The 241200-nt window shown below is 40.3% G+C and overlaps 11 protein-coding genes and 1 long non-coding RNA gene across 33 annotated transcripts; 6 read left to right on the top strand and 6 right to left on the bottom strand.

Moving 5' to 3' along the window:
• Positions 1-24301: 24301 nt before the first annotated feature.
• Positions 24302-57312, bottom strand: scml2 (Scm polycomb group protein like 2). 4 transcript variants are annotated; one of them, XM_030415341.1, is made up of 14 exons: positions 57186-57312; positions 51523-51610; positions 51177-51242; positions 49439-49509; positions 48933-49167; positions 47755-47843; positions 46845-47088; positions 32870-33186; positions 32467-32596; positions 32175-32381; positions 30697-30870; positions 29232-29450; positions 26970-27124; positions 24302-26778 (listed from the first exon to the last, which is right to left on the bottom strand). In XM_030415341.1, exons 2-14 carry the CDS (start codon positions 51542-51544, stop codon positions 26653-26655), a joined length of 2055 nt encoding a protein of 684 aa, XP_030271201.1. In that variant the 5' UTR covers positions 51545-51610; positions 57186-57312; the 3' UTR covers positions 24302-26652. The 4 variants fall into 4 exon arrangements, with proteins under 4 accessions (XP_030271201.1, XP_030271205.1, XP_030271203.1 ...); XM_030415345.1 differs by having other exon boundaries at positions 26970-27121; XM_030415343.1 differs by having other exon boundaries at positions 29232-29447.
• Positions 57313-61638: 4326 nt separating this feature from the next.
• cdkl5 (cyclin dependent kinase like 5) lies at positions 61639-110945 on the top strand. Of its 6 annotated transcripts, none has more exons than XM_030413899.1 (21): positions 61639-62066; positions 65433-65773; positions 70689-70723; positions 84445-84490; positions 84581-84717; positions 85114-85234; positions 87094-87153; positions 88084-88174; positions 90428-90530; positions 92518-92604; positions 93104-93184; positions 93314-93489; positions 94272-95101; positions 95350-95687; positions 97874-97975; positions 98292-98397; positions 99383-99518; positions 100744-100849; positions 103785-103946; positions 105381-105647; positions 106990-110945. In XM_030413899.1, exons 2-21 carry the CDS (start codon positions 65737-65739, stop codon positions 107395-107397), a joined length of 3429 nt encoding a protein of 1142 aa, XP_030269759.1. In that variant the 5' UTR covers positions 61639-62066; positions 65433-65736; the 3' UTR covers positions 107398-110945. The 6 variants fall into 6 exon arrangements, with proteins under 6 accessions (XP_030269759.1, XP_030269757.1, XP_030269760.1 ...); XM_030413897.1 differs by having other exon boundaries at positions 95347-95687; XM_030413900.1 differs by having other exon boundaries at positions 95347-95687; positions 103785-103907; positions 106990-107397.
• A 54-nt stretch (positions 110946-110999) lies between these two features.
• On the bottom strand, positions 111000-120103 carry rs1a (retinoschisin 1a). Its single transcript, XM_030413904.1, has 6 exons — positions 119725-120103; positions 119320-119345; positions 118893-119016; positions 115309-115450; positions 113134-113329; positions 111000-112480 (listed from the first exon to the last, which is right to left on the bottom strand). The coding sequence occupies exons 1-6, from the start codon at positions 119777-119779 to the stop codon at positions 112328-112330; spliced, it is 696 nt and encodes a 231-aa protein (XP_030269764.1). The 5' UTR covers positions 119780-120103; the 3' UTR covers positions 111000-112327.
• Positions 120104-124507: 4404 nt separating this feature from the next.
• Positions 124508-161353, top strand: ppef1 (protein phosphatase, EF-hand calcium binding domain 1). Of its 3 annotated transcripts, none has more exons than XM_030415050.1 (19): positions 124508-124785; positions 126379-126537; positions 128350-128382; positions 128691-128818; positions 129635-129695; positions 131252-131415; positions 131518-131632; positions 132070-132116; positions 132664-132830; positions 132935-132971; positions 133059-133208; positions 134365-134516; positions 134611-134851; positions 134936-135121; positions 135204-135346; positions 158132-158238; positions 158334-158497; positions 159378-159462; positions 159573-161353. In XM_030415050.1, the coding sequence occupies exons 2-19, from the start codon at positions 126483-126485 to the stop codon at positions 159797-159799; spliced, it is 2262 nt and encodes a 753-aa protein (XP_030270910.1). In that variant the 5' UTR covers positions 124508-124785; positions 126379-126482; the 3' UTR covers positions 159800-161353. The 3 variants fall into 3 exon arrangements, with proteins under 3 accessions (XP_030270910.1, XP_030270909.1, XP_030270911.1); XM_030415049.1 differs by having other exon boundaries at positions 128335-128382; XM_030415051.1 differs by lacking the exons at positions 124508-124785; positions 126379-126537; positions 128350-128382; positions 128691-128818 and adding an exon at positions 128829-129530 and having other exon boundaries at positions 129562-129695.
• Positions 136576-143873, bottom strand: LOC115580549 (uncharacterized). The gene is made up of 11 exons (XM_030415045.1): positions 143795-143873; positions 142697-142799; positions 141806-142271; positions 141559-141689; positions 141096-141324; positions 140226-140419; positions 140029-140130; positions 138022-139879; positions 137825-137896; positions 137651-137737; positions 136576-137528 (listed from the first exon to the last, which is right to left on the bottom strand). The coding sequence occupies exons 2-11, from the start codon at positions 142793-142795 to the stop codon at positions 137308-137310; spliced, it is 3459 nt and encodes a 1152-aa protein (XP_030270905.1). The 5' UTR covers positions 142796-142799; positions 143795-143873; the 3' UTR covers positions 136576-137307.
• On the top strand, positions 145346-146922 carry LOC115580552 (uncharacterized). Of its 2 annotated transcripts, none has more exons than XM_030415055.1 (3): positions 145346-145506; positions 145726-145799; positions 146144-146922. In XM_030415055.1, the coding sequence occupies exons 1-3, from the start codon at positions 145502-145504 to the stop codon at positions 146692-146694; spliced, it is 630 nt and encodes a 209-aa protein (XP_030270915.1). In that variant the 5' UTR covers positions 145346-145501; the 3' UTR covers positions 146695-146922. The 2 variants fall into 2 exon arrangements, with proteins under 2 accessions (XP_030270915.1, XP_030270914.1); XM_030415054.1 differs by having other exon boundaries at positions 146141-146922.
• LOC115580553 (uncharacterized) lies at positions 151509-154242 on the bottom strand. Its single transcript, XR_003983871.1, has 4 exons — positions 153882-154242; positions 153374-153785; positions 153187-153251; positions 151509-153033 (listed from the first exon to the last, which is right to left on the bottom strand). It is a non-coding gene; the product is annotated as an uncharacterized LOC115580553 (long non-coding RNA).
• A 103-nt stretch (positions 161354-161456) lies between the features above and the next one.
• On the top strand, positions 161457-170074 carry LOC115580550 (fibulin-2). 3 transcript variants are annotated; one of them, XM_030415047.1, is made up of 10 exons: positions 161457-162097; positions 162190-162363; positions 162610-162774; positions 163149-164333; positions 165797-165949; positions 166971-167093; positions 167200-167328; positions 168183-168395; positions 168579-168695; positions 168917-170074. In XM_030415047.1, exons 1-10 carry the CDS (start codon positions 162031-162033, stop codon positions 169069-169071), a joined length of 2481 nt encoding a protein of 826 aa, XP_030270907.1. In that variant the 5' UTR covers positions 161457-162030; the 3' UTR covers positions 169072-170074. The 3 variants fall into 3 exon arrangements, with proteins under 3 accessions (XP_030270907.1, XP_030270906.1, XP_030270908.1); XM_030415046.1 differs by having other exon boundaries at positions 167167-167328; XM_030415048.1 differs by lacking the exons at positions 166971-167093; positions 167200-167328.
• A 7176-nt stretch (positions 170075-177250) lies between these two features.
• LOC115580656 (lymphocyte-specific protein 1-like) lies at positions 177251-206109 on the top strand. The gene is made up of 14 exons (XM_030415228.1): positions 177251-177490; positions 185887-186027; positions 188391-188631; positions 189225-189361; positions 189549-189798; positions 191263-191391; positions 191811-191834; positions 192031-192072; positions 192712-192743; positions 194975-195059; positions 195366-195500; positions 195671-195769; positions 196312-196417; positions 205784-206109. The coding sequence occupies exons 1-14, from the start codon at positions 177432-177434 to the stop codon at positions 205807-205809; spliced, it is 1506 nt and encodes a 501-aa protein (XP_030271088.1). The 5' UTR covers positions 177251-177431; the 3' UTR covers positions 205810-206109.
• On the bottom strand, positions 197481-208185 carry LOC115580655 (mucin-12-like). Of its 2 annotated transcripts, XM_030415226.1 has the most exons (4): positions 208088-208185; positions 207691-207731; positions 203110-205366; positions 199747-200266 (listed from the first exon to the last, which is right to left on the bottom strand). In XM_030415226.1, exons 3-4 carry the CDS (start codon positions 205355-205357, stop codon positions 200091-200093), a joined length of 2424 nt encoding a protein of 807 aa, XP_030271086.1. In that variant the 5' UTR covers positions 205358-205366; positions 207691-207731; positions 208088-208185; the 3' UTR covers positions 199747-200090. The 2 variants fall into 2 exon arrangements, with proteins under 2 accessions (XP_030271085.1, XP_030271086.1); XM_030415225.1 differs by having other exon boundaries at positions 197481-205366.
• Positions 208186-215442: 7257 nt separating this feature from the next.
• On the top strand, positions 215443-233137 carry LOC115580720 (troponin T, fast skeletal muscle isoforms-like). 8 transcript variants are annotated; one of them, XM_030415333.1, is made up of 16 exons: positions 215443-215586; positions 219205-219244; positions 219375-219388; positions 219752-219760; positions 221628-221762; positions 226467-226484; positions 226750-226770; positions 227403-227421; positions 227517-227562; positions 229448-229564; positions 229691-229768; positions 230099-230212; positions 230354-230463; positions 230915-231005; positions 231343-231383; positions 232863-233137. In XM_030415333.1, exons 2-16 carry the CDS (start codon positions 219225-219227, stop codon positions 232897-232899), a joined length of 870 nt encoding a protein of 289 aa, XP_030271193.1. In that variant the 5' UTR covers positions 215443-215586; positions 219205-219224; the 3' UTR covers positions 232900-233137. The 8 variants fall into 8 exon arrangements, with proteins under 8 accessions (XP_030271193.1, XP_030271194.1, XP_030271195.1 ...); XM_030415334.1 differs by lacking the exon at positions 219752-219760; XM_030415335.1 differs by lacking the exon at positions 226750-226770.
• Positions 233138-235109: 1972 nt separating this feature from the next.
• LOC115579939 (myoblast determination protein 1 homolog) lies at positions 235110-237163 on the bottom strand. The gene is made up of 3 exons (XM_030413708.1): positions 236376-237163; positions 235731-235803; positions 235110-235400 (listed from the first exon to the last, which is right to left on the bottom strand). Exons 1-3 carry the CDS (start codon positions 236937-236939, stop codon positions 235192-235194), a joined length of 846 nt encoding a protein of 281 aa, XP_030269568.1. The 5' UTR covers positions 236940-237163; the 3' UTR covers positions 235110-235191.
• Between the last annotated feature and the right edge of the window lie 4037 nt (positions 237164-241200).

Raw genomic sequence — 241200 nt, 5'->3', positions numbered from 1 at the left:
AAGTGGTGGCCAGAGGGTGGGCAAGGCTTTATCAGGGGGTCCATATACCAGTACTTATTTATGGAGCCAGAACAGTCTCATAATGGATAAATGCACACAGAAAGGAATAAATGCACGAAAAAAAGGACTCACAAATGTATTCGGGGAGTTACATATATATATGACTCGATACACAAATGCATTTTCAGTGCACACCCAAATATGCTTCAATCCATATATAAGTAAAACAAAAATTCACATATAAAAATAAGATTTGTAAACATATTTGTGATGCGCACACAAATATTTCTTGTTTTAAATTTGTGCAATAAAAAGTCACAAATGTACAAATCGTCAGTTATTTGCAATTTTCATTAAATACATATTTGGAAGTTGTTACTCAGACTCAGACTCAGACAACTTTATTAATCCCACCAGGGGCAATTGGTTTGAGCAGCTTGCATAATGGCATAGTAAAAACAACACAGTACACACAATAATAAATAGGGAATAAGGTACAGTAAATGAATTAATAAAATAAAATAAAAATGCCAGGGAGTAAAATGTCATCAAGAATCAACAGTTGAATAAAGTGAATAAATAAGTAGATAAATAGATAGGTTACACATGTTGACCTATACGATGTACATGGTAAAGGAATAAGATAAAATCATTAGGAAGAATTTAAGAGACGAATAGCAGAGGGGATAAAAGATTTTAAAAAGCAGTTAGTCTTACCGACTGGTGAGACATAGCGACGACCTGAGGGCAACAGAGAGAATTCACTTGCAAGCACGTGACCAGGAGAAGACAAAATGTTGTTGTTTGTTACATTGATATATGAATTGTCAAACGCGCATTTGTCTCAGTGCTTTTAATTTGTAAACCTCCCTGCATTTGTGTGCGGATTTTTGAGACTCATCTAGCGCAAGTCCGATTCACAAATGCGTTTTTTCTACAAGGGGGTCGTCTGCAGCGAATCAGATGTCTCACTCCTTTACAGCCAATCACATGAGTGCCTCCCCAAGAGGGGTTTTTAACTGACGAGTTTACCCATGGTTCATAGTGGTATTCGGCTTTGCTCTTCCGCTTGAACTTGTTGAACTTGGTGTTTACGCTAGTGTAGCTGTCATGCTCGCTCTAAAAAACGGCTTTTAACACAAAGAAAGTGACAAAATGGACAAAAATCGGAGGTGGATACACAGTACAGATGTTTTAAAAAGTCGTGAGGACAGTGCCTCACCCGTCAGTTTTCACGGTGGGCAGATGACATGAAGCATTAGCCCGACGTTAGCTACATCGACATAGTTAATTATTTTATATTTTCTGAAGGTGTTGACGGCGGAGAATTACGCAGTTACAAAAGCACAGACGCATACAACTACCTGCACAGTAACAAAATAGGGAAAATACTGTTGAAGAAACACAGCAAGTTTATATTTCTGAAGGCAGCAGTAGAGCCCAGCCACAGCATCAATCAAGCTAAACATACAGCGTGGATAATGCTGAAGGAAAGTGGAGTCGTGGAGACAGGCGGCTGCTCGTGCATTGCCGGGTTAGGGAAGTCATGCAGTCATGCAGCCGCTATTACGTGGAAGATATTCATAAACCCAAATATTTATTTTAGTGTCAAAGCCAGTCTCTGTTCCTCCTTCCTCAGCATGGCATTTAGGGCGCAGGGCATGGACATGTTTGTCGAAGTTGTTAATGTTCTACACAAGACGTTTCTGAAATAACCTTTAATTTTTATGAATTGTTGTGGCAACCAACAACGGCACATGTTGTGCCTGAGCTCATTTTAAAAACAATTTAGCATTTATGACATAACACTAGTTGTTTAGGGCTAGCTTAGTGGCAGCAGTCCGTCATGCAGTTGCAAGGCACCTGGAAGCAGAAAACCGCCAGCGGAAGTAGTTATCTGTCATGGCAGCTCCCATAGGCTGGACTCTAGATCCATTGCGTGCTGTAATGACGTCAGTTAAAAACCCCTCATGGGGAGGCACTCATGTGATTGGCTGTAAAGGAGTGAGACATCTGATTGGCTGCAGACAACCCACTTGTAGAAAAAACGCATTTGTGAATTGGAGTTGCGCTAGATGAGTCTCAAAAATCCGAACACAAATGCAGGGAGGTTTACAAATTAAAAGCATTGAGACAAATGCGCGTTTGACAATTCATATATCAATGTAACAACTTCCAAATATGTATTTGATGAAAATTGCAAATAACTGACGATTTGTACATTTGTGACTTATGTGTTTACAAATCTTATTTTTTATATGTGATTCTTTTTTTTAGTTATATATGGATTGAAGCATATTTGTGTGTGCATTGAAAATGCATTTGTGTATCGAGTCATATATATATGTTACATGCCAACTGTCGCGTTATGTTATATATATATATATATAGATATATATATATATATATACACATATGTATATATATATATATATATATATATATATATATATATATATATATATATATATATATATATATATATATAACATAACGCGACAGTTGGCATGTAACAGGATCAAACACGCCACCCGGTCTCTAAAATCTCATGTTTGGTCTCCTCTGAAACTAGAGACTCTACCCTCTCCATTGATACCAAGCATAGCTTAGCCTGAGTTAACCAGCTAACGTTAGCCCCCAAACAAAAACACAACTAACAGCCACTGCATGCCTTGCTATGAGCTCCCTTTGTATACATCGACACCATGTTGACAATGTAAACAGAGACAGTACCCTGGGTAGCTCTGCTGCTATCTACTGGTGTGCTACTGCAGTCTTACAGCCTTCCCAAGATGACCTTTGGATGCTCATGGCCCATTATACTTGGCTTAGCACTCCATTTGAGGCCAAAATTATACAATTTAGTTGTTTTTATTGATTTTAAACTGTTCACAATGGTGGAATCTGATGATAAACATGCGTAATAAAATAATAATAATACAAATGAAATAAATAATCAGTAGCCAGATTCCGTTTCAAGAGGTAAAAACAATTCGGAACTGGGCCAAAAGAAGAATCTTCCTGGTAAACTAAATCCTTGTAGAATCAATGTACTTTTTTTTTATTAATTAAAATTAAAATTAATTCCCATTATACTTCGCTACAGTAAGAGTCAAGGAGTTGCTGAATTAATTCAATAGTATCAGCGCACGAAATCATTGCTATCGTGGTGTTATCCACTGTCTAATTTAATATACATTTTAGTCTGGGATAAAAATATAAATTCCCCCCTTTGTTTAGCACAGTTTACTCAGGCAAAGTGACATTGACAATGTTACTTACACTATGAATATATTCTCCGAAGTCTTACCTAGCCATAGAGACCAAGACCATGCATGTTGAACTTATAACTGTGGAGCTATTCTTTCTTTATTCATATCAACAGGCAAACAAAAACCTATAAAACCCTCTGGAGCCTAAGAGTGGGTCACCAAATGGAAATATTTTCAGCAAGTCAAGCTCTTGCATATGGGAGATTAGTCAGTGAAATACTATAGAGGGTTTATTTTACCCCCTCTCCCTCAGACTACAACATGCCATGTCTCTGCATACCCACCCAATATCTGTAACTCTGTAGTTCCCTAGGCTTCTCCTGTGGATACAGCTCTTTCTGAACAGCAAGCCACTTGATATGAACAGCAGAGCCAGATACAAATCTATAAAATGTTCTGTAGAGGTGCAAAACAGTCACTAGCTTCAGAGACTGACTTCACCACATCAACGAGAACAAAGTTCAAGCAGTGTGCATTATAGTGCACATAAAATGCAAATCTTGCATTGCTCTTAATGCGTGCGAAAGCACCAGAATGCTTCCCACTCATTACGGATGCACCATCAAAGCCCTGCCTTCCAAGATTATTTTTGTAGTCCAGACCATGCTTCTCTAGACACTTCACTATCATTTTAGTCAGACCCTCTGCATCCAGGCTTTCCGCTGACTGGAGGTACAGGAAGCTTTCATGGATGGCACTGCTGTAATAGTAACACACAACTAAGGATATCTGCCTTTAATTACATCAGCCAACACACTCAGCACTTTCAACCGACAGTTTGGTTGTTGGTATACTTGGCATTGTCACATGCATCTAGTCTTCTCTCAATAAAGGGGTCATGCTTTGCATTTTGATCCAAAATGGCCAGAAAATTGCCCTTTTAGTCCCAGTCATCAGATTCTAGAGGACCCCTCTGTGCAGAAGTTGTAGTTAATAGTAGCACCTAAATTTTTTTTTATGCAACTTTGATCTTCCTAAACTTTCTTTTTTCTACCTTCATTTAAGGCGTCCAATATTGATTTGTTACTCTCAGTGCCCCTTTTGTATTACCTCCAGGCACACTGACTTCTGACTTTTGAGGAAGATTAAACCCGGCATCTTTAAACAAGCCTTTTTTCCAGTTGGAAATCCCTGACTCGGATGTGAAGGTCAATTCCAGCGTACTAGTGAGGGAAAAATGTCTGCAGGCGAAACAGTAACAGGCATCTTGACTTAGAGAGTACTCCAGCCATGGATTGTCCCTATACTAAGAACTGTTGAATGCCCTCTTCCTTGTTCCATGTTGAGTTTATTTTTAGACATGGCTAAACAGGACCCTCTTCTCTGGATATTGAGATATCTAGAATACATATCAAGGACTTATGGACACACATCTCAAGGGATTAAATACTTCAATACTCCAATACAAGATTAAGTACTGTGGCTAACAGTGGCTAACTAGGTTTATGTGTAGACCATCTGCACAACAGTCATTTTGACATGAAAAGCATCTGTTCAATTTAAGTGAAGCTGAATCTGGACTATTGCCATTAGTAACACCTGTGTTTGCAATAATATATCATGTCAGAACAGCTGCTGTTAAAAAGGTTCAGAGATAGGTAAGTATGGGCCTACCACTTGGTCCTTTAGGTGCACAATATGTGGTGCTCAGTGTGGATGTTGGGGGTTCGTTGGGAAATCCATCTAGCAGCTCTGGCACACTGTCTCCCCCCTTGGAGGCAGACGTATGTGTGTCACTCTCAACAGTTGATGAAACTGCATTGTAATAAATACAGATACAGTCAAAATGAATAAAACAGCAATAAAATAACATCACACACAAAAACATCTATTGTTACAAGCTGAGTCAGCATTCAAAATTAGGCTATGTCCAAAATCACGTTTTGTTACAGCAGGAGGCTACTTTTCAATGTCTGAATTGGGAATCAATCCACTGTCTTTGTAAACTCTGACCTGGTTGTGGTAGATTGGGTCCTTGTGTTTGACCACGCTGACTGGTAGCTGCAAGTTCATGGTTGCCAGGGCTGCTGACATTGGGTCTGTCTGGGACTGATCTAGGCCTGATTTGTGCTTCTTTAAAAAAAAATTAAAAATCTCTCTTCCTCTTCATTGTTATCTGTCCCTATACAAAATAAGACAGCTTGGTTACACCTCAAGATTGTGTTGTAGCTTCGTTCAAAATCAACTACCAGCCTAGCTACTATTCACCTTATTCCTGACTTAACGGGTTTACTCATGGTACATAGCGGTAGTTGGTTTTGCTCTTCTGCTTGAACTATATGAACTCTGTATTTACGCTACGGTAGCTGCCATGCTCGCTCTAAAAGGCAGCTTTTAATATAAAGAAAGCGACAAAATGACATAAATCAGAGGTGGAAACATAGTGTGGATGTTTTAAAAAGTCGTGAGGACAGTTCTGTAATAGTGCCTCACCCGTCAGTTCTCACTGAGTGGGTAGATGACATAAAGCAATGGCCCAACGTTAGCTACATCGACATAGTTAATTATTTTGTATTTTCTGAAGGTGTTCATGGCGAAGAATTACGGAATTACAAAAGCACTGAAGCATACAACTACCTGCACAGTAACAAAATAGGGAAAGTACTGTTGAAAAAAACACAACAAGTTTATATTTCTGAAGGCAGCAGTAGAGCCCAGCCAAAGCATCAATCAAGCCAGACATACAGTGTGGATAATGCTGAAGGAAAGTGGAGTCTGGAGACAGGCGGCTGCTCGCGCATTGCTGGGTAAGTGAAGTCATGTCGTCTTGGAGCAGCTACTCTGTGGAAGGTATTCATAAACCCAAATATCTCTGTTCTGCTGTTTTAACATTGGAACAATTATATATATTTAAAGACATTAAGTAATTGTTCTTGTATTGCCGAAAAGTATATATGCTTATGTCTATGCTTTATAGTAATGTCAATAATAAGTGGAGAAATGAAGAAGATACTAATTGATGTCATTATTGCAGGTGCAGAATGCCGTGGTCAGTGGACAGGGCTTGCATGTACAGATGAACAGCACAGGTGGAATTCAGGGATATCAAAGAACCTTGAGCCTAAACGTCTGATTCAGATTAACTTCAGGCACCACAAGGCAGAACAGCAATACAACGTGAACTGTAGGCTAGTGACTGAATAACTGCCAAATGCACCACATCATCTGTCACACAAAGACTTCAGAGACGGTGTGGACAAAGCCCCCATTCAACCACTTTTTTGTCCTCAAGAACAGCTTACTATAAAAGTGTTATAATGCCTCACTATCAGCAAAACAACCTAGCAGGAGAACCAGTGCCATTGATGACAAGATTTTTCAGCCACACCAGACACACAGTGATGATCTCAGCTGTGACTCATGCAAGACATTCTACCAGACATACGTTGAAGTTGGTGATGCACAAGCAGCTCAATTAGAATTAGAGAGCAGAGTGCGTCTGATTTGTGGCACAATTGTAAGAAAATCAGACTAACTGCCAGCTCTGCAAAAAAGGTTCCCGTACATGCAGCAACAAAAAGTGACAAATTTCTATGTGAGCACATACACCCCTCCTTTCGTGGCAACTATATGACCAACTATTGTAAAGAAAATGAGGTTAGGGCCTGCCTTCAACTGAAAGAACAGGGCATGCAAATTACTCACAAGGGCACTGTTGTAAGTGTCCAAGAACCATGGCTCTCTGCCAGTCACGATGGGGTCATCAACTTGTGGGTGCTTCTTGAAATAAAATGTCCGGTGCCAACCCAGCTCTCTCTCACTGACCAGCTAACTCAGAAATGCAGTGATATCAAAGTAGGAGATGGAGAGCTGCAGCTGCAGAAAACTGGCAGCAGGTGATATTATACGCAAGTACAGCTTACAGTGTTTTGCATAGGTCTAAAGTCTGCTACACTTCAGATCTGGACACCCAGTGTGCAGGTTTCCTTTACAGTGCAGTATGACGAGGCATTTGTGAGGGGGCTAGTAAAACGCTTGAGAGGTTTTTACTTCTCACGTATGCTGCTCAGCTTGTAGATGAATATGCTGCAGGATGGTTTAAAGGGATAGAACCGCCGTATCCCTATGCATGATACGGAGGTTCTACGGTTGAGAAAATGTAGTGCCAAAAGAAAGGCCAGTCTGACGGCGATGTAAAGCGGTGTGAATTTTCTCTATACAATGTTAACTTGAACTGTTATGGATTATTTTAGGTGGGCCTTATTTTAGGTGGTTAAATTTAACTTTTTCTCTGGACCCCATTCACTGCAGTACAAAGCTGAGCGTCTTGGCTGGAGCAGCTCTCTACTTCTCCAAACTAAGGCTGCGCTGATCGGTGATTACGGTAGAGAACAGATTGACTATAGATATGTACTTTATATGACCCCACTTCAAAAAAGACCAACTATCCCTTTAAGCTAAATGAAAGATACACTGAGATAATAGGCAAGGATTAGTGCACATCTGCACATGTGGCATGAACATAAATGTGTAACATACATTAAGAAAATTAGAAAGCAAACAAAGGTAACGTAGTAACTGTAACTGTCTTTGGCAACACGTAAAAAAATACCACAGCTGTACCCGGAGAAGCGTCTGTCCTCCTGTATGTCCTACCGACTCCTTGTCACATTTCTGCTGGAAAAACAACTTTTACTCAAAGAGTGTTTATGATGAAGAAAAATCACTGCGACGGTCAGCCCTCCGGGCCGAGACTACTGTGAACTTTCACCCAGAAAACAGCCTTCGTCCTTGCGAGTGACAGAGTCAGACAGCGACCTGATGGCGATTATGTAATTATGTAATTTAGAGCAAGAAACTCAACTTTCCGTCACTTTCCAGGCTGTTTGGTGGGTCAGGATCTCAATCAAGACACATTATAACAACATCCATATGATTATAAACTATCCACGGGTTTAGATTGACAGGTGGACACACATCATCATCATGACGTGTACCGTCATGTCTCTTTAGGAGCCACAGCGCCGGCTTTCTGTGTGAATTACACAGAGGTTCATATTTACTCTAGTGGTGCTTCATGATGTGTGAACGACCAACGGCGGAGAATTGGCGAACCACCGCTGTGGTCTTAATGTGGTGTCTCTGTGTGAAAGGGGCTACTTATAGCTCATAGGGCTGGATCTGGACTGGAAGTTGTGTCGCGATTCTGCCTTCTCACACTCCGAGACAGGTTTGTGGATCGGAGCATTGCGATTTCAGTTTCGATACGTGTATTGTTACAGCCCTACTTAAAACCCATAACTCTCTAAATGTTCTGTATCCATCAATTTTTCAACCATTTTAGATTTTAATATCATAACTGTACTATTTCATTAGATGGTGCTGTATAATGTTCTTGATAGCCCTGTCAATATCTAATGTATCAGTCTACTCATGTTGATCACATGCTAACTTAGTTTGAATCATGAATGAGATCTGCCCTTAAATTGACAAGAGCAGCACATATTCTAAGAATCTTGTCTATTTTAGGAGCCATGGTAATTGGAACAACCAATGATAGTATTTAAATTTTCAAACGTCTGATTGCTCTTTCAACATGAATTCTTACATGTGCAATCCGTCTAGTGCATGTCACCTGTTACTCCGTTAGCTGTCCACGTTTTCTTGTAAAAGAAGGCATTACCAATTTAAGCTTTCTCTCAAACAGCAAATCATTTTTGGTAGAGCCTCTATCTGCCATGACCTCATCTCCAGGCATTAAGTAGTCCAATATTCCTGAGTCCATGGTAATGAACTTGTCACTGCATCGCCCATATGCTGCAGAAACAAATATGATTAGTCCACATGGGGCAACAGCTAAAAGGTATTTCACCGTGTTGTGTGAATAATAATGGCTGTATGATTCCCCTCTTGAATCAAGGTTTTAGGGCTTCAATTTTTGGGCTTTTGTAAAAGAACCTCACTGCAGTCTACAATAAATGTTGTATTAGAAAAGTTATTCTTAAACGCTGCAGGCATTTCATTCAATTACATTCTGTCTCAGACTATGTAGCATTCCCTTTTTACAATGACAGTATACAATATTATATGCAATATAACATAACAACAGATTTGCAATTTCATATATAATATTCAACTTGCTCGTAGGCTACTAATCAATACAACAATAACAAATGTAAAAACGATAATCAACAAATATGGGGCAAAATAACATGATATAAAATATTAATAATGTAGCCAAATAGCTAACGTTAATGCTAATCAGCACATATGCTACCAGCTGGAAAAACAGGAAAAAACTGCAATTACAGTTAAACCTAAGAGGTCCATCTTAAATGTCTTGGTTAAAGTGAAACTCTCACCAAAAAGCAACCGAGGCTTTATTTGTGATTGAATATGAGTCAGAATTTCGTATAAATGCATAATTACTACGAAAGAGGCACTTTTAAGATTTACCGTAGTTTCGTTTTGAAAAAAGAAGGTTTTTGAACTACTCACTGTTGGAGCTGGATCTCCGGCGCACCGCTGTCAAGGCAGACAAAAAGTGTCGATCCCCAAGTGCGACCTAACAATCAGGAGAGTAATGGTGGACCTCCTACCTGTTAAGTGATATTTTGTGTGCTGATTGCATGTTGGGCATGTATCACTGGCAGGGGACACAGCTGGTGGGGTGGAAGAGGTTGATGCAGCAGCTAGTGGAGTGGATGAGGTTGATGCAGCAGCTGGTGGAGTGGAGGAGGTTGACACAGCGGAGGACAGAATGGCCTCTGGAGCAGCGAAGGAGGGGGTGGGCATGTGCTTTACAATCTAGATACAGATTTCTCAGGTTAAAAACTAGTATTCTTCACACTAAGTAAGATTTAAGGTGCATAATAAAATTAATATGAATAATTATAGGAAATAAAGAAACTAATCTGTGTCATGTCCACTGCCTCTTTCGACAGAGGATGGATGTCTGCCTTTTGGAAGCCGGCCATGATGTTCTCCGTTGTGGCGGCCTTCTCATGGGTATGCTTCAGTACTGAGGAGAACTGCTTTTTGCCAATCACCATGTCTCCTCTCACTAGGCCCATGCGACTGGCCAGGGGTTGAACACACTGATGTCCAGCGGCTGGAGCATGGGAGTAGTGTGTGGGGGGAGCAGAACAATTTCAATTTCATTGGTTCTGCACATGTCTATGATATGGTAGCCACAGTGTGTTTCATGCAGGTCCTTAATTAGGACTGAGGCTGTCTTGGGGGGCGTGTTTAACAAAATGATCCAGCCACTTCCTGAACAGCTCAGTGGTCATATAGCCCTTCTCAAGGTATTCTTTGGTCCATCCAAGGAATAGGAAATGCTTAGAAGGCAGCGTGGATAGATGAGGAAAGGAGGGACATGTGCACCAGCTGCACTCACAGCCATGTGCACAATAATGTGCTCCCTGGTGGTGGTCTGTTGGCGGTAGACATGCCTTTTCCTCTTTGGGCCCATCACCTTCACCTGGACTTTGGCTTATCCCCAAAGCCAGTCTCATCCCCAAAGCCAGTCTCATCACAGTCCCGTGAGGTGTCTCCCTGGTGTACTGCTTTTTCTCTGACATTCTTACCTAACAGTTAAATCTGATTTGATATTTATGGATTTTGCCTTTTGACAGCAGCAGAGAGAGAGGCCAGGACGCATCAGAGTGGAGAGGGGCTGGACCTGAGAGCAACATGTTCGTGCTCACACCCGTCGCTATGGGCGGGCCATAGGGGGCCTGGCCCGCCCCCCAAAATGCTTGTGCCCCCCCACTTGAGGCACAGATCTCTTAAAAAAAAGATTAATTTAATTTTTATTTTATATTATCATAGTAGCTAATTTTGTGTTGAGAAATACTGATGTTGCTTCTTTATCATTGAAACATTAAAAAATAAAGAAACAATGGTGTGATTTTGTTTGATTGATGGGAATCTACACTGCAACAGCCTATCACGGCCTCACTGAAAAGACAGTTAGGCTACGTAAGTGACGCCTACGTCAATGTAGCCGCTCAACAGTTACCGCGCATTTCACTAACAAGACCACGCCAAGTTTAACGGTTGAGGGGGGGGGGGGGGTCGAGGGGGTTGGATGAGGAAGAGGGGTCGGGGGGTTGGATGAGGAAAAGGGGGTCGGGGTCAGTGGATGAAAAGGGGGGGGGGCTGCGGGTTGCCAAGCCATCATGTGACCGAGGGGGGGGGAGACGATCGAGACTCAGAGTGGGGGTACGTCTCGATGAGCGCGCGTCCTTACGGGCGTGGCTTCATCTTCCCCCAAAGGGTGCTACTGAGATGCTAGCATGGGCTTAACGAATGTCGCTGAGGTGGCTGTGGATGTAGTTGTTGTAAGCTTGGGAGGACCAATGACCAAGGATTTTGATGGTGTGTTCGGTGATTCCTTGTCTCGAGGCGGTGGTGGCGGCTCCTATGCGAAAAGAGTGGCCAGAGTAGAGTTCAGGGGAGATTCCTGTTTTGGCGAGTATCTGGCGGAGATGATGATGAAACCAGAAGCGCGTGGCGACTCTGCCATCTTCGGTGATGAAGAGTGGATCGTGCGGAGAAGAGTGGCGCGCTCGTCTCTGGTGTAGGTATGCCAGGATGGGTTCATAAGGGCTTAGGTAAGAGTTTAGTCGGAAGAGAAAGATGGGATGAGAGATGCCGAGCTGGTCGGTCTTGCTTCGTTTGAGGTTGAACCGGAGGGTGTCGTGGGAATGGAAGGAGATGTCGGAGAGGGTTGCGTGTCGAGAGGGGTCGTGGGTAGCAGTGGCGGAGGTGAATTCTGAGCATCTCAGGAAGCCCAAGAATGCCAGGAGGAACATGGACTCGAGGGTTGAGTCGATGAATGGCGATGAATATCCTGAGCGGAGGATGAGGATGCAACGGGCGAGGAGGTCTACGGTTAGGGGTCAGCGTTTAGGTGCGAGCTGGGGTTCTGCTTTGCGTAGGCCTTTGATCAGCATGGTGACCTGGGGATGAGAGAAATGGAGGGGGACGGCGCCCCGGAGAGCAGTTTGGCAAAGAGATTGATGTCGCTGAGGTATACGTGGATGGTGGATGTTCTGATTTTGAGAACCGTGTGGGCGTAGGTGATGAAGCTGGTTATCGTGACGAGGTCGAAGGAAGGAAAGGGAAGGTGGTGGAGGGCGTGGAATGACTTGAAGCGGCACCAACCGCTGTGATACGATGACAGATGGTTGCTGAAAATGGTGGGACTGGTGTCGGGTGGGGTACCGAGCCTGGCGCCAAGGACTTGAACTTCTGAAAAGAGAACCGGGATAAGGAATCAGCAATGCAGTTCAAATGGCCGGGGATTGTGAGCTGCGTGAATGATGAAGTGATGATGGGCCGAGATTAGGGTGAGGCGTCGGATGAATTGCATGATGTCTAGTGATTGTGAGCGACCTTTGTTGATGATGTCGACGGCTGTAAGGTTGTCTGAGTGGATGAGGATGACTTTTCTTGACCATTCATGCCCCCAAAGGAGTGCTGCGATTATGACCGGGTAGAGTTCGAAGAGGGCGGAGGAGGGGGAGAGTGAAGAGAGTTCTGGGGGCCAAGCGGAGGCGAACCATCTGCCACCGTAATAGCCTCCGAAGCCAACTGATGGTGCTGCGTCGGTGTAAAGCTGGATGTCTTCCGGTTGGGTGATGTGGTCGTCATAGAAGAATGAAATGCCGTTCCAGGATGAAAGAAAATCTCTCCACATCCTCAACTCCATTTTACATGGGTTATCCAGAGTGATGTGGTCGTGGAGGGCTGGAATGGCGGCGGACAGGGATAGCAGGTGGGAGATGAAGGAGCGGCCCTCGGGGATGATGCGGATGGCAAAATTGAGGTGTCCGAGCAGGGAAAGAAGCTGTCGCTTGGTGCAGCGGTGGGCGGGGAGAAAATTGGAAATTAACAAGGATGTGCGAAGCAGCTTGTCGGTTGGCAGGGAGGCTTGGAAGGTGATTGTGTCGAGTGTAATGCCAAGAAATTCCAGGGATGTGCTGGGTCCTGAGGTCTTCTCGGGGGGAAAGGGGGAAGGTTGACTTGAGGGTGGAGAGTCCCTGTGCTGGGGGGGAGGATGGCGGGGTGACTGTCAAGAAATCGTCCAGGAGGTGGACGATGTAAGGCAGGTGGTGGTTGTTGAGCAATATCCAGCAAAGGGCTTCGGAGAGTGAGTCGAAAATTTTGGGGCTGCTCCTGCATCCGAAGGTTAGGCGGACTGAAAAGTAAAACTGGCCTTTCCAGGACACGCCGAAGAATTTCCAGAAGAATTTCCAGAACTCTGGATGGATTGGCAGGACTTTGAAGGCGCTGGTTATGTCTGCCTTTGCCAGCCAGGCGCCTTGGCCGGCAAGACGGATGAGGTTTATGGCGTGGGTGATGGTGGTGTAATTCATGGAGAAATCTGGGCTGGGGATGAGGCTGTTGATGCTTGGGGTGCTGGTGCCGTTGGGTGAGGAGAGGTCGATGATTAGCCTCTTCTTGCCGGAATATTTTCTCGTGGCGATGTCGATGGGGCTGATGCGATAGATGGGGAAGGGGGGGCTGGAAAATGGTCCGATCATGAAGCCGTCCTTGAGCTCTTTCTGAAGAAGTGTGTCCACTGTGTCAGGTTCGGTGAGTGCGGATTGTAGGTTGTGGCAGGTGAATGGGGAGTCGGGGGTGGTGATGAATCCTGGATGAAAGCTGAAGGTGAAGCCGTGGATGAGGTAGTGGACGAAGGAGCGGTCGGGGTGGTGAGTCAATGCGGTTTTCAGGGCGGAGATGTTGATCGGTGTTTTTAGATGGTGGCCTAGTCAAGGTGCGTGTTTGGTGGGGTTGTGGGGGCAGGTTGATCTGGTGTGGGCGCCGCCGCAGAAGGAACAGGTGTGGAGGAACCGGCAGCTTGAGAGGTTGCAGCCTAAATCGTTAAAGTTATTGCAGACCATCCTGCCGCCCTGGAAGAGAACTGGCCTCCCTTTTTTGTCGACGCCACGCGGGTAGGAGCCATAGGTTGATGATGATGGGTTGGCAGGTGGTGTGAGAGCGGGCTTGGGGGTGATGAGAGGGGGCAGTGCGGTGTGTGGGGGTCGGCTTAGCAAGGGGGGGGGGGGGGCGTGTGCTCGGGGTGAGGGACGTGGGAGTGGGGCGGAAACGACGCATGCTGTGGCAGGGTGTGCAGGAGCCCCGCAGAGGTGGCAAGGAAGGGATGGGCTTGCAGCAAAAACTCTGCAATAGAGCTCGGAGTCCAGGGCTCCCCAGTATGCGCCTTGCTTGAACTGGTGGAGGTGGCCGGCGGCTTGGGAGGTGAAAAGGACATGGTAGGTGTAGAAACCGGTGCCGCCGAACCGCAGGGCCAGGTCCAGGATGGTGGATAGGTAGTCGTCCATCTCGGCCCTGCGGTCGGGGAAGGCTGAACAAAGTGTGTCACGGTAGAGGGAGAAGGCGAAAGCAAACTCGACTGGGGTGAGTTCGCGGGAACGTGGTGGGGGGGGGTAAAGGGATAGAAAAGGAGGATGTTCGGATGGGCCTGCGCCTCGACGAGCAGTCGCAGCGTTTGTAGTGGAGGCTGCTGGAGCGGGATTGGTGAAGTTGAAGGAAGAAGGAATAGAAGAAGAAGGGATGTTGGGATGAAGGGATGCTTGTGCAAGGGACAATTGTGCGAACTGAGGGTGCATGGAGGACAAGAAAGCGGAAAAGAGTTGGGTTAGTTGAGCTGTGGAGGGAACAGGTGCAGTGGGCGATACGACCTGGCCCTCTGCTGGGGCTGGATGAGGTGGCTGGTCTGTTGCGGCGGGCTGCGTGATGACGTCACGGGTGCGCCGCAAGTGAGCGACGGCGGGCTGGGTGGTGACGTCACGTGTGCGCCGTGAGTGTACGACGGCAGGAGCGGAAGTGGCGGTGGTCAGCAGCAGGAATAGCCGGGCTTTGTTGTCGGAGCGGTGGAATGGGATTCGTCTCTCCCTGAGGGCATGCTGGAGGCGGGCGACTGTCCAGTCGCTGATGGAAGTGGCGGAGTTGGTTGGTGGGGCCGGACACCTCGGGCTGGCGGCTCTGTGGCCGTGGGTCGATCGCCGTGAGGATGGACGGTCGGAGGTGCGCTGCCTGGGAGACCGGCTGTTACCTGGGCGGCGACGTGGGTGACTGCAGCCCCTGCGGTGGCGTGGTGGCATTAGCGGCTGGAATGGTGATGGGATCGAGCGTGGAGGTAGTTGGGTTGATTGGGCGCAGGTGATTAGATTGATGAGGCGCAGGTGGTTAGGTTGACGAGGTGGCTGGACCTGGGTGGCAGGTCAGCGAGTGGACTGGCGTGGTCCTGTTCCTGAACCTTAGTTATGATAACTCCATTTTTCAAAGTGAAGTTTGTTAAGTTTTCGGCGGCTTACTCTTTTATTTCTGGTTCATCATGAATATTCGTAAGTGGTTGAAAAGCCCACCAACAGCCTCCTCTGCCAAATCAGATAGGACACCTATGCCTCCTGATGTTGTCGTTGGAGAAGGAGACCCTGGACGACAGTCTGAGCCCGTTACTAGTAGCTCTGTGGAGCCTGACCCTGGGCCTGGCAGGACCTGCAGCGGCCACAGAGTGGAGACTAGCAGGTCAAGTGCAACGACGACTGGGGCAGTATTCGGGCCACAACTGCCCGATGGATCAGTGGGTGTGAGTGACCTCGGCACGGACAAACCCAAACAGGTTAGGTTGAAGAAATATCCAGTAAAAATGTTTGGTTAAAAAAAAACGATCATTTTCCTCTAGCTGGTATTTGAACAGGGACTGGGTTGAGTACTCGGTGGAAAAGGACGCCGCATTTTGTTATGCCTACAGGAAATTCAAATCTGTATCATCAGATGGGACCTTCTCTATTAAGGGATTTAATGATTATAAACATGCAATTGAATCAGACAAGGGCTTAAATAAGCATGCAACTTCAAAAGAACATTTAGCCTGTGAAGCAATGTGGAGAGATTCAGAAAAACGTAGAGAGACAGGGAAAGAGATTTCCACTCTCTTAAATTCAGAGCAACTGGCCCGCAACAGGTACTACATGTCAGCCGTAATTGATATGCTGGAATTTTTAGTGGTGAATCAATTGCCATTACGTGGAGATAATGCTGGTTTTGCCAGTGTGCTGGATGATAATAGCTCCATGGGGCTGTTTTTGTCTCTCTTCGAGTACACCATGCGCAAAAATCCAGAACTGACAAGGATTACAAAAACAACCCCACAGAATGCACGCTATACCAGTCCACAGATACAAAACAAGATTATCGAAATAATGAGCAAAATTGTGACAGAGGAGATAGTGAGACAAATCAGCGATAGCTGGTATTCAATTAAAGTGGATGGCCCACGGGATCCTTTAGGCCAAGAAAATATATCTGTAGTTGTGTGTTTTGTTGAAGAAAACTATGGTGTGTGTGAGCGCCTCTTGGTAATGGCCACATCTGAGAAAGGTGATGCAGAGGCTCTGACAGGTGTCATCATTGATGAGCTCACCAGCGCCGGACTCAGCACGGACAAAATCCTGAGTAGGGCTGCACAAAAAATCGTTAAAAAATCGCGATCTCGATTCACACATACACGTGATCTCATATCTACACACAGCGATTCTGAAGCATTTTATATCTCAAGCTGAATCACAAACAAATGCTCCTATTTTCCTCCCGGATTTTTTGAAGCGCCCCCAAATGCAGCACTGCCGCTGCCTCCGCCTTCAACCTGTGGTAAAGCGTCTTTACAACACGTGATTCAGTGGTGAACGCCCGCCTGCAGTTAAGTGTATGGAAGGAGTGAGTGAGAAGCCGTTTTTAGACGGGGCAGCAAGCCGCCAATCTGCCCGTCCTTTTGGCGGCTAGGTCCGCGGTTTTAGACAGAGGGCGGCAAATTGGGGGTCTGTTTTGGTCCGCCGATTTCCCGCCTCGGAGGGTACACTTATTTCCGCCTCGCCTGCTAGATGAGCAACTGGACAGCCGCTGATATCAGGAGATGCTAGCGTCTCCTGGATCTCTAGCTGTATGGTTGTGTTAGCTTGTTGTTGTAGCCACAATCTAGGAACGGTCGCTACTTTCAAATTAAAAGCCCCCCGCTAAGAACCCAGCTCTAAACTCCAATGGGGTGTAATGTAAAGCTCTTATTTTTAAGACAAATTTGTTGTCAACTGCTCACAGCCCAACGTCGGGCTTCACGTCACGTCACATGTTTACCTCTACCTCTGAGGCGGCATTTGGAAAAGGAAGAAAATTATGCCTCCGTTTTAGAAAGCCGATCACAGCAGCTATCACATATCACCTAGCTAAAGATACGGCCCCAATAAACACTGTACAACATGAGGTATAAAAGGATGCCCTCTCATCTTGGGAGACTAATTTATTTATTTATTTTTTTGTGTAAAAATAATTTCTCATCCAATGATAGAACTTGAAATGAACAAAAAAACATTGCTTTGGCAGAGGCATAGTAGTATCTGCCATACTATCATGTTTTTGTTTTGTTCAAGTTCATCAGTGCAATAAACATTTTGTGAAAAAAATCGTGCCAGAGAATCGTGATCTCAATTCTAAGCAAAAAAATCGTGATTCACATTTTTTCCAGAATCGTGCAGCCCTAATCCTGAGTCAGGTTTATGATGGCGCATCACTGTCTGGCAGGCATGGTAGTGTGCAGAAATTGAGAGACACGGACGGACGGACAGACGGTCATCAACTCCGTCAGCCGGGGGACGGACGGACGCTCATCACCGTCAGCCGGGAGCTCCTAGCTGTCAACCGGGGGACGGACGGATGGACGCTCGTCACCGTCACACGCAGAGTATAGCGGCCCTGACCTACCTAGCGGTATAGCAGCGCAGCACCGCTGTTCCACCGTCTGGGGGAAAACCTGCTTCGGCGGGAGGCAAAACTGCTTGGGCGCCGCGCCTAAGCCGTATAATGGCAGGGAAAACCCTGGAAGAGTTTTCATGACATATCCACATAATTGACCGAGGTGGAAAACACACAAGGCCTTGGAGCGGAGGTGCGCGTCGAGGCTACAGGGCTGCTATGTGCCATTAAGCAGCGCAGTTTTCTTTTCATTGCGCACCTTGTTTTGAAACTGTATATCAGGGGTTAATGGACACCCTGCAGCCAATCAGAATCGAGTATTCCCCCAGACCATGGTATAAAAAGTGATATATGGACACCTACTAAGTAGTTCCAGTCAAATTGACTGTTCACCGCTGTAAATCAATGCGCTAGCTGGCTTATCAAATCTGAATATTTTATTTCCAGCACTGAGTGCAGTCCGTCAGTCCTTCAGTGTCTTATCCTCTGAACACGACAGGGTGGCGACTGTAACACACAAGCTGCAGAAAGTTCACTTCCCCTTTAAATTTACAAATAATCTCACATACCGTTCGCTGTTCAGCTCTCTGCTTCAGGCTGCGGCCACAGTAACGTTACACACGGCCGGTCATTTGTTCGTGAAACTGGTTAGCTAGCTAATCATGTTAGCTAGCATACTGTCAAATTATATTTACTGTTTGTCAACCGTATGCAATGTTATTGATTTTGTATCTTGCTAGCATAGCGTTAGCTTTCTGGCTCATCGCTGAGCGGACTAGAATATCTCCCGTTGCCAAGTCGTATCTATGGTCCGTCCTATTTACTGGAGGAGTGAACAACATTTCCGTTGCATAAGAATCTTACGGGAGAGTAATGATTGTTCCAGGTATTAGTCAAACCCTTAGGCGTTACCAGGGAAACTAAGTTATGGCTTGTGAAAAACTTTATATTTTGATTGTAAAACGCATGAAAATGTAAATTAATGGTCCGAATTTCTTTTCTTTGGCAAGTGACCATGGTATAAGCGGGATAATGCCCTTCGAGGTGTTCATTAACAGAAATGAATCGGACGACGCGGAGGCGTGAACCGTCCGACGCGAAGTGGAGGATGGTTGCTTCCGCGAAGGGCATTATCCCTTACATCACCTGCACTGTGCCGTCTCAGGGTGACAGCCGGGTATGAAACGTGAGTCTGTGGGAGGTGGGGCTTCTCCCCTTTTGATTGCTGATGATAATGTTCCAACAGAATTTTTGTGTGTGTGTTTATGATATATTATTGTGAATATTAGTGTGAAAAAAAACATACAGGTAACGGGTGGTTTTAATGAAATCTGAAATGAAAATTCAAATTTTAATACATCAAATTTTTTGAACATACATAGTGGCCTTTGTATTGTACTTGTGATGCCATGTTGCCATGTTTCATTTGAAATTGGAATATTTTAACATGTTATTTTCAATATGATGAAGACTTCCTGTAGTATTTGACAGAAAACTCATTTTTGAAGACTTTGACAAAATGGTAAGTATCCATGTCAACATTTAAGACTGTCTCATTTTTATTTTGTTTGACTTTTTTTTGCTTTCTCCCACAACCTCACTTTGAAATAATGCTAAACCACTAGTTACTTGAAATGAAAAGGTGCACAAGTCTTGCTCTACAACACCTGATGTCACCGTTTTAGGTGTAAAAGGTTCAGAGGGGCGAATATCTTTTTTGGGAAATTTTTTTGGGTTGGAGGTTGCCGGTTCGCTTCAGGACAGGGACAAGGCAGTTTCTTCAAACTGTAGAAGGACTCCGCTGCAGGGGTGTTTTGAATGAATTACAAAAAAGCTCAAGTTTAAACAAAGATCAGACTGCTGAGGAGACTTAGGTGGTCCTTTAGAGTGCATGGGGCACTCATAGGACTTAGTTTGTCTCCGGCCATCTGGTATATATAATCTTTTTTGTAGTTATTTTTTACTACTGTATTTAACTGATGCTCTCTATTTATTTATTTTTGATTGACATGCATCCCTAATAAGGTACAGTCAGAGCATCAGCAGTGTCTTTTTGATGCTGCCACCAGGGGGCACCAAAATCTAACAAGTGTAAATGTGCAGGCCTTTACTCACTGCCTTCAGTTTGTTCGTATATGTGTACATAAAACAGACAGATGCCTCATGCTCAGGCTTGAATGATTGTGCTTTAGACTTTAGCCTGCTTCACTAATCAGAGCATGACTGACAAATAATTGTATCAATATAAAAAAATCTAAAAGATCACAATTATATTTGTGATAAAATGCTATAAATAAGATCCACAACTGCAACCAAATACAAGTAGGATTTTAAAAACTGCATATTTTATGGATACCTCTGGTGACTTGTCCCTGAAAGTCTCTGACTTGAGACTTGCTTTTACAAGACTAGAGACTTGACTTGCAAAGGACTTAAAGAAAGTTATCTGAAAATCAAATGTCTTACCTCGCGATCCAATAGTAGCTTTTCCCAGGACTTTTCTTTAGCCACTCAAGATTCCATCTTTGATGCAAAAACCTTTGTGCAAATGCAGTTGAAAGCTACAGAGAAAGCTATAAATAAAATACACCTGGAGTTAAGATTATTGTTTAAGTTTTTTTTTTTGGTCAAATTTCAGAAACCAAGGCCAACAATGATTTGAAAAGAGCTCTGCTTGCTTCTAAGTCAAATTGTACTGAGTAGTTGTTCTCCATTACTGTCATTACTGTCAGCCATTACAGTGGCAACCATTAGTGACAGAAGCTGTCTCCTACAGCGCCACGAGTGGTGTGTTCCAAGTGCAAGTAGGAAGTGAAAATTTTCTGTGTTCCAATCTTTAAGCGTTTCCAGTGCATTTGCTTGAAAAAACATGGATGCCCACTGCTAACAGGTGTTTGAATGGCAACTGTGCACACTTCACAAGCAACAACAGCAGCTGATTTAACAGTTAAGGGCTCTTAAAAAATGACAGGATCAGTAGGCTCCTAACACATATTCTTAAAGACTTCTATTGAGCACAGATCAACTGAATGCAAGTGAAAATGACAACTACAACTTGTATTTAGTACATGTTTCACAAACAAGCGCTATATGTAAAAAATGATGAGGAGGTAAGAATAAAAAGCTGATGTTGTCGTATGTTGGCGAACTAGGCCTACACCGATCTTGCCCCAGTTTTTGACTTGGATGGCTGTTCTGTATCTGAGGTTGTCTAAGTAGCCTACAATGGAATGCACCATAACGTCCTTGAGCATGAAGTCAGCAGCAAAAAGAAGTCCTTAATGGTTAACTAGGTGTCTAATTAGCTTAATGAGCAGTGTTCCTGTGTAATGTGTAGCGTGTACTGGAGTGTGTGAGACTTAATTTCACTGTGGTAGGAATCTGACAGTTGAATACGACGTAAGACGTTAGCTTCTCGAGTTAGCTAGCTGAACCTGCAGGTGTCTCTTCAAATGGTAAATCTACTAAAGGGAGGTGTTTCTGTTCCTGTTTTATCAGGGAATGACATCAAACGTATACAATACCAGTAAGGGGAAAGTAACTGACTACATTTACTCAACTACTTTTCAGAGGTGAATCTTCTACTTTTTACTCAACTCCAATCATGTGATACCTAGTTATTAGGCAGAAATTCTAAAGTTAAGAAGAAGTTAGACTTTATAAAGTAGGAATTAAAACTTAACCCCTGAAACTGTTTTGTCTCTAGGGTAGCTAGATGTCCCCATTTTTGGGGATCTGCCCCCCTCTATAACTGTCCCTTGAAATGTCCCCTTTTTAACTGTGCATCAAAAACATTTACTTACATTTACTAAATTGATTAACTTAAGTACTCATTAGAGGTACTTCTGCTTTGCTTGAGCATTTTCATTGTATAATATTGTACAATATGGTACGTTTTACTACAAGACAATTATCTGACAGGTTTAGCTACTTTTTTAAATTTTTCATATCCTCCCTGTCAAGTGAAAACCAGATATGTTGATGTTGAATGTTGATATAATTAAAGATGAAATATTCCCTTTCTTAAGCTAAAACTGTTTATAAACCCTCTTTGATTACCTGGAAAATGCATCGTCACAAATCTGAGAACGGGCTGTTTTTCTGACACCATGAAAAGTTGACTTATTAAAATAATCCTGGATCTCACAGGAGAGCCGCACGGTATGATGATCTTCTATAATATGATGAAGTGCTGTAGATTGAACTGCCGAACAGTATATAAAGTACTGTAGTTAAAATTAGTTCAGCTTTAAACATCTACAGTTGCTACACAATTTTATCTGTCAGCCTGCACCAAATTTATTACAATAAAACAGGTACACATGAAAAATTAATAACGGTCGATATTTTAAAGATATATTGACCATAAAACTGGAAATGTCCCCGGTTTTCATCTCAGAAATGGAGTCACCTTCCTCTGACAATAAAAGAAGTGAGTTTTGCAACGTAGGTGAACTGACAGATTTATTGAATATGCCAGATCATCCTCACATGGTCAACCTTGAAACTTAAGAATTGGAATGTTAACTGATGGACAGTCAAAGCTGGCTGGCTTGCTATGCATTTTCTTATTTTCATCTAATCTTCATTGTTTATTTACTGTAAATGAACCATGCCAAATGTTCAAAATGAGACAGAAACACGTGTAAGCCCTACTTGTTATGAATGGAAAGTGTCTAATCATAAAACTTTTGATTACCCTAGTTTTATGATGCTAAAACCCACCATCTGTGACTGACATTGAAAAGAAGTCTAGAAAAGACGTCAAAAAAACCTTTAATTCTGGCAAATATGGTGAATTGACTACTTTTGGATTTGTTTTTGCTCAGTGGGAGTCAATTCATATATTTACCTGACTGGCAGCATCAGTAGCAATTACTGTAGTGGCATATTTAGTGTTAGTGTCGGTAGAATTTGTGAACATTTTTAAATCTGTGTGATTCAATCTTTTATTGTCCCTGATTGCACAAACCCTTCCAACTGGAGCATACTGCTGATCGGCGCCACAAGCAAGATGCAAAAGGTTAGAAATACACAAGGTACAAGGCCAATACAAAAAGAGCCACTTCAGGATAAGGCTGATTTGATGTGTGTTTTATGGAGGCATTTTTGCTATACCCAATTAACAGTTTGAGTGTTTTGGTTCACTGTCATTGCTAAACTAGCACAATCTTCGGCCAAAGCTCAGAGACAAAGGGCTTAAAATACTAGATACCTGCTCAGCATCAAACAGCAGATAGACAAAGCTTAGCCTCTATACCATACATAGATCCCAGTTTAGATAATTAGCCTGTTCATGATGAGTGCTGCTGGTGAGCTATTTGAACTGGCTGATCTCTTGAACAATGATGCCTATTGGACTGTCACTTTCCTTAAATAAGACATTCATGATCCCTTGACCCCCAACCCCCATACCCTCTAGATATACACACACACACACTCACACACACACACACACACACAATGTTTTTCACTGTTAGACTCAATTCAGCTGGGTAGCCCAGTGGTTCACAATCTTGAGGCCGCGACCCTTACCAGGGTCACAAAAAAAAACAACTGTAGGCTAATGAGATGATTAACAAGATGGGAAGCTGGAAAATGTTTTTATGCTGCACAAATTTCTATTATTTATTCAGACTTTCTTTCTGAAATTATTTTTTTTTCTCATGAGTTACTGGACCAGTTTCCCGGCAGGTCCCTAAATATAAAACAAGAATTAAAACCTCTTTATTTGAATTGGTCATAACTCACAAATATACAACTGATGAAGATAGATTACAAGTTGCTCTGTTAAAGGGTTAAAAAGGTTCAGAACCACTGGACGAGGCTATTTAAAAAGAAAAAAAAAAATCAGTCCCTGTCACCAGTCATTTATAACATACTGACATTTCTACAACATGCGTCATAAGTATATAAAATGTTATCATAATTGAGTATGATTGTAGCCAGTACATATATCAGTACACTTTATGTTAATCTTAATCTAATGTAATATAATAATGTAATGTGTTAATCAGTTTGCTCTTTTGGAATAACTAATTTTGTACTAAGTATATTTTAGTTGTAATTAAATTGTACAAAAGCACAATTGTATTTAATGATTTCATATGTACTAAAGTGGAACAACCTCAAGTATACTTACTTATACTTATATTAATATGTATGTACTAATATACATGCTTGATTAGTTACTTAAAGTCTACCTTATTTGTGTTTGAAGTACATTAAAAATGTATTGTGAGTGTCTGGCAAAAATACAAACAATATACCATTGATACATTCTTACTGTAGTAATAGCATGCTCAGTTATACTTCTGGTTTATTACTAAAAAAGGACACTTTGCACTTAATTATCAATAAACTTTGTTATTACTTGCTGTACTACTTTGTACATTACATTCAGATTATGTGTACTATATTAGCTTACTTTCATGGATGGAGGGGATGGCGGGGCAGTAGCATTGTTGTAAATGTGAAACTACTTTTAAATGAGACATCGGGACATGTTCAGGGGCAACAAAACCAAATGAAAATATGATCTTGTCCTAACACTAACCAAGTGATTGTGTGCCTTAACTGAACCAGTGCATAAGCACAAATTGTACCATAAAGCTTCACTGTATCTGTGGTTCGCTGAAACGTACATTGCAGACATTTATCTGGCAATTGGGTGAACCATGATGCTAGTGTCTACCACGGTGGCCTCGTGCCGGGGTCTCAAACACTTAGATGATGTAAACAAATGTTTAATTGTGTGAATGCATATCAAACATATTTAACAAACGTCTTTTGTTGAACATACAATAAAAAGTCATATATATACACATGAAATGCTGCAGAGCGATAGATGACAAGGCATAATAAAAATATACATAGTTGGTTATTGTGCAGTCCCTCTATGTTGTAGTAATGAACACAAAATGCTTATGAAGTAAAACATCTTCTAAGAAACAACCCCCTACTAAAACCTGAGGTTCACATTAAAGCAAGACGGATTCAAGTATCAACTTGTAACCACTACAGGAGAGCAACAGTGTGAAATGCAGCTACAACACATATGATTTGGTTTGCAAATGGTTCTGAAATGTTCAGAAAATTAGTATTTCTTCCACCGAAGGCAGATAAATACTTTGAGACATATGAATAATTACTCAGACACAACATTGTCCTGTAGGTAGTTATTTGATGGTGCACAAAAAACTATTCAGGCAGAAAAAAAATTTTGATTACACTAATGCTTGATACAGGTTGACACACTTTGTTATAGTACAAAATGATATCAAAAAAACAACCTTTTGGCTTGTCTTTATACAAAACAGTTTCTCCAGCATGTTCCCTCTCAGGAGCACTTCATCGTTCTGTACAGCACTCAGACCAGACAGTTCATGGCTTTGTCTTTACTTTCATGTCAACACTTACAGTATTCCAGTCAACTATATCTGTATGTCTTGTTTGATAATGTGACTGTATAAGGATATTACAATCATGTAGCTACGTCAGAGCTCAAACTGATACTGCTCAGCTTGAATGTCTTCCAGCACATGAAACAGGCAAAAAGAGAAATAACTGCAGTAACTGATTCTCGACATCTACAGCCTCACTTTAAAGGTTTTCTTCAAAATCTAAATATCCACCTTGTAAATAAAAGCGACGCCCACTCTGCCTTAGTTAATTTATCATCTTTGTCAAAAAATACTTCAGTGTTTGAGGACAGGAATCACTTATGCAATGACTGACTTCAGGGAGCAAGACGACGTTAACACTTCACATAATTGGGGCACTCCTGATCTTTAGCACCTGCTACTTATAATGCTCATGACTTCATACATTCACTGGCTTGCATAAACTAAATTTGACGGCCTGTAACAGACGCGATCATCCAGAAACCTTATTGCATTGTTAGAAATGATGCAGCGAGACGTTCACTGCCAGTACCTGCACTAACTCTCCCAAACTTGAGTGCAGAGCGTCCATCCTGAAATTCTGATAAGGGAAAAAAAAAACTTCAACAGCAACAGATGCCCAATAAGATAAAGCTGCAGATCCTACAGCGTATGTCTCAGTAGGTGTGTGTCTACAAGTATAAATGTAGAGGTAAAATAAAAATGTGTTAAATTATGGCCTCCAGTTGCAAATCAAAAGGCAAAAAAACACCAACATGAACAAAAATCATGCCTCTGCTCAGATATCTGATACCAATTGCACAAATGATGAATTCATGTAATGTGTATCTATTGTCATGCGGAAGTAAACTATGGTCTGTAAATGAAAAAAATTATGTGCTCAGATCTCGCCAACATCAAGGATTTTAGAAACGCCAACTAGAGTAGTTTCATACTCTCAGCATGGCCGTCTAAATGCAGTTTCGAAACCTTCTCTGCACTGCCTGAAATAAAAATCTATTGATTATGTTATTTATAGGCCAAAAAGTAGTCAAATCTGATCAGCTGCATTTAAAAATACTGGAATCAGCTCATCAGCTCGTAAACTCCCTGCATGTTGCTAAATCACAAAAAAAACTTGACTTGACCTCAGCGGCCTTAATGGTAGCTACAACCCTGGTTCAGGTGGATTTACACTGCGATACGTCCCTGTAGAATAATCCTTGTTTGTTTGTTTGGTTGCCAGTGAGAGAAGAGAGTGCCGTCGTCCTCTATTGTTTGGTCTGTTTCAGCTTCTCGATGTGATGACAGAGTTTGAGTGCCGGGCCCAGCTTCAGTCCCATGTACTTCATAATGATATCACTGCGCAGCAGCATCAGAGCTTTGCCATCGATCTCCTGAAGACAGAGGAGCATGCTGTCAGCAGATGGGCATGTTACAAACACTTGAAATGGACACTTAAAGGTAAGTGAGAGTTTATCCAATTGAATGAATGTTGCAGCTGAATGAGTGAAAACCAGCGTTGTCTTTTAGTCTGTTGACCTTTAAATAGGACAAAGAGGACGGTTCGTGTAAATGAAGTACTCACATGTTTCCTGAAGAGTTCGACATGTGGGCCGAGGGTTTGGGGATCGGCTTCTTGGACAAACCGTATGACATCATCGACTGACCAGGATGAGGCGTCGTTCACTGAACCCTCCTTGTCCTGTTTCATATGGTCTGGGCCTGTTGTTGAGCTAGCTGCTGTAAAGTGTGAAAGTGCAGGAAAACCAAATCCACCATCATCAGATACTGTACCATCTGCTCATGGTTTTATTTACCAGTATTCAGTGTTGCGCACGTTACTTTTAAAAAGTAATTAGTTATAGTTACTAGTTACTTCTCCCAAAAAGTAACTGAGTTAGTAACGGAATTACTCCACTATAAAAGTAATTCGTTACCAGGAAAAGTAACTATTGCTTTTTTTTCTTCCCCCTTTTGAGCTCGGCAGTCATTTTAGCGTACTCGGCATCTACATAATGTATTTATAAAATGTCTTTCTGCATGGCGGACCGGCACCTGCTCTCCCCGATATTTTACCAGTGAGTGCTCTGAAGGAGTCAGAGTCACCTGTTGATAACGGGAGCAAGTTCTCAACAACATACCTGCCTATCATTGCATTCAGTTCAGTCTGTGTCGCAAGTTTTTGTGAAGCTGTTAGCGGAACTCACGTTAGCCACATCTGGCCTGCTACCATCATCAACAGCATCAGCAACGGAGTTTTTGGCCAGTGTTAGTTTTGTAGAAGCATGTGCCACTGAGAGATGCTTCATTAGCTCAGAGTTGCTTACAACGGACGTGGACAAAGGAGATTAAAGTAGTGTCTGTACTTCCACTTTGAAAACGTTAACTTTCCCTCCGGACTCGCCATTGCTGCAGTTCACCTCTGCTAGTTTGTGTGTGTGAGGCTGCTCTCACTCAACGTTAGAGAGCCAATCATCATCACTTATGCGGTTGTCTCGCCCCTCCCTCCTCCCTCACCGGAGGAAAAAAAAACAGCTCTGCAGCTCCGGTGGCTGAGAGCCGAGTCGGATGACAGCAGCTTCAATGATCAGCTTCAGTTTGTAATGCGCCACATTTAATAGTTGGTAACGGTAACAGCGTTGTAACGATGGAAACAGTAATTAGTTAGATTACCCGTTACTGAAAAAAAGTAACGCCGTTTATTCTAACGCCGTTATTCCCAACACTACCAGTATTATTGTAACATGTTTAAATTCAACAAAAATTTTTAATTCCGTCGTAACTTACTCACCCTCACACCAGAAACTTCTGGAGCCTTACAGCAAAGCTGCATTATCCTAAACAACTGACTAAGTTTAAAACATAAAAACTATTGTAAAACAACATTAAATGGCCCCATACAGCTTGTCCAGTGTAATTCAAGTCTCTGGAAGCTCCAAGATCTCAAACTGAATCGAAAGGACGTTATATACATGTTTTGGATTACGTCAAACGAGCTGTATGGAGCCATTTTCTTCAGTTGTTTTTTCAACATAAAAAAAAAGAGTCCCCATCTACTTCAGGATGCTGCGACGCTGTTTTTCTGTAACTTCACTCGATTTTGCTTTGGCATTATGCTGAGTAGACATTAACCCCATTTAAATTTTTGAGTGAACCTATTCTTTAACAAGGTGTTGGGTCAAAAAATTAAAAATTGAAATGTTATACAACTTCTGCAAAAATACATATAAATGGGGGTTAAGTAGGAAAAGCTAATTGGCCACCAGCACAGCCCCTCCCCCAAACAGGAATTGTCCAATCCTGTGAAGCTATGAGCAGTCATAATTTGCTAGAAAGCCACAGCAGACAGCACAATCCGAATGACTTACTGAACTGAAGACAGTCTGACTGAGCAGAGCTAAACTTTGGCTTGCTGATGTATAAATCAGGGGTGCATTTGAAAAGTGATGCGACCACATAGCTTCGGTAAAAACTGAACAAACGATATCTTCAGTGACAAGAATTAGTAGGTGGTTTGAATCAGCAAAGTGAATAATGATTTCCACCTCCAGCTATCGCTGTAAACTCTGTATGTGCTGTGTGATAACTGAAATCTGGCAAAGCAGCAGTAAACTACAGGAGGCCAGGCTTTGCCATCAGTCAGTGGACGGGTGATGAACTGTTTGTTGGAAAAATCACCATCCTCCTCTTGAACATCGAGAGTTTAAAAAAGAGGAACAAAGTGGGACATCATTCAAAATGCTAAAAGTATAAAATTGTATAGTTGAATACAATTTGCCCATACAGGAGCTGTCCCTCATAATAAGTCATTTTTGCCCTGTTACCATGTCTGTGTAATTAACCTTACCCTCCACTCGTCTGTGTGCAGCCATTGGGCCGAGCTCAGTCGGATTGGAGCTGACACGTCTCAGGGGTGGTGGTGTGTGTGTCTGTCCTGGGTAATATGTCCGTTCCTTCTTTGCTGCTCTGTAGTCCGATGCATTGTGAAGGGTGCGGGTTCCCGAAGCGGGTTCCTTCGTGGAATCGTCTTTGGAAAGACCGTTCTCAGTGTGAGACAGTGGTTCTGCTTCAAGAGAAAGGTAAGGGTGTGAAAGGTACCGCTATGAGCACAAATTGAAAACGTGCAAACGTGCAGTTATGATGTGACGGAATGATGAGGGAAGACTGAGGAGGAGATTTACTCAGAAGGATATGTCTGAGTTCATGAATGATGGAGGTTGAAACAGGATTCTGTTGTTTCTGTGGAGATTACTTTGCAAAGAATTGTTACACAATTTTATAAACATTTTGGGTCATGTGCACTACACGTGTACATAATATGACTCAAGAACGAAAGAGGAAGTCTGCTGTCAGTTGAACAAGTGAACAATGATGAGTAAGTGTTTTATACAAATATATGTATATATATATAAATAAAAGTAAGAGTAAAAGCAAATACATTGTGTTAAAATTTTACTTTGGTAAACCTGAAAGTCACCTACATGAATAGTACTCAATGGTAATTCTCTGGCAATAAAGGTACCTGTTAATGTACAAGTAAAAGTACATTGTTTATGTCTACATGCATCATACACGTAATAATGCACCAATAAGTTGACTCATATAGAGAGACGCAGTCACACCCCTCTTGGTGACCACCATGGGCCCTTATTTTAGAAAGAATATGTATGACAGTGAATAGAGAGAGACAAAAATAGTTTGAACCCAACTCAATAAAGTTTTGAATGAAAGTTTGTCATAAATCTAATAAAATATATGACTGTGAAAATATGACAGACTACAGACCCAACAGCAAAATGAACCTTTTAAATTGACAAAACATCAGATGTGTAAGTGATTGCACAGCTCAAACAGGATCAATAAATTTTTTCTTTTCAAAATAAGGCTCCACAGAGGATACTGGAAGGGTCGACTTATCGTTATCATTTTTGTGATTATCTGAATCTGATTTTTTTTTTTCCATTTGCTTGTCGATTAAATAAATACATTCAATAACATGCTATCTCGGCTCTGATGCAGCATGCTGTCTACAAAGTCACTGGTTGCTGAAGTTGTCAAATAAATGTAGGGGAGTAGAAAAAGACGATTGAGAGAATGAGAAAAGGGAAATACCCAAGTACAGATACAGTACAGATACCGGTACAGGTGCCTAAGTAAAGAACTTGAGTAAATATATATAATTAAATTCCATCACTGATAAAAAGTGATTTGTTGAAGGGTCATTTTATGTGTTAAATAATGTTACTGCTAATGGTGTGCACCCACAGCTAACCTAGTCAGCCTGTTAAATACTCCATCCACACTCTGCCCACCTGACTTGGTCCTGTTGTAGAAGCGTGTGTTGTTGTTGAAGGGGCTGAACGGCTGCGAGCTGAACAGACTGTCACTCTCCAGATGTTGGCACATGTTCTCCAGGAACCGCAGCACAGAAGACGTACTGGAGGCGGAGGGCAGCTTCACGTAGCGGATACCATGTTCTGACCGCACTGGTGGGAAAAACACAAACAGCCATGAGTCTGTGTGCATTAAGTACACACATACACACACACACACACACACATGCACAAACACACACACACACACACACGCAAACACCCACACACACAAACACACCCAAACTGTATGCATCACAGCTAAAGAAAAGCAGCAGATGGTTCAGGGTTAGAACCCTCCCTTTATATGAACAAACCCGCATTTTTCTCCCCATCGCACACTGCACCTCACCCTCCCACCCACCCAAGCCAAGCCCCCACAAAGCCGCAAATTAACACCCCCCCACTCCCTGCCTAGCCTCACCCATAGCCTTCCCAACCCAGCCCCCCAAGGGAGACCCAATCCCAGCATCCCAAACCAGGTTAGACGCACATGTCATTTCTGATTACCGACACAGTGCTCTCATCAGCTGCTGCCACGGGCACTGTCTTTTATTCTCTCACACACTCACACACACACACCATCCATGGCCCATGAGTGTATGCTTAAACCAATTCACCTGGCTGATTTCCTCTCCAGGCTTTACGGCACTTGGACTACATTAAGGAGTTTACCCAGCACTGCTTTTCAAGAAGTGACTTTTAAAGGAATAGTTCAACATTTTGGGAAATGACTTATTCTAGTTCAAAGAGAAGAGTGACTGTCATGTCAGTTGGTTAGCTTGGCTTAGTGTAAAGACTGCAGGGTTCCTACACATTTTTCAAGCATTTTAAAGTGTTTCAAGTACCTCACAGTTGTTGTAAATTCCATATTAAGATAAAGGACATATATACTCTGAATGATTATTTCTCTTCACTACATTAAATCAGATGTTATCATGAGATATACCACCCAATTTATGTTTCATGATGGCATTCCAAGAAGGGTGAGAAATGTATGGACATTTCACTCTGGCTTAGGCGATATATGGCAGAATAAAACACTTGATAATAAAACAAGAGATTTGTTCCTGCACTTTATCCAAAATCAAAACACTTTTCAAAACTTGAAAACACCACATTAGAGGGTTTTAAAAGATTTCCAGCACCAGTAAGAACCCCAAGATTAAAAACAGGGAAGCTTGGCTCAGTCCAAAGGTAATAAAATCCGCCCAAATGTTGAGGGACAAATAATTTGTCAACAGTTTTTAAGCAACACTTGCTGATTCCAGCTACTGAAAAATTAGGATGTACTTCCCTTATCTGTTTTGTTTTGGTTTAATATTAACTATAAGCAGATTTTGCACGGTCAGTCAGACAAAAGAAGCAATTTTAAGGCATCAACTTGAGGAATATACTGTGGTGTGCATAGCCTTTACCTCTGATGACCTCTCCTCCTGTGTGGGACTGGCTCTGTAGGAAGGACAGCAGCACAGAGGGCTGGTATGTACAGTCCACGCAGGCCTGAACCGCCTGCTGAAGCACTGCGTTTACTGGTGCGGGACCAAAGTGGTCCGGGAGCTGCTGCACCAGTTTTCGGTCAAGATGCGGGCCATAGTCCCCGTGCTTGTTCACATAGACGCACACTGGAATGACATAAAGAACCGATTAAAGACCACGAAAACCAACTGTACACAATCAGGCGTCAGTCGTAGCTGTTATCCAGTTTACCTGTGCAAACAACATTCGAGCCGTTGCTATGGTTGTTGTCTGCTGAGACGTGGCTCGAGCTCAGTCGGGCCTCTGGAGGCGGAGCTGTAACCGATGTCGCTCCGAGGGACTGCACCACCCGAGGCTTCTTCTAGAGTAAAAAACAAACAAACTGTCTCTTATTAACTGTCTGTAACTTACAAAAGGATGCTAGTTATGATTTGTTAAAAGCCTGCTTTAACTCTTTCACTGCTACACATGAAGTGCTCCGCAGCACATACAGCAGCTTTCAAAACCAAGCCTGTTCTCCCTCCCCACCTCTGACCCTGCTCCTCTTTATCAAAATCATTTCTGCCATAACACCTAAAACAGAAAGAGGCAGTGGACCGCCGCATGACAGATTGCAACTCTTGTGACATCTCACCTTGTTCTTAGGCTTGGGCCCTCTCTTCTTGTGTGGTCTGGGGGCCAGTTGAGCCTCAGAGACAGTTCTGGCAGGGCTCTGTGACGCTCCATTTACCGCCGCTGCTGCCGCAGCTTCGGCCGCTGCCTTCAATAAGGCGATCGTCTGGGATTTGGGACGTCGACCTCGGACGCCCTTGCGCACGGGGAGGGGTGGCAAGGGGTTGGGCAGTCGGTATGAGGTCTGCATGGAGGAGGAGGAGTTGGAAGAGGAGCGACGTGTGGTGAGGGAGGCTGAAGTGGAAGAAACAGGAGCAAGGAGGGCACCGGGAAGGGTAACTGCAAAAAATTTGATAAGGGAAAGAGAAAAAATATATTGTTATTCCTCTTGTAATCCATGTTGTACAATAATACAACATTCATTCAGACATTAGAAGTAGGTTGCTTTAAGGTAAATAATTGTAAACCCGCAAGCAGGCATACATATTAAGGGTCATAATTAGATTGGCCCTCTGTCCACACAGGTCTCAAACAAAGACATGTGCAGAGAGATGAGGCAGGGTTTCAAACACACAGTTGTCTGAAAAATGAAGAGTAAATCTGGCGAGGCAGACAAAAAACGGAGGAAAGTGAATAACTGTGTGGTCCTTCAGAGGAGGTTTGTTTTGATTTTCCAGAGTCTCCTGAGAGTGGCAGGTCCTTTGTATTAAGCCCCTCCCTGACCTGAAATCAGAGTCAAAAGTCACGATCCCCCAGAGACATGCCTGCTAGACGATCCCTCAAACCTTCTGCTTCCAGCAATACGACTACATTTTGATTATGGTGATAGGATTTAGAGTCTTTTCCACATTCAGAAGTAGATATTGGATTCTAGAGGCTGATGTCAATAGGGAGTCTACAAAAATCTAATAAATATATACCAGCTAGGTTGTTTTTTTTTTTGTTTTTTTTTTACAAAAAACACATCAGTTTTCTCAGACTGTCCAGTTCTGTAAAAGCAAAGGAAAAAAAACCCAAAAAGTCTCTTTTGTCTTTTGTGTCTTTTAAACGGATGCTATGGTTGACAAAATCCATTTAAGGGATCTTTATGTTGATTTCCAAGGAAAGGAAAGGAAAGGAAAGGAAAGGAAAAGGAAAGGAAAGGAAAATAAAGGAAAGGAAAGGAAAGTCAGCAAGTTAATTAGAGCTTTAAGACAAAGTAATATTCACTACTTTTTAAATGGAGGCTGTAGCACCCCCTAAACCAGATATTTTAAAAACCATTAGTTAATAACAAAAAGTTTGAACTGTGTTCAATTAGCCGTCAGTGTCTGCAGAAACAGTCACAAAATGCAACTAAATGATCGCAGTTTAGAGCCCTGATCTGAGTGAAACGACGGATAATCTTTAGATATTACCAACCTGGTTGATATCAGTCAGACTCTATACAGTACAACCCTGTTAAATCCAGGTGGTTTAGGGGTTTTAGGAGCATGATCGTGTAATCTTACTGGTTCAGATTCAATGCCACCGCTCCTCTCTCCTTATTGCCCAGCACTGTCCCCATTTCAAATAAAAGAAATGCTACCCCCTGAAAAAACATCTTGCCCCTGCATGAAGGCACTCTATGGATCACAGATGCCCTCCAACTAAAAGCATTTGCTCGGGAAAGAATCATTATTCCGAAATGCTACTCAGCTTAGGTGTTAAAATTGTCGATTGTCATTATCACTCAATTTTTAAGCGACAATGAAATTAAGAAAAATGCAATAATGATTGTTTAAACAGTGGCACCATCACCCCTTCCTGTCTTGAATAGCTGCGAGCGTGACTCTGTGATATGATCACACAATCATCATGGTGGGTGTGTGGAAGACAGAGAGCAAAAAGCAGAGGGAAAGACAGATAACCATCTCCTATTTCAATACAAACGCACTGCCTGGTGAGAGCGGGGGCCTCAGAGTGCATGTGGAAGCTCTCAAGAGGCCGGGGCGTTCATTAGAGCCTCCTTGACTGCAGCGATATGGAAAGACTATCGAAGGTTTACAGTTTTCTCTGAGGGGCCAGCAGGGGCACCCTGAAAACTGCTTAATTGGGAAATGAGTGAAAGTGGGCGTAGAATAGAGTCGTGTCTTGTTTCAGAGGGCGAGGGCTCTCTCGCTCACCAGGAGTGGTCACACAAAGCGTGCTCTCAGAGGAGCAGCGATACCAACCTGCCTGCACAGTGGCACACTCATTCACTCTGAGCTCTGAGCCATAAGCCCTACAAAGGCAGATCAAAATTTGTTTGCAGGGTACCAATCAGTATCAGCGGGTTTTAATTCACCGTAGGAAATGTGAGTTGGGGCGCCTTCTCTGATCCTTCCCCGAAAATCTAATCCATTCACTTTATGTGACAGCCACCGAAGCAACACACACCGTTTCCACACTGGTGATTAATGTCACATTCTACCGTATATTAGTTTATCATCACATTTATTTTGAAAGAAAAAAAAAGAGACTAATCACCTCCGCATTTTAACTACAACTTCCAAAGAAAATCTGCTTATAAATGCATTTCATTCCACATCGTCTGACAGGATCATACATATTCTGCATCAGCTCTCGTTGAAATATTCAAACCCAAGAATGCATGCTTTTAATATGGCTGCACTATTCCATTAAATGGATTTATTTGATAATGCCTTAGAATCATTACTACACTTCACTATTTCAACAAAATATAGCATGCCACATTTGGTATCAATGGAAACTTCTTCACTTCAAAATTAAAGTCCCGTCAGTTGGAACAATGTCAGAAACTCACCCTAACCCTCCTTTTTAAGAAGGTGAAAAGTAGTATAGTCGGACATTTTACATTTAAGCTGGCCAAATGTATAATTTCAGTGATGTTATTAATACATGCCTATTATTTTGTCAGTCATTTGTTCGGCCAATAAAACGTGGAAATTATGTTTATTTTTTTCGAGCTACGATAAAAAAAAAAAAAAAAAAACTGTTCAATTAAAAATATAGAAAACAATGAAAAACATGTTCACATTAAGGAAGCTGGGACAAGCAAACGTCTGATATTTTTGCGAGAAAAAAAAGACGTAAACAATTTCATTAACTCTAAATGTTGTCCATTCATTTCCTGCAAGCAGTTATTTATCAAAGTTAGTGTTAAAAATGCTCTACATTGCAACAATAGAGTGCTTGGTCAGTAACCCATGTCTCTCCTCCTTCTGCTCATGCAGGAAAAGAAAGGGGACATTTTCTGGTATCCCTGCCCACTTTATTCAACCAGGACAACTCTATAAGACACACAGAGACCAGGATCCATCCTGTTCTGGTACCTAAACCGGCAATGGCAGAACAGTGAAAGCTAGTAATTCCAGAGCTCCTGGCGAAATGTCTAGTATTTTTGCTCAAAATGAGACGTAAACAATCACTTGAGGTAACAAATGTAGTTTCTGATTTATCCATAAAGCATCTATATCATCAGCTCTACTGTACATGCTATAGAGTTTTAGATTTTTGCAGCCGATGATTTCTCTCTGTAATGTACAAAAATCAATAGTAATCAATGGCTGCCTAGGATGAAAGGATGCATTAAAATGTCTAAAGCAGTATGGTTTGCATAATGGTTAGATACAAAAAAATTTGATGTATTGGCTAAAACATGCTAAAACCATTTAGGTAAGTGAGTGTATAATATTGTTCTGTAACTCTAGATCTAAATAATTTTTATCAACAAAAATTCAGAACCAAAATTGACCCCTCAGAAGCAACATTGTTTTTTAAATGTGAGCAAAGCATTTCTGACTTGCAAAGCGGAGGCATATGTTCCTGATCATGACTATATAATTCCAACTCGACTCGCTGACCTGTGTGAGCCACAGCCCGAGGAAACGTGTGCGTGTGCGAGTGTACGTGCACGCATGTGAACGGGGTTGCTGAGAAGTGTGTCTGCTGTCTAGGGGGGTGGGGGGAGGGGCTCCACAGACTTGCCTCTCATCTAATTACACACACACACACACTAACCCACACACACATCCAGAGCACCCTCACAGCAAAAACAGTCCATTCACTCACACACACATGGGCTGTTCTTTGGAGCGAATCCGAAGAAGGAAGCTGGCGAATTGCAGATTCAGGTGTGTGTGCAGATAGCAGCAAGGGGAAGTAACTTTAATAGCCCTGCGGCACAAACACAACAAGTCTTCTGCAATATCACTATTGTTCTACTGTGACTTGTGTGGATGTTCGCCCAATAACAAAGACGGGTGCGTAACATCAGTTGACTGAAAATATCTGATACCCACTAATCCTTTCCCGAGCCCCCTGCAAACTAATTCCTGATGCTCTACACACACACACACACACACACAAAAAAAAAATACACATGATCAAAAACACATGGAGCTCCAAACTTAATTGCAGCCAGCAATACTGTTAAATCTGCAAGCTTTAAGGCTTTCTGACTACAGCAACGGCCTCTACTCTCAATTTACACTGAATTTGAATCAGTGCAGGTCTTTTCAAAAGTGTTAAAGTTAAACAAAGAAAAGAGTGTGAAACGGCAGCTTTAATCATTTACACCCGAGTGGGAGGCTGTGCTGACTTTCATGTGAGCGGCAGATTCAGCCTTCGCTTCCCTTTTTTTACTAAAAACAATAAATGAAGGCAACATGAGCTTTTTAGTGAACAATCTTAGCAGGGACATATAATCAAGTCTAAACAAACAATAACTTCCCAGACATTGACAACTACTTCCTGGTTCATTGACTGAAATAACTTGAATGTGTGCAGTTTTCATTGATCTGGATTTCTTACGTTTTACGGAAGTTTCAGTGGAAAAGTATCTTTCCTATTATAAAAAAAGACACATGCATACTTTCACATAAATGGAACATGCCGTTGTGCCTGCTGTTCACTTACATGTATTGCATCTGCTAGGTAATATATAATCATAAAACTTTACCCAAAGCACAATCTTCTGACAAATAAATACTGGCAACACGAGCTGAGAAGTTTTCTCTTTCTTTTTTTTGGAAAAAAAGAACAAAAAGCAACGAGACTTGATCAACACGCCAAACTCACCAGGAAATCCCCACCGAAGGAAAAAAGCAGAACCTCACTTTTACGGTTGTGGCTTTTGTAGTAGTAGCAGTCTTGGTAATCGCAGTGGTGGAGATAGTAGTAGTACTGATGTCGGTCACCCGGTACAGTCCCTTCCTGGTTCTCTCTCTGAAACTCTTTAATTTGTTTACTTCTCTGTCTATTGTTTTCCTCTTCCTGACTTCCTTTAAAATCCTCTCCTCATCTTTTCTTTCTGTTTTCTGTCCCTCTATCAGCTGCTTCCTTGGTTGTCTCTGTGTGTCTCTCACGTCTCTTTTCTCCCCGGCTGTAGTCCACAACAAAGCCCACGCTGCTGCTGCTGCTGCTGCTGGTTAAAGCTGTAAAGCTTCCCTCCCAATGAATGAGCAGGGGGAGGAAAGGGGGGTTTGGTGGGCAGAGGAGGAGGAGGAGGAGAAGGAGGAGGAGGGTGTTTAGATTTGCATAGGGACAGGGGAGGGGTAGAGTGAGGGAAGGCAGAGTGGGTGGGAGGGGAGAGTTGAGCCCTTTATTCATGTTATCTGTAGGCCATATCGACAGTCTACATCAGTCACCTGCTTCTCAGCGTGCCTCTGGGGGAGGGGGAGCTGACGGGGAGAGGGGTTAACGTCGGGGCTCCAAGAGTGGATGGGGGATGGGGAGATGGGGCTAAAAGGTTAAACTGGATCAGAAGAGTCCTGATTGAAACGGGCGACAAGGGGCGAACTCCTGGAGTTGGTGCACACATAAGCAAGTTTTCCTTCGACACACACTCACGCACAAAGGCTCTCAAAGCTCAGAAGGAGGCGTCCCCCCCCCCCCCCCCCACCACCAGTGTAACCCTAGACTATTCAGACATTCCCTGGTGAAAGATGGCCAGGTCCAGCATCAGGAAACAGTCACACAGTCGGATATCACCCCAGCTCCGGAACAATGCGGTGCAGAGAAGTCAGAGGAAGCCAGCACGGGAAAAGTCCCCCTTCAGCTGGAGACATCTTAATCTGCCGAAGGACAAACTGGAGCACCGATGTGGCAGAATCAAGACAGAATTAACTGTTCGAATGGTTGAGATATGGCTTACAGCAGGCCTATCGGCGGCCTGTGGGACACGTCTGGGCCAGAAGCAACCTCCAAGAGGCTCAGCAAACATAAATCTGATATGTGACAAAATATTTAAGCAAAACATAGTGAATATGTAACTTATATGTCTCACACACATACGCTTATAGATGTGAAGTACATAAAAGTCATCATATACTAACAACAACCAGGCCTGGGGAGTAACGGAATACATGTTACATAATTAGGACACAAGAAAAAAAAGGTAACTGTATTCCATTTGAGTCGCAGACAAAGAGATGTAATTAGATTACAGGTACATTCAGTAAAAAACGGGATTACTAACAGGATTACAATTTTAACCTTTACCGTTATTAAGAGTTAATAAAGGTCATCTTATTGATATATTTCTTTTCTCTCATATTTATGTGCATATGTTTGCTGTCAAGGTATTGGAAAGTAATCAGGTAAAATTACTTTAATATTGCGATACTTATCATGTTACTGAGTAAATTAATTAATTAATTAATTAAAAACAGGTAATTAGTAATTGTCTAACAACTGTCTGTGTGTTGTTCAATTTTTCTCTGTAAAATCATGTTGAATCATCCTCTATTCCTCCGATCTGTAGCAATTATTAACTCTATGCTGTTAACTACTGTCAACTATTATATTCTGTAAAATCAGCCAATATCATCTACACTGTGGTTACAGTGTGCTACCTGGCGCATATTTTACATCTCTATTTCTAGTAGCAACTCTATTTATAATATAATACTTATCATGTTGTCACATCGTTTAATGCAAACATTTTTTTTAACTGTTATTTAACACATTTACTTTTACTTTTATTTCTTTTTTTCTTCTCTGTTCATTTTTTATTCAAATGTCTCTATGGCATGATATTTTTACTCTAAAAGGAGCTACTGTAACGTATTTCCCCTCAGGGATCAGTCAAGTATGATTCTGATTGCTATTTTTTACACCATTCATTTGCATCTGTTTATGCTGAAATACAAAAAATCTGGCCCAGTTAAATTTATAATTGAACAGCCCTGGCTTATAGATACACGTATAATTACTTGAAACTAGTCTTGCATTTATAATGTATCTTCAGGTCTATTCTTGTCAGGGCGCCCACTGGGAAGTTGATTTATTTAGTTTATGGGCGCCTACTCACAATGATGGTTGATGATTTCAAAATAAAATGCAGTGATAAATGTATACCGCTGATTTTTTTTTTTCTTTTAAAGAAAGCAAACATTAAGTTATTTTTAGTATTATTACATACTAATATCTTTGTAAAACTGAGTCAAAATGCATGGCAGCTTCATTGCGTATTTAGAAAAGTAGAAATTAAATAATAGGCCTACAGAACACAAGATAACAAAAAGTAATGTTATTTTGGCATTTATAGCAATAAAAACGCCTTCGTATCTGCAAAAGTACAGACATGTTTTCTTCATGCATTATTCAGAAAGCACTTCTCTGCACTCTGACCCAATTCAATACCAAACAGCAAAGACAAAAGACTTATCACAAAAGATGAAAAAAAAAATTAAAAATTGCACAATGATGAAAGCTTGTTTTGTAAAAGAGGAAAACAATTAGACACCGAATCTTGGCGTCCTCTGTAGCTTTTTACAAAAAAAAAGTGTTGCAGGGTCACAACAGGACAACTTTGATGAAAGCTAATTAGAAATTGCAAATGTAGTTTAATAATTACAGAGTCTCTCACTCCTAATCTCACATGTACGGCTAATTATCAGCTCATTAACACCTCAACCAAGCCCTTCTTATTCACTTACCCACATACAAACATTTGCTGTCTGGTGATTTGCATTATCCTTATTGTTTCTGGCCTGGGTCTTACTAATAGTCAGGCTTCACATATAGATTCATCTGTCAAATAAAGCTTTTTGGTTCTGGACTACTGTAAGTGGAACTAATGACATGAGACTAGTCTAGGAGCAAAGATGGGCCTCCACCACCAGTGATGGAGGAAGTGGTTCAAGTACCAAACTTTAAAAATACCCTCCTGCCTTGTCCTACATTAAAAAAGGGTAACTTAAGTAAAGTAATGTTAATGTAATGAAAGAACAATGCATGACGGTTATAGCCAATATTGCGCTATATGTTTACTTCCATTGTCATTTTCAGCCGTAATTGTAACATACACGCTGGTCCGACCTTAGTAGTTTGGGGTAAACTCAAGCTCCCAGTTTCTTAAGTTTGTGGCACAACCGTCTCCAACCTATCTCTAAAGTCCCGTTATTAATGAGACACTAAAACATCAAACGTTAATTTTAGATTAATGAGATTCATACACTTTAAAAAACATCATGAAAAAAGACAATGAACTGTATGCTTATGCGGGATGCAGGGGCTTTCGACACGAAGGTTATTGTTGGCAAACACTGCGATTGTTAATCTATTAAAAAATACATTTAAAGTGTTGAAATAATTAAAAGGGAAATGCAGCAGATCTTCACATATGTGAAGCTTGAGCCATGAAATGTTGTAGCATGTATTTAATTAAAGTGATTAGTGGACTGATTGTTTCAGCTGAACTTGTTGGGTAATTTGACTTTAAACAAAAGATTTTATTTGAGAAGGCTTTCATATGCTTTGTCTGTAAAAATAAATAAATAAATAAAAACATCTTAATTTGTACCTACCTAAAAGTACCTACCGACAGGTTTTAGAAGAAGTGGTGTCACGATATTGCGGTATCTTAATATCTCAAGAGAAATTGTTCTCATTGTGTGTTTTCTTTGTTTGCTTGCTTTGAGGGTCTTTTTGTCAAAAAAGACCCAAAAAACAAAGTTCACATAGTTAAAGATTTGATTGCTTGCACCACAAATGATGATGCCATGATAAAGGCGTAGTGCAAAGTCTGATACCGTGACAGCAACAGAGTCTGAAGCAGGTATTACCGCCTCTCTACTGTATACACACATAAGCACTGGGTGGAGGCTGCAGACCGGACTGCCTCACTGCCTGAGGATGGGGAACATGCTCCAACATTCATGTAAGTGCTGTCATCCATCAATGAAGTGGAGGGAACCCAAAATAATGCGCGCACGCACACACACATACACACATATATATATATACACACACACACACACACACACCCATTAATCAAGGAGGTTGTAGGTCTGGGTTATTCAAAGCCACATGTTTCCTGACCGGTGGGTACCAACAACAGGGTGAAGGGAGGAAATGATGATGATTGATATCTATTACACCTGCTGAAACCCCAACTTCAGAATCAACAGACTCTCTGCAGAAACATTTGTCAAAGGGATTTTGATGGATGACAAATGTCTAAATATAGAAACTAAAACAGCTAAACCCTAAACATAAAGCTCTGCCGTAAGTGCAAATCACATCCTGTAACTGCTCAGCGTAATTACACTATAATTACATCCTGATTGATAATTAATAGTTCGATAACGCCTTCTCACTTTAATAAAATAAACCAGAGCTCTGATTTACAGGGATACATATGTGGGAATTTTTGTTCAAGTGAGGTTCAGGAGTCCAGCATGGGAAAATAGGGAGTGTGTAAAAACACACAGGAGGAAGTGGTGTAATGTTTGTGTTATCTGCAGAGGCCACGGACAGATTTACACTATTAACACATTTTTAAAAGGTTAGAAAAGAACTGAGAAATATCTTTAAATGAGTCATCTCACAAGGATTTAATCAGCGTCTTTCTGACAGAAAAAAGCAATAGAAACTCCTGCATCATATTTATAAATGGAAAAATAAAAACAAATACATTGGACACGAACTGAAATGCTGCATGGAAACAGGTACACTGAACAGTAATGTCCTTTATGACATGAGTTTATGAGTGTTTTTAAACTGAGGTTCTGCTGGATATTTCACTTTGAATTCTCTAAACAATCTTGTTTTGTCAACCCTGTAAAAGAAGTTTCCAACGTCAATGCAGCTTAAAGATCAGTGAAATAAATATAATATTCATGTTTCCAAATTTGGTCAAGAAAGGAAATACTTACAAATGATTACATGTGATAGTTACATTGTTTTATGTTGTTGCTGTTTTTATTTGGAATGTTTCTCAGACATAGGGGTGTCACGATACAGGAATAAGGAAGATGATCATGATATTTAAAAAATAAAATATTAATATTGTGTTAATAATAAATCACTCCTGAAATCATTTACATTTCTATCCATATTTCTCATAGTCTAACTGTTCTTTTTGTATGCTGTAGTTGTGGTCACAGACTCTATCTCCATCTAGCTACACATTCATATTTTGAGTCTCACTCATTTGCAGAAATAGAGACACAAAAGATGAATTTGACTGATAGCATTATTCTTCTTTTTCTTCTTCTTCTTCTTCTTCTTCTTAATATTATTGGTATCATTATTATTGTTATTTTTGTTGTTATTATTATCATTATTATTATGTACACATATTAGTGTGATAAAATCGTTACTGTGAATTGTTTAGGCCATGAGAATCATGTTGCCAGCCCTACTTTGAAAAAGTAGAGTATGAATGTGATACACAGGCTCCTCTATAAAGACAATAATGAATAGTGTGTGGTATGGTATGGTAGTGTAAATAAATATATATCTGATCTATTTTGATTTCAGCATGTCAAATTGGTCATCTTAATATAAAAAACAAATAAATAAAGCAAGCATCACAGATGGTTAATTTGTCTGAACGACTTAAATCTGCTTTTGAATTATTCTCAAATTCATGTCAAATTGTTTAAGGACACAGCAGGTTTAAAATAGTTTCAGTTGTAATAAAAATTAAGTCTATTAATCAGATCAAATCAGTTTCATTTATATGGCCTAAAATCACAATCACATTGCCTCACTGGGCTTTACAGTCTGTTCAGTGAACGATCCTCTGTCCTTTTTTTAACAGGGGAAAAAAAAGATGGAAGAAATGAATTAGACGCCATTATTTTTACTTATTTAGGCGTTTCTTGATAAATAACAACATTCGCTACAAATCTTAAAGTTAACGGAACTGAAAATGCTGTAATGAAAGGTTAAGCCTATTATATTCATTTTGGCACTTTTGGTGACACTTTTCCTCTGTGTGTCCTTATCCAGATGGACTGCTTTCCTATCCACATTAAACTACGCTTATTTTCCTCCGAATAAACAATTAAATCCAAATTTTACTCGAGCAGATCGAATCTTTCATATTTAACTTCTTTACAAAAAAACTTCTTTTGGATGCGAAACAGGACAAATCCAGGATATACCAGAAAAGACTGAGACAGTTTAAAGCAGGGGTTATGTGCAAACACAACAGAGGAGAATAACCTCAAACTTCATATTTCTGAGCATACGTGACTGTAAATCTGTATCTCTTCGGAAAACCAGTGATTGTTCTTGCTTCAGCTGTGAAGCTGCTTTGTCACCTCTTTAAAAAAGACACAATGGAGCCAAAAACAGCCAAACAATCACACATTAAAAAAACTGCCTGTGGTCATGTAAAATTGTGGATTAATATATGAGAAAAAAAATCAGAAACTGGAATCTATTCAAGCTGAATCTTCAGGGAACACTGCAGAGTCAATGAGGAGGTCAGTGCTACAGGTCACAACCCACCAACAAAGAAGTGAACTAAACACAGAGCGAAGGGTAAAACCACGAACAGAGGAGCCATGGACCGAGCTGCTTCCTCCAAATCACTTCTAGTTTTAAGAAACTTGTGTGAAAACCAGCAATGAATAAAGTCTAAGGTAAAGACTATACCTCTGCATCTTCTGCAATGTCTCTGTTGCACTCTGTTGCATGTTTGCACTCAGTGAAACAATCACAACATAATTATGCCACAAAGTGGCAGACTACTGTGTTCAAGAATGTTTTCTTATTATTAGAATAATGGAACCAACACCTCACTGGCCAACTCACACCACACATTAACACATTATGCCACAATACTACATAATTACCTTAACAACTACTTCATAATTAATAAGCAATTACTTTACCCAATAGGTGCCCCGAACAGTTATTTGCAACACTCTATAATAACCATCATTAAGAAATGGTAAAACAAACAAACAGTGAAATAAAAGTACATGTTATAATACTTTATACTTCTACTTCACTACAAGTTAGAGGGGAAAATAGTTTTAGTCTACTGCATTTATTAAAAAGCTACAGTTTTTCATTTTTATTTATACAAACTAATAATGACTTTATTAGTTAATACCAAAATAAGGTCAATCATTTTGTTCATAAACTCTGATGTATTCTTCTAGATCCAGCAATATATAAATTGTTTAAAATTAGTTGCTAATTAGCTGTTGTGCTAACCTGGGTACATTAACATTAATGTTGATGTTGATTGTGAGCAAACAACATATGTGATATGTACTTCTTACAGGGGCCATAATGAGTAATTCTACATTTGGTATTTGTGTGCCAGAACTTGTGTTTTTTTACTTCAGTGAAATTTTGAATGCAGAACTTTTACTAATCTTATTTCAGTATTGTTACACTCTTGTTCTAATATCTTATGTAAATAGTTATTTCACTTGAACAATAAAAGGCTTTATCCACCATTTGTTAAGCAATCGTTAATGGTAAAGCTGCAACGGATGCATCTGACCTTTACAATAGCAAAATAAATGGTTTATCAATGGTTTATTTACTTAATTTGTTGTTAACAGTAAAATAACTACTTTTACTTCATTACTTCTTCCACCACTGCTCACAGCCGCAGATCAGCGCCATGGTAGCAACGAAGCAAATTCCTATCAACTGTCTGAGACACATTGTGATCTCAGAGGGATCTAGACAGATTGAAGAAGCTCTGAACAACAAGGCCTCTCTGTGCTGATCATGGCTCCGGGCTACGGTTGGCAGACATATGACACCCAGCAGCCTATCAGGGATGATAATGTGCAGAGCAGTTAAGGTTTTCATCTGCTTTTTATAAATTGTTTCGCTTTTAGGACAACTTTACAACTGTGCCGAGATGTTTGTGACAGTTGCCACAACTCAGTTGGCAGCCTGCAACAATGAAGCAGATGCATCACAATATGCGCCCTGCTGCTCTCTAGTGGTGAGTGTTGGATATTGCAATTCAAAGATCTGAGATGCAACACCTGTCCACTATTAAATTAAAACAATATCTATGAGATGAACATCACGGGAATCTTCCAACTGTTAAAGTTATCAGTGGGATCAAACAACCTGAATCCTATATGAACCTCTGTCTCCACCAATGGGCACTTGAGCAATAATGTCCCTTTCTACTCATCATGATATTAAAGCCAGGATACAAAGTTGGCAGTTTACATTTCTGTAAACCACTGGTAATATGTACCATATTGACTTTTCTTCAAAACCTGTCTTCACATCACATTCATGTTACATGTTTAAGCCAGCGACAGCTGTTTGAGACTTTTAACATTTATGTGTGATTGTACTGGATATTTTTAAGGAGATGTCAGGACATTTTCTAACAGTGTTTTTTAGCAAAAGAAAACAGATTTCCTTTGACAGGCACCTCGTTTGTGCCAAAAGAAAAACGATATTTCTGACAGGAAGCTGGATCATCTGCAGTCTGCAGTCTTGGTGGCAACAAAAAACAGTAATCTAAGAAAACATCATAATTTCCTAACCCTAACCAATAATTCCTGTTCCTAAACTTAACCAGAGTATACGCACAGCATGGACAACAATAAAAATGCAACATAATCATTTCTAATGTTTCTACATATATCAATGGTTTGGAGAAATGTGCATTGCCACCATTAAGACAAGAAAACCTATAAACATGGATTAAAAGTTTACAACAACTTGAATTTACAGTGCCCAGATCACTCCGCTGGAAGAAATAATATAGTAATCGAAGCATCACTTACAGAAGTTTCCTGGTGGCTGTAAGCTGTGTTTTGTCAGGGCGCACCAGCCGACAGGGAAGATGTCTCTGGAGTCGAAGGGGCACCAGTAGTCAAAGGCGCCTCGCCAGCCGTCAAACATGACGAAAATCTCCTGACCTCTGACCTCTCCTACTGTGGCAGGGCAAATCAGGTAGGGGTTCTTTCTGTCCACCGCCTCCAGCTTCATACCAGGTTGGAAGTAGTTTTTAACAGGGCTGGCAGGTTCCTAAACACACACACACACACACACACAAACACAAACAAGCAAATTAATGTTGTACATTCACATGATCAATTTTTAAGTCAACAAATAGCTTTTTCGCCAACTTTTTTCTGTAATAAATACTGTAAAACTTGCATGCTGCTGTGTCTATCCAGTGTATACGAAAAATTAGTGGCTCCCCCTTGTGTTTCTGATGATTATTGCACAGATGACTGCAGTGAATAACAATTCTTTCAAATGAAGGTTTATATAGGCAACAAATCTGAGTTGATTTCAATGTTTGTTCATGTCTTATTCATTTAAAGAAAAGAAAGTTTCCTTAACACTGACTGTGAAAGGATTTGGACACCTTGTTTTCATGGCTTTAACCACAAACTGAGTCTCCATTATTGTTTCACTTTTTGGATGAAACCAGAGAAAAGTGATCACTGCAGCTTGGGAACAAACACATTTTAGCCACCTAAAAGAAGGCCTACATAAATTTAAAAAAAATTTGTTAATGTGCACGCTATATTATGAAAATTCCTGATACTTTACAGTGCCCACAGAACGGCCCAAACTATTACTTTATTTTTTGTGACATCACATCAGTAAGCTCAGTTAATAATCTTAAAGTGTCATCAGATAACAACTGGCCTCCAGTAGGCTTCTTCCAGTTTTCAGCACTACCTTTTTGAAAGCAGCAGCAGGAGCCATCTCTGCCCCACTCAGCGTCCGCAGGAGGAACATGGGCCATGATGACGCATTCATCCTGAAACCTGAATGCAAGATTAGAGTCAATTCAAGTTCAAGTCAGTTAAATTTATATAGCTAAAGATCACAAATCACATGGCCTCAGGTGGTTTTACAATCTGTCCTTTGACCCTCGATTTGAGTGAGGAAACCCCCCCAAAAAATCCTTTTAGCAGAGGAAAAATGAAAGTAACTTCAGAGGAGCCACAGGAGGGATCCCTCTCACAGGACGGACAGACATGCGAAAGATCGCATGTACAGAACAGACAAACAGATCACAGAGTATACAGATGATATATTATGTATAAATGATATGATACATAAATCATGCAGATGATATAAGCCCACTGTGGACAGTGTTGCAAATCAATGGCCAGGACTACGTCATGTCAGTATTGGATTTATACATGATTTTCAAGTAAATACTTTGATTTGTTTGGCATTTGTAGGATTCTAGTATTCTTCTCACAGAGCTGAATAGTCAACCTTGTCTCCAAACTGGGGAAAGAAGCCATCAATGTCCACAACACCAGACCTGTTGCAATAGTTGATGAAATTGCAAAGTTTTTAAGATTCAAATATTTTCAATTAAAGGTCCAGTGTGTAGGATTGTGGCATCTATCTGTGAGGCTGCCATAAACGAAATACCCTTTGTTCTATCCTCCTGGTTCAGTGTTTGGTTTGTTCATTCCGGGCTTCTGTAGAAACATGGCGGACCCACTGTCTCTGTAGAAATAAAAAGGCTCATTCTAAGGTAACGAAAACAATCTTCTCCTTTCAGATGATTATACACTAATGAAAACATAATTCTGAATATCATATTCCATTTCTGACCCGTGATTCCTACACAATAGTCCTTTAAGTGTATAGACTCTGCAGTAGAGTGTATTCTGTAGTACTGATTAGAATCAGGGTTTATAATTTGTAGAGTCCTTTAGTTTCATTTCCAAATGTTTAGTGTTAATGCATTTTTATGGGAGAAAATGTGTTTTATGTTGTGCAAGAAGGTTCCTGAGAATGCTTTGTCTTACACCTGTCTTTTCCATGAATTTAAACACTTCACAAACACACTGAAGTGGTGTTAAACTGGATAGCAACAGCTTAAAGACACTCACCCAGCGGCGGCTGCAGCATGTCGCCGGTCCTCTCACACGTTCCTATTGGCTGGATCTCTAACGAGTCGACCAGTCTCCAGAAGTCGTTGGTGTTGTCACTACCGTCCAGACGCAGGCGGAGACGAGTTCCCATCATGCCCATCACCGTCGCGATGCACACAGAGTTAGAGTTGCGAGGGTCCCGAGCCTCCAGTTTCATACCTGCTTTGAAGTCATTGGAGGGGGGCACTCTGGACTGCAGGGGGACACACAGACACCTTCAGTCACCGTCGTGTATTATAAAGACACTTGTGATTGGATGACCAAATTGTACTCCAGGGTAGAGTAAAAAGAAGTGTCACCAGACTGACACTTTATACAAGACGTCTAACTATGAAACACTTCAGAAAGACCATGCTTATCTTCGGCCACGGCAAACTGTATTCAACAACATTAGAAATACAAGGACACGATAAAAGGGAAATGAATAATATGTGACCTTAAAATGCATCATAAAGAACACCTACTTGTTTAAAGCAATTAGGCGACGCTGCAATGGAGGACGTTTCTCTCAGATAGTCTTCCCAACTGAACGGTTCTGGCGAAAAAAACAGAAACAAACTATTAGTTAATGAAACACTGTTCGTTGGGAGTTTGAGAGAAAAGAACTAAAATATACCACAATAAACTGACTCAAGAAAAACAGGGGCTGAGTTCATGAAACATAAAAGGAGGAGTAAACCTTCTGAAGAGCTATTCTTTGTCTTAAATCTTTAACAACTAAAAATTTGGGGCATCCACCGAATAACCATGTTTAAAATCACAATTCATTCGATAGCTGATGCCAAAACCGATGTTTGTTGTTGATGTATATTTTTTATTTTTTTCAGGGCTGGATATCACTAAGATTACATCACACATACGTGTGGTGAACACCGTCTCTGGGCGTGACCCGGTGTTTTTCCTGCATTAAACAGCCAATCACCAGCACTATCATATCTATACAAGGCAAACACGCTGCATGCTTAGTGGCTCACTGACACTGAGATTAACTCCCTGGTGATTCAAATGTAGTATCAAATGAGAAAAATTACTTGATACATTCAATTTTATGAAATTCCTGGTACTCAATAGTATCGAGGCAATTCAGTTCAATACCCAGTCCTATAATTATCCATAATTATTTTGTTTGTTGATACCTATTACCCCTTTTGTGCCGGAAAACAAAGAAATCTTCATTAAAGAAAAGATTAATTCAACTGTTATAAAGTCATTCAGCCACTCATTACACCGCCGTTGAAGGACTACAGATTAGATCATAAATATTCATCAAAAGACTTCTGGAAGTCTTTTTCCAGCAGCCTTTTTAGCCCGCTGTACAACTAAGACTCTTTCAGTGCTCACAAAACCTTACCAAGTGATGGCAAGAACGTCAAGAACAGGGATGGGACGGTAAAAGATATCATTACAGACCGCTATAGACACTCAGTATAAATTGATCGTGGGAAATATATCGGGATAATCCTTGATATCCTCATATGAATTACTGGAAAATTGTATAGTAGCAGAAGAATTCCAGCCTGCTAACGTACAGTCCTAGAAGATTTCTAGATTTTCACAATATTGCCAAAAATAAAAAAATATTTAGATGTGTGGAAATGTATTCAACACGTGATTTAAGTATGTTTTGGTGCCATTTGGAGTTTCAAGCATAGTTTGATGATTATCAAGAATTGCAGTTTGTGGCCTCCTGGCAAACATAGGTCCAGTATTCTCAGTTTTCTCTCTTTTGGCTCTGTTTTTGGAGCCTACAAAACTCATGTGGTCAGTCTCTGGCACTGTTACCAAAATCTCTGCATTTCATTACAGATAGACATAATTAAATAAATGATACATTAGTAAATTTGCACACATTAATAAATTGCTTGCGTGCACAGTGGCTTACAATGGATCCCACAGTTGCTCAGTCTGCCAAGTTTAGGAGGTTCAGAAACAAGACACTAATAAATGTTCACAAGAGAAGAGGGTAATATTATTTGCTAAGACTTTCCAACGAGACAGTTTAACATGTAAACGTATGAGTGCTTTCCTTAGCAAGCCCAACATTTTCAGAAATAAAGACGGAATAGGTTACAGATCAGCATTAATGTCACAGACGACTGATGACTGAAACGAAAAAGCTATTAACTCAAAATGTTTTAGGTTAGATCGTTAATGAAAGGATCAACAATGAAGAGGAACAAGGCCGAGATCAGAGTTTCCAACCGTTAGATTTGTCGAGGGCAGAGCCTGCTGTGATGCTGCTTCGTCTCTCCTTCTCCTCCTTTTGATCTGAAATCAGAAGATGATTGAACTGCTCATCAGGATTTGGGAGCGACTGATACACAGAGAATAATTATAATTACTGTGCAAATGAAGGCAAAAAAATGAACCTGCGACAGCAACAAGGGAAAAATGAACAAACCTCAAGGTAGCAAACACCAAAAAAAATAATAATTACGTGGCAGAAAACATCAGGGAGCATTTTGATCTTTGTGATCAAAATTGAGACGTTTGAGAATCAGTCTAAGAGCAACAGGGCGAGCAGACGAAGGGTCACATGAAGGCCTACCTCTGTGTGGTGTTCGGCCCATGATGAGCAGAGTTCAACGTGCCGCTGCAGAGAGGTGAAGTCGGACAGGCTTTGACCTACACAGACACTGGAGAGGAGACAGACACAGTCAGAAACATTCATCCAGAATACACCAACCCAATGTAAAACTACGCACTGCACTGGCTCCATTAAAATTAAGACATGTTAAACCTACATGCAAAATGAATTCCACTTTTGTCCATTTTGACCAAGAAAGTGGACCACATCACTCATTGCCAATCACTGAACTGGCTTCCTGTGTGTCAGAGATTGATTTTTAAAACACTGCTGTGGGTCAGTGCTGAATGGTTCATCACAAGCATGCTTACTGTCCCCAGAGTCAAGAGAAGCAGCATTCAGTTCTGATGCACCACATATCTGGAACAAAGTCACAGTAAACTTGAGGTATGATCATTTTTCTAAAGTCAAGCTTCCTCTGTTTTCCACTACATGCTATTCAAGTGCATTTGGGATTATTTATTCTTATGCTGCGCTGCCCTGTAGCTACTCGCCCTCAGGCTGATCGAAAGTCAGATGGCGTCTCTAATTCCAAAAAACATTTCTGGAGCTTGACAGCGAAACAGAGTTTCAGCATTTTCCTAAACAACTGAAGTAGATGTTGACTCCTTTTAAAACATAAAATAAAAACATTTGAAAAAAAACCAAACAATATAATATAAATGATGGCTCAATATAGCTCGTCTGGCATAATCAAAGTCTTCAGAAGCCCAGAGATCCCACATTGTTCTGAAAAAAGACAACATTTACATAACGGCTCATGCACTCGCCCTACTGCTTTTAGCTTAGCAGCTTCCAGAGAAAATGTTGGCTCAAAAAAGGGTGAAAATAACGTCTTTTCAAATCAATTTTGGATCACTTGACCTCCAGAGACTTGGATTGCGCCGGACGAGGTGTATGGAGCCATTTTGGTTTTGTTTTTAGTTGTTTTTTTTACTTATTAAAACACGTCCCCATCTACTTCACTTGTTTAGGAGAACCCTACGATGCTGTTTTATTGTGAAGCTCCAGAAATGTTTTGTGGACTTTCTACCAGCATGAGGTGAGTAGTTAAAGACTTATTTCATTTTAGGTGAATGCGTCCTTTAATGCTGTTGACATCTCAAGTCAAACCCTTTGAATTGCCTTGTTGTTGAAAGGCGCTTTATATAACAAACCTGCCTTGCCTCTTTTGTAAAGTTCAATAGGGTTTATTTTTGTTTTGTGATATTTTTCTTGGTGTCAACAAAGCCAATGAAAAAACTAAAGCCGAAAATGAATTGAATGAACTCGTAACTCACAGAGTACAAGTGCCGAGCCACAGCCAATAACAGTGAGCAACACTGTTTAAATGAGTGACATGTTCGTTACAATGAATACACACAGTGTAGTTTATTTTGAGTCAATCGCACATGGAACCATCTGTCTGCAGTAAATATTCACTAGAGCATCAAATCAATGTGTATTAATATTAACATATTAATGCGTACTCATCCACGGCGGAACATAGTCCCCAACAAATGCACTATTTACTCCAAAACATAAAACAAAATGAATTACTTTTAAATTTAAATTTCTTGTAGAAAGAAATGAGTTTCGGGCACGAATGCTGTAAGAAGAAAGGAAGGTGTGAGAGCACTGGGAGCCCGTCAAACATTAGTTTTCAGTAAGAACAACACAATAATCTCAAAATTCACTTTAAGATTCTGTTTTAGTGTAACTTGCTTCAGGTTATATTCTGTTGCTGTCTGTAGTTTCTCTTTGCATCACCATAATCCTGCCACACCAAATCTGTTACTCACAATTTTATGCTTTACTGAAACTCTGCACATTAAAAAATCCAGCCATCATTAAAGATGCATAATATTCCAGTTAAAACACAAAATCTTGTTAATTTTGCATTATACACCACCAACACATGAACATGTCGCTCCTGCGGATTTATATAAACAAGTGCCCAACAAATGATGTGTTGTTATTTAACTCAAACCTTTTATCTATAAAGGTTTGAGTTAGCAGCTTAAAAAATGTACTTCTGAGACACCTGGAAAACGAATAATCAAAAAAAAAAAAAATTACCACTCAATTTATGCTGAATACATCTAGGTTCACAGAAGCCCTAAGCACAGCCACTCTCCCTGTGAAGTCTGCACATGGTGATCAAAACGAAGCAGAAAATAATCCAAGGCAGCCGAGCATCAAAAAAGTGATACATTCGAAATCAAATCCAGGAATTCAAAAGCTTTAAATTTCAAAAATAGCCGGATAGTGTCTCCTTTCCTTGTGTTCGAGCATCTGCAATGTATTGTGGCGGTCCCTCCCTCTGAAGACCCCTCTATCTCTGCAGCGAATCCCATTGAGTCAGAAGGAGCCATAAAGATTCCAAGCTGCCATAAAAAGCCATTAAGACGTGTGGATGTGGGACGTCTGCTAGCCGACTTGAAAAGGATTCCAGCTCCAGACTTGGTTCAGTGTTTGTGCTGGTCTGTCTGCCTCGCTCAAGAGGGTCAGACAAAAAAAACGCCCCGCAGACCAGGAAGCACTTAATTTTTTACAACCCTCCATTTCCACTAAGGCAGCCACTTATCTGGGATTAGTGTAATGTTCTGCAACCTGAACAGTGAGAAGATCTGAAAAATGACCCGAGACCTCATTTCAAGGGAGGTTGTAAGTTTTCTCTGACGGGAGGAGCTGTCACAGTGTTAGTGATAGCAATTTTTTTCTCATGTGAAAACTTAATACTTTACTCAAGGCAGGAAAACTTTAAAAAAGTAAATTTTAAAAAATCTTATATATTTAGCCTGCATTGTGAAGCAATTTACACTTTTGTATTTGATGCTCACACAAATATTGTAAATTCATTGTGTTACTTTACAGTTCAGTTCACGTGTAGGCTAGTTTTGTGTTCTCGTTGATCATAAAACTACACAAGTGCTGTGTAAAGCACAAAATAACGTTCTTCCCATCTGTCTTCAGCGGATAAGGACAACATTTTAAAAAACAAGTTTACTATATCATGTACTAAATCATGTTTATATTTATATACATCTATTCTATTTACCTTTTTAAGTATATTGTCTATTTTTGCTATTGGTTTTGTCCTTTGTAATATTTTGTCGTTTGGCTGCTGGGACAAACAAATTTCCCCCATTTGCGGGACATTAAAGAATTTCTGATTCTGATTCTGAAATGATAAGGTGGGTAAGCAAATATAAAACTGCCTACACCTTTTCAGTCAGTATATTTTTTGTTGCTGTTGATGTTTGTTATTTGTTTCTACATGTGTACATGATGGAAAATTGTCAATTATGACTGAAATAAACTGAACTGAAAGTTGTATCCTACTTCAGGTTATGCGACACACAAAATGTCGCAGTAGGAACATTTCTGTGAATAATAAAATTATCTTCCACAACAAACAGCAGATTACTTGTGCAGTTAATTAACTAATTCATTCTTACAAAAAGGGAATTTCTTAGAGAAATACAAGATCAAGGTGGCTTCAAACTGCTTCTCAAAATCTTTACATTTACAGTGAAAGAAAATTGAGTAAAGCAGCAAATTCAGATGTTGGAACCACTTGGAACCAGTAATGTAGCATTTTTGCCCCATTAATGACGTAAATAATACCAGATCGTTGTTGATTAATAATCCATAAATCAACTAATTGTTTCAGCACTGAAAACGTTTGGCATCTTTAAAACATAAAAAGTGAAAAAAAAAACATTTTCATTTGTAATAAAATCAAGTTGTTGTTTTTTTGGCAGAAAAAAAGTAAATCCTCAGAAGTCATCATTTTGACCTAAATTTACAGTTAAGGAATCAAAACAATTATTAAAATATCAACACAACAGAAACTTTATTTTGTGTGGATATCTCCAAATTGCCCTTTTTGTCCGAAACCTAAAGATATTCAGTTAAAAATCACTTTAGACAACGACAAGCAGCAAATCAACCGATCATCCCATCAGTCGATCAACTGAAAATATACTGACACCTGTTTTGATCTATCGATCAGTAGATTCTTTATAGATTTAATATCAACATATGTTGTACTCTCTCCAGTGTGAGGATTTGTTATAGGACTTTAAAGCGGCATAATGTAGTTTTGGAGAAGAAATTCAAACTCAGACCATTATTATTTACAATATTAATGAGGTAACAATACAAACTCAGAAATATTTATTTTTTTCCATAACTGAATAAACAAGCTGTTCTTAGAGGAAAATAAATAAGGTCCCCAGAACACTCTTTGAAGCTAGAGAGGTGGCAGGGTCCGCCACATTTAAACAAAGTAAAACATGATGAAACTGTGTTGTCATTTAAGGTCAGTTGGTTGATTCAGTTTATCCAATCCTGAAAACAGAGACAGATTGTTTATTCTGTTTGTTTAGGCATAACATAAAAAAAATAATAAAAAATCAGTTTGTGAAGATCTTTCCCAAAAACTACATAATGAACCTTTAGACTTGGCATCTTAAGTTTATTTTAACTGTTCTGCATTTGTCACCCTTGGCTCTGGGATTTTGTAAAGACATATAAAGACAGAATAGTCAATAACTGGGAAGACTGTTAGTTGCAGCCCATGAGTCACTGATTGCATTTAAAACAGAGGAAAGCAGCACAAGGTTGGCATTTTTGCTTGACAAACGACTTGAAGGTTGATTAAAAGTGGCGGTGGATGACAGTTCCAGCTCCATGTGATGCTGCCTCACATCTGCATCTGACAACGTGTGCTTATTTTCCCTTAAGCACAACCTTCTGCAGGACTGGAGGGGAAATAAACCTTCTTTCTTTTCTTTTTCTTTTTCTTTTTTTTTTGTTTTTTTTTTTAGATCAAGCTACACATCTACACCGAGAAGCCGTGCCCTGGTGTTTTTTTAGTGAGAGGCAGGACAGTTTGGGAGGCAGGAGATGGAGAGGATCGCATTACTGCTGAGAGGCTGCAGGGCGTCACCTCCACGATCATCTCACACCTAGCAAACTTTGATCACAGAGCGCCTGTCGCCTAAAGTGTGTTGGGTTTTTTTTTCTTAACACCCACACTGAGGTTGCTCATCACACCTCTCTGGGTTCAAGCTGCATGTGTGGTTGATGTAAAAAATAAAAAAGAAGAAGAAGAAGAAGAAGAAGAAGATCATTTCTGTCTCTCATTTGCATGATTTATGTTCGGAGGGGGGCGAAAGGCTGAATCAGCAGAATATGTCATTTAATTTGAAGAAAAAGTCTGTGACGCATTTTCATTTGGTTTTTGGTCACATTTTGTGGGCGGGACGGGGCTAAAGAATAACACCGCTGCTAACGGCGCGTTCCAGCGGCGGCGGCGGCGGCAGGGTGTGATACTATGAAGACAAGCTGGCGGGATCGAACGAATAAATCCTCCGCGGGTATCCAGCAAACAGAAAGCAAAGGGGAAATCTGAAGAGTTCAATGTCGCTGCTGCTGCTGTACGGTCCGCACCGAGCTGCACACACACACACACACGCACACACCGCCAACACGCTCCGCCGTCTAACCACCCTGCGGGGACGGACGGACGAGAGGGGAGCTGAGCGCCTTCTCATCCGTCCACCAACACCCCCCATCCATCAAAAGAACACACGAGAGACAAACCCGAGTAATAATGAGACATGAGCCGTACCCACCGTCTGAGCAGGGTATTTTGATGGGAGATTCCTCACTTTCTATCAGATGCAAGCCGCCATATTCGCTGCAGCACCGCGCATGTCCACCACGCAGTGCTCTAATTCATATTTTTTTCCACTGGAGGTTAAAAAAAAAAAAAAAAAAAGAAAAGAAAGAAAGACAGAAAGGAGGGGGAAAAAGCCCACAGAGACAGACAAGAGGAGAGGAAATGATTAATTAGTCCGTTGATTCGGATGGATGTTGGCTAGTGTCGGGGTTTGGTAATAAAGTGCACGTCGCGTGGGAACGAAAATCGAAAAGTGTGTTTCCTGTTTGTGGTGACGGAGGAGATCGAGGGATGAGATGGAGGAGCAGGAAGGTCAGACCGATGGGAGGGAGACACAGCGAGGACAACACACGTTGTCTGTTGTTACTGTAGATGTGATAACAGGCCACAGAGAAGCAGACAAACTGAGGAGGACCACATGAGGACATTATTACTGTACTGATTTATTATTAATGATGGAGGAAGACTGCTTTTAAAAATACTAATGCTCAAAAGTCCAATTGTTAGGCCTACTTGAATACCAAGTGTTACTAAGTCACATAGTAGTTGAGTAAAAGTCTTAAAATATCTGATATTAAATGCACAAGTATCAAAAGTAATTGTCTGGCAAAATGTTTTACTTAAGTATCAAAAGTATAAGTAAATTATAAATGTATTTATATGTATATATACTGTAGATTTTGGAACGATTAATTATGAGCCTGAACGATTATCGAATTCAATATTACACATTTTTCTGATAATTCTCTTCTTTCTAAAAATCTGTTTGCCGATTGATTTGTGTAATCAATTATATAAACTGTATACTGTGAGTTGATTGATTACTGGCCTTGACGAGTATCAAGTAATACACAAGTAATACACTTAAGTTTACTTAAGTAAAAAGAACTTTAACATCAGATTTTAAAAAAAAAATCATCTATGCTAACTCTATAGTTCATTTTCACCTTCAGTTTTTTCTCGAGCACTGTCTAAAACCAATAAAATAACAATAATAAATCTAATTTCACTGGAGTGAAGTTGAGCTTCTTTTATGTTAAACTGTTGTGTTTGTAGCATCATCTGTAAACAAAAGAATAAAAAATGCAATATTTACCTTTGAGCTGTGGAGAGAAAGTAGCATAGAAGGAATACTCAAGGAAAGTACAAGTACCTCAATGTTGTCTCAGTTACAGAGTAAATGCATATATATATATATATATATATATATATATATATATATATATATATATACACACACATATATATATACTGTATATACTGTAGCTATGTCCTCAGATGAAGGACCTCAGTGTTTTCCAGCAGTGAGACTGTCACTGACAAAATGTGAAATCATTGCTTTCAAGTCTAGATCTCCAAATACTCAACCCTTTTCTCTCAAATAGCAAATGTGGCATCAAATGTAGGTGAGAAACTTTTTCTTTGGCGAAGAGTCAGACCAAATGTTCCACATTTTATGAGTGTGACTCTGCACCGAGTTAAATATAAAATGTCACCTCATATCTGATGATAATATTCAACGGTAAGAATGAGTCACGCTGGTCACACACGGTCCCAGCATATAGGCCTCGTGTGAAAACCAAGAATAGAGGTACAAATCTATGCACTTGTAAACTTGCGCTTTTACACTTTTCCTCCACTGCCTTCCAGACAACACTGTTATCTGACGGCCCCTCACTGACGGCCTAAAAGATTTGAAAACACAATAAATGACCATCCTCTGAGTTATGCACCGTTCACACTCAATCCATTCAACAGAACATGAAGTGCTTATTTAAGATCAATATCAGACAGCTGCAGCGTTAAAAGCATCAGTAATACAATCCAGAATATATTTAATGATATTATGAAAAGGGACATTCTGTGAATTACTCAAGTGTGGTTTGGATAGAGGACCTTGAGCCTGCTTACACAGATCAGGATTAGAGGTCGACCAGTATGACTTTTTCAGGGCTGATACTGATTATTAGAAATGAAGGCGACTGAAAACCGATATTTGAAACCGATATTCATTTGCAGTAATAATAAATCCTTTTCTGTCGAAATTTCAAACAACCACTGATGAAATCAACTTACAGTAAAAAAGTACAGTTCACTCAAGTAATGTTGTTACATGCAGTTTTGAGGTACTTTACTTGAGTATTTCCATTTTCTGCTATTTTATACTTCCTGTCCACTACATTCATTTAATTCATTTAGTTACTAGTTACTTCGCAGACACAGATTATTCAGTGTTTGTAGGCTGTTATCTGTGGCGTGTTAGATTGTGTGAGAGAATGTTGCATCAGAGCCAAGACAGCACATTTTGAAATTAATTTCTTTTATCAGCAATCTGACAAAAAAAACACAAATAATCAGAAAATGCTGAATATTGGCCCCGATAATAACCCAGGGCCAATAATCTGTCTTCCCCTGGAATCGAGTTGAGTGACTGTTCTGATGACTTGCAACTTGACTTGACAGAAAATAAATGACTTGAGGAAAGTCGAGTCAAATAACTTGTCTCATGTTCATTTTTTTAAAAATTTATTTTGTGTAAAGCTGTCAGTATTTCACTGTTTAAAAGTAGAAGGTCATATTTTTCTGATTGAGAAGAAATGATAAGTTAAGTTAAATTTTACATTTTAAATCTCTATATAGTGTGACGGGTCATTCTATGGAAACGTCAATGTTTCTGTCCCTAGCCTTAAGAGAAAAATGACACATGAAAAACACCTCAGACAACCAACAGGCTAATAGAACAATAACTGCCTTTTGAGCCATCAATATTTGTTCTTTAATCAGTTATTTAACACTCAGAGTGAGAGTACCCAGAGTCAAGGAGGAACATGCTTCATTTTGAGTTCAAAACCACGCTTTTCTTCCATTTAACATGCAATTATCTATACATAACTTCCAATATACGATAGAAATGACATGAAAATGAGATGACATTCATAAAAAAAATGTAATTTCAAATAAATATGATAAAATACTGAAAGTAATCGTCCCAAGGAGTTGTGTCACTGGTGTTACAAATAAAATCACTCTGATGACATCACTGTACCTCCTTTGACCTATGCTCCTGAAGGTCTGTGACTAACTCCACTGTCTCGTTTCAATGTTCTCATTCATCTCAAGCGTTCTTAGGAAGCTTGTAGATGACGTCATTTACATTTAGGGCATTTAGCAGATGCTCTTTGTCCAAAGCGACATACAATGATTCATACAGACGTTCATACACTGCTGGCGGTGGCTGCCATGCAAGCTGCTGACCAGCACATCAGGAGCAGCTTTGGAGTTCAGTATCTTGCCCAAGGACACTTTGATGTGCAGACCAGGTGAATTGAACCAGCAACCTTCTAATAACAAGATGCTGGCTCTGCCCCTGAGCCACAGCCAACCCCTAAGTGGTGTGACCTACTTTATAAGTAGCAAACTGTACAAAAGTAGGATACAAATGGATTAAATTACATGATTTAGTCAGTTTTACATGATTGACAACATGTGGTTTGATGCCCCGTAGCAGCTATTTTGTAAAATGCGTTTTTCATTTGTCACCTTTGCCGGTGTTATGTTCCTTATGGGTAACACCAGTTTTAACTTAAAAGTAATCAAGCTTCCATTTATGTGTACTCACAGAGTAAATGGAAATGGAAACAGAGTAAAAGTAAATGGAATAATGTGGTTATACATTTAAATGTTAGAAAAGGAAGTCAATGTTCACATTTAGCCTTTCCAGAAGTAGACGTTTCTGTAGAATGACCCTGATATTTCTATTCTAAAAGGAGCAACTGTAACGTTCCAGTTTCCCCTTCGAGGGTCAGTCGAGTATTTCTCATTCTGATCTATAATTCTATAACAAATTCAATCCTTCGGTGCACTTTTTGAACAGATCAGATAAATAATATCACTATTCGACAGCAGCTTTTCTTTTCTCCTTATAAAGCTCGAAGACTTAAGGTAAGACTGCTGTCTCCAGGGAGGAAAAGGTGACTCCACTTGGGACTTAACTTGCAGAAAATGACTTTGTGCTTGCTTGAGACTTGGACCAAATTGAATCTGCTTATACTTGTAAAAGAGTTGACTCCGTGGTAGGGGAAGTTTGACAGGGAAACAAAGCCAAAGATTTTTATCTTCTGAGTACAGCATGTAAAAACGAATCATTATGACAGTTGTTACAAATGTGCAAAAAAGTTGCTTCAGTGATGACAGTGAGCTCTGAGGATAGTGTGAGTGGAGGGCACACACACAAACACACGCACACACACACACAAACACAACACGTGGCCTGTGGAAGAAGGTGGTGACTTGCAAACAGCCTGTAGTTGCAGCGTTTAATGTACAAAATATTGGATAACACCTGCTCATTACGCAACAGACAGAGTGTGTGTGAATCCAGGGAATTCACACCGATTTCGCCAATTAACGCAGTCATGAAGGGGAGGTGTAGGTGGGAGAGAGTGGAGACGAGCTGCATGGTTTTTAATCACTGCCAACACACGGACTGACCAAAGAGGGAAGCATCATCACACACTGTGTGAAACCTGTGGCTGATTAACATCAGCCATAATAAAGATTGGACACATTATGAGCTGGATCGCATTTCCATCCCAAAGTTGTATCTCATCGCAGCTCGGTCTGGATGTGAAAACCACTGCTGGAACGCGCAGACGTCTGTGTTTCTATTGGCTGTGCGCAGCGTCGCTCAGAGAGGAATGACGATTTTGCTGCTATAACCAGCTGATGCTGAAGCTATGAACACGGAGCCTCTGAAGAGCTGTTGACGGTACATGGATACCCCGTCCTCGGCGCTATGCCTGCGGATTCGGTCTCGTCTCCATCCAGAGATTGAGTGAGTAGGATATTTGATCGTGTCACGACGCACAGGCCCGGGCTTCCCCCCCTCCTGTCGCTCCACATGATGTGTCTTCGTCTTCCCACATCATCATTTTCACGGGCATGATGCTGTGTGCTTCACTGACTGAGCTTCTCTCACCTCACGCAGGCGAAACATAACATCTGCAGGTAAAAGAGGCTAGTCGGGTTTTTTGTTTGTTTGTTTTTTTTACAGACGGACGGGCTGCGCTGGCTCATTTCTCTTTATCTTTCATGTGCTTTGCGTGCGTGAAATCGTGTCTAATGAAGTTGTTATGGGCGCACGCTATTTGTCGATGTTGTTGTGCAACACTGTCGTGAACACTGGTCTGTGAACGACGTTATAATGTATGCACGGGTTACTGTGTAGGCTGAAAAACGCGTGGACAGCGATGGAATGGTGGTGCGCTCCGCAACGCAGCGAGGAGAGAGACGCAGTTTCGATGCAGAGAGCAGCATTACTATCCTCTCTCTCTCTCTCTCTCTCTCTCTCACACACACACACACACACACACACACACACACACTATCTATCTCGTACACGCGGATGCACGGACCTGCCTTTTAAATTCACTCTCGCAAACTCACTCATCCCCGTGGTTGTCTTTGCTTGAGAAGACGCCAACAGGCGCTTGGTTCAGGATGAATGTCTCCGTCCGCTCTGTCAGTATTTTCTGGACTTTCACGGTGATGTTGCCACCGTATTGCCTATTACCAGCTGTCTGCCTGATGACTGCAAGGACAAGGAGCAGCTTAATAAACCGACCCTGTGTGCTGTACCCGTTTTCTTTAAGGAACGTTTTGGTTTTTTTTCCTAGAGTACATGCGATAACGTATCCTCGGTAGCTCCAGCTGCAGGCTTTCGAGGTAGATTTCTCTATTCAGACCGGATGCATTATGGATCTAAGCACTCCCCACTATATCCTTGAATGACTAGCCATGGATGGCCTCAACATCCACCTCATCACATCCCCTGGAAAGACTTAGCTGTGTGGAGCATACACTGCATAGGAAAACGCCCACACGGGCACATGAGCCAAATCAACATTAAAGTGTTTTTTGCACTGCTGAATAAATCAAGTGTTATACAAATGAAGTTGGACTGATACTGTGAGAAGCTTTGATGGTTCCAGTCCAACAGCGTTCGCATTACAAAAGAGGCATTTAATAACCATGGTCAGTTTTTGGATGTGTGACAGAAGGAGATGTGAGCTTTTGAATATAATTGTTCTCTGTGTTCTTGGCCTTTCTCTCTTCCTCGAACAAAATGATTTATCTTTTGGTGTGTCTACATTTAGGACACGGGCTCTTTGAAAGCAATGTGAGGGCTTAATATTAGCACACAGTTTAAGTTATAAGAATATTAAATCATGACCCATTTCAACATGTTCAGTTCAACATCTTGAATGTGGCAGTACAATAGAGCTGTAGGTAATTATACATCGGGTACAGCACAAAGTGCAGCTGAGGCTGATCAAAATGTCCTCATGGTTTTGCAGGTATTTGCTCAAAAATAAGTGTTGGAAATAGCTGTGATGTGATGATGGTGCTAGATAAACCAAAGTAAATCCAATTCATCCTGAGGATGCTAAGATTCGCTTAGCTTCAGGGATCATTTATTTGTCATTCTGTAACACTGGTTTGTCTGAGGAAAGAAGGCGCTCTGTAGTCTGGTGGTACAGCAGCGGATACTAAGGTATCTTTTCCCAGATGGCAACAGGGCGAAGGAAGGATGCTACATTACTATCTCGACACAGCGTTGTAGGCAGAGCCACATTCATTCCTATGAAAGCTGCTGAGTGGTGCATGAAGCCAAGATGGCTTCCTGTCTATAAAATTACCCTTATCTCCGGCCTTCTGGGCGGACTAGCGACTAGCGACTAACTCCCGGTATAGCGCCCAACTAACTTGAATAGAGCTAAAATGAGTTAATCTTGCAGCTCTTGTAGACTTTGGACCAAATGGCTTAATTTATGCCAGTGAAACAAGTCATTTTATGGGGCTCGTGATGCTCAAAACATAACTTTCCACTGTTCTACAGCCGCTTCTTTCAGAATGTAAGCATATGGAAAAAAGTTTTTTGGCCCAAATGCATCACTTGACGTTATAATTACACTGTTTGGCCACTACAACAGTTGGTTTCAAAGCATGGAGCTCACCACAGTGTTGGACACAACTTCAACTTGATGATGGTACTAGGTTGAAAATCAGGGGATTTCCATAGATAATCCAATTTATCCTGAGGATGTTTATGCTAGCTAATTAACAAGTATGCCTGAGGCTAATGAAATTGTCCACAGTTTTGCAGGTATTTGGTCATAAACTGAAACATTAATTCCTCATGAGGGAAACATAAATGTTTGTACTAAAAGTCACATCAATCCATCTAGTAATTGTTGAGATATTTCAATGAAAACCCCCAAGTCAACCTGCCGATGGTGTAAGAGAGCATAGCCAAATCAGTAGAATACATCATCTAAGACAAAGATTGTGTAAACCCATCTACTAGATGTTGAGACAATTTAGTGATTAAGTGAATATTTTGACTGACTGGTAACACAAAAGCTATAGTCACACAATACATCCAATAGTTGTTGGGACATTTAGCTAAATCCATGAAAGGCAACCTGATGATCCTGTAAGAGGATGACCAAATCAGTAGGATGCATTTTCTAAAAACCATGAATGTTTATACCAAAAACTGTGCCAAACCATTTAGTAGACTGGAGATACTTCAGTGGATAAGTGTAAGGTCCTTAGGATTCATCCTTTTGAAATCATCCATATCTGTGCACATTTCATACAATCCATCAAATAGTGGTTGAGACATTTAACTGAAAAACAAAAATGATTTTGGTGCCACAGAAGGAGGATTCATCCTCTGGGGGGTAATCAGCGTCTGTACAAATTTTTATAACAGTGCATCCAATTGTTCAGATATTTCAGTCTGGTCCAAAGCGGTGGACTCACTGATAGCTGGGGAACTACAAGTTTAGACTTGCATAAAGCAGACAGGGCTTAAAGTGCTGCCAGCCATTACACAGTCCCAGAAGACTCAAGAGTCAACCTTGCAGCATCCTCGAGACCGAATGCGTCGCTGTTGGGAATAGATGGGACAGGAAGAGTGTGTGGAAGTCATGCTTAAGTCATTCATGATTTAAATATGTCCTGAAGGAAATGCCTTCCTGTTCAATGTGTATGTCCTAGTTAGCTGCCATCTGTGCCAGGAATACCACCAGCATGCTACTGCCTGTGCAAGGAATGATGGGAAGTTGGACCTTGGAATGACCTTTCAGCAGCACGAATAACACCTTGCTTCTCTGTCTTGTCTCTGCTCCTCCAGGTACGACCGTGTGGGGGTTTGGATAGAAGCACTCGACGGTAAACCTCAAGACATGGAATAAAGGGAATTCGGAGACAACTGAAACCACTTTGAGTCAGATCCATAAATAAAAGATACTGACATTTAAAAAAAAAAGGAGCTGAAGTAGAAGAGGAGTGAAGATGGGGTGTGGTTCGACGCTCGCCACCTTTCGTCTGGACTCTACAGTTCACCCCGTCAACCGCCGGTCGAAGCAGGAGTCCCCTCGCTAAAACCAGAGCAGCTCATTTCACCTGCTGGAGGAGCCCCCGCCCTCGGTGATGTGATGAATAAGTTTGAAGTACTTGGCATTGTGGGAGAAGGTGGGTGAAGTTACACAGCAGATTTTATTGCATTTTTGTGAGGATTGCACGTATGTGTTGTACACTTGCGACTGTGCTCCTGGTGATCAGGGACACCGAGGTCACATCCTTGGGATTGTTTTATCAACCTAAGGTGTATTTTGCATCATACAGTTGAAACCTACATATCAGTGTTGTAGAATCTTGTATCTCCAATATGTCCCCTTTAGAGGAGCTTAGCATTTTTGACACAGTGAGGAGGGTTGTTAACTGGCTTTAAGAGCCCGAGAGGTTGTAGAAGTTCCTGATAAAGTAGCACATAATCCTGTCCTCAGTCTGTGCTCACAAAGAAAACAACAGCATTAGTCATTTTTTTTTTTACCATGCATTCTCAAGTAGTTTCCAGGGCCTCTGTTTACCTCAACTGCAGAGAGAACCAAGCCTTCACGTGAGAGGACAGGTCTTTAGTCGCCAGTTGTATATCTGATCAGATTTTTCGTAAGAATTGTCCCTGTTTCATGATCTGCTCCAGTTTTAATATGCTGTTGATGCCACCTCAAGACATCCTCTGTGTTCACCTGTTTGTCTTGATAGTGTAAGTTGCCACCACACTATTTTTATCACGTCGAACTCACGACTCTGCTGCTGCGAGTCTCTCTTCTCGAACGGATACACTTTTCTTATTCCCTTATTATTTCCAGTTGCTTCCCATTTTTCAGATTTTTTTAAGCATTGTTAAGTCACCATCAATGAAATGCAACACTTCCTGGGTTGATGTGGCACATATTAAGTGCTCCAGCAGCACGATTCGTCCTGTTAGGGGTAGGCTTTAAACCAGCAGCCAACAGTATGAGATTTTCATAGTACAGTAACCACCTCAGAAATATCACAGTTTCACAGCATCACAGTAGGCTCAATGGTATTACATTATTATTATTATTATTATTATTATTATTATTATTATTATTATTATTATTATTGTTATTGTTATTGTTATTATTATTATTATCAGTTACAATGACCCTTAAAAGAAAGGACTTCATTCCTATTTCACAAAATATGTCCTCACAGAAATGAAACTTGATATAAATCATATGTTTTTTAATAACACTAACCCCGGATTCCACCCCGACAAGACCAAGCTAAACTATGCCCGTGGCTCCACCAGCTGCGTCCCAGAAGTGGCTCACTGTTATTATCATAATCTGAGCAGGGGCATGCTGAGTGACACCCTTTCACAGGAAGTCTGTCAATGAATGGAACGTGGGATCCTCATACTTATCTGCATCTTAAAACAATACAATACAACACAAGGATACAATTTAAGTGTCACTTTCAGCGCTTCAAAGGAAAAACTTGGGCACCCCTGGTTAAGAGCATCTGGTCAATTTTCGAAATGAAACACCCCGTACAGACTCGGGATCTACACAGCACCCCGAGGTTGGAAATGTTAACAATAAACACACTAAAAACAGTCAAAACAACAAAATGATTTAAGTACGTAGCCTAAGCTACCTACCGATGACAGAAGCACAAAAACCAACAACTTATGTTAGCATCTCACTGCTTTCTAACTAACATCGCTGTTTGATTGTGTTACATGATAACAGGAAAGGTGTAAATGATTTGTAAAATATCACCGTTGCTGATCTTGGACACTTGGTTCATTTAATGGATGTAGGATAATCAAGCGGTAATTTAGTTGAATCTCAACGTCAGCTAATGGGTTATCAAATTTTTTCTAGCTTGAAATATAACTTGATGTCTGTCCAGATGTTCACCATCTATCGCCTTGGTGGAATTATGAAATTATGACAGTTTGTCAGATTCATTATATTCATACAACTAGCAACCTGGAAGACAGCATCATAACATAATCCCAGCATCTGAGCTTCCCATCTAGAGTGCGACGTCAGAGGAAAATGACTGCTATGTGAATATGGCCTATTGATTGTTTGGAGATTTCAGATCAGAAAATATGAAAATAAACATTTTATATATATGTATATATATATATATATATATATATATATATATATATATGTATATATATATTTTTATCAAGTCAATACCAATATCTTTTTAAACTCTATTAGACTACTCTCAAGTGAAGGAAAAGTTGAAAATCTAAAGGCATGAAATTTGTCCTGAACTCACAGTGAAACTTTTAGCCTTCCTTTCTTGAGAATATCTAAAATACTAAGCCACGATTGTGTGTGGGGGGTTGTGCGCTTCTATGTGAGCTCCTGTGTGTGTGTTTTGCTGGAACACAAAAACACTGGTCAACTCTTGCTCCAGTGACTGCATTGATGGGTGGTTAGAACATGAAGTAAACGAGGATAACATTTTAAGTCTAGCTGCAAATGACTCGCAAGTATTAAACACACACAGGTCGTCCCCACTTAAAGCATGCAGAAAGAAGTTTCTTTCAGTCAGCCGTGTCGTTTGAAGCTGAATCCGGCGAGTTGCACTGACATGCATCCCTGGCTTCACTCTAATTTGATCAGACAGAGTAACCAAGTGTTTATTGTACTGTTGATAATTCTCACTGACTGCGATCTACATCAGTGGTTGTCAGCATACATCAATCAAAAAGTTAGATACACAAGTTTAAAGCCACAGCAATAACATTTGTCTTGATTTTTTGCTTGTCCTAGAGCTACTATGTGTTGAATTTGTTTGTGCTCATATCATTTTTCAAATAATTCTGACAGCTAACATTAAAGACAGTGATTCTTCACCAAATCAAATTTTAATGATATTGTTAGTCTCCATGGTAATTCAACCACGTTTTAAATGTATGCCATTGCTGTTTGTTATAATTACATATCTATATAAATATTGTTCCTATAAATCGTGCATTTTCTGCTTCAAATATCTAAAGTAGCTCCGTACCTGGGAGCCTCGGCTGCCAAAGAACAAGAGGCCAGAAAATCATGAATCAGAGCGGTAGCTAATTCAGAACACTGATGCTGTAATTAATTAGGAAGAGAATACTGCATCAGCAGAATTGTTTCAAATTTGACCCAGAATCGAAATAGTGGCCTCATCTAAACCACTGACTGAATTTCCAGTTTCTACAATGTGTAACCTGTAGCTTCAGCTCACAGTTAGCTGTACACAAGAGAATGTTAAAATCTTGATCAGCTCTTTTTTCTTTTAACTCCTTGGGAGCTGCTACTCTCCTCAATTTTTATACACACTTCTTGCAACTCCAAGTCATTATCAGAGAAATATATTTTCTAATGCAGTTGCTCATCTTTTTACCAATCCAACCAAGAGATATCCATTCGAGCCTTGAGATTGCTCCAGCCACCATTCACCCGAAATTTACGGAGAAAATGCTGTAAAACTTCTGGAATTCTTGAGCATGTTTCACCAACATGCAACCTGCAATTTGCAACATTTCTTCTCACATTTTTTTCACCTGTGTCCATTCTGTTTGTTGGTTTTCAGCAGGATTATGTACTATTTGATCTGTATGCAAGTTGCGCTAATTAATGGCCACTATAGTGACAATGTTAGCTAACGTTGGCCACAGTGAGCTTTATTGGCCGGGGCTGTCGTGTTTTCAAATAACAAGTTTGAATGAAAGAGTGTGAACAGGCATTTCTTTTGAATTTAAAAGCAGCAGTGCGTCTTTTCTGCTACCTATACTGCTTCACCTTAGTGCCAAGGTAACGTTACTGTAAGGCAACTGTAATTTACAAAATCAGAGATCTTTCCTTTGATGGCATCAGACCCAAATGGGTCCCACACATGTCTCCTTAGATGGTTTGGCATCATGAATATTTGTTAAAACAGAGCCTGCTACTTTTTCAGTTGTCCATTAGCAAAGAGATCAATTAGGGTTGCAAATTATAATATAGAAATATGTTGGAAGTTTTGCAATTAGAAAACGGTTGGTAGGCTATAATAGGAATTAAACAAACAGATAAATTAAACACCAAGCTACAGAAACAAAATAACACAAAATTATGACTTAATTTTTATAGCGGTGCTCCCGTCTGTCGCTGTTCAACAAAAACAAAAAAATGAGGCTGCTAAGTGGCTACAATGCATTTATGATTAATCATTAAAATCCCTAAAGAGCAATATGAGCCTACTGGGCAATAGGGCGTGCAGGTCAGATTGACAGTCCATAACTGGGGAGGCACAGCTGGTTGCACTTTTTCTCCTTTCATATTATTCTCATTTTTATCTTCACTTAGGAGGGTATCTTTTCACCTCTGCCAGTTTGTTTGCTGGTTGGTTGTTAGTTTGTGAGCAGGATTACACAAAAACTACTCAACGTGCAACACATGGAAGAGCATGTGAGCTAGCTCCACAGAAGAACTCACAGATGTATCCGCAATTTGCAAGTGAAATCACGTGTGAAGTCATACTGCAACCATTTGTGATCTGCATGTAATCAGAACACGCAAATTGCCTTTTCGCGACACCTTATTTCCGTTCATGTCCGTAGATTAAAGGGTATCTTAATGAGATCATGAAGACCATGTTAATTTTATGAACATAAATCAATGATGGCTTCTGAAGCAGTTTGAAAAGATATGGAAAGTAATTAACCATTGCGAGCCTGACCAACCTGCTTCAATAAATGTTTTTCAGCAATGGACGAGGTGTCTGAAATATGGATGATCAACAGAGAACATGATGTGCTTAACAAAGACAGGTGTGTGTGTGTGTGTGTGTGTGGGGTGATTGTTGTCAAAGGTAAAGGAATACATGTGTGGTGAGTGTGTGGGAGGGTACGTATGCCTCCGCCTCACCTATTAACTGTTTTTTCTCTTGTGGTTCTCACCCACTGCTCTCGTTTTATGTGAACATGTTTGTTCAAGGTTTTAGAGGCCAAAATGTAATTAAGACGTTGAAACTTCAGCACAGACTACATTTTATTGATCTTTTGTGTCTTTCTCTCTGTTTCTCTGTCCAGGAGCATATGGAGTGGTGCTGAAGTGCAGGCATAAGGTAAGTCAGCATTTTTCGTTTGAATGAAATCGGTGTCCGTTTCATCTGTAATTTATACTTCAAACTTAACATAATTCACATTTCACAGTTCGCTTTGTGTATATTGTCCACAGTTAATCGTTTGTCTCTGTGTATGCTGTTCTTAACAACTTCTGCAGTCGCATTAAGCCATTTGTTCATTTTTGAGACACGTAAGCGCTTTATAATTAAATTGTGGGACATTTAATGATGTATTTTATGTTGTAGAACAAATTGTGTAAATATCTTAAGCCTGTGCTAACAACAAGCTTTACTTCAGGTTACAGACCACAGATTACACCACTCTATTGCTGGATCAGGGATTTAAATGACATGTCCAGCTCTATCTTAGAATTACAAAGACTTTTCTTGATTTTAGCTGCCACCTAGGCGAGCTGACAGGCTAACACGTGTGTTAAAAACACCTACATGAAGCACGAAACAACATCAAAAATGGTAAAAGCACTCTATGCAAAAAAAAAGTTAAACTATTACTATTAACAATACAAAGCAAACCGTGAATAGTGAAGGATTTTAAAGTTGCATATGAAAAGTTAAGATAGCTGAGATAACTATAGACAAGGACTTTCAGCTCGTAAAGCAGATATACATCAGACTACTGTGCAAGTGACTCGAGCTGAGACTGATTATGATTGATTAAACAATTAGCAATTAAAAGAAAATCGACTCATCCAGAAATACCCAGAATTTTCAAGTTCAAGCCTTTTATACATGAGAATTGTATGTCTCTATTTGGTTTAGACTGTATCTCGCCAATCAACAAACAGCCAATCACTAAGATAAATGACAGAATAATCAATCATTTAATTCAGTTGCATAATACCCTGATGTCACTTGTTGCGCGCACCCTCACAAACTGGAGTCACGTGTTCCTGACCTACTCTTTCACATGGTTTATTGATGTCACATTGTGTGTGTGAATCTGAATATCCTCTGAAAAAGACTGGTGTATAAGGTGGGGCTCTTCACAAACTAAATTTATGCCATTAATGTGCTTGGTATGCATGAAAGCTAGGCCTGCTGGTGTGACTCATCCAGCAGTGCCATCCATACGTGACTGCATGGCTCCCAGCTCATGTATTGCTCTGGCGTCTTCCTATACTTGCAATTTCTCTGCAGTATGAAGATCAAAGCAACATGTGGTGTTCTGATCCTAAATTGCTCAGTGATTTTCTGAAAGAAGCTAAAAAAGAGACCAAATATCTTTACTGTACCATTTCACTTGTTTATTGGTTTCACTTTCATTTAGAATGGAAAAACAGTCAGCTAGAATATGCAACTTGTGAGATTGAATGGTCCCTCTGAAGTGATAATGTCAGCTAACTTTAGCCACAAAAAATGTCCCACTGACCATATCAAACTAGTTTTTGTGAAAGCAAACAAACATGTTGTTCTTTCAAATTTAAAACCCGGCCATTTAGTCTGTTTTCTGATACCTGTACTGCTTCACTTGAGTGGAAAGCTAGCATTGCTGTAAAGTAACTGTATGTTAAGAAGTCACCAGTCTGGATTACCTTTATCAGTGATCTTTCCATCGCTGGTATCAAATCCAAAAGGCTGTCACGCGTTTCTTCAGAGTATTTGTTAAAACACAGCTCTTGACTTTTCTCAGTTTTCCATCAGCGAAGAGAACAATAGTAGCTTATCTGCATGCAGGTGAGATTGACAGTCCATCAACTGGAGAATAAGGCACGTCAAGCATTATACTGATATATCAATCCATACTAACTCTGAATATTTGAAACAGTCTTAAAGCCTACAGTCTGCAGAATTTACCCAGCGGGACCAGAGAGTCTCTTCTTAAAAGAATGTGATATCTAAAGTCGTAATTCATTGTCATGTCATAGCCTTGATATATTATTCTGAGACATATACTACATATATTTTATAGATATTGTATCAAATGTTCCCTCTGGTGGCATAAATGGTATTGAATATCAAAAGTTTGTGTGGTTTTAAGTGATTATAGATTAAATATTAGATGATTCCTTATGTTAGAGGGATAGTCTGAATTTCCAATTTTATTGGTAATGAATTTAACCAGGCTATCTCAGTTTTGGGGGCACTGGTATAAGTGTCTTTTAAAAATGAGTCATTAGATTATTATGGTTTTTTTTTTGTTTGTTTTTTTAATTTATTTTTTTTATATTATTATTTTATTGTGTGATTCGTAATCCTTTTGTACTGTGTGTCTTGCTTTTACTTTTTGCATGGACCCTGAGTCTGAAATAAAGCTATCTATCTATCTATCTATCCTTATTATTTCTTCCTTTAAAAGTTACATAGTCTTAATGAGGTTACTTTTGTCTAATGAATTATTGTAATTAATTATTTAATTGTAAATATTGTAATATTACACTCAGACTTATAGATGTGCTCTGAAAAAGTAACTGAATTACTAATTACTGACTACTTATATATCAATTTTAAAATGCAGAAGAATGCTGCTTCTTTATATTGGTATGTAATTATAGGCCTATAAGAAATGAATGAATTTAAATAAGAGATTGATTGATGATTGTTTTGGAGCCTTTTTTTTAGGAAAATGTCTGATTAATTTTATCTAGAACTTTTTCTAATCCGGCCCCAAGTTTTACCAACAACTATGCAAAGTTTTCTCAGATGCACAAACTCTGCATTACTGGCAGCAGTTGACCGAACCACATCGCAAAATAAGACCTGGAACTAAGTAGAGCAGCTTTGTGAATACAATGAAATTGACTCACAAAGTAATTTTCCAGACTTGCTTTTGACATAATGTTCGGCATGCATGTTTTAGAGAGCAGGAAAAATATCATTTTTTAGCTACAACATTCATATATAAGGGATTACTCTCAGAACGAGTTTGGAGGATAAAAACATCTTTAAATCGATCAACGCTGTTATGAATGAAACACCAAACTCATCAGACAGGAATGAGGTTAATGGCAGATTACTGAAACTATTATTAGCTCCTTTATCCAACGCCCTAATAATGCAGTGATGACTAAGAGTTTAATCGGAACAAAAGGTGATCCATTAGCAATCACTTTTCCTTTTTATAATCTATTGAATGACTGACACATTTTACTTGTGAAATTAATTTTTCCAAAGTTTTTTTGATAAAATTCAGTGAGTAATTGGAACAGATTTTTAAAGGTGAAACATAATCAGTTTAGGAACTGTCTGTACTGTCATCTATAATACAACCCATGTCTATCACTTGATTAATTTAACTACCAATGATGGTAAGCACACTGCCAAAAACAACATGGTAATGGAGCACCACAGATATATCAGTTGGAGTGATAAATCAAAAAAGGGTCCAGAAATCAGGGGTCTTCTTGCTCAAACTCCCAAATAAGTACACTTTTGAAATAATCACAGCATGATGCATAACTGGAAATAGAAATTCACAAACCATGCCAGAAATATACCATTTCAAGACAGTACGTTGCGGCTCTGTCTGAATCCAAGACAGACAGTGAAGAGCGGAGACTTTTTTCAACAGTGTGTATTAAAGCAGAGATGGAAATCACAATTAAAGATAATTTTAGGTATCCTTTACTGGGAGGGAGCTGTAGATGCAGGAGTCACACAAGCTGCAAAAATAGCCACTTCCACTTTTAGAGCTGCTGAAAATATAATAATATGCCAAGCAGTGTAATCTTATATCAGACATCACTTCATTAAGCCTGTGGCACTGTTTTCTTACATCAGATAGGGCTGGGCAATATATATGATAGATATCGTTATCGTGTTATGAGACTATATAACGTCTGAGATTTTGGATACCATTCTAGCAGGATATGACGTGAAGTGTTGTCTTTTCCTGGTTTTAAGGTTTGCAATACAGTAAAGTGGTGTCATTTTCTGAACTCACCGGACTCTTCTACTTGTTCTAGTAATTTATTTTACCCACTTAGCCATTATAGCCACATTGCTGATGATTATTTATCATGGAACTCATTGTGCTGATGTTCTGTGAAAGTACCAATAATCATCCCTGCAATATTGTCACAATATAAATATCGAGGAGGTATTAGGTGAAAAATTGCATGTTTTGACGCTTAATAGTAGCATTTGTGAATTGCTTTTCAATCAAATACAAATTGTGTCAATCAAACCGATGCTAAGTAAATAATGTTGCATTGAATATGAATTGTTAAAGCATCCCATTTTTAAAGTAATGGGGCAAAAATCCCCTGTATAGTATTATAACGCTACTTCAAACAATATTTTGCTCCCTGTTGTATTTACGTCTTAACTGCAAATAGAAGTATCTTGTTTGATTCTAGCCTCTTCTTTGAACAATATTAACTTAATATTAAAAACTACAGATCTCATTGTGATGGGGTCACATGTACTGTCCAAGCATGCAAAACATCAAACAAACAGAATGTAATAATTTGCTCATGCTTTTTGACATATACTCCATGGAAAAAGTACAAAATATAAATATATCATATATTGTTTTCCCTCCTCAACTTCATTGTTTTTTGTAAATATGCACTTATGCTGAATGTGATGCCAGCAACATGTTTTTTTTTATGTTTCATGTTTCGAGTTGTGACAGGGGAAACAAAAGATTGGGAAAGTTGTGGAATGATAATAAACACCTGTTTGGAACAATTCACAGGGAAACAGGTTAAATGGTAACAGCTGACGGTGTCATGACTGGATATAAGAGGGGGCATCCTGGAAAGGCTCACAAGCATAGATGGAGTGATGTTCACCACTTTGTGAAAGACGTATTTGTATAAAGGTTATGGGCTCTGACACTAATGCAAATTATTTTCTTGGTGACATTTTACTCAGCATCCCGAAAGCTTTTGGCATCAGGGTTGTAAAAAGTTACGTCTTTTTAGTCTGATTTCATATAATTCATTCTGTCAGTACGTTAATGAACATAATAAGTTTGTTAAGAACACCTCTACGACTGTGGGAGGAGTGACCGTCGTAGCAGAGACAACAAGAGAGGAGAGACTATGAGATGGAAAGACGTTTTTTACATGTTTAGAGCTGCCTCCACCTTAAAGTGTTCCTCAGAGGAGATTTATATTAAGAAGATAAACATCTTAACATTTTGTGATCATTGTTTCCTACACTAAATATTTTGTGCAATTGTATCAAGGCTGTTACTACCTATATTGTATGGCAGATGAGTTGGATAACTGCACTGAGATTAAACCAGGTTGATTCATTATGGAGTGCTGTGAGTGCTTGCTGTGTGCCATGTGGTCCCTTTTCTATATGTGCCGCTTGTGCATTTTTCTTTCTTTCAATGCCCTACATTTATCCATTGACCAAGAAGTTCTCTCAGCGCTAGGCTTCATGAAAATTTTACATGAGCCATGAATTATATACAGTACATTGAGTGAAATTCTAAATACACACACGCTTGCGTTCTGCAGCCATGAACAAAATGACATGGAAAGCAGAAAATGAAGATCGGAGAGGAAGTGACGGCCAGTGAAAAGTAACATCATCATCTTATTTATCATAATTTACTGCAAAATGAATATTATCTAATGTCAAATATCAGATAGAAGCATAATATGAACATACAACTCATGAGGGGAGTGGGGTTACTTGTGATGGGGGGGGCAGCAATTGTATCAGGGTGGCCATGGCCCCCTGCCACTGCACCCAGAGCAAATAACTGTCAGGTGACGCGTAACGTGTCCTCTGGCAGATTAAGAGCTGTTCTATTAACTACAAATTGTACGTCGTAACCAGTGGCATGCGCAGACTTTTTGAAGGGCAGGGGCGAAAAGAAGGGCACTTTAGCACGCGTTTTGGCTCCCAAGAGTACGCTTTAGTGCGCGTTTTGGCTCCCAAGAGGGCACTTTAGCGCGTGTTTTGGCTCCCAAGAGGGCAGTTTATCATGTTTTAACCAGCCAAGGGGGCAGTTTAGTGTGTTTTGCCAACCAAGAGGGCACTTTGGCATGCTTTTTTGGCTCTCAGGAGTTTTGGCTCTCAGGAGGGAACTTTAGCGCACGTTTTGGCTCTCAGCAGGGCACTTTAGCGCGCGTTTTTCAACAATTGGGCCACGAGGGGGGGGGGGGGCAACGGCCCTGCCCCCCCCTTGTGCACAACACTGGTCATAACTCACAGCACGTCATCAACCATCAGTTGGAGTGCATTCTGGATTGGATGTAGGTTTTCAAAAGGGAATGCTATAGTCCTAATATAATTGTTTCTACTGCATAGACAGCCCAGTTTTAACGCAAGGGCTGTCTTTCCAGTGATGAAATATTTTGTATATTCAGTAAGTATTTTGTCATGGTTTTGGGATTTAGTTTAGTTGTTTCCTGTTTGATTATTTTGTTGATTTTATTCTCACGTGTCACGTCTTACTTCCCACTTCCTTTCTGTTGTTTTCCCGCCCTTTTCCCTGCTCACCTGTGATTTGTTAGCTAATCAAGCCCTGTGCATTTGAGTCTGTGTTTTCCTGTTATTCTTTGTTGCTTCGTCTGCATTTGTGTGTCTGTTTCCTGGTTCTGGGGTGTTGTCTGTGTTCCTGTTTGTGCTCCCAGTGGCTTTCTGGTTTGTTCTCAGTTTTTCCGTATTACAGTACTTAGTTTAGTTTTTGTTGGAGTCGCCTGACTTTTTCTTGCCAGCCGTTTTGTCGCCTGCCTTTCATTTTGGACTTGGTTTTTTGGACATCGACTATGTTATCACAGCTTGCCTTTTGTTTTTTAACCTACCTGCGTCAGTGTTTTTCGTTCGGGCCCTTTTTTGATCCAACATAACAATTGTTTGTGCTCCAAAGAAGGACTTTGTCAGTTAATGTTAAATGCTGCACTTGACAGAAATGCTTCCGTACCATCACTAGTTTATATGTAACAAAAATACTGCATATACATATCAAATACTGAGCTTCCTGATTGTTATGTATATGCATTAGCCAACAAAGAGAGCAACTAGACCAAAGAGACGGAAGCCTGAAGTTACGGATTATGACTTTGAAAGCAGCACGAGATGTGTCATCTTGTGAAAAATGAAAGCAAAGAAATTGAAAGAAAAGTTTTTCACTTTTAAAACATGACAGACTGCTCTTTAAATATACTGTGGCTAAAGCACAATAAGGCAGTGATTAAATTAGATTACATGATAGTAATTCAATCAGCACTGTTTCTTTAAGTTGATGAATTTGTCTTAATCTCCTTTTGATTTAACTAGACCAGGAATTTCACTGAACCACCCTTCAAATTTAGATACCAGAAATGAAATTGTCTCGCATGCTAAACCAAGTATCCAACTTAGTCACTAAGAAGTATGATGTGACGAGTTTTATAACCTTTACACTGTATACGTAGGGGATTCATGTTCACATGTAGAGCCAGAGACTCAGACCATGACAATAAAAAGCTTTCCTGCAAGAGAGCAGTTATTTTTACTTTTCTCAGCTGGAAACGGGTCAAAAGAGAAAAGGGTGGCAGAGGGAGCGAGAGAGAGAAGCAACGTGAGAGTGTGTGTGTGTGTGTGTGTGTGTGTGTGTGTGTGTGTGTGTGCGTGCGTGCGTGCGTGCGTGCGTGCGTGCGTGCGTGCGTGCGTGCGTGCATGTGCGTATGTGTGTGTGATGGAAAGGAGGACTTGCAGAGGGAGGTATTGAATATGGAGACTATGCTTGTGGTAAATGGGTCACCCTGTTAGGAGTCTACAGCAGACCTGATTTGAAAGAATTACAGACACTGTGAGCACCGGGGCTAAAGCCCAACCAGGTGACTCTGAAGAGACTCTAACTGCAGTACGGAGACAAGAAATGCATTTTTAAATGTATGCTCCTGTATAAATTATTTATTCTTTACAGTACAGTATGTGTTCGATGGAACATTTAATTAGCCGAGTGAATGTGTGCTTTTGTTTGTGCAATGTTCTGCCACTTTATGGAAGTGTTGTATTAGCGTATGTGGGTGTGTGCATGGAGGCTTATGTGTTATCTTGAATTTGTGACAACAGCACAACCTACACACTAGCCAGTGTTTCCTGGTGCCTATACAGTGTTCTCTATGCCGTACTGATGAAGGGATACGTTAATAATTAGTAGTTGACTAACAAGGAATGTATCGGTGACTCTGTGATCTATTAATTGATTAATTGACCGAACAATTTATCAAGTTAAAAACCCTAAATATCTGCTGCTAACGAAGTCTCACGTGTGGCTTTGCTTGATTTTCTTTGTTTAACATCTACGTAAGTGGAGTACTTGATGAGGCATAACCTTGGGCTGCTTAATTTATTTTATTTTTTATTATGTACTTACTGGATGATTGTCAAAATCTGTTCTTAGTTCAGTCGTAATTAATAGTTGCTTTTGACTTGAATGAGGTTTTGTCCAGGCTGGTCACCAGGATAAAATGTGGCAGGTAATGTTGTTGCAAAGCAGAGATACTGTGCGTTCAAATTCGTATGTATCAAATCACCATATTGACATTTCTACAACAGAGGAAAAAACATGTCATATCATGTTCACATTAGTTCATGACCTGATTTTCATATCGGAAGGTGACGAGGACGGTGCTGGAGTTACAGACAAGAAGGCTGTCAAGCCAGTGACCACAGTCAAAGACTGTGTTTCATCATATGTAAATCTCACACCACTGGGTATTTTCAAGGAGCGCTTGCTTGGGACAATTTCCAGCTGTGTTTGTGGCAATAAAAGAGGCATTAGAGATTAGAGGCACAGTAGATACGCATACAGAGTGAGCCTTCTGTCTGTACTCCTCGTTCATTACGTCCGTATTTCTGCACGTTTTCATAGAGATTGCAAATACGGACCTATGAATCAGTACCTCAGTTGTGGGGGGCAGTGTAGACAAAAGTTCAAATGGACACAATCACATTATATGTCTCAAGTTGGTGAGAGGTTTGAAGCATCTGTTGGATGTTACTTAGCCTGGGCACTGAGACAAACAGTAACTACAGAACAGCTGGGGAGGAGATTGGATGGGAATTAGATGTGAGTTGGACGATGGCGAAGGAAAAGTGGAGGTCCAAGCGAAACTGATTTGACTCTGAGCGCCGCCATCTAGTAGTTGTACTGTTTAACATCCATGCTAACATGAAGGACACATGGAAGTATTTTGGCAGTAACAGTTGTATTGTTTGAAAAGGAAGAGTCTATTTAAGTACGTAACAGGAGCATAAATGACCCTTTAGCTAACACGCAATCTTTTCCTGACCCTAAGTGGTTTGCACTAAACCTAACCAGATGATAAGTGCAACATTGTCACAAGATAAATTAAAAAAATGTGACCTAAACATTTTTTATCCCTCACAGATATGGTTTATCTGTGAGGGAGAAGAACTGTCTCAGCAGCATTATCAAAGTCTGTTCCAAGATCATTGGAATTCAGCTAACAGACTTAAGCTCGATCTGGAAAAAACAAGTTATCCAGAAAGCCAGAAAGGTCATTAGTCATCCTGACCACATCCTCGGTCAGGAATTCTGTTTGATGCCCTCAGGGCGGCGTTACCTTGCCCCCCGAGGAAGACAAACAGATTTGCAAATTCATTTATTCCTTCAGCCATCAGGCTTTTAAATGCTGCTGACAGCTAATGAACACAGGCCAGGCATTGTATACCTGAGAGCCTTAATGTGTATATTTATTCATTATTTATTTCCTATTGTTACATGCTGCTAGCTCCCATTGCCTCTGCCAACCTGCAGTACTGACAGAGTGGATGCTGTATGTGTCTTTGTTTTTGTTGTTGTTTCTTGTTTCTATGTGACTGAGGCTGCAAACTGAATTGCCCTGTGGGGATAAATAAAGTTGTTTGAATTGAATTGAATAAAGAAACTTTAAGTTGCAACATAGGGAAATTTAAAGATTAATTTTCCATCACATTATTTAAAGGAATATTGTAGAGAAGTAAGAGGACCTGGAGTTACAATTGTTTTGCCAAATTGAGAGACTGATAACGGATAAAATAGCCAGATGAAAATGTGTGTTTTTCTAATCCATATATCATCATCAAAAAATCAAGAGACTTCGATGCATGGATGCAATAACATCATCAAATCCAGTTAGTACATACAGATAGTGATGCCAATATTGTGATTTCTTTGTGTTTTCTTGACTCAAAAGTTACTTTGTGTAGGTTGGGCTCCTGACTTGATAGCTGCCAAGGTTTGTACTGGGTAGGCTGTTCAAGTGAAACCTCATGCACTGCACTGTCTGCAACAGAAAGTGCAAAATGTTTCATGTTTGTACTTTAAGTTGAGTCCTTGTTGTGTAAGAGGAACCATGGGTAAAGAAGGCAGGAATACTACATGCAGTCTCACATAAAAAACATTGTGTGGAAGAAAAATGGAGAAAAGGGAGTTGGTCCTATTGGCTCTATCTAATCGGATCACTTAATTAATTAGTCTCACTTTTCCCATTTAGCATAATACCGATATCCTCTGTTTAACAGACCTGTGTTGATATTAAAAGATAAGTTGATGACTAAACATCACTATGTCACAGTACATTTATTATGCCATGCTATGCTAAAATATTCACAGCTGATGTTCCTGTGAGAAAGAGAATGAAACGCTTGAGCTTGTGCGACAATTGATGTGACAATCAGGGGCTTCTTGGGTCATCAGCAAAAAAATTAGTAAGCCTGTGTCTATTTTTAGGTGTGCTGACTTAACAGTGGCTCCAAAGGTAAATGAGTGGAGGTCACACACACCACACATGAGCAGAGGCATCATCAGCACATTGCGACGTACTGCCACAGAGCTTGAAATGTCGCATATGCTGGATGTGTGTTTTAATTTGCCTCACAAACACTAAATCTTGCAGTTTGTGACTGTGGAAGCTGTGGCTTTACTCTCAGGATTAAGTGTTGTTAGAGCTGAAAATCCATCATGTTCAATTCCATTTGTCACTGAAGTGAAAATCTCCAACCAGACAGCTCTGTACTTATAAAGCATGTTCACTCAAACAATTGGCTTGTTGGAGCACAAGCACTGACGTGATGTGCAGCTCCTCACTGTGTGGCCCCCTTCTCCACACTGAGGCTGACTCTGTTGTCTGACCCACCCTAAACAAAGGACAATAGAGGAACATGAGAGTATAGAGGACAGAAGGAGACTGGCCTGTATGTTGTCATTCCCTCTAGACTGCTCTCTTTAACCAGCACAGTCTCGGGGTCCAACACTGAGCTTGAATAAAAGGGTTTCCAATATAATCAAGGCATGCAATGTCATGAGAGCCGCTCGGTGGAGAATCTAACTTTGTCTTTTCGAAGTATATTTGTAAATTATGTAATTACACAGAAAGTGTGGTATCAGAAATTGAGAAGGGAGGAGAGTATGTCAAAGTAAAACAGGAAATGATGAATGAATGATTTAATTAATAAATGAAAGAATGAAAAATACGACAGAGGCAGCAGGGTGGGATGTTACAACAAGTTATCAAAGCAGTTATTAAAAGCACAGAGGCTCCACTCAGCATTAGAAGCACGAACGTAGCAACACATGCCAAACACAAGCTCATGATGTTACACGCCTGCAAACCTCCATAAATATTATATACTGTATGTGACTTTATGTTTCTCTTAAAAAATCATAATAACATTATGCGTTTGCCATCCAGAGCTCCCAGTGTCCCTCCACATACACTGTTTATTCCAAACAACCAGGTAAATAAGGGATAATCAAATCAGATCAGTTTTGTCTATATAGCCCCAAATCACAACCACATTGCCTCAGTGGGCTTTACAGTCTGGGCTGTGAATGACATCCTCTGTCCTTAGACTATTATTACGACTGAGGAAAAACCTTTTAACGGGAAAAACCTCAAGAATAGCCACAGAGGAGGGATCCCTCTCCCAAGACGGAGTTGCAATACTGTCGATGTCGCAGATACAGAAAAGAACAACACAATTACAGTTTACACATTTTATTGATAGAATATCTGAAAAATTATATAAAATATATAAGTGTGGACACAGAAGGACGACTCAGCAGGCCAAAGCCTCAACCAAGTGGTGTCCATGTCACACTGCCTCCACTCCACCGTGGTGACCTGGAAGAGGACAGGCCACTGATTAGCAAACAAAACTCATCAGAATGTAAAAGGATTAAAATTTTAACAGAAGTACAGAAATAAGGGGATAGTCAAACAGAAGAGGGCAATGATCCATGGAGGCCCAAAGGGATGATGATGATCATGATCCGTTGTTCACTGCGACACTAACTAGAATGGACGTTGGAAAGGCCCACAAATTAGCAACTTAGCAACTTAGCTTATTGAATCCTTCGGCTCAGCTGTTAGCCAGAGAGCTAACGTTACGCTAGCAAGAATCAAGGTAAAAACATTGTGTATGGACGACAGTAAATATCCTTTCACAGCATTTTAAACAACAAAGAAATCTAGCAAACCAGCCACGTCACTGTACCCAAATCAGTAACGATGTTCACGAACAAATGACTGGCCGGCTGCAGCCTTTTTTGAATCAAACAGGGTTTTAATCACCTTTCTATGAGTTATCTATTACTTATTATGGACAGTTTAGCCAGCAGAAACTTAAGATATGTTGTTTTGTTTTAGTAGAGAGCCCCCAGGCAGCAGATGTTACATATTGTAGATTTTTTTTCTAAGGTTCATTGGATGGTGTGATGTTATTAGTTGAAATTGATTGGTTCAAGGTAATGTAAGCACACAGGACATTTTGTCTTACAGGAGAAAAACATGACTGGAGGTTGATATAGAAACCCAACTGCTTTTTTGTCTTTTTTTCTTGAAAATGTTAAATGGGTGACACAATGTAAGCATGGATGTCATCTAAAATGGTCAAAAAGACATTTTCATCTCAGCTCGACTTTATCGGCGTTTTCTCTTTTTATCAACCTATTATTATTCCTTTATTTGATAAGATTATGATTCCATCTGCATTTTTGTTGTCCTCGTGGTTGGCTTTTACCGATCAGTTGAGCTTACAGCATGGTTAAGAAGTTATGAGTGGTTTAGAGTAATACTGGCTACCGAGTTTGATATTGGATTTGGCTCGATTGAATTAAAGAGGACTGTTGGGCCTTACTTGGCCTTGTGCCATTCTCATTATCTGATTGTAATCACTCTATTTGCCCAATTTCCTGATTTCATGAGAGATGTAGCTAGGAGAGATAAATCCAGCAAAACCTAATTAAGAGTATATGAGGACATGTGTAATTGTCAGGACATGAGTGTCCTTTTCATCACATCATATCGACTAGTGTCGAAGGCACAAGTTTCTCATGATTTCAGGGAATGATCAAAAACTAAATCTTCACTATTATCTTATTTTAGTAGAACTGTACAATATGTATTTGTAATCTAACCTGTAGCATTCTATCTGCAACCGAACCAGCGTGTTAAATTCAGCACCGTCAATGAAACAACCGGAAAGGAGCCGAAGGAGAGCTAATATGCATATTAACTACACCAAGGATTTGTCTGTGTGTGTGTGCCCTGTGGTGCAATAATTGAAATGAGAGCACCAGCGTGGCTCTTTTGTTGGCAATGGCAGCAACATGGGTACACTTTTTGTTCAGGTTAAGAGTGGGCAAGAAATGAATTTAGATGTCCTCACCCTTTTCATGATTTCTCCTCTTCAACTTTTGTTCTGCAAATACTTCCGATCTGAATGTTCCGCCTATCTTCGAAAGTCACTGTTCACTTGTTCTCTTTGGTCTCATCACAATGCGCCCTCTCATTTCTTCACAGGACACCAATGAGCTGGTGGCCATCAAGAAGTTCAAAGACAGTGAAGGTGAGTGAGGAAGAGAGCAAAAAGGAGAGAAGGGAGGAGGAAGAGCCGGACAGCTGTAATGTTTCTGTCTTATTTATTTTCGTTTCGCAGAAAATGAGGAGGTCAAGGAGACGACGCTTCGGGAGCTGAAGATGCTCCGGACACTGAAGCAGGACAACATCGTCGAGCTGAAGGAGGCTTTTCGCAGGAGGGGGAAACTCTACCTTGTCTTTGAATATGTGGAGAGGGTCAGCGTGAACACAACATTATTATTAATTCCACCGAATTCTAACATTACAGATCTCTCTTCTGCTCTATCTGGACTCAGTTTCAGCACGTTGAGACTACTCAGTTAGACATGAAAAAGCATCACCATGGCAACATATGAACTATGCTGTTGGTGAATAATGGTATTCCCCACTGTGTTGCCAGGGTATCCAGCCAAGTGTTTATTTCATGATAGGTTTTATTTTCATACTGTATTCTCGTCATCTGAGCATGGCGTCCCCTCTCGCTCCCCAGTCAAGGTCTAAAATTATTAAACAGGACCCCCTGTAAGAATGATCTTTGAAGTACTTTAGAAAATGTTTTTACATTTACATTTACAGCTCTGTCTCAAGACAAATGTGTTGTGTGCCTCGCAGAACATGCTGGAGCTCCTGGAGGAACTGCCCAACGGTGCGCCGCCTGATAAAGTCCGCAGCTACATCTACCAGCTCATCAAGGCTATCAACTGGTGTCACAAGAATGAGATCGTACACAGAGGTGAGGAGTCTATGTTTACCCCTCTGCTGAAGTAAGACAAGGGAAACAAAAATCAACTTTGTGACACTTATGATGATGAATGATCTTCCTTATTTCAGATGTTGCTACTTGAAGTTGAATTTAATGTAAATGCAGGTATGTGACCCACACAGGCTCTGCAACTTTTTTGAGCCACCTGCAAGGAGTCACATTTAAAACTCTCAATATTTGAATTTAGGCTGGTTCCAGATCACTTGGGCTGGTGTTGTTTTTATCTCCAGTGTACCTGTTTAAAGGAATAGTTCATCCAAAAATGAAAATTCAGTCTTTGTCCATCTTCCGTGCCGATAGAAAGCCAGGTGAATTCTTGTGGTCCACATAACATTTCTGGGGCTTCACAGCAAAACAGTGTTCCAGCACTCTCCTAAACAACTGAAGAGGTGGGGACAACTACTAATACATCTACATCTTAAGCATGTACCCCTCCTTTGAAGTAGGTGCAAAAGCTTGACTATGGGTCGTGGATGTAATGAAATATTTTCACATTAATTTTGGATCTTACGGAGACTTGGATTGCTGTATGAAGGGTTTTGGTTTGTTTTGTTTTTTGTTTACGTTTCAAATCAAGTCCCCATTTACTTGCTCAGGAGAATGCTGCATTCATAATGATCTTTTGCTTTGAAGCTCCAGAAATGTTTTATGAACTATAAAACTTCATCTGACTTACCACTGGCATGGGGGTGAGTAGATAATGACTGAATTTTGAATTTTTTTGGTGAACTGTTCCTTTAAATAAAAAAAAAAGTGACCAATCAGGGCCTAACAGGCAGGGTTGGCTATCATGACATCATCGTCCTTTACAGCTAGGATCTGTTACAGCTGCTGACATTCACATAGTCCTTTGATCAGAATGTTAACAGCTTCAATCAGCCTGTTTAATGTTGCCTCAGTATTTGCGTTCTTTACTGATTTCTAAAATTATCAGCAGCTGCAGCCTTCAGTCACGTGGACAAATTATGTTTGTGCTTTTGAAGTTTCTCCAGCCCAATTTTTCTGCAGGGATACCTGAAACTTGATTATGTATTAAACATGGAAGATTATAAAATTAGGATTTAAGAACAATTTGAGCACTGAATGCACCTGTTCTGTTTCTGAGCACTGTTTTTGCTAGTTTTATGTCTGTTGCATGTTCCTTTTATGCAAAATGTTATGTTGTTTGTGAAAATGTTTTACTTCTCACTATATGAGATTCTTTATGCAGTTTACTTGACCAGGACTCCCTTGTAAAAGAGATTTTGACTCTCAATGGGAATATCCCAGGTAAAATAAAGATTAGATAAATAAAATCATGAAATAAAATAAAAAATGAAGGTGGCGGGAAGGACATACCATTCTGGACCGCCCTAAGAATCAGCTAACGACAGGTTGGTCATTTTGATCATTTGGATAATTTAGAGGTTGATTACAATATTTGTTGACATAAAATAGAATTAAATTTTGCTACCTGTAAGCCAACAAAATGTAAGCATTTCATATTTTCCTTCAACAACATTATTTTGGACAGTTTGGCTTTGAAACATCATTTATTTCATGTAGGAAAATAACATTCAAGAGAATGAATAATAAAATGTGGAAAGTCAAATACATTTACATTAAAAAACCTGTTATTATTTTGGTATTGTTGTATTTAATCGTTTCTCTTAGTGCACCCATACAACAAATCTTGGAGCCTTTCAGCACTTTTAACAACCAATACCACTGATCTGCTCCAGTATCTCACTGTCATTGTGTTTTTCAGAGAAGAGATAAGATATTTTAAGCAACAACAATGCGACTAAATCATGTTGTCATCAGGCCTTTTGCCTTTGTCCCTCTTCCAGATATCAAGCCGGAGAACCTCCTCATCAGCTCTGAGGATGTCCTCAAACTCTGTGACTTTGGTGAGTCTTTGGTCTTCCCCATTCTGTTCTTTACAGGAGCCATAATGTCACGAAAGATTTACATGTGCGGAGCAGTAAATCCCGTACAGTATCTGTGCATTTAATCTGTCAAATAAAGGCAACAGCTTGTAAAAGCAAGGTATTTGTTAAACAGACTGAATCAGCTTTCACTGGTGATTTATCAGACATTCTGCTGTAGATGTAGACTTGCTGTACTGTAATTCTGTCACAGTATCTACGATTTTTGCAGTTATAACTGTGATTCCATTTTGGGAAGTTCGGTTTGTTGGACTCAGTTCACTGTGAAAAATCCCACCATTAATTTGTCACCTTGTAAATCGTGCATCAGATGGATCAATTCTGCCACCGAGAAGCAGCCAACAAGCACTATAAAATGTCCTCTGGTGGTTTTAATCACAATGAATCTGCCAAAGGCATATTTCAAGGTCAGGTTAATGTTACCTTTAAATACTTATCATGACACGGCACAGTTTGGTTATTTTACAGTTTCCCAGGTGTGTATTTTACATTTGAATGAGTCTTTGCAAAAATCACACGGTCAATTAGCTTTGCATAATTGGCTAATGCAACCCTACTGAGTCAGCTGGGGTGAGATTTGTTTGTTATTCACTGTTGGAGCTGGCATGCTGTTTATTGTGATGTTTCATGCTTAAAATCGGCTCTCTGTACACCAGTTATCTGAAGCATGGTCTCGGGCTGCCTGCAGTGACACAACTAATTAGAGTCTGGTGACATGAGATGATGACCATGTTGCCACTGTAGCTGTCCAAAGTGATTTGAGGGTTGGATGCAATATAGTCTTACTAGCAATCTATTTATAGCTTCATGTGAAGTATCTGTATATCTTCATGCCTAAAATACAGCATCGGGCTTGTGTGCTTTACTCATCTCCACGTCACTCTCGCTCAGGTTTTGCTCGTAACCTGTCTGAAGGAACAGATGCCAACTACACCGAGTATGTGGCTACAAGGTGGTACCGCTCGCCCGAGCTGCTGCTGGGGTGAGTCTGTCTGCATGTGATCTGTGTGTGTGTGTGTGTGTGTGTGTGTGTGTGTGTGTATGTATAGCAGACTGTGAGAAACAAGGAGTGAGAGAAAGAGAGAGAGAGACTTCATTCTATTTGCTGCTGCAAATAATTCTTACTGTTTATACATCCTGAGTTAATAACCACAGACTGTTTTTTAACGATCAGTGTTTCTTTGAGTGACAAGGTTGAGACAGCGTTTTTAGTTCGAATCAAGGAACCTAAAAATGAAAGAGGGGTCATTACGTCACCGAATCTAGGTGCCTGTCTGTTGTGCCAGCTTTTATTGAACGCATGGAGAAAGCACACTTAAAGGGATAGTTCAGCTCTTTGATGAGGTGCTTATCCCTAGTCAGTGTATTGTCTTTTTGAAACAGTTTGATTGTCGTTTGAGGACAGTTATGAATTTGTAAATGCCAGCTACAGTATTTTCGAATGAATTAAGATCGGATAAAAACAGGCAGTGGCTCAGTTTGTCCGGGACCTTATCAATAATTTGGTTGTCACCAATCAGAGCGCTAGATCGGTTGCATTTTTGTCCGTTGCCAGTACCCTTGTTATTGTTAAATTCAAAATCAGTCAAACACACTCTTGAGATGGCCATGACTCAGTGAAAGTGAGAGATTTTTAATGATCCATGTACCAGTCATCACAAGACCAAAGTTTACATGGATCCAAAATGTGTCTACAGTTTCTGGAAACTGTGTCTAAACTCATGCAGCAGACAGGTTGAACATTTCTGTCTTATTGAACAATTGTTTGTTCAAATCTGAAGACTAGTTTCCTCTACATAGCATCCCTGTGAATAATTGCTTAGGTTAATTATATTTTAGGTGTGAAAGTGGTGTTAATATATATTGTTGGAAACAAGAGGTAGGAGTAAATATTGGAAATAGAATTGAGCCAAAGAGTACTACTCAATCACAGGCAGAGTAGGATTAGTCTTATGGTCCATAACCATGAGTGAAAGTGATCGGCTGGCCAAATGGAAAAGAGTCCTGGCCGATACCTGATCCGTTTCATTACGGTACTAATACTGAACCAGCACAGCGGATTAGCGCACCAATAGTATGAGATTGTGACAGTTGTTTGACACACTGAAATAGGCCACAGATATCTGGTGGTTTCCAGGTCCATGAGGGAATTACAGGAAGTCCCCAGAGAAATGAGCAGCAGTGGTTCCTCCAACAAGAAAATGACTACTCTGCTCTTGGTTGTCATTCCTAATACATCGCATTACTGTCAGCACAGCTCTACAGTTATGTCCACTCATCCAACATATTGTCATTGTCACTGCATTTTTAAGATAATCCCAGTGGATTTTTGCCTCTGTTCAATTGGTCTGAGAGGTAGGGAACGTCCCTAAACAGTCACCAAACAATGTTCAACTCAACTCAAACCAAATCATTTAAGGTCTCCCTCATTTGCGATGAAGTTGAAATGCAGAATGATGCATTAATACATTTCAACATAGCAATACTCGAGAAAACAATTGCACACTGAGGTGAGGGGAAGGTGTGGTAAATGTCACTCATCTGGTAGGCCTTATTACCTCCATTATTTTCATTGTATTTATTAAGAGTTTAATTATCTTTGCTTCAAACCATTTTGTGTCATTTCCATGTCTCTATCCTCATTGTTTTAATCTAGCTCATTGTATTTTCCCCCAAAACAGCCGATGATTCACCTGCTGCCACATGATGACATGAACCATCATGTGCAGAACGTATGCTCTGATCGAATCTCTGTTTCGCAGTTGTTTTTTCTCGCTGAGGTTGTTTTTGATGCCTTCGCTGCATTGAATGTCCATTCGAGCTCGGAGACAGCTGAACGTCATCTAGCCTCGCTGCTGTAGCCTGATTTAGTAAATGCCCTGGAACATTTATTGAGACAGTGTTTGAATGCCGCCCACTCAAATACTCTCTCCCTCCAACACCACCGCTCCTCTGCATCTCTGCTGCCAGATCTCTCGCCATTTCTCACCAGACTCCTCAGCGCCGTGTCTTCAGAAATGACCATCTTCTTTATGAGCACCTCCATCAGAAACAAAGCATCCATTGCTTTCCTTTGCTGCATTCTAATAACCACTTCTGATAACCTAACCCCCGGCGACGTCACCCTCACAATCATATCCCCGTCATTTTCAACCCTGTCATTATCATTCCCATTTTTCCAGTTGGGTAGTCACAAGCTATTCTCCACATAAATTATATTTTGTCTCTCTCTCAGGGCTCCCTACGGAAAGGCAGTGGACATGTGGTCAGTGGGGTGTATCCTCGGGGAGCTGAGTGACGGACAGCCCTTGTTTCCAGGAGAAAGTGAGATAGATCAGGTTTGTGAGCCCCAAGTATGATGTAATATGTTTGACACAAAATTACGAAAACACAATGTGTTGTAATAGTACAGTAATTGTATTTGTCATCTGTAGTTGTGAGGATTTGAAGCTTTTGTCTATCTCATGTCTTTATAACGTCAAAAGGTTCCTCTGTAACTGAAGAAAAGAACCTGAGAAAAATTGACATTTTAACAGTTTTGTGTGTCAGTGTGAGACGAAAATCAGAGTTTTTTTGGATTTGACACCTGGACAGGACAGATGTGGTTGTCTTTTGTTTAGGTCGGAAAAAAATAAGCATAGTGTGGTGGGATTTTGGCGATTGACATTTTAACTAATTAGATCTAGTCAAATGAATTTATGTATTGCCCAGAACACAAATCATTTCAGGCCTAGCCCCCATGCCACCATAAGAGAGACTTTGTGGATTTTCATCCCAAGAACTGTGAATTGTAAAATAAACAGAGTAGGTCAATGCATTGGGACATCTGAACTTGTGGTTTTGGTCATCATGGCCACGCTGCCTCGTAAACAATGTAATGTATCCTTACAATAATGCAAATAATATAGCATAGAGTAGATGGGGCAGCACACATCTATTAATATTACTCTCATGTGATGTCAGCCGATGCCAAAAGATTTTTTCATTTTCATCTGGCAGGTTGACGTCATCCATTAAGAGCGACAAAGAAGACATACAAAAATCATATAAAGAAACTTAAAACACACCAGTGGCAGGGCAGGAAATACATCCATTTTTTTTTAGATATACTCAACAATATATTTATATTTCTGCTCATAATGATGAGACTCAGCTTGCCCTAAGCTCTCCTGAGTGTTTTTGCATTTTTCAGTCATTGATTGATTATTTAACTCTACTATTTACCTTCACTTTCACCTGCAGTTGTTTCCAGCAACAAAAAAACTCTTAAAAGTGAGAGTATGCCACCAGAACAGACAAGATAGTTAGGGACTAGCTCATGAACATAGTTGAGCATTTAGCAATTGGTGAAGAGGAAAACAGAGCATTTCTTGTATGGTCAAAATTTTAGTTTAAAATGTAAATAGACATGAACCAACATTATCAGTAGTTAGCATGCTAACCAGCTAACCGGGCATATCCTATCCACTTTGTCGCATAACAAAATGACAGCCCCAATAGTTTCAGCTAGAGGGTGTTTGCTACGTTCACTACGTGCAAGCTCTCTTAGATTATACACTAAATGGGCAACATAAAATAACAAAATGTCAACAAAGTAAATACTCTTACACCTACTTTCCTCACCAAACTCGAAAATTACAACCCAGCACCTTCTGAATTCAAGTTTCTCAAGCTTAACTGCCTCGTTAACTTGTCGTAAAACACATTACATGAAAAAAAAACCCTCTGGGTCTGCTGAAATATATCCACAATCCACTGAGCAAGTTGTAAAAATAAAACGCTGTTTTCACCCGCTGCTGATGCCTGAGCTGCTCATCCTGTCTTATTCAGTGGAAACACAAAAATACTCCTAAAACATGCTAATGTAGATCAGTATCTGTTCAGTGTTTTATTGACAGCCTGTTGTGCTGCCACCTAGTGGACATATTAAAATCAATCAATGCAGGTTCAAAAGTCTTTCAGTCAATACTGAAATAGGTCAGAGGAGAATGTACCCTCATGAACGTGTTGACCTCAACCTCAAGGTCTCTTCCGTGGCTCTTTGATTATGTCACAGGATCTCAGTAGAAGAGTTTGCCCTGTTGTCATGGAAATGTAGTGCCTCAGTTGAGCACTTTAAGGACTTCCTGTCAGCATTGGCTTGAACGTTGCGACTGAAAATGAATTGTTGTTCTCGTAAAACAGCAGCTGACAAAACAACCTCATTATTTGAAACCCTTTTTAAAAATGCTCATCATGCATGTGTTCATTCGGCAAAAGTATTGTCGGTGAACGAATGCATGTGGAGAATTTCCGCTATTAACTATGATGCTGCTTCATTTTCAGCTCTTCACCATTCAGAAGGTTTTGGGGCCGCTTCCTGCAGAACAGATGAAACTCTTCTACAACAACCCTCGCTTTCATGGGATCAGGGTAGGAAACGTTCGCCTTGTATCCTCTCTACAGTATCTAATGCTCTTCTTCTGTCTCCTCCTCCTCCTCCACTTTTACCTCCTTTCCTTCTGTCTCCAGCTCCGTCTCTCTCTCTCTCTCTCTCTCTCTCTCTCTCTCTCTCTCGCGCTCTCTCGTGGCATCGTTCCCAGCACCATGACTGAGTGGATTGCTATGACTCATGAGATAGGTGGTTGGTGTTCAGTTTAGCAACAAGAGAAAATGTCCCAGAAGGCCGAACAAGACTTTGTGTGTTTGTGTGCATGTGTGTGTCTGTTTGTGTGTTTTTGGTAGTTTGTTTAGTGTGATCCAGTGATTGATTATTGTATGATTTGAACAGAGAGCTGCTGCTTCTTCTTTTTTACTGTCTACTGTATCTTGGAAACAGCAATAGTAATTATTGCCAGCCCAAAAATTTCTGTTTGATTGCAAATTTGATCCATTGTGTGTGTGTGTGTGTGTGTGTGTGTGTGCGTGCCAGTTTCCCTCTGTTACTCATCCTCAGACTTTGGAGAGAAGGTACCAAGGCATCTTGACTGGTTTGATGTTGGATCTGATGAAGGTAAAATGTCATGAAATACTCAAAACATTGCCATAAACATGATGTGTTATCTGTCAAAGATGTAGTATCTGCAACATTTTAGATGCAAGCCCCTTAAATATGTCACCTCCCTGTGATTTCTTCCTTTAGAACCTGTTGCTGCTGAACCCAACCGAGCGTTACCTGACGGAGCAGAGTCTGAACCATCCGGCCTTCCAGCCTCTGAGGCAGGCGGAGAGGGAGCGCCCTCCTCCTGCATCTCCCAACCCGCCGCGCTCGTCCAAGAGGAAAACGCACCATCACGGAGAGAACACAGTTCCCACAAGGTGAAACTGCACTTCTTTATTTTTACTTTGGGACTGTTATTGGTTTTTACCTTACTCGGAGACCAACCTCAGTGTCACGGTACAGGAATGTCTTTACTGCTAGGCAAATCTTTATCGGCCGTCCTAATTCCAACGTGGCAGCCAGAGAGTGAATGCTAATGTTGTAGCTCTTGAAGGAAAGGAGGTGAAGTGAGTGAAAAAATGTGTCCTCCAGGGCTTGTTGAAAACAGACTTTGCATACAATTATTATATGGTGTACACCATCCATGTGTGCAGGGAACATCTTTCTTTCACACACTGTAGAATGCTCCCTTTTAAACGAGACATTTATCTTATTCGATTAAGAAATACGTTTCAAGGTTAAATTGGCTCTTCTTCAGGTACAGCGGCATCATTATCATTATCACTTAATGCCCCTGATCTTGTGAAACAGAACATTTTTTTGGACATGGAGGAGGGGTACGTGGTTTGCCTCGTGATCTGTATTGTATTGACACAGATGAATAAGATACAGAACGATGTGAGTTTTATGGCAGTATGTGATTTAATAAAGCAGTTCCCATTTTTTCCCTAAATGAATTTATTTTACATTTATTTATGTAATTTTTTTTTTTTTTATGAATAAATTGAAGAGATCATTGCTTCTTTTGTAAGTATTGTATCACTGGGACAACATTCACAATAACAGAGAGAGTCTCCATTAAGAATGAAGTGGACTGTGAAGCTTAATATAATTGATCAGCTCAAATGATAAACAATCCCCTATCCATCTGCCCCTCCAGGAGTCACACTAAGAGCACGAGCCGTCGCTCCAACAGCAAAGAATGTTCCAGCCTCCCTCGACATGGCGACCTCCACCACCTCAGCAACAAGAGTTTCCTCAATGGAAACAAACCACCCCCATCCAGTTTGAGTCCTACGCTCCATCCCAAGGGCCAGTACATGTCCCAGACCCTTAATCGTTCTGCCTCATCCAACAAAGACCTGGCTAACAACAACTTGCCCCACCTCCTCAGTCCCAAAGAAGTTAAAGGCAAGACAGAGTTTGACTTCAGCTTGGGACCCTCCCCAAAGCTGTCAGATCCAGGACACGGGGCGAAGTATGGCCACAGCAAACCCAGCTCCTCCCGCTCTCAGCAGCAGCAACAGCAGGCTGGCCGCCACACCTTCCTGGAAGGCAAGACCAACACACTGCAGTCTGGAGGAGAGAAACAACACGGCCGACACGCCCACAGCATGGCCGACTCTGCCCATGGATCCATGTCATCCTCTTCTAAGAGTTCAGCCTCTTATCTCAGCCTGTCCAAGAGCCACAGTGCGCTGAGTGATGCCAAATCTGTAGGGAACCTCAGCGACGGTCGACTCCACCCAGACGACCCAAACTCCAACACGACAGCGGGGGTGGGACCCAGTGCCCGCTTCTTCCCCGCCAGTTGTTTAGACCTCAATGCCCCTTCAGGTCCTCCGGGGCCGCCTGGCAGCCCTTCTACTCGACATAGCGATCGATCCGGGCACAGCCCTGCCTCTCGTAGCAGCGGCAACGTCCGCATGGAGAGCAGCACTCTGGACTCATCATCCAGACACAAATCCAGACATAAATCTATGGCACCTGGTAGGTTGAAGAGTTGGATTTGTATTCATGAGTCAACTTCATTTTCCACTGAATTAAGAATGGAGCACTGAACTTGGCTTCAGGCTTCAACCAGATTTTTTAAAAGTATTTATATCCAGTCCATGAAACACTAGATCTCTGCAACCTCCCTCGTCCAGCAAAACAAACTAAATTATTAACATGTCAATAGTGAAATAATCAATAATAAAAATAACCTTCACATGAAGTTCTTTTCTTTTGTCCAGAAGAGGCTGGTGCTCCGGAGCTCTTAGACCCCGGAGGAACAGGGATGCCCTCCACTCACACTCTGCCTTCTCCACATGAGTCTTATCACTACGGCCTGGGCTACACCTCCCCCTTCTCCTCTCAGCAGCGGCCTCAACGCCACTCCATGTACGTGAGGAGGGAGCGTCATCGACCACACGGGGTCGAGGGTGGGATGGCGGGCTTGCCTGCGCCGGGGCAGGCCATACCGACACGTGCCAGCAGCCTGCAGCTCCTCTCCCCCCAACTGCAGCACCGGACCACCCTCACTGGACACTCAGTGAGCTCCTCGAGAGAGGACTGCACTGATGACATGACGAGGGTTAGTGGCGGACAGTCTTGTGAGTGTGGGGATTTAAAGGAAAGATTCACCCCAAAATACTGACACTTGTGCTGATAAAAGGTCCCTTAACCAAATAATAATACTATTCCCTGGTGTAAAATGAAGAGGATATACTGTATGTTGAGCTGAACATTGATGCTCTTAAAATAACACATTGCACACACACCTGGAGGATCCTTTTCCTCTTTGCTGTGTGAGTATTAAATGAGTTAGATCGTTGACTAAAATGCAAAGCAGCTCATCCTCTGAAGCACAGGAGGTCTGACTCTGAAAACTCTGAAGTCTTTAGGAATCGTTTCTTTTTTAAGAATGATGGTATGTTTTCGACTAAGTATCTTTAAAAAAGAAATAACTGTCTGAGGCAGAATGTAAATAGAATATAATATAAATAGAATATAAATAATAGAATATAAATACATTGAAATAAAATGAAATGGATGGGAGTTCTCCACCAGAACAACATATCTGTCACTGTTGAGAGAGTTTCAAACAACATAAAGACCTAAATATGGGAGATTAAATGTACAGAAAATTATTGAATGGACACTTAGATGAACATATAAAATATTATTAATACACTGAATGCAAGTAAAGAAATAGTGGTAACAACTCAGATGGCAGAAAAGGCACATTCACCACTTCTTTTGCTGGTGGGACTCTGGACTCATGGCCTCAGTGTTTCTAAAATTGTGGCTACGGCCCTGATATGACAAAGAAATGACGATGGAGCTGACTGCTAGTGGAGGAATACCATGTTAGTTCTTTCCTTTCTGGAAGCTGCCCCCGTAGGAGTTGTTACCGTCCCCATGGCAACAGCAACATCTGTCGTAGGTTGATTTTTCAGTATCTCTAACTGTAGCTTTACAGAGAATTTGGTTTTAACAGACAGTGTCTTCAAAACACACGTAGTTGGTTTTCAACCTCTTTGTTAATGCTAAGTTTACCTAAAAAGTGTTTTACAAGTTCTCACTAAGTTTCTAACTCTCGAAGTTCTATTAGAGAGTAACTACTACTTTAAAATAATATATCATCTCAAGAGGGGAAATTGGTCATAGTTGCCTATGCACATGATAAAGAAAACACAGAAACAAATGTTAAACTCAAAACAGATGACATATGAAACAGAAACTACAATATTCACACAAACACATAATCTACCATATATATTCCTGGAGCCAGCAGAGCAACAACATTAAACATTGAGACAGTATTAAAGGAGACATATCATGCTAATTTACAGGTTCATCATTTAATTTTGGGTTTCTACTAGAATAAGTTTACATGCTTTAATGCTCCAAAAACACACCAGTTTTATCCAGTGTTGTAGCTCTGTATTCCCCCTCTGTCTGTCTCTTTAGCTCCTGTCTCTTTAAGGCCCTCCCCCTCCTGAACACACAGTCTGCTCTGATTGGTCAACTCACACATGCCTGAGCAAGCACCGCTAACACCAACAGAACAGCTGTGTTAAAATAATACTTATGTGCCAAACTAGACGCTCAGCATCAATGTCACAGTGTGATTTCACAGAGTCATGGACTTGAAGACGGGACTACTGACGAGGCGTTTCAGGAGCAGTGTTTTCTGCTGGAGAGAGGAGCCTCAGTTGGTGCACACTTAGATCTATTAAACTTTCAAGACCTTTTACATGAACTAGGAACATATATAATGTACTGAACGAGAAAGGAAACAATGGAAAAAGCATAATAGGTCTCCTTTGATGCACATAATTAGTTAATAACAGGTAAAAGATCAAAAAACCTCAACTTTAACTTGTGAGTTGAATTAAGTTCTCCACCTCCAATCAAAACTCACATCTAAATGTCACGAGTTAATTCTGTTTTTTTGACAATGAAAGTGAATCAGAGAAATGTTGAAAATGACTGAAACAGGAAATGATGAGGCCGGTTGATCACAAAAAACAGGTTCACACACACATACCTAATTTCTTGACTTGCATTTAAGGCCACACACACACATTAACAATATTACACTGTAGGCATGTCTATGGGTGAAACTTTCCTTTTGAAACATGTATTGAAAATGTATTTTCAATACACGTTTGACGCGTGTGTGCAGGGACTGTCACTGTCTCACATTATCATTGCCTCTGCTTCATGCCGCTTCTCCAGTCTGCTTTGACCTGCGCCTGTCCGTCTTCTCAACAGAGTGAGCCTTCCCCTAAAGACATGAGCCACCCTTGTGCCCCCATCAAAGACTCTACGAGGGACAACACAGCTGCTTTTCATACACAGCGCTCTAAAAACGAGGTCCGACCCCCTGACTCCTCCCTACCTGAACACGGCCAGTAGCCCTTCTGACCGCTAGTTTCCATAGCTTTTTCTGTTTCTACTCAGGTCAACAGCTTCACTGCACGTTGTCGCTGGTATAAATGTAGCTTCACTGAAATGCTTTAAGATTGTCCCAGATGTCACGTGATGTGAGCCAGCAGCCTTAGCTAATGATAAGCAATGACGTGAGATCAAATGGAGATGATCGATGACAAAGCTGAAGATACTGAGATCTCTGTGTGGTCCTGTGTCCATGTGCGTACCTGTTTGTCTGCATGATGTGTGTGTATTTAAGGTGGGTATGTATCATGACCCTCATGGCGAGGACGGAGGTTCCTCCAAGGAGAACCGGATGATCTTCACTGAGTCCATGCCTCGGAGAGTAGGCAGCTTCTACCGAGGTAAAGAACAGGACAGAGTGTGTGTTGTGTCAGGAAGGTTAACCCTTTAAAGGATAAGTTGGCCCCAGAAATGAAAATTTAGTCAGTATCTACTTGCCCTCATGCTGATGGAAAGATGGAATTTTTTGTAATCTACAAAACATTTCTGGAGCGTCACAGTAAAACAGTGTCAGCATTCCTCTAAACAACTGAAGTTCAGTTCAGTTCAGTTCAGTAGATCGGGACCTGTTTTAAAATGTAATAGAACAACCTAAAAAACATAAAATGGTGCAATACAACTGGAAAAATTGACTGGAAAAGACTATTTACACCCTATTTTTAGCATAAATCTTCACTTTAGCCGCTTAGCTAAAACTGTCTTGACTCTAACATGAGTTGTTGGTGGAGGGTTAGGGTAAGCACATTGTTTTTCTCTAAATTCATGCATTAAAAGAAAAAAATTTAAGGCCTCACTTTACTGAGGAAAGTAACACATTTTAACCATTCGGTGCTTTAAACACCAGGGGGAAAGTATAGACAAACAAAAAAACAAAAAATAAAATACAACCCAAAAAGGACCCAAAAGAGAGATTTAAAAGAAAAACCCACATGCAGTATGTGAAGACATTACCAGAGAGCTGCTCTGGATAAATTAGTTTGACACAAAAAACTTGGGGGTTTATGACAGATAAATAGTAAATGTCAGGTCTTAGAATCAAGGAACAAAGGTTTCTATCTACATTTGTCATTTTGTAGTGTGTTCAACAATTATACAGGGAGAAATCCATAATGAAAAAGGCAAAGTGGAATTAAATAGACAAGGCAGACATGGTGGATTTTGGGTAATGTGAGCGCAACATAAAATAATAAAAAAAAACTCCCAGAATACATTAAATGTCACAGATTAATAATATCTGAGGCAGATTGCCCTGTTAAAATTAACCAACAAATGCTGCTCAGTAAAATCTACAGATGCACAATTTCTCTTCTCTTTGTTTGTCTTCAGTCCCCTCTCCTAGACCAGATAACTCCTCCTCTTTCCACGATGGTGTCGGGCAGGGTCGAGGGCCAGTCGTCCCTGTTGTACCCGTGGATCCTGTCGCCATGGCCAACCACTCCAAACGCCAGACGGCTTTTGACTGGTGAGAAACTGTTCATCATGAATTTTTTTAACTGGAATTTTTCCTCGATTGTTATGGCAGGCAGTGCTACAATGGATGCACATTCAAGGTTGTGTCAAGGCAACTTGCTTGATATAAGCTGAAGTGAGCACATTTAAAGTTAACAGGTCTTCTCAGCGCAAATGCATCTCTACACTTCAGCTGAGCTTCTACATGATGCGGTTAAGAGAAGATATTGAATGATGAGGAATAGTTTAAACTTCAGCTGTTTATTTCTTCATGCCCTCATCAGCTGTGACTGAAAGCATTATGTTTTAGGGTCGTCCATCCGTTCAAACATGGGTTAGTTTGACCGTCCTATTCATGTGAAAGCGATATCTTAGGAATGCATTGATGGAATTTCTGCACAAATCACGCCACAAGTGGAGATTGTGACCCTTGTTGTCATTGTTGTTGATACTCAATCGGTGGTGACACCAACCTTGGGTGCCCACCTTGAAACTGTGGTGACTATAGAGATCTTCTTTGCTGCTGGTTTGAAAATGCGTGGAGCATCTTCGTTCCAGCTTTTTCACGTTCTATCAGAATCACCCTGTTTTTGCAGAGCAAGTAAAAAGATATGAGGAATTTGACTGTTTTCTTTTTCCTCCAATTAACTTACAAAACAATAGACAGTGTTGTAAAAGGTGCTCAAAAGTCATTGCTGAGTAAGAGTAAAGATATCATGTTAAAATGTCACTCTGGTAAACATGAAAGTCACCCAGACAAATAATACTTGAGTAAAAGTCCAAAAGTATCTGATATTAAATGTACTTGAGTATCTCGAAATGACAAGAGTAATATGCATGTATTTACATTTATGTACTGTGATTAATGTATACTATGCGTAGACCTATAATCATAAACAACTTCCAGTAATTTCTTTTTTAAAAATGTTTTTGCTTTTGCTGTAGATATTTTTATGGTTACACAAATAAACACAAAACAACAAATGAAGCAGAAGAAAAAATTGTAGATAGTTATTTTCCTTATTATTATTATTCTAATTATCTTTACTATTTAGTTATTTGTTTAAAGCCTTTTTATTTTCCTTTACCTATCTTTTCATACTGTAAATATGTTATAGTCATCACTTAATCTTCTGCGGCTGCATTTGAAACTCACCTGAGAAGAGGTAACAGTTTAATCTTGAGCTTGTAGTTACGCACACAAGTCATATGAACAATGACCCAAATTTGCCTCATAGGAGCGCCGCAGAAGCAATGGTCATGAATCCTCCCGAGCCGACCAAAGAGAAGGAAAAACAAGGCTTCTTCAGAGCCATTAAGAAGAAAAAGAAGAAGACACAAATAGTAAGATCATTTAATCTGTCACTTGTTATTTCATCCAGAACACCTGCACATATTCCCTTTGGTATGATGATGTTTCCCTTGTCTATTTGAGTATGTAGTTAGGTGGATTTGAAAAATAATTTCTGTAGCATCAATATCTTTTGTCATCCATGTTTAAAATGTTCTAAACTGCGTCAAAATGACATAAACTTACTGTGTGAATGAACACTGATGACAACTAAGAGTGTTAATAGCACATTGTAATACAAATTTATTGCAATGTGGGTCTTATTTCATTAATCTCGCCATCATTCATAACTATAATAGTGACACTGGACTCACCGAGCTAACTCCTAAAATCAGGGAAACATGGCGACTTCACGACAATGGGGAATGACGAGACAAGAAGCACGAGCAGTGAGACGATCAGATAGATTGTAAAAAAGAAAAGGCCCTGCTTACTCAAACATAAAGGCTTTCTAGAAGGCAGTGACTATTGTTGTGAGACCCTCTGCATTCTTTATATGTTGAGTTCCAGATGCTCCCATCAGGGCGATGTTTAGTCTCCTAAGGGCAGCACGAGCAGACACAGATTGCCTTTAATTCCATCGGCTGTTAACTTTTCAAACAAACTATAACCTCCATGAGCTGTGCTGATAGTGTAAGTGATGTGGATCTTGCCTTGTGCATGTGGTTGATGTATTATGCATTTGTTATTGTTTTTTCACTATGTCTGTAAGGCAGATTGCCCCGCGGGGACATTAAAGCTTCACTCTACTCTATACCTGGAAGAGACAACAAATGGGAACATTAAAATGATCCTCTCAGCTGTTTGTTGTAAACAGTTTATAGACAAGCTTCTAACTCAGCATAAAACTATTGTTAAGGTCAAGTTTTTATCTAAATGTAACTCAAACTTCAACCAAATTTTTTTTAAAAAGTTGAAAAAAAAGTGAATGAATACACACTTTCAGCCACTACTGTTATATGACCTGATTAAAGGTCCCAAATTTGTAGAAAGTAAGATTTCATGTCTAGGTGCTATATAAGTGTGAAAGTATCAATACACTCAACAGAAAACAGAAACAGAAATATGCACAGCCTGCATTAAGAAACTGTGCCTTTTAAACAAGCTGTCAGCACTTCTGTCTACAATTATGCAGTCAGCGCCCTTAGCCACGCACCAAGCACTGCAAAAACACTGGTTGGACTGATGCAGAAAGATAATGAGTGTGAGAGCTAACCAATCAGAGCAGGTCCTTAAAAAGACAGAAGCGCAGGAAATGGAGCATTTAGACAGAGGATAATTAGAGGTTATTACTGTGAAAACTAATGTGTTTTATGAACATTAGAGCACACATACTTTAGACACCCAAAGTACAATTTTAACCTGAAAATTAGCATAATAGAAGTGTAGGAGAGATGTTTCTGTAGGTTAGCATCTCCTTGTTTCCTTCAATTTAAAGTTTATGGGATAGCTCTGTGACAAACACAAGGTTACGATATTTACATGTATTGTTCATCAAGATAATCTTAACAGATGAACACCTTTTATGGTTTTTGAAGCATAAATAAAACAGCCAGAAGTTAAAAGCTAACATTAGGCTACAAACTAACAGCAGGTCACCACCACTGAGTGTCTTACAGTGTAGACACATGACTGTTCGATGATTAATCCTGTAAAGGCGAGTGAGTAAATAGTCCATGGGTGGTGTGATGTGTAATGTCCCTGCCAACTTCCCTAGTTTCATTCTGCCACTTGTTAGCATCCACCGTTTTTAAGACATGCAAATGCCTTGAAATTCAATTGTGGGTAAATTACTGACGTATTTTATGCCATAAAATCAAACATGAAAATATCTGAAGCTTGTGGTAACCACAGACCTTATTTCAGCCATTTAACGGAAAATGTAAATTTTAAAAAACCTGTAGACTCATTACTGCAACACTCTACATGTGTCACCTTTAAACAAAGGAGACCCAAATGCAGAGACGCAAGCAGGCAGGCAGGCAGGCAGGCAACTTAACAAAAGGTTAGCTCTATTAACATAAAGCTGAAGTCCAAATTTGTGGCAACAAAAGGCAGAAAACAAAAAAGGAGAAAATCAAGAAAACAAAAGCAATCAAAGTACAAACCAAAAACAGCAAAGTACAAACCAGAGACAATCCTGGGAATAAGGAACCAAAAGCTCGAAGGACATGACAGCAAGCTGGAACATGGAGACGGAGGAACACAAGGGCAGAACAGAACAGGAACAAGAGACGCATGGCGAACAGATGGACAGACTGATTAATAATGAGGGGAAGACAAGGACTTACTTTAGATACACAAGGGTTGATCAACAGATAGAACACAGCTGAGGAGTGAAAAGGGTGGGAAAACAGACAAAGGGAGGAAATTAAAACCAAAATGTGGCACATGAGGACAGATCTTCAAAATAAGACAGGAAAAACCTAATCCACAAACTCAAACCATGACAATATTGGACCTTTAGAATAATTCCACTTAAACATTGAGATTGAAATATGTTATATGGAATGTTTTCATCCATTAATTCGAAGAAGGTTAAAGTTTCCTCATTGGTCCAAACATTTTGCTATCCGAAAAAGTTTTACATCTAACCAGTCGATACACCCTCTTTACCATTTAGATTTTTTGCCTTGTTGGCCTTCATCGTTTTGAGGTTGCCATGTCAATTACAGCTAGAATTATAATGCACAATTTGTAGTACACAGAATTATCCTTTGGTGCTGCTCTGAAGTCTACACCCACTCTGTTTTCTTCTCTTTCTACCTTAACAATCAAATGTTCATGCTGTTATTGATTTTTCTCTCTGTACTTGTTGTCCAGTGGTATTGTTTTTAGATGATCATGCATCAGGTGCTGCTGTACTCTTTCTCTTTGCTGTCAGAGATTTGTGTTGAGAGTTGTGGCTGTGCATCTTCTGCTCCACAGACAGACATGGAGGACGGGAGAAACCCCAGCATCAGGAAAAGCCTTTTTCCCCTCTTTAGCTCTAAGAATAGCTTAAAGCACAACTCAGCAGTCAAAGTCCTACCTGTAGTCGCCTCGCCCATGGTACAACACCAGCCTCCCGCGCCCTACCCTGCCTCACCAGTAATCTAACCTCAACACTACAACTGCATGCTGACTGACACGGCACTAACCACAATGAGCTGGTTTGAAATCCTCTCAAGCGCCTGGCGACTGATTGACTGAGAAATAATCAGAATTGAAAGGATTTCAAATGCGTTTTGAATCTAATGCTGCACGGTGTTTGTGCATTGGTTTTGTCTCGCCATCCAGTATGTCAAATGCGGTCACCTTGCATTTACATTGCATCGTTAAACATTGATTTCATGCTGCAGTGTGTGCTGTATGTGAGGCCGACACTTCTGCACGCCGAGACTCATTCTCTTCAAACAGAACGCCATGTTGTCATACGAGGGTCATCAACTCATTTATAGGCACCTGAACCCACATATTCATCCAGACTCATACCTTTTTACAGTGCTGTGTACACTACATTTGAAGCACAGCCGATTCAAGAGAGCGGGTCGTCCTCAGGCTTCAGCAGAGCTTGGTGACGAGCTGATCATTTGAATCAGGTGTGTTGGAGCAGGGCAAAATGCCACCAGGACCAGAATTGAAATTAAAAAATCGATGATTGATTAATTGCTTTAGTCAGTTATGAAGATGAGTGTTCGCCCCTTTTGGCCTTTCAAAGAGAACATGTGATGTTCTTTGTTTTATAACAGTTTAAATTTGATCTCTTTGTCTTCAGACTGTTGACAAGACAAGAAAGGAAGACATAAACATCGGTAAAATCGCAACAGGCATTTTTTACTTGTCCTGATGGTCCAGAGCAGCCATCCCCAAACTCAAGGATGACGTGGCCCAAATCGGAAATTAGAAAAAAATCTTCTAGGGCTCTGGCAATCTTTTAATCACAACTCTGATTACATCATTGTTGCGATATAGGATAAGTGGCGATGCAATGCTAACCCCTGACCTTGACCTACACCACTGGGTGCAATTAAAGTTCGGCAGGAAAAATCGACTTCAACACAACACCAGATGATAAAAAAAACAGGTCACATGAAGGAAAAGTAACAGATAATTTAACTCCTGTTTTTACCAGTTCTGATTACTTTTCAAATGTACATATTTAATCATGAATATTTTATTGTAATTTCAGACTTAACCACAGAATTGAATATCAGAAACTTGTCTTTCTTGTAAATTACCTTCAGCAGCCCATCTGCAGTACCTTCAGGGCCCACCAGGGGACCACAGCCCACACTGTGGGAATTGCTGGTTTAGAGACGATTAATCGATTGATTAAAAATAAATCTGATTGACGGTCAAGTAATGGTTTGTTGTAGACCGGCTGTGAAAATAAAACTCCGCATTTTTTTCTGTGTAAATTCATCACCATTACCGTCTCCTTGTCTTTTGTCTGCCAGAGGTGCATGAAGAACCTCACCAGGAGCTTTAACATGCGACAGATATTTTGGGGTAATTAATAACAGCGCCTCTGTATTTTGTCAGGTTCCTGGTAACGGACAAGAGCACTTGTCCCTGCAGAGGAGCTCCAAGTCGTCCTCTCACCACGGCAGCCGGCGGAAAAACCGCGAGCGTTCCCGAGACAGAGACCGGGAGCGGGAACAGAGCCGGGACCGAGACCGCGACAGAGAGCGAGAGAGAGAGAGGGAGAGAGAAAGAGAGAGGGAAAGGGAGAGAGAGAGGGAAAGAGGGAGGGAGAGAGAGAGAGTGAACGACTGGCCACCAGACAAACCAGTGGACTCCCACTCTCAGGTACCAACATGCTGAAGACTTGGTTTGTTTTTGGTTGAAGATCATGGCCCAGAGCACTGTCTGTCAAAATACAATGTTTCTTTCTAACCGTGACACCCCCTCAGTGTCAGTCATAAGTGCGCAAATCATTTGAAAGTCATGTTTATTCACTCGCATAATAGCCATTTGTAGGTGAATTCATCCAAAGCACTTTAACACTCTGATTCCGCACGTATAATGTCCTTTGAAAACATGAAAGACTGTGAACAAAAATGTTGGGGGATGTCAAATATATTTCTTGCAAAGTGGTGGTTTAAACATATTACATGGTAACAGATTTTTTTATACCCTGCGCAAATGGATAAGGCTGTCCTGCATCATCTATAGAATATGATATATAATAATATCAGCGACACCAAAGAAAGAAAATAGACCGATAGATTATAGTCTCAATTATAAATCTTGATTATTTTATATTTGAATAATTTTCTATTATAGTCCACCAATAAGAACAAGGTCATAATTTTTAATCTGCAGTTACACAATTTCAACTAATCACTAAACCCATTCCCAGAACTGACACGGGATTTACAAAAAAAAAAACAGGAGGGCTTTTGTTCATAAATGGAAACAAGTATTTAATATGTTTTTGAATACACAATATCTTGAAATTTTAAGGTGCAGAATCCAATAAAAACTTCTCACAGAAACACAGATTCAATAGAGTTAAATGAAATAGAGTAAAATAAATAATAAAGAAGCGGCTCCTTGAGTTTTAAAGAGAGAATATTAGAAACAGTCTCAGAAGTCTAACAAACCGTTCATACAATCTTACGTCGGTCTTATGTTGTATGTCTATTTAACTTCAGTTCTGTTCTGGAAGTGTTTTCAAATTTGCATATATTTAATAAGATAAGATAAGAATATGCTTTATTTGTACTGGGTACATCTCATGGTGGTTATGGTCACAATGGTCTAAAAAATGTCTGGCATGGTTTGGTCATATATCATCCATGCCCCCCCAAAAACATTTTTTTTTATGATGAATGGCATGAATCACCTTTGAATCTACAATATGTCAACAAAATGAAACAAAAATTCAAACCTGGCTTTAGTCAAATTTCAAAATTCTGTTCTTGAAATGTATGCAAATTTGTGCATATTTAAACAGATTTTTTTACAATATCTTTTAGTTAGTGTTTTAACTGTATTTACCTGCAGTGTCGCAGCTTATGTGGGAACACAGACAGTGTAGGAAAGCCAGAGTTTTCAGAGACGAACTAATGAACAGTTGTATTTGATATTCTGCTGGCAAGTCTTACCTTTTGATATTATTCATCAGTATTTTTTTCTCTCTGAACAGAGTCAACCACTCAAATCACTCCGCAGGCTCCTTCACCTCTCCCCCTCTTCCTCAAATCAAGGACAGCCTCCTCCTCCTCCTGCTCAAGACCTGCGCTTCCAACCCCCCCTTCCCAACCCACCTCAGCCCTCCTCTAAAGCGGGCTACTCCGAGGGTCGAGGACATGGCGAGAGCAGGGGCCACTCCGGGGTGAGCAGCTCCGCCCAGGCTAAGAGCCGCAAGCCCAGCTATCCCCTCCCTGGACAGATCGAGTCCAGCTGGCACGTTTCTGCTTTACAGCGGGCCGAGGGCGCTCAGTTCACCCCCGAACAGCTGGGCATCAAGCCGGGGCAGAATGGACCCACCTTTACAAGAGCGTCCCGCACCAGGATGCCAAACCTCAACGACCTGAAGGAGACTGCGTTGTAACCCCACCCCGAACCACACCACCTCCAACACGTCTCCACCCTGGAAGCATCTGCCAGACATCATGGTACTGTCGTGAAAGTTTACATGAAAGCCTATCTCACTGGATCAAGTCCTCTTCAGAAACACAGTTTCATTTGATGCTCATGTCTCTGAAATCTGCAAAGACTAGACATCGACAGGCCAAACACAAACAGAAGTAACTGTGTTGTTTGGGGATTCAAAGACAGGAAAGAGTCCGCTCCCACTCGGGATGCCAGTACTGTATCAGTTGTATGTTATTCTCTCTCTACTTAACAAGGTTAGAACATCAGAATAAGCTGATCTTTCCTGACACAGAGACACTGCCCATGTGGCCTCTTTGCTGCCATCTTCTGCTCACAGGACTCTACAGCAACACATCAGACAGCCGCCATCACAGCGGCGGCCAATAAACTCAAATGTTTTTCAAGCTCTGATATTTGATAAGAACAAAAAAAAGAAGAAGAAGATTTATATCAACATTATTTATTAAATATTTATTTGTTTTAAATTCAAGGATATAAGCTATAAATGACACAGTATGTAGGCTATATGGGAATATTATAAGGTAATATAGAATTAAATGTGTAATTGCAAGAGCTTTAGTTTCGACACAAAGAAATGCATAGATATTTATGTGTTGATAATACAATATGTCACAAAGAATATTTAATAATGGTGAATGTCCTTTTTTTGTTCAATTTGATATGTTATTAACAGATTTTCACTTTATATCATGTTATTTTTACCCTTTTTTCTGTTTGTTTCATCCGACTGTAAAGAAATATTGCTTACTTTGTACCTAAAGTGGGGAGAAAAAACAACATCTATATCACATCTAGTACAAATCTGCCCTTCACCCTCATGACATTAGTTTTGAAGTTTTTTGACAAAGTCGGGCTATTTGTCAACAGGGTTTGGTAGCAGAAGAGCCAGAGTGAGACTGTTACATACAGTTTGTCAGTTCACCTTATGTCCCACTCTCATGAAACGTGAAGCCTCATTTTCAGTCTCTCAGTTCATTTATCAGCAACAAACAGCTTTCCAGCTCCATGCTGCCATGTTGGTTTTGTCCACAGCCTTAACAGCAAGTATCGGGCATCGAGACGCCAGTGCCCTTATGTAGAGAAAAGTTAACCTCTTGAAATGAGGTTCAGTTGACTCAAATACAACGTCTAAGTGTTGAAGATCTGCAAAAAAAAAAAAAAGGCATACCTCACCTACAACCTTTAAGATCTTAAAGGCTAAATCTGGTGGTATTTTATATGTTTGTCAATGTCAGCGAATCTCGTGATGAGACCAAAACCAGCAATGAATTGAATATACTAACAAGTGGTATCTGTGTATCTAAAACCTGATGTAGCTTAGAGCTCTGTGCTGTAATTGTTGTCCAAGAACTATTAGAAACACATTTGTGAGCCGTGCTGTGAAACTAGGTGACATGTACGTAATTTCTCATGTACGCACACCATCCTGCAGCTGTAAATACTCACCGGAGAGCCAAATACCTGTATGTATTAATCCTCGGCTCAAAATAGTCCTCAACAAATATATTATCTAGTTCTGTTTGAGTAGCTACACTGCCCAGTTGTTTTAAGACATGATTTTAAAAAATATATATATAAAACTAAACTGACTAAAATAAATCTTTATATTTTTGACCAATTTTTAAGGATTTACATTTAAGGGTTAGGTATGTATTGAGGGATGGATAAATGCTGCGTTCAGTCTGAGTGAACCCTGCATGAAAGCAACATTATGTATGGTACAGTGTCTCTTTCATCTTGTTTCAGCACTATGTAACTTCAGTGAGAGGGTCGGATCACGGCGTCGCATACGTCTTTACATCAAGAGACACATTTTCAACACAAAACATTGTTATGAGGTGTAGTTTTGTTTATAGACAGCACCTACATTACGTCTGACAAATGGTTACAGACCTGCGATTTGTATTAATGACAATAGTGTCGTACTGAGAAACTTTGCACAATTCTACATAATGTTGCTTTAAATGAGGCCTGTCGTGCTATGTAAACCCATTATTGTTGTAACATCACTCAAATACACACTAGCGCACAGTAGTGGTAGATTACTTTTTGCCTGTGATTTGAAGACTGTTACTCCTGTTTGTCTCACACTTGGCATGACAATAGATATTCCAGTGTGTTGTAAATTTAGTCTAAGAGTAAAATAGTCAAGGAGTATTATACGTGTTTTAGCATCTAATAAACCTTTAAACGCATTAGTGTCCTACTCCATCCACGAAGCAGGGCTGTTTATGTGTCCGCTCACCCATTGTTGGTTTTGGTCTTGTTCATGGGATTTGTTTACAGTCCTAAGATATAAAGATAATAACGCCAGACTTATCCTTTAACCAGTGTGTTTACATTTTTCTGTGTGCATTTTAAAAGCTTGTGTTCTCAACTTTTTGTAAATGCCTTTTGTAAAAAGTCTGAATTTGGTTGTCCTAATTTTTTCGCATTACGTTTACTTTTAATATCAACAACAGTCATGATCAGGGATGATTTTACCTAACTAGGTTAGTCATAAAAGCATTTACTTGTTGTCTACTGACCTGTGGATGATAAAAGAAACAGTGTTGTATAGAACAATACACTATTTGTGGCCTAGGGGAAATATACAGATACTTTTCCTTCCAGATTTCCTTCAATCTGTTGTTCCCTCCTCTTCTGTGGTTTCAAAGCTTGAAGTGAAAAAGAGAGGCTTATAAATCACAGAAGGAGGGAAGGAAGGAAAGCAGGTTGGATGCATTTGTGCAAATGTCAAGCCATCTGTGGACTCGGGAGAGGGTTTAGTTTTGGAGGATTTCTTGTTTTGTTTCTCGTCTGTGGAAAGGATGAAATCACACATGCAGGAAAGGAAGAAAACACAATTTAACCAACTGACTACATGGCTGATTGAAAGCAATAACTTTCAGAGAGAGACTCCGACTGATGCAGATTGCATCGGCTAAATAAGTGGCTAGGTGAATTGGAGCCGGATATAGCACAGAGGGGGATTTCCAGTTGGAGACTGTGATTAAAGCAACTGTCCACATATAATATCAAGACATCGCTCTGCAATACATTTTTTATATTTTGGATTTGTCCTCGAATATGACCCAGGACGGATAAAAACTGCCCCATGTTGTGTATGGTGGAAAATCCTGATTGCTAGTGATTGTAAACGACTGCTAACGTGGGTTTGTCCGTATCATTAATGGGAAAGAGTGATGACAACGCTTGCCTTGCCAGTGACCCGAAGCCTTATATTAGCTTACTGACTCAACACTTCAGATGGAAATGGAGGCTTCAACCCCCCAAGTAAGTCACATTCACTGAAAACTGAGACGAGACGGAGAATTTTTTGTTCACAGATATGAATGTGTTTCCTAAAACATCGGTTCTTTTTTTCATTCAGCTGTTTCCCACTTCTTACAGGGTGTAAATAGAAATAATAGAGTGTATCTATACTGACCATTCTACTTTAAAAATGATAGGGTCTCATAATAAAAGCCAACTGTACATTTTTGAACGGCTCATGTGTTTGTTTTGTAGCAGAGGCGGACACAACACGAGAACAGATTCATTCACAGATTCATTTAATCAAGGAAATAGTTTAAAGGTACAATAAAGAGCACAAAGTCAGAGCAATCAGACCTCTGCATTGTGCTCCCAAAGCACCATGGGAAATTGAGCTGAATTGTTACAAAAGAAAAGTTCACCACAACACAAAACCACATCTGAATATAAGTGAATTTGCCACCACTCCATCTTTGTAGTGCACTGAGGAGTGATACTTTAAAAAAAAAAAGTGGCTGAGATAAAGGTTGTGAAACATGAGAGTGGAAAAGGAATCACACACGTATTTAAAGACAAAGTCTGGCATTATTCTTAATTTGTCTTACAGTCAAAACATGTCCTTTTTCCCCAATTCTTTCTGGCTTGGTGCTTAAAAATGAACAGTAAGGGAGGGTCACAATAGCATAGTTTCATATTATTTTTTGAAAAATGCCAAATCATGTCCTAAAACAGCTGGGCACTCAAACAGGAGTAAACAGGGTATTTGTATGGGATTATTTCCAGTTGTGGATGAACACACATTTAATACAGATTCAGCCACACAACAGTGTAAATTTTATGAACTAAACATAAACTACAGTGCCCATGGTCATGCTAATGAACTAACATGTCTCCAAGTGCAACAGTCGGGCTCACTGATGTCTTAACAGCTTTTGTTGATATTAAAAAGACATTAGAAATATAGAAAATAAGATCTATCATTCTTTTGCCAAACAACAATACCTGTTGGTACGATCAATTCACTGATGGATTCAGTCTTTTCATGGGATTTGTCGACAGTAAGACATAAAATTTAGAATAACACCAGCTTTATCCTCTGAGGAAGGGGAGGAGAGACAGAGTGCTGCAGAACTGTACATTTCCTGTTTACCATTAAATATCAGGAGAAGAAAACATAAATTGATAGACCTGTCACAGAGGGATGAGAGCTCGTCTCAGACCGGTGAATACAGCCTCCATAGCAACGCTGCATCTCTCTCTCAGTGCCTAATTATTGCTTTGAATTTATGCCATTTCGTTGCAAATGGAACAATCTATTGTGAACTCAGCAAATTAAAGCCCCCAGTGTGAGACTGGTTTAACAACAATGAAGAGCGGAGTTAATGAAAGCTCATCAAGCATATCAAACAAATATTCTAATGAAATAACATAACTCAAACTGTTTGTTTGTATTTTAAAAAGGTCACAATTACAATAATTTTGTCTCAGGTTGTCGTTTTTTTTGGGGGGGGCCAAATCTGTGGATATAATAAGAGACAGACTTTGACGATAGGGGTTTAGGCATAGATGAAGTTCTGGGACAAGGCCTCAGGGAAGGCGGCGGGAGAGGTTCAGATGCATTTGCTCATGCAGCGTAGCAGCTCCAGACGCAAAGCGATGCGTGTGTGCCATCCGAGCGGGAGGATGCGGATGTAACGCGCCACAATGGGCGGCCGCAGGAGGTTCTGCACAGACGAGGAGCGGTCAGAGTTCCCATAGAACACCTGAGGAGAAAGGAGAGGGATTAGTTCAGACTGTGTGTACTGCTTTCTACATCCAAGCTACTGCTGTTTCCACTAATTATAATAATAATAATAATAATAATAATGATAAACTATTATTATAGGGCTGCACCAAACAATTATTTTTCATTTTTCAAATACTCAATGAGCTCTTTAGTCTACAAAAGCAGAAAACAAAAGAAAAAAAAGGTTACATTTGCAGCTCCAGTTTTTTTTTCTTTTGCAGAATAACCAAAAATGGATGTAATTTATGAAGGTATTAAGTAAATAAAAGCAGTTTATTTCCACTTTTGGGAAGCTGGATAAAATGATACAAACAATTACATGATGAAGGACCATTGTTGGCGACTTATTTTTTATAAATCAACTATTTAATTAATGGAGCATCGTAGGTGAAACATCCAAAATAAAACTCACATACTCAATAAGTAAAGACAGTAACAGATCACATTTCATGAAATTTGATTAGTAATCATATCACCATCAGGTCGAACAGTGTAATTTTTTAAATGGCATAACTGTTTGTCAAGATGTCCTTTTGTTAATATCAAAATGAGATGGGATGCTACCTCTAGCTTCACGTTTTGTTTGGGGCACATGTATTCTACTTTCATTCCTGACTGGGTTGGACTCACCCTGTTGTTTCCAGTCTGGTCTTTGTAATAGATCCAGTTGAGTTTTTCGTCTGAGCGGTACTGAACGCTGTACTTGGTGATCCACTCGTCGGCATCACAGCGGCCCTGAGTCAGGATCCCTGACACCACCATCACTTCCGTCAGGTCGATCTGCAGCCACTGACTGTTGTCCTGGAACTTAGACAGCCAGGCACACCTGGAGGAGAGACACAAACATGGGACATACTGCAGCTTTACAACATGTATGCTCATGTGGACAGTGGTTGAGTGTTTTCTTAGAGAAGATATCAGAGGTTTATGGATTAAAGGAGATAAGAAACAGGTTGACATTTTGAGTGGTTAGCTGTCCCAGTAAGTCATGAAGGTATGACAGTACTAGACTCCAAGCAATGAAATGTAGTTCAGTCATCATAGTTTAATTGTTTACACCTGTGTTTTTGTAACTTTTGATCTCTAGTTTTGATAATCATATAAAAAAAACTGATCAGAATGAATAACTGAACTAGATTAGGAATCTAAGGGCGCCGTGTTACAGGTACCATATTGTGCTCATTTTCAGGTTCATAATTTTTTTTGGTTGTCTGATAGAGAAAAAGGTTTATATGCTCTGATGTTGAAAAAAAAAATATTTTTCTCACACCGTCAATGCAGCACCTCTATTCACCCTTTGTCTGAATGCTCCGTTTTAGTTTCTGTCTCTTTAAGGCCAGTCTGTTCTAATTGGTCAGCTCACACAGGCCTGAGCAGGCACCGCCCACCATGTCTCCACATCAGTTCACATCAAAACTACTGCTGTTTTTTCAACCATGGCATTGCTGGGGGCATGGCAGAGAGTGGTGTCTGTAAGTTGTGACATCATAACCTTATAGATCTGCTAAACAAGGGCTTTTCACAGTATTTACAGTACGTAACACCTGGACTTGCTTTATTATAAAAAAAGACTTTCTTTCTAAAATATGAGACTTTTAAGGCCTACAACACATAACTGTAACGTCCACAGAGCAGCCTGCTGATCTTTGTTTCATATCACTGTTATATCAATTTGTGATATTTGAGAGTCTTTTATTCTGGAGGACACATTTTATTCCGTACTCAAAAAGTGTGTTTTTAGTATGTCGACCATTTTGCTTTTTTTTGCGGTGTTTCTTTCTCACCTAGCTCTCTACATGAGGGTTGATGTTGTTTTATCAATTATTTCTTATATTCTGTTTTACATCTATGTTTTGTGGGGCTTTATTGTTACTTTTACTACTCTCTTCTTATATCTCCTGTTACCTCCACCAAGGCAGTTGTGGTTTCACCCATGTTGGTTGGTTGTTTGTCAGCAGGATTACACAAAAAGTACTTGACAGATGTCCATGAAACTTGGATATAGGAAGGGTCTTGGGCCAGAATGGACCACATTAACTTTTGGTGCGGATCCAAATAGAAATCCAGATCTTTTGGATTTAAGTGTTTTTTGTTTTATGGTGGATTAAGCCTGAGTGAGTTAAAGGGGACTTTTGTGCCTTGGCGGAGATATGCACTCTGTGTACATTCTAGTATGTCTTCTTCTTTTTTTTACAGAAATATACAGGGTTTAAGGTTCTCTTTATGCATTGAACGTTTTAATACTATTGCACCTGTAACCACACCAAACAGTGACTTGATGGGTAGCAGGAAGCTGCCTACTGGAGGTTTGCTAACACAATATTTTCAGGGGGTGTGAAGTGACCACATATTATATAGGATAAAGGTTAAGTTCCCAGACTGATGCATATCAAAAGTCCACTGTATCAGTTGTTTGTGTGGTTTATGTGAGAATCAGAGTCAGATGTTCCATTTAGCATGTTTCCTTGCATTGCCTGTCTTATGTATATTTTAGTGTTTTAAAGCAAGAACATATTGCATGTCAACCTCTCTAAATGCACCTTACATAATGAGAGCTGAGTTACGTTTTCTCAGAGTGCGCTTTTTTCTAAAATTGTTCCTCACAGATGGCAGCAGCCCAGCCATTTGTTTATTAGGGTCTTTTTCACTGAGACAGAACAGTCAACCACGCTTGGCAGAAGCCACATTTTGCGAGTTAAATTAAGACAAATCTCAGGATTTATTGCAAGAGCTCGGGAAAAAAAAACAAGCAGCAAATGTTTTTTTTACTGGAAATAATACGTTGACATGTTGGTCTGTACCTACCCGAAGCCCTGACTGTTGAGCCGGGCCCTGCTTGGGAGCCATGAGGAGAACCAGCCGGTGTACTGTTCCTGGTTGGAGCAGGTGATCTGGTCTGGATTCACTGATCCGGCCTCGAATCCCAGAGGCTTGTGGTAAGGACACTCTGCAAGAGGATAAGAGACAAAGTTATTAGGTTTATCTGATATCACCATGTTGGTGTGTCCAAAAGCATCATAATTAAAGTTGCTTTCTCATGTTTTTTTATTCAAATACATGTCAAAAAGCTCTGTATTCCAACATCAATCACTGTTATGGAGTGTTTTTTTTCCTGGATTCTTTCCGAAGTCTCTAAGATATGACAATACCAAAACGTAGATTCTTAAATTGAATCTCTTTTTTTGTTTGTCTCTGAGAATCTCTCACACATGATATTTTGAATTTGAGGTGCCATGAATAACTGGTATTGACAATATCCATGATATTTAAAAAATGTAATATTTACATTTTGTTCAAAATAGACATGTGACAATAAATCGTTTCTGTGTCTCTCTGTTCACGCTTCGTTAAAGTGGGTGGCGGAAATGCACCTTAACGCTGGTTGCCAACCATCACACAATGGAAAAATAAGCAGCAGTAAACTGTTAGCTAGCTAGTGTGTTTGGCATGGATCTGCTGTGTGTCTGCTACTTATTGATTAACAACTGTTGTGCAAAATCATGTGGAAAACAAAAGACATTTATGGTGACATAGACCCTCTCTCCACCTCTTTAAACTTGTATGACAAATTCCAATTCATTTGACAAAAAAAAAACAGACAAAACACACTCAAAAAACAAAATCTTTCTTTTCAAAATTTCAATATATAATATTGTTATCATGAATTATTTTGGCCAGGATAAACGTCCAGGAAAAATCTGATGAAGTACAGATAGTATTTCTCAGAAAATGTGTTACTGAAAAAGCACACTATCCAGCTAAAAAACTTTTTAGGAAGTGAAGAGAAGAGAAATCTTTCAAGAAAAGGGCTTTGTAGTCTTAAATTTGTGTTTGACAGTTTGATCTGTGAATATTTTCTCTAGTGCAATATGTAGCGGCTGTGTTTGTAATAAATTCAACCTTTTAATAGCATTTAATTTTCAGTTGAAAGACTGGCTGCGTGGATTTCGCACTGAAATGTGACCAGCAAGTGATCATCACTAATCCTTCCTTGCCTTAGGTGCTTAAATTTTAATCTCTTCATCCTCACACCCTCCTGCTCATGAAGCCCCCCGCAGTCAGCAGGCCCAGTGTGACCTGTATCCCATCCTAAAAGCCTACAGTTTAATTCTCCACAGTGAGAGATCAGCGATGTCCATTAGGGCGGCAGGAAGACAGATGGTCATGTTCTACTCTCCACAGCTTTAGCTCCGTGTTGCTCCCGTGTTTGGATCAATCTGCCCTCTCACTTTACACTGGAATCGCACGAGAGAAAGCCCTTTGTTGACGTTGAGTACGCATTATGAAAACATGAATGGCAGGGCTGCACTTGAGTGAGTTTGTCTCCCTAAAGTTTCACGGGGAAAAAATAAAATAAAATCCGCTGTTGAAACCTGCTGCGCTTTTGTTTACTACTGGCTTAAGCCTATCTGGCACAGGGTCACATCCTGTCTAATCCCAGTATTACAACGCATACAGCAGCAGCAGCAGTAGCGCCTGTGTGAGTCAGGAGATAAGTGTTTGCATAACAACACCGTGAGCGATGCTGGAGTCCTCCTTAATGTATTTCACGACTAAAATAAAACATATTCAGGACGACTTAATGGGGAGAAAACCAAGAGGTGAGACACGAGGAACTGGAAGTTTGCCCCACTCGTCATTTATCATCACAAGGTCCATGTCAGGGTAATTACTGGTTTCTGTGATTGTGCGATTGGCACAGTCTATTAAGAGCCCTGACATCTGAGTGTCATGTTCTGCGATAATGATGATCTGCTGAACTTCTTTCTCCCCTCTGTCACCCGTTGCCATGTGATTTGTGGCTCAGTTGACATGTATTGAATGAGCGAGGGAAACCCTTTCACTGTACATCAGCTCTGCCTTCGTCGTCTCTTCAAGCACGACACGATTCAAGTCTGATCTTTATATCCGAGCCCGGCGAGGCTTTTTGTTTGTGTTTGAGCTCTAAAAACAGATTTCACTGCACACACACAGAGATTTGGTGGAAAGTTAAACCCTGGGCCAAGTCCTTAACGTGATGATGAGATGTGATGAGATGAGATTTCCATCTGCTGATGAATCTGATGTGATATGAGCTGCTAATGGATGTCATGGTGGGATTATATGGTCAACTGCTGTTTTTACGGTTTAAAAATGAACCTTTATTTTCAAACACGTGAACACTTATGGTTAACGCTGTAAGACAGAGCACCTTGAAACAAAAAATCTGCCACATATATCCATATTATTGTCCATGTATCTGTCTATATTATGTGGTGTTTTAATGCAGATTAAGATCCAGATGCAGACCACATTTTATCATTGAATGAAGGTAAATTTAAAGGATGCACATTTCTGTTTCTTATCAAGGCTCCATCTGCATCATCTTCTCTGAGGATGTCCAGTGGAGCATGTCCACCCTGTGGTGTCAAATCTGGAGGCTAATGCATTCATGCATGTACATGTGCAGTATATATAGAGATTCTCCATCGTTATCACACACACGCAGTTTATCTCGTCATGCATGTGCTTTGTCGATATTAAAAGATCTGTTTGGCAATCCACAGGAATTCACCCAGCAACTAGTTTAATAGTCATTACATTATTTCTCATAAATAATTTTTTGACAAAATTCTCCCAAATTTCGTGGTTTCAGCATCTCAAATGTGAAGATTTGTAGCTTTACTTTGTCTCATGTTAAAGTAAATTTATTTTTCAGGGGGCATACCATTAACAAAAGTCTAACCAGTGACAAGGACCGAAAATTCACAGATTCATGCACCAGAAGAAAACTTCTGATAAGATATAACAATGCCTACACGTGTCATCTCTGTCAAATAAACTGATGGATAAAAGATTCACATGTTGAAAATTATGATTCCACTAAGAAGAAATTCTGCAGATTCATTCCCAATGAGAAAAAAATAACCTTTAGCTGCAGACCTACTGCATTCCTTATTCTCTCTGTCAGCGCCATCATCTGAATCCAATATTACCATTTCTTTAATAATCATGATATTAGGAATGAATCAATATATAAACTAATCATAAAAAAGCCAGTTAATTAGTAGGTCAAAAAAAGAGAGACTGCAAATTACCTGCGGCTACAAGCCCTACATACGATGCACCGGTTGCATTTAAGATCTGACGATGACTAAATGTCTCTCCTAGGCTCATCATTCATCACCGCTTTCAAAATGTACGTTACTTTAAAAATACTATTACTAGTTTGGTGAATTCATTTCATCATCTCATCAACAAACACATAAGTGGGTCAGAGAGTGGCCTTATTAGAGATAAAATCAGAAATCTGTGCAAATAGTGTGACAAAAAATATGTTTGAGATTCAGGTGCGCTGTCACATATCTTTAAGAAAGAGAGAAAACTGTATTTGATGGTTGTTAAGGTACCTGGCATGCAGTCCACTCCACGCACCATTGAGCCAGTCCCAATGGTGGAAAACTCAGTCGGGGCTTCTCCTCCTTCACAGTCACATTTACAAGACCTGCTGGTCCACGCCTCCGACACTCCCGCCTCATTGAAACACACACAAACAACGTTAATGGAGTAAATCTAAAGCAGCATCATGTAAGTGTCATTATTCTAAAACACAGCTGGTTTGCAGAAGAAAAAAAAATGTTAAGAAGCTTCTTAAGTCAACAGCAGATTTCTTCAATGGAAATTATTTGACATTGACCAATGTCAGGAGAACTAACTCAGATGTTTTAATGTTCATGTTTCAATGTCAAATGTCTGTACGCCAACACTGCTGATTTGAACGTTCTAAGAGTTCTATCGTCTCTGAAATCTTTAACTGTTGCTGAGGTTTCTTCGTACCTCTTGAGCCTGAATGCTGATAAACACTGCTCAGGCAGATGGACACAAGGACAAAACAAACGCCAGCCAGCCGAGGAAGCACAGAGGAGGAGGAAAAAACAAACTGTTAGGACACAGTAGACACTGATTGTAGCAAACAAAATCTGTGCATCAGTCTGTCATTTTCAACATATTAAGAAAAGGTAAATAGCCACAACACAGACACAGAGAATCAAGTGTGAGCTCACCATAGGGAAAGGATTACTGAGGAAATCTGCTGTATTTGTCAGTTCTCAGTTAGGAATCAGTTTGTTCTCTGAGTTTCAGAGATTTATCCAGTTTGAGTTAGGCCTTTAAATATTTACAATCCTAAATCACTCAGATTTTGAGCTCACAACAACCAGAGTGTCAGGGCTGAAATCTCACCGTTAGTTCCCAGAAGAAGCAGGGCCACCAGGAAACGCTGCACATTGAGAGCCATCTTCCAACCCGCTTCAAACCAGACGAGACCGACTGTGGACTGAACAACCAAGCCAGCAGTGGTAGAGAGGCTGGATTACAATAATCCACAGGACGCTAATGGCCTTACCTAATGCCGTCCTTATCTGACAAAGCCCCTCCTACAGCTGTTCACGCACCACCATCAACGACCCCCAGCACCACTGCTCATTCTGGAAATCACAGGGGTCAAGTCCAAAATCCTGCAGGAAAAAAAACACAAAAGCTTTGGTTTTGTCGGTTATGTGACAGATTTGGGTTGTGTGTGCAACCATCCAAGTGTGAATGTGTGCGCAAGAGAGTGAGCGGGAAGGAGCTGGAGGGTGGTGATGGCCTCCGCTGGGCCTCGTGATCCAGATAATTGACCAGAAGGTCTAGTTTTGGGTGAATTTATAGCTCTCCTTGTGTATTTGGTGCATTTAACATTTGTATCAACATGTTGCGTATAATGTACCAAGACAGAAAGAAAGAAAATCCAATAAGGGAAAATAAAAAGAAGACAGCCAAACACCTCAGGATTGTAGCCAACCTTTCCTTTCCACAGGGTTCCCACAGATACAGCAATTTTACCACAGTGTGACAACAGGCGGGAAAAACACAAGTGGAAATAATAATGATTAAAAAAAGTAAAGGAGATAAAAAGACAGTTATCAGTTTTTCACAGACACCCAGGGGTACAGTATATGTTAAATTCAGGTGATTCGAATCAAATGTTTGTTTCTGTTAAAAAAAAGAATATCAGTTGATATTGTTAGATCTTTTTATATAACTTCAATATTAATATTAATATGTATTCTATTTAAAGACATGTAAAGATTCAACATATCCTCGATTTGCACAAAACATATACAGCTGTCATTTATTCTGGCAGTTAGGCTTCTCTAAATATATAAACCCTTTTCACAGCAGACATTTTATTTGTCAAAACAGGAAAAGCACAGGTGTGATTTCTGACATCTGTGACGGCTTCACTCCACTTAGTTAAACTTGTTTCAGGGCTTTGCTATCACGAACGCTGACTGACTGACCTGGCTTCCCGGGAAACTTAATGAAGACTTCGTTCCACCGCTGCTTTTTCCTGCTTTGACAAGCTGAAATGTTTGACGTCACTACGGTCTATTGTAAAATGAGAGAAAAAACTCTAAGTGAAGTTTTTCACTTATAGTAACTACATTTCCTGCCAAGACGCGATCATGATCAGATTTCTATTATCTCAAGAATCAGATCAGGCAAAAGTGACAAATAAAATCCTCCTTTAATCTTTAATCTCACAGTGAAAACAGGAACAGATGGCAAAAATCTACTTGCCAAAAAAGGGATAACAATTAACCTTTGATATATCTAAAGAGTTAAAAAACAGATAAATAAATAATATCTCAATAATATTTCTTTTTTTCAGTCATGTAGGAGGAGACGAAAGTCTTGTATAAACATAAAGGAATTTCTGTACATTTACAGGTGTTTTGTGTTTATTAATTTAACTTGTTTCATGAGTTCTGAAATATTGTAGATTATGTAAAATGTTGATTAAATTGTGTTCCATCACCCGTCGTGTTCCTGTGCACATTTGACTTTTCTCTGCGCTGTAAGATACTCAGGCTGAAGACGTCTGAACTCACACTGACGGTCTCAAAGCCTTGTGGGTGAAAGTAATTAGGCCTAATTAAAGCAAAGATGTTTTCAATTTGTGTTCATCAAAACATCCCTTTCACTCCTCACACACTCTTCTCCACCCAGCTCTGACTCCTGCTCTCCTTCTGAAGAGGCTGCTGTGAATCTGATCAGTCATATCATTTGATTTTGTCAGTTGATTTCTTTCAGTCACTGTGTGTTTTTGACTCGACTGATCCGGCGGAAATGAAGGCTCCTGTCAGAGCAGCACGCAGGATTCCTTCACAAACAAAAAGGAGGATCCGAGCTCACTCCACTCTCATCTACAGAGCTCACAAAGAGGCAAGAAAGACAGCAAAATGACTTCTGTAGATGAGTGGTGTTTAAAACGTGACCAAATATTGTTGATTTTCATCACTGGTCACAATGCTTTGGATCAATGCCTCTGATCCTAAAGAGCTACTTTTCATCTCTCCAGCAGGTCGGTCCGGCCGGGATGAGGAGTCCAGACTTTCTGAACAGTCAGCTCAGTTTCCCCAGACCAGTGCTGCTCAGACTGGTGAGCTCAGAGGCTTCTCGGCTGTCGAGGACCAACAGACTAAAAGCTATCACTGTGCAGGAGATTAATGCCGCTGTCACACTTGTACGAAAGCGCATACGTACCAGAGCTGCTGCATGAGGATCTGAGTCTGAGCTCTGCAAGAATGTCATTTTTATTAACTTTTTATTAACTTTTATTATTAAAGAGTCTGTATACATTTGTTATATTGCGTTTCACATGATGATGCAAAGTCATTTAACACAATAGATGTAAGGGCAGGTTTTGTCAAGTTCTTCACGGGAACTCCTGATGTGGTACATACTCGAGTCATTTTGCTTTGTCTGGTTGTGTATACCAGATAAAATGCTACACACACCTTGTCGTATTGCTGTGTGTTGGTGGTTGCACCTATTAGCACAGGAAGTTTGGATCAGGATGGGAAGGGGCTAGCTAGTTAGCATGCAAACCTCAGTAGATATCCCTGCAACACAATGGCCATAATGTAAAAACTGCCTCCATTTCTTTACATTCTGCTGGGTAAGGGTCTGTTTTTTTAATGTGTTTTTTTTCTACATTCTGAAGTAAATCCCCCATCTACTTCAGCATAAGAGAATGCTGCAATGCTGTTTTGCTGCAGAAATGTTTTGAGGACTTCACCCAACTTTTCATTAGCTTGAGGCTGAATAGTTAATGACAGTTTTTTTTTTTTCTATCATTGGGTGAACTTGTGCTTTAGTGTGCTTTGCCAACACATGGATGTTGACTCTGGGTGTGGGTGTGTATCTGTGTATTAAACAGGCTTGTAAAGTTTTGAAAAACTGTAGAAGCTGTTCAAAGTCTAACCCTTCACTCACCAGAAAACTAATTTTAGATTGAACACTGACCTGCTACTTTTTAAGTGACGCCCCTTCCAATCATTTCAGAGACACTTTGTATGGTGGCGAATGGAGAGAGGGACGTTCTTTTGATCCGCTTTTAATTGTGTCACACATGCAATGTTTGTCAATCTCAAAGATGATTTTATTAAGTCAAAAGTCTGAAACTAATTACATTTACATAATGAAAACATAAAGATTAGACAGCCAATAGTCGCCTTAGTGAAGTTGTCTCAGTGAACGGTCAACTAAACCTGTATCTTAACCATTGTAGCGCTGGTCTGGTATATTAGCTTGCTCGTGAAATACCTCTCACAAAACTGTAGTTGTCAATATGGCCAGTTTTATCGTGATTTTCACCTTTTGATAGTACTTCATCTTTGCCTGGGTTTTTTTGCCCTCGGCTCAGCTTTGATCCAAATGAATAAAACATCCAGTGGTGGCGCATAAAATAAAGATGGAATAAGGGATGTTGTCTATTCAAGGATGTTTTATCATTGGACACGGTGTAGGAGGCGGAGCCCCGTTCATTCCCATGAAAGCTGCTCAGTGGTGTTTTGAAGCCAAAAAGTTCGGCTTCCTGGCTATGAAGATACCTGGATTGCTGACCGAGTCGGATAACTTTCAGTTTAGCGTTTGACTAACTTGAATGAGGATAAAATGATTTATTGTTGTGGCCCTTCCAGACTTTCCAAATGCTGTTGGACCATATGGCTCAATGCATGATAGTGAAATGAGTCATTCTGTGGGGGCACAGTTGCCAAGTCCGCTTATTATAAGCGACTTTGGGCTTGTTTTTCTGTAAAGTCACTTATAAATATTGGTAGCCGCGGGCTGCGGGTTTTTGGGCTTGTTGTTAAAGTGTTCCTCTTCCTATTGTATCTCATGTCATATTGTTTTGAAGTCCTGGAACTAAAACAAAAAAGGATCATAACATATAAAAACAATAATAAATACAATGATACAATGCAATACATTTCTGGATTCGCGGTGATATTTATGTGTGTGTGCAAAGTGTAATAATCTTTTTCTTTTTTTTTCTTTTTTCTTTTTTTTAACCACCAACGGAGAAGTCTCTTGTTTTGGGCTTATTTTCATAGGCCCGCTTGCTTGTTTCTCTCGCGATATCTGGCAACACTATGCGGGATGTGACATTCAAAATAATTTATCCCTGTTATAGTCACTTTTTTACCAATAGGTGTTTTGCTGTTTTCTGTTACAACTGTTTCAGGCGCATTCATGACATAAAACGTGACGTCAGTGACGTACAACGTGACGCTTCAGATGAAAAGAAGTGGGAATGAGGTCGATAGGCGATTTTAAGCGGGTTGTACGAGTTAAACAATTTCGGTGGAGAAGCGGTACTTCTGACTTTAATTGCGCCAAACTGTGACGTATTTGACTTGAAAAAATATCATGGCACAACTCAAGCGGGATCAAAATGTATTTATCTCTCTCGTTCACTACAATGTTCCTCTGAAATAAGGTCCCGTGAGGGAAACCGGACTGGACGTGACGACTGTTACAATCCACAGGAACTTTAATATTGTCGTCAAAAACTAAAGTATAATGATCCAACTCGTCCCTGGGAAGCTCAGCTGCAGAGTGAACAGAGTGGTGGGGGCAGTAACCTGTTGAACACCTCAGAGGTGTCTTTAGGTGGAGCAGCGGGTCCGCCCCGCTGTGTACGGTGGTTTCTGTGGTTTCCTCCACCTGTAGTCTCCGCCTCCTTCCTGAGCCCTCGGCTTCTCCAGCAGCAGCAGCAGCAGCAGCTCCTGCACCGTCCACAGCTCCTCTGCTGCCGTTACTTTACCTGTTATACTTTAACCTCTTCATAACAGTCATTTAGAGGACACGCAGCAGGAAGTTTATCTTGGTGTGTGTTTGTGTGTGTGCGCGCATCACATGGATTGCGTGTCCCATTCATGATTTCCGGTGGATCGTGCGGACAACAAGCAGCAGGTAGGAACCATAAAAAACAAACAAACAAAAAAACCCCACTGTGCTGATGTTCTAGCACCGAATGCGTCAGATGATGTTTCCTGAGTGTGATTCTGTGGGTCAGTTGAGCAAAATGATGCGTAATGATTAGTAATCAATCAATAATTAGTATTTTTCCTACAGTTTGATTTTTTTTTCTCTGATGTGTTCAAAGCATGGTGCTGTTTAAGAGTGTTGAAGCAGCAGCCATTTGAAAGCTTCATTTGATTCCTCCTGCTCCGTTGTTATGGTGTGTGTGTGTGTGTGTGTGTGTGTGTGTGTGTGTGTTCCAACTGAATACCCATTTTTTAATGCACATTTGTTGGAATAAAGAAGAAGGGAAATCTTTCACCGAAGTAGTAAAGTATGGGATTCATAATGTAACTCAAAGGAGCTGTGTGTAGCATTGAAAACGACATTCAGTCTTAATATTAGTGACTCAGAAATATTCATTTTTTTCCAGTAACTTAATAAACAAGGAGAGAAGAGGGGAATAGGTCCACAGAACACTGTTCGAAGCTAGACAGGCGGCAGAGTCCGCCAAATATAAACAAAGTAAAACGGTATGAAATTGTGTTGTCCTTTTATGGTCAGTTTGTGTATTTAGTTTGTCTAGGCACAAAAATCAAACAATGAGGATTTTCACGTCTGATTAAAATGTCTTCCACCAAAACTACATAGTGCACCTTTAAGTAAAATTATTGGTATCAAAATGTAATATTTCAAAATCTTGAATTTAAAAATGACAGAATAATGTATGTTATAAAATTAGACTATAATTACAACTGTTGAGGTCACTCTGTGCATCACTTTAATGATTTGAGGTCGGACAGTTTTCTGGCTGATATCTGTCTGTCACATATATGTTGATATCAGCATGTTTGCCGATATGAAACCTTTTTTCTTTACAGAACATAATACAGAAAAAGATGCTTGGGGTAAATGGATTACATTTTCAATACAGTTTATTTATTCAGTGCACTGATGTCATTTTGGACAATAAGGTTTATTGCTGACCTGTATTCAACCTCCCTCATGGAATTTTGTCACAATTGTTCCGCATCTGAGGGATCTTCAAAAAGTGTGTCTTTCTGTGTATTTGAGAATATCGGTATCAGCATTCACCCCAAAAATCCAATACATCAGGCTCGGACTTTATGTACTGTTGGGTATCTAGTGAAATTACCCCCAGGAATCAATAACAAATCTTATCTCAAACCTTAATTATTATAATGTATTTGTTGATTGTATTAAGCATTTTTAATCACAGTCCAAAAAGTAACACAAGTTATGAAATAAGTGTTGTGGAGCAACAATACAAGATTTGAGCTGTAGTGGAGTAGAAGCAGAAAATGAAAGTACTCAAATTACAAATGACAAATTGTACTCGAAGTGTACTTACTCAAGTCTACTGGATTAAACCAAGGTCACTGCAAAATGGACTGATCCTTCCCAAATCAGAAATAAATGAATACATGATACAAAGGTACAAAAGTTAATTTAAAGGTAAATAAATGCTGCTGCTGTGACGAGTGTTTCTACTCTGACATCTAACAAACCAACCTTACTTCTCAGGTCTCGTCACAGCTGTCACATGCCACCAGCCAGATGTGACCCACTGCTGCAAAGCGTGGGTAAAGACTGACTGATATGACCTCGGGACCCCCTCGTTGGTCATAATGGGATGTGGCACCTCCGTTGCTACGGAAACACAAGGGAAAATAGTAGACACAGGTAAATATACTTTTCCTTCAACAAAGAAAACAAGAGTCACATATTGTCCTGTCAACAGGAAAATGTGGTTGACATGTAGACGTGTTGCCCCCGAGGAAAGGCGTGAAGAAACACCCTGGCATCAAATTAGAGCAGACAGGATGGCACACTTGGTCTGTGGATAGACGAGCACAAACAGGTCATACATGTTGCACACTAATGATGAGCAAGCTAACTAAAAACTTACAGTAAATTAGGCTTTTATTATGAATAATATAAGCAAACATATTTTCATGTCCATACACAGTTTTTTTTTCAAAGATTTCTCAAATCACAGTTAAAGCCCTCAGTATACCGTACACCTTGACAGCATAGACCCTTAAACATCTATTGCTCTCTGCTTAGTCCAGGTGCCTCTTTTATAAGATATGTTCTTTTGATATATATAGATTGATATTTAAACATTGATGGTGTTTTTCAGTTGAACATTAAAAGCATTTTTATACGAATCACATTTGTAACTTTACACACCTGTGATCTATAAATCTCAAATCAACTGAAATTGATGGTGTCTGCCAGCACAAACGAAGGTTTAGTCAGAAATAACCATGGACCAAAAGAGCAATTCAAACTTTTTGGAAGATGAGATCACAGCGATCGTAGAAGAGACTGAAACCAGACAACACGTATTATTCAGGGGACTAAATAGCAGGTTGACGAGTGTGGTTGCTGCTGCACATTGTTTAAGTCAAGTCTAGACTTTGTTTTGAGATGAGATCATTTCCAGGTTAAAGTAAAGTTGTTGTTTTTAAAAATAACTGCTTATGTGTGGTTTTCCACTTTTATTCATAGATAGTATTTATTGTTTAAAGGGTAACTCCACCAGTTTTCCACTTTATAGTATGTTTACAGGTCTGAAGGAGTATTACTGCATATGTGGGGAAAAAAAAAAGTTAAAAGTATTTTGTGGCTTCAGAGAAGGCTGGATATAATCTGATAAATTACCTCCATTGGTGTCACTCAGTGGCTATGTTGCATTGTGGATAATGAAGGCGCCTGGTTTTGAAAAGGAAAAAGAACGGGTAGAATAAAAAAGGTAATATCCCTGGTTCTGCTGTATTGATTTTTATCAGTATATGTAGTGTGTAGTGTAGACTAGTGGACTGCTTTTCAAAACCTGGTTCCTACATTACCCACAGTGCAATTTAGTGAGTGACATCACTAGAGGCAAATTTTCAGATTAGGTGCAGCTTGCTCTGGTGCCTCAAAAGGCTTTATACTACCTTCTTCACATATGCAGTAGTATTCTCCAAGACCTTTTAACACACTTTAAGGTGTAAATTGGTGGATCTTCCCTTTAAGTACTTGTTTTGCTCAGTTTTAATCGTTCTCCTCTGTGAAGCATTTGGTAACATTATTTGGGGAGTGCTCCCTAAATTGTTAATTTTCCCAGTAGTCGAGACAGAAGTATTTTACTCATCTCACTGTCACACTGTGTTGTATGAATCTGATGGTAATTCATTTTTGCAGTTGTAACTCTTCCCCTGACTTGTTGCACACACACACCCCAGATGTTTGACAGACGGTGCTTTGCTCTTCTTCAACGTCTGTCTTCTCTCCTCTCTTTAATGAGTGCCGTTTCTCCTGAAAGCTCTCTTAATTTGCTTAGCTTTTCCAGTCCCACTGTCACTCATGACCTCCCCTGTGTCTTGTTATCTCTCTCCCTATATGTTTGTGCATGTGTGTGGGTGCTTGTGTGTGTGTGTGTTGCCTCGCACATGTTTTCATTAATTACCAGCTTCTAATGCTGAATTGTAGATTTTCTTCTCACAGATGACACAGTGAAGACTTCCAACCCGGCTCTGAGTAAGAATCCTCTCATCTTTATAGATCAATCTGTCACATGTTACGTGTGCATGCATCCGTGTGTGTGTGTGTGTGTGTATCTGTGTGTATCTGTGCACGTTATTCATATTCACCTCTTGCTTTTCACATTGCTTATCATCAACAGATGCACTGGATCAGTGTCAGTTCTTGATCTAGAAACACAGTAAAGAAATATTTCTGTCCAGAGCTGAAGTGTCTCCCATGTTAATTCATGAACTGTATGTACGGTATGTGACTCCACGTATTTAAACATGTCCTCCATCTAAATAGCTGGTGTTTTGTCGTAGCTTTAAAGTCAGCCGTTTTGATTCAGCGATGGTACCGGCGCTACATGGCCCGCCTGGAGATGAGGCGCAGGTACACCTGGAACATCTTTCAGTCGATCGAATATGCCGGCGAACAGGACCAGCTACAGGTGACTCTCAGCACAGGCATTTCCATCTCAATAAAAAGCCAGAATAACGTGTTGCCAGGTAAATGTAACCATGACCTTGGCCTCACATTTCATGTATATGAGCTGACTCTTATGTCAGCAGTGGAGGGGATGATGATAATGTTACAATGGTGGGACGGTTGCCAAGCCAGAGACCACTGAAGAAGAATGGATATTTTTCAACCGTGTTTGTGCAACAAACCCAGATATTTTTGACACGATGCCGGGACATTCTATAGACATGTCTGTGGCGACAAAAGCGGGTGATTTAATCAAAAAACGTAGACTACGTTTAGTAACACACATTGTCACAACACTAAACAAAACTTAAAGGCTCTCTGTGTGACAGTTTGTTGAATGTGTTTTTCATTTTTCCGTTGGCCACAGCGGAGCGGATTGTGACTTGATGAGAAAAATGAGACCTTCCCTGTCTCTCTCTCTCTCGGTTGCCTCTGGTCTGTTGTCCGGTACAAGCCTGTGGACGATTTATTTAAATAGTTTAATGCTGCTGGACTCTAGATGTTTGTTAATGTCTGAGTGCCTCTCTCCAATTTGCTAACAAATAGCAGCAGTGGCTAACGAATGTTTAGGAATGGTTAAGTTAACCAGAACCCCTTTTAAAGACATTTTCAATTGTAGCATAAAGAAGATTTCATTTGTAACGTGTGTGTGGTTTGCAGTAACGTATCTTGCCAACATTTGTTCTGGTGACTGGGTTGATAAAAACTGAAGTAGATGGGTGTGCTAATTTTCAAAAGCCGTATCAAGCTTGAACATATTTTGTCTTTATTTCTTCAGCTCTCGAGTTTCTTCAGTTTTATGCTCGACAACTTCACTCAGCTGAATGGAAGTGGGCCAGGTAAGGAGCGTAAAACAGGCCATCTAAATAATGTATTGAATAGATAGATCTGATTTCATCGTGCTATTTTGAAAATGTTCATTTATAATTTTAACAGTGCTGCCATATGGATGTGATGTAACACATTTAAGTGAATTCAGCGACTACAGATGTTTTCTACATTGTTATTTTGTGTGTGTGAAGCTTTCACCTTCTATTCATATATTTCATTCAGCTTTAGATGTAATTTTTTGGTTTGTTTATGCTGGTATGCTATTGTGTGATTCTTGATAGTCAAAAAAAAAAAAAAAAATAGTAAACTGAGAGCTGAAATTGTATTAATACATTATTTCAACAAGTTTATTAGTCAGTGTTAAGTGGTTGTTGTTTTGAACGTGTTCTAACACAAAAGGATTATATATAGATGCATTTTTCACCTCCATTAGATTCACACCGGTTTTGTTCGTCATGTCTCTGTATTTTGGTCTGGATTAGAAAACCCATTGCGTACACCCTGTTGCTTAGCAACTCCCGTGAATGTGGAGGCCAATGTGTCGGTGTGTTGCACCGACACAGCTGTGGCTTAAGTATGTTCTGACCCACTCATCCAGCAGAAAAAAGCATAATGCTCCACTGACAAGCTCATCCTTAGGTCAGCCCTTGTTGGTGAACATCCACTGTCCTCCTCGCAGGTTTTACATTGACTCAACATAAGTCACCAGAAGAGGCCAGACTCTGTTGTGTGTGTTTATTCCGCACAGCATCTGTGTTTGTAAGCGCATGGCAGAGAAGAGGACACGTGATGGTTACTACAGGGGAAATAGAACAGAGGAATACGCCTGTAGCTGAATGTCTGTTCATGCCTTGTTTGTTGGCATAAATTAGAGGCCGTCATTTTTTTCATTAGCATATCGGAGTGGTCTTTTAATACAACAGTGAGGCTGCACAGAGCTGGATGTGGCGCTGTGTCAAGCTGTTCATTAAAAAGGATCTACAAATTAAAATCTGTTTATAGAACATGCTTTAGTTCATTATATATATATATATATATATATATATATATATATATATATATATATATATATATATATATATATATATATATATATATATATATATATATATATATATATATATATATATATATATATATATATATATATATATATATATGGGTTGATCAGGCTTGAGTTGTCATATGTGTACATGTGTAGTTTTTTCTTACATTGGGTGTTAAATTGCTCTACATTCTAACAATACTCACTGTTATATAGTGTTTGGTCAGTCGCTGTGTCTCTCCTCCCTCTGCTCTTGAGTAAAAGAGAAAATACATTTTCTGGTATTCCTATAAAAGAGATAATAATAGCCCTAACAGCAGTATTTGATTACCTGAATACTTTCATTTGCAAGGCTACACTAGTATAGCACAATATAAGACAGATTACACCTACTTCATAAATATTGCCTATTATTAACAGTTCAGTGTTTTACAGTGGTTTTATGTTTCATGAAAAGATGCTGTACACCAGCAGGATTAGATTGTTTGTATGTATGTATGTTCACTCGGGGTTTTCCAGACTTGATCTCCCAGCTGCTGGACCCAGTGGTCGACCCCTGGTTAGACAGAGAGACCTGCTACAACTTGATCCAGATTCCTGAGTCGTACGCCGGCCCCCGACTATCGTTTCCTCTCTCTGTGTCCGATACGAATGCTCTCCTCAATGCGTTCAAGGAACAGCAGGTACAGTATCTGGGTCTTTTCTTTCTTACTTACTCTTTTGATTGTCTGGTTTAGCACATCTTCTGGGTGCTTTTAGGGACTTTTTTCTTTTCTTCAATGCAGACTCTGCATGCCAGATACGTTCTACAGCTGCTGTACGAGACCAAAAAGCTCCTCAAACAGATGCCCAATGTCATCCACTTGTCGACATCCTACGCCAAAGAGATCACTATATGTGGTGGGTGACCGAGACCTCAGTTCGTTCATTCAACAATTTGCTGCCTTGCTGCTGCTGCTGCTTCATTTCACAGCACAGTCAAAAAAAAAAAAAAAAGACCTGCTTACCGGATAAATGATCGCTGATGTTTGTAAATGTGTTTTTAAATACAGTCGTCTGTACCTTAATGGCAGCGTTCCAAGAAAGGAGGTCTTGTTTATTTGCACACTGATTAGGCACTTGACTCCTCATACCCGACTGCCTCCTCCTGCAGAGTCGCATCTCATTAAACTCGAGAATACTTGTGACTCAAACAAAAAACACACACTGTTTGTTTGGTGGTTGAGGTGGAGCGATTAGCTGTCATGTTTTAATGCCATTTAGGAATATTAGACATCCAGTTGAGCCAGAAATATTATTCCAATTTCTCCTTCGCTGTGTTTTTACTTTTGATACAGGTGATCTGCACGGCCGACTTGATGACTTACTTCTCATTTTTTATAAGGTAAAGCTACGTATTTTTCTATAGAAAGCAATGTTCTATCAGATAAGATATATTTTATTGATCCCCTGTAGGGCAAATCCAATTTGAGCCAGCAATACAAGGGGGAAAAGTAGCAGCGCAAGGATACGAATATATAAAGTTAAAGAAAAGGCCAAATTCTCTTCGTTTTTTTTTTTTGTTTGTTTTTTGCAGTGCATTTATATTTCAGTATAACCAGCAAAAATCCATGTTGATGCATAGGCCGCATGCATTCATTCATACATGCGTACAGTTTACACTTCACATCTTCTTAAAAGGGAATATTTTCTGGTGTCCTCCTCTAAGACAGTAAACTGAATGTCTTCTGGTTTTGGACGAATCAAGACGTTGGCAAACGCCACCTTGCGCTTTTGGAAACACAAATTGTCATTATCCACCATTTTCTGAAGTTTTGTTGACCAAACAACAACTCAATCAGTCAGCCACATCAAACATGCCTGAAACATGCACTCAACGCTAATCTGACGTCGGATTTCAGTGTTTTTACGTCTTTTATGTCGCCCTTCAGAATGGCCTTCCCTCTGCGGAGACGTCATATGTGTTTAACGGGGACTTTGTGGACCGTGGGAAAAAGTCGATTGAAGTGGTCGTGCTCCTGTTCGCCTACCTTCTACTTTACCCCGACTACATGCACCTGAACCGAGGGAACCATGAAGACCACATAATGAACCTCAGGTGGGTGAGAGAAGAGAAGTGACAGAAATATTAAATCATCATGCAAACATGAGCGTGTTGAAACTACAGCATCCCATCGTGATGTCTTTATGTTGCTGTTTCAGATACGGGTTCACAAAAGAAGTCATGCAGAAGTACAAGGTACAGGCACATGTCTTTATTCTGCTTTTCTTATGTTCAGAAGCTCAGAGTGACCTGTTATCACTGTGGGACTGTGGTTGTTTGCAGACTCATGGCCGTGAGATCCTCCAGCTGTTTCAGGACGTTTTCAGCCTCCTGCCCGTGGCGACGGTCATTGACGGAAAGATCCTGATCGTTCACGGAGGGATTTCAGACCAGACAGACCTGGACTTCCTCAGCACCATAGAGAGGCACAAGGTCAGTGGAAACAGGCAGCCAACCTTAGCTTCTAGTTGGAGCGCAGGTGTAGGATGAAGTTTGGCTGCTTGTCTAGATTCTAGACCCTATTGACTGCAATTATCAAATACGGCCACTAGAGGTCAGAAAAACTATTTTATAAATGGTGACAAATTCAAAAGCCACCTTGCATCTTGTTTCCCGCTGTTCAGTTGTGGTCTCCACAAACTTTTGACCTAAATATTGTGCCTGTAAGCTTCTTACAAGCTAGACTTTCTTCAGCAGTCCGTTAGTAACTTTGCTAGTCTGCTGCAAGACTTGATTACCAACAGGATAAGTGGACTGCAGGTGTACGAGCCTTAATGTGTGTTAAGTTGTTTGTGCTAAATTGAATATTAAATATAGAATAAAAAATAAAAAATTGAATTAATATATGCACCATAAAAGCATGATATGAACTAAAGTCACTTGGTGGGGCCAGCTTTGTGTCAAGAAGTTTCAAGACGTCAGGAAGACGTACATACCTAAATTTACTCGTTAAAGGGCCACTATGTAGTTTTGGGGAAGACACTTAAACCCAGAATTTTAAGATTTACAATATTAATAAGGTAATAATACAAACCTCAGAAAGATTTATCTTTTCTTTAACTTACTAAACAAATAGGGTCGCCAGTGCACAGTTTGAAGCTAAATAGGTGTCAGGGGTCCGCCAAATCTAAACGAAGTAAAATAGTATGATCTTTCTCTTCTGATTAAATGTCTTCTTTTAAAACCTGTACACAATGCACAGAGACTGGGAGGAACACAAGGTTAACAGATGCCCAGTTGCTCATTTTTATTGTTTGCAGGTTATTTTTTTTATTCTATTATTTTTTCTATTCTTTCTGGTCTGGTAACAGAAATGATCTTTCATGAATACAACACATTCAAAAAAGTAATATCTTCATCTTCAGCAGTCTCATTGATTTATAGCTGAATGCACAGGTTCACATACAATTGGCAAAATGTAATTCAGGAAAATTACAGTCATTTGTAAAGTTGAGTCAAGAGGTGTTACCATCCGTACAACATAATGTGATTATCCCCTATCTTTAAACACTCAACATACCGTTCTTCAGTTTGAACCTCAATTTGGTAAACTAATTCCTTTGCACACATTTCATCTCTGCTCTTCCAGGTGAAATCTGCCCTGAGGTTTCCCAGACACAGTTTGGAGCAGCTTGACATCAGTCAGTCCTGCAGACGGATGAAAAGACTGAGATCGACCGACAGCTCTCGTCCCAGCAGCAGTCACAGTTACAGCAAGGGCCAAAGGACCCCGAACCAGAGGTCTGACGACAGCCCCACGATGATGCGTGGTTGTAATGAGGGTCAGTGTAAAAGGTCTGTGTGCATTAAACCCTCTCCCCATTTTCTTCTGTAGAAAAAGGCGATGCAGGCCCAGCCGCCAAGACAGCGCTGCATCCACCTCTTCTTCCTCGTCCTCATCGTCCTCTTCCTCTTCGCTCTGCTCTCCTCGAACTCCATCCTGCCTCACGCCTCGCCAGTGCCCGGCATCTCCTAGCATGCCTTACGCCATCAACGTCCTCCAAGTGCCTTTCCTGGACTCCGCGTCCTCCGTTCCCCTTCCTGAACCTCAGCAAAATGAATGCGAGTGGAAACAGGTTGGAGGAGAAATGAATATTGTTGAGCTGTGCTCTATATTGTGGCGTGATCAGCACTTAAATCCCCTCTCCTCTCTCCTGCAGATTGTGGATATATTGTGGAGTGACCCTAAAACCCAAGAAGGCTGCAGTCCCAACACATTCAGAGGAGGAGGCTGCTACTTCGGCCCCGATGTCACCCAGAGACTGCTGCTCCAACACGGCCTCCAGCTGCTCATCAGATCCCATGAGTGCAAACAGGAGGGATACGAGCTCTGTCACGGCGGACAGGTACGCTGGATGCAGTAAATTAGACTGTCCAAAAGTCTGAAAATGTCTGGAGGGGATGAATGTGTGCGTGTTGTTTCCGTAGGTGATCACCATTTTCTCAGCGTCAAACTATTATGAGGAGGGAAGCAACCGTGGAGCGTACATCAAAGTGGGCAGAGAACTGGTGCCCCGCTTCTACCAGTACCAAGTCAGCCGCACGACACGCAAACTCACCCTGACACAGAGGTACAGCTGGTGTCCGGTGTCTGGTGTGTGTGTGTGTGTGTGTGTGTGTGTGTGTGTGCACTTGTGTAACTCTATAACAGGGGACCTCAGGATCGTAACACACACACGAACAGGGGACTTGTCGGCTAACAGGGGACATTTTTCAGGTCCCCTCTTGCACATGCCTTCAATCATGCTAGAATCATGCCTAAAGCCTGCTGGTAAATTTTTTTCATATTTACCAAGAGGGGACCTGGAGTCGTGTGAGTGTTTAAATCCATACTTAACACTCTCCTGGCAGACTGGAGCAGGAATTGTAAGGATTAACTCACACACGTCGTATTTAGCACTCATGCATATGAATGGCCTGCATCGTCAGCGGGTCGTTCAGACTGCAGAGGGGACTGGAGAAACCAGTCTCTTATAAGATACAACAAAATAGAGTAAGCAACTACACTGCATTAAAATTAAAAGGTACCCACAGAGCAGAACAATAATATTGATTTTTTAACAATAAAAAAAAAAAGGAAGAAACTGGAAAACCAGAATAAAATCACAAAAAATAAATTAGCAGTAAGATCATTTTGTTTTCTTTTTTGGTACAAGAAAATAGTAACTTCAACAACAATTATGAGAAGTTTTTTTCATAAAGCTAAATAGGTTTGTTAGTAAGCTTATTATCAAAAAAGATTGAGGTTCAGCTTTCGTGGATGTCTTAAGTTTTAAGCAAAAAACTACTGAAATAAATAGCCACCAAAAAGGCAGGAGAGTATTAAGTAATTTAGAGGAAAAATAATTGGGATCAATTTAAAATGATTAATTTGAATACTTGAATACGAAATACTGTCACATTAAGTTATATATTTTTGTTTGGCAAATGTAGAATGTATATTTGAGGGTGGCCAAGCCGAGCAGTATCATAATGGGATTGATAAATGTGAATGCACATAACAATACTACATCAGGGTTCTCACTGATACTGTCTAATAGGTCTTTATATGTTGCTTTTTGTCAGAAAAGCTGTAAAAGAGTTAAGTTTGTCCACTGTGTAGAGTTGCATTAGTCCCTTTCTCTGCCTGTACATAATGGCACAAGTCCCCTGTTGGATGGTATTGAATGACACTTATCCTGTGGCTGTCTGTTTTTCTGTATATTTCTACAGTGTTTTCAGTGCCCAACAATGTTCATATTATACAATGTTCAGATAATTCTAACTACAGATAACAAAAAACACAGAGACAATACAGAGCTGTGTTAAGCCAAAGTTTATTTAAAGTGCTTTTAAATCCACACACACTCCTAAACTGAGAGTTTCTCTCTTGCTTTTGCTGTACTCCTAACGATGGAAATGGCTTTCCACACAATAAACTACAGAGACAGATTATCATGTGGAAAATCTCATAAACTCACTATAAGAGCTCCCCCCGCGGTAGTACAGTCTTTCCACCCTCAGTGATGAGTTCTTTTTGGTGTGGAGCAAAGTTCAAGTATATCAATGTTTATATAAACAACTGGAGTTAATAAATAAGTCTAGATATAATAAAAAAACAATCGTTTCAATGTTATGACAGAGTGCTATTTAAATGACTACAGATGTTATTGCTATTAAATGTTATGATGCACTGATGCTCTGTTCACATGACAAAACAATATTTTGATCCTCACACTGATGCCACATTCACTAGAAAAACAATGTTTTGACCCTCACACTGACGCTCCGTTTACATGAAAAACCAATGTTATGACCCTTACACTGATGCTCCGTTCAAGTGAAAAAACAATGTTATGACCCTTACACTGATGCTCCGTAATGCGAGCTCCCAGTATTCAGGCACATAAAACTGATTATTCGGAATGCGAGCTCCCAGTATTCAAGCACATAACACTGATAATCCAGAATGCGAGCTCCCAGTATTCAGGCACATAACACTGATAATCTAGTATGCAAGCTCTCAAGATACTGGTGCTCAGTGTTAATGATCTTAATACTGTTGGTTCAACTTTCGCTTGATAGCTGTTATTTTGTTGTGCACAAAGTATTTCACTGCCTTCCAGTCTCTCCCGTTATCCCTTAGAGTCTGGTGTTCTTTTAGGAATCGCTGACATTCCTCTTTTCCTGGGGTCTTCATTTCCATCAGGTAGCCTTTGAAGTAGCGTTCAATAAGTTTTCTTTCCATCGTTGACCAATGCCTTCTGGATTTCCCTGAAAATAAATGAAGAAATAATGTGAATAAATGGATGAATGAAAATGCCACCATCAATTATCATCAACGAAAGTCATCATGTTTCATAAAGATAATCTTTCAAACCAATGGAATAACGTACCGCTTTGACTTGTTGGTGATTTCTCAACTTCCCCTGATGACCTTCTAGAGGTAGCAGCCTCTTCAGAGCCTCCATGCGCCGAGTTTCCTGAAACCATGAATAATTGAAAGTCACGCTGCGTTTAGTAAACACATTTTTCTTTACCTGGGTACTACATGTTGTGCATAACCTTACCTTTTTGACTTGAGGTTGCTGTCTGCTCAGGCAGGACATCTTCTGCATCCGTGTCGCTGTCCTCCTCTTCAGCTGCAACAAAATATTTAAAGCTTATATTACACAGTACAAGTTGTTTGTTTTTTTTCTAAGTATACTGTCTTTGATTTCTTTAACAAAACAATAAAAAACAGATGTTCTTAATATCCTTTACTTACAGCTGATGTTTGGAATGATGTCTTCCAGGGACTTTCCTTTAAATTCTCCCAGTCCACTTTGTAGAGCAAGAAGAAGTTTGCTCACTTTAGCTGTTTGCAGTGTTTCTTCAGGGAGTCTGTAAAAACTCTTATGGACCTCGATATCGTGTCCCATGAAACCTGCAAGCTGTTCCTGTTGGTCAAGTGGAAGATTAAGGATCTGTGAAACTGTGGCAATATGCTTCCTTAATTTCGTTGAGGATAGGTTTTCTGGATGCCCGGCCCCACATTCTTTTGCATATCGCCTCAGTGTGTCAGTTCCACGAATGTTTTCACAAGATCCATAATTTAGGCGGGCAAAAATGTAGGGATTGCTTGGGGAAATCCCAACTGCTTCCCTGTTTTTTATCAGGAGGTCAACTGACATTTTAATATTGTTTGGGAAGAGCACAGGTACCTTGCGGCCCCTCTTCCCTCGTATTTCTACCCTGGTGAGTATCTTGCATAAGGATCTTTCTACCTTTGACAGGCTGGCCAGAACTTCATCTTGCATACTCCCTTTGTTTCTCTGCATGTATGTTTTGACCTCCATCCTCGAAACTTCTCCTGCACGACGACGATTAAACAGAATCAGCTGTGTCAGTGTGACCTGAGCTAGCTCACCCCATGCAGTTTTTGTTTGATGGTGAATCAGATCGTTTTTGTGGAGCTCTTCTTGCTTGTTCAGGTGAGCTTGGAGCATCGTAATGTCTTTTGCCTGAGGCAGTGTTTGGGGTTGGTTCCATTTTTTCTGCTCCAGGGTTTTCATTGCACTGAATGACACATGTGTCGACCATTCCATCGTAATCAGTTTTTGGAATTCCTCTGCTCTTGTCTTTAAGTCATTATCCTGTTGACGCAGAGCCTGTCCTTGTAAAATCGATGTCACAGTCACAAGGGAATATCGCAATTTAAGTGCAGTTGAAGGAACTGAAAACCGGCGTGTTGAGTCATCAAACCCAGTCATTTTCTTCACAGCCTCAAGCACTGTGTTAAACTTTACTGGGCTGATCAAGTCCTTCAAAAAGACAATGTCTTCATCAATCTGTCTTGCTGCCACAAGAAGTCTTGCAAGTTCCCTCATCTTGTTTCTGATGTCTGACCATTGTCTCACATTTTCTCCATTTTTGGCGAACATTCTCTCTCCTAGTGAAAGAATCAGAGTGTCAGATTTCACCACTTGGGTTACTGTGTCGTATGCCATCTGCTCAAGGACTTTTTTAAATCCACTGGAAACTGAAGCATCCATGGGCAACATCAGGGAACAGGATGTCTGGAGTCGTCTATTCACTGGACCATCCTCTTTTACTTGTAGTTTGCACCGCTTTAGGTGTCTCCAGAGGTCTGTTTTGAGGTACATAGCAAAGCAAAACTTGCAAGGCAGGTAGTCTGTTGCTGTTGATTTACAGGTTGCTTGCCTTTTAGGTACAATTTGTCCTTTCCCAGATTCCATGACTGAATAGTTGTGGTTGTAGTTTCCAAGGTTCCTCATTTTGCTCAAAAGAAGATTGCGCATGGCTGAACCTTGCCTGTGTGCAAGTGCCTTTGCCACTTCAGGTTTATCCGGATGCTTCTGTTTTAGATGTCTTGTAATTTTTGCATATGGCCGCTGACAGTACAGGCAGACATTTTTCTTGTCATAGATCCGCTGATGTCGACTGTTTGACGAAGTTTTCACATGGATACTATTTTGTTGAAGGTCATGGGTATTTTGATCCATCGGCGTTGGGGTTTTTGAAGGTGGTCCTCGAATTACTTCCTTTTCTGCTGTTTCCTCTTCAGCTTGTTGTTTATCGTCATCTGACATTTCTGGGGAAAGGGGAACTTGTTGCTCCGTGTCCTAAAGTAAAGAAACATGAGTTACTTTTTCATTTGCATATAATACAAAATATAATATTATATGAAATTCATAACAGCACTTTGTTTCTGCATACAATTATCTTATACATTTTACCCATTTGTGTTTATGTAATTAAAAGCCCTTATTACCATTTCACACACAAGTAATTCATCTGTTGGGGTGGAAGAAGTGTCTGCTTCTGCTTGTCGTTCCTGCTCTTTATTCATCATTTCCAACCGTTGCTCTGTGATCTGAAATGAAAGAAATTCATAGCCACACATCATTTTCATACATTTATTATATCTAATTTTTAGGAATTTGTTTCACAATTCTCTTCCTTCCTTACTATTTCACGCACAGATAATTCCTCTTCAGTGTCAGAAGACTTTTCTGCTTCTGCTTGTTGTTCCTGTTCCTCTTCATCTGACATTTCCAGGGACAGGGTAAACTTCTCAGTGGTCATGTATGTACTCACTTCATTTATATTCACGCTGCCGGTGTTGGTTGTGGTTCCCCTGTAACCGGACTGTTGTGTGAAACCTGTAAATACATTAAAATAGGGTTCATTGTTTCCAGTGGAGTGTTCTAAGGATATCGTTTTTCTTATAAACAGAATCATACACACACGGGTCATGCCATACCAGCTCACCTTGGCCATCCCAGTTCATGTCATGAAAGTTCTTGAAAAACATATGTAAAAATGTATCTTAAATTCAGTGGACCTCTTTAAATACTATAGCTGCAATCCAAATACTTTTTAAGTAATGATTTTTTTAGGTTTGGCCCACGCATTTTTGTGATTGTTGTATGTGTATTCTATATATATTTATTTATATTTATTACATAGTTTGAATACAAACTGGAGAACAACAATACCAGGGACATGTGGAGTGGGATGAGAGAGATAAATGGCTTCCAGAGGAGAGGAGGAGGAGCACCTCCCCCAGCCCCCCTGCTGCTACTCTGAGCGACACCTCCAGGACAAAACCCACACAGCTCCCACAGTCCCACACCAACCCCCGCAGTAGACACCATATCCCTCGTCACTAACCCTCAACCCTCTGCTGGCAGCCACCACAAAACCGGTCACACCCCCCACCCCTTCATGACATGAACAAGGAGGGGTTCGGAATTCTCAGTGAGCTGGCATGGAATGAACCTCAAATAAAGAATATAGAATATTTAAGGTGAAGAGAGTGTTAGTCTTGGCACTCACATGTGAAAACCTGAAGGCATTCCGCAATGGTTGGACGTTTTTCAAATGAGCGATTCAGCATTCTGTTAATAATATCCTTCAGGCTCATCCATTTTTTTTCAAAATGAAGAGTGAAGTTGCCTGTTTTGACATTTTGAGCCAGCCCAAGTGGATCACTGGAGTAGGGTCTTCTGGTTTGATAGGGATGTTGCCCATCAGTCAGGATGTAATGCACCAAGCACCCTGCTACCTAAAATGTAATGGGAGAAATTGAAATAATGTCAACTAGGAGTCACCAAAATCGCTCTTCACATTAAACTACTTGCATTTACCTAGTCAAACTGTAGAGAATGAGAATGACTTAGCAGGACAACTTGAAATGGTATATTTATATTATTACATTTGAGAAATCCAATCTTAGTGGTCATGGATCAAAATAGCATCATTAATTACATTTAAATGAACATTTTCAAGCTCAACTCACTTGGATATCTGATTCCTTCTTGTATGTGTATTGTGGGCCTCCAACATCCTCGTAACTGGACCAAGTGGCCTGTGCAAGATCATTTATTCTGCTTGCTCCACAGTCTGTGAGATACAGTTTGTTGTTGACGTCTGTGGAAGAGCAAAAATACTCCTTATTCATATGCCCATTAAAGGTCATCTACAAAATCACAACCAAACATGACCAAAATGCATAATACAGGTTAATTTCATCTATAAACTTTTACCAAACAAAATATTTTCAGGCTTCAGGTGTCTGTGCAAAATCCCGTTGGAGTGGAGTTCCTCAAGCCCCAACAATAACTCCTGGCAGATTTCTTGTCTTCGCTTCTTGGTAAGGTTTTGTCTCTCGGGAAGATTCTTCTTTTCAATCAGTTCACCTAGGTTGTATTCACAGAGAGGGGAGACAAAATAGGCAAAGTAAGCATCTTCCAACACAGAAATGGGTTGCAACAGATGTTCCACTTGTAAATTTTTTGAACACAGAAAATGAGCCATCTCCAGTTCTTTTTTGGACATGTGTTTGGGAACTCGTTTCACTGCCACAGGGCGGTTGTGCAGGAGTCCTGGGAATATTTCTGCAGCATTGCGTCCATTTGCAATCTTCATTTTGGTGTTGAAAACGACATCATCAATTTTCATCACGTCAGACATTGAGTGAAGATTTTCCAATGAAGTCCTCCATCGAGATTCCTTGAAAATAGAGAAAACCCAATAAGATTATGGCATTATGAGGGTGAAACAATACACAATATATCTAGAAAAATGACTAAAGAGTATCTTCAGTGAATATAGTTGAAGTATTGAAGAAGAAGAGATTGGTTACTGTGAGGTCTATAATCCATTTTCTTTCTTTGTTATTGCTCACGTCAGGGACAGTCAATTAAGATACCTTACAATTTTTCTCACACTTAATGAATATTTTATACTGCACAATGTAATTGGCAAGCCGAAGTTTCGGGTTTTCGAAAATGAGCCTAACAAGAATTTAAACCAGTTTCTAATCAAATCATATCCACAATATTGCTATGGATGAGAGTCCTTACAACTTAGTGAAATGACGAAATTGTGTGTGTCAAAGAAGCAAAATGTGTAAATAGAAATAGATATATACATACATGCCACGGACAGTTAGGGTCTCCATAGTCATAGTCATCTTTGCCAGCAGCAATGAAGTGCAAGGCTTCCTTTTCAGGTTGGACCCTTCTGGATGTCATTTTTCTGTGGAGTAATTAAGATGATATTATACATGATGCATTGTCTTCACCAATAACAAGTATATTTAAATTGGCTGCTTTATGTAATTTGATGACAAGCATGAAAGCCATAGTGACTTCATGAAAGCAGTAGTAGCTTTGCTATTGCCAAAATTATAATGTTCAGTGGAGTTGAAGTCAGGCAACAATTGACAATGACAATCAGGACTTCATTGGTCTTTAAGTACTTTAAGTACACTTACTATGGCTAGAATAAAGGTTTATAATAGGGCAGTACATCCAACTCTAAAACACTTGACAGAAACTAAATCAGTTTCCAAAACACAGCCAGGCACAGCTAAAGGGACCTCACCATCAGAAGATCAATATACCAATCAGTGGGACCTTGCAAAACCATAAAGCTGTGATGCTTGTTAATTTAAATGAATGTTACCATTCAGCAACAGCTATTGAAATGAAAACATGTGGCCAAGTTTCCACAGGGTGTCTTGATCAGGACAAATTTCGATCCAATCCAGGAAAGGGGGAGGAGCGGCTGAGGCAAATGAACATTAAGCAAACAAGTTCAACCAGTTTTTCACCAGGTTTGATTCCAGCTCCCCCACCCCCAGTAGCCCCCCTACTACTCACTGAGGCAACCAATCCAGGAACCCACAAGGATTTCATCATATAAACAAAGAATCACTAAATGCGTAATTTTGGTCTGGGGCCTAAACAATTCATTATTCAAAAAAGCATTTTGAGACAGCTCTAGGATTTTGCAAGGTCTCATGAATTCTACATATGTTTCAACATGATTATTTTCATGAAAATCCATGAAATGAAGTCATAATGAAATTTATACAATTACATTTAACAGAAATGCTAAAATGGAGGTATTTTGACTAGTGGAGAAAAAAAAACCTTTGACTCTACTGCATCTACTCTAAAGCATATTGATAGTAACAGACTCAACAGATTCATCCATTCAAGGGGTATATGTAAAAATGTTGAACTTACCTATCACTTTAGCGGTGAAGCTGGTAGAAGGCAAAAATAGAAGAATGTTCGAAGAGAAAGAAGAATTTCTCAAAGTCTGTAGTCGTCGTCCAAAAATACCACAGTGTTAAACACTGACAAAAAGTACCAAAGGCTGGAAAACTTTCTGTGAAAAAAAGCCCAGAATATATACAGAATCCTGAGCAGATATCTGGACAGGGATTGGTTCCCTTGGTTAGGGGATGTAAATGACTCTGACCGGACATCTGGACAGGGATTGGTTCCCTTGGTTAGGACTACGATGCAAATATTCACCTTTGTTATCGAATCAAGGTCTTGTAGTTCAAGTGGACCCCAAGCATCTTTTGTCCAACTCTCAACTTGAAGTCACATGTCACTCTCTTAGATTAAGTGAATTGCCTTACAGTGTATCTCCTACTATGAGAGGGAAAAAACATATTAAATAACACATGATTATGAAGTAGATTGTGAGGTAATTCCCTGTTTTTGTTCAGAAAAGGGCGCATGTTTTAATGGCTGACAGTTAATACATTGGGAGGGATCACTGAACCTTTTGAGGATCTTCCATTGTCTACAAGTAGAAATACTGGCAAGGAATGTCAAATCAAGATTAATAAGATTATCAGAGAACAGGGGATAATTTAGCTCATGTAACCAGTGGAATTCTGGAGTGAGAGAGCAGCTGAAGCAAGAAGAAAAGATGATGACTCCCCAGGACAGAGGCCCACTGCAGCGGCCCAGGTCGAAGTCAGACCTCTGGCCCTTTGTTGCATGACATTTAGTGCCCAGTCTCACTTCTTCCAAGCAAAGAGGGGATTTGAATCAATCTGTACCATCCAACTGGGGATCATCTTCTCTGTTTTAAGGCAGGAACACACTGGCCCCAACGTGGGATGTTTGGGGAGACCAAGACAAGTTGTTGAACAAATCTGTTCAGTGTGTTCAGCTGTGTTAGAAGCTAGGAATGGCCGTCTGGTCCATTTTTTTAGAAAAGCAGTCCTTCCCACTGTCTTCCTGTACAGGTGATTATTTGTACTCTACACCTGTCTGCCGTTGATATGGACCTGCAGTCTCTTTGTCTCATATAAAGGGCCATATAGCTCTCATTTGGCATCTGAATGAAGGCCGAGTGGTGTTGTCTGTGGAATGTGCTACATTTACATTTCTATGAGGTGAACACTTAAAGGTCTAGGAAGAGATGCTTCTCTTCTCCACTTGAACTTACATGACCTTGTTTTGATAACAAAGGTGACCATATTAATGTCCTCATTCTGTATTGTATGTATGCACTGTATTTATTTTATTTTATTTATTGTGTTGCTGTTTTTATGTTAACTGCACATCTGTGAACACGTCAAAGACAAATTTCCACTGCTTTTAGCAGGGGACAATAAAGTTTTTCTGATTCTGACTCTGATTCTGATCCCTGTCCAGATGTCCGGTCAGAATAATTTGCATGACTGTGTCAGCACACATTAACATCCCCTAACCAAGGGAACCAATCCCTGTCCAGATGTCCGGTCAGAATAATTTGCATGACTGTGTCAGCACACATTAACATCCCCTAACCTAAGGAACCAATCACTGACCAGGTATCTGCTCTGGATTCTCTTAATAGTCTGTGTTCTTCACAGTAGTTGTGGTATTTGGTGCCAACTGGAAGTGTTTCACATCGCAGTTTTTGAGACAGCAAAACTTTCCAACAAGATGAGGTAAGTTACATATGACCAATGCTTTTTCTCTTCATAAGAAATATTTATGTTTAGTATATCCATACTAATTAAATGTCCAAAGTTACACTTTCTAATGTATACAATTCAAAATATCTGTTGTCTTAAATATCATGAACTCTTGGTCTCCAGTTATTCTTCAAGTGCTGCTATTATAGTTTTTCCCTTGCTAACATGCTACCCACTCTCTGTTTCTTTCAGAAAAGTCAAGTCAGTAGTTCGCTTTGTTCATCCAAAACAACAAGAAGTCCGTAAATTCCCACTCCAAGAGAAAGGTATGTAAACACACATTATTTTTTTTTGAGTATGTCTTGTTGTGGAATGCCAGAATCCCGAGAGAGGTTTTTAAGTTTTAGTTAAGGTTGTAGCTAGTGTACTATAGAACAAACAAATGGTTACTGTGGTAATTTGAAAACATTATTTGCTGTAAATTACTATCCAGTATAAAGTAGTGTAATTAAGTGTAATGAACTTGGGCTTTGAACAAATAACTTATGTCATTATAATAGATGATCATGTTAAGAGAGAAGGAGCAATAGAGAACAGATGTTTTCAGTAAAAAAAAAATAGCAATATCTGATTTTCTTATTAATGTGGTACTTTTCTCTTCTATCAGCAGGATGCAGAGTATGGATTGTGGGTGACAGTTATGTCCGACGTGGGGAACAGCGAGCACGGGAGAGCATGGGGACCAATCTTGGTGTGTCTGCCCATGTCCAGTGGTTTGGCAAGGGAGGCATGTGTTGGCATGACCTCCTTCCCTTCTTCCACCAGTGCCTTAAAAGAAGAACTGCACCAGATGTGCTGGTGATTCACTGTGGGGGCAATGACCTTGGACGTGTCAAAAGTGTGCTGCTTCTCGATGCAATGAAGGCTAACCTGCATGACCTCCACAAACATTTTCCCAAGATGAAGATTATTCTGTCTTCCATCAACCAGAGGCGCCACTGGCGGTATGCCCCCCCAGGGAAAATGGAAAAGGCAAGGAAGTTTGTGAACAGCGTGATGGCTACCTTTATGCTGTGTGTTAATGGGAGTATAGTTCATCACCCAAACATACTGTTTGACAAGCTTGGGCTATATTTACGTGACAATGTTCATTTGTCCCCGAAGGGAAATGATCTATTCTTAAGTGACATTGTGAAGGTCCTTCAAGACCACGTCCTGTAAAGTTGATGCTGGATTAAGGGCTTTGACCACAATTTTAGATGCCAAATAAAAGGAAACACTGTTGTGTCCTATGCCTAGCTGACATTGTGGCATTGTGCTTCACGTTACATTTTTCCAAGTGTATTTTACAATGAACAAATGTAATTGGGGAAAGAGGATTGGCATTGATGATGATGTCTTGTCAACTTTGGATATTTTGAAAAATAAAATGTGTTTTCCTTTATAAGAGCTCATGCAGTTTTTATTGTTACATTCAACACAACCTGCAATCAAAAAAACACCAAGACTGGTGATATCTGGCCTATGTCTAATAATTCAGCATCACAAGACTGGAACATAGACTTTGTATAAAGTGGAAGGCACACTTCAAATGTTGGATTAATAATCAATGATTAAGTTAAAGCAAAAGAAAAACCTTTTTAAAGGTCCTTACAACTTTAAAGGCCCCATATTATGGTCATTTCTGCATCTTGACATGGTTCCTTGATGTCTAAATGGAATGTTAGTAACATGCTTTGGTCGAAAAAAGCTGAAGGCTTGAGCACAGCAGAGTTCTTGAAACACCAGTTTCACAGCACTGCTCCAGTTGGCCGGTTTCAGTGCCTTTCCCTTTAAATGCTAATGCGCTACTGCATGCGCCGCCCACGGTGCTGCCCACCTCTTCCAGCCCGCGGAAGAAGCTTTTAGTCAAATATATACTATTGGCAAATGTTCTCTACAAGTAATCACAGTTTAATTAACCTGCACAGCATTCCCAGATATGGATAGGATAACACATGACAGCACTGTTACAGTATAGTTCAAGCACTAAAAGCTGCAACGCGTTACGCTACTCTAATCTTTTTTTAAATTAATATTTCCAAATCAGTAATCATATTAAAGTTATTTATTCAAGTCACTACAATTATTTTTGTCATTTTCCTTAGTAAAAATATGTATTTCTGCTTTCTTCTTGCGTCTTGGGGAGTGATGTCACGTACGTTTCAAGTCACGTTTTAACCATGAGGATAACTCAAGGGGCGTTCAGACCGAACGCGATAGACGCGAATGGAGCGGCAACTCTACATTGAAAATCAATGCACGATGACATGCGATTCCGGCGTCTGGAGCGTCTGGCGCGGCGCGAATGAAGCGTCTGGAGCGACGCGAATAAAGTTGAAAATATCCAACTTTTAAGGCGGCATCGCGCTGCAACATCCAATCAGCGACGAGTTCAAGCCGACGACGTCACTTCACGTACGCGACCCGAGCTAACAGGTCCTCGAACTGGGCTCCAGTCAGCCTGAGGTACCGCTGGAACCGGTCGTCATCCAGACGGAGCTCCTGGGGGAGACAGTGAAATTCCCCCAGCTCCGTACATCTCCGGAGGACTTCATGAATCCAGACACGACGGCGGGTGGTTTTCCGGCGTTTCTGGGACTTGTACAGCAGGTACAGTGCAGCAACGGTGGTGATATCAGTCATGATAGATGTGGAAAGAGAGCGGGTTGAGAAATATCGGTTAAAAAATGAGCAGGCAAGCGCGAATGACGTGAATTAAGTGAATAGTCCAAAATGATCAAGCGGCGTGAATGAAGCGAATAGTCCAAAATGATCAAGCAGCGTGAATGAAGCGTCTGAAGCGATTGTATTCGCGTCTGTTGCGTTCGGTCTGAACGCCCCATCACGTGTACACCACGCAGCAACACAAAAATGGAGGGGGGAGAGAGATGCGTGTTTTCTAGCTGGAAATATAGTCATTATTTGAGTTATTCAAAACAAAAAGCACATATGCTTGATGAAGGGCCCGGTCCGCATTTAGTGTATAGTCTAGAGCACGTAAACACAAGTAGCATTTTATTAAGAGGTCCCCACTTGTACTGGTAGGACTGACAGAAACATCACTAATACACAGTGATAGATGAATAAAAACAAGATCTATCAATGCTCCTGTTTTTAAGATAGTAATATTGATGCTTTAGGAGTGAGGCAGGTCAGTTCTTGAGAGAAAAAAGAGAAAGTCAACCCTATTGGGAACAGAACTACGTAATCTACGCAAACTTAAATACGTAATACGATACGTAAATGTAGCCTTTTAACTGCCAAACAATGTAGGTGTGACATTCAGACAGACCGTTTTTTTTGGCTTTTCAGTGTTTTTGGTGACTTGTGCGTGTGTGTGTTTGTATTTGTGAGCATGGGTGAAAAAGAGACTGTGCCATTGTTTGTTTTCTCTGACGCTCCATTGTGTCTTATTCCTCCATGTCGTCTCCAGTTTAGATCATTTGCGCAACCAGGCTCAACTAAACAAAACTATATAGTTTACTGGTTGTCTGACAGGATGGAGAGAGAATGCACTTTCCTTCACCTTCGGGAGAGGCGTAACCCAACGTAATCTAAAAGGAGTTTGCAGGAAAGGCATGCTGCTGCAAAAGGTATCAGCGCAGCAGCAGCAGCTGCCCGATGAGTCCACCGGCAGCAGCAGCTACAGATCATGGAACATAACGAAACACATCACAAGCACAGTTAGAGACACAGAATTGAAAAAAGAAAAGTTTAATGATAAAGAAGAGCTACAAATCAGCGAAAGAGTAACATGTCAGCAACTCTTTGGACGTCAGTGTTATATGTCCCACTGCTCTGAGTGGACAACAAGCCAAGAGTAATCCTCGCCCCTCCATCACCACTTCAGTGTTACACGACGGAGATCAGAAGATGGTTGAACAGCAGGATAGTCGACACTAAATGTTACAGTTTATTTTGTAGAATGCACTGCGTCTCCAGAACTACAGCTTGTTGCATCAGGCCACCCCAGCAACCTCTGCAACCTCAGGTGTCAGCCAGACCCCCCCACCAGGGCCATGCCCCCTACCCAAAGCCCAAGGAGGAAGAGGCAGAGGCAGAGAAATTTTTGCCTCTCTATGATTACGATAAGTGTTTTTGTTGTTGTGTGTACTGCATATTGTGTACTCGCGTAACGCGTTACTCTAATCTGACCACTTTTTTCAGTAACAAGTAATCTATATTATTAGACGTGTTTATATTTCCAAACCAGTAATCATATTAAAGTTACGTATTCAAATCACTAAGCGTTACTATTATTTTTGTCATTGTCCTTGGTATTTTTGCTTTCTTCTTGCATCTCGGGGAGTGATGTCACGTACGCGACAAGCAGTGTTGGGGAGTAACGAATTACATCTAACGACGTTACGTAATTTAATTACAAAATGTACGTAATTGTAATCCGTTACATTACTGGGAGAAAATATGTAATTAAATTACAGTTGCTTTTGGAAATTTCAATGATTACAACTTAAGTTACATTTGAAAAATCGCCGCAAAAGCTCCGATTTATCAAATAGTTTTTCGCCCCCTGGATTCATGTTTGTTTTTAGTTTTTTTCATATCAACATCCTCCTTCCAAAACTGACGCTTGTGATTGGCTCTCTCTGGTCATGTGCCATTCGACTCAACCTACAAACCGTACGGCGGCAGTCAGACTCAGCAGCAACAGTGTCGGCGGCGTACAAGATGTTCCTGGGCTGGAAATACAAAAAACACTTCATACAGACAGAAGCCAGGCTTCCCTGTATTACAAAGGTGGCTCTCTTTTGACCCGGCTAGATCACCATGGTAACTTATGCTTAGCTCATAACCTGGTCCCGACCAGGTTCTGTTCAGAGTTTAATCATAAAATCGGCTATAAAAGCGCCGCTGTTTCACTATTTAACTCATTTACAGCTGGCGTGACCTTTACTTTGAAAGTCCAGTGGAGCTGGATCAGAACAGAGCATTTGTACGGAGGGAGAGATCGCGCTGATCCGCTGCTGTTTACTTTCTCTCTGAGCGTCTCCGCCTACAGATGTTCAGCTGAGGGGATACGCTGCTCAGCTGTTGATCTGACTCGCGTCAGGAGGTCATTTATTAGGCTATAGCCTATTTACTTTTATATACAGTCAGTCACCACTGAAAGAAGTTGTGCACTCGCAGCAAGACAGATAATTTAACTTAATGTGGCCATGAATAAATTAATTGTTTCGCCTGTTATGTGTTGCCAAAACGCAAATCTTGAGTAGGTCTACTCTGTTTTCTCACATTTAAAAAGGTCTTTGTACAGAGACAACATGAGATTTGCTTGTAGCTACAGCACCTAAAAAACCCACTGTAATCTATTTTCATACGCACACCAGCCTCGCTTTCAATAAAACACACACTGGCATTTTATAATTGCGATCAGTGAAATATATGAAAATAATATTTAACACAGTTTAAAACAACAGTTGTTGTTGCTCTAAAGCTTCATATTTAAAAGCAGCTCAATGTAGAGCTGTCAGAAATTAAAATCAGCCTCCTCTTGTCATATTTGCAGCAACACTGTTGCTACAGGCTTTTTTGTATCGCTCATACTCTCTCCATTAAAACAACCTGCTCCTCTTGGCTGAAATCAGCCCGTTGTCGCTCCATTTAGTGAGGAAGTGAGCCTCCATCGCAGTACAGGCCTAAGATCAGACTCATAATATATGGTTAAACCTTTGAACTGAAAGGTTTATCACACTATAGGTCTTAAAATGTGAAAATGGTTAGCAGTTGAGAGATTTCATTCAAAATTAAGAAAAGTAATCAAAATGTAATCAAATGTAATTAGTTACATTACTTTGAGAAAGTAATTGAAATAGTTACACTACTGTTACATTTTCAACAGGGTAACTTGTAATTGTAACCAACTACATTTCCAAAGTAATCTTCCCAACACTGGCGACAAGTCACATTTTCAGCATGAGGACAACTCACGTGTCATACCACGCAGCGACACAAACACAAACAACAAAGGAGGGAGGAGATAGATGCACGTTTTCTAGCTGGAGGTACAGTCATTACTTTGAGCTTGTGACAGCTAAAGATACGAATATGAAGGTTTGTTGTAAACTCTGTGCTGGCGACAAATTACTATCAAGCTTCAGCAACACTGACCGTGACAACAGGAAAATGACTGTCATAGGGCCGTTTTTTTGTACTCATGGTGTAGACACTTTATTATAAAACAAACTTATTTACAGTTTTTCAGTAGTGAGCTTGTGTGGAGGGAGGCTGAATCTTCATTTTCACCCTCCTCTTCATCCATGTCTTGTACTCTTCCAGGATGCACTTCACCTTGAATGAAAAAAAGTGACAGGCTTCACCTTAAATGAAAATAAAATATACAGAGATTAGGAATCTGCACAGATTCGTTTGACATTTCCTTTCCGGAAAACTGACAAGGAGTACAGGGAGAACAAAGACTAAATACAGAGAAGAACTGAAGAAGAGACTAACAGCGCAACAGCGAAACACAAGACATAGGTACAAATATGAGGCTGTGAGGCTGAACAACCATGTCCGTCTTGCCTGCAGCTGCTGCCTCCTCTGATTTTGAAATGATAGATTAATCAATTAATCAACAACCAGCTCTGATGAAGTGGGTTTCAGGAAAAGGGAGAGAGAATCTCTGCAGTGTCATGGCTCACCTTAAGTGCTTTAGAAAAAAAAGTCAGAACAGATGAATTCATTAATTGACACTTCAGAGGAAAACCAAAACCATATGCTGACTTGGCTTAACTAGCTTGCTAGCTGGCTAGATAGCAGGAACACATTTCAGCTTGACTGTGGCTTGACTTGTATAAAAACTACAAAACATTACTTACTCTCAGGAATCCTGTAGTTTTCAGAAATTTAAGAAATAAGCTCCTTCCGCCGTCGTACTCAGCCGTAATATCTCAATAGGGTTGGTAGGTCCGTCGGCATTTCCCTCCGTAACGTACCGACGTCTACTCGCCATCCAAACTTCCCATTTCTGTGCGTGTTTTCCATGTTTCCAGCTGTTTATCAATCCTTAGCTTTGCCTCTGTTTTTCTGCCTTCTCCAACGGGTTCTTTCCCCTTGCTAAGGTTACAATTTTAATAATAAATAATTCAGCTGCTGCAGATGTACATGTAAGAGACGGCTGACATTCCAGTCACTCTGCTGTTGTGTTATGACTGAGCTGTCATCTGAGTGCTGCGCAGCTTGGGTTTGGGTTAGGGTAGGGGACTCTGTACCCTCTCCTGAAGCTTTTTTTTCCTCTTGACTGTAGGAAAGTACGAGGTTTATTGGAAGGGAAAACATGAGGAATATGACACACTTTTAAACAAAGGGGAACTCATCTATTTAAAAAGAAAACTTAAAACCACATACTTCACAATTAACATCCTGGTCTTTGACAAATGTTCAGATTGTTCTGTAAATGCTCCTGAAGGACCAAAATGGTGACATGTAGCCAACAGCTGCGCGTATTCCACAATCTACAATAGCTCAATGCCTCTTATGTTCCACATGGCAACCATCCTGCAGAGAGACAAGACTGTAAGTGAGAAAACTTCCCTTCCAACAGCAAACAAGCCAGTCTCATGTGATTTTATGAAGCATGTATGAAACTGGCACCTGCTTCCCTCATATACATTCTACTATACACTACCCTCCATTTCCGGCTGGACTCACCTGACATGTCCCCTGGTTCAAACACATCTCCATTGGCACGAGACATCTTAGACCTTGTGTTCGTGCTATCAATGACAACAATAACGTTGGTTTCACAAAGAAAATATGCATTCCTTCTGTTTAAAAATGGTTGTACAAATCCATGGGTTAGGGGGAGGCGACTGAGCCTTCCCCATCCCAACCTTACCAGCCGAGGTGTGAAATCCCTGGCACTTCTGAATCTTTTTTCTCCTCTTCCTCATCTTCCATCTCCTCTACTGTCCCACTATCCACTGTCATATCTTCCATCCATCGTCACCTCCACAGAGGTGGTTCTCTTAGTGCCAGCCAATGGCCAACAGGCGACTGCCAAGTCCTAGGCCTATATATGCATGTTGTGTTTCCACAAAAGCACTAGCTTCACCTCAAGCTGACTCCCACCTTTTGTTAGGCTGGTTTCTCTGATGGTGTAGCCCTCTCTTAGTCGCACAGACAACACACTTCATTACTGTCATCTCCTCCTGCCCTCCTTTGTCCTCCTCTGTGTGTCTCTTCTATCTGAAGCTCATCTGCCACATCAAGCTCTTCTGGCATGTATATGACCTCTCCACTCTCCCTCCCTGAATATAATAACAAAGCAATCACATTTTAACTCATCTTATTTATTCTTACTCTTAAACTCTTAGGCATTCCATTTAGATCATACATATACTGACAGAATTCCACTGGATGCGCTTGCGTAGCGGAACGACTGTTCTGCGTGTCCGTTCCGTGCTCCGCCTTCCATCAACACCCACTGGTTGCGTTTGCGGTGTGCAGTGGTGCAGCTCTGCTGGACAGAGGGAATGGCGAGGACCCAGGAGATCTTTCGAATTCACGCATAATCGCGCAATATAACAGGAGGTCTATAAAGACAACCACAAAACTATTTCCATCCAGAGGAGTAGTAGGAAATAAAAAGGATGCGACAGGTCACACGGTGTGATTTTTTGTTCATGATGTCAGCGGGGTGAAATGATGTCTGAAAACCTCTGACCTGTTGACTTCAGGCCTGCCTCTACCCATTATGATGTTTTCAAGGTGTAATGCAGGGAAATATGATCCTCCATAAACACATATTTTGAAAATAAAGCTCTGCGTATCTGCTGTAGAGGCTCGAAGAGCTGCAGCTGTGACAGGGCCAGAACGCAGCGCAGCCGCAGCTGGTGGAAACACACACAGTGACTAGAATTATAAAATAAAATAAATATTTAAAGTGTTATAATCATGAGAAAATAAACTGTGACTCCATACTTTACCTATGAAAAGCTTACAGGTATTTTGTTTATTTATATACTGACACTAAACATGTGAGTGTTAGCTAAACCTGCCCAACTCCTGATGTCCATTGTAATGGACGTCAGACTTTGAAAAAGTCCTATAAATTAATGATGATGTTTAAAATAACTTCAAATATTATCACTTGTAACAGTTAAAATTACACTGACAGCAATTTTTTTGGCCAGCATGAACCAAAATGTATATTTTGGATTGAAAATGGGCACTTACTCTTCCCTCTCTGCAGTTGTTTCGCCATGCTTGTCTTGTCTGATGTCTGTCACTCTCTCTGAGCATGCTCAATGCCATGACATGATTGTGATTGGATAATCTGAATCCTATCAGTACGAGCATTGCTGACATCATTCAATTACAGAGTATTTATTGGTTTAAAGACAGAAATATGTCATGACCATTCCAATGGACACAGGGTCCAAAGGAGTTAATTCCCCAAGTGTTTGTCTCCTTCCACTATTGTGTTGTTGTAGTTACTGTCTTGAAAAAAAAATCACCACGACAGTCAGCCCTCCTGACGAGACTACAGTGAACTTTCCCCAGAAAACAGCCTCCCTCACCGCAAGTGAAAGAGTCAGACAGCGTCCTGTTTTCTGATGCTGATTATGTAATTATGTAATTATGTAATTTAGAGCGAATAACATAACTTTGTCACTTTCCAGGATGTTTGGTGGGTCAACATCTTAATCACTACACATTATAGCTGCATCGATATGATTAAAACAGTCAGAGGGTACATTAACAGGAGGACACTGGGGGAAAAAACACACATAGATCTCAATGTCATGATCTGTATCATCATGCCTCTTTTGGATCTGCAGCGCTGGCTTTCTGTGTGAATTACACACTGGTTCTTCTTTACACTGGAGCTGCTTGGTTCTGTGTGAACAAACAATGGCAGAGATTCGGCAAACCGCCACTGCGGTGATAATGCAGCGACTCTGTGTGAAAAAGCCTAGTGCTTGAACATGAAAACAACAATCTCACTACTGATCATCTTTATTTTAACTTCATCTAGGTTGTTCCTTTTTTAAATTCTTAAATTAACATTGGTTTTTTTTCGCCTTCCCTGTACTCCTTCACTTTCATAGAGACTGAAGCTTTAACCTGGGAAATCTGCTAAAGTTGAGCTTAATGTATTGTTATAAAAGAAAACAATATTTGAAGACACAATTCAGTTGAGTTTGAGACACTCCATGTTGGAGTGTGAGTGTCGCTCCATGCTATCCAAGAGGGAACTTTTGCTGTAATACACTAGCTAACAGGGGACTCCTGGGGATGTTTCAGTAGCCCCATCCTCACGGCCCTTTGAGTGCAGGAATCCTGCACCAATTCTCTGCATCCTACAATGTGTGAAAGTCTCAGATGCGGTGAGGGGTGAAATTCTGCTGCGCTCTTTTGGATTCAAATGTGAAAAAGGCTTGTGCTTAAGCATGAAAACAATGATCTCACTGCTGGTGATCTTCATTTTAGCTTAATCCAGGTTGTTCCTTTTTTAAAATTTTAAATTAACATTGTTTTTTTTTTTTTCGCCTTCCCTGTACTCCTTCACTTTCATAGAGACTGAAGCTTTAACCTGGGAAATCTACTAAAGTTGAGCTTAATGTATTGTTATAAAAGAAAACAATATTTGAAGACACAATTCAGTTGAGTTTGAGACACTCCATGTTGGAGTGTGAGTGTCGCTCCATGCTATCCAAGAGGGAACTTTTGCTGTAATACACTAGCTAACAGGGGACTCCTGGGGATGTTTCAGTAGCCCCATCCTCACGGCCCTTTGAGTGCAGGAATCCTGCACCAATTCTCTGCATCCTACAATGTGTGAAAGTCTCAGATGCGGTGAGGGGTGAAATTCTGCTGCGCTCTTTTGGATTCAAATGTGAAAAAGGCTTGTGCTTAAGCATGAAAACAATGATCTCACTGCTGGTGATCTTCATTTTAGCTTAATCCAGGTTGTTCCTTTTTTAAAATTTTAAATTAACATTGGTTTTTTTTTTTTCGCCTTCCCTGTACTCCTTCACTTTCATAGAGACTGAAGCTTTAACCTGGGAAATCTACTAAAGTTGAGCTTAATGTATTGTTATAAAAGAAAACAATATTTGAAGACACAATTCAGTTGAGTTTGAGACACTCCATGTTGGAGTGTGAGTGTCGCTCCATGCTATCCAAGAGGGAACTTTTGCTGTAATACACTAGCTAACAGGGGACTCCTGGGGATGTTTATAATAGATCCATTGTTAGCAATGAATTAAAAATGAAAGGAAACTATATTCCTTTTCCTCTTGACTTTATCCTGATTGTTTTTATCCTTTATTGGAAGTACTTGTTACTTCCTTTAATTCTGCTTGGCTCCTCAATTTAATACAGAGAAGATCTGGTAAATGGCTAAGCCATCCACTAGAACTAAACCTTAATATTTTGATATTAACACAGAATGACAAATCAGGTTTAAAGAATATAAATGGTATTATTTAGTAGATGAATATGCATTCCCCTTAAAATTAATGTCCTGGTGTAATTGATCTCTAAAATGTAACTAAGTATTTGTGCATGCAGCCAAATCACTTCTGATTTACAGGTAAAACGTATTTTCCATTTTCCATAGAAATGTTTATATATTGATGACATCAAAGTTAATTAACAACTTCAGAAAGAAACAATGAAAATCTCTTTCGTAAACAAACTATCATTAGGTGAAAGAATGGGTGCAGACAGCTCCAATGCAGGATATGGAAGTCCCCTCTTTGATAGGTAGACATCGCTGAAGGATCCAAGTCCCCTCTTGGTTTTTTCTTTAAAAAAATTAAAAGAACACATTTGAAGTACTATTATGGTAAAAGACCTTAAAAGAAGCTATACTATTATATTTTTGTTTCTTCAAAATGACCAGAAACAGGAGTCCCCTCTTAGATATTGGAGTCCGACGAGTGCCCTGTTGCCCCTGTTCACGTGTATGTGTGTGTGTGTGTGTGTGTGTGTGTGTGTGTGTGTGTGTGTGCAAAATGTGGCAGATTAGCCACAGTTGGCGGTAGAAGTACTTAAAGGATTCAATACAATTTTGACATTTAATCAACAATTCAGGTTATTTATCAACCACCAGAATCTCCCATCTGAGGATGTTCTGCATTATCTTGGTCTTAAAGCAATAACATGTATCATTTCTGCATTAAAATGTCAAAAAATGACAAACAACAAAGTCCAAACACAGAGAAATACAAACATTTTTCAAGGTAATAGCGCGTCTCACTTGAATTTGGTTGAATGCTGCCATGGCTTTTGGGAGAGAGTCAGATAGGAATAAAGGAAGTCGAGTTACATAAATGCAATAAATCTTTACAACATGACAAGGTGGTTGTTTCTTGTGAAGACAGCAGCTCACATGATACAACAGACTACGTCTCCCAGGCAGTAGTAGTAGTCCAAACAAGCTATTCTATTTGAAGATGCCACTGGCTCTGTACAAATCTAAAATGCATCATCACTATTTTATGAAAAGTTATAAACTAAAAGATTAATGGATTACTCTGATAAATAATTGACAGATTAATCAATAATGGAACTAGATGTTTGTAAGTTATGTACAAAATCTTGATCTCAGTTACTGACCCGTGTTTGCATGTGTGTGTGTCTGCAGAGTACGAGCTGCTGAAGGCTCGGCTCTCAGGGCCCTGAAGGAGAAGCTGTTCACTCATCGCTCTGAGCTGATGTCGGGCTTCGAGCAGTACGACCACAACAACACCGGTGGGCTCTTCTCCCTCCGTTTAACTCACTGATACACATGTATTCACCCAGGTTCACGTGTAGTTGTTATATTTAAGCATTCCTTTTTTTTTCAGGTAGTGTGTCAGTCAGTGAATGGGCTCTGGTGTTGGAGACCGTACTGAGGCTGGACCTGCCCTGGAGGACACTGCGTCCACACTTAGCCCGTCTGGCACCAGATGGCAGTGTGGAGTATCACTCCTGCTTCGAGGATATGGTCCCAGGAAATCCTCTGACTCAGGTCAGAGAAAAAACCAAGTACATTTACTCAAGTACTGTCATTTAAAGGACTGTTTGAGATACTTGTATTTTACCTTAGCTTACCTTTTTTACACTTCAAAGGGGCATGCTGTACCTGCTACTCCACAACATTTATTTGATGCCTGTAGAATCTTTTTTTTTTTCAGGAACTTAATGACAGTGTATTTGTATAAGGTGTAGTTTTTAAGAGAAAGACAGTTGATTTTTGAGCCTCTCCCAAGGTTGTCAGATTTTGTCACAGGTCTGAAGCCCACCCAAAGAGGCTGCGGTTTTTTGAAAGGGAAAAGGATTGGATGATTTCCTCAAGCGTGTTATCATGCACACAGAATTAATCTTTCCAAAGGGGAGACTTTCGGAGACAGCAACACACTGAGGCTTTTCTGTAGTAGTAACAATTTTTTTTTTATTATTATATGGGAAAGGCTTCCTGAACAGATCAGTAATGACATGAGGAAGAAATATGCAGGAAATTGTAACATGAGGAAATATGTGCATAGATAAAGGCACTTAGTGGAACTTAATTCACTCTGCCAAGCTTGAAACATGTAAACGACACAGAGTTGCTGCCAGCTTTTTTGTGTTCTTCATGCCCTAATGTGTCTTTATTTGTTCACATGCTGCACGGACCATATTCAATTCTGCTGACTTAGTGATATCCCGACTCTTTACAGCACTGAGATGCTTCATCAGTGACATCTCACATCTTTTACTTCAGATTTTTATTTCTGCTGATATTTTTACTTAAACTAGAATTTTCCCTAGTCTTGATTGTAGTATTTATTCTAGACCTGCTGCTATTAAACACAGTTAGTGGATTGTTTTGGAATGTACTGTTATTTTCTGTCTTTTCCTCCTTTCAGGTCACTCCAAACTTGGCTGAAACTCTGTTCAGATACAGGACAGACATCGAGATAATATTCAACATTATAGACAAAGACCATTCAGGTAAAAAAAATAAATAAATAAATTACTCGATCTCTTTTAAGGAGTTGTGTCTATAATTCAGAATATTTTTCTGATAGTTCAGTGATGTAGGTGTTTGCTGTATGTGTCAGGTCTGATCTCCATCGAAGAGTTTCGTCACACCTGGCGTCTCTTCAGCGCCCACCTGGGGGTTGACATCGACGACAGAGCCATCGATGACCTCGCCCGGAGCATCGACTTCAACAAGGATGGTAGTATAGACTTCACCGAGTTCTTAGAGGCCTTCAGAGTGGTCCACAAGCTGGACAGCAAGGATCAGCACCTAAACGGAAAGACGGATAGAGAGAAGTATTCGTGAAGGGAAGAACCTGGATGCTAAGTTGGTGATCAGCAGAGAAACTGATGTCTAGATTCTAGATTAGAGAAACTAATCTACTTTTACACATGTAAACACACGTACACACACAAATAGCAGTGATTCAATGATGTACCAAACAATTATTGGTAAAAAAATATATTTGTTGATTATTTTTAGCAAAACTAGCAGCCAGGCAGCAACCGCTTTGGTAAAACATCTCATAAACTCAGACTTTGTACAGATTTTCTCCTTCCCTCGAGGATCGATCGATTTGGTGATTGCTTGACCTTTCATAGAACCACCAACATAACAAAGTTTTCGGCACAGTGAAATATATCCATGTCAACTACATACACTGACATACCTTTGGGTACCAACTTTAATTGTTCCTTGACGTTGAATCCTTGTGACTTTGGTCATCTTCCAGAGTTTTCATTTAGTGCAATCACAGGCTGACATTTATGAGCATTTAGGTGTGGAATGGCACAACTTAGTTGGATGGATTGCCATAAAGTAGTATCCAGAGGGATTATTTTCAATGGGAAATGGCTGCATTTAAACAACGCTCACAGTCACACATCAGTGGCAGCAAACAATCATGCAAGGAGCTGACCTGACAATTGGGAGCAATTTGGTTCTACGGTGTTTGGCCCAAGGACACTTTTGCATGTTGACAGGAGGAACTGCCAACCCTTTGATTTCTGGACAATCCACTTCATTTTCTGAGCCACTGCCACCCCATGTTGGCGGCAATATGGAAGTTCTTGGCATAAAGCTGCAGAGAAAAGTTAACCATGAACTTGCAGGACCCTTGACCAAGTCAAAAAGAAACTGCTAGAAGAAGTCTGAAACAGGTTCCGAGCTACGTATTTTAGGTGCAGTTTGATTTAGTACAGATGTCACCCTCTGATGGCACGCCTGTGAGAAACATAGTGTACAGCAGTTACAGCAGGAGTTCCAGTGTGACGCAGCGCTGTCCAGATTGATCGCTAAGGCTTAAATCAGACCAAATCAGGTATTGTGGTGATTTCGTCAGAGTTGTGCGCTGGTTTGGGAGTAACAACAGATTCCAGAGAAGCTTTCTCTGCAACAATAATGCAGAATACTTCTCTCATGCTGATGGAGTCTCCCAGCAGCACAATGGTGTATGAGACCCGAAGCAACAGAATTAAACTCAGAGCGATTTGGCGGACCTGTGACTGTGTGTGCATGCGTCTTTATTCGTCCATTTTGACCCTCAAAAGAGAACGTAAACCAGTACTTATAATGAACATGAAAGACGTATTACAGGATTAGGCTTTATTTATGATGTAATTTTATAAATGTTGTGTTAACAGCTTAAACAAAAAATCTATACTGATTCTGTTATAACTTTTAGCGTATTTCTCCCAGCAACTCCACCATCCACACTAAGAATGAATGTGATGAAAGGTGTTTTCACTGCAATGGTCTGAATGAGGTTTCATCATTAGAGGGAAAAAAACCCTCCTGCTGAAGTTAGGGTTTGTGGGGGGGTTTAACAAAAAGGAATAAAATAGCTTTTTTGGAAGTTAATTGTTGCATTTTGTCTATATTTTATTGTGATTCAGTGTGTGTGTGTGTGTGTGTGTGTGTGTGTGTGTGTGTGTGTGTGTGTGTGTGTGTGTGTGTGTGTGTGTGTGTTGTGTGTGTGTGTGTGTCTTCTTCTTCTTGTACTGTAATTTACCGAAGGTGAGAGCACTTAAACAGGCCCAGGCATCCTGTCAGCCTGAGTAAATGATGGGTTCAGATTTTACTGAAGCGCACACACACACACACACCCTACAGCTGCAAAAAGGCTCCAGAAGTGAAGGGTGAGAGACAAACCGGGAGGTGTGGAGACTAATCATTTTTAAACTGCTTGTTTTAGTGTCAGATTTCTTGGATAATACCGCTTTTTTTGTCAACAACAGCTTATTTCTCTAGGCATGATATCACTCTAAATATTTAAACAACAAGTAAAATTGCTGTTTACTATGAAGCAGGTAAAAAAAAAAAAGAAGACAGTCTCCCCTGATACCTTTCTATCCATCTGTCAGTGTTTTGCGTATGCACCGTCTCACCCCTCCTTCCTCCCTGCCTTCCAAACATCTGCCTATCCTGTAGTAATCCCAGACCGCGTCTCTCCTCCCCTCAATCTTCAACCACATATAAACTTCCCACTTTCACTTCTCTGAGTACTTCTCTTTAACCTCCCATCGACTCCGAATCTCATGAGGGTGGGTGCTCAGATGGGGCTCCTGGCAGCACTGGTCGCTCTGCTCTTCTTCTACACTCCAGGTACTTCATCAAGATAATTTTCAAGCTTGTTTGGTGATTCACTGTTTTCAAACTATAGCAGGATTTCATGTGAATCGTGAAACTGTCTTCAGTGCATGGAGCTGAGGGATGCAGTGGTTTTAGACACCTGGAGAACGGGCAGACGTTTTTCCGTTACGGAGGACTGCTGGTGATCTTCCGCTGTCGTCCCGGCTACAAGCTCCATGGATACAAAACCAACAGCTGTGTGTCTGGACGCTGGTCCCGGGACACCCCGGTCTGTGTTGGTGAGATGCTTCATCACGACCTTTTCACTGTATACCTTAATATTTTAGTTTCAGTTTTTGTCAGTAGATGCATGAAAAGGATAATGTTAAATTGTGTGTCTTTATTTTAGTTCAGGTATGTCTACATTTTGCTTGTATTACAGTGCACAGCAGACAGTTGATAAGACAACAGCAGCAAAGGTAATGAAGTTCACCGGTCAGATTCCAACTTTGAATCACTTTCCACAACATTCTCTCCTCCGTCAGGCTCCGGCTGCTCCAACCCAGGTCCACTCACCCACGGATCGATCAACATGAATGAGGATGGCTCCTGGTCGGTGTTTAGCTGTAATACTGGCTTTTGGCTACACGGGCCCTCAATGTTATACTGTAAGGGCCACACCTGGAACAGCACAAAGCCTGTATGCAAAGGTGAGCAGAAATATTATTTTTTAGAAAATATTCGTCTTGTTTTGTTGTTGTTGTTTTTTTTTTTTTGCACTGTAACATTAGCAGGTTGATCTCTCTCTTGTATCTGTCCTGAATTTGTAGCTGTCGTTGGCTACTAAATTAGCTTAGCAGAAAGACTGGATATGAACAGATTGTTCACTTGTCTCTTGCCGCACGTAATGCAATTTACCCTAAACCAAAGTGCAGTCTGGAAGTTAGCATTGCTCTTGTTCCCTCAACAAAAAAGCCTGTGGGACTTTTCAATATGATTTGGATTATTGCAGAAATGCTGAATTATGCCTTTAAAACTGATATGCAAACAAACCCTTTTTTTTTGCCTTTTTTCTCCTTGTCAGAATCTGACATGATGAGCTCGAACACACTCCAGACCCTCCAGTCTGCCGTAGCGCTGAAGACCCAACAACAATCCCACTACGACACCCTCGTGCACACTGCCTCCAAGGAAGCCAACCTTAAATTTGTCTCGATGTCTCATATGCCATCTCAAATGTCTCGCAGTGAGAGAGTTAAAGTGACTAACCCCAAAATCCCCCTGCAGCAGCATATTCAATTTCCCGGTCTTAAAACCAAAGATGAGGCCCTGACGACTCACAATGAGGCTCAGGAGGCAAACGCAGCACAAGGAGGAGAAGCGGGAGCAGGGAAAGACGGCTCAGAGGGAGAAGCTTCACGTGAGGAAGCAGAAAGGGTGGACGAAGTTAAACAAATGTTTGGCTCTAAATCACATCCATCTCCCACCATCTCATCTGCCTTATCATTGGCGCCAGGAGCCGATCGATCAACGACTCAACCACCTTCATTTTCAGCAGCCCATACACCTGCTGTCACCGCTGTCACGAGTACTGCTGGCAAACATTCTGTCCCACTTGTGTTTGGACCGACGTCTCCACTCTCTGTCTCAACCCAGGATGATGCGACTCCCTCTGAAGTAGTTCCAGGCTCCTCACAAACTGCAGGCGAACACCAACCGGCTGAAACTAGCTCCCTGTATCCTTCCTTCTCTCAGGCTGGTTCAGGAGACGATGAGGAGCCCACAGAGACTTCAACCCACACTTCATCTACTCCTGCTTATTTCGTTTCCACCAGTTCTCCCTCACCTGCTTCCTCTGCACTCTCCTTATCGACTCCTCTTCCCTCCTTTTCTGCTCTGACTTCCGTAAGTACCAGCTCAGCCCAGTCCAATACGAAACCCCAGCTGCCTCGTGTCACCTTTCCTTCAAACACCTCCACCACAGCTGAGCCCAGATCTCACTGGCCTGAACATCACAACATCACGATGAACGCCACCTCCAGACCCTCTCTGCTGCCTCTGAGCCTCAGCAGACGCCCAGTGTGCCCGTACCCACCTGTGCCTGCTCACGGGACCTTCTACTTCCGTAATGTAGAGAATCCAGGTCCCGGAGAGTACAGGCATTACATACAGTACGCCTGCTACCCGGGCTATACACTGGCTCACGGAGACGTGCACAGCTACTGCCAGCAGGGGGGGACCTGGAGCGGAGTCACACCTGTTTGTCGGGGTAGGTGATGTCATTGTTTCATAGAGAGTCTTTGATTCATTTGAGAACGATGCAGTTGTGCTGCAAGGAAAAGAGAAGATGTGGTGATGCAGAAAAAGATTGGTTAAAGATATTTATTTGCCAGTGTACAATACTAGTTTTTAAAAAATATATTGTTTCGTTGTTTGTAAAAAGGTTCCTGAACTGGAATTTTACTTCAGTAACATTTTTGATACTATCACTGGATTCATGAGCTGCCAAATCACCTAGCGTAACTATTTGGTCTTTCTTTCCACTGCCAAGGAGATCATGTTTTCACCCGTGTCCATTTGTTTATTCATTTGTTTGTTTGGTAGCTTGTGAGCAGCGTTACATAAAAAGTGTTTCAACAAAACTTGGATGTGGAAGTCGGGTCTTGGTCCAGAACAGACAACGTTAACTTTTGATGTGAATCTGGATAAAGGGACTGTTTACCAGCATCCTCTACACCTACTTTTTAAGCCAGAAGTCTTTGTGTTGTAATGGACATTCAGCGTCTGACAGCAACACGAGGACAATTTGTGAAATCAGCCTACTATCACCCTAAAAACTTGTGCAAGAATTACAGAATTTCTGTCTAAACAAATTACAGAAAAACTTGCTCATGCATTAATTTTCAGCAGTACTGTTGTAATGGTGTCTTCAGAGGCCTGAGTAAAAAATCAGTCAGGGAACTGCAGCTTTCCCACAATGCTGCTGCCACTAACCGCATAAACAGCAAGAAGGTGGATCGGTAGCCTGGTCCTAAAATCACTGCACCGCCTACCTGTGCGTCCAGGATAGATAGTTCAATCTTTTTGCCCGTCGCCAAAGCGCGAAGCCTCAGGCCTGAATACATCTCTGATTTACTTGTACGCTACAGAGCATCTAAACCCCTCAGATCCTCCCAGATCTAAGCCAGGCAAAGAGAAGCAGGTTTTAGTTTTTAATGCTCTCTACCTTTGCAACATGCTGCCTGAGTGCCTGAGGTCTGCTAAAACTGTGAAAAGCTTACTCAAATCAGGGCTTAAAACATTCACGTGGCTTTCCAATACATTTGAGTCATAACTTACTTTTGATCTGTAACCATTATTTTTTTTGCTTGCCTCTGCTTTTATTGTCTTTTTAAATTCATTTTAAACATTTTCTTAAAGGTGCACGATATAGTTTTGGGGAACACATTTGGATCAGTAGAGAAAGATTTTCATTTTTCTTTAAATGCCTGAACAAACTAACTTAATGAACTCAACATTTTCATGACTAAATAAACACATTTTCACTCTGCTTTGCTATGTTTATATTTCCAGTGTTGTGTTGTTCCAGTTTGTATTATTGCCTCATTATTATGTAGATATTAAAATCTGAGTGTTAATTTATTTTCCAAAACTACAAAGTGCACCATGAATTGTCATGCGTAAACTGAATGAAGTGAATTGTTCTATAAATAAACCTGAATTGCCTTTCAGAGTTGACACCATGTTCAGTTAACAACGGAGGCTGTTCCCAGCTGTGCTCTCACTCCCAGCACTACAACCAGAGCTCCAACCAGAACCAGACGAGGACCGGGTGCCGCTGCAGACCTGGATTCACTCTGCTGGATGACGGAAGAACGTGTCGCGGTGAGCATATTAATGTGTTTTTTCTCGTTCCCCCGGGGCTTTCACTGTGAATGTAACATTCTCCTGAATCCTGTGCGGACCTCCCGGGCTCTTCCTAATAACAGCACAGTGTGCACCGAGGCATGTTCCAGCACAGCAGGGAATCTCCGTCACATGTTTTATGTGTTTGATGTTTCATGGCCCGCAGACGAGCGTAAGTGGGTTGTGAAATTTATGGCAGCACGATCGCTTGAAAGACTGACATTTTACTTTGTGTATTGTGTCAAGTTGCGCGTGCCTGCTCACAGACAACCTGTCATTTGAGGGGGCCATCAGTGGATGCTGTTGCTATTATTTATTGAACAGTGTTATTATCAGTGTGGTTTGACAGACTGTCCTGTCCAGACTATCGTAGTTTGAGTGATTATAGTTTTGAAAATTCCACTGCAGTGAAACAAGGCTTTTAAACATTCCTGTCTGACAGATTGCTCAGTAAAGAAAAGTTATTTCAAATAATTTCATTTTATTCTGGATCAGAACTTGTCCACATGTCTTTCTATATGCAGAGATGTGTCAGAAAATGGAGACGTGTTGAACCATCGACACAGAAGAGGCAGGTATATATCGAGAGACATCAGGTTGGGGAGATGGTGATTTCCTAGATGGCAGCGAAACGAGGGCAGACCTGATATACACACTTTTCTGAGTCCTCTCTGCACATCCTTGTTTCCTGTCTCTGAAGAACAGGAAGCAGGAAAAAACATCTGTATTATGGTTTACTCGTTACGGGCCACAACAGCCAGCAAAACATGGAGACACATCAATGAGGTTCAGATTCTAGCTTCATTCAGAGCGGCAGGGGAGACGACCACCTTTCATCTGCTGCTCTTGTTCTTTCATCTCCCTGCAGCCTAGACTGTGTGTTATTGTCGGACTGACATGAAGAGTGTGTTTTATTTCATCTGCGTCCACTCAAACCAGTGCAAGACATGTGTCTGCGTTTTATCTCTGTATGTAACTGGTGTTGTTTACATGTGTGTAGATCTAGACGAGTGTGTGGAGGGGCAGCATCAGTGTCAGCAGAGGTGCATCAACACGTTCGGTTCCTTTCAGTGCAGCTGTGTTGACGGATATCAACCAGCTCACGATCAGACCTCCTGCACAGGTGTGTATGTGTGTGCGTGGAGTTGCGTTATTACCTCTCAGTCTGTGAATGTCTTTAACATCTATGAGCAAAGTGTTTTCGTCTACGTCATTCACCATCTTTCCAGATGTGGACGAGTGCCTGCTGCCTGCAGCTGTAACAGGCTGCGTGTTCGGTTGTGTTAACACTCCCGGGAGCTTCCACTGCCAGTGTCCTGCTGGCTACAGCCTTCTGTCTGCAGACAGCCACTGCCAAGGTTAGGAGACGCTTGCGATACATACTGTGAACCATGACGTTCTCTTTTTGGCCATGCTACAGCAGCGTGGCTCTAGGTATGGTGAAGTTCGTCGATTGACTTCTGGGTCTTTATGTATATGAGCTTGTTTTTCATTGGGTTCATTTGTAATTTGAAAGTTACAGCTTGTAATGGCTTTGTTAAATAAACAGTTGATGATGTTTAATCTTGGTTCCTTAGCTCAAAAAACATCTATTATTTCGCAGTTTCTGATTTTTCTGAACTAATTTTCTAATTCAGTTAATACTACACAGTGAAGTGAAAATCCTTTTTTGGTCATTAATCTGATCACTGTGAGTATTCTGCAGCAACTATCTACACAAATACGGGTTGTAATCTATCCTTAGTATTTCCCAGAAGGTTGATATTAAATCCTAACTCAATCAGGTTAAAAATTTAGGGCCCAAATTCTAAAAGTCATTTTTAGTACCACTATAGGATCTCGCAAGCTACCATGACTGAAATAATTTTTTTTACATTATTGTTTTTTTAAGATGTTCTCTATTCTGGGTGAGCTGGAATGACCCATACAACAAATATGATTGGTTAGTTCCTACATGATACCATTCGAGTTTATTTTGTTAGGTTAATTATTACGTGTGATTAGCCATCTCATTCTATCTTCTATTTAAGTACTTAAATAAATGTTACTGAGAAAGAAGCACCAAACATTTCCAACTCTGGAAATATGTTTTTCAGTGCAACTTTGTCCCAGTACCTTTGTATGTCACGTCATGATGAGACAAAAAAGACAATATGTAAATAGAATTACAACGGTGTAGGCTTAAGGTCTCTATTCTACCTTCCTTACCCAGATATAGATGAGTGTGCTGGTAATCAGGGGCTCGGGCCATGCATGGAGCAGTGCCACAACTCACCAGGATCCTACCGATGCTCCTGCTCGTATGGACACATCTTAGCTGGAGACGGTCACAGCTGCATCGCCGAGTGTCCACCTGGGTTCAGGAAGCAGCCAACAATGCCATCTGAGAATTCAACTGCACCAGCTCTCAGGGAGGAGTGTGTAGGTAGGGAGGCTCATTAGTGCACATACTTTTATAAGAAGCTCAGGAGTTGTAATGTTGCCATCACCTTTTGGAGAATATTTTCTTCTTGCTTTATTGAATCTGTTCTAACCTTCATTGCTGTGCAATAAATTGCTCCTCAGGGAAGATAAAGATTTCCTTTCTTCCTGCTCGATTTCCACACAGATATAAATGAGTGCCTGGAGGAAAAATGTGAGTGGCAGTGTGTCAACCTGCCAGGCTCGCACCACTGCATATGCCCCAAAGGATACACACTGCAGAGAGACGGGCGACACTGCAAGGGTCAGTGGTGTCATCGAGACACACACACACACACACGTCTGTAACAGTGTTAAGTTTGATATGTAGGACAAGTGTGTTTGCTTGATGACACATTTTGGCAATAGAAATGTAATGATTGAACACAATTAAATAATTAGCCAGATATCAAATAATTTTATGTGTAAATATTTTCTATAAAATGTTTATACTGACTGAGTTTTGGAAAACTCCCTGTCCTCCAGACATAAATGAGTGCAGTCGGAAGAATGGAGGATGTTCCCACCACTGCGTGAACCAGAAAGGTGGACATAAATGTGCCTGTCCAGCATCCCATCGCCTTTCCCCCTACAGCTGGAAGAAATGTCTACCAAGGACAACAGCGAACTCTGCTGGCTGAGACGGGAAGTGCCTCAAATTGAAAATAAAACTAAAATAAGCTAAAGATAAACATAAAATAATTGCTGAACATTTAAAAATTGTGATATGAATGACTGAAAAATCATAAATGTTAAATGCTTTGCTCTGCATTGGTGAAAAACTTGGTAGCTGAAATGTCAAACTGGCAGAAATGGCAGCTGAATTGCATTACCTAAATAAGCTAAGAGTTGAATCACATTGGTAAAAAAGCAGAATGAACTGCGCTCTGAAATGATTTGCTTGAATTTGTGGCTGAACTGCTTTATCTAATGAAATGACTAGCAAAAATGCATTGCTAACAAAGCTGGGAGCTAAACTAGAACTGTTTTTCATTTCATGATATTAAGACATTATGTAATCCATGCAGTCTTCATTCTTCATGTGCTTACATTACCTACAATCTAACTCAACTTCCAGTTTATACTGGTTTTTCAGTTTATATCGAAAAATGTGTGTCTTGATAGTAGCAGGCTAATGTAGCCTCGACCTGCTAGCTTCAAGCAGACAGGAGAAGTGGGCTATATAGAGGTCTGATCAGGTGACGTCATTCAACTTCCTTCCTCGACAACTGCTGGAGGTTTTGCAGCACTATACTGCCACTACACTATTTCCACCTTTGCTTCTGAGAGACAAACTTGTACACAAGTTAGCAGATGGACTCCCAACTTACCTTTTGTTGGGAGTTGACCTAAGCTCTGTTAGTTTGATTCATAGATAAAATCACACATTTCCTGTCTGACATATAGCCGACAGTATCTTGACAATGTCGTGTTTTTATTGGGTTTCTGCAGAAACATGATATTTTAAATCTTTATATTTGAATTTCATTCTCTTTTTAAAATTGAATTTTGAAAAGTATAAAGTAACGCCCATGATGTTTTATTGTCAAGGATTATCTTTGTGACAACATGTGGATATGAATAGTACGGAAGAGGATTAGGGCCACATGTGAATTTTTTTTTTAGTTCTGACTTTAAAGTCAGAATTCTGAGAAAAAAGTCAGAATTCTGAGAAAAAAGTCAGAATTCTGAGATTAAAGTCAGAATTCTGAGAAAAAAGTCAGAATTCTGACTTTAATCTCAGAATTCTGAGAAAAAAGTCAGAATTCTGACTTTAATCTCAGAATTCTGACTTTAATCTCAGAATTCTGACTTTTTTCTCAGAATTCTGACTTTTTTCTCAGAATTCTGAGATTAAAGTCAGAACTAAAAAAAAAATTCATGTGTGGCCCTAATCCTCTTCCGTAGAATAGAAACCAATGAGTGGCTGGATATTCCATCAGTATATCTAACACTGTAAGCTATGAGTTGATAATAAGTTAACCATAATGCTGAATTTACATTGTTTGTTTTAAAGGTAATAAATGAGAGACTTGAACTACTAAACATTTTTTTTCAGCTATTAATAAGGAATTGATGTTGTTGCAGATCGACCTGATCATTTAGTATTCAGCAGACAAGGCGAGTGTCTGTGGTTTCAAGTTCTTGTGCAGTGCACTTAGATACTCACTAGGTGGCAAAAACACTCTTTCTAACAGGCTGCGGACACACTGATAAACATCCTCTCTCTCACGCACACAGCAAGTTTCATTGGAAATACCATCGACTTGTGAGGCGCCGATGCGTTCCCAAAACTTTGAGCATGAAACCAGCCAGCAGAACTGTGAAGTCTGACCCCTGACCCTACAGCGGGCTCACACACCTACCTACCACCTACAGTATGTGGTGCTGTGGCTAGAACACATTATCAACAGCAGAACAACTGCAGCTAAGAAAAATGTCTAGATTTTTTGAGATGTTAAAGGTTTGTTGCAGATAAATGAAAAACCTTGTGGGTCAAGGGAAGATTCTAGATGGTTTAGAAGTTCTTATTTATTCATTAGATTATTTTATTTAACCTTATTTTTTTACCAGGAATATTCCCATTGAGGTTCAGAATCTTTTTTACGAGGGAGTCCTGGCTAAGACGGCACTATTGAAAGTTTCACATGAGGGAAAAGGTCAAAACAAGCAAAATGAAAAGTTTCACATAGAAGAAACAAGTGACTGACTTGTAACAAACATCAAATCACATCAAGACAATGAATATGTGCATTCAGTGCTCAAATAGTTCTTAATCCTGTTCTTTAGAATTAAATATATTATTAATTGATAAGTTAGGTGGTGACCATTAAGATGTCAGAGGAAGGACTAAACAGCTGAGACTGATGAGAATGTCGTTAGTTTTGCAGATCATTGGTCATAAGACAAGAATTGGACCTGTTTGGATTTTGACCCAATGACTGTGCGAGAGGCAAAGTCTGAGGATCACCAAAGTCAGTAGTGGAATACTTAATGACTTTGGTGATCCTCATACTTTTTCCTCGCTGGTAACCATTAATGTTTGTTAAAAAAAAATTAAAAAAAGCCTGACCAACTGATGAGATATTTCACTGAATAAGTCAAAACTTTGACTCCCTCCTTGTGCTAGAGAAAAAGTGGTAAAGCTCATCAAGGCCAGTAGTTTTGATACTCTAAGCACCACGAATATCTATCGACGACTGAGCGACAGAACAGTAATGTAAGCCCTAATGTCCATCCAGTGTGCTCTTTTCAGTGTGCCTGATGAGCAAAGTACATCGCACACTATATATTGTTCCAAATACTTGTCATTATGGATTCTCCCATATGATTTTTCAGCATGTTCCCTTTGGGCTCTACAGGCTTTCAAGCTGCAAGAGCACTGCCAACCCTCACCAGCTCCCATGTTACACTTGAGCTTAAATGTCTGGAGTTGAGTGAACGATGCCAGTTTCTTTAATTTCCTTTTGTTTCCCAATCAACATCAATGCCTTCAGGCACTGCCCCTGTCGCTCAGGATGTAAAAACTTTGTGTTTTCAATGCCAGCAGTTTGGGAGGTATTTTCCCATGAAATAAAGTGTGCTCGCACACATACTCAACAACAGTCAGACACACACACAGTATATTTTCTATAGTTTATTTCTTTTTCCCACTTTTCCAGCTATGTTTAAGCTGTATCTGCTTGTTCTTTTATCAAGCCAGAAACTCCTTTAAATATTCATGTTCCGCATCTTTGGTTTTTTTCTACTAAGTGTCAGTCTAATATCCATGGCAGCTCATTTAGGGATCTTTTTGTTGGCCATTTTGTCCCTTCCTCTTTCCCTCCCTCTCTCCCTCCCTCTCAGACAGACACAGCTATCTCTGTTTATACTTACCAACCAAGCATCAGGCATACACAAACTTTCTTGAGAAATGTTCTAGTTTTCCATACTCTTCTTGTGACAGATTTCAGGCTTGCCTCAGTGCGACAGTACATCCATCAGTTGTTAGACAGACACAAAGACATATCCTCCTGAGGCAGTGTTTCCTTTCAAGCTGTGTGCACCTCCAACAACCTCACTCCAACTTTCTTAGATTAGCTGTTGAAGGCTCCTTCTTGACGTCACTCACTTTGAATCCATTCTCTCATCCGTCTGGATCGGCAGCGGCTGCTGTCCTCCCTGTGATGGCGTCTTTACGGGACAGCTGGCAACGTTTACTGCAGTGAGAGACACTGACGGATTGTTAGAGCCTGTAAGAGAGAGCAGAGCTGTAGCCTTCTGGCCAAGAATCAGACCAAAGTTCTTATAACTGTATTGCAAACTTATTAAACAGTAACATGCCTGTCAACCTTACTGCAGACAGGAGACAACAGGGAAAAGTTTTGATTTCACAGTGAACAGAGATCCAATGCAAAGCTGCATGAAAGCAAACAAAGTCAACCTGGAGAGCAGAGACAGGTTCACTCCAGGTGAAATGAACTGAGGGGACACATCTGCTCAAGCTGCAAATACATCCAGCAAGACGTTTTCATGACGCAACAAAATCTAAATCAAGTCATCCAATCAGATCTACACATTGTGCAAACTGACCCTGTAACTCATCCGTAAAACTCAACCCGCGCAAGCACTGTGTGTCAGTAAGGAGAGATCATTCTGAGGTTAAATACATTAGGAAATAGAACAAGGTTCAGTAAGTAACACTTTTAACGCCCTGTTTGGTATTTGTACATTTAAGTGAATAAATAAGTTATATGATGTAGTTGTAAGGAGATGGGGATCATTTAAGTTATTATATGACAGTAATTATATGACATACTTCATGTAGTTGGAACTTTATTTTACTATATTATCATTCATTATCTGTTATCATTATCTTATTGTGTGAATTTCAAATGGTGAAATAAATGCACTCAACACCTTTGTTTAGCTTTAAAAATAAAGCTGATGCATTTTGTTGAAAAACACAAACATAAACATAACTTTGTTTGCAGGTCTCTTCAGAGAGCAGCAGTCAGTGAAGATGAATCCATAGACTTCCAGTAAATAAAAAATAAATTGACAAAATGCGAAACTATTGTTGATTTTCTACAGATGATCTCAAGTTCCACCAAGTGAAGTGAAGCAGAAGTGCTATAAAGTTTAGTTTTGTAATCTCATTCTCATCAACATCTTTGCATTGTCCCAGCGTCTTAAAACAGACTCTTGGCGTCAACATCATAAAAAGCAGCAAATACTTCATGATAAAAAGCCATTTTTCATGGGAACGTGTACAAATGCCCCTCACTAATGCAGCCAATATTCTTACAGGGACTGTGATATGTGGATTGATTATGAACTTATTAAAAGACAAGAAGAAGAATCCTTCATCTGAACGTGTCGATCAGAGCAGTCAGCTGTGAGGGTTTTAGACAGCAACACACTCTGTTTTGTGTTTTCGTGCTGTTATTCTCTAAACTGAACTCCTCCTTCGGGGGAAATACTGAAGAAAGTGTTGAAGTTGGCACCCTGTCGGCCTCAAACTGAGCTCTGACAACAGTCAGACTGTGGTATAACGTGCTGTGGGAGTTGTTGCTGTGGCAACCGTTTTGTGGAGTGTTTGTGAGTGTTTCAAGCTCCTGTGGGATTTGGGGGGTGGGCGAGCAAGAAGCAGTGTGTGTGTGTGTGTGTGTGTGTGTGTGTGTGTGTGTGTGTGTGTGTGTGTGTGTGTGTGTGTGTGTGTGTGTGTGTGTGTGTGTGTGTGTGTAAATCAGTGTTGGCTGGAAATGCCTGGGTGACCTAATGCACATCTGTGAGTGTTGGACTGATACATGGAGAGAGTTATTAAATAGAAAAAGCTCCACTTACGTCTCTGTGTGAGGAAACACAGAGCTGAGTCTCTTATCTGAGTGTCTAAACACAGACAAACAAACAAACGAACAAAGAGACAGCAGCCCAGGTGGTCTTGAGTCCTGTTGCTCTGACAGTGTTGACACTCAGTGTTCAGAGGTGGACAGAAGCGATCAGCTCGTGGCCTCCAGCAGCTGCTCCTGTTCTGAGCTGCCATATCTTATTCATAACCTGCAGAACAGTAACCAGATCCAACGCAGACTCGTTCTCTGGCTGCCGCTCGTACCTGCGCAAAGAGAGGAAAGTCCGAAAGTCCTCTTTCCAGTCAGTTATCTGCTGTCTTTATTATGTTTTCAGGCATGCAGTCACATCCTGTTTACAGAGTTCAAGATCATTTCCCAGCACCATGAAGGCAGAGAAATTAGTTGCACTTGATGTAATTCAGTTATTCTAAAATCTGATCTCATTCAAGTTTAGTTTCTAAACGAAGAAACTTCGTGAAAGATTTACAAGTATATACCTGCAGTCTATAGAAACGTGTTTGAATGTTACCACAGCTGTGTTCATCTTACAAAAATGACTATATTACACTTTTTGTTTTTTTCTTTTCCAAAAGGTCCTTTACTGGACAAAAATGTTAGTTGACAGTGGTGGAAGTCTTCAAAGCCACAAAGTAAAAGTACAACGACAGTAATTTAAAAATACTCTTTACAGCATGCATGATAAGATAAGATTTTTTTTATTTTATTTTTTTTCAGGGTGTATTTTATCTGTGCTGAGATTTTTGTTCTGCTTTTTTATTACAAATTGTAAATATTTTTATCAAGACAAAGGTATCATCAGAAAAATGTTCTGAAAATGTCAAAAGTAAGTTCTGATTTAGTGGAAAAATATCTCTGAATGATAATATATCAAAAGTACTAAAAGTTAAGCTAGTTTTATCTTCTTTATATACACTTAAGTAGTTTTGCAGATATTATTATTTAATTTACCTGTGGTTCCCAATACTGCTTTAACGTGATTGTTCAACATATCAAAACTGTTGGGGGCCATTGATTCAATCATTCAATAATTCATTATATTTGACAGGGGCAGCATGGCGGGTAAGGTGGAGTGTGCATGTTCTCCTCGTGTCTGCATGGGTTCTCTCCATGTAATCCAGCTTCCTCCCACAATCCAAAGACATGCAAAATCAGTTATTCTAAACTGTTCGTAGGTGTGAATGTGAGCGCGCGGGTTGTTTGTCCCTATGTGTCAGCCCTATGATGAACCAGAGACTTATCCAGCGTGTACCCCGCCATCCCCCAGTGTCAACTGGGATCGGCTCCAGCCCCCGTGACCCTGAAAAGGATACAAGGTTTCGATGGATGGATGCATTTTACAAGCTTATCAAATGGGTTTTAATGTAAAATATGATTCTGAAAAATAGCAAAGCATAAACATCACCATCTTCATCTACACTGTAAATGATTTTGGGCTGTTTCAATTTAAAAGTTCAATTGCTGCCTTAAATATTTGAATTAGGCTAAATATGTCTCATTTAAAAGTTTTCTTTTTTGTGAAACACAATTTAAAGTTAACTTAACTTAAGTACATATTTGATAAACTTATGATACTAAGTTGATTCAACAACTGTTCAGTGACACAATTAAAATTGCCTTTGTCATTTTGTAGAGTCAGTTCTTCATCTCACACAAAGAACAGCTGCATCCTATTGGTGCTACTTTGTTCCAGCACTACCACAAAGACACTACATGAAGCTGCTCACAGTTACCCCATTGTAAATAGAAAAAGTGTGATGGGTAAAGATTGAATTCAAAATCTAACCTTTGTCGTGGTAAGCTTTGTTTTCATTATTGTGAAAAAAACAACCATGTCCTAAAATGTATCAAAGACACGCAGCAGGTTTCCATAACGGATGTTTTCTTCAAACTTTTAAAAAGACGAGTCTCAGGAGAGTTTTACCTTTTCAAACAATGCATGCTGGGAAGTCTGCCAATATGCTGATCATTGGAAACTTTCTTCTATGAGTTGACTGAACTCATTATTTCAAGTCAAGTGAAAAGAACTCATGTTTATATGCTCTGAAATGGTCTCAAAAGAAAAACTGTAACCTTTAAGTTTAATCAGCTTGAAACAAATACATTTGTATATTAAATTTTGTGTTTATCAATTCATGATTTATCATCTTCACTGACTGAATAAATTGATTACAATTTTTTTTTTTTTTTTTACTTGGACATGAACAGAAAAATCCTTCCAGACAACTTGACCTTAAACCTCGCACACATCTGTTGAAGGGCTTTGCTCAAAATTGAAGTAGTATAATGCAAAAATATAAACCACTTAACAGTCAACAGGACTTTGTATTTTAACGATTTTCTTTTTTTAAATGTATGGAAATCATACATTCTCAGTTAATATCCAGAAAAGTTCTAAACTGATATTTCTAGAAATGTAGCGAAATGTATTTACTTGTTATTTAGAACAAAAACTAAGTGGAGGGTAAAACATCATGTTCAAAGCATTGTTGCATTTATAAAGTGCAGTGACTGATGCAAGAATTGATAATCGTAACACAGAATCAGTTTGTTCTACTTTATTTGTTTGTCTTGATGTTGAATGTTTCACATTAGGACGGCCACCCAACAAGCCCTTGTGGGTTTTTTTGGCTCTTCCTGCACATTTCTCTCTGAAGTTATTGTTTTCATTGTTTTTTTACTTACCCAATCAATCTTTAACTGATCAACTATGTGTTTTTTTTTTCTTATGTGCAATGAAATAAATAATTAAACTGACTCACTCTGTCCCTTCCCTCACATGAATATTCACGACATACATGAATATTATATTACCACGATCCACTGTTATGATATCATCTTACTTTTCCCCTTGGGAGAGTCATGTGACCCTTGTTAGGGTGAGAGAGGGGGGGTCAAAACGCTTCAATGAAAACCACATGGAGGGTGGAGAGAGCTGCACTGAACTGGGAGAGAGAGAGAGAGAGAGAGAGAGAGAGAGAGAGAGAGAGAGAGAGAGAGAGAAGCCAACATGAGCCACAGAGTCAGAAGAAGAAGAACAAGAGAGCAGCTGTAGTAAAGATCTCCAGAACCAGAACTGAGGTCGGATCCAGGACCAGAGGCTGCAGCAGAACCAGAACCAGGACCGCAGACCAGGAGCAGTCCAGTCCACCATGTCGGAGCCCATCAGAAGGAAAAGCTCCAGCAGACAGCTCCTGCAGAACCTCATCAGGTGAGAGACAAATGACTTTTACACATGAATATCACAAGTTTGTTTTCTTTACTTGTAACTGCAGGATCAAATTTGGTGCTGTGTTTGGTGGAATTTGATATTTTTTTTCAGAAGTGGAGCAGCATCATGCAGCTAATTACACTGACTCAAGTCCTGCACTTCAGCATAGATCTGTGCTACCCATCCATCCATAGTTTGAACCTAACACTAGACACAGATGACACTAAATTTCCACAACCCAGAATCTCACAAAGGAAAGCAGTTTGTGTTCACTTTCTTCACACTTCCTTTAATGTGTTGTGGTTGCGACCATAAAACATATTCCCTAACACATTTCACGGCCGATATGGTATCAAGCAAAGTAGTAAGAAGTATGAAATATGAGAAAATAGAAATACTCAAGTAAACTTTGTACTTTGAACAAAGCCTTTGGCCGGAACCTGATGTTAAAAGGTGATGAGCAGCCCTTAGTTTACTGCTAAAATACGGCAGCCAACTGAGGAGGGAAGTTACTAAGTACAAATAGGTATCTATAAGAACTTTTTACTTTAACATTTTAACACAAATATCTGTACTTTTTGTGCTCCTTAATTTTTGAAACTTTAATGCATTTGAGGGATATTATTGAATATTTACCATGCTTTTTCAACCCAAATTGTTGGTATTTGATGTCAACTGTCTATCTGCTGCGTTTACAAACAGCTTGAACAGATCCTCCTAACCTTTAGATTTTATCGATATGAAAAGAGGTTCGGCTACCTAGCTTTACTTTTATATTTTGAGTACATTTCAGAGCCTGTACTTTTTACTTTTACTTAAGTACAGAAGTTAAATCAGCACCTATACTTTTACTAGAGTCTCTTTTCTATTAATCTGTAGCTGTCCTTCAACTTGAGTAAAGAATGTGTGTGCTTTTGCCACCTCCAGTAACCATCACCATCGACAGCGAGCTGTTCATTATAATTGTATTATTATTATTAACATGTTTGACTAAGGTATGCTTCCAAACTGCACTGATAGCATGTTTATTTTTTCTACATCTCGTGGCTTTCAGAGCTCCACTCACACCACAAATGAAACAAGCTGTTTTGGTTTCATCAAACAAGTCAACAAATGTAATTGGCTGGTACTGTTTCTCTTCGTCTACCATACTGTACTTTATCTAAATTCGATCTAACAGTGAAAAGACCTAATTCAGAAAAAGTTCACCAAAGGCAAGAAAAAGTTTGTTTTTACTCTTCAGAAGGATTGTAGAGGCACAGCTATCAAATTATTTAAAAAGTTGGTTCTGTAAATGTTTTAAATGCACTGAACACCTTTGTTTGGCCTTAGGATGGACCCAGTGTGTTTAGGTGAAAAACATGAACGTTACCATAACCTCATTTGTTAATTGGATTGACACTTCAAGTTATCAGTTATCAGTCTGAACTCCACCTTTGTTTTGGTTTTTTGCACCAATTAGCTGATCGTATGCCTTGTTTGTCCACTTGATACAGTCTGTTCTGATTTACTCCTCTAACAGCCACGGGAGCCTAATGTCTTGTGTTGTTTTCTATATTTTTTCATCACTGCTACTAACTACTTGCTCCTCATTGTCAGTGAGGCTCTAGTTTCCCCCATGATCGGTGGAACATTAACGTATGACCTCACTGAAAATGACACTGAGCCCTGAGTTCAATGGCTTCTTTTATAGCTGCAACTTCCTTAATGGCCATGACATCATCTGGCTGACTCCTGAACCCCCTCCTGCTCAACTTCACACACAGACACACACACACGCACAAAGAAAATGCCATTCCCCAGGCCTCCATTGCCTCATTGTGTAAATGGTGGAAAAAGTGATGCATATCAGGCTGATTTCCTCCATAATTTGCTCATTTCACATTTAGGCCTCACAGCATCACGGTAAATGTCCCAGCAGAGTCTGGAGATCAGTACAGACACAATACCTTCAATCAGCAGGGACTGTGTGAATCATCACTGAGATATTTACGAAGTCCCGAAAGATTTATTTTTTGAATTTTGTGTTTAAAAACAACAATGTCTCCTAAACATTCAGTATCTCAAATTTCTTCCCAATTATGCTGAGTATAGTATGTGTACAAAATGCTTTTTCTTTTTTGGTGCAAAAGCTACATTATTGCACTTGAGCAGTGATGGAATCTAATTAAGTGCAATTTTGAAGTACTTGTACTTAACATTTTCTGCTACTTTATACCACTCCTCTACATTTTGGAGGCAAATATTGGACTTTTTACTCATTATGTTAATTTAATTACTTTAGTTACTTGTTACTTTTTAGATTACATGCTGCATCAGGGCCAAATTCATCTTTAAATGAATTTATTAGATTGACAATCAGATGACTAAACGTACCCAATAATTAAAAAAGCTCTGACTATGTATGATTTACAGTGTCATTGTCTGCCAGCTGAATCTATGGGGTTGTTGGACAGTCGTGTGTGGTGTGGTATTACATTTGAGGACGGGCTGAGGAAGACTTCTGTAGACAACACGCTACACAGAAGTCTTTGCCATACTGTCAATACTGTTGTTGTCCCGAGGTCCTACTGTTTTTATCCAATGTCTTTCCATTTTCATCTGATATTCTGGCCATATCTTACAAATTGCTGCTCTAACAGCAGTTGTCAGCCACGGTGTTGCATTAATTACCATAAAACCTCTTTAGTCACATATAGTGATGAGTTTGCAGATTACAACCAACTGAATCCCCCTCCCTCCACTTTGGTGGCTGCTAAAAATGCAATTTTCCTAATTATGTTAATAGAAAAACTTTGAGATGTATGCTGTAATTTCCAGGAGGCAGGCAAGGAACACAATATAAACACAGTTCATATCAACACAAGTTCTTTTCCTGTTCACACAAAATCCTTATCTTTATAATAAGATAATAACTTAATAAGATAAGATACATGACTTGCTCACTGAAAACAGCTTTGGTTTATTATTACAAGTCAGGAGTAAAATATGTTATTTGTAGTTGGCTGAAACTTTTAAACATGCAACACTGATAGGTGCTTGAAGGATTCAATTCTTCCCCATGTCGCCTTTCAGGCAGAAATTATGAGGTCCAGACGATCAAACCTCATCCCCAGTGGACCCATTACCCCTCAAAAAATGGCCCAACCAAGACGCCAGAACAGCACTATCACACATCAAATCGATTTACAGCGACTGAGTCTTGCCAATATGGCTCCCGCTTGTGTGTGCAATCTTATGTAGGTCACTTTCCTACGTAATAATGACCGCAGCCTGTTTGACTCAAAACCAGTCATGGCCAGTGTCCTCAGCAACTGCGGCATCAGCCTTTTACAATTTTATGTACTTTGATTTCTATTTTTAAATGATGATTTCATTCAGCCAAATGTTTGATGAACTGAGGGGATGACATGTTGGGAACATTAATCATATTTTCGGGTGAAGGCCTGTGCATAAATTTAGTTGCAACTGGCAGTAACAAAGGCAAATGGTCTGCATGTTTTATGTATTTTTTAATGAGGACCAACAAACTTGAGACCTGTTTTTCTTCCATGATGTTGCTACAGATTTGTGACTAAATTCATATTATGCCTCTACCAGAAGAAGAGAAGAGGGAAGAGTTCCCTTCAAAAGATTATCTTAAGTTGATGTCAGGCCACAGTAATAACAAGATAAAAATAGTTTGTCCCTATTAGGCTACCGCTGTATTAGTACAAAGTTCCCTTTGTGTAATTGTCTATACATCGCAGCTTAACAAGGAAACAATTAGGCAATGTTGCGATTAAAATTATTTAAGTTTAGACAAAATGATTGTTAAACTTGGCTCTAGATCATAATAAACCTTGTATTCACTTCATGTAAACTTTGTGATATTGTTTGCACAGAATAATAGCCGTGGAGGGCAGTGGAAACATGTTAAATACTAAAACTTTTGATCGGTCAGACACTTAAAAGAGTTCTAAATATAAAAATGGCTTTGCCAGATTATCTAAATCCTTTATCTAGACCTTGGACCGAAGGTGTGTGTACATGAAGCATCAATAATAATCCATCATTTGACAGGAAAACAGTAACTATGGTAAATGCAGTGTGTCAAAGTAACACCATTACGTTGTGTAAACTGCTGGGTGTTTACTACCGACAGTTTGGATAATAACTTTAACAGCTTTTGTTTTTGCTTTGGTTTTAGTCGCGTATGACTATGTGTCTGGCAAAGTAAGGCATTTTTTGTGAAGGCACAACTTTCTTTCAAGATCTGAGCATTTACTTTGGTGAGAACAAGGGCCAAATCTCCAAAAACATGATCCAAGTTCTAAACTCCAATTATCCTCTAAAACCAATGACATCATGATTTGGAAAACTTATTTGTACCCAAACTCTTAATGCAGGTGCTCCCCTGAGATTTCCAACCAATATATTGTCAAAACAATTTCCAAAAGTTCTCATTGTGCCGATTTCTTGACAAGATTTTCTCCAGACCTCCATAAGTATGACGAGATGTCTACACACACAAAGTCTCTCTCCATCATCCGCTCTGCTCCTCCACCTCCATCTCTTCACCTCCTCCCTCGCTCCCTCTTTGTTTCCCTCAGGAGATTGAAATTAAGTGAAACAGCACAGCAGCTGGCTCAAGCTCCACCAGATGTGCTCCAACAATAAAAAGAGTTATTGTTATCAAGTCCCGCCCTCTGGAAACTATAGAGCCGATCAGGAAACGGAATGAGCTTTCTATGAAACAGAGGGCCAAGTATTTTTTTCCTAGAATGTATAAATCCACTTACCTAAGATTGTCTTACCTTATCTTTTCTATAGGTACCTTTCACCGTTGTAGCAGACAAATAACTCATATGAAACATTTTGTGTGCTTTCTCGTTGGTGGAGCAGAATAATATTGACTTACAAAGTGTCTGTCTTCCCCTCATAAGGATCTGTTACAGATCCTTTTATTTTGTTTTCTTCTTGAAAAACACAACATTATTTATCATGCAAACCTTCAACTCATTCACATATCCCATCAGTAAATAATGTTTATTGCCTTTTGTTCCATGATTTCATTTACAGATTTATTTCATCCACACAATCACGTTGTCTGAACACAATCTCACCTATGTAACAGAAGCTAATGGATTAACTAATAATTGATTACGATCATGATGATTACAGTTTTATGATACCTATTTTGCACTTCATTTTGAATGGCAATGACATTTGGTCTGCCAAACATGTAAATGTAACATAATCATGTTTTCAAATTTATTTACAAATGTACAAAGTGGAGAGAACATTATATGTAGGATAAAGTAAGTTCTGGTGCTTGCTTGCTTAAGATCCATGCATCGGAAGAGAAACAACAACATACAAATACATCATTAAAAACATTAAACAAACATTTGGAGCAGAGTGAACTTTATAAGCAAAGAAAAGTCTGCTCTGGTGAACAAAAATCATCATGAGCAGCGATACCCTCCATGGCTGAGCAAACACAGAGGTGCGTAAGATGCCTGTTAAACCGCAGACTGTTGTTAGAGACCACTTCGAGATCCCTTGTCCTCTGACAAAACTGTGTATTATTTTTTAAGACATTTTCCAGCTGTGTTTCTGGCACCAAAAGCAGGTATTTTAAGCCAAAACAGGATCTTATTCCAACCCTAACCAAGTGCTTGTTTTGAGTAAACCTTACATAAAGTTTTAACATACAATATCTGTGGTATATAGAAATAGACAATGCCAACTTATTCTGGTGATTGGGTTGGTCAAAGTACCGCCTAAAATCACCAACAGATGATCTTTCTGCAGTAAAAACAACAATCATATCTCCACAACCAACATGAAGCAAAAATAAACTCAACTCAGTCTATTGTCGCTTAAATGACTTCTGTCTATTTGGGTTTACAGAACCCTGCAGTGTCTTCAACAAAATAAAAAGAGAGTCCAGCGTAGAGAGGCTGAGTGAATGTGGTCTGGACTCTGTGGAGGAGAGTCATGGTGTTAGAGATGCTGTAGAAGGACAGAATACCGGCACTGTGGTCCAGGTACACTCCAACTCTGGAGGACCGAGGACCTGAGACAGGAGTCCTCATGTTGCCGTGCCAAAAGTTATAACTGTGTTTGGTACAATATAATGCCCAAGATATGTCATTGTTACCGAATTTGCTTTCATTCGAGACTCCTCTGCTGATATTCTTGTATGCGAGTGCCACACAAACTCCTTCCCTCCACTCCACCTCCAAGTAGCAACGTCCGGTCAGACTCTCTCTACTCAGGACCTGACGCCAATTAGTGAATCTGTCTGGGTGAGGAGAATAAGACTGTTGTATACTCGCTAGTGTTGCTTTTCTGTTTCCATCAGATAATAACAGAGAGGGCTGTGCTGTATTCGGATCCAGTGTGTTTTCACATGAATACTGTAAGAATTCTGCTCTGCTCCTGGGTTCAGCTTCAGTCACTGTCAGTGAGATATTTGTCCATTTCTCACTCAGAATGTTCTGTAGTTTTTCTCTGACCTCTGACACAGCCACTTGAGCATCCTCAAAGTACCGCTCAGAATGTATATTGGTGCTGAATGAGTCTGTCGATTCACTGAGTCGTGATAGTGAGGGGTAGTTTTGCAGAAACTGGTTGTGATCCTCTGTGTGTGAGAGCTGCTCCAGCTCAGCGTCTTTCCTCTTCAGCTCAGTGATCTCCTGCTCCAGCTTCTCCTGAAGCTCTTTGACTCGACTCACTTCAGCTTCCTGCTTGAATCTGATCTGCTGCTTCACTTCAGAGCTTTTTGTCGCAATGAGTTGAATTAACTCAGCAAAGATCTTCTCACAGTCCTCCAGTGCTTTATCAGCAGAGAGATTGATAGCCTTCATCTCCTGATTAAGTTCCTTTATGACTTTCTCTCTGTCCTGGATTCTCTGCAAGATTCTTTGTCGACTCACCCCGAGCTCTGTCTGCCTCTCAGCCCTTTCTGCTGCAGCTACGACTATGTCGTGGCCTCTATGTTCATCTACAGAGCAGATAAAACAGATACACTGCTGATCAGTACGGCAGAACATCTTCATTACCTCATCGTGTCGAGAGCAGATGCTCTCCTGGAGCTTCTTTGAGGCATCCACCAGGTTGTGTTTCTTTAATGGAGCCACGTCATAGTGAGGCTGGAGGTGACTCTCACAGTAAGAGGCAAGGCAGACCAAACAGGACTTGAGGGCTTTCAGTTGTCTTCCAGTGCATAAATCGCAGGCCACATCTTCAGGTCCAGCATAGCAGTGATCAGCAGGAGCAGCTTGGAGTTCAGTCTTCTTCAGCTCCTCCACTAAATCCGCTAACATGTTGTTTTTCACCAGTACAGGCCTCGGTGTAAATGTCTCCCTACACTGAGGGCAGCTGTGAATTTTCTTCTCATCCTCTTCATCCCAGTGGGTTTTGATACAGCTCATGCAGTAGTTATGTCCACAGGGAATAGTCACCGGATCCTTCAGTAGGTCCAGACAGATCGAACAGCAGAATTTCACTCGGTCTAGCTGAATGTCTTGCTGCGCCATTTCACCTGTCAGTGAGTGTGAAACAGTTTCACTTTCTCTTAACAGAAACAAAAGATGATCTCCTCCTACTCTTGTTGCTGCAAATAATGACATTCATCAGATCCTTCATTCCACACTAGGTTGTTGACACCCATCCTTTTACCTGCAGGCATGTGACGGTCAGGAAACAGACAAATATTATGATAGGGTGGAGCTCGCTGTGTTCGAGAACAGAAGAAAAAGGGAAGGGTTTTCAGGTTTTACTGCATTTCACAGAGAGTATCTTTTTATAAGAAGTAGGGTGTGTTATCTGTAATTTACAATGTGCAGAAAAATTATTTGGATTGAAAGTGGAGACTTTCTGCTCACAACTTGAGAACACTTAGCTTCCCGATCACTAAAATAATGTTAACTTTGTAGATTTCTGCAATGAATGGATATGATGAAACATTACTTTTCTTAAAATGTCAAATGTACTTTTCGTTACGTTTATGGTCTGGTTAGGTTTAGGCACACAAACCACCTGACTAGGGTTAGGAAAAGATCTTGTGTTGTCTGAAATACTAGTGGTTGTCACTACAAACAAGGCTGGACAATGTCTCAACAGTTGCGAAAAAAATACCCACTTTAGTCAGTTGAAACAGGAAGCGCATAAACTCTTTGATAGTGGCTCACTTAAAGCTACTTAAGGGTGAAAAATTGGAGAATTGCATGCTAAGAGGTAAACATCATAATCTGAAAGATCAGTGTGAACCCCTAATACTTCTCCTAACTTTTCACATACAGGTTAAGTTCTTCAGGTAAATTTACATTCAGAGAGTTACCCTTGGATTCCTGAGGATGTGAACTAGTGTGTTGACAGGCGTCGGTGTCCATGTTGGTTGGTTTAAGGGTGACTGCTCAGCGGAGCCAGGAGGATGCTGAGGAGGTGGAGCGAGAGCGAAGGAGGAGAAGCAGGGAGAAGGAGAGGGGAGAGGGGAGTCCTTCCTGGCCAGAGCCCCCCCAACACAACGACCGAACACACAACACAGCGTGAGTACCACTAAATGTTACACCACTTCACCCTGTAATGGCCTTCAGTTGCAAATATCTCAAAGCAAGACTAGAAATGGAGGGCTATTGTATAGATGTCAAAGCGTGTTGGGATGTGACTCTGGATTCACTGCAGTCTCAGTCAAAGGGATACAAGTAAGGTTTGTTTTTTGAATGTTGTTGTACTGTACATCCATACATTTTTCATTCAAGCGTGTAAACCAGACTTAGTCTCCTGTAACATATCACACATCCAGTTATTTAATTAAAACACAATGAATCAACATTATAGACAAAACTTTGTATTAAATGTGACCCCCAACATTGATCTTATGTAACAGAATTACATTGAACATTTACATGTAACTGAAATACTTTAATACAGTGTTTAAGGCAAGTCATTACGACATCTGCGTCCAGTGCATGGATTCTGCAGGTGTTTGCGTTCACAGAACAGATCAGATGTTGAACAGGCCATGATGTTTACAGCTGAAATTTTCTTAATTGGGGCCCTTACTACAGTGCTGATTACAAGGGAAAAGACTTGAGTGCACGTTTGTCATCAATAGTTTAAGTCATGTTACACAGGCCAGTGATGCTGCAGGTGAATGAGCTGAGAAAGCTGCTGCACCATCAGTTTCTGGTCGATCGCGTGGAGATATGACGAGGGGAAACACGTCTCACCTGAGACTGCGCGCTGCTGAGCAGACTCATTTACAGCCCTGTGAAGTAAAATGCACTTCACTTATCAAATACTGCACTGCTAACTGGTTCAGTCATTAGCCTCATGGTTAAGGTGTATGGTTACGTTTGGTTACTAAAACAAAGAGAGTTTATAAGTGCACAAAATTGACAGGATAGACCAACTTGCTTCAGCCTCAGTCTGTTTATATTGGAAGATAAAGTCAAATCTTTGAAAAGAGTGAAGTTGTTTGTATTCTAGCTTTGCTGATGTGTACTTTTGGAATAATTATGTTTAATGTTTATAATTATGTTGTTGGTTTGACATTTAAAAGAATCTCATTCAAACATTTTAGAAGCTCAAACATTTTTGATTTAGTTCTGATAGAAGAGAATTTTTTTCGAGGGCTGTTGATCATGTGAATCTTTCAGGCAAACACAGAAGATGTGTTTGGCTGAAAAGTTCAAGTTGACCCAAGAAGTCCAGGCAAAAAATGATTTTCTCATATCAGAAGATGTTTGTCAAAACTTAAAACTCTTCATAAATGGCCACCTGGAGGTGCTCCAATTTCTCCCTCAATTCCAGTGTTGAAGAGTTTTCGAGACACACTGCTAAGTAACAGGCCAACAAACAAACAGGACTGAAAATGTATTGTCTTTGATGGAGGTGGTGATAAACACAAACAGGATCAACTAACAGTCAGCCAAAGGCGACATTTAAGAACCCAGATTCCAAAACAGTTGGACCGCTGTGCAAAGCATAAATAAAAACAGATGCAATCTTCTGCAAACAAGTTTTCCATGTTACAAAAATGTGTTTTTGGAGCATTCAATAACTTTCTCGGTCTTTTGTTTCCCCTGTCCCAACATGTTGCTGGCATCACATTCTCAATCAGCATATATTTACAAAACTCAATAAAGGTCATGAGGTAAAACAATAAAAAATTGTGCTGTTTATAATTGAATATGTGTCAAAAAGGATTAACAAATTATCTGTTTCATTTAGGTTTTATGCAGCGTCCAAATCAAGTTAGAATCAGAGAGCCCTAGTTAAAAAAATGTGTTTGCACTGTTCAGACATATGTTTGCATGTAACACAATCCAAGCTAGCCTGAAATTTATTACATGAGGGTTGAAACGCTCAGAGCTCAGCCTTTGGGAGTTTTGTTTGCACTGATGAGGTACTGTCTGCTGATGTGAGCTGGTCTGGAACAAGAGGCTGCAGCTACTCTTTGTTTACTGTTTCCATGGAGCCTGGAGATGCAGGCCCCGTCTGCCACCTGCCTCCTGGCTCAACACTGTCTCAGCCCTGTTAGAAACCTCATCATCAGAAACAACAAGGGACAAACCCTGACAAAAGGCATCGCTATGATTGGGTAAACTAGATGGAGGATATCTTTAAACAATGGAGGCATGAGTGAAAACAAACTGTGCTGATAGCTCCTAGAACATTTTATTTGACAGGGCTGCGTTTTGATCCAACAGATACAAGTAACCCTCACAAAGCAGAGCAGGCAAAACACTGGATGAGAAAACTGTTGGATTTTGAGTAGGAAAGTGTGAAAAAAGAGCTGGACACATTCCATCAGTTCACTAAACCACTGACATGGTTTCATCAACCTCTAATCAAACTCTTTCACTGATCAGTCGGACAACTAAAAGGATCTCTGTTTGGTCCTCAGGCTGGACGAGGATCTGAAGCCCAGCTGCTGCCTGGTTCTGGAGGAGGACGAGGGCTTCAGCGACTGGAGTCACAGGTTGGAGAATCGTAATGATCAGGAGGTGCCAGATGACTGCAGGATCAGGGTGCAGAGACCTTTAACATCACAGTGGAAACCGGAGCCTGGAGAGGACAAACAGCAGGAGGATGAAGAGGAGCAAAGCGGTCGGTCCAAGGAAGCTTCAGCAAGACCTCCAGAGAAGGTTCAACACATATCAGATCAATACAGTCAATAATAGGGCTTTCAGGTGGAGCTACTGTTGATTCTGGTTGTCTCCTATTTGGCTGTGTTATGTTTATATACTTTTTTCACATATCTGCAAATTTAGCTGTCAGATGATGATGATTTCAGTCCTGGTTATTTGTACATTTTAAGCCTCCAACATGACTTTACGAAGGACTCACTCATTGTTTCCACAGGTGATCTTATTTTTTCCATTAGTGCCACCATGACGTTCACATTTGTGATTTTCTTATGAAATGTCTTTTAGATCGATTGCCACAGAATTTGGTTCAGATATCCATGTTCCCCTCAGGATGAATAATAATAACTTCAATCATCCTTTAAATGGTCGGTCGATGTACAGAGAGGGGATTGGCAACTATTTCCATCATTTCAGTAAATTTAATGCCAAAACGTTGCATGGCTCGAGCTTCACAAATACGAGGATTTGCCACTTTTCCTTTGATTATGTAAACGATTTTGATGTAACTAAAGTAAATGATCTTAGTTCTTAATTCATGTATCGTAACTGTAAAGTAACAGGTCATCTGCTTTGCTTTTGGTTCATTTTAGATGTCCAGCAACAGAAAAGAAGTCAGGACATCGTTCAGCTCGACGGTCTTCCTGCCACAGGACACCAGGCTGCAACACGCCACGGGTCAGCCGGCAGACAGGACGTCTTACCTGGTTGCAGGGACGATGAAGCCTCGGTGTGCTCTCCACTCCTGTCTTACTTCATCTCCATCTTTTTCAAGTGGCATGTTTTAATAACCCCAAACGTTTTCTCATGAATAGTTTATCTCTTGGTTCATGCATGGTGTGTTCCTATCCTGGGATGTAAACATGCTCTTTTATCCAATCCACATCTTTTTTCACTTTAAATCTTGATCGCCACAGTGGCAGAGCCTGCAGAGTGGATGGGCAGGTGGAGCTGGAGGAAAAGGAGGAGGTGCAGGCCGCTCTACAGACAGACTGGAGGTCCACAGAAACCCGACAGATCCCAAGAGATGAGGATGATCAGGAGGAAGAAGAGGAACTGAGCTTCACCCATGAAGAGAAGGAAGTCCTTCGCCTCAGGAGGGAAGAGAGACACATGGAGAAGGGGGTAGAGGAAGAGGAAGAGGAAGAGTACAAGATGTCAGAACAGGTTGACTTAACTACTACTGCTGCCTCTTCTGCTGCTGTTATGAGTATCTGTATTTTTTGTCACTCCTTAAGATGACATTTGACAGGCGGATGATCTTTTTTCATCCGTCATCTTAATCCACGCCAAAACATGTTGGAAACTACCGTCCAGATTGTAACAAACACGCTGTGAATATTCAAGATGTATCCTTGACAAACGGCTACACTAGTTTACAGCAACGCATCTTGAAAACGAACGGCCCGGTTTCCATAAATTGTGGTGTGGATATTCGTGGTCCCCAGAGATGTTTTTAAGACTAGACGATCTTTCCTGTAGCACTGCAATCAGACCACAATTTCCATTTATTAGCCAGTCATGAGGAAAATCTAATTCTACATTCTACATTCACATATGAGTATAGATTAAGTGTTATCTTCAGGCTGAACTGCCAGGTCTTTTGATTATGTAACATAATACATAACAGCCTATTGGATGGATTGACATGATATCTGTTCTAAGGCAAATCACTCACAAAAACAGTGTTTCTCACTAAAACACATTCTGTACATTCTCAGCAACCAACACACTGAATCCATTTTCGTCCTCATAAAATTTTTCCAAACCTGTTTTTTTTTTTTTCCTCCAAGTTTGAAACCTGCTTTTTTATATATTGATGTTTATGAGCATACATTCCTCTTCTTCCCTTTCTTTTCCTACCTTTGCTGTGTTTCTTGGCACGTCGCTGCGTCCTGTAGATAGAGAGGAGTAGTGTGAAACTCTCTGCAGGAATGCGAATCACGTCACCTGCGGGCCTATGCATGTGCACAATCGTGCACAAGAAAGGAAGTAAATTAAACCCCATAAGGTAACCTTTAATGTCCACAAGTCATGGTGGCCCCCATCAAACACACTTACTTTTTACCTTCATGACTGGATCTCTAAGTTGTATGTTGTTAGTTATGTACAACGTTTTCACATTTTGTGTCACTGACCTTGGCTTAATTCATACAATGCTTTTTTACTACTAAGCAGTTCAGTTCTGCTTTTTTCTTCCCAGTGTTTCATGAAACATGTAATCAAACACATGCATGCTTATTAGAACTCATTGTTCATACAATTTGGCTTCAAATCTGAAAGCAATAAAGTGAAAGAACTCAGCTTTGGCTCGCAGGGTGTAGAAGTGAGAGCTGACGAAAGCAGCAGTGATGTAAGATGTTGTAACAAATTCCTACTTTTACCGCTGGTGCTTTGCCAGTGTTTCATTAGTCCTCTGCCACCAAATAACACAGCATGGGTGAACAGCGTGAACACGTTTTTAAAGGTTTCTGCCATTATTTTTAGTAAGGATGCAGAAGAAAGAACAGATGTGAGGGGAAACTGTTCTTGAGATTATACCGTTGAACACAATAAAACTTTTGTTCATCTTGACCAGTTGCTATGTATAAAATAGTAACAGTTGTTGACGTTTTTTTTCTGATGTGCTAGAGGAGTCCAGAGTCAGTAGAGGGCAGGAGGAGCGTAGAGGAGACCAGGAGATCTACACGCTCTCTCTGCAGCAGCAGCGAAGGCGATGAGTCGTTAAACTGCTACGGCCCGATGAGCCCAACATTCAAGGTATCTCGTCACACCACTGGTGGTCCGTACAATAACGTTTTCCGGATTCAAATTACCTTTAATCATGCAGTTAGCAGTAGTAAATCTCGGATTTCTCTAACCGATGATGTTACAGAGATAGCACAATGTTCTGTTTGGTCAAAACAGTTGCCATGCTCTTGCACGAATTTCAGTAAAGCTTCGAAGGATTCCTCTCTAACTACATTTCAAGTCAAGAACTTTTTTTTATCATAAAACCAATTATTATGAATCACTAATGGAAGAAACACCAGGGTCATGCTGCCAGTCTTCAAAATAATTGTGTCAGTTATCCCTCCAAATGACTGTGATGGATTACTGATAAAAAATGATTTTGCCTTGTTTTATATTAACCATGCTAACATGTTTTGTCTCTTTCATGCTCCCTGCTGGTCCACCAGAAACTCCTCATTCAGTTTTACCCAGTAAGTCTTGTGCATGTGTCAGCTGACTGTTTGCTCTGAGGTGTGAAGAGTTGATTTGTTTCAAATCCGCTGGACTGATTTCATATTTTATGTTTGAATAACGAGAGATGCACTGCATGTCAGAGTTCTGCCTATAGTTAGTAAGCTGCTGGAGACTGAAGTCATCTGCATCTCAGCGCACTGTGTCTCTTCATAGGATGAAGCGAACAGCAAAGTCTCAACAGATGGGAAATGCAAGGTGAGTGCTTCAGTAGACGAATGTCAGGGTCAAAGGTCAGCAGCAGCCCTAAGATTAGGAATGTAACAGGTGGAATTTACCACTCTGTGCCTTTCATGGGTTTTTTTCTGTGCTTTTTTTGGGGGGTTTGAAGAATCAATTACATCTTTTATATTACTTTTGCAATATGTCTAACTTGATTTTTCTATGGTTGTTTTTATCAATGTTGTCTTTTAAGTAAGGCCTTTTGTAGCTTTGTTTTGAAAAGGCCTGTATAAATATGGTATATTATTATGAGTGCCTTCCACTGGTCTTTCCATAAATGTAGCAAATGTCGCTGATGTGATACAACTAGGACCTGTCTTTTTAACCAGGGTTACCAAGTTAGCTAGAATCAAGTAGAAATTTTAACAACTCATTTTAATTTCATCCATGTGCCAAATTTGAGGGGTTCTCTTAAATTCTTTCCTTTAAAAAAAAAACAACCAGTAAAATAATGTACAGTCCTGCCATTCTCTGTGAGGAAAATGTCAGTATTTAGAGGTTTAAATTACAACATTGTGCCAGTTTGCAGGTCTGATCTGCAGCTAGCCTTAATCAAAAGTCTTAGAAAAAGTTAATCAAAGTGTTTTCTCAAGTTATCGTCGTTTCTTTCCACAGATCATAGAGAGAACCGAGTCTCTGAGGAAAAGGTGAGTCTGTGTTCTAATGCATTAAGATCAGTGTTGGGAAGATTACTTTGGAAATGTAGTTGGTTACAATTACAAGTTACCCTGTTGAAAATGTAATAGTAGTGTAACTATTTCAATTACTTTCTCAAAGTAATGTAACTAATTACATTTGATTACATTTTGATTACTTTTCTTAATTTTGAATGAAATCTCTCAACTGCTAACCATTTTCACATTTTAAGACCTATAGTGTGATAAACCTTTCAGTTCAAAGGTTTAACCATATATTATGAGTCTGACCTTAGGCCTGTACTGCGAAGGAGGCTCACTTCCTCACTAAATGGAGCGACAACGGGCTGATTTCAGCCAAGAGGAGCAGGTTGTTTTAATGCAGAGAGTATGAGCGATACAAAAAAGCCTGATCACAGCCTGAAGCAACAGTGTTGCTCCAAATATGACAAGAGGAGGCTGATTTTAATTTCTGACAGCTCTACATTGAGCTGCTTTTAAATATGAAGCTTTAGAGCAACAACAACTGTTGTTTTGAACTGTGTTTTATATTGTTTTCATATATTTCACTGATCGCAATTATAAAATGCTAGTGTGTGTTTTATTGAAAGCGAGGCTGGTGTGCGTATGAAAATAGGTTACAGTGGTTTTTTAGGTGCTGTAGCTACAAGCAAATCTCATGTTGTCTCTGTACAAAGACCTTCTTAAATGTGAGAAAACAGAGTAGACCTACTCAAGATTTGCGTTTGGGCAATACATAATAGGCGAAACAATTAATTTATTCATCGCCACGACATTAAGTTAAAGTATCTGTCGTGCTGCGAGCGCACAACTTCTTTCAGTGGTGACTGACTGTATATAAAAGTAAATAAATGACCTTCTGACACGAGTCGGATCAACAGCTGAGCAGCGTATCCCCTCAGCTGAACATCTGTAGGCGGAGACGCTCAGAGAGAAAGTAAACAGCAGCGGATCAGCGCGATCTCTCCCTCCGCACAAATGCTCCGTTCTGATCCAGCTCCACTGGACTTTCAAAGTAAAGGTGACGTCAGCTGTAAATGAGTTGAATAGTGAAATAGCGGCGCTTTTATAACCGATTTTATGATTAAACTCTGAACAGAACCTGGTCGGGACCAGGTTATGAGCTAAGCATAAGTTACCATGGTGATCTAGCCGGGTAAAAAGAGAGCCACCTTTGTAATACAGGGAAGCCTGGCTTCTGTCTGTATTAAGTGTTTTTTGTATTTCCAGCCCAGGAACATCTTGTGCGCCGCCGACGCTGTTGCTGTCTGACTGCCGCCGTACGGTTTGTCGGTTGAGTCGAATGGCACATGACCAGAGAGAGCCAATCATAAGCGTCAGTTTTGGAAGGAGGATGTTGATATGAAAAAAACTAAAAACAAACATGAATCCAGGGGGGCGAAAAACTATTTGATAAATCCGAGCTTTGGCGGCGATTTTTCAAATGTAACTTAAGTCGTAATCATTGAAATTTCCAAAAGCAACTGTAATTTAATTACATATTTTCTCCCAGTAATGTAACGGATTACAATTACGTACATTTTGTAATTAAATTACGTAACGTCGTTACATGTAATTCGTTACTCCCCAACACTGATTAAGATAGATTTAAAAGACTGACTGACTAATACGCTAAAACAGTCAGAGTAACTCACTGCTACAACACTTCAGAACTGCAGTGGGTTTTACTCAACCCGTCAGATTCTGTCGGTCTCTAGTGCCATTCAACCTCTTGGAAATATTCCCAGGATTAAAAATCCAGTTTGGTTGTGCAATTGGGTTCAACCAAAAATGTTATATCTCCTAAAAGAGTGGTTTTCAGTTAGTGTCAGCGACCTTCAGGGGTCTTTGAGGGAAGTCCAGGGGGAGCAATGCAACAACAGGACAGAATGTATGACTGTGTTGCTCATGTGTTTCATATACTTTCTGTAATAACACATCTAATAGCAAAATCAGGAACACTGGATAAAAATCTTATGAAATAGGGGTCCGTTGTCGATTTTCAGTTTAGAGGTCCCTGATATAAATCAGTTTGAGAACCACTTTCCCAAACAGACTCACATCTTAAATAAAACATTACTTCTTATTTTCCAAAGTTCTCCTTCAGTGTATTTGGTTCATGTGCAGCAGGGACACGCTGCCTGTGCAACAGCTGCATCTGATTTATAACATAATCACACGATGACCTTGACTGATCTGAACTTTTATACATTCCTCTACAGCACCAGCAGCATAAAGAAGACGCTGCCACCTGTTCCTGTTTCCAAGATTGACAAGAAACTGGAGCAGTACACACACGCTCTCGAGGTAAAACCCCATTGCGTAACAATCATTTGGATATTTTTTTTCCCTCTTATTGACTTAAGCAATACGCAGATAGACCCTGACAGTATGTCCACAAACTGCTAACTGTGATTCTAAGACAACAGGAGCAACTCTTACTTACTTTTTTTCTCTAAAAAGAAACCCTAACAGATAAGCAGCCATTCTGTTGGTATTGTTACTTCAAAGTAGTCTATAAATTGCAGGAATGTGTTGCTTTAGCTTGTAAAATATTATACACTGTGTTCCTTCTACAAAGCACACACAGTTCTGAATCTCACCGTCTCACAGGTCTCCTCCTCCAGATCAGGCAGTCACGTGCTGACAGATTTGACGAGTCCCACCGAGCCTGTCTCCTCCAAGAAATGCCTGTTTGAGGCCGGAGAAGCCTGGAACCAACACACTGTCCAAGTTTCGCCATCCAAGGTTAATCATGACATAAGATGCATGATTTGCTTGCACTATTTAATGCTTTTAAACGCAAGCAATCTAACAAACGGACATTTCAGATGCAGGTGGACCTTAACTCTGAAGCACATAAAAACAGGTATTTGTTTTGCCACAGCCAATTAAAACATTCTTCCTTTCTGTGTCAGGATGCAGATGGTTTAAAAGTTGGTGTCGCTGATCTCATCAATCAGTGGGTGAGAGGAAGTGAGGATGGGAGCAGATGCAGCTCGCCCTTCAAACCGGCAGTATGTCTGAATCTTACCCTGAATTTCCAGTAATGTATGAACCTTTTTCAACCCCGTGCTCATTTTTTCCCCAACAAGTTTCCCGTCTGTGACACGAGGTTTATAACAACTGTTTACTTCTGTCAACTTCTCTCAACTCTTTACCTGTTTGAGAACTTCCTGACCTTTTCTTTCTCAATTTAGTTTCATTATTTTTCTAACACGCTGATTTATTTTGTGTTCCTCTCTGCCTCATGCAACCGCACCCAAACCTCTATTCATCTGGCGTAAATCATCTCAACTCAGCTCGACAGTGCAGTCTGTAAAAGTCTGCCCCCCTGTGGCTGCAGCAGCATCATTCAGATCTTGGAGTTCAGACAGAGACTAAATGTGATCTGTATGCTGCTATATTTCAAGGAAATTAAACCTGATGGTGTTTTAAACAAGAAGAAATCATGCCAGCGCATCAGTGACACTGTGGTTCATTGATGAGAACACACTGAGGTTTCAGTGTAAATGTGAATCCGTCTTTGGTGAATATTGTTTTCTCAACTGAATTTCAGGACAGCTCTGGTGGTAAAAGATATAAATTTGTGGTGACGGGTCACGGCAAGTACGAGAAGGTTTCTGTTGACGACGGCTGCAGTGAAGATGCAAACTGCGAGTCAGGTAAAACCCTCAAGCATCCTTCATTTTGTGCTGTGATAATAGTAGAATTAATAAAATGTTTACCTCTTGTTTAAGTGAATTGCTTGAAGTAATTTGTTTAAAGTATTTTCTTTGAGAATTGATGTCACTTATGCTGGTTAGATTCTGCATTCAAAAATCTGACCCGTGATGTGACCTTTCATTTCATTTAAAAGAAGTGGTTAAGTTTAGAAGTTATTACATTTCCTTTAAGCAATTTATCACCAAATGTGGGAATGAGAAAAAAACAACACACCTACTTCTTATTAATAGGAAGATGATGAAACCCAGCCCACTTCATGACAAGCTAATTAAAGGATTATTTTTCTTACCGTCAGCAAATCAAGCACCAAATGTGGATTATTCCACAGCAGAAAATAGTTCCCCCAAAATGCACCATTTCCTCCCGTTTGAATAATGTTTGCTTAAACTACAGTGCTCTGTATCGGGACGTTGTAACCTATTTTAAAAGGTTCACATCTTGAGTAAGAACCAGTGGTGCAGACAAGGTTATGAAGTCTGAAAGAACTGAGAGATAGACTAACACATGTTGGTCTTCAGTGATGTGCACAAGGGGGGGCGCCCCCCCCCTCATGGCCCAATTGTTGAAAAACGTGCGCTAAAGTGCCCTCCTGAGAGCCAAAACATGCGCTAAAGTGCCCTCCTGAGAGCCAAAACGCGCGCTAAAGTGCCCTCCTGAGAGCCAAAAAAGCATGCCAAAGTGCCCTCTTGGTTGGCAAAACACATTAAACTGCACCCTTGGCTGGTTAGAACATGATAAACTGCCCACTTGGGAGCCAAAACACGCGCTAAAGTGCCCTCTTGGGAGCCAAAACGCGTGCTAAAGTGTCCTCTTGGGAGCCAAAACGCGCGCTAAAGTTCCCTTCTTTTCGCCCCTGCCCCTCAAAAAGTCTGCGCACGCCACTGTTGGTCTTGACAAGACAAGACATACACAAGCCTCATTGTGATTAGTTCTGTTGGAACTTGTCATATTTTAGATGCCAACCAAAGCATTGTTATAAAAAAAATAAACACATACAAGATACAAGTTTCATATTCAGCTTTATGTGTTTTTGAGAATCACACAGTAAACAAAAACATGTCATAGTTTAAGCATCCGTGTACAGTACTGAATCAGGCTGTGGTTAGCTTATAGGGGTAAGGCACCCCTCTTCTAAAATAAAATCCACATCATTACAGTCATCTTGGGGAAACAACAGTTTTTAAAATCGTACATACAGACAAAACAACAACATGCTAATATCTGGCACAGCAGCACCAAAATGCTCCAAAGCTGTGAAACATCACACTTATCAAATAATATCTGTCCTTCTTCTCCAGCTATCACTCAAATTTTCTCCATTCTGGCTTACTGCAGCAAGCCTCAACATCATCATCGTCATTCAATTGTTCTCCCCCCTCTACTTCCAACTTACAAACTCCCTAATGTTGTTCAGTAGTCCTGGACGAATCACCACAAGGCAGGAAATTACTACACAGGCAGGGTCACTAAGTTTTTTTGTTGTTGGATGTTTCAGTGTCAAGTGTATCTTCCTCGACGCGCAACACCAGTGATATAATAAAACAGGATTCTGGTTCAGGGATGTATTAGAGGTTATTTTGTACTGCTAACATGACCATAAAATGAGACTGTGTTGCTTTTGTGGGCAAGTGAGGCTAAACGTGACTGACACACTGGACTACATGGTTTGGGGTGATACCAGGTTGAATGGAAACAAGACTAAGCATCAAAAGCCATGCTACCAGCTCAGGGCTTTGAGCATAATACTAATAGTCCCACTGTGGCAATCCTAGTCTAGTGTGTTAGCATGCTAACATTTGCTAGTTAGTGCCAAATTTTAAGTGCAGCTGAGGCTGCTGGGAATGTCGTTCATTTCGCAGGTAGTTATAAAACAAAGTATTTGACAAGTTTTAAACAAATTGATTCAATAGTTGTTGAGAAATTTAAGTTGAGAACAAAGTTGCGAACCAACTGACGGACAGACCCAACATAACCATCCCAAGAGCCGCTTTAATAGAAAAATACAAAAACTTCACCAAAGCACATGTTAGTCCAATCTGACATACAGTTATATATATATCGACATCAGAGGGAGATCTTTAGTCGTCATGGTATTTTTCAGCATTTCCCTGCCCCAAGATGTACCAGCCTGTGTGACTGTAGTTTCCCGCCTTGATTGAAAGCCTGGACATCCACTGCTTTGTTTTCTATCTATACCTGACTTGCAGAAACCTAAATCTGATCTGACCTGACCATCAGCCGTCATTCATCTCTGTTATCCTTCTTTCAAGATCCACCTGCCCTGTTGATCCAGGAATGTAAAAGCCCTATTTATCACAGAGATTAAAAACTCCCTACCAGCGGTCTACACTAAAAGCCTTTGTTTAGAAAAATAGAAAAAAAAGTACAGTGTAACAAATGAAACCATCTTTCAAAGTATCTGCAGCGCATGCATTCAACACTACAACGAAAGAAAAAAGACAAATCCATCCAAGTACAGTTGCAGATTATACAATGATCCTTTTTTTGCATTATTTTTTTTACCATTAACATCCTTATTTGATTTGATTAAAAAGTGCAAAAAAGCCAAACCTGTATTACCTTATTATTTTTACTCCTGAAAAGCTACAACAACTAAATTATACACGAGATAAACTGATGAAAATGTCAGAAATACAAGTCCTTATTTGACATAGGGATGAATTTTCTGTCTTTGCTTTCCCAGGTTAAATTTTAAACTATGGCGAACTTGTAGCTCCAGTATTGACTCAGGTAGATGCCAATTGAGCAGTAGTCCCCAGTAGTCTACCTCCTCATTGCACTTATAAAAGACTTAAGCTATTGCAGAAATCCTCAAATGGTTTGACATTTTTGACACGTATTTTCTTCTAGATTCTCTTTGCGTGATTGCTTTTCTCAGAGGTTCCCCCACCTGCCTGAGATCTGTTTATTTTGTTATCAATTAGAGAAAGTGCCCACATCACAACACATTTTCACATCAGTTCTAGTTATTTATCGCTTTTTTTCGAACCAAACCCTCTGGCTTTTCTGTTGAAGTCCTTCTGTTCATCTTCCTGACCTTTGCGTTTTATCAGCCCCCTTTCAAACACTGCTGCTATTTTCGTGAGCGGCTTCTCTGCTGCCTCTTTAAGTTTCCTTGCATCAAAACGAGGGCTATACAGCAAAACTGGCAGGCGGCTGACAAAAGTGGGAACATCGGCTTGATTGTCTTTAGGGGGATTGTCTTTCGAGGCCTTTTTGTCATCAGAATCTTTCTTGGTGGAGTTGATCTGCTGCATTATTTTTTCTTTGGTAGAGAACATCTGAAAGAGGAGGGCGTCCCACATCTTCAACGCCTTGGGGCCTTGTTTGTTCATAACTCCCTCCTGATTGGCGCATTGGTCTGCAGGTGGTTTATCATCATTACAACTACATTCTGTTTTCTCGTTGCTGCCACCGGACTCAACCTGAGATTTGGCCTCCGGCTGTGGAAACTCTGGCTCCTCTGGCTCAACGACCATGTGTTTCTTGAGCCTTGTCCATCCGCTGAGCTTACCCTTGAGGCCTTTCAGCTTCTGGGCTGCTTTGGGCTCAGCAGATGAAAGGGACGTTTCTGCTTTAATAGGTTTCTTGTCAGTTGAAGATGCAGTCGATGTCGTTGACTTCCTGGAGGATTCGGCCGCCGGGGCTTCCTTCGGTGCAGCTGTAGTTTTGGTCCTCGGAACATCCTTGTCTTTGAGTCCAGTTTTTTGCTGAGATGGCGGTGATGTTCCTCTTTTTGGTGATGGAACTTTGACTGAGACTGAGGCCTGAGGCAGAGAGGCAGGAGTGGCAGAGTCAATCACAGCAGCTTTAACTATGGATGGTTTCATGTCTGTATCTGTTGCTGGCTTTGCAGGGGAAATGTTCTCTACCAGTAGGTCTTTCGATGGCTGAACATTACTGGTGTGTGAACTAATCTGGATGGGATTGGGTGGAGACTTTGAGTCGTTTTGTACAACCAAAGGTTTTGTTTCTACAGTGGCAGAGGGGGGCCTTGGTTCTACCTGCTTAGTAGGAGGTTGTGATTTTAGAGTGGGTTTACTTGTTGAAACAGGATCAGGAGAATGAATGGGAGCATTAGTTTCAGTGTTCAGTGGGGAGATTTTTTCTTTCTTCATGGAATTGGCTGCTAGGTTTGTTTTTATCTTGTTAGTTTGGGAATGTACTTTGACCTCAGCCCTGTTTGTCATGACTGAAGTGTCCTTTGCTGTAAGTGCATTTATTTCTGGTTTTGAGATATTCTCTTTGATCGAGTTAGCAGACGGCTGAATAGCACTAGTAGGAGTATTATTTCGAGCAGGTATAACTGGAGGTTTTGCCTGGTCTTTCAGAGTTTGAGGGGACTGAGGCAAGGTTGGAGTATATGTTCGATATGTAGGTGTATTACGCACTCTTGGCTCCGGTAGAGGGGAGGATCTTACTATAGGAGGGCTAGGTTGGGTTCTTGAATCTCTGGTGGCTTCAGCAGGGGGGTGAATATTTGTAACAGTGCGGAAATTTAAATCAGTGTGCAAGACAGTTTGTGTATTTTCAGTCTGAAAGTTAGTTTCTATAGATTTCTGTGTGTCAGAGACAGATTGCCTAACCTGTTTTTTTACTTCAGTCAGAGAGCTCAATGAATTCACAGATGCTTTAACGTTATCTCCAGATGTGATTTGACTTGCAATGGTTTGCTGTTCTACACTGATTCTAGATATGTTAGCCATGGCAGGACCAGATAAAGTGGAAGTTGTCGTATCAGTCCTAGATGTTACAGGATTTTTAGGTCTTGCAGGGGGACTTGTTAAAGTCTTATTGACTATTATTGGCTGAATCAAAGAAGACTGCTCTTTAACAGTGGTGGTATCATTCGTAATTTGTGGTGCAGAAGATCTGAGCTCAGCAAGAGGGTTGGCAATTGGTGCCTCTGAGTTTGTGTAGATTCCTGTTTGAGGAACAGAGCCAGTAGCTGGTTTTGTTGTAGATTGACTCTCAGGTCTGTCTAATCTCAGTTGAGGGCTTTTTGGTATGACAGGCCTCATGATGGGGCTTGACGGCACAGGACCTTTAATAACCTGCACAGTGTTTAAAGATTGATTGATGCTTGCTGCTGGGCTGGTCATTGTTGGCAAAATAACTTCTGCATGAAGAACATTGCTGACCACATTTTGTTTGAGTGAGTTTGCAATTTCAAAAGGTCTGCTTTGCTGAATAGCCGTTACACTTCCAGGTTGTCTGGGTAAGACTATGTCTGTCAAAGACTTACTGACAGTAAGCAATCCTTCAGATGGATTGTTGGACAGTTTGGTTTCACTGCTCAGTGTGTTTAGTGCCACGTGTCCTTTTGCAGGATTAGAAGCTGGTCTTGTTTCAATAGCACATTTTGTTTGAATGTTTTCTGCTCTAACATGTTTCGTGGGAAGATGCATTGATGCAAGAGACTGCATTGGTGTTGTCCTGTAGGGCTGTGGATGCAATTCTGTGTCTACTGTCGAGTTGCTGATTCTGTCAGGGGGGGTTTGGGGTTCTATATTAACTTTGCACGACAGTTGTGTGTCTTTTGCCGCAATGTCGAGATTTGTTTCAGTTACTTGTGTGGCCTCCGCGGTAGTTCTGCTTGAACTGGTGTAGAAACTTTCTGCTTGAACAACTTTTTCTTGGCCACTCAATCCTATGCTTCGCAATGTCTTTGGAAGCACATTTTCACCAGTTGTGGTTAGCTTTGGGGGCTCTTTTGTGGGCACAATAGAGCCCCAATCATGGAATCCAATATCTAAAATGTTTGTAGAGACAGATTGGTCAGGTAGTTTGGTTTCTGTGGTCGGTTTTGATGGGTTAGTATTAAAAGCCGGCATATTTAGTACACGATTTACATGATTTTTTATTTCTGCACTGAGCTGTTGTGTTATGTGTGTGCTTTGGAGGGATGCCGTGCAGATACTGTGCTTTGCAGAACAAACAGATGCTGTGACTGGCTGATGTAGCAAAACAGACCCTCTGGTAGCATTAATTGATTCTTTAGAGAATATATTTGAATATTGGGTCTCAGTGTTTGTTTTGTCTGGGATACGTTCTGTATTGGCAGCCACAGAAGACAAAATGTTCCCTATGTTTGTTTTATTTGGTAGAGAAAACCCACTGCTTACATTTATATTCTGATTAACTTCATCCATTCGCTTATGTAAAACAGTTTCAGTAGCCAATTTGCTGGCTTGTTGTTTTCCTATGAAGGATGCACCATTCATGATGGCCCTGCCTGAGAATTTGGGCTCTAATTCTGTGAACAGGGATTGATTAACCAGGTTTTTAAAGTCAGCTAGGTCTGTAACAGGCCTGGCGGGTAATAACGGAGGGACTCCACCAGCAGTTTGGTAAGACTTCACTGGAGCTATCTCTATTTTTCCTGACTTTGTGTCCTTGGAATCACCTGTCGTAGATGTTTTCTCATGACTGTCCCCGTTCTCTCTGACATTCTTGTCTTTTGCACTTTGTAGCTGTGTTTCTGTATTTGAATCTACTCTCACTAAAGGTAAGGAAGAACTTGACAGACCACTGCTATCAGCCAGACATGGAGTTGTATTTAGTGCTGCCTCTATAGAAAACAGTGCCGCACTTGGTGTGTATACCTCACCTGCTTTAGGTATTGGTATTGGAGCCTCAGTGTACGAGGCTTTTGATGCAGATACTTCACTTGTGGATTGCTGAATTGTTTTCTCTGCCAAGTCAAGGGGAAGCTCAGGTTTTATTGTGTCCATGCTATAAGTTTTGAGTGATTGTATTCCAATACTGTGAGCTTCAGACCGACTTTCCTCAAACACATCTTTGCTACATGTGACAATCCCTTCAGAATCCCTTGGAGTTGACTGTGGCTGTGTATTTTGATCCGTGGAAACCTCCATCGAAGGGGGAAGATCTTGGTGTCCATTTAGTTGTTCTGTTTCATTAGACTTGGAGACACGTGATCCATCTACAGCTACATCTGATTGTGTTTTGTTTGAAGATCTTTCATCAACCCTTGCAGATACAGGGCTCTGATGTGATGACGTAGTCCTAATCCCACCGTAGGCGGTATATTGAGCTGGGGTAAGCCCATAGTACATTGATCGTGATTTGGGCTTTGATGCCGCTAATGTCATTTGAGTCTCCAGTAGTGACGACAATGACTTGCGGGCCTCATTCACAGGACGATGATATGTGGATGGCAGGGGGCTTGAATTTAGTGGTGCTTGCATAGAAATCACTGGTGTAGGATTGAAATTATTTGGTGCAGGGGAGAAAAATGATGGAACCTTTGGCAAAGAGGAAACTTGACTCTCCAAAACTTGGTCAGTACATGGTTTTGGGATGATTGGTTCCCCAAGTGTTGGTTTAACCACAGTAGAGTCTGATGTGGGCATACTCGATGCCAAATTTGTTCTGGGGTGTTGCTCAGTAGTTTTTGTTCTTTGTATATTTTGAATCTCTACATCTTTATAATTGCTGTCCTGTATGACTGCGGTCAGTTGATTGTCATCAGTCACCTTCAGTTCTTCTATGGCAACAGGAGGTTTACTTATACCACTAGTTTGACTCGCTGAGTTTTCGCTGTGTCTTGGAGCTTCGTGGTGTCTTGGAGCTTCTTTGCATCTTGACGCCTTGTTGAGAATCGCAGTTTGTAAATCTTGAGAAGAGTTGAAAGCAGGACTTGCAGCAAATAAAAGCGGGTTAGGTTTGGATATTTCAATAAAGGGTGTGGATACTCTAGCTGGTGTGCAAGAGGGAGTCTTAGGTCTTCCAGATTGGGACCACGCCACCAACAGTTTCTGATCAGTTTTCCCCACTAAAACAGCTGTTTTCTCCCTGGATACAGCTGATACCATTGCTCCCTGGTTGGTTGCGCTTATTAATGTCAGGTCCTGGATGGAGGGAGGTTTAGAGATCTCATAAAATGTTGCCTTTGAAGTGTAAATCCTGGTTTGTGCTGTGTCAGGCCTAGTCTCTTTCACTGCTTCAACAAGTGATATTTTTGAGGCGGTTATCTCAGAGGTCATCTGGCATGGAATGAAGTTGCCATTACTGGTAGGTCTGGCAGTCCAAGATGATGCCTGGCTCTGAGGGTAGTCTTCTGAACTGGTGTTTGTCTCCCTCTGGCTGGGAATAAAAGGTTGTGTCTGAGTGTTTGATAGCAGCAGTGGAACAGGAGGTAGGTCTGAAACTTGAGAAGGTGGCATGCCCGGGCCAAAGTTGGGGGCGGCCGGGGATAGAGTTAGGCTGTGCGTTGATATTTTGGTGCTGGACTGCGACATAGCGACTGGAGGGACTGTTGTGACTGACCCATGGGAATTTGGTGTCATGTTTAAACTGAGAGCAGAAGAAAGAGGTGGTGTAGGAAGTTGCTCAGGTGGTGACGGGGGTGGTGAAGCCGAATGTGGCATCCTGAAAGGAGTCACATCATCAAATAAAAACGAGGAGCACTCATAGAGTGGAGCCACCTGCTCTTCAGAAGCTCTGATCTGAGCATTGTAGGACTGAGGGGGGAAGCTGCCAGTTTGGCTGTTTGGGCTGCTCCGTGGATAAGGGAATGCAGATGCAGAGTGATCATAGAGGGAGCTAAAGGGAAAACTAGACACTGAAGGGTCTGCAATGTAGACTGACTCTGGTGTCCTGGGTGGGCTGGACTGGTCACTGTGCTCAAGGTCCGTGCTAGCTTCGTTGACTGGCGACAAACAGGAGCGAAAGGGGATAGGTGTCTGAGATAGGCTGCCTTTTTTCTTGCCTCGTTTTTTCTTGAGTTTCTGAAGCCTTGCATTGTCTTTGCCTGGCTTTGGCAGTAAGGGTGGAGGATAATGCTGGGAAAGGTCAGGATCCAGCCCATTACTATAACTTACTTCCATCAGCATTTCAGATTCCTGCAAGGCAGAAGAGAAACATCAGTCTTTTTAACTTCATCCGTCATAACAGGACTGTCATCTAACAGTCAGTTTCATCATAGTTATATTGTAGTCCATATCAAAAAAGTTTCCGAGAAAAAATGAGAGAAAGTCAAAGCCAAGCTCCAACAAACAACTTTATAATAGAAACTAGATTATCAAGAAGAGAGGAGCAAGACTTTGATGAAGTGCCTTTATTGCATGGAGTGCTGTTTTAATCACTACACAATTAGAAATGTTGAGAAGTTTTGCTCCAATGCAGAGTTTGGCCAGAAAATGCATTTTTAATGTCAGAAATCATGTCAGGCAAATAATCACTGTGTTTGTTTTTTATTAATTGGTTTGACAAGTATTTATGTTAAAACATTGTAAAAACTTGTTGTTCTTCTTTTTCAGCGGGACTTTTCTATGAAGATTTGTAAAACACATACTGGACTTTAAAGAATTTTGGGTAAAAGAAATCTTTGATACTGCACAAATTATAGCCACTATCACTTTACCATTCTCTGTATTTCAGGTTTAAGTTGGAAATGAATTTCAATGATGTTGTAATGACAAATTTCCTGTAATACTTTGTGTAATTTTACAAAAGGTAGTGATACAAATAGTGTCTTTTTTCTTTTTATCCTGAATTATAATCTCAAGATCTTTTAAAATGTTGCAATAACTTCAATTAAACAGATTCCTGATGTTTGTTCCTCAATAAAAGTTTCTGTCTTTGCTTCCTTTGTCATTTACTGTGTCAGTGACCTTATCGTCGTCTGCTGTGTTCCCAGTATAGTGTATTCAGCTGCTTACCATCTGTACTGATTTAACCTGTGCTAATGGCTCTGAGTCTGCAGCTGGCTTTAGAAAACTATGAGCTCTCATGGCAAACAAGCTCATTAGGGTTTCAAAACTCTTAATTGGGTCCTGAAGATGCTGCATGGCTACAAGAAGCGTCAACATTAGAAATAGAAAGGCATGTAAAGCCATTGCTTATGGCTAGGCTACTTTGAAATGATGACAAACTACTTATGAAAATAGTCTCTCAAGGAGACTGTCGGATTTAAAAATGACCTCTGCAAGAAATAAAAGTAAACCCAAAGGACAGTGATTGACACATACAGGAGGGTGACCAGGTCCATGCAGGGAGGAGGGGTGTTAGTAGTGAATATTCAGAAGCAAAGAAACTTAAAATGGGAGCAGCAGTAAATTGGGTCCAAATTCCGCAGTCACTGACATAACAAGCAAACAATGAGAAGGGGGTCAAAGGTCAGAAGCACAATTAACTGACAATAATTATGACATACATGCTTCTGTAGCCAGGATATTAGACAGATGTGTTTAAAATGATTTGGGAGAAACAAGCAGCAGAGGAGGGAGCTGAATCAAATTAAAGTATATCACCAGTAATATGAAGGAAGATTCATTTATTTCAAGAGAAATCTGTCATAAAATTCAACTACTCTTCTTTATAACACATGTTTTCCACGCAAAGTATTTTACAGAGGAATCTTACAAAATATCTCAAGGATAATTCATATTCAGACTTTGACATTGACAATTGATTGACATTTTATGGTAGTTTCGTTTACTGTATAATCTACTTTTTCCTGGGCCGTCTCAAGTGGCAACATTAGCTTATTGTTTCTTTCCTGTCTGAATGCTGGAGTGTCTTTGGGTGACACTAGAAAATGTCCACCGTCTAATTTTAGCCTGAGCGAAATAAGAGCAAACACCCTGACACCGAGCACCTGCTGCCTGCTGTCCTGCACTCACACAAACAGCCTCAGTCTGCTGGAAATCAATCTGAGACCCAAATCCTCTCAGAACGACTCCGACTGCGAGCTTAACCCCATGTTTTAGAGCGATGATTATCTTTTGAAAATGTCATGTTTGCACCAGCTTTGTCTGAGAGAAGCAGGAAGTGTAACAATCTCTGTTTTAAATATTTAAAGCAAAGAAGCAGAAGTAAAAAAAAACAACTAAAAAAAAACTTCTGTATGTCATGAAATCAAAGATTTGGCGGTTTTTGAGCAAATGTTTAATATGAATCTGTGTTGTCGAAGCGACTCCTTAAGTCACAGTGACAAGGAAGCCAGCTGACACATTAGAAGTCCCCCTTTTAAGGCTCTGGGGTTGGATATCTGGGAGGTTTCCATTGGAGCAGCTCAAAAGGGGAAAGTATAATATTAGCTTTGTGGTAAAACTGTGTCATGACCTCATTCAATCTAGCTTTGAAGAACACAATTCAACAAGATAGAGGGCAGGCTCTTCAGTGATCATCATGTTGCTAGTTTATGCATCTGAGCAACACTTACCTGAAATGGAAATAGGTGTTGCTCGTGTTTTGCTGGGCAGGCTGCAAAGCAAACAAAACAGAGAGAATTTATTTGCAGCTAAAAGTGGACTAGAAAAAAGGCCAATAAAAAGATTTAGGTATAAATACTGTGCAGGTGTGCAGGTTTTGCTAATGGCTAATGGCTAATTCCAGCTTAAATCTATTATAGCACAAAAAGTGTGCAGAAACAGGGTAAACATTGCAGTGCATGCTCTTCCTTTCACAGAAATACATACAGTATATGCATCATGCGTTTAAGATTTCATATCGCGCATTGCGTCTATCATGCACCATTTGCAAGTTAGCACCCAGCTAACAGGTCATGCTGCAGTATCACCAGCTTGTCAATCAACAGACACTGAGTTTGACTGGTTTACCTTCGGCGAGCGGCTGTCGGGACAAACTGCTCTCTGCTTGTTAATCCCCGATCAGGGTGCCACATGGCCGACTCATCCTGAAGTGAACTGAAGCCTTAGGGAGCGAGCCACAGTGCCCGTGGCCACTCCAAAAATAAAACTGTTGCCTTCAGTGTGTGTTGCAGGGGCAGATGGGGGTTTCCAGGCCACCTGAGATGGCTGAGATGCAGCCCCTACAGGCGGTCTGCAGACACCTCCACCTGAGGGAAGGTGGTCGTTGTTAGCTCAGAAGACAAGCAGGAAATGACAGTTTGTTACCAATAGCATGAGGCGTGTACCTGGCATCAACAAGAACAGGTTCACTGGTTTTTAACCCAGCATTTATTCAAGTTTTGTTAACCATGAGCTCCTCAAACATAAGCCAACTTCTAGTCCAAGGGAACTACCTTTGAGGAACTAAAAAGTTCCTTCAGCCCGTTGTTGTCTGCGTTTTTGTTAGACTGCTAATCTATACAACAGCCATAAGTGTCTGTCCATCTTTATTCCGTAACTCCATGTTCATGTGTCAAAGCACAATGTAGAAAAAAAACAATTGATTGATTTGATTTTCTTAAAAATTGTGGCTTAATAAATTGCTGTGAGTACTCCATCAATTAGAAATGCTAAGTGCTGCAAGCTCTACCCCCAAAACTCCTGTTCTCAAAGATGGTGAATTTCTGGTGGTTAAAATAATGTGCCTGGAACTTCAAAGGTAACTCAGTGACTACGTTACATTGTGGTTAATGTAGGTGGAAGATTTTGAAGAGGAAGAAAAATAGGCGAGATCTATTCTGCTGTATTGATTTTGTATTTTTTTAGACTCTCCATAAAAATTCCAGCATTGTTATAGGAGTGCAATGCTAGACCCCTGGACTGCTTTTACAATCTGGTGACTACATTACCCACATTGTAATGTAGTCACTGAGTGACATCACTGGAGGAAGTTTATCAGATTACATGCAGCTTCCTCTGCAGCCACAGAAGGCTTCAAACTACTTTTTTTCCACAAAGACAGACCTGTAAACATACTCATAAATGCATGAATGTGTAAAACTGGTGATTACCCTTTAATTTAGAATCAGCCCCTGTGATGGAAACATGGCTTTTCAGCTTGTTCAGGCTTTCAAAAGCAGCAATAAGATCAGTTTACAAAAGAGAAGTCGTCTGATGTTGAATCAAACCAAACACAGTTATTTTGTTTTTTCTCAAGTTTGACTTTATTTTGACCAGATTTCTGTCTACATTATATTTGTAGTCTAAGTGAGTGGTTCCCAACCTGGGGGGTGCCAGAGATCACAGGGGGTGCGCACAACTTGTCTGATCTGAGGTTGTGAGGTTGCCAAAATTATATTTGTGCACATAAAATTTATAAAATCCCAATAACACTCCCAACTTGATAATCAAAACTCTGTATAATCCAAATTGAAACATATTTTTGGTCCACATTTAAATTCATTAAGCTATTTTTTTACCAACACCCCTATGAGTTAGGCCTATTCTGTTTCTTTGGTAGGTGTGTGTGTGTTTGTGTGTGTGTGTGTGTGTGTGTGTGTGTGTAGGTGTGTGTGTGTGTGTGTGTGTGTGTGTAGGTGTTTGTGTGTGTGTGTGTGTATGTGTTTGTGTGTGATACACCTGATGACACAAAAAGGAAGAAATGTATCTATATACATTGTAAAACAAGGAGAATAAGAGCAAAAACCTACAACTGTTTATTTTTGCAAATAAAAGTTTGTAATTAATCACTTTATTCTTTTAGTGTATGCCGGTCGGGGTTGGGGGTGCCTGGTTGTCTTGGACACAGGCAAGGGGGGCTTCAAGGAAAAAAGGTTGGCAACCACTGAGTAGACCTAACAGAAAGCATGCAACTGTGTTGTGATCAGCAGAACAAGTCTGACTTTACTGTAACCTTTCTTTCTAAAAGGAGTTTTCTAATGACTTATGAGTCCTAAATGAGTTCCACTCTTGATGAAGAAGATATCAAAATGGCGGGTTTTTGGATGGAGAAGTTGTTTTTTTTTATATAAGAATACAAAGTATTTTAACAAGGTTTTGATAAAAAAAACAAAAACAGCAGTGAACCCTTCAACCTCCAGACCGTCTGTAGTTGTCTAAAGTTACAGCTTTCTGTCAATGCTGCTATAAACACGTGTTTTCATGCGCTGCATGTTCTGCAAACCAAGTGTCACTTTACATCATAAAACTTTCCCTCCTATTTCCTCATGGAGAATTTATTTGTGTGAGGCGGGATCAGGAAGTGGGCCTGGAACTAAACGTTCTCTGCTTTGTAGTCTGCCAGGCATGTACACCAGTCACTACACCAGTGGAGCCACTCATGTAACTGTGTGGCACAGTTTTGTGTATTTTCTTTCTCAAAACTCTGTATTTTATCTTATGATAACTGACAGTCAGCGTTGTTGCACCAGAGCCTCTGACCACTAGTCGCAGCATTGTGCCGCATTGAGTGAGTGATCTTACTGAGGCCTTCTCCAGGGAGGGGCGAGGGAAGCACAAACCCCTTCCAAGGCTCCTCTACTTAGCTGCTGACAGGTTAGCTAGCTGTCTGTGAACCAGGTGGGATCTCAGTGAAAGGATGGACACAAATTAGCAACAAATTTGGAAGCACCCTTTCAAGTTCAGTTTCTTCTTTCTCTGCATCAAATAAACGGTAAGTACATTTCAAATGATGAAAAAGATGTGTTGGTGTGCTCGAGGACTGTCTTTATACAGTCAAACTCCAGAAAAACACAGGTGCTCTTGAAGAAAAGGATCGGCACAACAAACTTCATGAGTGGAGCAAGAAAAGAAATACTTGAAGTAGGTTAAAACTCAAAACCTTTATTTAAAAAATGGCTACTTACTTACAGAAGGCATTTCATCTCCAACATGGGATTCATTGATATCTCCACCTGCATCCACTCAATCAAGAGTGGGTGACACTCCTTGCCAAGTCTATAAAATGTTTGCTTGATCTTGATCTTGATCTATATAATATTTTCTGCTCCACAAATGAGTGCCTGAAGTTGTTTTTTCTTCTGAAGTCTATGACTATGTCAGTGGGGGAAATGGTTCAGATAAACTGCTTTGGGTAAGGGTTTAGGTGGCTTTGGCCACTAACTAAAACAACATAAAGGAGAAGCAACCACCACCCTACCACCAGCTTACAGAGTTGTTACAGGAAAAGGGTGTGAACAGACAGCATCATTAGTCATGTTTCTGGTCACCTGATGAATTGAAGCGTGATATTCTCCTTTAACTTCTGGTTTGGTCCTAATGCTGACGCCGAGCTTGTGCTCCATCATCAGCTGCTCCACTCATGCTTCTCCATCAGTTGGCTGCTACTTCTACTCAGCTGATTTGTGACAACTAATTATGTTCATTGAGGTGCACAGATAGGCCATTATAACCTGACACTTCTCGCTATTACTCTGCTGATGTACCAGGTGACGATGTTTATGTCCGTTAATGAGGATTAGCTCTCTCATCGTTGTCGATGCTCGAATTCATGAAGAGCTCCATCAAGGAACAGAGCCTTTCCTGCCAATTATAACAGCTTACTATAATTAGTCAACTCAAGAGATGTCAAAGACAGAGGTTTGCAGCCCTCATCACAAGTATGGTTTAGTATCAGAAAAAGAAGCACTATTGTTCTGGTCAAATTTTTAGTTTTTAAATCGACATGTTTGCTCCATTCTTCAAGTCGCCGTTCACTCTTTCAGTTTTAAACAAGGACCATCATCTTTCTTTAAGCTTCACCCTTTGAGTGCCTTAAAAATAACTCATTCAAAATTAACAAATTATTGTTTGGGCATATATTATATTGCACAAGTGGATGTTGTTAGAAACTAGAAAGAATTGTCATTTAACATTTTGCAGATGTGCTCAATGTAAGCATTTTGCAATTCTGTTTATTAGAATATTACGTAATTATATTGATAAAAAATTAAGTTAGATTGAATTTTGTTTCCCAGAAAATGTATTTACTGTCAACAAACATATTCTCTAGGATACAGGGTTGAATGCAAGTGGTGGAAGATGTCTTCAGATCAGTCACTTAAGTAAAACCACACTGTAAACATAAAAAGGTAATTCATGTTGTTGTAGTCGGTTGAGGTGGGCCTCATTCTGAACTATTGTGTAGGACAGCAAATAATATTATTATGGACTAGTATGTGATTTTTTTTACAGAAGTGTTATCCATTCACTGGATAAAAAAAAGATAGACACCTTATCTCGTAATTACGAGAAAAGATCTCGTAATTATGAGAAATGATCTCGTAATTATGAGATGAGGGAAGGCGCGTCATTCATTGTGGTCAAGCCAGCCGTGGTTCGCGTTTGCTTGGTCAAATCAGCTGCACCGTTTTTTTTCTAGTGCGCGAATCTAATAACATTTACGGTAATCGTACTGAAGCCACTCTAAAGAGCTGCTGGTAGTGACTGTGTGGGTCAGACTGCAGTCTCACAGTCAGACCCATGAAGCATACGAGGCTAAGGATTCTCTAGGGAGTACTTAGTTCAGCAGTATATGAATCTTGGTCTACTTATGGAAAATACGTTTTTCAATAACACATAAAAGTTGGGCGAAATGTCCTCATTCTTTTTCTCTGTTAAAGATTTTGACACAGGATTACTCCAAAAGTACACAGTAAACGTACTTCATATTATGCATGCAAGTAGTCTAGGAAGTGCTAAATCCAGCAGTTTATGAATCTTGAACTACTTATGGAAACAATGTTTTTTGTTGTTGTTGTTTTTTCTCATGTCGTCCTTTACTTTGAAATCCGGATACCTTCATGATACCTTCAGTTTATTACCGGGAGTATTTACTGTAAAAGTATGATCTCATAATTACGAGATCTTTTCTCATAATTATGAGATCTGGATCTCGTAATTACGAGATTCTGTATTTTTTTCTGTATTATTTGATTTATTGTTTGGTGAAAGATGCTCACAATTACCCAAAGTGACGATTTTTTTTTACAGTATTTGATTTGTGCAACAGAAAGTCATATATAAGAATAATTAAAGGGAGCGTAGCAAATCGATACGTGTGAAGTATTTTTACATAAAAAATGATTAATTATCAATGTAGTTAATAATTAGTGTCCGTCAGTTGACAAAGTGATTAATAAATGTATTGTCCCAGCTATACATGTAGAGTAGCCTATATACTGTCAGGTTGTTTGTTTTAAAACAAAGCATCATTTTATAAGCTCTCATATAATCTAGTAACTAAAGCTGTCAAACAATTGTAGTAAAGTAAATTGAACAATATTCGCGTAATTAGAAAGTGGCATGAAAAGAAAAGGTTCAAATTAAGTGCAAGTGCCTCGAATTTGTACTTGGTAAATGGTAAATGGTTTGATTGCACTTTTCCAGTCTACTGACCATTTAAAGCGCTTTACAGCACTTGCCACATTCACCCATTCACGCACACATATTCATACACTGATGGCGGAGGCTTCCATGCAAGGTGCCAACTGCTCATCAGGAGCAATTTGGTATTCAGTATCTTGCTCAAGGACACTTCGACATGCAGCTGGAGGGTGCTGGGATGCGAACCAGCAACCTTCCGATTACTAGACAAGCCGCTCTATCTCCTGAGGTACAGCCGTACCCTACATAAGTACAGTATTAGTGAGTGTAGTTAGATACATTCCACCACTGGTTGTTTCATGCTTTGAGTTTGTGGTTCAGTTATTTCCTGTTTTATTTTGAAGTTCTATCCTCAGGTATCTTGTTTCACTTCCCCCTTTTGTCTGTTTTCCCACCCTTTTTCTGTGTTCACCTGTGTATGATCAATTAATAACCCCTTGTGTATTTAAGTCGTTTTGTTCCCCTCTCTCTTTGTCAGTTTGTCTGATCTGCTTTGTCCTTGTCTTCCCGTGTGTCCCTATCCCGTCCTCCCCGTTATGTGTTTCTGGCTTTTGGTTCCTTATTCCTTGTGTTATTCCTGGTTTATACTTGCACTTTGCATTTTTGTTTTAACTTTGCTTTTTGGGATTGTACTTTGTTTTGCTTTTTGAGGGTGTTCTGCCTTTTAATTGCTACACTATGGATTTAGATTTTCAGCTTTTGTTATTAAAGCTCACTTTTCATTCAAGTTACTTGCTTTCCTGTGTGTCTGAGTCTTGGTCCCCTTTGTGTAAACCAGGTTGGGTAGTGACCTGCTACCAACAAGTCCAAATTAAATAACACCATACATTGTCGTTTTTATCTGATCTGACTTCATGGCTAATATCGACAGGTTGCCAACATTTTTGCTTTCAGCAACAAAACAACATGCTACACCTGCATCGTCATGGTGCTCAGCACCTGCGGCATGAACTGTTGTGGTTCTGCTTGACGATGTCTACTGTAGACCTTAGCTATTTTCGAACCTAGTGGCTTAGAAAGTATGTCATGGAATGTTGTGGCTAATACAGATTTGGTAATAACCCCCTCACACCTTGCACAGCCTGGTTGCAAAGCCCTCTGGTGACGTTACGTTAAACCTCCCTGCAGCTGCGCCCACCACACTGGATTAGTTCTGCGTGGGCATTAAAACAGAGAGCAGACTACCAGAGGTGGACTCGGACTGTCTGAGGGGCCGGGGCAAAAAAAAGGGGGGGGCACCAGCTGCATCCTAAACTATTTTAAAATTGTTTAAATTCTACGATATTACTGTTATGAAAACACACAATGAACTATTAACAGTTTAAACATTTATGTAGAGGCCAGCCAATATTCTAGCATGCAGGACAGCCAGGAAGGCACTGAATTCTATTTTCCTGACTGTTGGGCAACCATAGAGAGAAACATATTCTGACATCTCTGAATACACAACAGGTGAAGGATTTTTTTTTATTGGCTATTGTTGTTGATTAATTGGGTACCACGAATGTTAATCAGGCTTCTAAGCCACAGTCTCGAAGCTAGCGGATGTTACTCTGAAAATTAAAAGTAGTGATGAACATGTTATTGTCCCTTTCTGCTCCAGTGGACTTCTGTTTTTACTCCAGTTTCTATTATTATTATGTCACTCTGTTGCTCTGTGTCTGACTGATTGACTGACTGGTTGATGAAGTGTGCTGGTGGGCACATAAACACACACACACATACACTCACACACACTTTCGCTCCATTGTCTGGATGCCAGGCTGATGTGTAACCCCCCCTCTCAGCCTTCTATCACTGTAAATTTAGCAACAGAAGCTTCTCAGCTGCTCCTTTCCAAAACCTGAGCCCTCCTCTTCCATCCACAGTATTTCATCCATCTCCTTCTCCAGGGTCATGGCTGCCCACCCCCCCTCTCCCCACCTTTTCCACACATAAACATACATAGTACACACACACACACACCTCGCTCTCATCCCACAGCCAATAAGGGCCTGATGAGCTCAAGTATCGCTATAACACAAGGACTTATTCTCTGAGCGGAGCCTGGAGATTCTTACAGACCGTCATCTTCATCGTCGGAGGAGCTTCTCTTCTTCTCTGAGGTAGGACGACCAATGACAGGCAGCGGTTCTGAAATCGCACTTCAGCCATCAACAACCTTTGTGTTTTTTTTACACTTTTGTTTCTCCTTTTTTGCCAAAATCGACTGGTTGTAGATTTTGTTTTTTATTGAATCTATGTGAAGGTGAAGGAAAGAGCCTCATGTTGAGAGAGAACACAGATCTGTCCTCCAACACAGCAGGCAGTAACTTCAGGAGGGATGTCTGAAGTATGTGCAGACATGTTCTGCTGCATGTCAAACATGTGTAGTTTATGTTTGGGACAGTTCACAGTCTGGCTCTGGAGCAGGAGTCCATTTTCCTGAGGCAAGATTGATTTAACAGATGGTAAAAAAAAGATGGATCTCACTTTATGTCATTGAATCCTTAAAGCTTAAATTTGATATGTTTGTATCTTTTAAGGACATAGATCAGCATTTGAAATGATGATGTAAAACCAAAGAGCTTCAGAGAGAAATTTAAATAATTAAAGACACACACAGTGAAGTACAATGAGAATGAAATTCATGTTAATTAAATTGGATATCTTCTCTTTCTGTGTTGTTGAAGTTTAAGACAACTAAGTAAGCTGTGATTTCCAGCTATAATAGATTATGTTTTTTATGTATTTAATTTACTTTCCGACTGTTTTTACCTGCATGCAAAGGCTTTGTGTAGGTAATGGTAGTCATAAAATGGCACACTTGCCACATTGGCACTGAAGTTTGGCATTGGATGTAAACTCTGACCTGCTGAACTGCTGACTCAATATGAACAAAATTCCTGGGGATACAGTGAAGGTCCCTTAGAGAGGCTCACAGATGTAATCGCAACCAGTGCTCATCTTCAGCCCAAAGTCTCAAAGAAACAATCCTTCTCTGAATGCCAAAGCCTCAAACCACACATTTTCCATTTGATTCATTTTCTACTTTACTTTTGTTGTATTATCAACATTTTTTGTTTTTCACATATCATTTAACAGTGTGGTGCTGGTCCCCATGAGCACGTGTGAATGTCGACACATGAGACACGCATGTTCACACACTCACAGCAACACAGTTCATCTTTCTTTTTTTTTATCTCTGTCTAAAATGTTCATCGTATGCATGCAAATGACAGAAATGTAATGATTCTCTTCCTGTAACCTCTTTATGTTGAACATTAAACTGAGACACCGGCAGACATGATGTTCTGAGATTGTGATGATACGTTCACTGTCAGGGACAAAATACCCATTCTCTGTCCATCTACCAGTTCCTCTCTTCTCTCTTTGTGAGACTGGTGTGATGTTTCTATGCATTCGTCTCATATTTCAGTCTAAATCTGCTCTCTACTGGCTCAGGATATGATTTCCTCCGCGGTCTCACCTGTTTCATCAGTCTTTCGGTTTCAGCGACGAGTTTTAGTTTCAGATAAGACTCAGGAACACTTCTCAGCATCCAGTGCTCTCATACTTAAGAAATGAAGTGGCCACCCACTAAATATACAGAGTGCCGAAGTGTCGGTATGTACTGAGTGAATGCTGGACACACAGAGGTGAGGCCGCTGTCAGCTGTAAGTCGATCAAAGAGCTCATTTGTTGGAGGAGCACAGTGATTGGCTGTTTGAGTGCAGAGGATCCTCCCGCCGGACCGAGCCGAGGGATTAAAGCAGCTATTTGGACACTGTTCCTCAGCTGATGGGTAGAAATATGATACAGAACTAATCCCTCAAGTCCTCTGCAGCTGTGCCCACTGCTAAGTGTGAAGGAGTCATCCAAAGACACTAAATATACATGTATATATATGTATATATATATATATATATATATATATATATATATATATATATATATATATATATATATATATATATATATATATATATCAAATATGATATAGAAGATACATTTGCTCCAATAGAGCTTTTCCTTTGGACTGAACTGATGTCACAACATTAGCTGAGCTTCAGAGTGCCTATAGGAACATTTTGGGCTAGTTAGAGGGGTGTTCCCTATTTTTTGTTATCTGTGAAAGCTGGTGTTGAATCCAGGAGGGCATTTATTAGGTTTGAAGGACTGTCTACAACAACAGTGAAATACGTTTGGTCTGTACTGTATGCATTAAGTTGAGCCCTTGTTATAAAAAAAACATTCTTTTTTTCACCTACCTCTGTTACTATGGAGGTAAACTAAATTTCATTTAGAAAAAATGCCTCTTAAAGAAAACTCTAAGGCTATCATCCAAAATCATTTTATTAGTTATCACAATTTAAATTTATTTACAAAAGTACAAGAAAAAAAACAATTGACCTTTTTCTCACTCTGAAATGTCAACCAAGAAGTTTGTCAGTTTGATTCTTATAAATTCTCTTTGATTAAACAGCCTGGGTTAAAACCTTTTAACCTAGAAAGGCCACTTTTATGCAGAAGCTAATGACTGGGCTAATTAGCTCACTAACAAATGAGCATGTAAAATGTAAATGTGAAGTGGGGCACATTGGGCCCACAGTCCACCAGTTGAATAGGTCTGCAGTAAACCCTTTTATTTGAGTGTCAGAATTCTTTTTTTTTTAAAGTTCCCTTGAGTATTCCAGCAGTGGAATTTAAAAAGTACTTTCTGCAATTACATTCCTAATGAAAAATTTTGAATATCATATGCAGACATTTACACAGAATCCGACCGTTTAACCCAACTAGGTATTTTGATGAGTATACCGAACCAAATAGAGACAGAGAAATAATAAGTGAGCATAAATGAGAGTCCTACACTACCCAGTGTGGATGTGTCAAACCTTGAAACAACTTTAATTATAATGTTTGATTAACAACATCAACAGGAGTGGCAAAGATATGACATCAGAACAATGTGGCCGGTCAGTTGCAAAGATTTTCCTGGAACATTCATTACAGTGTTCTAGAAACAACCAACATGGCCACGTTAGATAAACCAGAGCATACGGTTCGATGACTAACCGACAGTTATAAAATATGATTCATACTGTAAGTGTCCAAAATCACGATTTACTGCTCCCTATTGTGTCACCTGTTTACATTGTACTGTGTATTACATATCTTATCTTGTATATTTTTTGGTATCTTGTGTTGTTGAAAATGTTTTAAGTATTCTCTCAGTGAGAGAAGAATATTCAAAAACCTGACCTTTAATGATGCTGGCCCTTTAAGGGATTATGTAGTCTGCAGGCGACAATAGATGTCTCCTCCAACAATCATTTGATATTAATACGCTAAAAATAGAGCCAAAGACATAAGTGTTAATGATGTGGGGACCTTGATTGGAATCTCAGGTCTTGTAATAAACCTGGAAAGAAGATAACACCTCAAAAACAGCTGAGCAAACTGTTCTGGTATGGACCGAGTAATAAATTCCTTGAGCACAGATTTAATATAATCTGTAACTGCATTACAGATAATACTAGCATTCAAAATCTAACTCAAGCAAAAGTGCAGAGCACATATTTTGAGTATAAAAGTAAAAGTATGACTGGAGATGGGTGTTTATTTCTGCAGCAGGACAGACAGATGTCTCTGTGGGGATCAGACTCTAACCTCTTTATATCCACAAAGTCTCTGCTGCGGTTTCCACCCTGTCAACTCATCGTGCTGTCTGTCTGTTCCCACAGGTGTGAAGCCTGCTGTCACCATGTCTGACACTGAGGAAGTGTAAGTGAATCCCACACTGTCAGTCCTGTGGTTTCATCGCTCTTAACTTTAATGAAACCAACTGATGCAGAGAAGCCAGCTGGAATTTCATGTTTGATTGATTTCTAAATGTCTTTTGTTCATTTTTCAGGGATCAGCTCGAGGGTAAGTGACAATGACTCGCTATGCTTTACTTCATATCCACAGTCTAACAACCACAGTAGATAAGGTGAACTCACAAAATACATGTTCTTCTTCTTGTGTCACCCCTTAATGGTGATTTTGTGAAAGATTCTTTGTTTTCTTCTTTTATTATAAACAGTTTTCAAAATGTATGAAATAACGAAATGTTTTTGTTTTAACCATATAGGTTGTATACATTTGTAACAACAATCTAAATATAGCATGTATTTATTTTACAAATACAGTAGCTTGACTTGACAACTTTATAATGTAATTGTGAAATAACACCATGTTATGTTTGTTTCTGTTGTCCCACTACATGCCTTGTTTTTTCCAAAACTGAAGATGAGGAAGGTAAAGACGACTGAATCGATTTTAAGACATTTCTTCACTGCACTAATTTGTCAGCTGCCTGATTTCACGCTTAAGTTGAAGTGTTTGACACCGAGACCTGTTCACTGTACAGGATATACTAACATCAGCGCAGAATCACTTTGGGTTTTAGGAGGACTTCCTTATTGCATCGTGGAACTTGGTAACATAAAGCAAATCCGACTCTCTGGTGGATGGATCTCCCTTGTTGCTTTATTTACTCGGTTTCATTAGCTTTGTAGATTTGTCACAGTATCATACATGCCTTTTATACTTAGACAAAGCTGTTTGTGTTTTGTTTTTGTTTTTTAAGTGAGGGCCTATTTTCTAGGGAGAAAGCAGACTAGGCTAACACCCAGCTGTCAGTCAAACACTTCCAAGTTAAGGGTGACTTTTTTGTTTTTCAGTCGCATGGTCAAGAAAAAAATGTGATAGAGCTACTCAGCTCTCTACATTGATTTTCTTGGCATGTGACATGTTACTGTCATCTGTATGTCACATCAATGCAACTGTCATTGACCTCATTCACACAACGGCCATATTCTCAACAGTGATGATGGAAAACTAGCCTAACTGGACAGCTTGTCATGAAACTTAACTCACAAACACTAGGCCACTCATCATTCATCACAATACATTTAGCAAAAAGTTATAGCAGGCTGTTACAAGATGTAGGTTAGGTGTTTCACTACAAGCTAGCTAACTAGCTTACACTCTGCTAGCTAACAGTCTAGACGTTGTATATATTTATATATATATATATATATATATATATATATATATATATATATATATATATATATATATATATATATATACACATACACACACAAAAGATGAATAAGCATCCATCGTCGATGGATTTTAAAAATGCTAACAGTTGTAAGGCTACTCTTGAACATTGTTAGCTCCGCATTTTTAGTAGTTTAAGTCATTGTTAATGTTGATGTAGGGTTATTTTGAATTCTGGAAACAGTTGTAATTTAGTTTGGGGAAACACAGTAGCCTATATCAAAGCCAACAATTGTAGAACTCTGCATAAAAGTGACATAGGCCAGCCTACATGGCTGTCTGTGACCACAACAATTCTGCTAAAATCCTGCCTATTAAAATGTTATTCCTTTTAAAATAATCATTATATTATCAACATTATCATTGTTGCACATGTGCATAACAATCAATGACATTTGATTACAGTGCCTGTTATATATTAATGAATTCTACATAAATATATAGGCAAAATTATCTTATCTTATCTAAATTATTCTTTTTTTTATCCAGTGTACAGAGCAGCTTCCTGAGGCTGTGAGATTCCTCAATTCACCTTCCACACTCCATTTCATGAAATATATTATTTAGTTTTTTCTGTGAATGTTGCATAAAAGGACTCAAGCCAAGTTTTATTTTTCTTCGTAAGTGCTGTAACCTCACAGTATTAGGATGTCAGGAATTTTAAGATAAGGAGTAATATTTAAAAAAAAAAGCCTTTATGATGGCTCTAGGCTCCCATACCCCAAATTCATTTGGACCTTTATTTTAATAAGTTTCAAGCTAAATCTTTTATCTGTTTGCATAAAATCAGCACAAACTGGCTCCTCTTTGGACAGGTTTCCACCTCAACAGTTCAATATGGCTTCTGTGTGAAAGGTTGACTGACCTTCTCTCATCATCATGTGTTTCTCTCTCTCCAGCAGCTCTGTCCCTCGCTCACCTATCCATCCTCTGTGTTACTAAAGTAATCTCTCACTTTTGGTTTCTAATGGCTCTGTCATGTCTGTGGTCTTCATTAACGGCCTTCTCCGACACCCTCCCTCTTCCCGGCGGTTTGGTGCATGCTGCGTGCCCGTAGCCCAGGAGGAGGTAGTAGAAGTAGAAGTAGCCCCTGAGGCGGAGGCCCAGGTAGAAGCAGAGCCAGAGGTAGAGCCTGAACCAGAACCAGAACCAGAGCCAGAGCCAGAGGAGGTGGTGCAGCAGGTGGAGGAAGGTATGTGGCATGGGCGGTCCTTTCACCTTTCTCCTGCAGGACATTCAGCACTCCGTAGGATAGATAGACTGTCCTTTCAACATCAACACACTGCATAACATATCCTGCCTGACAAGTCAAATTGGTCTCAAAGGACAGCGAGGCATGGTTTGAGTTTTTGCCCAACTTTTACATTTTATTTCCCTCATGTGTTGTTTCGGTTATTGCCTTTTGAGAAATATTTGATTATATTTGAACACTTTTTTGAATCAAATCACCATTTTTACAGTCAAAAGTGGATTTTGTTATCGAAAATGATAATTGTTAAAGCATTAGTTTCGTCTCTCCTGGATAATGTTTACGAACCGCAACTAAATCAGTATCATTTTAATTTCGATTTTGACACACAGAGACTCTACATTAGCAGGTTATCTTGCCTGTGAATGAAACATTAGCTCTTACTACAATAAAGGGACCACTGCCTCTCTTTTTTTGGAAGGAACTCCTTTATAACCTATGCATCAGAGTCATGTTCAGAGCAGATACAGAGTCCATATAATATAACATTTCAGGAAAGCTAAGAATGGGCAGAAATTCAAATCATGCTCAAACTGGTGTTGAAATTTGTCCTTGATGCAGTGACAGAAATCTGCCAGTATGTGGAGATATTTTCCCAGCGTAGCAGTTACTATCTGTTTCCTGGTGGAGATAACAGTGGAGTCTCTGCAGTAGACATTATTGCTGCTACATCACACTCTACTGGCAGATTTACAGACAGAACATTTGAAGACTACAGGGTCGATTGTCTTGTTAGGTTTGATATTTTTGCAGTCCACTAATTTAGTTCCTCTTCAGCTTCCCGTCAGCCCTTTCCACTGGAGTTACCTCCTTTTCAGAACTGCCCACAGAAGTGATTTAAGAATTTGTGAAGTGTCAGGATACATTCTGGAACAGCGGGAACAGATGGAATTTATTGTTTCAATAAACAAATACTAAGGCCACATGTTATCTAGCTAAATTAGGCATCAGCATGTTAGATACCAGCTGCACATCTCCTCCATACAGTATTTTGACTGTGTAAGCATAAACATACAGTGTAGCTATTTAAGCCAACATAATGGTTCAGAGTTACATTAACCCCAGTGGTGGAATGTAACTAAGTACACTTACTCAAGTACTATATCCAAGTGAGATTTCAACTTGGACTTTGCTTGAGTATTTCCATTGTATGCTACTTTATAATTCTACTCCGCTACATCGTAGAGAGAAATGTTACTACATCTATTTGATGTGTTTTTATGATATGATCAGCACGTTTTTCTCCCAGTGCATTAAATATGGCGGCTTGTTCTGTGGCCCAGTGCTTCAAACTCCGACACTATAGGTATCCCTCCAGAATCATTTCCAGATTATAGAGAGTAACATACTGACAAAATTGCACAGGAGGATGTGCTCTGGGTCGTTGGGTGGGTCAAATGCAGGACTTCCACCCAGGAGATCTTAGTTTGAGTTTTGTGTGTGACCAACAGTTAAAATTGAACTGTTCGTAACTAAAGTTAGGTAACTGAACTTATGTACTTATTTCAATCCATAATAAGATCTTGTCTTAAACACAACTTAGTAGTTTTGGTGCCTAAACCTAACCACGCGGCAACTGTTTAACAATGTTAACCATATGGATCTCATAGTATGGTACATTTTTGTCAGCAAGCTTTATTTTGTATTTATGTTTGCATCTTATTGGACATTAAATTATTCAATATTGCCAACTAGACCGCGTGCAAAGCAGACGCTAGAGGGGAAAGTAGTGCGTCATAGTTTGAAGCTTGGAACCACTGACCAAACCTACCTTATTTGACAAGGTAGGAGTGAGAACACGTTGGTATTTCTACTTTTACTTGAGTGAGGGATCTCACAGAAATCATTTAGTTATGAGAGACCCACGTTCACCCCGTCATATCAAAGCAAAGAAGTTATTCATGTTTTTGTTTTTTTTGTTTTTTTAAAGATCATCAGCTAAGCTGCAGCGTTAGACCAACTTTAGACACACATGGGTTTACTCCAGGTCACTGTTAGTGTGAAAGGACTGTCAGTTACACAGATTGCTGGGGTTTGCATTTGGCCATATTTAAGAGAAGTGTAGTATATCTGACATCATGACCTGGGAACTCCTGGAGATGAGAGCTAATGCTCCAGAATGAGTTGCACTGTAGAATAAACTGACTCTTTTCATAATCATTTGCCTTTTCCACCTTAAAAAAGACAACCCACAGGATCACAAAACATTTCTGAAAACCTTTTGTTTTGATTGCCCAGCTAGCAGCGTGACCTATGGATTTAGGTGCCAAATGGTGCGTCTGTCCCACACTTGGGTGGGAAAACTAGGGGAGTCCTGGTGGATGTTCATGGGCGGCCAGAGGATAATTCCTTATGATATTTTTGAACTCCTTACTGTTGGTTTGGAACCACATACATTCAAGGTCAAAACTTCTCCTTGACAAACACTTTGATCAATAGTGAGTTTCCCCATAAAATGTGTTGTGAATATTCATCTTCCTCAAAAAGCAATCCTGATATTTTAGGTGAACCTGGACCAAGAAACCACCATCAAGATTTTGGTAGAAATTAACTTCCATTTCCGGTACTTCACTTTAGTTAGACTATCAGGACAAAATTTTAACTGTACACAAGATATCTCTTTAGCTAGCTGGCACTACCATGAGCTATTTTCTGTGCAAATTAAGGTCGCCAACATGGTACACCACTTTGATTTTAATAACTTCAGCGTCTTTCCTTATGCCACCCTCAAAACAAATTTAAAAATACAGAATTACTGCTGAAAGAAGCTAGCATCAAACAGTTGATTCATTCCAGTGTCATGAAGGTCGCAGTCACTAGGGGCAGCACACACCAGCAGTGTGTAATAAACACCTGAACCCATTGTTTTCTATGTAAGAACACACACCTGCAGCATCAACGTCGGGACACTGCCGTATCCCCATCTTCACTGTGTCTACTCTCGTTTTCTCACGTTCGCTCCCCAATCGGTATGTCACGTCAAGGCCTGTGTGTTGCACTTTAGTCTTGTTCTAATGAAGAACACTAAAGTGCCTTCCGGTCTCTTCGGGCTCCTCGAAGAACCTCCATGAACCCCTGTTTTTTAAATGCAGTGCACTGCAGCAAACACTTGGGCTTTGCTTTAAAAAATGTCCGCGGTTATCACATCACATCACCATCAGTGTTAGCCGTCACACAGTCAACACATTTTGTCCTGTTTCCAACACTACTGGTCAGTGTCAGACGTGTGTTTTGATTATGAGCTGTGCTTTATGTGATGAAAGGGAGGGGAAGAACATCAACTGTCTTTACATGAATCAACTACCCTGTCTCATCCGTCACCATGTTCACGTCTCATTTCGCTGTAAACGATGATCACAATTGGCCGACTCAGGTTACAGTCTTGAAGGCTGTAGCGGAGAGTATGATGGGTAAATTCAGTCATGTAAAGCTGTTTCTTTGCCTCCCTTCAGTTCATGTTTAGCTTCTTTCTTTCTGTGTGTAGACGAGGAGTGAAACTGGCACACTGCTCTAAAGCATTTACATTGGGGTGTTGTGATGCACATTCTTCATCCAATTCCTCACTATTCAAGTTTGTTTGAATGCTTTTTATGATCTGAGCAACCTGTTTCACACAGATTGAGTCACTGCAGAAGTCCCAGGCTTTACTCTGTGCTTGCTGAACTTGCTTGTATCATTTTAGATTTATACTATTTAGCTCTGTTTCATGAACAGCTGACTAAGAAATTGCTGACCACTTGTATGGAAGATTTACTACACCTAAATGAAAATGAAATAGTCATTGTAGTATGTTTCCATTATAAGTTGTATTCATCCATAAAGAAAGACCCCAAAACAAACTAAATCAAACCTCTGACCCACCAAGTTATATTGGCTAGCAGGTTGTAAATTGAAATTGTTTCTATCTTTTTCTCACCAGATGTTTTTTGGCATTTTAGCCACCAATGAAAAACTAAATAAGTCATTTGTCAGTTAATTCTAACAAAGTCACATGACAGTTCATAATAAAGTTTATACGAGCATTATCTTCCAGGTCTGGTTTTGTGTGGTTATTGTCAGGGAAAATAAACCAAAATTTAATGCTAATAAAAGAGGCAAAATGCAAATCTTACTTTCCAGAATCCAGGTCACACAAAGAAGTATAACAATGTGACGGTACGTCCATCTTTGCTATTGAAACAGGACAGTCCGTACACACCAGAGTCACCATCACCAAGTGGGACTTGTCAGAAAAACATAGGTCAACAGCAGGTCCTGTTAAGTGTTTTAACTATGTAAACACGTATATATATACATATATATAATCAATGCTACGATTTTCTGTCAATGGCAGTGTTGCTTAGTAACAACTGACGATAATATTTGGGACAAAAATTTGGGCGTGTTACTTTCTATTAATAGCAGGAGCAGCATATAGTGTCCTGTCCAAATAAGACCTCAGGATTGTCTGGAAAGCCTTCAGAGTTAATGCATGGCATGATGGGACTTCTGTAGCGGCCGCTGCAGCAACATTAAAAACACGAACACCTCCAATTTTGTAAATGTGCTTTATAAGCTGAGCAGCATAAAGAGGACATGACCAGGCTGCCCAGTCTGACCACTAATGATCTCTGTTCTGCTCTTGCTTTGGACGCTTGCTGCATGCAGAGGCCTATGAAGAGGAAGGTATGTTGATTTCTTCTCTGTTCTTCTCATTGGACCTTAAGTCTGTTTCCTTGTCTCCCTGGCATTCTTTCACACATGAATAATTCAAGCCTTGTGCACTTATTTGTTTAAATGATCCTCCTTGATGGAAAGGCAGAATTTATCCATTCACTTTGGTCTCTGCGTGGAGGAACAGGGCGAAGGATTAGGAAATGCTGAGTCACGGTTAAGGGCCCCACTGCTCATCTCTGCTTCTTCTCTTCTTTGCATGAATGTGTCCGGCCAGTGGACGAGGGAGATCAAGATGGTAGTTTGTATTTCCTGCTGAGTCGCTGATGCTTTGCCTGCGTTTTCCTCCCGTGTTGTCTGTCTTTTTTATTTAGTGTGAGGGTCCCATAAAACAGTAAAAAGCTAATCACAAACTTGGTTACTCGTTTTTGTAAAAAACAAATCCCACTTGTGTTTTTTTTTTACCATGCACATCAATTAACTGTCAAAGTCCTTGTTGTGAAAGTGTGCGATGACGTATGTTCAGACAATTAAACTATTAAATAGTTAATGTGGTGATTTATGGAACACAGTGTACTGATCCTGATTAGTCAGATGCCCCTGATCATATTGGTTTGATTTACACACTAATGTACAACAAATTAACACCGTAAATTAGAACAATAAGGTAACACTGTGTACTGACAGCACTGAAAACAGAGGCTAACACACAGGCGCCGGACCACTGATCGTGACAAGTGTTGCTACATTGAGACTCACTCAAATGACTCCGAAACAACCTGCAGCCCTCAGATGTAAACTCATCCTTTCCACATGGATCGTCCCCCTGATTAACCAGCTGTCTTTTAGTCTTTTTCCATCTCCACATTTGTGTTTCTAACAGTCTGATTTTTCTCTTCTCTCCATGAAAAAAAAAAAAAAAAAAAACAGAAGAGAAGCCAAAGTTCAAGTGAGTACATTGATCATGTTATCCATCAAGTTTTCACACTGCTGGCACCTTAAAGTTATTCCTTGTTGTAATTTGAATGTTATTTCCTCCTACAGACCCAGTGCTCCCAAGATCCCCGACGGCGAGAAAGTGGACTTTGACGTGAGTCACCCTGTTTGCGTTGACTGATATTTATCCAGGGAAAGCTGAGTAAATTAGGGTATCATACTCAGGGGGGCCTTTAGGTGAACCGCACGTGCACATGTATGAGTTCAGGTGCGTCTTCTGTGTTGTCATCAGGATAGGAAAAATATAATTTCAGCGCTCAACATATCTACCAAGGCCAGCTTTGAACACCATGAACGTAACCTTTTCGTTGCTGGGTAATTTACAAAGTATGGTTAGCTTTCCTGGAGCTCTTTAGAAAAGACTGACTTTATCAGCGGCATGACAGCTAGCTGGTGGTATGGAGAGTTATTTCCTCTCACACAGGAACAGAGTGTACAAGCTAGTTGCCTGTCAGCAGTAGCCTTTGTCATCTGTTCAAGTGCAACTGTGCAACTGCGGCATGAGGCGCTGTAAAATTCAGACTTCATCGGACTAAGCTCTTGGTCCGATGGAGCTCTTGAGAAAAGACTGATTTATCAGCGGCATGACATGAGCTGAAAGGTTTGTTCAGAAAGAGCCATGTGCATTATAGCATATGATACGTTTCTGTGACTCAAGGGCCCTGACACATAAGGCCAAACGGTCGGCTGTCAGACAATGTCAGAATTGCCTGTGGCCTTATGTTTTGTGGTGTGTCCCTCGTCTGAGAGGTTTCTCCTCTCACACAGAAACAGAGTGTACGAGCTAGTTGCCAGTCAGCTGTATCCTTTGCAAGTGCAACTTGGCTGAGACACAGGCGATGTGAGGCGACACAGCAGTAAGCCTTCATCGACACAAATTCTTTAAAGAAGGTTGATTGACTGACACGCATACAGACGGATCAGTGTTGAATTCCAACGTGTGGTGCATTGTTTGTGGTTTCATATTGGGATCGTGATAAACGTATATGAAAATGATAGAAATAAGTACAATCTAAAAAAAACAAACAAGAGTGATAAAAATAGGAACATTTGGTAGAGAACATAGAAAATCGGGACATTTGAGTGTTTTACAGATATTTGTCAGGGCTCACGACACCCAGCTTGAAACAATATAGATATGTAGGCCTTGTCTCGGTTCCCCCACCTAGTTCCCCAGCGTTTGCAGGACTTGCATATAAAAGAATTCACATTGACAGGTGAGAAGATCCAGAAACCGTTTACCTAAAAATTTTATACACGCTTCTTCCACTCAAGGCAAAGAAGTCTGAGATCAGTTCCAGTCAAAGTGTGGTGTGGTCCTGTCATGCAGTCAGAATGCATCCCACATGACTCCCACAGGCAGGAAAATCATTTTCATGTCATGAAAGCATCACTCATTAGTCAACACTCCTGCATTGTTAGCGAGAAAAGTGAATAGATAAAATTCTTTACTGATGTGTGAAACGATCTTTATGACGCGCTGTTATGTTTCTCAAAGAGGCATGGATCTTTTTACTTCTTTGTGGCCCACATCTGTGGTTGCACTCCCTTCAGTCACGTTCTTGTGGCTCCCCACCTATACAGTGTTCCCACGTTTCTCGACTGTCGGGAGGTTGAGCAGGTCAGCCACTTATCACGGGGTTTGGGATTTTGATCCTCGCGCCTCCTGTCAGTAAGTCCTTGAGCAGGACACAGAACCACAGTTTGCCCCTGATGGTCATGGCAGGTTGTAAAGCGCTGTTTAAAGACAAGGTATTTCTCAGTAAAGACATTTTTTTTGCAAGAAGCTCCAAGCTCTGTGCTTCCCCTCCTGGTGCTTTGGTTTATATTTGCTAAGAGGATTGTATTTGCTTAAAACCATGCTCATAGTGTTTCCTTTTGCCTTTCAGAAGCCAGGTTGTGTTAATACGTGTGGGTTGAGAAGTAAAAACATTGATCCTGTCAGTCAGTGAAATCTGTCTCCTCATGACCTCTAACAGGACATCCAGAAGAAACGTCAAAACAAAGACCTTTATGAGCTGCAGTCGCTGATCGACGCTCACTTTGAGTGCAGGAAGAAGGAGGAGGAGGAGCTCATCGCTCTCAAAGAAAGAATTGTGAGACTTCGTCAAAAGCACCCAGTCCCAGATACGTTGAAACAAATCAAATAACTGAAGCATCTGCTTCCTTTCTGCACATGGTTAAGGAAAAAACAGTGACGCATTGTGTTTTGATATTTCCAGGAGAAGCGCCGTGCTGAGCGAGCTGAGCAGCAGAGGATTCGCGCTGAAAAGGATAAAGAGCGGCAGGCCAGGCGGGAGGTATGCAGCCTGTGAACTGTCACACCAACTTTATTCCTTTGATTCTTTCAACAAAAATGACCCGTCTCGAATTAGATTCATCTTTACAAATAGCCATCAGTGGTGATGTAGATTAGGAACTTCTGCTATGGAGAAGACACTGACGGATTTAAAGTGTGATTCTTCAGTTTCAAGTCTGTTGCACATCTCCAAACACCTAGCAGTGATGCCACACCCTGACTACGTTTCTGATCTACCCTTTAACCTTCTGTGGACTTGCAAAACAAAAAAGCGAAACCACGTAGGACCCATTACTTATTGATGATATATGTTTTAAAATTCATTTTTCAGGCTGAGAGGCAGAAGAGGGAGGACGCTGACGCCCACAGGAAGGCTGAGGATGAGGCCAAGAAGAAGATAGCGCTAAGCAACATGGGATCAGGATACAGTGGCATCCTGCAGAGGGTAGTTTCTTTTTTCACTTATTTCATTTATTGTTCACTAAAATAATGAATTATTTTTCTTCTGTCATTGCTTCAACCTCAAATAAAACAGGTAACAACATGCAGTGTTTATGAAGAGTTTTAACTAGTCGGACTTTTCCAGGCTGAACGGAGGAGAGGCAAGAGGCAGACCGAGAGAGAAAAGAAGAAGACGATCATGGCGGACAGATGCAAGCCCCTGAACATCGACAATCTGAGCGAGGACAAGCTGAGGTAAGATGCGGTCCAGAACATACAGCCACAGCACCACAGAGAGCATCCGATATTGTGTTTTTCGGGTGTAAGCATGATTTAAAATATACGTTGCATCACTTAGTGAGCCAACACCTCACTACGCATGAGCTTTCTTTATGAGAGATCGTAAAGTTGCTGCTTGCCACAAAACCTTTCACTGATAAACAATATGCTCCTGATCAGCAGACCCTGCCTGGGAATTTTCATGTTTTTAGGTTTTCTTCAGTTTTTAAGTTGTGTATAGGTGTGTGTAAATGTATGGGTATATTGCAAACAGGAACTGCTAATAACAAATTTGGCTTCCTTTTAATGGTGTCAAATGTAAAAGTAATGTAGGCTTGAGTAGTCACCCGTAAGTCACTGATGTGTAAAAATAAGTTTATGTCATTGATTGTTCATTTAATGTTTGGTTCCTGGTTTGTGTTTTCAGGGAAAAGGCAAAGGAGCTCCTGGAGTGGCTGAACAGCCTGGAGGCAATCAAATACGACCACAACGAGAAGCTCAAGAGACAGAGATATGAGGTGTGTGAGGAAAGGTTGTGTGTCTGTGACTGCCGCAACATCCGTTCTTAAATTCTCATTATTGAAACAAAACAAGTAATGGTAGTGTTCAAAGACAAAGGAATCTCCTTGACCTGGATATGTGCTTTCTTTTCTTATGACATGTATTTTTTTCTTATTGATGAGGTTGAGTTTTCAGCTCTTGGTTGCTTCTCCTGTGGTGGGACAGATAGTTTGGTAGTTAACCTAAAGTACTGTAGATGGGGTTCAATGAACGGTATTTTGATGAGGAAGACGTTGTATCCTGCTGGTGAGATACCTGCTGTATCTGCTTCAAACACGGCTCTTTGTCTTTCAGGTGATCTCTCTCAGAAACCGCATCGATGAGCTGCAGAAACAGTAAGTCGCTCCCCAGCAACATAAACAAAGATGTAAGAATGGCAAAGAAACTGTGCTTCACAGTTTCAGACTAGATAATATCTGTGAGCACCTGCTCAGTATGTTCACACTGGACAAGTGACAAAACAATCCAACTTTAATAACAACCACACACACTTTGGGTATGTGATGGTGACACTAATGAACTCGATGAAAAGAAATGTAACTTAAAGAGGATTGAATAAATCTAAGATATTTGCTAATAATTATATATATTTTTTTGTTATTTGTGGTCAATATTATAATGCAATATAATCATTGGTAGAGGAAGTAGTTGTTAATTTGTTAATTATCTAACATATTTTAGTAACAATAATTATATTTATGAATGTAAACACTTATTTTAGTTTGATACAGTTAATAATTTTATAATATATCACTTGTTGTTTCTACCAACTAATATTTCTTATTGTCTTCTCTGTTTATGTTTCAAATCTCATTTTTTTTTATTTCAATAGTAATATCAGGCGGCCAAATCGAACCTTATGGCAAGCTCACAGGCCCGACACTAGACAGCCCTGCCTTATGTGTCAGCTTAACAAATACAGTTACATCATAGTTTATTCTGGAATAGATTTGAGTAGAGGTGGAGCGCCGTTTAGCTCAGTTGGTAGAGTGGGCGTCCCATGTACAGAGGCTTTGTCCTCGCTGCAGCGGACCCAGGTTTGACTCCCGGCCTGGGTCCCTTTGCTGCGTCTCACTCGCCCTCTCTCTCTCCCTGTTTCCTGTCCAAGTCTTCAACTGTCCTATCAATAAAGCCAAAAGGCCCAAAAAATACTTTTAAAAAAAAGAAATGAGTAGAGGTATAAAGTAGCAGAAAGTTGTACTTGGCTAACGTATATATGTTCTTTCAAAAACTCAATCAAATGATTTTGTTTTTCGTTCATTTTTGTTCTGTTGTAGTTTCAGAGAACACACTTTAACCAGAAGAGAAAGATTTTTTTCTGCCCAAACAAACTAAATAAACAAAGTCTTTTTGTTTTGATGGCTGAATAAACTGAATAAACAAACTGACCATGACAACATCATTTCATCCTGGTTCACTTATTTTCCTCTGAACACAGCTTGTTTATTCAATTATGGATGCAAAAATGATATTTCTGAGTTTGTATTATAACTCATTAATAGTCTTAACATTTAATTTCGGAGGTTGAATTTTTCTCCAAAACTACGTAATGCCCCTTTTAATAAAGTACCTGCACAGTAATAGAGGCAGAGCCATGGTTTTGAGTGAACACTAGAGGGCGCAGTACCGTTATAGGTAAAAACTGTATTCTACCTGAACTTGTCCAGAGGTGTGTTTGTCTCCCCCTGTTGTAGTCTCCACACTATATCTGCTGTAGATATGCTGTATCTATCGCCACTGATGAATTTGGATCCACCATGAAGCTTCACTATACATATGTGACTCGTTTTTTTGCTTTTTTCTGCACTTTGCAGTAGCAAGAAGGGAGCCGCCTCGCGCCGCAGGAAGTGAGCGGCTCCTCAGTGATGGTCAGCCCGGACAAGAGGTGCCTCCCCTCGGCTACAAGAGTGGCTCAGAGCCCGTAGACTCCCTCAGCTCCGGAACAAAGGCAACTACTGGCAACAGTCTTACCGCCTGTGTCTGCTTGAGTGACATGGTTTATCTGGATGAATTTAGCTCCAATAAAGAAATTTTAACTCCGTGTGTTTATGTATAAAAGAGATACAAAGAATAAAATGCCAGAAGTATCCTCCAGTGTGCACTTTGTCATCTATCAGTTTGCCGGTTTGATCTATCTATTGATCTAAATGTATTATTTTTAAATTAAAGCTTGAAAATACAGCCGAAGGAAAAACTTATGAAAAAAGTAATCTCCCAGACAAGTAAGTATCAGCAGCTTATCATGGTGTTGATATATAATATAGATCTTCATATAGCCTATTGTGAAATTGCACATTAGGCTATTAAAATGTTATTATATATTACTTTTAAATAGATATGTTATTGTTGAGCGCATATTTTACAACACATGAAGTTAGAGTTTCAGAAATCTTTTGCAATCAATTTGTCCCGTTCGAAGTGTATTGGTAAAGTAGTATTAATGATTGGGAAAATGATAAAGCTCGAACAGTCTGGATTTTAAATGAAGATTTGAAGCTTAATGGATTTCTTTTTCTCATCCGAGGTGTAGACATTAATTGAAATTACTCATCTTACAAAGTGCTGTTGGGGTTAATATTGGAAGATCCTTGCCAAAAGAAACAAACAACCATTTAAGGGGATGAACCTCTGTTAAAGGTGCACTATATGGTTTTGGGAAGACATTTCATTCAGTAGATAAATGATTTTTCTATGCCTAAACAAACTAAGTAAACAAACTGTCTTTGTTTTCATTACTGAATAAACAAACTGGACTTAAAGGACAACACAATGTCATACTGTTTTACTTTGTCTATATTTGGCGGACCCTGCCACAGTGTTCTGGGGACCTTATTTTAGAGTTTGTATTATTATCTCACTAATATTGTAAATATTGAATATGTAAATGTAAAATTTCTGAGTTTGTATTTATTCTCCCAAATTTGATGGCTTCGAAGTATTTTTCTTGCACATAGCTGAACTTTCCTGTTTATTCTTTTTTAGTCAAATGCCTTGAAGTGAAGCGCCTGCGGTATCTTAAAACAAATGTTAAGTAACACTTAAGGTGATAAGTGGTAATCAATAGGTAAATAGTCCCTTAGAAGTCATTATAAAATGCTTATTAACATTATTATGCATTAATAATATACTGTATGTCTTCATCGAATGAGTAAGATTATAAAACATTTTTCAGCACTTTTAAAGGTGCAATATGTGAGAATTGACCATCTTGAATTCGTACTCTGGACAAATATGTGCAGCGTATCACCAAGATAACTATTAAGTAATGCTAACTTTTTATACATCCATGACTGTAGCTGCTGTTAGTTTGTCAGCTCAGTTAGCTAGCCAGCTAGCCTGCCTACCAGGTGAGTGTTGGTGTTTAAACTGCTAGAACAGGAGCCTCGGGCCGCTAGGGGGAAAGAGGTTTTCAGGACCGCGGCTAGCTGGTTAGCATGCTAGCTTCAGTAGATATCTCTTCAACACAATACATAGATGTATTCTGTTACATGCTGTTGAGAATGTTAGCTTTAACTAAAATTCTTATACATTGCACATTTAAGACATAGTCAACAGTTCATAGACTGCTTAAAGCAACATCACGTAGAAATTGGTGCTTGTGTGATTTTGGCACCCTGCACATTTCTTGAATGCAAAACCAGAACGCTGCTCTGTAAATCATCGCTTCTAACAGGCTTTTGAAAAAAAAGAATAGTTCCAAAAAGTCCAGCAGTTTGTTAAATTTCTGTAGGAGAATCATGCATTTAATTTTTATGAGGACTTATATAGAGGATGTATACATAAAAAATCAAATCAGATTAAATCTGTTCAAGAAATTTCACTTAAGAGAAGTCAGAATATAAATATCTCTTTATTAAACTGTAATTCACCCATAAATAATACATAGAAATGTATGACACAACAATCCTCTCATCATCTGTGTGTGTGTGTGTGTGTGTGTGTGTGTGTGTGTGTGTATACATATCATAAACTAACAGCTCTTATTTACAGATATACAAAGTGGTCCTCAGTTATTGTATCTGAAGCAGAAAGCAGTGAGGGAAATGTCAGCTCCAGTCTGAAGGAATTGGACTCAAACTTCAGGGGGAAAAAGTCTTGAAATGTTGTCTTTCTGTGGAATATGAGTTCCTCACTCTGTCAGGTTCAGAGTGGCTCGTAGATGCTGTTGGGTTCAGCAGGGTGACTGGAACCAGCAGGGCTAGAGCCAGTAGGGCTGTTCTGAGGCGATCCGGGGCCCTGGGGGACCACACTGTCGCCCGGGGGGGCCACAGCTGGATCTGTGCTGATCCGCTCTACGATGCTGGACAAACAGTCGAGACTGGAAACGAGAGACCGTTTGCTTCTCCTGGACTCTGTAACAAAGCAACACATTTCTTTGTTTAGATTGGGCTTATATGAGGAGAAAAGGGGGAGGAGCTGCTCATAAAGTAGAACGGCTCATAGTAAAGGTAACGTGGACAGAAGCTATGATCGTATCAAATATCTACTCATATTTTAGAAAAACACAGTCAGTTAAGAAAACTGACTGGTCATATTTAGGAAGAAGTCAGTTCCATAAAATAAGTAAAAGCCCAGAAATTAGTCATTTCAAAAGAGAAATTGAAACTGTTCGTATGAAAAGACAAACAACTTGTCCTAAGTAGAAACACATGATATTAAAGGAGTGGCTGTGAGAAACTGACCGTATGCTGTCTGGTTGCTGAAGGAGCCGTCACTGTTTTCACTTGTGCTCGAACACGGAGAGATGAAATCCATCTGGAAACAGATCAATAAAGACAGTTTCAGTCAAGGAACTTTGCATCAATGATCAATGAGTGGGCACATGATTCGTGTTTAAAAAAATACTTTTTTTACTTTGCAAGTTTTATGCTTTTATTATTTACTTAATGTCTTTTTAGCAGTGGCTAGTATTTTTCTCTGTTTACTGCAACTCTTCAGTCGACATGTCATCATGTAGTCAGCATAGGTCAAAAGGATCAATCCGCTAAGTAAAAACATGTGCAAAATTAAAATGCAGTGAATGTATGGATGCTTTAGAGTCAGATTTTATCCTCGGATGTGACTTTAAAGAACCAATTTCTAAGAATTCCCAGCTCGTCAAATACTGACACTTTGGGATGGCGGCCAACCCGACCTACAATCCCAAAGTGTCAGTATTTGATCTGTTGGTAATGAGACTCAAAAATCAACTTCCTTAGAAACTGGACCTTAAAGATCCCCTTCACTGAGAATATATTGAACTAATGTGGCCAAAAATAAATATCTTACACACATTCCAAACATTTCATACAGCAGCAGTTGAACCATTCAGCTATTCTTGAACTCACCATGCCATCAGAGCAGTTGGAGCGGGGGCTGGAGGCGTCTGAATCCCCGCTGTAGTGTTCCAGCGGTGGGTAGAAGCTTTCGTCCCGGCCCGTCCGCAGCAGCGCCTGCAGGGACTCAATGTAGCTGATGGCGTTGCGCAGGATGTCCACTTTAGGCAGCCGCTGGTTTGGACTAGACGCCGTGCAGCGCTTCAGGGTCTCAAAGGCGTCGTTGACTTTACTGAGCCGCCGCCTTTCCCGCATCGTTGCCGCTTTCCTCCGGTCTGCGTGGGTAGTTTTCCTTTTGCAGGCCTTGCAGGCCCAAAGCAGGCAGTGCCCCGCCTGGTGGAGGCCCCCGGGAGCCCTCACATGCTCGTCCTCCTCCTCTGCGATAGGGACGTGGTGATGATGATGGTGATGAAGATGGTCCTCTGGCTTTAGCAGACCGGCGTGCATCAGCCGGGCATCCAGGTCATCAAAGAAGTTCATGTCGCTGGTGCTGAAGCAGGGGTCATCATAGAGGTCATCAGCAGAGGAGAGAGGGAAGGGAAGGTCGGACAGATCCATCGGCCCTGAGAGCGACATGAGGGTGTAGAAGAGGAGGAAGAGTCCAATGAAAAGTTTCTCTGATGACTGAGAGAGAAAAGGTTACAGTGTGCCCAAAGTGTCTTCTGTTCCAACTACAAAGATAAAGGGATTAAAAGGGGTAAAGGAAAGAAAGGGAAAGGAACAACTCCTGTCAGGGTCAGCTGGCCTGATGAATAAAGTAGAAAGTGTATGTGTCTAGGAGATCAGTGTGTTTAAAGGGCCAGTCTGTGTAACTTCAGCTCTGTGGGTTTGGCCTGTCTTTATAAAGGAGTGGGAGTGTGTAGGCGGGGCCGTTGTGTATGTGACCAATGGTTTGAGGGGTGTGTGTGTGTGTGTGCATGTGTGTGTGTGTGTGTGTGTGTGTGTGTGTGTGTGTGTGTGTGTGTGTGTGTGTGTGTGGAGGGGATCTCATGAAGGTGAAACTCAGCGACAAAAAGGAAGCAATAAAAAAGTCCATGTTTAAAGTCCATTTTAAAATCATGGAAAATCAGCTCAATGATGCCACTGATGGCAACAAAAAAAAAAATGTTTTATAATACAGCACTATCTGTTTCTGTATTTTCTCAAATCCAGTTTTAAAATCCTGAATGAAGAAGTTAAAGTTTCTTTAAAATAAAGATTTTGAAATCAGAAAACTGTCTCCAGCTCAATAGAGTTTTTACCTCTCTTAAAAATAATGGTGTTGTTTTTTCATGTTTATGTTATTCTGTTTTTTACATCAAATGTTAGAAACAGTCCTACAACAACATTTTTATTAATGAACATTTAGCAGTGCAGAAGGTTTTGTATAACAATTATAATTGTTTACATACATGTATAGTCAGGGTGAAGGAAATTATTTTTTTTAAGGAGCACTTATGTTAACAAACATGTCTCACAAAAGCGTATGTGAAACTATATATTTCTAGGTTAAACGCAGGTTTAGTGCAGCATCAGATAGTTGAGGGGGGTGACATTGAATGCACTGCGATGTGCTTGTTCAATACTTTATATTTAGAATAACACTTAATTCTCCATAATAATCAAAGGTGCAGTATAAAAAAAATTCATTTTGTTAATGTCTGCACATGCACTCTTGGATATTCTGTCTTTGTGATTAAAATCCCACTGAAATAACATTTATTTGTTCATTTTTAGACCTGTGTGTATTTACAGTATTTATTTATGTTGGGAATTTTCGCATAATCTCCCACAGTTTACAGATATTTGAAATGTTAGACACACAAATCTGATCTTTTAGTGCCTTTAATTCTAACTTATAAAACCACCCAAGATTGTACAATCATGCCAAAACACAAGCTGCACTTGACACAAAACTTTATAAACAATTACACATTTTACACTAAAGTAACTGTGAATGTCAGTGTGGCAGTAACATTACAGGAGCTTAGATGTAATATGACAGAGACAAGGCTGCTGAGCGCTTCGGTCTGATGTCCAACTGAGGAGGTCAGAATGTCACACAGTTGTCACGTCTCTGATCTGAGGTGAGTGAGGCTCAACCCCCTTAAAGTGTGTGTGTGTGTGTGTGTGTGTGTGTGTGTGTATGTGTGTGTGTGTTTAAAAGAAGTGGAGGGGGAGGTCATCACTGGACAACAGTTTAAGACAATTTGTCCAAACAGATGATAAACTCGACTCACAGGCTGATTTTCATTTGTTTTTAAAGTCGTCCTCTGTCTTTGTCTGCTGTAGTTTTTTGTCTACATGCACCATTTATCATCATTCACTGAGGCTGATCTTGGGAAGATAAATAACATACTTTGGTCAATATGAGTATGAAAATTTGGGGAACATGTGAGGTTAATCAGTGTAACTTATTTCAGACCGTTACCTTAAAAACAGAAAGAAAAGTTACTGCAGTATTGTAACAACAGACACAACTATATGCTTTTCTTGGAAAATGAATTCAAGAGTTTACGAGTTTAAGATTTGTCTTTTGGGTTTAAATTGTATTTTTCTATTATTGTTGTTGTTGTTGTTGTTGTTGTTAAGGCATACCCAGGCAACATCTGAGAATAGTGTGGAATTTAACTTTCTTGCAAAATTTCAATTCTCATTTCAGCTTGAGCGGTTCCTTCGATTCAACAGTTTTCTGTGTTTTATTTTGTTTTCCTATTCATGTATTTGTTTTGCAAATGTGGGATTTCTCTCAAACTTGGTGAAAGTGTTAGTGTGGGAAAGAACAGCTCACATCACAGACTCCTCAGAGCTTAATGGGAAGGCAGTGCGTTAAATTTAGCAGCTTGTGAAATCCAAGACAAGTGCCCTTTAAACTGAAGCTGGTATCATTTGGAAGATCCCCCAGCCCCGACTCTCGCACCCACTCCTCTCCTTCGGGACACGTTCGTATAAATCGAGAGAACATGAACCTGATAGCAGCAGAATTAAATGCTGTGATAAAGATGCCAGTCTTGGCATACTTTTGAAGTTTGAAACCTGGCATATAGTGAATGCTTTTTCCAGATCTATTGAAAGATTATGTACGCAGAGTTACAAGGTTCAAATGCAAAATCAACAAACAAATACACGATCACAAATAACTCGCTCAAACAAGTACTTTGTGACACGAAATACTTTCAAAATTAAGTTATGTAGCCTACGTGAAATCCCTGCCAGGTGTGTCCCAGTTATTCAAATTCATCTCTCCTGCAACAAGCGGCATGAGATTCTGCAGCTTTGTCTTTTACAATAACACAATAATAACAAATAACAAAGTGTGTTTTGTGCGCGTGACTCCATGTGATCCTCTGTCCGTGTGATCACAGCCCTCAGCTCAGTGCTAATCCCGCATTAAACTGAGATATTAAACCTCTATGGTGGCCATAAAGAAAGGCATCAGAGCCGTCTCTCTGCAGCTGGAACGCTGCCCGAGAGCTTTGGACTCAGTGTGGTAAAGACATCTGAGCAAGCAGCCAATCAGAGGCCAGACAGGGGCCGAGCAGAGAGCAATCCCAGTCCAGCCACGAGACAGGTTGAAGCTGAGATATTCGAAATGCTTGGCAGCTGTTTAGTTCCAGCTATACACTTGATAAAGACACGTCTCGTATTAGCACCACTTACACTGCTGTGTAATTCCATAGATGTCTTTCAATGGACGTTGAAACTGGTTATCACATCGAGATATGCAAGCTTACGAACACTAAAGAGCTCCGGCTCTTATCACATTTTTTACTCTCGCTTTTGCTGTTTTCTTCATCTGGAGGACGAGTAACCCAAAAAATACCAAAAATCAATCTTGACCTCCTGTCATCCTTAAGTCTTTACTGTTCTAACATGTCGTGACAACAAATTCTGAGTCAGTCACTCCTGATCTTGTGACACATTCTGCGTTCTTCTGATTTGAAGTGAAATTCCCTTGTTTTTAGTCATGTTCTCACCACCCCACCCTGATTCCACAAAATGTCTGATCATATACTGTATGTATGAGTGTGATGTCTGGAAACAGCACTCCTCCACAGCGTTCCTTTGCAATTTACAGCACCATCTTGCAACACTCCTCTTTCCATATGAGGTGTGTGGGAGGTTCTGCGTGTGCAGATTGTGTCAATAGCATATTTTTAGACTTAAAAACAGTGGTAGAGCCACTTAAACAAAAGAAACACAGATGGAAATAATCTACATTTTACTGGTTATAAACCAGTTAAAAGGGATTAAGTTGCTGTCCTTTGCTCGTTAGATCATTTATTTGAAGTTACGGAGCCTTGACAGCATTACTTGTTCTTACTGTGCTTATCATGCTGGTGTAATCAAAGTATTTTGTGAATATTTTTTATCCTCTAAAGTTTTCAGAAAACAGTCAAAGAGAAGAACATGACTGCGGTGTTTTTGTTGAAGCATGACTCAACTGTATGCTCTACAGCGTCCGTGGGTGTTTTCAGGATAAAGACAGAGACACGCTAACAACCAGTTGCACTGGAAGCACGTTACGATGTGAGAGTGTGATGAGGGCTATAATTGCTGGAGCGCAGACAGAGCATGGATTCCCATACTTTTAACCTTTAACTGAAATGTATCTTCATAATTTTTGCTTGTTTTTTTCTTGCATTCTTTATCTTTTATTTTCACTAATAGATGTACATTAATCAATTCACACACACACACACAAAATGCAAAAACTATATAGCCTGCAACCAAGAATTACAATGTCAAAATACAAAGTAAAAACACAAAAGCTAAAACAAATTACAATCAAAGGTTCAAATCAGGAAAGACACGAGGAAATAAAGTGAGAAAACACACAACCAGGAACATACCACGA

The sequence above is a fragment of the Sparus aurata genome, chromosome 4, assembly GCF_900880675.1.
Source record: "Sparus aurata chromosome 4, fSpaAur1.1, whole genome shotgun sequence".
Taxonomy (NCBI): domain Eukaryota; kingdom Metazoa; phylum Chordata; class Actinopteri; order Spariformes; family Sparidae; genus Sparus; species Sparus aurata.
This window is presented reverse-complemented; position numbering and strand designations above follow the sequence as displayed.

Bases quoted from the DNA above. Each gene is read 5' to 3' on its own strand.
- LOC115580549 (XM_030415045.1), bottom strand. From the start codon at position 142,795: ATGACATCCAGAAGGGTCCAACCTGAAAAGGAAGCCTTGCACTTCATT. The intron at 142,272-142,696 runs GTATGTATATAT...TCTATTTTCAAG, and splicing joins ACCCTAACTGTCCGTGGCAT to GAATCTCGATGGAGGACTTC. The intron at 137,738-137,824 runs GTAAGGTTATGC...TCATGGTTTCAG, and splicing joins AGCAACCTCAAGTCAAAAAG to GAAACTCGGCGCATGGAGGC.
- LOC115580720 (XM_030415333.1), top strand. From the start codon at position 219,225: ATGTCTGACACTGAGGAAGT. The intron at 227,563-229,447 runs GTGAGTCACCCT...GACCTCTAACAG, and splicing joins GCGAGAAAGTGGACTTTGAC to GACATCCAGAAGAAACGTCA. The intron at 231,006-231,342 runs GTGTGTGAGGAA...TTTGTCTTTCAG, and splicing joins TCAAGAGACAGAGATATGAG to GTGATCTCTCTCAGAAACCG.
- rs1a (XM_030413904.1), bottom strand. From the start codon at position 119,779: ATGGCTCTCAATGTGCAGCGTTTCCTGGTGGCCCTGCTTCTTCTGGGA. The intron at 119,017-119,319 runs GTACGAAGAAAC...TGTTTCAATGAG, and splicing joins TCAGCATTCAGGCTCAAGAG to GCGGGAGTGTCGGAGGCGTG. The intron at 115,451-118,892 runs GTACCTTAACAA...ATCCTCTTGCAG, and splicing joins TGGAGTGGACTGCATGCCAG to AGTGTCCTTACCACAAGCCT.
- LOC115580552 (XM_030415054.1), top strand. The intron at 145,800-146,140 runs GTATGTAAACAC...CTCTTCTATCAG, and splicing joins ATTCCCACTCCAAGAGAAAG to CAGGATGCAGAGTATGGATT.
- LOC115580655 (XM_030415225.1), bottom strand. From the start codon at position 205,357: ATGCTGATGGAAGTAAGTTATAGTAATGGGCTGGATCCTGACCTTTCC.
- LOC115580656 (XM_030415228.1), top strand. From the start codon at position 177,432: ATGTCGGAGCCCATCAGAAGGAAAAGCTCCAGCAGACAGCTCCTGCAG. The intron at 191,835-192,030 runs GTAAGTCTTGTG...GTCTCTTCATAG, and splicing joins TCCTCATTCAGTTTTACCCA to GATGAAGCGAACAGCAAAGT. The intron at 192,744-194,974 runs GTGAGTCTGTGT...ATTCCTCTACAG, and splicing joins ACCGAGTCTCTGAGGAAAAG to CACCAGCAGCATAAAGAAGA.
- LOC115579939 (XM_030413708.1), bottom strand. From the start codon at position 236,939: ATGTCGCTCTCAGGGCCGATGGATCTGTCCGACCTTCCCTTCCCTCTC. The intron at 235,804-236,375 runs GTGAGTTCAAGA...ATCTGTTTCCAG, and splicing joins CCAACTGCTCTGATGGCATG to ATGGATTTCATCTCTCCGTG. The intron at 235,401-235,730 runs GTCAGTTTCTCA...GCTTTGTTACAG, and splicing joins CAGCAACCAGACAGCATACG to AGTCCAGGAGAAGCAAACGG.
- scml2 (XM_030415341.1), bottom strand. From the start codon at position 51,544: ATGGGCCGAACACCACACAGAG. The intron at 33,187-46,844 runs GTAAGTGATGCT...AATTTTTTGCAG, and splicing joins ACAGCCACCAGGAAACTTCT to TTACCCTTCCCGGTGCCCTC. The intron at 30,871-32,174 runs GTAAAGGCTATG...TTTTCCCACCAG, and splicing joins AGGAGGAGAGGTCATCAGAG to TGCGGTCAGAACATGGTATC.
- ppef1 (XM_030415049.1), top strand. From the start codon at position 126,483: ATGGGATGTGGCACCTCCGTTGCTACGGAAACACAAGGGAAAATAGTA. The intron at 133,209-134,364 runs GTCAGTGGAAAC...CTGCTCTTCCAG, and splicing joins GCACCATAGAGAGGCACAAG to GTGAAATCTGCCCTGAGGTT. The intron at 134,517-134,610 runs GTCTGACGACAG...TTTCTTCTGTAG, and splicing joins CAAAGGACCCCGAACCAGAG to AAAAAGGCGATGCAGGCCCA.
- cdkl5 (XM_030413897.1), top strand. From the start codon at position 65,737: ATGAATAAGTTTGAAGTACTTGGCATTGTGGGAGAAG. The intron at 84,491-84,580 runs GTGAGTGAGGAA...TTCGTTTCGCAG, and splicing joins GAAGTTCAAAGACAGTGAAG to AAAATGAGGAGGTCAAGGAG. The intron at 93,185-93,313 runs GTAAAATGTCAT...TTCTTCCTTTAG, and splicing joins TGATGTTGGATCTGATGAAG to AACCTGTTGCTGCTGAACCC.
- LOC115580550 (XM_030415046.1), top strand. From the start codon at position 162,031: ATGAGGGTGGGTGCTCAGATGGGGCTCCTGGCAGCACTGGTCGCTCTG. The intron at 162,098-162,189 runs GTACTTCATCAA...AACTGTCTTCAG, and splicing joins GCTCTTCTTCTACACTCCAG to TGCATGGAGCTGAGGGATGC. The intron at 162,775-163,148 runs GTGAGCAGAAAT...TCTCCTTGTCAG, and splicing joins CACAAAGCCTGTATGCAAAG to AATCTGACATGATGAGCTCG.